This window comes from Drosophila grimshawi, unplaced genomic scaffold (assembly GCF_018153295.1).
Source record: "Drosophila grimshawi isolate 15287-2541.00 unplaced genomic scaffold, ASM1815329v1 contig_59, whole genome shotgun sequence".
NCBI classification, from domain to species: domain Eukaryota; kingdom Metazoa; phylum Arthropoda; class Insecta; order Diptera; family Drosophilidae; genus Drosophila; species Drosophila grimshawi.
Genome location: NW_025063406.1, coordinates 669,352 through 935,378, shown reverse-complemented (window position 1 = coordinate 935,378; position 266,027 = coordinate 669,352). Strand labels below are relative to the sequence as shown.

The following is a 266,027-nucleotide window of genomic DNA, read 5'->3' as shown; positions in this document are numbered from 1 at the left end:
ATACATGTTTTATATCGATACTTACAGATGATTACCGGTAGTACACCTTCCAATATTGTAGGAGATATGTAGCTTTATACATATTCAATTATCGATTTGATCAATTTCCAAGTGTCCTAGTGATCGGAGTACCCCAGTATTGAAACTTTGATGCGGGAACAGACTAGAATATGTTCCAAGATTCAAGATTCTAGCCTCAAGTAATACCTGATTAATCATTAAAATTTAATTGGTTGCCTAAAAATTATTCACAAATTCAACTGGCCATCCCAAACTAAAAATAGAAGTCTCTATGTTCATCTATTTTCTTGTGTATAATACTTTGAGATAGGTTTGTTGTAATAGTATTTTGATAATTTGCCGGTTTAGCTGTAAAAGACAAAAGAATGCTAAATTTGGCATTTTCTATATTCCGTATACTTTAAAACTAGATGTGTTCCATATGTCGTTGAAAATATACTTTTAAAAGCCATTAGGCTTAACTTTTTTCTGAAGTAGTCAGTTAAAAAGTTGCATGTAAAATAAATTTATTTAATTGCAGTATTTGTCATTTTACAAAAAATGGTTTTCGGCCCACAGATCGATTTTTATTTCATTTTCTTTTTTATTCTCTGAAACTCTGGGTCGACGAGCATATTGGTTTGAGCAATGTCTGTCATTCTATCTATCCGGCAACGGTGAAGGCAATTTTTTTCGACATCCTTTCAACTAGAAACTTCAAAATCGAATATTTTTAATATAATTTTTTTTTTGATTCACATTAGTTAGCAAAATTATATATATACATATATATATATATAAATTTAGGTAAAATTATCATTGATCCAGTTAGATACTATAATCATAGAGAAAAACTCAGATGTATACTCAACATTTATTGAAGATTGTCCGATTGTTTTTAAATGGCATGTCAGAGATAAAAATATTAATTATTAATATTCAACATATTTTTCTGAAACCGTCGACTTTTGCTTGAAAAGTTATATATCAAAGCAAAACAAGAAAAGAACATCCATTTGAAATTAACAATAAAGTTATCTAATTGGTAAAAAAAATTATCAAAATTTCTGGGATTTATATATATATATATAAATGTATATATGTATATATTATATATGTTGGCAGCAGCAGCAAATACATTTATTTGATTATGAGTTGTTAACATGTTTGAATTTGGATCCCTGCGTGTCTTAGTATAAATTGCTTATTTTTAGTCTTAATTACAAATCCATATTATGTAAGTGCAGTTTGAGCTGCAGCAGCCGTCGTCAGCAACGCTCTCTTTGTGCAGCGCTATCTCTCTCTCTCTCTCTCTCTCTCTCTCTCTCTATCAAGTGCGTTCGCTGATCGACCGGCTGCTGCAGCTAATTAGTTGTTTCGCATAAATCTAGCTTATCGACCGATGGTGGCTTCAAACCTTCATTTTCGGTATTCGATCGTGAGTTACTATTCTTGTGAAAAGGTTTAGCAAGTGGCTTCAAATCTTTAATAAGCAAAGATTTGATAGAAGGTTTAGCAAGTGGCTTCAAACCTTTAATAAACGAACTATTGTTTAAGAAAAGACTAAGCATTTGGCTTCTAGTCTAAATACATTCAATAAAGTTTATAACGTGGAAATAACTTCGTGTTATTAATTGGAAAATAAAGCTAGCAAAAAGCTGATAACGCCAGCAATATATATACTCACTTTTTTTATATTTGACTGCAAAATATATTTTTTCAATATTTTCATTTTTATAATATGTGATATTTACAATTTGAATTAAAAAGTGTTTTTTTTTCGCAAATACAAAGTAAAAGTGTAGTTAAATTATGAAAATAAGTACACTGCCCGATTTTCAGTAAAACATATAGAAATCCAAAATTGTCTAATATCCTCTACATGAGTAGAGTAACAGTCAAGCGACGAATACCTTTTCAAGCCCCAAAATTTCTTTTAACATATTTTGTGACAAAAAATATTATACAAATTTTTTTTTATATGAAATTACTTTTAAATTGTACATAACAAAATTGTATTTTTGGGCACAAAAAACCAAAAGATTATATTATGACAGTTTACATCTGTCGATATTATGTGTTCTGATCGATTTTTGATGAGCCACTAACGTCTAAGTATGTGTTGAGATACAAGTGATGTAGAATTCAGCTGAAATGGTCTGAGGCTGCATAGACTTTGATTTTTTCAGTATCGATTGGAAAATGGATGAGTTGTCTATAAGAAATGATTTGTGCTGGTTGTGGAAAGTCGTCTCAATACCTATCGCACCACAGGTACTCACCGGATTATTCCAAATGTATATTTCTAAAAATCAGTATTTTTTTGTCTTATTTCGGGGTACATTTGTCTAAAATCAAAATAAAAAAAAATTGGTCTAATTTCCACATGTGTACATGCAAAATAAAACAAAACAACTCTATCCTTATGTTTTTTGTTGCCTTACTATTAATAAACATTACTACTTTAAGATTTTACAAATACAAACATTTCAGATAGTTTTATAAGTTCAGGTAATTTTATTTGGAAAAACCTACGATCTTACAGCGGTATGAACTGCGACCCCAGATCCGTGCGTTGAGTGACTTCCCACTTAGCCTTAAGGGCCGACAGAAGCTAAACTCTAATAAAAAAAAACTTTCTAATTCGAGAAAAATTGTTTTCTTATATTTAGAAATTATTTCTAATTACAGTACAAAATTTGTAGTTTTCAGAGCGATTTTCTAAAATTCTGGGCAATTTTTCCCAGAGTGTATTGTCACAGTTCTCTTGGATGTAAAAAATTTGTCGAAATCAGACTACTATTTCAAGTAGCTCTCATTGAGAAAATCCGTTGTGACTGGCGTCTGCAAGAGTACTACGTAATATGATAACGAATCTTCCCTTCGATTGATAAAAAAAAACGTTGACTCTTTGTATGTTTTTCAAACTGTTGGTAATACATATTATGCTAAGGCCAAAGATATACATATATACAATTGTCACCTTCCGGTCACTGACACTTGTCGGGCTAATTATGTGTCGAATATAAGAAGTGAGTGCCTTAAGTTATATTTACGAGAATTATTTAAACAGCTTTGACATTGACCTTTATTGTGATAGGAGGCATGAAATCAAACACCGCATAAGTGTTACTCAGGCCGTCAGAGTGTCACACGTACTTATGTGTCCATAAGTACATGTGCCACTTATTTATGCATCCTATTTATGCATATACTCAATAAAGTAAACAACTCCAGACCCACATATAAGCCGATGCACATATGTACGTCTAAACAGCCATACATGTGTGTGTAAGTAGCCAAATGTGCCCTTTGACTAGACATTATAATGTGTATTATTTCATTATAATAATAATTATGTCTGTACATAGCACTTACACTCATATGTATTACTAAATGTGTGTGTGTATGTGTGTATTGGTTGGCTTGTCTGGCTTATAAGTACACTCAGTCAAACACTCATACATGCGCATTTCACAAATTAGGGCAACATCAACCTATTACCTATTTAATTATAATGAGCTGCGTCCGATTGCGGCTGCAGCTCTGCATGTGCATATGTATGTACGTATTTATGCATGCATGTATGTATGTGGGTATGGTATGTACATAGCATATAAGCAAGTTAGCGCCTATGTATTGAGGATTAAGATTGGGAATGACAATAAGCACCCATTTGAATACACAAATTAGTGTACTTGAATGTCATTGTGAGATGTATATATGTGAAAGTATATACACAATTGCAGCCTTGAACTTGAACAGATATATGATTATTTGTGTACATATTTACTCCTCTACTTAGGCGACTATGTATATATATATATGTGTATCAAGATGTAGTGCATTGTACTTATATGTATATGTATTCCGTTGTTTCCAGCAACGATTATTGAACTCAAAATTGTGTGAACAATGTAGCCACAACTGCCTGTCTGTACATACACTAAAAGATAAAAAAAAAGAAGGAAAATATGCATTTTTTAGCGAAAATCATTTTTATAATGCTTAAAGTATTTTCAACTCCACAAGGTATATGTATTTATTCTTGATCAGGATCAACAGAAGAGTCGATAATAAATATATGCGCTGCTTTAATTTTTTTTTTTAATCTCCCGTAAGTGTCTGCAACACTTTTAAAGGCAAAGTTTGCCAATAAAATTAGAATATATTTAGCTCACGTGACTTTTATTATTTTTTTTTTATACCTATACCAAAAATGTATAGATTTTTATACACTTGTCGCACAACTGCAGGAAAAACTAAACAAAAAGACAAATACATATATGAAAGTGATGTTGTTTTTGTCATGCAATAAATTTGCATTGTTTTAATTATTCTGTGTCAAAAATATAATGACATTTCCAAATTTATAGATTTTTGTGCTGTCATTTATTGGGAACCAAGCCACATAAATCTCAACATTCGGCAATATAACAATGGAGTATTTAATAGCTGTGTTCAGGATATAGCGTAGTTGAGCTCACTTGATTACAGCATTATTATTGATTTTGTTATAATTTAAACAGATATTTAAAATATTTTAAAATTACAATTACAAATGAGTCGAGTGCAGCATTCTCACTTGTTTAAATTAGTGTCACCAAAATAATGTAAGCAAAGTCAAATATATATTGTTTCTCACAAATATATATTTCTCTCACAACTGAAATCATCGACATCGAAGGAAATTAAAAAATGTCCGATTGCGTAAAATTATTATGAATTATTATTACATAAGAATATTATTGAAGCATCTAAATTTGTTAAGGGACATAAGGCCATGGAATATGCGAATTGTGGATCTTTGGATAAGTACATGCATGGTGAGGAGTACTGAGTGTACATAGTGATGGATGCCCCTTAACTGAATGAATAGGCTGCGCAGGTGCATATTCCTTATTACACTCAAAAAAAAATCATCAATTTTGCAAATACAAATATTTTTGACGCCAATGGCTGCTCTCTCTCTATTTGTTAAAATAATATACAGCTTGGGAATAAATATATACCTCAAATTAGAGAGTAAATTTGATAGTTTCCTTATGAGTTATAGATATTATTTTTTTTCTAAGACTAGGATTTGTATTTTTACTTTTTAGAAATGTATTACCTAATGATGCGAAACATATCTAAATCACAGTATTAAATATATTTTTAAAAACAAGTAACCGACTGCAAAATACTCCAATACCGATCTTTGAAAGAGATTCCTAGTAATCAACCTTCCGAGCTTTGATTTAAAACTACTCTAGATATTATATGCTTTCTGTGCAATATTTGGAAGGAGCTCCCAAGTTTTGTAGCCTTAGCTTCTTAATTGCAATGGTTAAAAGCTTTTTGGAAATATGGGGGCGGGAGTGGGCGAAAAAATCTTGGAGGATGTTCTTAATAATCTATCTTCCTTTGATAACTGTAGCTCCTAAATTGCGGGACATGTTGGCTTTTGGTGACTCTACCTTTCAAATTGTGTGAAATATATTTTTCAATCGATTTACACTATCATTTGTGCCGATTTTGGGAGGCGGAGAGGCCATAAACATAGAATTTTACTATCGATCTTTCGAGGGTAACATACTTTCAAAATTGTATGACTCTAGCTCACAAATTGTGAGCCGAACTTCCTGAGTGTGGGCGTGGTTCGAAAATGTATATGCCCATCTTTGAAAGAGGTTACCAAGTTAGGTGACTCTATTCTAATGCGGTTTAATCATATCACACGAAATATCGGCTTTGGAGATTATGGGCGCAAGTGTGGGCGTGGCCACAATATTGTTTTATCTATCAAAATTGACGGCTCTAATTCGAAAATACAGATACAGCTATTTAAATTATTTAGTGGCGGTCGGCCTGTGGGTGGCAAAGGCGTGCGTGGCATATGCCGATCTTCGAAGAACAATTATTATTATACCTTGATTCTTGATTGAACATTATTGGTATTCTGATCCATTTAAAAGAATGCCTGTGCTTGAAGTGGCCATTGTAGTTACTGAGTAAGTTAAGACTAATCAATTAAAGTTATATTTATTATTACGCGTCAAAAATTTACAACAACTGAGAACGTTGCAATTATCAGTAAAATCTAATAAATGTTTTGGATTTTAGAAATAATTTCGAAATATTCGAAAAAATTACTTAAAACTAGAAAGGCTTCTTTTAGACATGATAATATATTCCAAAAATTTGAAAATAATTAATAAAAAAAAAGCTGGTGTATGAATTCTCGATTTCCCGAAAATTAGACATCATTTTTGAATATTAGAAAATTTTTTTCTAGAATTGAGAAGGGAAAACTTTTGTTTTAATAAAGACAACTTTTTATAAATACACTTTATAATTAATTAAGTGAGCTAATTTTAAAATTTCAGCCGAATTTTTAAATTTCAACGCGATTTTATTTTTTGAATAAATAGACGGACAGAAATAGTGACGTACATTGCACAAGACGAATATACTCGACGAATAATATCTTCAGTTATAGAGTAAGCAAATTATTTGATTATAGACTTTGAAAACATAGATACACGAGGTATGCTTTATAATCAAGAAAATGCAATGTTATAAATTTATATATACATATATGTGTGTATATATAATTATAATATATATTGATTTAACCATTGAAAACAAAGGATGAATAAATTTTATAATTTGGAAAATTTTGTTTGATTAACTAAATTATTATTTGTCACAACTTTGCTTTCATCAGATGATTGTTATCTCATGTAAGTCCAAAGAGCTTGTTATTAGATTCTTTTATATCACACAATAAAATAAGCGTAATGGTTTTATTTGTAGTAAAAAAAATATAGTTTTTATTAGAACAATCAGTATTACATAAGTCTGCTTAAATATTCTATACAAAAGATACTCACCTTCCACCGATAGTTTCGCTCTGAGCTGTATGATATATTAGTGTCATGTTTAATGTATGATGGGTAATGCCTTTGATTCCCAATCATTTTATTTTAAGTATATATTTATAGAAGCATCAAGAAGTAAGAATAATCTAGTCGAGAGAGCTCGAAATCAATCCAACTTCTTTCCTATCATAAGTCTTACACGTCTTAGATATATAAAATAGAACGCTAAATAAGAATGCCCTAGTCAAGAAAGCTAGAATAATATATATTCCCTTTAAAAAATATAAGCAGGTATGCAAGTGTTTTTTTTTTTTTTGTTAGAACCGTCATAGACACTGAAGAGTAAAGAAATACAAGGCGCATCTTTTTATTGACGTTTATATAAGTATACACGTACTTAGAATAAATACTCATTTAAATACCCCCAGAAATCTTATAAATATTTCTGATTTATTAAATTTAAATATGAAATTTTATCATTCATTTAATTTAGTTTCTTTTGTACTTTTTTATTTTTCTGTGTCGACTGATATAAGTCGACAATAAATAAATAAATAAATACACATACATACATACATTCACATGTTTGTACATATTTACGCTGGCTTAGATTATCATGCTGTCCCCTTCTCGCACGTGCACGCATTAATAGGGATATGTTTGGTTAATAAACTGGCTGTTTCCTACTCGATTATAATGAAATTTGAACAGTTGGTCAAAAATTCATCAAGGTGTCTTATTTTATTAAGAAGGCCATACCTTTAAGATTTTGGCTTTATTACTATCGGAAATCGATATAAATCGATTGATTTCATTGATTGGCGTATAAACACACAAATTTGATGGCCAGATTTGTTGAAATATGCATTTTCCAAAATTGTGAGGTTTAAAAAATAAAAATTATGATTTTAATATAGCTAATGGGTGATTCAGCGCTTTAAAAATGTATTTTAAGGACACGTTAGATGCATTTTTAGGACACGTTAGATGCATTGATGTAATGAATATGCTTATTCTGACTTTGGCATTAGATAACTTATGTTTCAAATATAGATGCTCTAGGTCTTATAGTTTTGAGATTGTCTATGTGGGTTATTTTACTTCTTCGAATAAAGTTACAAATTGATAAATAAAAGTCAAAAATTTAAAAAATATATAAATATATTCCTAAATATTAAAAATATTAGCTTCTGTTGAATCCATTTGGGTACCTAGCCAATGAGAAATACATTACTAGCCTTGTAAGAAGTTTTAGTACATAAAAATATAGCAAAATTTTGCATTAACATTGACTTGATTGACTTTCGTTTACACATAAAAACCCAACAGTAGAATTTGCCTATTTACCAAATTTAAAACTCGATACATACATACTGAAAAGAAGAAGATGAAGAAGTACGTACGTACAGTATGTATAAGCGTATGTATACACAGATTCGGATTCTACACACACACACACACATGTCTATGGTCTATCCATCTGTATATTGGGCTCTATACATATATGCACATATTAATACATGTATGTGTGTGTGTGTGTGTGAAATCAGTAGATGGCAAGGCATGTGTGCGTGTGCATATACATATATATATATATATATTTATATATATATATATAGATGTATGTAAGTATGTGTGTGTGTGTGTGTGTGATGTGTTTGTTTTCGAGAAAGCGTCTAATTCTCTAAAATGTGAAATTTTACAATCGCCTAGCGCACATCTTTACCTCCATCTGCCAGGCGCTCCCACGACGCCGTATCAACTCGAGAGATGTTGCCATAGCCCGGACAAAGCCACCCACCCACTCTCACCTCATCCCCCCAAAAAAGCGTAGCCATCAAGTCGTCTGTCCGTCTCAGTCCCGGGCAACGTTGCGCGTTGCTTGACCAGAGCCCACATCCACATCCACACACACACACACACACACATTCACACCCACACTCATACCACTTCAATCCGTGGCAACTACCCACAGCGAGTCCGGCGGTCCCCAATCGCGCCGAACTCCCACTCACGTACTATTTGCGGCATCGTCCGCTATGTGGCACACACACACCGAGGCACATTTGCACACACACACACACACACACACACGCACACACAAACACACACACACACACTCGCACCGTTCACACGTTTACACACTAACTCACTCTTATCCTTTTCACATGTCGCAAGTAGTATGCAAACAACATTTTGCAGAAACACAGCTTCGTTCCTTGGTCTTCGTTTTATCTTCATGGCAGACCCTTACTTATTGTGGGGACTGACCAGTCAGTCCACTGTTGTTGCCATCGCCATCACACCCAATGCCGTTATATGGGATGTGCAAGTAGATGTAGTTGTGGATGTGGATGTGGATGCTACTGCTTTCGAAGCATGATTCAGCTTTAGCCTCAGCATCAGCATCAGCTTCAGCTTCAGTTTCAGCTATGGCAACGGCAACGGCTTCGTGTGTGTCGCCGGTGCTTCTAAGAGTAAATGCTTAGTATGTTCTATGTGTGTGTGTGTGTCTGTGTGTGTGTGTGGGTCTCTATATGTGTATGTGTGTGTGAGTGTGTGTGTTAGTTGTTGGTAGGGTGATTCCGTACATTTGCTTGTGTGTTTGTAGATGTCCGCTTCAAAATTCGCATACACAGCAGTGGTCAAGCTATGGAAATTATCGATCGACTTGCCTCCAGCGCCAGGTGGTTGGGTGCCATGATGGAAACGTGGTGGTGGCGACAACGACGACGATGGCAGAAGCAATCTGCGCTGGGCCGCAAGTTGCTGCTTCTGCTGCTGCTGCTGCTGCTGCTGCTATGCCTGTGCCATGTGTGTGGATCCATCGTCGTCGCCGTCGTCGTCCAAGGCGAGCGAGGCAAAGGGATTCGTTCGTTTTCAAGCTAAATGGCAAGAACGTTGACGGCAGCGGCAGCAGCAGCATCGCCAGCTAAGAGATGCCCAAAAAGAAATTACGGACATTTACATTATGTGTCCATATGTGACTACCTAGTACGGGCCGGGCTAGCAACTACTACGGCTACGGGGCCAAGTGTGCATATGTGTGTGCTTCCATGTACACCAGCATACAGTCAAATATACGTGAGACCGACGTCTGCTGCCGATGTGTTGTACTCTTGTTCTCTTGTCCAGGCGTCAAGGCGTCCTCGCGTCCAGCTGTCCAGTTGTCCGGTTGTCCAAACGTCGCATGTTCGCCCGTTTTGAACGGTCTAGGCACTGAACTCTGAACGGAGGTCTCCACATCTACAACTACAACTACAACTACATCTACATCAAAGTAAAAAGACCAACGGGAACGGGAGCTCTTTCGTAGATGGAACGCTGGGAGCCATAACAACAAGGCAGACGAAAGAAACGAATGACTAACGAAGGAAATTGCTGATATTGTATGGAGCAAAAGTTGGGCATGTCTGTCCCTGGCAAGGGCGCGCTTTAGTTTTGACAGCACCTAGAATATCTCACAACCACACCACACCACACACACACACATACATATATGCGCCTGTGTGTGTGTGTGTGTTTGTAAATATCTGGAATACATAGCGAGCAAGCAGAATTCAAACTCACATTTAAATTGGCGCGGATATTGCAAAGCCATCGTTTTTGAGCTGTGTCCGGCAACTTAGTTCCTTGCTACGATTGTCCTTTTCTGCAGAAACCACCTATTCAAGTCTTCTTCCACATCGATGCGCAAGCAATTATGAATCTATAATGAATCATATGCAAAACACCGTTTAATGTTTAGTCCAAGCAAACAGATTCACTTGCCATATGAAGTACAGGTGTATACAAATATATTAAAGCACTATTTGACTACTTCAAAATGCCCCCCTTTGGATGTTTAGAGTGGGATTCAACGTATAATGACACCAAATTATCTTATCTTTATTTGATTGTTACTGATAATATTCTCCAAAGATAGAGCTAATTAAAGTTTATTTGGAGAGTTATTGCTAATTATATCTATAGCTCTCTCCCGATTAAAACATTGTTATTTGTTTTAAGTTTGGTCTACTAAAATTAATACTTTTATCCAAATGGTGAAACATGTACCGGAATGCGATATTAAAGTAGCAATGAAAGTAAAACAAAAGTGTACCGTGAATCGGTGTCACTTTTATTTTCTGATATGCTGTCTGCATAAGCGAAACTTTTTTCAACACCATTAAGCTAGAGCCTTGAATCTAAAAATATTTGTTCGCGTATCTATGCATCAGACAAAGTGACTTTAAATATCAATAATACAATCTTAAATGCTACATCCACTCACGCCACCAAAATTTACGGTTTACCTAAGAAACAAAATCAATAAAATCTTTATATTTCTGGTCACAGAGAGGGTAGTCAATGTCTTGGACACGGCACTCCTTTAATATTTAAAAAAAAAAATCATATAAAGTAGCAAACGTTTTGGGCTTCACCCACACGCCCTCAAAAATCGTCCCCAATTTTAGAGCTAGAGTTATCAGACTTGAAAATTAGATTACTGAAAAGATTGGTTAGATTTCTTGGTCAAGATCAAAAATTCCAAATGTCAAAAACCTATATCTTATATAAATCTTATCAAACTTGGATAGTTTCTTGGATTTCTTGTCCATGCTCATCGCACCACAAAGCAATCGGGAAAGCCTAAATATCCCGTAATATTAAATTCAAAAGACACATTAATGATTATTCAATGGTCATGACACACATACACTGACAGCCATCGGAGCGACCCTTAACATTACAAATCGCATACAAAGCAGCGAAATCTACATTAAATTAACTCATATTTTATTCATATGTAAACGGAATTTTTGATTTTTGTTGATTGTTGGTCTCAAATAATAATAATATTTCCCGTCTTCTTTCTGAAAGACATTATTTAAAAAGCAACATATTCTTGAACCTTTAAAGTAAATATGAATCAAAACGTTCAAGCAATAAATGATTTATTTTCTTTTTTGTAAAAGTTTGTCACAAAACATAAAAGTTTATATATGTATTTGTGTTTTATGTATTGCATGCATGTACAAAGTTGCGCGGTATTTTCAGCAGACAATCTTAATATAATATAACAAAGTTATTTTTGAGATGAGTTTGATTTATAAAACAATCGTTAATTATTCTTTCGAAGAAGAAACAAGAGTATCGCAAAGAAGTACCTTTAGAAAAATACTATAAACACTGCAAGCTGTTACTAGCTCGTAAGGAAGCTCAATATTAAGATTGGGGCCGCTCTAAGTTAAAAAAAGAACATAGGGCACAAATATGAACACAATAAATCAATTAAAATCACGCAGTCTGCAAGCTGTGTATTTTAATCAATCTTTGTGCTTCTTTTCTCCACAATGTGTGGAACGTATATTGTCTATAAAATATAAAATATAAAACATACAATTGCATTGTGATACCTAGAACAATGGGTCAACCATTTATCTTGGCAAGCCAGAGAAATTATTAAAAAGGACAAACTTCATATGCGGTTTCCAAGAATTTGTATACCAAATTTTAAGTGCATTAATACAGATAGATGGGCAGACAGACAGACTGACGGACGGACTTTGCTGAATCGACTTGGCAATTGAAACCGATCAAGTTTACTCTCAGAGAAAAATCGCTCTGAATTTTATAAACTCGCCATGGGTTTCTTAGATTATTATTTAGAAAATACATTTCTACAATGAAGGTTTTCCCTTTCTAAAAACCAATGTTAACATTTCTTAATTTCAGGATGAATTTTTCGAAAAATTAGGAAAACTATTTCTAATTTCCAGGAGTTTTAATTTTAAATGTATATACAAATAATTGTCACATATTAGGTTTTTTCTTATATTTATTATTAAATATTAGTATAATTTAAGATTTCACAAATACACACAATTTACATAGTTTACAAATTCATATAACCTAATCTAAAACAACGCACGAGCTACACAGATGCTAAGCTAGATAGAGCTAATTTCATTACCCTTTTTTTAAGCTTAAAAATGATTTTCTTTAAGAATCAGGAGTTGAATATCTACTTTTCAGAAATGCATTTCTTCAAATTAGAAAATATTCGTAAAAAATAGAAAAACATCATATTTTTTGGGATTGTTAATATATGTCGAGCATTTCTAATTTTAAGAACAATATTTTCTTAGAATTATAAATTATATCTAAGAACGGAAAAAACTTTCCAATTTTTAGGGCGATTTTAACTTAACTTTCCGGCGATTTGTTTTTCTGAGTGTACTTAATGCAGTCAGAGAAGAAAAGGTAAAAACCATAGTAACACGCATAATTATTGTGTTTGGTCCGGGTATGTTGGTAAACAAACAATTGTTTCATACATATGTATATGCTGGAAACTGGCTAGTTGATCACTCCTAACCATAACCAACCATAACCTTTAGTTTTATAAATTATATATGGTTTCGCTGACCTGTTCAGCGTCATTGGCTGGAAGTTGGTCCGATCTGGTTTCACTTACACTGCGGATGACAGATGTTGAATTGCCAACATTTTTTTATGCAGCACTCGTTTGCATTGTCGTTGCCAAAGGTGTTGCACTTAAATCGCAGCCGCAGAAAAAATTCACTTTTCAAGAGTTTGCACAGAAACAAGAGTGACCAAAAAAAGGAAAAAAAAAACCAAAAATATCAAGAAAGGATAGGTGGCCGTGAGTAACGGCATTTTTGAGTAAGCACGCATCAAAATTGCACCATATGGAAATTTAGCTGGCAACTGCCGTGATATTGTTGACGCCAATGAAGGAAAAAACTGCAACCGTATGCGAAGGTCAATCAAGTGACTCTTTTTTACTGCCTTTCGCCAATGCGCCGAAATTGCGGTAAAGCAAAAACTGCGCTCGTCACACAGCTCACAGCTCACAGCTCACTAAGCGCTTGGAGCCACGGCCACGAAAAAAATCGCCGGACGTCGCCTCGTTCGGGCCGCGATATTTAAGGGGATTAGGCAGTCAGTTGGAAACCGCTTGTTTGCCAGTGGCATGCAGCTTGATGCAGTTGCCCGTTTTTTCTGTTGCCGCAACATCATACTGTCTGCCACTGACTCGGTGCCTCAATACACTCAGAAAAAATCGACCAACTTTGAAATAATTTCTATATATAAGAAAACACTTTACTTAAAATTTGAAATATCTTAAAAGGACAAATGCAAGAGCTGATTCTGATCAAAAAATCATGAGTGAAATGCGGAAAGTTGTAAGAAATGGATTTTAGAAATTTACGTTTTGTACAATAAGGTAAGAAACTCTTAGCGCCAAAAGAATGTCGAATTTCAAGAATGTAGGACAATTTTTTTGTGAGTGTACTGTCTGCCACTGCCTCAGTGCCTCAATAGTTCTTCGCGTGCAATGCGAGGAGCCAAGTGGCACCGCATTGTGTATGTGAATGTGGATGTGGCCTTTCGACCGTCATGTGATACTGTCGCCGATTAGGCTTGTATGGACGTGCAAAGTGCTTGTGATGGGTGTTTCAAATGTTTGTTGGTTTTTGACGCGGCCCAGCCGCAAAAACGGCATTTTTTGTGCACTGAATATTTAAATGCAGTGCTTCGCCCATCCTTGCCTAGCTCTGGACATGTTTCTATTTCCCACAGCCCAACAGTTTAGCGGGACAACATTGTTTCATAAGAGCCTGGCTCGGCAACAAGTGCACAACAAGTTTGCGCAAACCAAAAATTACACTTTACAACCACAAAACTTTGCAGTTAAGTGTAATAATTATACTACACAGCAGAAGTTTTTGTGCAAGCTAAAAAGTCTAATTTTCTGGTGCTACCGAAAATTAATATAAACACGAAAGAATTAAATTGTACTATGTGCAAATTTTAGCTGCTTATCTTTCAGATCAGCCGGCAATTGTTTTTTTACCAGAAGATCTTAATCAAGAGTTGTGCTTATAATATTTTGGAGAAGCATTTTCTTCATCAAACTAATAATCGGTTTACAATTGAGTTCGTCTGAGCAATGTATAATATAATAAATAAATCTAACTTATTTGCTTAAATTAATAATACTAACATCATTTCAAATGAACAAGAAGTCAGATTTGTACTTAATTATTTAATTTAGATGTGAGCAGGCTGTGACAAACAAAGAAGTCTGCTGAACTCATTTTTGAAACAAGAAAATTAATTTATATAAATTATAAATTAATAAAGATTCAAACACAGCTGACTAAACTGGCGCTGTGAAATCTCCCAGATGATGAATCCGGCCGGATTAAAAAATATTGGAGTATTGATATGGAGCTAGCAAATAATAAATTTAAATAATAAAAAGAGTTCACCAAATAATAATCAATATGAAAAATTATCAAAATACTTTGATTTTCGATTCGAAGAAACGTTATCATATTTAATAATTTTTTTGTATCTCAATAAAATGCTTCTAAGCAGCAAATATTATTTCCTTATTTCACGGCAATTCAAATGATCTGGGATTTGCTTAGTTTCTGAGCGCAGACAATGCTGCTTTTTACTGTTTCAGCCTGGCTAGTTGAATGTTTTAAACTCAAGCTCAAAAGGTACAATTCCATCAAGTGATATGAGAAAGTTAGGATCAGCCACGATTATCGTTTATTGTTTGGAATGACAGCATTGTTATTTTACATTAATTCGTACATGATTGCAATTATAGCGGCGCCAGCTTCCTTCTACCTAATAATTAAGTTATTATTATAAAGGTCTATTGTACTTGCATGATTGCAGTAAACATGAAATATCTAGCCAAACACGATTTATCACAAATGTGTGTTTTATTATTACAAAAGTCTTTAATTTTAATTATTTTAATTAATTACAAAAATGTGCCACAATTTTTATTTGATTTGTAATTTTTTAATCAAATACGTTAAAGAATATTTTTTTAATATATATTTGAAAACATGAAACATGTTGGGAAACATAAAAGGACATGGCTTATACACACACGATGTCCTTAATAATTTATCTTGTTCTATATGATATTCTCAAATGTTTTATGAAAAATGTTAAATTTTAAATATATCGATTATAAATTGTGATAAACCATATTTAACATTTTATGAAGACTATTGAAAAGTCTTACATATTAACGATATTTGATATTTAATATTTGCCATTTTTTATTTGTTAATTTTATTTAATGATTAAGATTGTTGGTTGAAGATTCGAAGAATACTTATCACCCAATGATAGGCTTGATCGGAAATTTTCGAAAATGATGCAATAGTGGTATGTATTAAGAAGAAAAAGATAGTTCCACAGAAATCATATTGAAAAAGACCTTATACAAAACGTAGTCAGTTGTAAATAAAGGAAAAAGGAATGTGACAAAGTTTATTGTCAGTCTAAAAAAGTTACAGTTGCTGGCAAACTGGAAGCGGAACTGAAAAGCGCACATTTGTTTCACTTTAGTTTCATAAATAATCTTGCCAAAATTTCGATCGCATATGATGGAAAAATATTAGCGAGAAACATGTATTTTAAAATATGATACCTTAGGAGAGGCAAAGAAATTTAATTTAGAAATAGAAACGCTAGTATTGTTTGAACCATTTGATTTTTGTTGACTTCATCAGAAAATGGGGTCTGTGAAGTTTTGCGTTTGCTACGAGAATCGAAATATGTTCAATGGTTGGGGTATAGAAACCTCCACTCGAGGTTTGAGTTGAGTAACGTTTAAACAAAAGAAGGCATTCAAATTTATTAGATAATTTACTGTACACGTTTACAAATTGAGGCTCCAATTGCAAAAAAAGACGATTTTCAAAAATAAATAGTGATTTATTTAAAAGAAAATGTATTGAAAATGTTGATCTGATTATAATCGCAAAAGGTTTAGTTTTAGGATTAGTGTATTTATTGCAAGAAAGTGCAAATACGAACATATCACTTTTGTGCTAGTAGAAATGTGTAGAAATGTATGATGGACGATTTCTAACAGTTTTCTCGAAATCTACAAATTTTAAGGTGTGCCCCTCTAGTGAGTATAATGTTTTAGTATATTATAACAGTGGTATAGTAACTTTAAAACTAAGAATCTACTGAGCACAAAAACAGAGTGACGTACACGTCTGTTTGAACTTGTCTGATCAAGAATATAAGTATATTTTATGCTGTCCGAAAAGTTACCTTCTGCCTATAACATATTTTGCACAACTTTATAAGCAATTTTTTAATCTATTATGCCACTCAATAGTATTTTTCACGTTTTCACTACCTAGTGTAATATGGTCAGTTCATGTGAAACTTATAGGAGTGGGCAATTCTGAGCCAATAAAATATAATCTACAGCTTAGTCGATATTGGCATGTTTGTCTAATTGTCTGTTTCCTTGCAAACTTGGCTGTAGGTAAGATAAGGTATATAGTTGCCATTGGAACAATCCATTTTGTTGTTCCTTTTCAAATTCAATTAATAGAATTTTTTTTAAACTTTTAAACATTTTTGAGTCTATGGTATCACAAGTAAAACAATATTGCAGATCTGAAAAAAAAAAATAATATTTTAAATCGAAGAAAAACATATCCCAGTAAGAGATTCACTGTATCCAGCCCGAACATATTTAGCCCCTCTTATTTATTTTTGTTTATTCTTTTTAATCTTGTAGGAATTTTTGCTGCTTGCTCTAAATTTGAATGTGCAGCATCTGTATGAGTACATAAAATTTTATATTTGTGTATATAATGTAGTGTTATGTTCGGTAGTTAGTTATTTTATTAAAAATGCAAAGTTTAAATTTTGTTGTTTTTCCTTTTATTTTAAGTGATAAATATCTTTACATTTTATTGTGTTCTGTGTCAAAAAAGCTGTGAGCGGCTGTATGAATCCATACACAAAATCAGTGAAACAATCCAAGTATCTAAAAATAATATTCTAATATTCTATATATATATATATATAATTCGATTAAGGGCACTCATGCTTATGGAGCTGCAAACTGTAACTGAAACGCGACCTTGTTTACACATTACACACTACGCCATCGGAAAAGGATCTGCAATCTTACGAGCTGGGCTGTATAAAAATGCTCCGGCATCTAAAATTCTATTTTTGATTTAAGGTTACAATTATCGAAACATCGTGTTATACATACTTCGGAAGAAAATGTGATCACAGTCAGTTTTAACGATCAGAGCCAGTTTTAACATAGCAAAATTAAATGTGGCAAAAACAAATGTTCTGATAAAAAAAAAATGCAATATCGATGGTCCAAACGGTTTAAATGATTACTGACACGATTTAAAGAAACCTGAGAGATTTTTCGCTTCTCGAATCTGTGCGGTGCTTCACTCATGATCTGTGCTGCATTCAGTCATCACAACAGAACGCTGATTTGTAAAATTTCATACCGTATGATGTCGGAGGGTTATATAAATCTGTTGGACACAGTTTTGGTGAACTTTATGGAGCATCAACCAGACCCAAATGCCGTATTCCAGCAGGTTAATGCTCGAATACATGTGTCGCAGGTCCAAAATCCCATCATCTGAGTTCTAACAAGTAAGAGTACTATAGTCGAGTGAGCTCGACTACGATTTACCCTGAATCCGAGTTGTTAAATATATACATACTTATATTCGATCTTGATGAAATTTGGGCAGTTGATCAATAATGCAATAATGCAAATGCATATTAGAAGATTCTGCCTTTAAAATTGTAGCATATATTGATATCGGAAATTTTAATGTATGTAAAAGTTGTTGAATCGATGTCAAAACGAATTTTTTAGTTACAACTACATCTAGGCTGGATAGATTATTAATTTGTTATTTTCATGTAGCTTTTACATATTATATTAATTTTATTAGCTGCCTTTAATCGAATCTCGCACCTTAACCTGACTTTAAAAAAAAAAATAACAAAACATTTTATGTTAATTTTACAAATTTAATTCCATTTTAATTTGACGTATATTTAAAACAGCTAACTTTTGTGGAACAAAAAAAAATTTAATAACAATTTTAATAATTAAGTGCCTTTAATTTCGCGGAGTGTATATGTATATATACAAATATTTTTAAAAATCCAAATCAAACTCTTATATTCTTCAAGATATAATTTAATAAAAATACTTGTCTTGTATAAGATACGTATTTTAATATAAATTAAATTTGTATGTCTGTACCTAGTAAAATCTTAAATATCGGTGTGTTTATTCAGACTGACAGGACATGCCTATTTCGACTCGACTTTTGGTTCTTGTAAGTAATACTTAAATACACAAAATATTCTATAACAAGTTAGAACACTGCAGTCGGACGTAACCGTTTGCGGAATATTCTGATATCAGTGTCATACCATCTAACAGCAGATAACACCTAGAAGGTTCTTTACTTTCTTGCCGGAGTAAAAAAAATAATTGGGTTACTACTGCTCAAAGATTACGAGAGATGTGGACTTGGGCGAATTGTTGGCCGATAACTTTTGAATACCAATCGGAAATTATTATTGTGGCAGATTACGATTTTTGGGAATGGACTGACCGAAAGCAGCTCTCAGAAAGTCTCCTTATTCCTATTAAAAATATGTACACAATTTTATGATACTCTTGTTCTGAAAATATATTTTGTTTTTGTGAAAGGTTCGTTCTGGTGCCTATGGGTATGTTCCGTATGAGAGTAACTTTCAGACATGTAACTTGTAATATATATATTTGTGTGCCCGCGTCAAAATATTTGTTAAAATTAGAGTGATACTTCAACAAGAAGGCTAGGAAACTCGATAATTGCACAACGATAAGACCACTCCCATAATTTGAAGACAAAATTCAAACTAAGGTAGATTGCTGTTAACGTCCTTCAAAGATCGACATATAAAATTGTCGACATCACCTGTAGGCACTCCGAGTCAAGTTTACCTTGTGTGTAATTTCTCAAAATGAAGCCCACCTAAGGATTGTTTGTTTGTTGCTGAAGTGGTAAAAATACATGTTTTCAAAATTAGCTTCGCCTGATTCCTCGCAATTTAAAAATATTATATGTACCTACATTAGATGCTGATGTCCTGTGTGTGTGCTGAGGACAGGACTGACTTGTATAATTACCGGACCGAATCCACGCCAGTTACCTGTTGTCCAGCGGGATTAGCTTCGGCATCAATCGCTGCCACGTGTGAGCTGTAAAATTTATGTCAAATTTTACTACTACACTGTGGCATTTTGATTACACTACTAACCCTATTTCAGAAAAGTTAAATTTAACTAAACATAATATTGTAGCAAGGGTAAAAGTGGACTCACAGCTCTTTGTGCACAGCATCCTCCTTTCAGGACATTCGTGGGCTTAACGAACCATTGCCAATCTGTTGACCACTACCACAGTTACAGTTTTATGTGCTGACCAAATTTGTACATACACACACACACACACACGCACACTCATACCTGCATAAATACTTAGCTATACATGTACCTATATATGTACATATATGTACATAGTTACATATTTTATTTTATACATTTATACAAAATAACAATACTCACACACACATACATACATGCTGTTTACATACATGTATGCCATAACACATACATACATACACACATACATACATACACACATACATACATACATACTCATACATAGGTATATTTAATGAAAATTCGGGTAGTGTTCGCTCGTATGTGTGTCACAGTGTGTTTGACCATATACCTAAATGTTTGTATATGTATGCGCATAATATATTTGTAATAACATTTTCCAAACCCAGTCGTAAGCATTTTTCAGACATTTCATCCCTTTTCTGTATACTTTCACCTCTCGCGTTTTCGTCCATCCTCCAAAAACCGCATCTATCACAAATTGTAGATGTTGGCAAATGGTGTAGTCCGTTTTGAGCCGGTCCACTCCTGTCCCCGTCCTGTCCCGTCCCGTCCTGTCCGGTACAGTCCGGTCCGGTCCGGGCCGGTCCGGTTAAGTTCGGTCCCGGTGCCGGTCCCGGTCCGGTTTTGGGTCGGCCTGACAGGCCTAACGACACGGTTGATGGTCCAGCGACACAGTAACGCGCATACACAAATCGCACCGCCTCTAAGCAATTATTAAACGAGTCGGTGGCACGTTAAATTCTGTCCACTTTGGAGTTGGAGGGGGAGTTGGCCGAGAACCATCTGTGCACTAGTGCTGAAATAGACATCGCAAGTTTGTATAACAACAACAAGTAAAAGGGTTTGTTTTTAATGCCACCTCCGCACACGAACCGCAATGTGGGACCGTTTCGGACATACTTATGCCTATGTCTATATATATACATATATACATATACATATATATATATATATATATTATATTATATATATATTTATATGCGAATGTATTTGTATTTGTGTATATAAGTGCTGTCCATATATGTATGTAACTATTATAAATGACGGCAAATCATAAATTCCAACACAGGCCGTAAAACGGATTTTAGAATGTAGAAACTCTTATACTCATAGTAGGTTTTATTTTTCCACTCATAGCACCAGTTAAAATTGTAAATAAACATTACAACGCTGACGCGCTTGTCAAAATATATACATTTATATATAATTCTGGAAGGAACCACATGCTTTGCTGAGAGTAAAGTGTCATGCCCAGTGTGAGTCTGGCATATCGAGGCTACAACGATATACATCGAAAAATCGATTAAAAATAATCCTTGCAAGTATCTATTTAAATATGTGCATATTTAAATATATATACCGTATTAACACATATTAAACGCATATGGAGTTCGTATTGAGATTTCAACCTGAATTCATTTAAATCAAATTTTCCGATAACAAATATTTTATATCCCACAACATTTATCTTGAGTCATGTCCTCCCTAAAAACAATTATGCAATTCTCTCCCACAAATTTCTCGGACCAAAAGTGAAAGATCTGTAGATTACCGGTAACCTTCTCAAAGCAACATTTTCCGGTTGTGAAAAGTTATATTTCTGATCATTTTAGGGATATTACAAATAAACTATAATTACTCCCATAGTTGCAGAGCTAATATCGTTATACTTGAATAGTAATTTTTTTTTCTTCCACATATTAAAATTGTTGGGTTTATCGAGTCTACTCGAATTTGGTTATGGTATTCTAAAAAAAAAAAACATAAAATTAATGCATAACCGGTATTTAGCAGTAATTTATCTTGCAGTTTGCAACCACTGAAAAAGCACACGGATTATAAGATAATAAGCCCTTTTCTCATGGAACATTTATTACGAGTGAGACACGGCCCGTAACGGAATCGCTGTCCAACTACAAAGAATTCATTGACGCCATGCCGAACGTTGATGAAATCAGCTGCAGTGGTCACCACTCGTATATATATATAAGAATGACCTCTGCTCTTTCTTTTGTTGACTATCCCAAGGTAGTCCTATATTCTATTGTAAAAGGTAGAATTTACCCCAAGAATAAGGGTTACTGTCACATCACAACAACAACGTCAATGTGACGCGCGCGACAGCACAAGAATGTGTGTTTTTATTTTATATCTGAACATTGTCATTTGTTTGACCAAACAAAACTTCACACACCACCAAAAAAAAAAAAAAAAGAATACAAATTTTAAATGTTGACATTAAATTGATGTGACAATTGTGTAACTCAAATGTTAATTTATTCAATAGTTTATGAATTTTAATTTTATGTAGAGGGATTCTCTCCTTCCATTGATGTTCTTGTAAATAATTGGGTATCCAATTATATTTTTTAATACCTCTGCTAGTTGATGGGCAACGATTAACCCAATTTTGCGACACTATCTTAGATTTCACACATCTGTAATAATATCCTTGAAATGCAAGAGTTATTAAAAAATCTAAAATTCCATAAAAAATCAAAGCTTGGCTTAAAATATATTATACACTTGGAGAGGGTATTAAAATTATGTCCTTAACGCATTAGAGGCGACATCTCCTATCCCATAAGGAATAAATTCTTTTTCAGAATATCACTAGTCGAGTCGATATAGCTATGCCCGTCTATCTGTATGTTTCTATACGAGCTAGTCCCTCAATTTTAAAGCTCTCTTGATGGAACTTAGAATATATGCGATTTATGGCTGCTGGCTATACTTATGTTGCATACAATCAGTCAAAAAATTAGTTCTTGTATGAAAAACTTAATTGTTGACATATAGATGTATGTGTATGGTGAATATTTTTAGCAATTTATCAAAAATAATGTATTTCGCTCGATATGAATATTGCAATAGTAAATTCACACAAATTTAGTATGTATACCCTTTTTACGGATTATGGTCTATGGTGTAAAAATGCCATAATGAAAAAGGTCCACAAAAAGCCTTTGATGTTGGCAAATACAAAGAAGTTGCAGTGCAATGCACAGTATTACTATAAAAAGAAATACAAAAACAAAACCACAATTTCGCCGAAAGACAAAAAAGTGATTTTTTTCACAAGATGCTTGTTTCCATTTCCATGTCGATAGATGAGATAGAATGTGTGTTTGTGTGCATGTTTGTAAAACTTTTGTGTGCAAACATAGGGCTAAAAAGTCTTTGTCTATTCTTAAATTGTGAAAATTTGAGCTGCAACCAGAGGATATTAGACTAGCCTACATTTTAATAAGTGTATATGTATTTACAAATACAATCATACAAACAGATGTACATTAGGGTAGAAGAGCTAAATATATATTTCTTTTTTCAGTTGCATTCCTCTGAATAATTAATCGATGTACATTAGGGTGAAGTGAAAAATGTTTTTTTTTATTTGCTTTTTTTGTGCTATTATCGATGCCTTAGAAGTATTACTACAGTTCAATTTTAAGTAAAAAATACTTCAGTACAGAGCCACAATAAAAGTTTATTTTAAATTATATATATATATCTATACGAATATATGTATATTATTAGTTATATGTATATGTAAAAATAAAAAATGCTAACTTTTTATAAATTAACGCAAATCTAAGTTAATTTATATATAATTGGTATCTTCAAAATCTGACTTTTGTTGATAAAACGGAGATATATTCGTCAAAAGTGGTATTTTCTGTCTTGCTTTTCTTTAAATTTGTTTTTTTTTAATGCACCTTCTTTCCAAACTTTTAAAACAATCAAAATAATCTTTCCTTCTATAGTTGTAATTTTTTCATCTCAATAAAATTACTTTTGGTTATTAAAAAGGAACGTTCATCAACAACAACAGCAAAACTGAGATAAAGTAATAGATTTGATTTTTTTCACAAAAAAAAAATACTCTGCATGGGGAATACTCTGTAAATAAGTTTAAAGATCTTAATTTTCTAAAGCTGAAGTTTGTAGCTTTAAAAAAACCGTTATATGTATTTCTGTATGATTTTTATATATATTATTTTTATTAATTACTTACTAATTGACTGTTTTATTTTGATCTGCTATTAAGAGCTATTAAACAAATATATTTTACGATTCAACTTAAAAAAAAAACATTTTAGATACCTTATGAAGTCAAATATAAAATCATTTAAAAAAAGAAAATTTACGATGATTTGAATTTGGAAAGAGGCAAACTCAAAAACTGCAGTTAAGTGAGCGAACTTCATTACCTTTTTAAAAAAATATTTCTTAAAAATAGAAAACATTTGTCCACCATATTTTGTGCTTTACAATCGTAATTTGTGCTTTATAAGTCGACAATGAAGCTTATTGATCATATACATAAAAGCAATTATCGGTCGATATTTGAATTCATGAATGAAAACCATTTTTGCAGATTAAGAAACCATGCCATGTCAAGTTTTTGCACTTTTAAAAAATCGGACTGAAGTATCTCATAATTAGTATTATTTTTTTTTTTCCCACAATTTATTTACTAAAGAAAGGGAATGTAATCTAAGACATTTTTTATTGCCTTACATATCTACGGTAATCATTTGAATGTATTTCAGCTCTGCACACAGGATATCTTCTAAATGACGTGATCTCTTTTGCTTAACACAACTGAATGACTCTCTTTTCCGTCGTTCGAACTGACGTCACAAGTAGTCACAAGTATTAATTGTGCATGCGTGTCATTGCCATGAGCTATGAGGCTACTCATCACAGCTGTGCACAAGCATGAAAACATTACCTTTGTGGTGTGGAAATACATACATATGTACATTTGAGAATCGTTTCTCCTCGCGGATGCTCAACATAATTATTCCCATCAACAATGGGTAGGAAGGGTATGATGTAGTTGTGCCACAGCGTGTAACAGGTAGATGGAAGTATCTCCGACACCTTTAACCTAATTCCTGATCAGCATCAAAAGCCGAGTCTGACGAGTATTAAATTCAAGCGCAGCTAAAATTTGTTTTACTTTAACGAAATAGAAAAATAGATTAACGATATAACGTTCAAATTTCTGCAATATCATTTAGGCTTATGAGTAAGTGAAAACTTGGGTTCAGCATATATCTTAGTTGAACTCTCTTGAGCAGAGTATTCCTAATTTTTTTCCTTTTTATTTTAGCGAAGAGTCATTGCAAATACAGTAGGTCAAGTTTGTTCGTATTCAGTCATGAAATATGTTTGTACGTATAATACAAGGGCGTACTCGGGGGAGACAAAGAAGCATACTACTAATAGACTACTAAAGAAAGAAAATTGGAAATATAAAACTCGATTTGAGATGCGTTTACAATAAATTTAGAGAACCATTAATTATTTGTTTATAAAAAATCAAAGAAATAAAATTCAGCACCCCATCCTCTTTAAGCTGAGCACGCCCTTGGCATATATACATACATACATGCATACATACATATAATTTTAAGGCCAATTTATTCTCGATTGCATCTCGATCGCGTTTCAATAATTGGCTACAAGGATACGTATTCCAGTTTGAGCAAAGCTCTTCTCCTTTTTCTTTTTCGTTTTGAGTGGTTTTTGTTTTCTAGCATGCAGCAATTACAATCAGATTAGTTGCATGTGTCCTGGGCTACTTCGACGCCAACATAAAATCGCAATAAAACTGCGTCTTTGCGTTTAATCGCTCATTAGCCTTTCATAAAAATAAATATTTTATTAACATTTCAATCACATTTTTTTTATTATATGTAATTCTTTATATTCTTGATTAAATTTCTGATTCAGAAAATAAAACTCAATAAGCCATGTGCTTCAATTCAATGCTTACTTGAAACTAGGTTTTCGATCCGCTTCTCTATTCATTTCATATGATAAATCAAACACAACAAATATCCAAAATAATTTCTTACAAATACAATATATTGTTAATTTGGCACTCAAGAAATATGGATGTCAACAAAAAGTATAACCAAAACGTGCTGAAAGCGATTGCCAATCTGCAGGAACGACAATCCCTCCTCATTCCTGTGCAGACTATCATTCAGCAGGTCATTTTTCAGATGCGCCGTAAAATAATGCTAGAGCCAGTCATAAGCAAAATTTTAAAGTCGTTGAAAAGTTTGACTGAAATCGGCATCTTGACACGCAGTCGCAGCTCTGAGTACGGGTTCCACAAGTTTCCCATTGCGAGCACGATTAATAAGAGTACTGTAAGTTTTACCTAGAAGCCCTGCATCTTTTAAAACTGAATAATTCTCCTGTTATACAGAAACGTAGGCTCACCAACCATTTGGCAAAAAGAAAACAACCCATTTCATCGTGCAGCTCATTTGGATCTAAACGTTCCCAATATGATGATATTCTCCCGGTCATTCCGACATTTTTCGCAACCTTCTCGGATCAGGTTTCGGAACAATCCCCCGAGCTGACTTTTGAGGATTCTGCAGGAGCTGTTGAACTAAATACTACTCTGATGAATAGTGTGGAGGTGGAACCGAAGAATAATCCTATTTTGGATGAATAACTGATGGATGATGAACCGCTCGCCTTAGAGGACTATGATTTTCATGGTCCCATTCCTCTAATTGGCCGCTAATTGCCACACAAGTTTGGAAAACTGCAATTTGATTAAAAAGTTTTAGCATTAATTTAATTCCAATTTAATTTACAATTCGCTACTTCAAGAAAAATTTAAAAATATATTATAAATAAATATCTTAAGCAATATAGCTTATAGCTTTTTAAACTTAATCCATACAATAAAATAACGCAACTCTAGATCTCAAAGTGAAAAGAAATATTGGTCAATCATATTATCATCACTGTCTCAGAATTGTTGACGTTCCGAGGAATGATCGCTGTACACTTAATTTTGTATCGTTATTGTTTTCTGCTCTATTTTCAAAACTATGCGACTGCCATTCAATGATACAGTAACATTACTTTTTATAAGGCGCGTTTTTTTGGTTTTGTTTTTAACTTTGCTTTTACTATAAAGCTTCAAACATTTTAAATGCGCCAATTTGTAGATCTGTGTATTATTCATGTTTTTTTTTTGCAATCTCATCCTCAATTTTTACTCTATTTATCCTCTGCTTCCACTAGTTGTTTTGTTATTAAAAATCCAAGAGTTAGTATTCCACAACTTGAATCTTTCTTCGTTGTAGCGCACAACAAATTCAAAGAAATGTCATACATACCATTATATTAAAATAGACAGTTCGACAAGAAAGCAAAGAAATCAAAATAAAGTGAAAAAGTACGATAACATATTTCAATATTTCTGAACATTAATGCTAATATATTAATTGTCTTTGACAGCTCACAGCTGATCAGATAAATATTGGTAAGCTTATAGAAAAGCCCTTAAAATTTTTGACAAACAAAACAGTTGCATGCAAGTGTACAGAATTTGCCAAATCTCCGTTTGAGAAACCACTTAAACTATTAATAATAATACCAATAATAATTAAAATGGTAAGGCGAATCCTTCTGGACAAAAAATGAGATCTTCTTCTATAAAGTTAAATCAGCATCAGTTTCCAATATGTTTAGCAGTCAGACTAAACTTTTTTGGCAATATATCTAGAGCAATTGCCAGACTTCTCTCATTTTGCCAAAAAAATCATCATCATCAGATGAAAGGAACAATCGACTGAAGATTGAGAGTCAGTATAAGAGTAGTGCCACCAAAATATCCATAGATATAACTAAATTCTCTAACTTCAGACCAGAATTTAGGTTAGACTGAACCCACTCGACAAGGGTATGTAATATTCGGTATGCCTAAATTAGCAGTTCTTTCTTGTTATAAATTATAATTTAAAAAATGCTGCTACTGTGAAATATGTAATTCTTTTTTAATCAGCCCAAATTTAATAAAGCCAACAATTGCGAAACAATGACAAATTTAATCATTTATTTGCAATCTCAAATGGGAAAAAAGTTAAATAATAAATTTATTTTAATTAGTTGAATGTTTATTTATTAGCAGACGGGTTTTTATTTACTTTCTTCAGAATTAATTGCGGATTTTATTTTTAATTACAAATAAATTTCTATGTCATTACTAAACATGCATTAGCTTACCTAAGGGTGAGACCTTGATTAATAACAATACAATTTGTTATTTATTTTTATTTTTTCATTTGGTATAAAAATAATAAGAAAAATACTTTGATACCATAAGTTTTTCCAGCAGATAACAAGTAGAAAAGAACAGGATGGGTGTAGCCAAGAAGTACTGTCCAAGTTTGCCTTTCAAATTGCATAGTAACGTTCCGTGAACGAAGTTGGTTAATGGGACTTTGATGGCAGGCGGCCAATAAAAATTTTGAAGTACGATCTTAGCAATCTATCTTCCAAGTTTGGTAACTGTAGCTCTTAAATTGTGGGAGATATAGGCTTTTATAGATTTTGTGGGGTGATGTGGTCCAAAACTTGTTTCCGAGTTGTTGTGGCTATACCAGTAACATACTTTTAAAATTTAGTGACTCTAGCTTACAAATTGTGGAGGATATGCGCATTTTAGATTTCTAGGGCCGAAGTTTCTGGAGGCGGCTGGTATGGGCGTGGTCTGAAAATTTATATTCCGATCCTTGAAGGAGGTTACCAGCAAGTTACCTTCCAAGTTTGTTTACTCTATCTTAAAAATTGTGGGAGATATGCGGGCTTATCGATTAACACTTTCCGAAATATCGGCATTGGCGATTATGGGCGCAGGTGTAGGCGTTACCATAAAAATTTGTTATGGGTTCTTAAAGGATCTAACTCAAAAACTGCAGAAGATATAGCCATTTAAAATTTTTAGAGGCGAAGTGCGTGGGGGAGGCGGATGTGGACAAGGCCGATCTTTGAATGACATCGCAAACAACCTACCCACCAAATGTTATGACTGTAGCCATAAAATTGTGGGAGATATGTGACTTTATCGATTTGCGAATGTCGATGTTATCGATTGGTGGATGTAGCAATCCATTTTTAACACTTTATCTGACGCGGGCACAGACCAGTATATGTTCCAAGTTTCAAGTCTCTATCTCAAGGATGTCGAAAAAACTTGCGTTCAAATAGACAAACAGACAGCATGATGGACACTGCACAAAACTAATATACTAAGAGATACCTTGGGTATTATATTACATTATGCCTTGATAACTGACCACAGAACTGTTAGCACTTTCTTCTCACCCTCCACAACTTTTATTTAGTTAATAGCGTATAACAATTGTTGGTCTGAATAGGATTTTTGTGTAATACCCATACATTTTTTATATTCTATGACTTTATTTATTTAATTTTAAATTATCATTTATTTATTCATTTGTAATTCTATTTAATTTAATTTGCAACTGTAAATTTTATATTTCACTGTCAATTTTCATTTTTTTTTGTCGATTTTTTTTTTTCTCAAAGAAAATAAAACGAAAAATAAAATATATTGTCCAAATTAGGATCCTTTAGCAATTGACGTATATTTCTGACTTCAAAAATAAAAGTTAAAATGTAATATCGAAAGCAAACATTTGTCTCGATTCCGTGATTGAAACTAAACCAAAAAGCTGATATAACAAATTTAGTTAATATATTCTCGAAACCAATCTTGAATAATGCATCAAAATTCTTATCAAAATACTTTCAAATAATAGGAAGTATTCTTATCACAAACAATTTTAATTAGGTAACAGCTGCAAAAGCTGTTTTAATTGTTGTCAACAAATTTTGCAATAAAAATAGAAACAATAATTTTTTCATGCATATTTTAATAGTTTCTTTTAATTTTTTGGTCACATAAATTTTGGCCCTTGTAATTATAATTACTGACTAAACATGCATATGTAAATAGACTCAGATTTCAATGTAAAAGATATATACATTATATATAAGAGTATATACATATATTATACATTTGGCGATCCGTTACGATCATGCGGGTTACGAGGCGTCAATATTGACAGCGGCGGTATGCCAATACTGTGGATATGCCCAGGGGTTTGCTTTTAAGTAATTTTATCCTCACCCAGAATGCCACGAAGATGTCCACGAGCAAAACGAGGCACACATGCAATGCGGACGGGACGCATGCATAGAAAGCTCGGTTGGAAGGCCGGATGGACGACATGAATGCATGGAAGCATTGTCAGTCGCGCAATCATCGTAATAATTCGCCTCAACTTCAACATCAACTTCAACTGGAGCCGAGAAGCCAAGCGGAAATTACCAACACGCGATATTTAATTTTAACAAAAGGTGAACCAATCATTCGTCTGCTGCGGCTGCTGTTGCGATTGGACATTGGACATCGGACTTTGGACATTGGACGTTGGACGTTGGACGTGGCTCAATGCATTCAATTCTTCAGTGGAAGCTTCTGGGCACATTTTGCAGTGCGAACCCTTGTAGACCCGCTCACATCTGAATTTAAATATTTACAAAAACCAGTAAGAGATGCTATCGTAGGCAAGCCGAACAATACATACCCTTGTCGACCGGACTTAATCTGCTGTCATATAATTCTTCCTCCGGAGTTTGAAATATTATTATATTTCTGAACATTCTGAACCAAATTCACTTATAGGCTTCCAGTTTCAGGTCTTGCTGCGAACTCAATATTCACAATTAGAAACAAAAATGCTTAATTTTACACAAATATTAAAAAATCAAATTTAATTTGACTCAAACAATTATATCTTGATCGCATATTCATATCACAAATTGTGACATAACAAAAAAGGTTCTTGTTCTCAGATTAATTTCGGTCTTCTAAAATAACTGAACTTGCTGATGGAGGTGGGCGTAGACATACAGTAACACTTCTATTTCATTGTTAGACCGATTGATTCCAATGGCGGATATATGATATGGTGGTCCAATCCGGTCACCTCGGGCTTATGTACAGCAAAATAAGGATACTTACCAGGTTTCAAAGTTTCATTAAGTTATAAATTTTACGATAGGCAGAATTGGCCACGTCGAGTCGGCTTTATTTATATATATATATATATATAAATATCAACCAACCCAAACGGATTGTAATCTGAAGTAATGTAAACTTTTTTTTTTACTTGAAATATATACATTAGATATATAATTGAAGTCGGTGATATGAAAAAGTGATAATTCACTTTACATTTTAACAATGAATCAATAAATATCTGATCTAAACCGTTTATCTGCCAGCGGCATCTTGTTAACAAAAACGCTTCCTTAACTCCAACTTCTCTGCAGCCGAAGTAATGAGAAAGCAAACTGAGCCTATTTGCTTAAGGACTAGTCCAAAAATTTAAAAATATTAATAATAATTGTAAATTAAATTTAAAATTAAAATCAAAGTTACCAATAAATCGATTTCAATTTAATAGTCAATTATGTTATGTTAAATCTGTGGGTATGTAAATATAAAATGGTGCAACATTTATTTATTATTTTTGGAGAAAAACTGTATATGTAAAAGATCAGCAATTGATTGGTTGAATTATTTTTTTCAAGGCCAACACCAACGAACTGCTGACTCACTTTTTCACCACGGATCACATTGCTATATACGTGGCACCCAAGACACACATATCTGTCCGAGCTAACCAATTGAACCTAAACTGAGATGTGAGCCCATTTTCTTAAATAAGAGGAGCCCCAGAGCAATATTGAATCTCCGAGATATTCCTGGAAAAGCTAAACAAAAAACTGTGTGAAATTTAACACCAACCGCGAACCTGATGTCCAAATAAACAGACAGCACATGCAGAATGATGCTTTAGAAATAAATAATAATGTATAAAATATATTACTTGAATTTCCTGAAGAAACTAGCACGACAAGTTGGAAATATTATTTACCAGGAGAACAACCAGAGGATGAGCAAACAATGCAAAAAAAGTGTCTCACTTTGCCCTTTGTCTGTATGTAAAACGAGCAATTTGAAAATACATTTTATCATTTTTGTCAGGACAGAACTTGAAAACGATAAGAAATACAGCTAAACGCAAATTTTCAAAATATAAGGATTATGTCAATTGTCATGTGGATGACAACATGGATTACTGAAAAAAATTTTTGTTAAAATAACAAAATATTGAATTTAATATCCAAATATTCAGTCGGCCTAGATTTAATAAACAATAAATAATAATGAAAGGGAGCTCATAGTATAATGTTTTAAATTTGTTACGGAATTTTGCCTTATCATTTGTAGAATTGTCAAAATAAGGCTCAGCTTCTCAGACAGGATAGCGGCTTACAGTGACACTTTCGACTATTAAAATTTAATAATAAATAATCAATTGGCCATTAAAATTATTTACAAAAATAAATAAATAAATTCCTTTGTATTACAAAGGAAGTGGTTGATTATATTGAGCGAGCCCTATCTTTGATCCATTGTGAGGACTTTGAGCTCAAACAGTTGATAACTTTTCAAGTGTTTAGAAGACTCATTAAGCGAAAAATACATTTATATTAATATGAATATATTATTAGTTTTAGAATTAGTTTCAATCTATTATTAATTTCAGAGAGATACAAATATGACACAGTTAAACTGAGTAAGGGTAAAATAATTGTAGGTGGCCATATCCACTTGTTTAAACAAACATATGAGAACTTGGAAGATGTTTAGGTGTTCGTATTTGGAATCACTGTAAGGTGTTGATGTATTTAAAAAGGATGTGCATAGCAGGCAGCTGGCGAACGATAGCAGGGATCAGTTAGAGTTGCCAGAATATGCAGAAGAATAATTCTGTATTCGGGAAGTACGAACGATTTTTTCAGCAGAAGCGTTTGTGAAGCAGCATAACATTTAGCCGTAAGTAAATAAAGTAATTTTAATACTGTTAAACAAAAATATAATAAAATAAAAAAACACATACACAATTAAAGTGTCGTATCAATCAGTCTCTACGTTCGCAGATCCGACCTAATCATACTTCACGACGCATAAATACGAATCAACAGCGTCGACTTTGGATAAGGTATTTTAGTTTTGAGTCGACTATTGATAATGATCAAAAAAGTACAAATTAAAATACCCTCTCAAGTATTCAAAAAAAATATATAAAAATAAATATGCAATGCCAAATATATATTTGTATATTGATTAGATCGCATAATGTAAAATACACTCGATTCTCAATAGTAGTTAGTTATTTATTTGTATATTAATTACAAACACATATGCTTTTTCTTTTTTACAACAAAAATAAAACAAATGTATAAAATTAGTTTACAATTATTCCAAAGAATTTTGACTATTCAATACCAACTAGATGCTAGAACATTTGACTTAAAAAGATTTATTGCATTTGGTTTTTTTTACACAATCAACGTTGCTTGTTTAATGACATTAATAGTAATTAGAAGTAGAAATTTGTTTCATAATAATTATTGCTTAGATACAATTTGAAAACTAGAAATTGTTGCAACTGTTATCGTTTATTAAAAACTACGTTAGTAGGAAGTCGGTCTAATAAATTAAATATATGTAAAATTGTCATCATTATTATTATCTACACCAATTAATTTGACTATTGCTCGGCATCGCTGGGAATTGATGTGCTCGATGATGTGCTGTTCTTGTCGGGACTCTGGGATCTGCTGTTCGCCGGACTGGAGACCTTGGAGGTACACCATCGCACGGACAAATCCTCCGGTTCGCTGTCGTCGAAGCTCTCCTTCGAGGACTCGCTGTGCACCGATGCATGACTGAAGGACCTCTTCAAGTCATGCGTCCCCTCGTTGAGTGTACGCTGGGGCACCAGCAGCTCCGCTGTGGGATGCATCGAAGCAGCCGCCGCAGCAAACGCAAAGAAATTCAGGCTGGCACTGAACATCTTGCACCAATCGAGGAGTGCGCCTCCCTGGCCGTCGAGATCGGTCGCTGGTGCAGTTGCAAATGTCGCTTGTTGCAACATGCCAGCCGCGTTATCTTCAGTCAGCTGCAAGGATTGACCCGTGACATCTGGAGTGGGCGTGGCCGTGGGCGTGAGTGTAATAGGGCAATCATTATTGTTGCTATCGTTAACATATTGGGTTTGAGTTGAGTTTGCTGGAATTTGTTGTTGTTTGGCTGGATCCCTGGCCCAGTTTTTCACACTTAGCAACGGACAATTGAATTGCTTGGATTCCTCGAATGCGGCTGGTTGTGTTTGCGTCTCACTGTATTTGGGACGATTATGTATGCCCGGAGACAACTTCGAGTTGAAGAGGGCTAGCAGATTGAGTTGCTGCACCATGTTGTTTGTGGAGTAGCAGCCCATCACGGGTGAAACGGCATCGGTGTCGTCTCCAGTGCCCGTGGCGGTGCCAGTGACAACCTCTGACGGATGCAGGCCATTATTAATATGCTTGATCTTATTGAACTCTACCAAAGCCAACTTCTCCAGAAGGGCCTCATTGTGGGAGGCATAGAACTGTGAGCTGCCAAAGGCGGCCAATTCCTCATAATTGCCAATGGGCATTGTGGCAAATTTCGGTGGCAGCAACTGCAATTCGAATTTGGCGCGCTTCTCGGGCGGACTGGCCAGGCCGGGCATGCTGTCGGTGCCCAGCTGCCGGCACATGAAACGCAATTTTTGCTCATTTTTACACCAACCGCGAAGCGTCGATTCCGGCACTCCAATGTCGCGGGAGACACTGGCCTTGGTTTCGCCATTGTGGATGCGTTGAATGGCCCGCACTTTGTCATTGGGCGTTAGATTTCGCAGTGGTCGCTTGCCACGCGTACTCATCCGAATATTCATGTGCTGATACGCTGAGATATCCATTTCAACGTTCAAATTCAAATTGTCAACGATCAGCGAGAGTTAAAGGCGCGTCTGTCGATTTTTCACGAATTAACCGAGTACTGCGGCAACTGTGTTGTTCACTCCTCGGATTAACAGAAGGATGTGATTCGAATTTGGCAAACGATGTCCTATGGCGGCAGCAAATGCCTGTTCCAAAGCGAGTTCAAGGCAACTGCGGCGAAGAGCGAGACATGAACATAGGCGGCAAATAACTTGCTCTCACAACTCAACTCTTCTCTCTCTTTCTCTGTCTCTCTCTCTCTCTGTCTCTCTCTCTCTCTCTCTCTCTCTCTCTCTTTCTCTGTCTCTCTGAGACGTGCTCTCTGAGAGGGTATAAGAAAAATAAGAACAATTCAAGAGCAGTCAGTTCACCACCACAACAACTTGTTACTCTTGTCAACTTGAATTCGCTTCGCGCAAACTCTGTGTTGAATTGAAGTTAATGGGAACAGAATTGACAGGCACACATCTTAAGCAATGAGACTCTTGATTTGTGTACGGTTTCCTATACAGCTCTCTCTCTCTCAGCATATATTTTCTTAAGAGCCAAGCTTCTGTAGTCCATTTGGTTTCATATTCCTTTATCTCCACTCTCCTTCCACCTCGCCTTTCGCACTTCAAAAATATGCACATACATATTTGCATACCTTATGTATATGTGCTTACATATGTTTGGCTGAATGTGCATATATACAAATATATTTACAGTATTTGGCACTATGTTTCGATTTAATATTCTTTAACTTATTATAAATAGTCATATTTATAGGTATGCAACCTACAAGATATCAAAACTATGAAATTATTTCTGTTAAGCCGCAGATAATTTTGTGTATTTGATTAAAATGTATATAAAAAAAAATTCTCAGTTTATCAATATGAGTATATAAAGTTACTACGAAAGTATACAATGGGTAGGGGCAGAATATCTCCTGGCAGCCCAATCCCGACTAGAGCAATTTTAAAATTAATTTTCCAGTTATTTATTCATATTTTCGCGGCTTTTGGCGGCTGTTCTGAGCCAGCTGCAATGTTATCGATTGTCAATAACAGTGCTGTAAAGGAACAGCATAGTGAAGGTCCATAAAACAGCTGAGAAAAGCCGCGCAGTTTAAGAACTAGAAAATTCTTTTGGCCCGTATGACAAAAATGATTTAAATCAAATTTCGCATATAAAGGGTATATTCATTTTGTTATTCGTAAAATTTTTAGCGCTCAAAAGGGGACTTCTTTGAGTACATAAGTTAAGTTATGAAACACAAAACATATAAGCAAATTTTGTTTAAAAATTTACCTAGACATAATGATATTTCGAACTCCGGCTTGAAATTTGTACCTACAAGTTTTTCTATAATACTTGACTTGACACGCGAATGAAATGGTTGTTAACTGTTCGAGCGGAATCCAAGATTCAACATTTTCAGCGGCTCCTGCGCTGCATTTTTTGGTTTATTGAAAGTCCGTTCCAAATAATTTTATTTGTTATTTATTATTTTTATTTTCATCTATTGGTTTGTGGGCTGCCAATTCTTTAGACTGTGACTAAACTGACCAGCGTTTGTCCAATTAACTTTAATTAAGCATATTTTGTCTTAGCACTTGTATGTTCAACAAGTGTGAGCATTCAAAATATTCTTCTATTGCATACTTTTTCTTAGATGGGGTATGTTCAACAAGTGTGGGTATTAACAATTTTTATTGCATAATTCAAGGCGGCTTCAAAATAACCAGCGGCGAACACAATCAAAAAAGCGTAAAGGATGCAAAGTAAATTTTTCAAAAGTGCGATGTTAATAATGCAGACAAATTATAAAAATAGTTCTATAGTGTTAAATTAAATTTAAGCTTCGTTCAATATTATGATTTTCTTTTTTTTCCAGAAATAAATTCTCAATTAAATGTTTTAAACATTGATGGGAATAATAAAGATGAAAACTTAGGAGATAATAATGTTCGTCTAATTAAATTACCAGCTTTATTTTCAACTGAGAACTTATGAAATATTATTAGATCTCGCAATTTAAGGCAAAAGATATATATCTTATTCATTTGGTGCAATTTCTGCCACCATCATGAATAAGATTTATATCTTCTGCCTTAAATTCAGAGATCTAATAATATTTCCCAAGCTCTCAGTTGAAATTACGGCAGCCATCATCTGTAATTGATCGTTGGATCTTTGAATCCAACTCAAATGATCCATACGGTGCAATTTTTACTTCAAAATTGTGGTAACTTTTCAAATATTTTTAGCTCACAGAAATTATGCGACAGCGGGATTATTTACTTCTAAATTAAATTTCATTTCGACTGATCAATTTTTTATACCACTTATGATTTTATTAAAGCTAATCATTTAAATGCAGTGAATAGGAGAATATTAATAGCCGTTCGTAGCTATTTCGATCATTCGCATCTCTTCTGTAAAAAACATCATCCGAATATATGATCGCGGTCATGTAGATAATGGGGATGTATTAGTTAATAGGACTTTATGCATACTAATGCAAATAGATTTCAATGCATGCAACACTACAAACACTTTGCTCGCTCATTATGTACAATTTAATGCTTTGCTTTTTAAGACGTTATTTACTTAAGATTACTTTGAATGAACCGAACACAAAATGAGTTTTCAATGCTTTATTACTCGAAGGACATCTCGCCTCTTCGCTGTTATGATTAGAATTAACTGTTAAAATGAATATCAAGAGCTTCTTAACCTTGGAGGGCCGGTCCAATGTCGCGGTTGATCCCGATAAGTGCAGCATAAGAACTTCCGGCAGGCGCTCAAATTGCTAAGTGGATATTGAGCAACAAAGCGGAAGCGGGTAGTTCATGGTTAACTTACACATTTCTTAAGAAGTAATGAGCATCTGGATCACTGGTGTTCGAGTTGTTTGTGGAAATATAACTATAATATATTTGGCATCTGGGTTCAGGGAAGTCGAGCTCGCTTAAGATGCGAGATCCAACTAATTCAATTCATCCATTCTCTTGCGTAACTCCCAAACTGATTGAAATCTAGATCGCTCAATACTGTATAAGCATTGGTAAAAAATGTTGTCACATGACTTATTTTGGTGGACTATCAATAATATGATAGTCCATAAATTATTATTTGGATATGCATCTAAACTGTGTTTATTAATATAAAAATATATATATGTGAATTTATACTTGATAAATATATAAGTTTAAGTATGTGTTTACCAATACGCTATTAAATACGTCAGCGAAGTTATGCGAAAAACAAAAGAAAAAATGACTAAGAACAAGTAAGAATGCTGTAGTCACGAGTCAGGTCGACCAGCTGCTAAATATATATATTAAATTAAATTATTATTCTTGAAATTGCTTGTCCAGTAGCAGCGCAAGTTTCTTGGGGCTAATACTGGATATTGGAAACTAGACTGGAACCTTAACACCCAAGAACTGGCAAAAGGCAACAGTTGCTTTCTACATTTGTAGGAAAGCCATTGGACTCAAGTAGGGCATGTCCCCCAATATAGGCCAATTAGTGGAAATATGTATATATATATATGTATGTAGGAATGGGAATAGACACAGAGAGACGAGAACATAAAGAAACGCGATGTGATCACCGTTATTGAACGACGAGTAGACACTAAGAGCGCAAATAGAGAAGGTTGGTGAGTTCCGCGATTTAAGAAACCCGAAAATATTATTAATAAACAATTATAATAATAAACGTCGGCTCTGATTTATTTACTGCTAGTGAATACCAGTGATCCACATGTATGTCAAAGCAAGCAAACAAATCAAAATCAGCTTAACAATAAAAATCAACACTCACAGGCATAAGACTGAAAAAACCCATAGGTTGGATTACTCAGAATAAAGATCACTCATCCATTCTAGCAGGGGGCAAAAAAGTCACGCCACAAGCAAACTTATGTGTGCCTGACTTACATTCCCCCAAAGGGGGAATAGCACACCGTGGATCACCGATAGTCTTGACTTTCTCAAAGCTAAACAACCTTTTTGAAGAGTTATTTAGATTTAATGAATCCTTAATATGAATTATGGTGAATTGAAAATAGTATAGCAAATTAAAGTTAGTATAATTGTATTGTAATTATAATTGTAATTGTATACTTAATCTCTATGTATATATATTATGTATACCTAAGCAATATTTGTTCGTATTATAAATTACTTTATAAGTACACCCATAAGAACAAGTAAGACTGCTGTAGTTCATAGACAGACGGGCGGACTGGCTATATCGACTCGGCTGTTAACCCTGATCAAGAATACATATACTTTATGGGTTCGGAGATGCTTCCTTCTGTCTGTTACTCGGAAAGAGTGTGCCCATTTTCAAATTGCTTGCAAGAAAATGTTAAACGCTGATTATCTGGAGGAAATCCTTCCCTTTCCTCGATCTTGACTTTGAAATTTTCGACGGTATCCGAAGGTTCGACCTCAAGAACGAAGACTTGCACAGACAACGAAGACTTGCATCTTATCCCGCTTTCTTCGCAAAAGTCAAGAAAAAAGTGAAAATATGATAATGATACGGATAACAAAACGAATTATTAAGCAAAGTGCACTTATAAGAACGCTATTAGCCCGCCCAATACCCCGAAAACTTTCAACAACGTTGACCACAACATAAAATGTTTTCGGACAACAGCTCGTATGTATCGATGTCTTCCTAGGGATGTTTCTCATTAATGATAATGCATTTGATTTCCGATCAATACAGTGTGCCAATTAACAATCCACCTTCAATATTGGCTCGGCCGACACACACTTTTTCTTCTTCCCCAGGTCTTGTTTCCACAGAGACGGAATTGGTTCCAATAAATCCATCAAAGCTGCGCACCCAGTGATAATTGCTGTTAGGATCAACAGCACCTCGAAGTCGGTTGCTGAAAAAGCGGCTTCTTTAGTGTAATAAATAGTATAGCCAAATACAACCAGCAAATATTATAACTCGCGGATCGAAATATAATTTGAAAGTTCAGTAAGCTTTTAAAAACTGTGGACGAATATGTTTATAAAATTGATTAAATGAAAACTGTTTTATTTTATTTCACATTAGTTTATTATTCGTTATAATTTTTAACATTGACAGAAAACTTTTTTTTTAGGATAGGTTAAAGCACAGTTTACAGATCCACGAAAAATTTCTAGAGCGAAATTTCAATATATTTCGCTTGTGGGATCTAAAAACTAAACGGTATGCTGAGGAGGAAGAATGTAATGCATTAATTTTCTCGCCGTTTTTGAGTACACTTTTATCATGAAGATTAAAAAAGATTAAATTTCATTCATAATATACTATTTACATTTCGATGCACTTACCGATTCTATTGTGGTTTGCCGATAACCGCCGTCAAAATATATCTACGTTCATTATTTTGAAACAATCGAACAGAATCCACACAGGTAACAGTAATTTAACATTGTGGATTTTAGTTTACCGGTATCTAAGCTGGCGATAAGCAATGCATTATCTTTTAGTAACTCAATCTCAACAAAAGAGAATGTTGCAGTCAGGCGTAACCGACTGTGCAATGCTTTTGTACCAATACATAATAAAATCGAGTAACAGATGGCGAAGAACAGGGTGGGTGTTGCCAAGAAATACCAATCTTTCGAGGTTCATTCTCAAACAAAAATGGAGAAGTAATTTACATTCCTACCTTTGGTAACTTTAACTTTCAAATTCCGAAGATATTCAGGCTTTTGGGAAAATTGGGAAAACGTTCTCATATTACGTGAGATATATGGATTTATCAATTTATACATCGCCAACAACCTACCAACTAAATTTTGATAACTGTAGTCTTCAAATTGTGGGAGATATGTCGCTTTATTAATGTGTGATCATGAAATTACACACCTCCGGGAGAACGTAGCATTTTAAATAATATGCCCCCAAGTTTAGAAGGCTCTAGCTTTAATGATATCTGTATACTTATGTTACATTTGCTGCCCATCAAGTGTGAAGTAACAATTCTCTTAGTTTTTCGAATTTATACCACAAAAATGTCGATCTGGCCTACTGAACAATGGCCAGATGCTGCTAAAGTAGATGTTCGGCAATCGTTATTTCCTCTTCCTCCTCGGTATTCTGATTTCCAGCTGGGCCAAATCTTTATATCTAGATTTCAGTTTAAGGTGAATCGTCAAAAGCGAAAATTAGTTAGTGGCATTTCTCGAGACTGACTAGTTAGCTTGCTATTGGGAAAAAATGTAAATAACACAAGCCTATGTATTTTGGAGTCGTTTGTTTATTAATTATTGAATAAGCTTTACAAATAATGGCGCTTATCATAAATACATTAGCCTTTCGTCATTTAGTGACTTTTTTCTTTGGAGTCGAAATTAAGTTGTAACAAACTATATATAATTTTGGAAATATGGATTTAGGTGTATATATTTATATATATATATATATATATATATATATATATATATATATATATATATATATATATATATATATGGTCATCAAAAAAATCAAATTCAATTCAATTCAATTCAATTCAAAATTGTGCAAGCTTGATAATTTATTTCATAAAAATTCTCAATGAATAATTGATATTATGGAAGTCGCCTAGTTGTTCATCAGCTGCTTTTCTTCTCTTTCCTGTATTTTTCAATCTACTAACGCCCTTTTCTAGACATACTATGACTGCTCCCGGATGATTCATTATCCTTCCTTTTTTCGTTTATCTAGTTCGCTTTGAACTATCGCAGGGAAATCCATCTTTGCGACATTCTTGTGCCCATAATATAACAGAAACGCACTATTCATGTAACTATGGACTTAATCTCACTGTCATAGATACAGTGCAAAATAATGAGACAGAGATGTATCACCAATGTCAAACACTGCACCATAGTGAAAGGGAAGTTGTGAGAGATTTTTTTAATATGCCAAGTTATAGATCATTATATTGGGAGAACTAATTGGTGGGAAATGTAATGAAGTAGTCCAAACCAATAAGGGGAAATTATATCATAATTATCTTCTGGGAATTAAAGTAGAGATTGAACTAAGAACATCAATTGTAAAGTTAACTACAACTTCATCAGGAGAATGGGAGTTCGACACCCCTGGAACCATTCCCAATGAAATGCCGAATCACTGTAGATATAATCATTATCTTTGTATGGACCCGGAAAAACAAATGGTTTATCACTAGAAAAAGGTCTTATGACTCTTGGCTATTGTCCTCGGATCATAAGTTCTATTTTTAGTATTGCCACGGGAGGAGAATTTTCTCTGAGACAAGGGAGGGATTTGAAAAATTGCTACAGGGATATATATTATCCCCAAGCAGTTACTAATCCCACATATGATATTGCTCAACCTCTTACTAATATAACTGAACCGGCTTATTTATTTCCCTTATTCCAGGGCATAGGTATTCTTGTCAGACCTATTCCTGAATTATGTAGTGGTCCTCAAGAATATATCCCCTGGAACCTTCAACTATCATTAACTAGACATAGTAACCAAAGGTCTTCTAGACAGTCTCAATTTCCATGTATTCTTAATGTATAAGCTCATCTTTTTTCTGCACCAGTATATGGCAGAACTCTTTTAATAAAAAAAATATATATATATAGATATACTCTTAGTAAAGCAGAGCAAAAAACGATCATTCTCTCCATACTCTTTAACTCATGCTTGAACTATGCTTACTCTGGTTATGAATTAGCTTATTCTAAAACTTCTTAACTCAGCTTATTGCTAATCAGTTTTTTTAAAGTTAATTGTTGCCATAAGCAGCCTGTCAGAAGAGGCCTTTGAACGACCAATAGCATAAGATTTCCGAATTAATGTCGAGACATTTATGTTATCGAGGAATTGGAGTACAATTTTACAGCTCCACGCTCTAGCATGCAACTAAATATTCTATACGCCCTCAGAAGCATTTATAATCATACCGCCATCTTTCAACGAGACACACTTTGGTGACCAAAACATTGGGACACTCAATGTAAATATTTATACAGCTGCCGTCTTTTGTCGACGGGCATTTTACTGATCTTGCAATTTGACACTCTTCAAGTGGTCAAATCATAACACGCCTAATTTAACCATTAAGTGACTTGGACATGCTAGGCTTCCCTCGTCTTATATAAGTTAACATCCATCATTACAAATAACTAAAGCCAACGCATTCAAATAAATAAGCCAACACTACGAATAAAAGTCAATGCACTTGAACAAATTCCATGAAACACGCGCGCCCCGTCAGCATATTTTCAGCAACGCGGGACTCAGACTGAAATATGATGAGCCCACGATCACAGCTACGGCGCATGGACAAGCGGGAAGACCATCGTGGGACAACGTTCGAGGTTAAGTTATGATAAGTTACAGTTTATAAATGCAGTCTTAATAAGACATTCAATCGGAACAAACAGGTTTTTTTTATTAAAAACCTCGAGGACTCGATTAATTGGCGCCCGAGCAGGGACAGGTACGGAAGTAAAAGTTATCGTGAGTTAGTGAAAGAGATTTAACCACTGCGCAAATACGAACACAACTCGGCGAAACAGGACAGTGTCGAAAAGTGCAAGTTCTATCAAAAGCGCCTCAAGTGGTCGCAGATACGAACAAAAAATGTGCAAGTTCTATCAAAAGCAACTCAAGTAGCCGCAGGTACGAACAAGACAGGTTGATCAAAAGCGCCTCAAGCAGCCGCAGATCTAAGCCAAAAAAAGTTTCAAAGTACTGGTGCCACAATAATACCGCCGACAACCCTGTAGTGTCCGTCCGCAGGGTACCGTGAGTGAAGTATCCAGAGGAACCCAAGTCACCCATCTCGACTTGAAATCGTCGTGGGACAAAAAGGAGCAATTCTAAAGGATCATCGCGGGAGATTCGCCGGAATGCTGATCATCTTGTAAGCATAGTGATTAAGAAAAATGTTAAGAATTAAGAGAAAAAATAAAAATTTATACGAGAAATTAAGCCCTGAAAAATAATAACTAAGAAAAAAAATGAGAAAATTTAAAAATTAGATAAGAAACTAAGATTCGAAAATAAAAAACTAATAATAATAAAAATAACAAAATAATAATAATAATAATAATTAAATAAAATTAAATAAATAAAAAAATAAAAATAAAATAAAATATAATAAATGAATAAATAAATAAAAATAAAAAATAAAATAAATAAATAATAATAATTTTTAAATTAAGATTAAAAAATAATAATAATAATTATAGAAATAATAATTACTAAGAAAACCAAGAAAGAATAACGACATACAAACTAAGATTCAAAAAGGAAAAAAACATAAATTAAGAAAGCAAAAGAAATTTTTAAACAAAGAATATTAATAATTTTTGCGAATCAAAGCAACTATAGATTAAGTAACAAGTTTTCGAAAAATCATTCACAACTAAATAACTTCCCAAAAATATTACCAATATAAGAATCCAAAACAATTCTTAAAAGTGGTCCGAATATAAATTCACCGTAATTCGTTAAAGACAACATCACAAGATGCAGTCAAACGAATTGTCCGAATCCCTAGCCAATTTGAAGCTGGGCCAGTACCAACTCCCAGAGAAATACCCAATCAGGCAACACAGCCTATACAAGCCAAAGCCTGAAAGATACTATCGTATCCCTGATAAAAGAAACTCTCCAGGGTGGTGATATAATAAGGCAAGCAATCAATACCGAAGGTAACGATTGTCTTAACGATATCCCATTTACCAGTCCGAGATTAGGGGAAGAGCAGGAAAAGGTGCCCGAAATAACGCGGTTGATTAGAGATTTTTCCGGAGACCGAACCACATTCGGTTCTTGGAAAAAAAAACGTAGAAAGAATAATGACCATTTATAATGGTCAAGAAGAAACCTACAAATACTACTTAATAACTCTGTCAATCCGAAATAAATAGGAGAAGCCGACGCTGTGCTCGTATAACACTCCTATGAATTGGAAAGCAATTTCCAAGTGCCTTACAGAACATTACGCTGATAAAAGAGACTTAACAACTCTCGAATACCAAATGTTCTACTTAACTCAGGGACGTCTGTCTGTTCAAGAATTCTACCAGATGGTATACCACCAATTATCCCTCATCCTTAACCACATAAGCGTACAAGAAGATGCACCAGATGTAATTAGAGCTCTGACGAATAATTATTGAGGTAAAGCCTTAGATACGTTTGTGAGAGGCCTAAATAGAGATCTTCCTAGACTCTTAGCAATCAAAGAGCCAAGGGACCTGAGCCATGCCTTGCATCTGTGTAACTTGGTGGAGAATCAAGAACATAGAAATGCCTTCTTACCCAAACCAAGACAACAAATACCACCTCTACCGCCCAGAAATCATATTCCGCTACATAAATTGCCCCAAAACAATAACTCCGAACAATGGAGGAATTTCAACCCAAACCTATATCACACCCCTAAACCGAATATGAATCACTAAATGGTCCAACAACATAAACAATACCCTCAACCATTCCGTGGTCAATATACATTGCCGCCACAATCTTTCAACCCTAGACAGGGATACCAAGCGCCCCCGCGCCCTTTTTCCAAAAACCAGAGCCAAAACCTGTGCCAATGGAGATAGATAACTCCATTAGAACCAGAAACGTTAATTATATGAACAAGCCAAGGACCAATGATTTCGTTGGCAAACACTCCAGCAACGCACCCAGCGGTCAACCTCCCAAAATTCAACGACAGTTCTGTATCTCAACCGGACAATCAGAAGGAGGAGATGAACAACCAAACCCTAACGATATGAAGGACGAGGAACAAATTTATCTCGAAGATGCCGAACCGGAAGGAGCCTACGCCCTACCTGATGAGGAAGGAAATGGATACAGATAATAGATACAGGCTCAAACCAAAGTCTAGTTCCAAGTCCGAGACCGAACCAAAATGAATTTAATGCAATGTCCGTTGGTGGACAAACAAAAATATCCCACCACACTTTCCTTACTTTATTTGGTCAAAGAAATAGACCAATTCAATTTTTCTTATTACCGACATTAAAAACCTTCCATGGTATCCTAGGTAACGATACCTTGAAACTGCTGAACACTGTCATTGACGTCAAGAACGAAACATTAACTATTGACGGAAACTATAGGATTCAAATAAGACAACTAGAAACACAGGCAGTGAATAACATAAAAGTACGGACAGAGGACATGACGAACAAACAAAAACATTTCATAGATCACGTCACTAAGACCCGATCAACACTGTTTGCAGAACCAGACGAGAAACTGACCTACACAACCAGAGTGTTAGGCGAAATAAGAATCACATCAGATTCTCCAGTATATAGCAAGCACTACCAATACCCTACTTCGTTAAGAGGAGAGGTCGAAAAACAGATAGACCAGTTGCTGCGAGACGGCATAATAAGACCTTCACGGTCACCGTACAACGCCCCCGTGTGGGTAGTTCCAAAAAAGAGCGACGCTTCAGGCGAAAAAAAGTTTCGAATAGTCATCGACTATAGGAAACTTAACTCTGTAACAATTTCAGATCGATACCCGATCCCTGAGATTGGAGAAATCATCGCACAATTGGGCGAGAATAAGTATTTTTCCGTACTAGATTTGAAGAGTGGATTTCACCAAATCCCTCTCATGGCAAGGGACATAGAAAAAACTGCATTCGCAGTTAATAGCGGAAAATATGAATTCACCAGACTTCCGTTTGGACTAAAAAATTCGCCATCAATATTTCAACGAGCATTAGACGATATCCTAAGGGATCACGTCGGAAAAATTTGCTACGTTTACATCGACGATATTATTGTCTTTAGCAAGACGGAAGACGAACATATCGATCATCTAAATACGGTCTTCACGACCTTAGATAATGCAAACATGAAAATTCAAATCGACAAATGCGAGTTTTTCAAGACCGAAGTCGATTTCCTAGGTTTCACTATTTCTGCAAATGGAATTAAAACCAATTGCGAAAACGTAAGAGCTATCAAAAATTTTCCAATACCCAAAAGCCTCAAAGACTTATGTTCTTTCTTGGGTTTATCAAGCTATTACAGAAGATTCATTCGGGATTACGCCAAATTGGCAAAACCCCTCACAACCCTCCTAAGAGGAGAAAACGGTAGACTTTCAAAGAATCTCTCCCATAAAGCGGAAGTAACACTTGACAAAAATGCAATTAAGGCATTTGACAAGATTAAGAACACGCTCAGCTCAAACGACGTGGTACTAGCGTACCCCAATTTTCACAAAGAATTCCACTAGACCACCGATGCATCAAATTTCGCCATCGGAGCAGTCCTAGGGCAAGAAGGTAGACCCATTACCTACATATCGCGCACACTCTCGAAAACAGAAGAAAACTACGCAACTAACGAAAAGGAAATGTTAGCTATCGTGTGGGCACTTCAGAATCTGCGCATGTACCTCTACGGTACATCAAGGGTAATAATCTTTACAGACCATCAACCTCCAACCTTCGCACTGAGTAGCAAAAATCATAACGGAAAACTAAGAAGATGGAAAAGTTACATAGAAGAGTACAACCACGAACTAAGATATAAGCCAGGAACTTCTAACGTTGTTGCAGACGCTCTATCCAGAAATCCCCCAAAGCCAGAAATTAACAACACAACAACATCAACTATACAAAGTGATGACAGTTCATCACACAACCTTATTCCAGTAATGGAAGTCCCAATTAACGTTTTTAAAAATCAACTTTTCTTACTAGCATCAGAAACAGAATTATACAAATTCCAACTACCTTTTCCCACATACCACAGACACATCGCTGAAAAACCAGACTACTCAGAAGACGACTTAATAGACATCTTGAAAAAACGACTCGACCCAAAAATTGTCAATGGATTGTTCACGACGGAAAATATCATGGCAAAAATCCAGAATATATACCCCTACCATTTTGGTATTTACAAAGTTAGGTACACCCAGAAACAAGTTCAGGATGTCACATGCGAAAGCGAACAATTAGAAATCATAGCAAAAGAACACACTAGAGCTCACAGAAATGCAATAGAGAATAAAAGCCAAATACTTAATAATTTCTTCTTTCCTAACCTAAAGAAAAAAATTGAAAAGATAACAAAGGCATGCGAAACTTGCAAAGAAAGCAAATACGACAGGCATCCTCAAAAAGGTGAATTGCAACCAACTCCTATTCCGACTTATCCCGGTCAAATTATCCATATTGACCTATATACGACAGAGAGAACTATCGTTCTCACCGCCGTAGACAAATACTCAAAGTATGCACAGATTAAAATTCAAAATTCAAAAGCAGCCGAAGATATAAAACACCCACTACGTGAGGTTATGATAGCTTTCGGTATGCCCAAACTAGTTGTTATGGACAACGAAAGAGGTCTAAATTCCGCCTCTATTAAATTCCTAATTGAAAACCAATTAAAATCAAAAATCTACACGATACCACCATTCAACTCAACAAGCAACGGTCAAGTTGAAAGATTTCATTCAACACTTACCGAAATAATGAGATGCGTTAAAAAGGATGACGGAATATCGAATTTCGAAGATTTAATATTTAAGTCCACTCAGTTATACAACGAATCCATACACTCCACCGTGAACGCAAGACCGATAGATATATTTTTCGGAACACGAGTCACCAGCGACCCCCAAGAGTTAGAGAAAAATAGAAGCAAAGTCACAGATAAATTAAAAAACAAACAAGTCAATGATCTAGAATACCATAATAACAAGAAAAAAGCTATAAAACAATACAAAAAATGTGACATAGTTTACTGCAAAATAGACAAAAGATTAGGTTCCAAACTGACCCCAAAATATAAAAAAGAAATAGTCGAAGAAAACCGAAACACCACCATTAAAAACATAATATTTTACAGATTCTGCCTACCAACATGCCTCGCTCTAGCGAGCATATTGGACTACTCCCATTCACAAATTATACCCATAAAAACAGGAGTCGCTGCGGCAGAAAACGGCACCTACAGAATAATTCATGTATTCAATATTAAAGAATACGAAATGGCGTTCGGTAACTTATCGAACAAACTAAAAGATATAAATAAAACACATCCACTCTTTCCCTTACTCGCATTTGAATTCGCAAAAGTAGAATCAGATTTAAAAACATTAAAACCAACACAAAGAAAAGTCAGAGCAGTCAATGCATTAGGCACAGCTTGGAAATGGTTGGCCGGCACGCCGGACCACTACGATTATGAAATCTTAGTTTCAAAAACAGACGAGCAAGTAGAAAATAACAACAAACAACTAATAATAAATAAAATCCTTAGCAAAAGAATGAATGAATTAACCGAAAACATAAATAAAATTGTAAAAGAAACCATAGACAATAAGAATTTTCCAAGTGAAATAGCTACATTACTGAAATACAAAATACAAATTTTTAAAAGAATTAAATAATTTAATATACGCCATTCATTGGGCAAAAACTAACACAATAAACTCAATAATTCTGTCAAAAATTGAAACCGAAAAAATTGCAAATTTACTAGAAAATGTACTTTTTTTTATTAATCCAGAAGAATTGTTAGAATTTGCTAAAATTAAAATAGCCACAAATGGAAAAAAAATATTGTATATCATTAATATTCCAATTTTATCAAATGAAATTTGTACAACCTTATTACAAGTACCAATAAAGAAACACAACAAAATCAATAAGCTAAAATTTATTAACATAATTAATTGTAATCAAAAAATATTTGGAATTAAGGAAAATTGTGAAAACCATAATGATAAAAGCATTTGTAAAAAAACTAAGCTAGTAGACCTAAGTAACGACACTTGTGTAACACGAATTCTAAAAAACAAAAAGCCGATTGTAAATTTATATATAAACAACATGTACCCGACCACGAAGAATTGTTCACTGGAACAATACTGCTCAACGATTTCAAAGGAGAAATAAAAATCGACGAGGAAACAACGGAACTACGAAGAACATTCCTCATCCAATTCGAAAATTCCACAGTCAGGATTGGAGAAGACCTTTACTTATCGAAGGTAATGACGTCCGTAGAAGCAACACCACCATTGCTGCAAATAATAGACGGGAAATCAGAAGCCGAGGAAGTACTCTCATTACAAATGTTAAAGGAAATTAATATTAACAACACAAAAGAACTAAAAACATTCCGAAACAGTAGCACAACCACAACAATAGTCAATTTTGGACTCTCAACCACGCTGTTCATCATACTAACAATAATAGTCACCTGTTGGATAAAGCAAAGATCCGGCACAAGAGAAATTAATAGACAGGAAGACAATCCCCCGGAGCAGAGTCAAACCATCGAAACAAGATTCTACATCGCGTCCGAGGACGTCCGCATTTAAAGGGGGAGGAGTTAACATCCATCATCACAAATAACTAAAACCAACGCATTCAAATAAATAAGCCAACACTACGAATAACCAAAGTCAATGCATTCGAACAAATTCCATAAAACACGCGCGCCCCGTCAGCATATTTTCAGCAACGCAGGACTCAGGCAGAAATATGATGAGCCCACGATCACAGCTACGGCGCATGGACAAGCGCCCCGTCAGCAGATCCCACGGGAAGACCAGCGTGGGACCCACAACGGATAACTGACACCATCAGCGACAAAGTTGCAGCAATCAAAGCGTCAGCGACAAAGCCGCAACGATCAGCAGAAGCAGCAGTCTGAGGTTAAGTTATGATAAGTTACAGTTTATAAATTCAGTCTTAATAAAACATTCAAACGGAACAAACTGGTTTTATTTTTAAAAACCTCGAGGACTCGATTAATTTATATAAATCCATAACATTCAACCAACACAGTAGTTGAAAACTAGAACACAACCAAAAATATTAAGTTGTGTTATTTCATGGCGATTCTGCTAGGAGCAGAAGACAATAAAATACAAAATATTAATTGTGCTACTAATGTAATAGTTTCATAAGTATTTTTTTGTTCGCTTATTTTACTAATGAAAATTAAAGCCAAAAAAGCAAGTGTCAATATTAATGAAGTAATTGAAACTTCCAATACAACGAATGTGGCCAGTAATAGTGTCCTAATAATAATTACTGTTGGCGTATTAATTAATTTTATACTGTTTTAGATGTACAATAAAAATCTTAAAAATTACTACAAGGAAATTAGGATATTAGATTTAATAAACAGATTAAAAACTTGTAAGCAACATTTTGACAAGTCAGACAAATCATTAATTAACAGAACTCCGTTATCAGTAACGTTTAATAAACAAACAAATATTCTAATAAAATAATATGATAAGCATTACGCTTGGATAGGAATGACATATATAAGCACGAACGTGACATTTTATAGAAAGCCATTAGTAATTATAGAATCAAAATAAAATATATTAAAAACAAATATAACCTAAAAATAACGATGCCAAATGAAATAGAAAAAGACGAGTATTCACTGGATACCCACAGTGAACATAATTTTCAAACACCAAATTGTTCAATTGTAAAGTTAAAGTTAAAGTTAGCCACTTCGATTTTAATCGAATCCGACGGGCAATATTAAAATCTACAAGTTTTTATAGATTCATTGACTCTTGTTGAATCTATAGCAGAAAACCATATAAGCATTGCCATATAATTAATGAAAACTGAACTGAAAGACAGAGCTAGAAACTAAATAGGAAACAAAAATAAATAAATTACTATTTACATTCAATCTCAATTTTAATAGCATTATTTCAACTGAAACTACATTAAACAATACTATATCAACATTTTTAATTGATACAGGAGCAGGCATATCGGCTTTTAAAGAAAAATAGATTTAAAATAATGTTTAAGAATAACATTCAAATACTTTCTTAAGCAAACAATTGAAATAATAAAAAAAGCATGTAAAACTTGCAAAGAAATCTAGTACGATTGACACCCACAAAAAGGAGAATTACAACCATCCATCTTGTCCCGGTCAAATTATTCATATCTACTTATATACTACAGAGAGAAATATTGTGCTCGCTGCCGTAGATAAATTATCCAAGTACGCACAGATAAAACTTATAAGTTCAAAAGCAACTGAAGATATAACACACCATTACGGAATGCCAAAAATAGTTATAGACAACGAAATAGCTCTAAGTCCGCATCCATCAAATTTCTATTGGAAAACCAATTAAAAGCAGCAGTTCCCACGACTCCACCATACCACTCAACCAGCAACAGACGAGTTCAAAGATTTCATTCAAAATAAACCGAAACAAACTAACCAAAATTAACCGAAGGATGAAGGAATATCGAATTTTGAAGACTCAATATTTAAATCCATTCAATTATACAACCAATCTTTACATTCCACAGTAAGTGCAAAACCAATAGACATATTTTTCGACCACCAAAAATTGAACGAAAAAGAATCAGAGTCAGAGATAAATTAAAAGATAAACATGTTAATGACTTAGAATACCATAACAACCACAAAGAATCAATAAAACAATATGAAAAATCCAACACTGTTTAATGCAAAATAAACAGAAGATTATGTTCAAAATTTACCCAAAATAAAGGAACGAAATAGTATAAGAAAATATAAATATCATCACTAAAACAAAAAAGGGGCCGGACAATCCACAAAAATAATTGAAAAAGATAATACTTTACAGATTCTTCTTACCAACATGCCTTGGTCTAGCTATGGTCGCTATGGGGACTACTCCCATTCGCAAATAACACCTATAAAAACAGGAGTTGCAGCCATAGAAAACGGGACTTATTTAAAAACTTATTTGAAAAGTTATTTCGACTCGCAAAATAATTCAAGTGGTCAACATTGAAGAAATCCAAATGGCGTTCGGTAACTTATCGAACAAATTTATAGAAATAGATTTAAGAAGGTTGAAAACGATACAAACAAAAGCAAGAGCAGTAGATCATTGTACAGTCTTGAAATAGTAGGCTAGCACGCCGGGTCACAATGATTACGATATTCTAGTTTAGAAAATGGATGATGAAGTGGAAAATAATAATAAACAATTGATAATAAACAGAGTTTTAAGGAAAAGAAGGAATGCATTAACTGAAAGAACTAATGAAATAATAAAAGAAACCATAGATAATAAGAATTGTCAAAATGAAATAGCCACAATATTAAAATATGAAATACAAATACAAAAGAAGACCTAAACAATCTAATATACGCTATTCAGAAATACAATTAATAGAATAATTTTGTCAGAAATAAAAAAAATTACAAATCTGAAAGAACAAATACACTTTTTATAAATTCTGAAGAATTGCTAAAATGTCCAAAAATTAGAATTGCCACAAATGGCAATTCTATATTATTAATATTCCATTAATATCAAATGAAATTTGTACAACGTTATTACTAAAACCAAGAATAAGAGACAACAAAATAAATTAAGTTAAAATTCAAAAACATAATTAAAAGCAATCAACAAATTTTTGGAATTAAAGAAAATTGTGAAACCCATAATGATAAATGTATATGTAGCGGAACTAAGCGTATAGTTCTAAAAAGCAAAATAGCTGACTGCCAACTCAAACATAGTCAACACTTACCCGACCATGAAGAAATGTTCACTGGAACCATCCTGCTTCGAAGGCACAATGAAAATCGACGAAGAATCAATGAACCTAAGCGGAACATTCCTTATGCAGTTCGAATACTCTACAGTAAGGGTAGGATAAGATCTATACGTGTCAAAGGTGATGACATTTGCGGAAGCAGCACAGAAGTCGAAGAAGTACTGTCACTACATATGCTAAAAGAAATAAACATCAATAATACAAGAGATCTAAAAACACTTATGTGGTAGCAGCACAACCACGACATCTGTAAATTTTGCATTCTCACCCACACTCGTCATTTTAATAACTGCCAAGGTCACCTGTTGGATCAGACAAAAGACTATCCCACAACAGATCACCCGAGAAGCTAACAAACAGGAAGACAATCGCGCGGAGCAAAATCAAACAATCCAAAAACATTTGCATCGGTGCGAGGACGTCCGCGCTTCAAGGGTGAGAAATTAAGAACTATTGCTACAAAGAACTAATGCTAAACTATATCAAATGTCATATGAAACTTTGCCTCGCCGGTATACTTCACCAATGCTGCACTTAGTCGCAATTACCCAGAACCAACTATCGCCTTACCAGCAAATTTCACCAACGCTGGATGCAGCCAAAAATATCTAAGACGACTCGCGCACCTTGTCAACACATTCCACTAGAGTTCCACGGTGGGACCCAGACGACACCCGACACATAAAGATTCAACAGCAAGACCGACAACGGAGCGGTTACCCAACTTAATTTTATTCATTTTTGTAAATCAGTTCTATTCTTACCAGCGAAGAGGCGAGATGCTCTTCGGTTAGATAAACTCATTTTGCGTTCTATTTTATTATATGAAACAAACTTAAAACAAATAAGTTCTACATTGCAAGGCAATAGCTCGCGTTCGATACAATTCGAAGCAACCCTGAAGAAATCACAATAAAGTTAATCTCTACCATGACCAATTCATCACTGATTAAGGAATTCATTTATGCACACAAATATATTTACAGATCGAAGACAAATTTCGAGAGCGAAATTGCAATATATTTTGCTTGTGGGACTTAAAAACTAAAATGTCTGCTGAGTGGCAGAAATGTAATGAATTAATTTTCTCGCCTTTACGGCGGTAATGAGTAAACTTTCTTCTTGAAGATTCAAAAAGATTAAAATTCATTGATAGTATACGATTTCCATTTCGATGCAATTACCGTTTCTATGGTGGTTTGCCGATAACTGCCGTCAAAATATATCTACGCTCATTATTTTGAAACAACCGAAAATAATCTACACAGGTAACTGCGATTTATTTAATATTGTGAATTTTAGTTTAGCGGTTTCTAAACCGGACGTGAAAATTCCACAGCGAAAAATTACACAGCACCAGGACTAATAATATAGTCTATCGCAGTTAGAAATATTGTTTTAACTATTCAATAAGTTATGAATGACTGTAGATTATTTCTTTGCAATGTTGATCTTAACTTATCAATAGTGAAGTTAAGATAACCAAGGCAAAGAATCGTGCGCGTTTGTCAGTGTCATTATAAGGGTAACGAAATAATATTAATATAATGCGCCAAAATATGAAGTCAATACTCCAGTGTAACACGATCAGGAAAACCAATGCCGACATTAGTTTTATCAGAACCAACTATAGTTCCAAATAATATAAAAAGTATAATAAACTTTTGTTATTATACTTCGACGATTCAAATTGCAACGCGTTGCAAAAGTCTAAGAACGCGTGTCGTGTACAAAACTGGCACAGCCGATAGGACCAAAGGTCTTCTCCTCAAACGAAGTGACCAATCAACCGTTGTAAGTGCAGCTAGCAAAAAAGGATTTAAGAAATCCTGAAAGATACGCACCCTCACCTTTGATCCGAGGCGCTCAGCCTAACTAAAAGAAATATAAATAAATCCCCAAAAGTACTTCGAAAGAATATAAACTCTTGACAGAAGGGAGTAGGTTCTAAGTCAAATGCAAACTACTAGAATTCAGTAGTTTTCGATCAGCTGCACAGATTTACGAAGACCTATGAGCAAACTCAACTCAAGGGATGTATTTCTACAATTACATACAAGCATGCTAAATAGAAAATGTATTAATGAGGGAAAACTGGAAATTCCAAAAAATATTGAACGAATACAAATTTTTAAAGAAAAATTACCAATAACAATTGCTCTACATAAACTAAAATTAGCAGGATATACGGAAACTCAGCACGCAAATAAATAATCGATCCCATCACCGAACACCATTTGTGGATAGATTCGATTTTGTAGCTCACCTGATTTTCAGAACTATATAATTCCGTGTGTGTGTACTAAATTTCGATACGTCTTTACATATCCTAGACATTTAAAATAACATTAAACACAAATTAATAAATAAATAAAATTTCAATCACAAACATTTTCCTTTCTTCCTGGTTCTTCCCGCTTTTATTTAGAACCTCGTTTGGCATTTACAATTGAAGAATGCCGTAAATATTTAAGTTTAAACCAAGATGTAATCCCAATAAAAAAAAAAGTGGAAAGTCAGTTAATCCGAGATGGGAAAACTTAAAAAAAATCCCATAATCGAACTAACCTCATCCTTTTCACAATTAACACTAACAGTGAATACTGACAAAATCAATCAAAAACCTAATAGTCATTAAATGTCATCAATAAAGGATCAAAGACCACAACGAACATTTGAATCACAACATTTGAGTACTTGTACTTATTTTGGTTATATGCAAATTTATAACTTAAAATATATGCTTCACAATCAAGAAAGCAAATATATAAGTCGCTCAGAAATATTTATATATCACTACATAATTTCCATCTTATAGATAAAATCATAGAATACTACAAATGTGTTATAATAAACTTAGGGTTACCTCGGGAAAGGTCTGATATAACCAAAGAAAAAAAGTGAACATCTTTACAACAAACTGCAGTTCTGCAAGATTAAAATCCAAATCTCGAAGGCTCTCTCAATTAAAATTCATAACTTCTCTTTGGCTTATAAACTTTGGCATCGAAACATAAGAATATCATATTGTATTTTAATTCAAACCTTACGTAAACTCTAACTGCAGAATAAAAAACAATTGTTTTAATAGTAACTAACCACGGCTTGTTAATTTGAACACAATGAAATCACAGAGTCCAAACTTCAGACATATTACAACGTCTGACGTACAATTGGGGTATTTTAATAGATAAACACAATTTACAGCATTTCAATAATAAATACACCATGAGCCGATTCTTCAATTACAACTTATGGAGGACGATACAACTATTAATTCACGGAGGAAATTACACTTACAAAGACTGACAGATAATGGGACCATTACTTTAAGAAGGAAAATAAGAAACTACAATCCGAGAATGCTGTTTGTTGATGTGGTAAATTTTACCTTGTCAAAATGTTCCTAAAATGACCCAGTATTAATAACTACAGTGGTAACAATCATTGAAGCTATCATGCTAAAAAAAAAAACAGATACACGAACAGAATTACGAATAACTCAAGGGAATCCAGAAAACCAATCCGGTCGTTAAGCACAACAAATTTTTATAAATACCAAAGAGGAATGTATAACGGCTACTAAAAAGATTATTTTATAAATCTATAAAATAAAATGTATATATATATATAATAATAAAATTTACGAAAAATAATTCAAAAAATGTAATGTGAAAACATAATCTTTCAAATCGAAGTGCAAAGCTCGATCGAAGTCCTAAGATCGTCAAGCGTTTTCCCTCCAATTTTTCTTCTTTTTTTAAGGATGACATATTTACTATCTGTCATTTGTAGTGTAAACCTAAATCGACTTTGATATTAAAAAATCAGCTGCTTCTGTTAAGAGAAAACGGACATGCGCAATGTATAATCTTGATTATTTGAAATACGGGTTAGAATTACTGTAATACTTCTGTTACTCTACTTCTGGCAAAATGTTAAAAAAAAAAACTAAAAATAAAAAACATTTGGTCACACTATTGTAAACAAAAGAAATTTCTGACAATTTTATATTGTACGCAAAATTGATTCGGCTTTCAACAATTAATTAATTTTTATAAGTTAAAATCAGGTTTGCATTGCAACCATATTTATGAAAAGTTATATTATGCTGATGCACGGCACTGTTGGTGTAATTGTTAATTTGGACATATCCTACTCGCTCCTCGTAAGGAAAAGGCAAACTGTGGGAATAATATATTTTCTTGGTGTCTGTAAGGGCAATCATATTTCCCTTTACTAACCGGTTAATTATCTATGTTCGCTAGCATCGTTAAATCCGATGTGGAATTTGAGATGAAATATCTATGAGTAATGCTTTGGTAAACAAAATGTTTACCAAGTATTGGACCTTTCCTCAATACAAAAGTTATCTTATTGTACACATGTGTTTGGAATTTATATTAATAAGTCAAGTTTTTTTGTTGAACTTTATTTATACGTCCAGCCTGAATGCAAGTAATTTGGAAATCGAAAAAGATTTTAATAAAGAGATTGTAGTAAAAATATTTTATGTAGCTAAATTGTAAAAAATTTTCCTAATTATTTAGAACCTCTTGTGCTCCTTGACCTTAATGAAATATCTTGAACATTTTCATAATTCTTATCGCAGTTCTTAAAATATCCATCATATTTGCTAACATCTCTTACAACTCCAGAAGTTGACACCATCGCTGGTAAAGCTCTTAAAAAACCATGTAACCCGGACGGAATAGGAGGCGTTGGTGGCACTGAAAATCCAATTCGATTATACAAAAATGGCATTATTCCGGTAATATTTGTGTGGTGAGTTAGCACTGCCTCCAAATCAGACTCTTGAGCGTGCATTAAAAATAAACTATAGGCACTGGTTGGAATCATTCCAAAATGGTCAAACGAATCTACATACGACTCTGTATCTCTTTTGTAAATTTCCAGAAAATCTCCCAACAATTTAGCCACCATTGCCGAACGAGCTTTGCTTACGTTTTGCGTGTTGCGAAACAATATTGGGGGTTTTACCCCCCCACCATACTTATTTAAAAACTTGAGTATAATCTTTTCGTGACTGTCTTTGGGTTCTTGGGTCAATCGTCGTAGAACTGACTCTAAATATAAACAAAATGTCTGCCGTGCTTGAAAGTGAGTTAATGTCGAACCACTTCCAATTTTCTTTAGCATCTGCTTGCGAAGCCTTCGTCCTTCTTCTTCGCACTTCTCAACAATTTGCTTCTTTAGAAATGGAATCTCCGAGTCCGTTTCCAAGGCTCGCTCGTACTGTCTTATACGACTTTCTTGACAATTATCGTCTTTAATGCATCGCGAGCCAGGGCAGTATAAATTTGAATGCAACATTTGGTTGTAATTGTGTTGCGTGACTAACGTTTGGAATGTTTGACCTTGGACAGTTGGTGTTGATATTGGGATTCCATTTGCTGAGTCTAAAAAGTGTCCGTATCGCTGCATTGAATCGTCCGTGGGAAAGACGCGAACAAAACCTCCACGCCTGGTGTATTGCAATCGAGCACTACGCAATATGCGTTGATCTTCTTGTGTCAATGGAGCTAAACCCAAACTCTTCTTTTTTATTTTTGTCGATCGATGTGTAGATGTGTTCGATTCTGTTGTATCTGTTTGTCTTTGGCAGCTAGAGCTACGAAGTCGTGTGGTTTTACTATCGTAATGAGATCTCATTTCCGGACTTAGAGCGGGGATACCAACACAGGTAAGCAAATCTGTGACAAGACATGCCTTTACTTTAGTGTCCAGTGGACTGTCTACACCCATTGAAGGCGACAGGTTAACTTCGAGTAACCATGGCTTAAGCGTATTATCAATTAGTATATCGAAACCATAAAGCTCAAAGCAGTTGTTAACGTTAGGTACGAACATTCTGCACGCGGAAATAATTGTTTGCGCACATGCAAGGACAGCCTTAATTATAACATCTTCGATGTTTAGCATTAGTAAATGAGTGTCGCATCCCTGAAGTTTCAGATGTCTTAAGAGAGCTGACAGCGTCCATTTATGACCTACATCCTCATCGTGGGCATCCGATGATCTTATATAATCAGAATGATATTTGTTGATGCTATAGTTACAAAGGTGCATACAAGGATTCCATAAATTATCGGCGTTTCTGTCGTACCTAACAGTTGCCAGTCTGACGATACCCTCCTCGTACAGATAAATGATAAGTGGATCAAAAGATGTGACCAATACATACACTCTCAAATCGCACTTATGACCATCAATACAAAGTGGGTCAACGATATATTTGGATACTAAAACTTGCTCATCCTGTGGTATCTGGTCTGGCTGCAAACAAAGTTGTTTTTATTAAATTACAAAATTTATTTAAACAAATCAAAATCAATTTTACCGAATTCACAATAAAAATACCACGTCCTCTGCTAGATGCTGCCGGTTTAACAATCCAAGGTCCACGATGTTTATTATGGGCAAATATTAAGTCTCGCGATTCTAGTGGAAGAATAAAAGACTGTGGCACAATGTCAAAATGTTTCATTCCGCGCAGATGTTGCATTCGTTCAATATTCTTGTAAAGTCGATCCTTTCGTGTCAGTTCATAAGACCTAAACAACAAAAAAACATTGAATTGTATTGTTTATTTGAATTATAAGCTACTCATAGAATTAACCATTCAACGGGTTGGAGTACTAGCCTTATAGATAAACATAAATTCAATTATTATGGAGATTACACTACACCCAAACTAAGGAACTAACTATATATACATACATTCACTATAATCCATAAAATAATAATTTACTTGACATCTGCAAGAACATCGAAAGCAAAAGTATATATATATATATATTTATCCATATTATATATTTATCCATATATACAGTGTCTCACACCTTATTTCGACCAGTGTCTTAGGTTATAAGCCAATGAAAGCTTGTGCTTTAATTTTCACTTTAAAATGTCGAGAAAATGTCTAATTGCCCATTAAAAGCTATGATGAGATTTATGCATTAATTGTTTTTATTTACTTACCGCGGAAAATGGTTAACTCGTTGATACAGCGATAAGTTCCGTAATGTATCAAGTTTCATATGAACACCAGTCCATAGCAAGTTAAAGTTTGATTCACCCTGAACTTCAGTTAATCCGTGAACATTAAAAATTTTCCTTAACAATTTGGTTTCAGTTTGGATAAATTTATATGTTATTTGCAACTGATGTGCCGGCATATTTATTCCGCATTCGTTGTCTTCCTCGCTGGACGCCTCCTCTTGATCTTCTTCACTAGTATTTATTCCTAAATTTGACTGAGACGCAGTAATGGAATCATGTCCACTTTCCTTTGCTAAATTATCTTCAATTTCTGCCATGAAGAGATTATTATTCTTATGATGCTTTGCTCTTGACTTTGATTCATTATATTGCGTTTCATCGCCATCACTTGATACTTCTTCACATGAAGAAAATGAATCATGCGATTTCGTTGCAAAATTATCAACATTATTGAACTTTGTCAGCTTGTTAACAGACACGTATAGTTTCCCATGAGTTGGATTATTTTGTGGTGTTTTGCCAATTGTTGGGGATAGATCTCCTTTAGGACCCATCTCGTTCGGAGTGGAGCATGCTTGACCATCCCCCTTTTTTCGATCCACTTGTACGTGCGTTGTTTCTAATAGCATTTTTCTAGTCTTTGGATTAAGTATGTTAGTGCGGAAAACTAATACTGCTTCACGAGAACCAAGTTTTCCACTTGTAACCCAGTCATCCAGATTTAAGGACTTGTCGCTATAATTAAATGTTAAATAATAGTGTTAACTAAAAGTTTATGGCCAAATTTAAATGTGTATCCAAAATGTAATATTTGTATTTATGAAGGGGTGTGTTGTATATCACTTATGGTAGTTTATTCTGCATTAGCATCAGCAGAAGGGCCGACTTCCTTTCAAGACTAAAACTCTTCATGAGACTTATTATTATTTAACAAAGAATATTTCCTGACTTCTCCAATGCATTTAACAATATATCCTACACAACAAAGGAGCTCATGGAAATGAACTTATGAAATTAAATGGGACTAGCGATCATCTCAAATAAAGACAAGCTGGTAATAAGTAAAATTATCGGTCAAATTTGTATAATTAAATTTTTAAATCCAATTTAATAGCCCCAGTTTTAATATATCCTTTATTTGTTATTAAATTATTGTTTCTCATTTTAAATTTTAATTTCATTATTCAGATTTAATTTTACATTATTTAAATTGTATTTTTATTCTTTCTGTTTTTAATCCACATTAAATTATATATACCCCTTAATTTCGGTGACTAGCTGTTTTTAATTTGGCATATGGACAGCTTGACGGACTGTGAACAAACCCAATTTACTTTTCAACCTTCTGTAACAGTTGTAAAACCATCCCGAGTGTTTGTAAATTGATGAAATAAAGAATTGAATAAAAATCTTAACTGACAAGACATAGTCTACAAATTTATTTTTAGCTTTAATTTTTGCAGTCTAATTTATGAGTATTTGAAATAAGAAATGCAAGTAAATTATAAAGCATGAAAACCTAGTTTTGCAAAAGTGCACTTAACAAAATCAGAAATGCCTTCTACACCTTTCCTATATTTGCAGAGCCTTTCCTATCTTCCATATTAATTTCTAAGGACTGCATGGAAATAAACAAGTATGGAAAAAAGTAAAGCAAAAAAGAACAACATTAACTTACGATGAATTTATGTGTGCATCACACAATGAAGAAGCAGGCATGGCAATTTCTGGAATATTGAAAAATAAAATAATTTATTTGTAGATTTAAACACTTCTTATTGAAGACTTTTAGACTTTGTTCTGCATTGCTGTGAAATAAAATATAAAGTATTTATACAAGTAGAACTAACTTAAAACTGGGAAACTACGAACTAAATTTGGTTATACTGGGCATAGTGGGGAGCACTTCACTCTAGTGACGATTCTGCTATATCTGATAGCCCAATCTTATCAAGCTAGTTACCGATATAAAAGTATTGTTTTATGTAGAAAAGGTGCATGCTTGTACTTTTTTAAACAGCTCGAAATTCAGCTAGTTCATGGGATATAAGTGAGCTAATTGGAGCCGAAGGGACAGTTCAGGTCTTTTTGTGCTTATGTTTAAATGAATAATTAGTGTCTCAAATATGCGTCGAATGTTACCTCAATCACTATAATCCGTGACGCGTTCAAAAGATATAAATGAGATATTTGTACAATTTGTATCGCCATTCAGTTCAAATTGTTGTCAGTAGTTGAGATATCTTTCTGAAATGTTATAAGCCAAAAAAATATTTGTTATATCATATTTTTGTGAAAACCGCTCGTTATAGATTCGGCATAACCCATCGTATACGGGTTACAACAGCATTGTTTTTCTAAACCAACTTATGTGAATAATTACAGACGAAATAAATTGTTTGATACTCCAATTCAATTACAGTCGACCTACATACCTTTAATATTTTAGGAAGGTAAAGGAATCATGGGCTTATTTTTCAAAATGTTCAGAGTGGCGAAAGAAATTTACATTAAATTGGATTGCAATATATGAATAATATAGCATGGATCAGATTTTATCTATCTGTTTTCTTTCTTTCTATACCCTATACCCATTAAATGGGCTATAATCAACTTACACAAGAGTATAGAACGGGCAGAAGGACACATCTCCGACCCCATAAAATATATATATTCGCTATGATAGATATCCGTACCCGTCTGTCTCCTTTATGAACTGGCTGAACTCAAGTTTATTGTTATTTCATCGATTACTTCCTCCGTTCTTGTAAAATCGATTCATCTACTGGTATCAACAAAGGTCACAATTTTAGAGTTATAGCTTTCTATCTTAATTAGGAAAATACTTTGATCGAATTAAAAATTACAAAAATTTACAAACCGATGCGCTCAATTCGATATATGTACATAGAAATGGGGATATGGCTATATCCATTCAGCTCGTCGTAATTTTGAAAATTTGAATTTAGATTTTATAATTGAAAATTCATTCGTTTACTAAACAACACTATAAAAACATTTGATCATAAAGCAGAGATGCGATTTAAAAAACAGAATTCGGGCATAAGTAATTCTAAACATGTACTTCATAAGTATTAGATTCATCAAAAGCTGTATTAATTCTATTACGGACAAGATTTTTGAGCAAAAAAATAAAAATAATAAATAAATAATTATGGTTGACTTTTATTGTTTCACTCAGAATATATTCACACTAAATCATTCATTTTTATATTAATCAAAAGCTCTAATTTAACAAATAATATTTTATGGCATAACTTTTAACAATAACAGTGCCTCGAACGAAATCTTCGCTCTGTCTTGAGGCGATGATGTTCCGATTTGGGTCCTATATGTCGTTCTTTGAAGGATGTCACCAGCAATATGCGTTCCAAGATTATAGAGTTTTTGCGGTTTGCGTTTTCAGGTATATCGATTTGGAGGCGGGAATGCAGTCGACCTTAAACTATTTTTTACATTAATGTAATTTATCTTCTAAATTGGAATATATGTTCCAAGATTCAAGACTCTATATCTAAGTTCTACAGGTACTTCAATTGTATTGAAATTGTAATTGTAATTGTTGTATATTTTAATATTTATTTATTTAATCAATAATTTTTGTATACATTATATTATTATTTGTCTAAGACAGTGATTCCTTCATCATTCGATTAGATGAAATCAGTAATAATAAGTTATAGTGGATCTACCCGTTAGAACGTCTGAACTTCACAATTGATTATAATTTAAATTAAATTTTTCAATTAAACAGGTGTCTCTTGGGTCCAGAAAGAAACATTATTTTACTGCATCTAACATCTTGGAGATAGGTGTGACCTTCAGTTGCGACGTCTTGTTGTGAAACAAATAATCAACAACAGTTGCGCGATAATCTTTCGTATGATGGGCTAGAAAACAAAAATTCCTCCGTGCTTTATCTTTGGGTGGTTGGGGTAGGGATTCATTCGCATTTTCTTATAATATTTTACTCACACAACAGCAGCGTCCAGCAGCAAAGTTCCATCATCCTTAAGAACATACACAATATGCGGAAGTTTCTTTTAAGGTCGCAACGAATATTTCCATAAATCCCATCCAAATTTCGTTAGATCCACATCCGCGAGAAGTTTTATATTGTTAGCTTAAGTTTAACTTAAAATATCCATTTCATAATTTATAAATTAAGGACAGATAGTGATTATACATAGTAAAAGGACAATTTGACAGCCATTTAATAGTAACGTTTTTCCCCATTGTTATTTAGTAGTGCCAGCGTCGAGTCAATGGATTTTTATTGTGTATCGGCACTATTCTATTTATATTGCGATTTAGTTCATTCAATAACAGCTAGAAAAACCATATTAAGCCAGCTGAACATTTTTAACGCGAACACAATCTAAAAAAACAAAACTATGCCCTTAATCAGTCCAACATTCTGTCCTTGTAATAATTAATTTATGAAAGTTAGTTCGACTTAAAACTAAAATTAGCCTAAAGATACTTATTATATATATTAAGAAAATGTATGTCAAGGCGGTATCTGTATTCATATACCCTTGCAAAGCGCATCTTAATTTTGTCATGAAAGTAGTTGTTGGTTGAATCTCAATGAAACTGTCTTTTTCATACAGGAGAGGGCAGCTAGGCGAAGATGACTAGATCTTGTATTAACTTAATTTTTAACGCCGATCAGGAATATATACATTTTACTTCAGTGTTAACAATTGGAGTACATATATATTCGATATGGGGTCGGACAAGTTTCACGACAAAATTAGAATACTCTTAGGGTACAATTTGCGAAATGAAATCATCGATAAAATCTGAACTTAGCTTTAGGAGCATAAAGGCTGAGTTGGTCAGCCAAGACCGTTAATTTTATATATATACCATAACTTATAACAGTTGCTTTTTAGTCGATAAGCAATTAGTCAAAGTGTAATCTATTTTTAAAATCTAAATAAAGAATGGTATCTTTAAGGAAAAACCTAACAAAAGCTCAAATATATTCAATTACATAGTAGAAAAATAGATTCAAGTTCATTTTGTATTGGGAGTTATAGATTAGACGAGGGATATAAAATACATGGCTGCTGTTATGAAAATTAAACTGAAGTGGCTAATATAATCATTTCAGATAATGTATTTATAAATATTTCAATGAATAATAGTATTTATAACTGTATGTACATTAGAGAAGAGATACATCTTTTTATACATTTTACAATTAATACAAGTTTGATTTCATATCATAAGAAGCTTAAAAAATAATTATTTCTAAGCCCCAGTTTGGTTCCGTGGACACAGTTTTTCTTTGTCCTCCAGTACTAGTATCAGTTGGACCAAAATAATAATTTCTCTCCATGATGACACTAAAAGTTCTTGTCGTTGCGAAACACATCGTAATTCTGCTGTCCAGTTGATTCTCCACTGTCAAAATGTTCGTAGTCATATTGATTGTACTGCTGTGAGTTCTGCTGCTGTCTATTGCGGAAGTATTCCATATGATTGATGTGAATGCTACCTCCGTTATTGCGGCGTACCATATTTGCAGTGAAGTAATTAGTATTAGTTTCATTGTTATGCGTACCACTTAATAAATTAGAGTTTGGAAATTCGTTGTAGTTTGTGGCAAAAGCAGCAAGATTATTATTATAATTAAAGTTCTGCGATTGCCGACATGGCTGCTCAAACATCGTTGTGCGTGAATCAAAATGATTATTGCTGATATTTCCTTGGGAAGGCGTCTCATTTGGTGAATCAATTCTATTTTTATTCGTTGTTGTTGTTGTCACATCCTGGAGTTTCTGTTGCTCAAGATGCGAATAGACTTGAACTATTTGCTGGAGCTGTGCTTGGTTAATTTTAGTTTTTCCCTGTGAGATCAGCGAGGAAGCTAGCTTAGCAGCAAGTTCAGTTTTATCGAGCAGATCTGCGTTTTTGAACGAGAATTTTGTATTTAGTCTATTGTTCGAAGATTTGTGCTGGGACTCATCAAAATTATTATTGAGCTCTGATATGTTGCTGACTTTTGCTTGTTCTGCTTGTATTATAGTCGCATATTTAAGTAATTGTTCTGTGTCGTTAATTGCCATTTTCAAAGCACGTTCTTGAGAAGGCTCTAAGATTTTCGAAATTACTAGACCTGTAAACTTTTCTTTTGCTGTTTCCAAGATAGCGCAATTCTCATTTGTGAGCAGTAAAATGTTTGCCCTATTCGGATGCAACTTAAACGTTTGCAGTGCCTTAGCCAATAGTTCCGTGATACTCGGCCCCAAACTTCCCAAATGATCCTCCAATGCAGTTAAAAGGCGAAGTACATGGATTACATTTACGTCTTCTGTGGTTTCTTTGGGTTTAGGTTTAGCAATATTCTCGCAGTCATTTTCATTTGTCTCATTCGGACTAACGTGGTCCGATGGATTATCAGAAATGTGAACATGATATTTTGGGTTTGATAATTCAGAGTTGGTCATTGGCAAACATAACCTTTCGCGGCACTTCATTTTGATGTTCTCAACATCTTGATTGTAGAGTTCCTCTAAGCGAGCATTGAAAAACAAAATCCATTCATTTTGAAAATTGTAAGTTCGATGATTTATGCCTGCAGCAATGAGCTCATCCCTGCGCCTCTTCCAAAATTTTTGCCACTCCTCATTATAGAGAGGATGTGTTTCGGGATCGGATTTATATAAATCAAATGATGCATTTAATTCCCGCACACTATGATCGACCATATGTCGATAGGCCTGCCAAATATCACCATCTTTTAATGGGGACAACGATCTACGCTTCATGTCCCATTGGGATATGCTTAATTGGTTCGTCGATCGGCTTCGCTTTCTCTCAGAAGAGTTCGATCTTGATCGACTACGTTTCAAATTTCTCGACGCTTGACGATGTCGATGCATGGGTTGAGTAGTCTGCCGCGTGTCCCTTAAGAACATATCAACCATTCGCTTATGCGTCTCATCATCAACGGTATCAGCGACGACTCTTGGCTGGTGATTGGAATTGGGATAATACACTTTGGGATTTTGATTCGCAATTAAATTAATATGGCTGTTAAATGTAATTACATTTGTCGTTTTGTCGTTTGTCGTGTTAGCGTTGCTCTTGCTAGCATTTGCAATCAAGATATCCACATCCTTTGAATCGACAACATGGGTAAATGAGGGACCAACCACCTCGGATGCGTGTCTGCGATGAAAAACTGTTGAAACAATGCTTTGTCGATTTTTACTAAAAGAGTTTTCATAGCAAAGGTAGGACTTTTCTCGGCCGTGGTGTTTTTCAATTGCCATCGCCAGCTTTTCTAATATTGGCGATAACACTTTGAAGACCATATCCTCCGGAATATGTGCAATATATTGTTTATTCTGGCGCATAGCGGTTGGGAAATGTTTTTCGCAATACTTTAGGCGGTGATTGTAGCCAATCAGATGGTTTTGCATTGAGATCTCATCGGTAGTAATGTCACATAAGCTGCACTGAAATCTTGGTGCTTTATCTTTCATAAATTTGACAATTTTGATAACGTACTCAACTCCCAAAAGTCCCAGGATTTCGCTAACATTTGATGGCGACTCAAATGTGGAACCCTGAGCTACGGCTGCGGACAATGTTGGAAGATAGTTGGAACGATTTCTGTTATCCTTCTTCTCCGTTTCAGAGCTGCTGCTCGGTGCAATTGTGTCATTTTTATGAAGTTTGTATTCTTTTTGGCTGCAAATGTCGACTTTTTTGAAAGGCTCTGAGGCAGCTACTAACACGACATCAGTATCAATATCATCGTTTTTGTGTTCATCATTGCTCTCACTTACTTTCTCCGGATATTTCACAGTTATCAATTTCGATAGTGGAACACAAGTAATTTTTGTTGGCTTTGGCTTTACCAAGGCGAGTGGATTTACTACCACATTTATTTGAGCTGAAGATTTCAAAGCTGGTTTTTTTACAGGGTCTTCGGACATTTCTTCTTCGACGATACCAACATCACTCTGATCCGAAATTTTATCTAAATCAATTGATTCGAAAATCTCGCTTTGCTCCAATTCATTTTCGCATTCTTTGGTTGGCTTTGATTTATTGCGAGCAGATTGAAGTAAACTATCTTTAGATTTCTGCAATATATTTTTCGTAGTCTGAACTAATTCAATATCTGGTTTTTCCTTATCGTTATCGCATTTAGCTAACGGTGTTTTTTGATCAATAGGCAATTTTGATTTTGTCATCGCAACCAGTTCCTTAGAAGAAATATTATTGGTAGCGACGGTGTTCTCATTAGAATCTGTTTTGGCCACATTAAGGACAGTGGATTTAGCAGCAGCTACTTTTTTAGATACTGGTTTTGTTAATGTTAATGGCTTGGTAGGTGCTGCTTTAGTTTGAGTCTTATTTGGCTGAATAGTAGGCAATGTTTTTTTCTTTAAATCACCGACGATTTCTGTTGGTTTTTCTCTGTCTTTTGTATCCACACTTGGAGTATTTGTTTGTTTTTTCAAAGGTTTGCTAATTTTTGTTGCAATTTTATTGCCAGTTTCCTTTGGCAAATAAATTTGCGTCACCGATTCCATCATACAAAAATGTTTCTTTCCAGAAAGATGCTGAATCAGATTTTTATCGCCATATTGAAACACCTCGCAAACTTTACATAAATACTTTTTTTTAATTTGGTCTTCAGAAATAGCCATCGCTTCCCATTTGCTTGTGATGTCAACTCTAAATTTCAGTTTCATGACCTCTTTTAATGACAATGTTGGTAGTAATGCTGAAAATTCAGTTCTATCAAACATTTCTTTATTTTTTTTATTTTTTGTGGCCATTTTCAACATTAAGCGGTACATAGCATAAAATAAACTATTCTTACTTCTTCATATGGTCGGCTGATATATTATATATATATATAATAATATATATCAATTACATTTGTTCACATAAATTGATTTTTATTGTGGCTTTTGTATTGCTATAAAATTGAAGGAAAAAATACTTTTATAAAACAAATAAAGCAATTAATAAAGAAAGCACACACAACTTCTCTGTCTCGAAATGCCACAAGCAAATTAAATGGACTTATTAAATTCGAGTTAGAGAAAAATTTAAGCAAAGGCGACCATATACATATTATTATCATAAAACCACTGTTACTAGAGATTCTACATCATATCCGACCCTATAAGGTATAAATTCTTGATCACCAAAGAGACTCACGCCGATATGTATATGTGCCTCCAATTTCGGTGGATCGAGGGTAGGCAAGGTGAAATATATTTGAACATTATCAAATTTTTGTCTTAGATATGAGCTAAATTGATTGTAGATTATCACGGGAATCCTTAAAATGATTCAATATATTTTATATGCTTATGATGTAAGATAAGTTATATTTTAAATTTGTTTTTCTAGCTCTTACAGACGGACAGAACCGGCTGTTTATGATGATCAAAAATTATAATTATACAGCTGGGAAAAAATAACAGGACCACCCTCACAAGAAATTTTTACAAATGTGTATTTATTACATTCGCAAGCTTAATGAACTCATGAATACGATTTTAAAAGTGGAAGACTCTTAAAAAAAAGACAGAAGAAAAATAATATTCACAGTTTTCAACCTGTATAAGAAAAAATTTATGAAAAATGAACGAAAAATAAAAATAGCACCACTTTTAAAATGTGCTCTAACAATTGTGAAAATGAGAAATAAATAACAACTTATTTACTTACAGCTAACATTTATATTTAGATTTTTATTTGCGTGCCTTAGATTGGCATTGAGTTAAACAAGACCTGACATATCTATAGAGGAATTTCGTTCTAAAATTTCCTAATGACACTCTAAAGTTATGCGTTGTTGGTTGGCTGAGAAGTAGAAAATGCACCTTTCACCTCAGACCACAGATTTTCAATTTAATTGAGCTTAGGTGTCTGTGCAGGCATATATGTTTTGCGCTTAGGAATGGAACATTTCTTGGGCTGCACGCTTTTAAATGAAGTTCTCTGAGGTATAAGCGAACTATTTGCGCTGTCGCATTTATAATGAAGTAATTTTTTAGCTTAGTTATAGTATATAAGATTCATTTTACTCTTTTCGACATAAAACTGGTCCTGGGATCGTTTTCGGTTATTTTATTCCGCTTTTTCTTTAAATATCAACCAACTTATATATGGAATTTTTCAACGAATAATTTTGGAGTGGTGTTATTATTTTTTTCGCTTCATTTTACTGCTTTTCCCTTCAAATTAAAATATGTCAATATAGAAATATATATATATATATATTTGTATATATATATGTATATGAAAAGAATTCAAGGAGCAGTTCAACTTTTAATGTATATTGGGAACACTAAACAATATTAAAAAAAAATAATTATTTGAAAAAATTGTAAAATGTTTTGTTTTTTTATCAGCAATAAAATATGTCATTGTGGTGCTATTTTTTCGCAGCTTTATATAGAAGCACCTCCGACACCAGAAAGTACACATATGTATATCTGCATAAGCATAACAACTACTTTTTATTTTTATTTTTAATTTATTTAATGTCGACCAAAATCAGTGGACACAGAAAAGAACACAAATATAAAAATAAATTACATTAATTTCAATGTATTATTAAAATAAAAATAAAAAAAATGATCTACAATTTCTGAAAAATTTCAAGTTGAGGTAAACAATAAAAAATTAACTTGATTGGGAATAAAAATGGGCGTGGCAAACATTGAACTGCTGTAAAGCGAGACACCGCTTTAAATTGCCTCAATCTGGAGGAAAATCATATTATTTTTTAATTTTTATTTAATTATTTACTTTACATTTTATTTCAGTTATATTAATTTTAATTTTAAATTTAATTTGAAAATTTATATTTTTACCAATTTTTTTGTTGAATTTGTGAACAGTTTTTAGTCCACATTAAGTAAATAAATAAAATGAAGTTGGTTTCTTAACGAAAATTATTCGAAATGAAATATTCGTGCCTTATCAGAAAAAATAAAAATATCGATCGTTTTATTTTGTCATTTAGAAAAATGCAAGATGCAATCTAGTCTGGAATGCAACTGTTTGAAATGTTGGTGGAATTGTGGTATTGAGATTTGAAACGAATGTCAGGCATTCTAAAAACAATCAGCCAGTAGGCAGAGGTCCAATATAAAAAAGGACACATCGTAAGAGAATAAAAAACATGCTGCGAAAAGCCTAAATTAAGCCTGCACCTAAATAAACGTCATTTGCCATCATCATCATATTCTCTTATGATACAATAACATTAAAACTAATGATACCATATCTAGTTTCGAAACATTCAGCTCCAGAAAGAAAGCTGAGAAAACTTCACTACTATTAATTTGACCGGCCCAATTTGTATACATTTTAAAACTCAATTTATTTGTTATATAAATATTTAAAAATTATGAACATTTTATCTCAAAATAAGCATTTTATATATTTACAAACAATCAAAGCTGTAAATACTCACTAAATGATGATCGTCTTAATATCATTTCAGTTGGTTGGCAAAAGGCTATTCTATGTTTTACCAATTATTCGATGTTATCGAAAGTATCGATCGAAAACCCATTCGAAGGTAGCCCTACTGAAAGGTTTCCAGCACAGAACTGATGGAAATCCTGGACTGACATTTTCACCAAAGATAGATGTTGATGCAAATATGTGGCAGATATATATATATATATGTCGAAGATGCTTTATGCCGGTTTAGCACTTGCATAGAAATGTATTTCATACACACACCTTTCTCAAAATACATTCGTTATAGGAAATTGCATAGTTACAAAAAAAAAACAAATGTATGTTGAATATTAATTGCGATAAACTATTTAACAATGTTGCTATGCACCAAAAAAAAAAAACAAAAAAAATTTTGAAGCGCCGGTTCAGAACGCACTTAGCATGATGTCATACAAAACGCATTGATTTTTCCTGTTTACACGTACGCTGACATATATGTGATGTGTGTAAATGGGGTACATATAAGTAAAAGTGCACATGTTAGAGTTGAAACAGTTATGTTTTCAATTCGATTAACGGCGATTGCAATAGGAATTTTGTGGCAACTTACCAATGTTTTTGTTGTAATATATGTTAACTTTCTGCTACTAGCAGACTCCAACCACTGTACACGGTCCAATAAGGCAGTTAATGTTCCTAAGGTGAAGTTCCCAACAATGAATATTGCATATATACATTCAATATACATTCGTATATATATATATCCATATATATATGCCTGTTTACACATGTGTGCATTAGAAACATACCTTACATATATTAAGTACGTAGAAAATTGTTTTCTCTCTATTTGCGTTGTAACTGTTAAAAATGTATGCAAAACAGTTCAGCTTAGAATTCAATTTCCAAAGAAATTTGCAATAACTTAAATTTGCTATGTGCACTAGGACGAAGACAGACTGAAAATTTCGATGACAACGACAGAATAGAGCTGGGCTGTTAGCAGCAACACAAACAATAGTTTCAATAGTTTTTCGCCATTCATTCATTATCGATGTTTTCCTTAAATTTATCGATAAGTTTTTGCTCTGAAATGCGTAATCACCAAGCGGAATGCATGAGATTTTTTCAACGATGTGAAACGCTGATAAAAAAAATGGATTTTTAAGTGTAATTAAATGTTAATAAGTGAAAGCGATATGCTGAGTAAGTGCGCAACTATTGCACAAGGTAAAAACAATTCTTACTATTCTTTGAGCTGCTTTTTAATATAAACAGATGACAGTTGATATTAGAAGCGGCATTGTTTTTTTCTTTTTTTTTAACAATTTTTCATTAAATTCATGTTTTGAATGTAACTATATATTCTGATTTTATTGACGCATTATCTCTGAATTAAATTATTGAAGTTGAACAAAATATTTGATATTAAAAATAAGTTAATACATTGTTTAATATTTAATATTATAGATATTAATATATTAATAATACAATTCTAAACTTATTTAATTAAAAATATATTTTATGCATTCAAATTCTATACTCAATTTCTAGACTATAATTCAATGATGCTAGCTTGTCGTGCTTTTGAAATGAACGAAAACCAGGGACGCATAGGTTGCAGCCGGTCTGGTTGAAGATAAGTTCAAACGAACTTCGTTTAGCGATCCGGATCACTACGGCGCATCATAAAAAATGAGCGTAGAACGAAAATCGTTGTTTGTCAATATTAACATATTATTTTTTGCAAAAAGTCGCGAGCTAGCAAAAACTTCACGCGCCGAATTTGCCGTTGAAGGTGTCGTTAAAGCAAGAAATTTACTAAATCAATTGATAGATAAATTCAACTTGAGTTCAATAAGTCAAAACTTGATTCTAGCTCACAACGAAACCTACATTGAAGATCTAAACGCTGAGATTATATTACAACAAGGAGACGAGATTGCCGTAATTCCACCAATAAGTGGCGGATAACCACCAAAAATGGATCACATTCAATTAGTTAACAGCCAAATTGACATCAATCACATTCATAACCTGTTGATCGATGAGAGTTGCGGCGCTTCTTCGGTTTTTGTGGGAACAACACGTGACAACTTCGATGGGAAAAAAGTAAGATTATTATTTTTGATTACGTTTATTTGTGAAATTGATTTATGCTTATAAATTGTAAATGTAAACATTACTATATAAACATTTATGAACATATTAATTTCAGTTTTTCGAGTTATTATTTGTGAAATTGGTTTATACTTCCAAATTGTAAACATAAACATATTTATGTATTTCAATAGGTTATATCCTTGGAATACGAATCGTATGAGAAAATGGCCCTCAAGGAGATGAGTAAAATCTGCTCTCAGCTGCGAGCCCGTTGGCCCGATCTTAAACATATTGCTATATACCATCGTCTCGGAACAGTTCCTGTCAAGGAAGCGAGCGTTGTTATTGCCACATCTGCGCCACATCGCGCAGCCGCCTTGGAATCCGTTACTTTTGCCGTAGAGCAACTGAAATCACGCGTCCCCATCTGGAAAAAGGAGATATATGAAAACGACACAATTGGAGAGTGGAAGGAAAATATGGAGTGCCCCTGGCCGCGTAAGAACTTATAAAATTCTACCATGTACACAAATAGTGAAATAATTACAACAACAACAAAAAGTGGATTGCGTTTTAACTTTTTTCTTTCAATTATACAGCAGAATATTCTAAAGCATCTTTGAGGACATTCGATTTTTCCTCTTGCAAAATTAAACAGACAATAGAAAATATTCCAGATAAATTAGTACAAATCCGCGTCAATGACAGCGATTTGAATAAGCGTGTCAAATGTTTCTTGAAACGGAAACGAGATGAAATAAATCTGCACAATATAAATGATTTCAAGCAGCAGTCAAGCCAAATCCCTTGCGAAGAAACCACAACGTTTTCATGTGCCCGTACTCAAAGTTTTCTTGTAAAACAACAGCAATCAAGTGGACACCTAAAAGGTAAATCTGTAAAATAATAAATAATAATGCTAATAAATAATAAACGTGTCTAATTCTATACTTAATAGTACGACGCGCGAATAACTGCTGTGGGCCACAAGTGCGGCCGAACTATTCACTCCAATTAAATAAGCTAATGACACCGCAATCCGATTGTGACGATTTAATTGAATACAAACTGGGAAATTCACGTCTTCGAAATATAGAAGCTTACATGTGCGTTAGCCCCGATGATGACAATATTTTAAATCGCATTAAGAACATAGAAGATAGAATTTTATTAATAGAATCCACATCTCCAGAATATAAACATTTTGTGAGTACTACTAATGTTTTTAAATTATAATTATTTCTAATAAGTTGTTGAATTTATTTTATAGGTACAATTTGGCACGGATTCGGAGAAAACTTGTCTTAAAAAGCCAAAAAAAGAAGTTTACTTGACGGATAGGATAAATGAGTTTTTAACTAAGATTAAAAGGGAAATTGAACAATAAATCACATTAATTTACAAAAGTTAATTAGTTTTACAAAAATTATAAAATTATAATTATTATTTGAATTGAAAATGCACTCTGATTTAGAATTTGATTATTTTGTTAATGTGGATTAAAAACAATCCGTAGTTTATGTAAAAAAAATTAATAAATACAAATTTAAATTGAAACATAAAATAAAGGAAAAAAGAACTAAGATATGGAAATAATAAATACATTTTTAAGTATTCAGTTGTAAAATGGTGCAATGTTTCTTGCAAGAATTGGGGGAAACCCAGAAGCAGCCCACTCGCACAAAACTGAGAAGTGTTGACAGATGATTAAGAAGAAGCCGGCTGGAGCACGATATCCAATGGATTGGATAGACTAAGCAGACGGAGTATTTTTACTGGTCAGCTGAAAACACCATTGACGTCATTCATATTTTTCCATTGAGATTGCCAATCGTATAAGTGGATATATGGGGTCTGTTGCAACAACATGCATAAACATCAATTATGAACAGTTAAGATACTCATCTTGGAGATGAGTAAGATGATCGGTGTACTAGAGGATAAGTATCACATCATCAGTGTATGTGAATATGATAGGATTGACGGGATGTCAAAAAAAAGGGTTAAAAAATAAGGGCCAACGTGACCACCTTGAGGTACCCGAAGTAACGGGAACCCTTTTCGAGGTAGTCTACTGAAGTGACACTCTTGGAATAAGTCGATATCCAGGGCACAAAATATGTGTGTAATCCTAAACAAGCTTGTAAAGCAGAAAGTCAAGGTTGAGGGAATCGAATGCTTTACTGAAGTCTGTGTAAATGACATCAGTTTGCATCATTCAAACAATTTGGAAGGGATATATCGTTTCTTAATGAACTCATATTGGGTTGTTGGTTAAAACTTGCCAAACTTCCCACAATTTTGTGAAAAGAAATAATAAATAATTCCTTCCAAACAGATTAAGACTGCAGAGGAATAGATTGAAAAGCTTCAGCAATGGATGAGGTACAAAGTACACCGTGTTGTGAAGCCCAGGAGAAAAGAGAGAACGCAGAAGGCAAACTTGTCGATTTGCGTTTTGAATTGAATGAATTATAGAAATGCGTAAGATCCCGAGTAAACTTTCGCTCACAAAGAGCATTAACAATTTTGAAGAAAAGTTTGACTTCGCTGTAGACAAAGCAATACAACCATTTAGGAATGCAAATCTCATAAAAGATGTTAGGAGCAATATTTATGTCAAGCACGTTATTTAGAAAAGACTAGTGAATTGCATAAGCTCTAATAATAAAATGTACTTCTATCTCCGAAAATAACTTTGAGGTTTATTAAGGTGTTGCAAGGGTCTTCAGAGTCTAATCTATCTACCTAGTAATTTTTGTGAAATATCAGCTTCGGCGATTATGGGCATGGCCATACAATTTTTATATCCATTCTTAAAGGCGGCAACCAATAATATACTTACCAAATTTGATGGCTCTAACTCAAAAACTGTGGAAGATATAGCCACTTCAAATTTTCAGGGGCGGGAGACTCGGGGGCCGCGGAGGTGGGCGTGGTATATGACAATTTTTGAAGGACATCGCCAACAACCTACCAACCAAATTTGGTGACTGAAGCGTTAAAATTGTGGGAGATATGTGGTCTTATCTATTTGCGATTGTCGACCTTATCGATTTTCTAGTCCCCTGGCGGACTTAGCACTCCAATTTAAACATTTTGTTATATATAGACATATATATGTTTACACTACGTATAGTATTTGGTTGAACAAACCTCATTAGAAATAAATAAAATATAAGTCATGTTCCTTCATTTCTTCAATAGTCAATTTACATGTTCTTTTTTAGTCAGAAAGCTTTTTGCAGTTTTTTTTTTGTTTTGCTCGTATGGGGTATATCGTATATTTTGACTAATTTGACGGGGTTCAAAGGAATCGAAGCTATTATGAAAGGAACTATGACTATGATAATCGACACGGCTAGTGACACTGGTCAAGAATATATATATATATATAGTGTATATGTCTTATGGGGTCGTCGGGTAGGAAATTTTGTAGACTGTCCGTTAGAGTTGAGACAATATGTTATAGTGTTTGCAGATAGGGAGAAGAGAATAGATTTCAGTATTTAAATATAGTATATTTATTTCAACATTTTATACTATTTTCAATTGCGTATTTAAATGCGTAAATTCAGTACAAAATTCAAAAGTCATCCATATAATCCTAAGGACTTTGGTTGGCTAAGCACAACATGTTACATATATAAATGCCAAGCAGCGTGATTAACCCTCCTTAACATGAATTTCTTAAGATTATATGTTAAAATATTTAGGTGAAAATATCTGATCTGGCTGTAAAAGTGCCTTAGGCCAAAGTGGGAAATTGAATTTCATCATCGACTTTGAGTGTTTTCAATCCCGAACGATGTTTCTCTCCGAATTTATTATAGGAAGTCATCTTTTCAAATCCATTGTTGTTGTTGGGCGCCGTTTCCTGGCGATGATAGTGGTCACCGCGAGCCGGAGGACCACGCATCCCTTTGCGGAATCCCGATTTGCGACCATCATTGAAATTGAATTGGATATCGACAATGCGCTGCAGACGACCAACACGCTGCGGATACATTGAGGCGTCGAACTCGAGTTCTTCGTCATCATCTTCAGTGCCAATGCCCTTCTTTTTGCTCAATACGATCATCTTTTTCCATTCGGAGTTGTCTACACCTTCGCCGGCTTTTCGCAGATTGTAATTGGGCTTGGCGCGCTGATCCTTAAGAGCCTTCCATTCATCCAGAGTCATTTGCTTTGCCTCCTCATCTTCCACCAAATTATTTGTAGCTTCACCAGATTGCTCATTATTCGCAGACTCTTCTTTGTCTGTTCCAGGAACGGTGGCGCCCTCAGCCTTATGGTCCTCGATGTCCTGCTTGGCAGAGCCCCAGTTGTGTGCGCCAGCGCCATCACGTTTATCGATTGGTTTAATTCCTGCAAAAGCAAAAAAGAAAAAAGTTTATCAATGAGTCAATTCTAACCAAAACCATGTTTTAAATGCTCAACACATAAATTAAAATGCGTTTCCCCCATCAATGCAGCAAATGTTTCAAGATTCTGCATTTAAATACCCCATTATTTTTAATTTAATTTAATCTTTTTTTTTACATTTTGTATTTGTTTGTGTCGACTGTCATTAGTCGACATTAAATAAATAATAATAATAAAAAAAAAAACAATTTTACATATTAGCGTCGAACTCGAGATGGATTTTCGATATTTTTTCTGCAACTTTTGTCATGAATCAAGATCAATTCCGACTCTCATACATACTCTAAATAATAACGTTCACATTTCCCGAAAATCAAGCAACATTATTATTCAATTACAGGAGAGCGGAGTGAAGTTGGTACTTTTTTTTTTCGATTTTTGCATTCGAAGACCCTAAAAGGTATTTATACGAAATTAGTTCTAATTAAAAAATTAATAAAAATAAAATATTCAGATTTCCTTTCAATTTTGCATTCCAAAACCTATTTTCAGACCAAATAATGAATAATGCAATTCAGTCATCGAAAATAAAAACCTCCATTAAAAAAAAAAACAGAAATATTTCGCAGCGGAATCTGTAAACTTGGCTTAAATCAATAAATTCAAATGTAAATTTTGTATTACAATTCTCTTGTGCACAATCTAATCCCGCCAACTATTTTTTTTTTGTCAGCAAATAAAAGCCAGCCAAATAATTTGTAAACAAAGCACAAGTGTTTTCCTAATTTAAAAATACGACCTTTTGGTATTTTTTAGATAATTCTTTGGCTCTCAAGTGCGACGGTCATCATGCAAAATGGTTCCCTTTTCGAGTATTATTCGTGCTTGAACGTTCTCATAATCAGCCGAAGATGTGCACAAAAAAAGGGTACGAAAACGTGTTTCTCTCATAAGAAACAAAGCCTATGCCGAGTGAACAGCCTAAGTGCTTTTACAACACTTTCCTAAGTATCGAAATCGATGCATAAAATCAAAATTCTTCTTTGTGTAATATATAAGAAAAAAATAACATTTAAGATACTATTAAAATAAACCTTTTGCAACAACTTCAAATATCTTAGAAAACTGGAATCTTTCAATAATGTACTAAATATAAAATATATATACTAAATATTTATTTATTTACCTGTTTTATCAGAGCCAGATTGCCGGTCAAATTCCCGTTTTCCGAATTTTTCGTTGGCCCGAAAACGTGCTGGGAACTTGTTGTCGCGATCTTTGTATTGGCGTTGTGGAAGTTCAGTGTTGTATTCGGGTGCAAAGGAAGAATTATTCTGTGTCACATTAACGCGATTATTTCGTGGGCGCATTTCTTTGATGGTATTCGAAGCGCCATTTCGTTTATGGGCGGAATTCGCATTTGCTGTTTTGGTCTGAGCATTGTTCTTATTCTTATTATTGCTAACTGGGTTCGACTTGTTTTCCTTTTCGCTCTTTTTTACGCTCTGATCCGTTTTCTTTTTGTCGGGAAGAATTGGGGCACCACCACCTGCGTCATCGTCCATAAATAATAGTTCATAGCGATTATTGGCCGAACTCTCCATTTTGTCAAATAAATAAAATGAGAAACGTTGCCTTGAAGATGACAATCTTACAGAAAGATTAAATTTTCCTATCACACTTCACTTGAATCTGCCCAGCAACCAGTTCTCGAACTGGGTTTATTGAGCGGACTTCAGCAACAAGCATGTGCGTCAAGTTATCATCGGATTTTTCTTATCGACAAATATCGGAGCCAAGTTTCGTCGACGATTATTAATCGAAGTCGACTAACTGTTGCTTATATTCCAACAAATGTGCTATGTTAGTAAATTCTAATTGCAATGAATTGAATAGATGAAAAATTAAATACAATTTGGTCTCCACCAACTATTAATAATTTATTTATTTATGACGCAAATTTACGTTACATATTTTGAAATCACATTGAATTTTCTACAACAGTTTATTTTAAATGAAGTGCTATATTAAAATTGTGTCTGGATTTACACAAAAACTTTCGAAGCATATCCAGGAGATATTCCCATTTGATTTCATTGCATTTAGTATTTTTGTCATGTATTCAACAGATTAAGAACATCGACAATAAAGTCCATTTATCACTTATTATTTTGCGCAATAATTTTAACAGCTGTGATAAATGTTGCCGGTGCTTCAGATCGTTGGAAAAATCCCATACGTTCCATGTATGAAATGCCCATTACGGTTACTAGCTATTTCCACGTTCCAAAAATGAAACTCAATGTGGTGAGCTCGTCAGTGTTTCTCCGACGACAATTTCTAAAACAGTCCATTGTGTAATTATAAAAGGTGAGTCCAAAGTTCAAAATGGGCAAGGTAACCAATGGGCCAGCATTAGCGAATTCTTTGTTACCAAAACTTATCCGTAATATATAAGAGGCTAACTCAAGGATTTGCATAGGTTGAGATGGGATTGAAACTCCCCACTAGGGTATTATTGCTGCAAATTACACAAAGTCATGATCAGTAATTGAAAAAAAAATTGCCATGGTATACCAGCTGGTTGTCTTAAAAGCTGGTATACCATGGCTCAAATTAAGTCTTAAGGCCCATGAGTTCAAACTAAGAAAATAATGTTCATATTCATTAACCATTTGATACAGTTACAATTAAGATTCATATTCAGGAACCAAGGGAACTTCCTTGGGGTACCTGGAAAGTGACTTGAACAGTCTTAGAGGCTATTATAACTTGGGGTTTATATTTATTCAGAGTTTTGTATGTAATACAGAATATATGTCCGCTTCTTGCGACTTATACTACGCGATTCAAGCAACCAAATGCGACTGACTCTTACTTCATGTAAGTCGCTTAAACATACCATCGAAGAAGGTCTTGATCATAAGGAACTGACAATTACCGTTGCTCACCGGCAACAACAGATTAAGACTACAAGACGGGAATGCAAGACAAGCTGCGGTGTACACAGGCAAATACAGTTATTTTCAAAACTCCTTCAACGCAGTTTGTCTACTTCTTCTCAATGTAGTACTTATGACCCACAGTAACGCTGCCTGTTTCACCTTCACGATCAATTTCCATACCTAGGAAATGCTTCAATTGCCCGCCATCGACTACGCCGAACTCCTGTGATATGCGTTCCTTCAATTCAGATCTTCTTTGCTTGTGCTGGCCACAGAAAGATCGTCGACATATACGACTATCACATTCAGTTTGCTGGCTTCACGACGTATGTACAAACATGGCTCGCTGGGGCAGAGAGTGCAACCAATTCTAATTAGCACGGTGTTTCGTTTCTCCTTCCACTCACGGCCGCTCTGCTTAAAGCCGTACAGGGACTTCTTGAGTTTTAGAACTCGGTTAGGGAAATCTTGGTTAGCAAATCCCTCTGGTTGTCGCATATAAACCACATCTCGCAGCTCACTGCTGAGATAAGCAGAAGGCACGTCAATCTGATGCATATTCATACCATTTTCTACCGCTAGAGCAATAAGTAATCTGATTGTTGAATATCTGGCCACAGGGAGAACGTCTCATTGTAATTTACGCCATATTGTTGGGCGCATCCTTTTGCCACTAGTCGAGACTTCAAGCGTACTACTTTGCCATGTTCGTTACGCTTCACTGCAAATACCCATTTACAGCCAATTGCCTTCTCTCCCTTCGGTAGATCAATCAACTCCCAAGTTTTGTTTTCGTGTAGACTGTCCATCTCCTTCTGCATCGATGCCCTCCATTCACTGGCATGATCAGAACTCAAGGCTGCATTGACGCTAGCAGGTGCAGCTACGTCATCCGTTGTCATAACATTCAAAATGTTGCAGTGCTTTCGAGGGCGTCCTGACTGCCCGGTGCGTACTTTCTTTGGCCTTCCAGGACCTCTTTTGCCCGGTGCCTCGCTTGACTCGATTTCCTCGTCGTCACCAATGTCTCCATCTGTAGATATGGATATGGCACCTCGTCATCTCGTTCGGAATTTTCGCGATCCTCAATTTGATCATCAGTATGAAGACTTACAGGCTCATCTTCGGCATTCATCATGATCAGTGTAACATCATTATTACACAACGAGATTCTGTCCTTTACGCTGTCATCTGTCATTTCACATTCAAGAAATATCACATCTCTTGCTTCGATTACTTTTCGTGAATCGGGATTATACTTTCGGTATGCCTTAGCTGTTGCAGAGTAACCAACTAGTACTCTCATCTCACCTTTTGGTAGGAATTTCGTATTGTATTTTTTGTTAAGTACGATAGCCTTTGTACCGAAAGCTTTTAGGTGACGGTTTTTTTGCCTGACCATGACTCATATGGTGTCATATCCTCCAGCGTAGATGTCTCCGAGCGATTTCGCAGATAAGCCGCCGTATTTATAGCTTCTGCCCAGAAATCCTCCTTGAGACCAGCATGCAAAATCATACTTCGTGCCATTTCTACCAGCGTTCGATTCGATTTTCTCTTTGTGCTCTCTTAATTATATCTACGCCGTTCACTCTCTTCGAGTAACTTCATTTTTATCACACTTAGCGACGGCAACGTGTCACGAGTATCCATCCGACAAACTCGACAACAACAATATAGACTAACACTCTTCGTCCATTATAAAGCCGATCTCGCTTAGTCTTTCCACTAAGTCTGCAAACTTATGTATGTGCTCTGCCATACTACCCAACTCTACCAATCTTAGCTGTAACAACTGCTTTACCAAAGTTATTTCTTTCAGGGTGTTCCAGGAACTTGCTGATATTTGGCAATTCTTCACATTATTTATTTGGGATGCCTTTATGCAAAGCATTATGCTTGCCAGAGCCTTTTCGTCTCTTGCATCAAATATTGCCTTTTGCTCAGCACTGTCATTTTCGTTTTTCACGACACGACCGCACATAGCTCTGAACGACCCAGGCACTATAATTCTGGTCGTCCAACTTCTCGATCGAACTCATTGAGATATTCATTTTCTTTAACCACACAGTTATTACACTTGTCCAAAAAAGTCCAGAATGCTCTCATTCACCGTCTACAAGAAATCCTCAGAACAATTCATTGTATTTTCTACGAGCTGAATTGTCCGTGTTATAACTTGGGGTTTATATTTATTGAGAGTTTTGTATTTAATACAGAATATATGTCCGCTTCATGCGACTTATACTACGCGATACAAGCGACCAAAAGCGACTGACTCTTACTTCATGTAAGTCGCTTAAACATACCATCGAAGAAGGTCTTGATCATAAGGAACTGACAATTACCGTTGCTCGCCGGCAACAACAGATTAAGACTACAATACGGGAATGCAAGACAAGCTGCGATGTACATAGGCAAATACAGTTATTTCCAACAGAGGCAAATCCCTTAAAGTAAACTTTCTGTATTCTAAGAGTTAAGTGGATTAAGATTCAAAGGATTAAGTTATTTCGAAAACCAAAAAATTAATATTGTTAATTAAAACATTCGATTGAATCTTTGTGTGTCGATACATAAGCAGCTGTGTTTTGGCCATAAATAGAAGCCGTTCTTTCTCCATACATTTGCTATTTCGTTTACTTTGTGCATTTAGCAGCAATTTTGTGCGAGCGTTAAGTCTGAGCAGGACCACAACCACAGTCGCTTCCGATGATAGTGTGCATCAGCCTTAGATTCGGTTCGATCGTTACAAATCATCATACATCGCTAGACATCCTAAGCAAACGTTTTAAGAACAAGCGTTTTGTGTATCAATCGCATATCAAGGAAATTATTTCGAGAATTTTCGGGTACGGTCAACTTGCATATGCGTTCACTGGAATCATTGGGAAACTCGCAGGAAATTGTTGGAAATTGTTGGACGTGCTGCTATAAACGCTGGATATTTGGACTCAAGCATGATGGACGAAATATCCTCAGCTCCTATAAAAAAAACTAAACAGTCAAAACTCAAACACCAGTAAAATAGCCATTGTAGCCTTCCAAACTAATAATTCACCTTCATTTTGCAATTGTGCGGGTCACGCACGTTTGTAAATTTGTATCCCTATTTGCGACATAAGGAGGTTAAGATGGCTCTTTGCGCCAGCCTGCCAAGACATCGGCTAACTCGGCCCTCGTAGAGCGTCACATCTAGCATAGTTTTAGTGACTGGTTTTTGGGGCACTAGTATTCGCACTGAAGGTGGAAAAGGTGGACATTTTGCCTTTGGCCACATCTACTATTATGAATAGTCAGCCCGCCTTTGCTTTTTGCTGTGTGTTGGGCAGATCAGGCTCGTACTGGACTGCCGCTGTTGCGAGAGAATTGCCATAACTGGGTAGTCACAGGTGGTGGTTAATGTCTGCGACAAAATTCGTTGTTGACACCTGGAGTTTTTGACGAGGCACCCACACCCGCCCCAGAGCCTACCGATGAGGAGTTAGCTGATGGCAAAGCTGCGAAGAAATCCGACGATTCAAATGCATCAAATCCTAAAGAAGCGCTTTTGAACAATTCCGAGCACTTTACTGTCCAAATGCGGCGAGTAATAATTCTCGGCCGTTAGTTTCAATTTCAGAAAATCCTAGTGATCTAAATGTTGGCGACTCTCCAGCAGAAGCAGACCTAGCAAGGCTGAACTACAACCGTTTCGTAATGCGGACTAGCAAGAAGCCGTCAACAGATGTGCCTGCTGCCTGTTAAGGATTCTGTTGAAATAGTCTTCTATCGAGCCGAGTATGCTGGTATGCTTTCGCGCCCTGCGGGATAATATGAATAGCTTATTGTCAGTTGCAATTATATATGCACACTCTGTTAAGTCAAGTTTGACTTACCATTGTACAGCGCTGTTTCTCTCTCTCGATAAAGGGCGTTTGTTTAGCGGTGATTTTAAAACTTCTTATGAACAAAACCAAGTGTTGTGAATAAAAGGCAAACCGTTGCCCTCAATATATAATACTATTAAACATTACAATGTTCCTGAATTACCTTTAATTCAAAATAAAGCTATCAATAAGCGTCAACACTGTTAAATACTTTAACTCTCAACTTTGCATTCTATAGACACATCAATAATTTCATATTTACTTATCTTATTTACACAAAATCATATGTAAATCATATGGGAACTTAGGCTTTTAATTCCTATTTATTTATGCTTTATAATAATATCAAAGTTTCAAAAACATTTAACATGATTAACTTAGGATTCATTTTCGTGCGTGTCTTTTTTTATGTGGTTGGCGATGTTGAAATAGCTTCCGTATTTTCAACATCAATTCTTGCAATAACTAGTTTTTCAATAGAGCTTTCTCCGTAATGGGTACCATGATGATCAACAATATGCTTTGCCACGTTTGCTGAATTCAGTTGTACAAAATTGCATAAGGTGCATCGAAAAATATGAATAATCCCTTGATTCGAGCTGTATGAATAGATTGTTAAAGCACCTGTATCACAGCATTTTTTTGACCGCATTTGGTGAGCCATTATATCCTGGCAATACGGTCTTTTCAGTTTGCAATATTTACAGCAAAAAGCGTATTCACCCGTATGGGACGAAAAGTGGTTGTAGAAATTCGTAAAAACATCCGTTACACGAGTGTCGCAAAACGGACAAATTACCGTAAATTTGACAGCCTCAAAACTATCAATATCTCCACCATTTACCTCGTCAAGAGGTATATATGAGATGGTATTACGCAGACGTGTTAGAGTTTCTTCGCTCAAGCGAGAAACATAGGATTCCGTCCTATGCATATGTATAAAATGCCTTGTGATATTCAGCGGCTTAGAATTGCATATAATACAAATCTTTGTGTTTCGTTCCATCATTTTTGAGTCGGTGTTGCACACCCAGACAGTATCAATTTTGTTTCTTTTAGGTGGTGGTCGATAATTCACACTCTCAGGCGCATACTGATTATTTGATTTTACTAAAACGACATCTAGGAGTTCAGCACTATTTCCTTGAAGTCCCTCGGAATTATTTGTTATTTGCTCCACATTCGACGGCGTCAGTTTTTTTAATAACACAACTGGGCTCATATCTAGTTGATGTCCCAGACTTATATTTGGTAATTCTTTATCAATCGTCAAAATATCCCTTTTTGGATGGGATATTTCTGTTGTGCTTTCCATATTACAAGCAACGTCATCATCCTCATTTTCCGAACTGAGCAAATCTATTTGAATAACTTGATCGTTGAAGAGCTCATGAAGCCATCCTGGCAAAGGCTGTAAAAAGAGAGACATATTTATGAATTGTAGTCGAAATTAATATTTTTATACGCACCTTATTTTTCCGCAGCAGTTTTTTATATTGCATTATGAGGATTCTGTCAATTTGCTCAGCCATTTTTCTTTTTAACCTAAAAACAAAAATAAAATATTTCTAAGAATTTTATAAAAAGGATACAATATGAGCTTTTAGATTCTTTTAATTAACCTCGTATTTACTTTATTTTCCGATTTGTTTTTAATATAAGAAATCACAAAAAAACAGTGCTTACGCGGGCAGGTAGATTAAAGATATTAAACGAGCCAGATTGCGTTAGTCGAGAGTGCTCGACTAATCACATGTAGTGTTCCTAATGATATGTACTGTTCCAAATTAACATATTAGTTCTGCGCACGAAATTAGGGACATCAGCATCATAGTCTCAAGGAATGCACAGTATAAGTCATCTGAGCCGTTTTTATGTCTCTCTGCTCGGCTTGAGAAACAGATGAATGCTTCTTGAGCATCATCCCTATCCCTACATTTTACCCGATCTTACTACTAACAAAATCAAGGCTGCTTGTTTTATGCCACGATAGTACATACTTTGCACCCAGCACGTTACGCCTAATATACCTTCTTGTCGTACTACAATCTCGCTAGAGCGGAATATAAATATTCTTATTGTATCCTTTAATTACGGAATTTTTTAACTTTTTAATCAAATTGGAGAGGCAACATTTCCTGCCCAGTGCTTAATGAAACCCATGAGAGCTAAGGGTCCATTTCCAGCAAAAGAAATATGCTTGTAAAATTTAAGCTTGGACTCTAAGAGAAATGAGTACCTGTTCTCACCCATACGCGCAGGCTTATAAAAGGTTGGGATTTTCATTTACCCGCGATGTTGTCGCAGGAAAGTCAAGTGAAATAATGACCTGTGTTCGCTGCTGGACACGCCCGCAAAATTTTTGACTCAGTCTCAGAGACTCAGAAAAAAACCTGAATCACTTTTTTGACGATTTTCCGCCTCTATTGTATTGTCTGCTTAGTGATTATATGTAGTTATTTAAATGTAAAAATACCTTGCGTTTGATTCAATCCATTTAATAATTTGTTTTAATTTAATGTTTTTCTCTCCATTTTCTATTATATATTCAATAAATAAAATATATTTACTGAGATATGTAAGTTTGACCATTTCGTCATTATCCATATTGCCTATAAAATAAAGTAATAAGGAAATTAGAACAATTTATCTATAGTTAATTAATTACTTGTACATTTATTAAAACTACTATATGCTCATATATTATTATTATTATTTTTGAACAAGCCGAGCTAAATTATAGCTCTTCAATTACACTATACGAGGAATGTTGACAAGATTAGAATTCTTAAAAAATTCTAAGCTTCCGTTTTCGTTTCTTTCAACAATTTTTTAATGGTTGTGCTAAAGAAAAGCTTCTAAGACCGGAGATAGTGATTTATGTAAATAAACATCGATGTATCGAAATTAGAACTTAATGACGCATTAATATCCCTTGATTTGGTCAGCTCAATTCATCGGTGTTTTCCAAACAAAATACTATCAATTTTGAAAATTAAATAGGAATACCCGCGAAAACTTCGAAGAGACTTATCCACAATATTCGATATTTTTTTATTATATTTTTTATAATAATTAATACTTAAGTACAAAATTCACCATCATAACACCTTTTGAACCGTTGTTCGCGAATTGTGAGAGGACAAAATTAAAAACAACGATTATGTTTTGCGATTTGACATTGAGTTCTTGTTTGTGAACCGTTTTGCCATTTAGAATGTAGTTTGCTTAAAAATAATTGAGTCTTTATATTTACTTGCCCAAGTGAAAACAGAAGTAAAATGAAAATAAATTAATTCAGCCTCAATTTTCAATTTTAGAAATTGATTCGTTTGTTGGCACAACAAATTCAATCAGCATTAATAACTAGCAAAGTAGCTAAGATTGAATAAAAAAAAATTTTACCGATTTCACACGCGGCAAAAAATTCGCGCAAAGGATTTTTCACTTTGATCTCTTTAGGCACTGGAACTAGTTTTAACGAGCAGAGCAACGAGTATGATTCGCGTTTTATGTTTCTCATTCGAAATCTTTAAATATTAAAGACTATAATATACATATGTTAGAAGCGTTAGCTTTCCAATTATTGTTAAAAACAAAATTAAAAATAAATTCTAAGTAGCTTGAAATATCGCACAATAATATTCGATGCGATGTTAAAACATAGCTGTCACGCAAACTAATTTCATTTGACTATATATCGATATATATGTACATATATCGTTATTAATTTCGCAGCCCTGCCGGAATGTGCATAGAACATTTCTAATCGAAATAACAATAGTCGTGGAAGCACTATATAGTAAGTAGAGCATGTATTTATACACACACGTTTATTTTTTAGTGAGCAGTTAACAGATAAGTCAATTTCACCATGCTGTGTACATATGCATATACATATATGTGTGTGTGTCGGAGAACTGCAGGAGAAAAAAGTAAAAGCTTAGCCACCAAAACACTCAATTGTTGCCTTTATATTTCCACTGCACATTTGGTTGAAATGCAGTTCGAAAGTAATATTTTTGTTAGCCTGTTTCTTCCGAGCAAATCAAATGTTTTCTTAGTGTTGACCGAAGTGTCCATGTTATGACAAAACAAGAAGAATGAGTGCTAATTTTATGACTTCTTTTTTTTCTTCGTATTCATCAATTTAGCGTTCTTAAGACAACGTTCAGCGATTTCAACCAAAACGAAAACCAAAAGTTTTGACAATTTAAGCTGTTAAGCACGTGTTTTGACAACTACTGCAAATGGTTTGTTAAATATTTTTTTAGCAGATCCCGTTAAAATTGATCGTTTACGTTTTTTACAGCTGTTCGTCAATAGCCTTGACACATTGCAGGGTTGCTCGCAAGATTTCGCTGCTCTCGGTAATCAAGCCCTTTTTTCAGATTCAAGTGCACTTTTTTCTTGGCGATTATAATTATTTTTCTCCCATAATTTACTTTTTCCATTTCGATGCTCTTCCCTCTTTCATTTTGACTTATGGTGGTTTCTCGATAGCCGCCGGCGAAACAACACATGTATGAAGGCCATTCATAGTCTAGCGGCAGACCTGATACATTATACTAAAGTAAGGCTTAAAAAACTATCCATTTTGAATTTTGATACACAAATCGAGCAATTGCAATATGCATACTTCTTGATATTTACAAATTCGGAAGAGACATTCGACAGAAAAGAGGAATACTCAATTCTCCAATGGCAATATATCAAATTTGAAATACAATCAGCAATAACTATATGCATAAGGCTAATATGATAAGGATTTATCTTTTATATATATATGGGAAAGTATTGGACACTACCTCAGAGCCCTGACATAAATCCAATACCTGCATCTTCTAAAGAAAAAAGTTGCAAAAGGTAGTCCGAAATTCTCAATAAAGTAATGGAGAGATGGAGATTCAAGGGTCAAATATGCTCCTTACCTTTGCAATTTAATTTCATTCCCCCTGATGGGTTATTTCCTCTTTTTATCCGCTATTTCCTGCTGAAAAACTAAATTACGGACACTGTGCCATCTCGGGAATTGTAAAAACTTTGCAGTGGTCTTGAATGTATATCGGAGAGCTTAGATAAGTGCGAGAAGAAAGGAGATCCTAGAAATTTGTATTCTCCTGCTTAGAGTCGGACTGTGACATAGCGAGTGATGAACCGATTGCTCTCCTTCCTCTTGTTGAATGAATACCTATCAGCCAGTGTGCAGTGGTATTGGTAAAAAAAGTGTTTCTCCAAGACCTGCCGTGACACAATACTGTCTTGACTTCTGTTTTGGAGCACGTGGTCTAAAAATGTATATGCCGATCTCTGAATGAGATTACCAGCAAGTTACAAATTTGGTGACTATCTTTAGTTAAAGAGTATAAAAAGATTTTATTTGTATACAAAAAACGAAAAGTATTATTTAAAATGTACGTAAAAAAAGACCACTAAACGTATATATAACACATTACAAACGCTACTACAGTCCTTATTTTTTGCAAACCTTAGGTTAGGTTTGGCGGTGGTCGAATGGCCGAAACGTGTGATCATGAGTCAGGAGGTAAACATGCCATTTGCATTTATTCTCTAAGTGTGTTAGATTTGATAAGAAGTGACTTTGTAGGACGGTGCATCTTTTCCTCGGAAGTGCAAGAAACAGCGAAAATGTTCCGGAGATTCTTTTCGTCTCTACAGCTTCTATAGAAATCATTGAAAAGTGTTCGAAGCCTATTTGCATGAATATCCACTAACCAGTTTACTATTTAAATTGGACCAGGTTTGGCGTGCTATTCGAAAATAGTTGTCATTTAGGCATTTGTCATTTGACTTGAATCTATTCTTTTCTGTGATTTTAAGCTTGCAGGTAGTCAGAGGTATACATATAGCTTCCTGATCCGCGAGGAGGATAATAGAGTGCCTTTACTGGGTAGCTCATCAGCTTTGCAGCTGCCGTGTATATTCTGGTGCCCAGGCACCCACATTAGGCTAATAAAATTTTTGATTTGCTGATTTGCCATCTCGTGTAGAGATTTGCGACATCTTGTTGGGGATAACGAGTTCGAGGACATGGCGCTAAGAGATCGCCGCTTGGCTATATAATAATATAATATAATATAATATAATATAATATAATATAATATAATATAATATAATATATATATATATATATATATATATATATATATATATATATATATATATATATATATATATATATATATATATATATATATATATATATATATATATATATATAATATATTATATGATATTTACTTTACATGAACTAATTTCGGACATCTTTAGGCAATTAAGTGCTTCTTTGCAAGTATTACGGCATTAAAAAAAATAATATTTTATTTGCAAAAGAATGGAAAAATTTGTTTTTTTTTTCAATTTCAAGTTTGTAATTTGTGTGATCTATAAGGACGACATAATCTCACTCACTTGCCTCGTGCAAAATGCATAGAAATATAAAATTTTTATATTGTTATTTTTCTGTTATCTTTTTATACGCAGATACTGCAGATATAAGAAATATTATATTATTGTTTATTGTTATTATTATTTGAAGAAAATTTAATCTTTATTTTAGGTAAAAGAGACGACTGTGTAAATCAATCAACAATAAACCATGAAAACACGGTTTAATTCTTACGATATTATATGTGGTGTTGCCGAGCTTCAAAGGTACGTTAAATAGGTTGATTTAACTTGATTTTACAACATAAATTACAGTCTGTGCATTAAATTAGGCAGACAACTTTTCGTTGAAAGTTTTTGATAAAGTTGCAAAAAACAATCAGCTGAACCGACAATTACTTTGCAAAAATGTATATTTTTTGGTATTTCGCTATAAGTTAAAGATTTCCTTGCGGAGAATATATTTTTCAACAGATCTGTCAGTCCATCCGTCTGTAATAGCATAAATACTTGATATTTTGATTTTAAGTCATACGCAGATCAACCTTCTTTCGACTGATTGAAACATCTTCGATTTCTGATAATAAATATCACATTTTGAAAGATATAGCCTTCTAATATAACTAGTAATCAATTATCAAATATCAACAATTCGAAATTGCAATAAGATCGAGTAATAAACAGCTGTATACCTACAAACCACCTGAAATGGAGTGATAAAACAAATGTTTTTTTTTTTTCGCAATTTCTAACAAACTAGAGAGAAAGTTGCAGTTGGGCGCAATCGACTGAGAAATACTCTGATACCAATAAGTCATACCATCTGGTAACAGGTGCCTCAGAAGGCGGTTGGTGCAGTCAAGAAATTCCGGTCTTTGCAAGAGGTTCCTAGTAATTTATCCTCTAAATTTGCCTTTAAAATTGTGGTAGATATAGATTTTTGTGAATTTTGGCGGCGCGAGTGGAAGAGGCCGAAGAAAATATTAGAGGAGTCTCTTAGTAATCTTTCTTCCAATTTTGATAACTAAGCGCTAAGGGAGGGATTTGTGAAGGGTGTTACTTTTCATGGTGTTTCACTGGAAATTAGAGTACAACGAAGTTCGACTGTAAAGTTTTAATTTCTTAACAAGAGTTAATTTATTCAAATGAAATTAATGCATAACTAATTCTTTATAACTTTAATTATAGGCTTGTCGGCTTACGCGTAAATCAAATATATGACATTGACAACAAGACGTATCTATTCCGACTTCATGGAAGTGGAGCATCGGAGAAGGCGACATTGTTACTTGAGTCTGGCACTCGATTTCACACAACTGCCTTTGAGTGGCCCAAAAATGTAGCGCCGTCGGGCTTCAGCATGAAGCTAAGAAAACATTTGAAAAATAAGCGACTTCAGCATGTACGTCAACTGGGTGCGGACAGAATTGTTGATTTTCAGTTTGGCACTGGGGAAGCTGCTTATCATGTTCTGTTGGAGCTGTATGACCGTGGAAACGTCATTTTAACTGATTATGAGCAAACCATACTTTACATCCTGCGACCGCACACTGAAGGAGAAAGTGTTCGCTTTGCCATGCGTGAAAAATATCCAATTGACCGGGCAAAAGAGGGAAACTGTGAAACCATGTCTGAAGACGCAATGCGTCAAAGAATAGAGAATTCGAAAGGTGGTGAAAGTTTGAGGAGTATTTTAATGCCAATCTTAGACTGTGGCCCAGCTGTAATTGAACACGTCCTTGTCGAACACGGAATAGAAAATTGCATTGTGAATTCTGCTCCTGATGCTGACGAACCAGCGAAAGAAGAAATGACGAAGACACAAAATCCGAAAAAAAATAAGCGTAATCAAAAAACTTGTAAGACTAAGTTATTTGACTTGGTGACCGATCTGCAAAAACTAATGATGGCAATAAAGGTTTGTATTAATTAAATTTTAGTTATAGCATCATAATCGATCCACAAATTCTTAAAATTGGAAGGGTATATTACCGGTATCACTGCGCGAATGGCGAAAGATTCGCTAAATCATATATCATCCGCCAATCTTGGAGCTAAAGTTACCAAATATTAAAGGTAGATTATAAGGAACCTGCTCCGAAGACTGGTGAGGCTATTTTTGATCATACATTAATAGTTGTACTCTAATACCGAAGGAATTTAGGATATATTGGTTTTGTGCAGTGTCCGTTATTATGTCTGTCCGTCCGTCCGTCTGTATGAACGCAATAACACCCTTGGCGATGTTCTTCAAAAATCTGCATCCGCCGCCAGACCTCGCACTTTTGATATGGATATTACTGGTAGTTGCCTTTGAGAATCGATAAATGTTGTATAGCCACGCCCACACCTTCGACCATAATCGACAGTCGGTTTTTTTGATTTTCTACAAAACCGCATATCTCCCACAATTTTGAAGATAGATTCACCCCACGTAGAAGGTGACACTGGTAACCTCATTCAATGATCGGCATACACATTTTCAGACCACACCCACACCAGTCGCCCCCAGGAACATCGACCTGCAAATCTTAAATGCGCATATTTTCCACAATTTGTAGGCTAAAGTCGCCGAATTTTGAAAGTAGGTTGCCGGTAACGGCCCTAAGAGATCGATTAAAACACTTGATGGCCACGCTCACTCCGCCGAATGTAACTGAGAAACTATTCCAACATTTTTTTGGGCCACTCCCACTCCCGCAAAATTCACAAAAGTCTATATCTACCTGAATTTTAAAGGCAAACTTTGACGGTAGATCGCTAAAAATCTCCTTCCTCGGTATTTCTTGACAACACTCACATTTTTGTACTGTTTTTCTTACCTGATATCAGCTGGTAGTGCTTATGGTATAAAAGTATTTCGCAGCAACGTTCTCTCTTGTTTTTTAATGGTTGAGTGAATTAAATTTTATTATTCATGCGCCTATGTGGAATCTGAACACATTCAATTTCTGAACTTTTCTTTTGCAGAATGGTAAACTCAAAACATACTCCAGTATTCAATACTCTTATTAGTGGCAGATGCTGGGTTTCTTGTAATTATGTTATATTTTCAATCGGTATGAAACCATTTTTGTTTTTTACCCAATTGACCTCCAAGTTATCTTCAAAAACATTTGTAAACAGTTTTTAGAAACATTTCACTTATTGGTTAACTTTTACATTTAATGTTCACATATTATATACATTTTATATCCTTTGCGGATATCCGAATACCTTAAACTGAGTTTCCCAATCACATTTCATACTCATATATCCAAGAAGATAAACGGCAGAAGGCATTAACATTACATACAATATAATAAAATATTGCTAATTAATTAAGTATTATCATGTAAAAATCTAAATCTGAAATCTCCACCCATATATAACTTGCCGATAATAATTTCCGTCATATCATCTTGCAGTGTAGATAGTGCGGGACCAATACTAATACAGATTTTTATTTGCAGGACGCGCGTGATATAATAGAAATTGGACAAAGTGGTAACTCTAATGGCTATATAATTCAAGTTAAAGAAGAAAAACCATTGGATACTGAAAATACTGAACATTTTTATCGAAATGTTGAGTTCCATCCATACTTGTTTGTCCAGAATAAAGATCAGCCATTCAAAAAATATGAAACCTTTATGGAAGCAGTCGATGAATTTTTTTCAACACAAGAATCGCAAAAAATCGATATTAAAACGTTGCAGCAAGAGAGAGAAGCTCTCAAGAAGCTTTCTAATGTCAAAAATGATCACACAAAGCGATTGGACGAACTAAATAAATTACAAGATATTGATAAAAGGAAAGCCGAATTAATAACGTCTAATCAAAGTTTGGTGGATAAGGCCATTTTGGCAATTCAGTCAGCCATCGCCAGTCAATTGTCGTGGCCAGACATACAAGAGCTGGTAAAAGAGGCTCAAACAAATGGCGATGTTGTTGCCAGCTCAATAAAGCAATTAAAGTTAGAAATAAATCACATATCGTTACTCCTTACGGATCCATACGAGTGTAATGACGATGATTCGATTATAGTTGATGTCGATTTGGCATTATCCGCTTGGGCTAATGCTCGCCGATATTATGACCAAAAGCGTTCAGCGGCTCTAAAGGAAAAGAAAACCATCGACGCATCGCAGAAAGCACTGAAATCAGCTGAACGTAAAACACAACAAACTCTTAAAGAAGTGCGCACTATATCAAATATAGCCAAGGCACGCAAAGTCTTTTGGTTTGAAAAGTTTTATTGGTTTGTTAGTTCAGAGAACTATCTTGTCATTGGAGGGCGGGATGCGCAGCAGAATGAACTTATTGTTAAAAGGTAAATCCATTTTTTCCGTATATTTTCATTCCAATTTTTAATTTGTATTCCAAAACAGGTACATGCGGCCAAAAGATATATATGTTCATGCCGATATTCAAGGCGCATCAAGTGTTATAATTCGCAATGCAACGGGGGGGGATATTCCACCCAAAACATTGTTAGAAGCTGGCACAATGGCGATTTCATACAGCGTGGCATGGGACGCAAAAGTCGTCACAAATTCCTATTGGGTCTATAGTAACCAAGTTAGCAAAACGGCCCCGAGTGGAGAATATTTGGGTACGGGCAGTTTTATGATTCGTGGAAAGAAAAATTTTCTTCCATCGTGTCATCTGATAATGGGCCTTAGTTTGCTTTTCAAACTTGAAGAAGGCTTCGTCCAACGCCATGCAGGAGAACGGAAAATTAGAAATACAGACGATGTGGCTGATGAAGATGATAAAGCTCAGCAAGCAGAAATTACATATACGGAACTCGATGAAATAAGCGAATCTAACGAGGCAGATAATGTTTGTGCGAATGCAAATGCCTTTCCAGACACCGAAGTTAAGGTTGAACATGATACCGGCCGAATTACTGTCAAAACAGAGTTATTGCGTGAGGATTCAAAACCTAAAACTGTTGAAATTTCACAAGAAAATAATATAATAAACGAAGAGGAAACAGTCATAATAGAAGCAGGACCATCCCGCAAGAAGACTCAAACGACAAACAAAAAACGTAGAGAAGCTAAAGTACGTTCGGATAAAGCAGATATTGAGAGATCCCAAGCTAGCGTGACTGAAATGCTGGAGCCTATAAATGCTTCCAAAGTAAAACGAGGCCAGAAGGCAAAATTGAAGAAGATGAAATCAAAATACAGGGATCAAGACGAAGAGGAACGCAAAATGCGAATGCTGATTCTAAATTCTTCAGGAAAAGATAAAGTGATCACCAGTAATGACAACGAAGATGAGAAACCCAATACTCTAAAAGTAAATCCGGTCGAAACTTTGGACGCACCCATTGCCAAAAATCAAATTGAAATAGATGAAAACGACGATGCGCCCGTTATCGTTGACGCCGATTTGCTGGATACCCTCACTGGAGTGCCCCTTGATGATGATGAACTGTTATTTGCTATTCCAGTTGTTGCTCCTTATCAATCATTGCAGCAGTATAAGTAAGTATTAAATCAAGTCAAAACAAGTAAAAATCTATATAAACTACATGAGGTTATTTAGCGGAAATTCCAAATCAAGCCTATCAGAAAGTTGTCGAGCTGTTAAGTTGTTAAAAATTGAGGATTTCTGCAATGATTATGTTGGCGTATGTGGCAATCATCGGCTTTATTTGTATATTTTTGTTACTTTAATAAACTAGGAAAGATCAATAGTGTATTTATATATTGAGGACCAGGTTATGTCAGTATTCCGAGAAATAACGTTTTTGGCGATCTAGCCAGGAGAGGAGACAAGTTCACTTTTCTGGACTCGGGCCATGCGACGATTTATACAGAATCCAGTAAGAAACATAAAAAGGGAGTGAGAAACACTAACAAAGAAAATATTTACGATGTGATTTATTTATGAAGGGGGAAGGGAGAGGGTGTAAATTGTGGTAAACTCTTGTACATATGTAACTCTCATATAATGAACTTCAAACTTATTTTGAAATATCTATACTAGAAGGTTTTTCCCAAAATAATTGGGTTATTAATTACTGAAACACTGTCGATTATATTTTTTAATAGTTTTACTTAATTTTGTAACCTCAAATATTTTCAGGTTTAAGGTGAAGCTGACTCCCGGAACAGGAAAACGAGGAAAAGCTGCTAAACTGGCACTAAGTATTTTTTCAAAGGACAAAGCCTGTAATAATCGCGAAAAGGATTTACTTAAAAGCATAAAAGAAGAAGCTCTTGCAAGAAACATCCCTGGAAAAGTTAAAGTTTCGGCACCTCAATTACAGAAATTAAGAAAGTGAAAATAACTAGACCATAGTTCTTACATCTCAATTCAAAATTATATAAAACTTGTATATAACAGTTTATAGAAACAATTAAAACAATAAAATACGCCTTACTGTTGACACTTGAAGATTTTGAATGAAATTAATTGTGCTTACAAGGAAATAATCCAACTATCACTCTCTAGTGTCCAAGATCGTCTTTACCGGCCTAGGTTTATATGGCGCACCTGTTCGTTTTATTGAACCCCAAATATTTGTTTTACGGCGTTTCCGTTAGCTGTCAACCACATGTAAAACTCAAAATTAGGTAAAAATAAATATTTGGTAATATGCATCAATATGTAAACATAAAAATTGGAAATGACGTAGTCGTGTTGCTGGTAACTTCTAAAACCTAAAAAAACATTTGGATTTTTAATCTTTTTGTAGTTCCAACCAGATTAAGTGGAGCCCTGTAAAATTGAGAACCAGAAAATTATCGGGTTATTATTCTTTACTATTATTTTTGTGCCACTTCTGAGCCTATAGCTGTTTTATCAACCCTAATGCTTGCACGAATACAAGAATGTCCTACAAACTTATTAAATCTTTCAATAAATTTGACATACATATTTTTCTGTCTAAAGCCAGACTATATCTTCAGATGGGTGACTTTTTAGACCGCAATGTTGGGTAAGTATTCTTAAGTACATTCTTCCCCATGGATATGGCTTGCCTAAAACGTTTTTAATTGTAGCTGCCTAAAAGTCATTTTGCTTACACCTAACGTGTTTGTGTATATTCAACACCATAATATGGATATTATCTTCTTAGGGGTTTCTGTGTCCCTTTACTTGCTTGTCCGCCACTTTAGTCTCTGATCTGTTGTGATTCGAGTTGATGTAGATTGATACTTTTATCGATTAGTTTAGCGTTTAGTGCTGGCTAATATCATGAAATTAGAAAAATTAAAACGTGAAATATTTCTTGTGACGTCAACGCCACAACAGCGATTAAAATATATACTGATTTTCTACATTTCATTACTTTGCGATGAAGACGGATTAAATTTAGACATTTATATACTAAACTATAGCCTCAGCGCTGACAGAGGTGCCAGACTACTTTCATTACTTAGAAGGCCATGAATTTTATAAGCCGATCCTTCAAGAATACCTTCAGCATCGGAGTAAAAAGATGTTTTATGAATATCACAGTATCACATAGACAGGAACGTTCATCAGCATTCGCGAACACACTCAAATGTTGTGGGATTATAGCTTAGGCTCGGGCGATTTAGTGTTGAATACGGATTTAATGAATTAATATTTAAAGGTTCTTAACAAGTACAAACCTTTGCAAAGGGGAACCAAACCTGGGGGACTATCTCCCTAATGTGTTGAATTTGAAACTAGGCGGGCTTTTAAATCTCGTTAACGCCAAGATTTCATAATTTTGGTTTTATTTTCATTAATTCTATTATTATTGGAAATTTTTAATACATCATATCCAAGTCTATGAGTTAGCTACATTATTTATAAAAATTTGATTACTGTATTGAATTGTATTCATAAAGTACAGTATTATTAGTCATTGTTTTGCCTTTTGAAATAAATTCTGTTATCTGCAGACAGCATTTTACAAAGAATCAAGGCTGATCATATCTAAGGCTGAAGCTGCAAATTCAAACATTAAGTTAATTTTTTAAAATAATGCTGTTAAGTGTAAAAATCTATGCACTAATATAATTTCTTACTTATTATAGCTTTTACTTAAGCAAGAAAATCCTCTTCAGGGACCATAATGCGTACACTATTGATAGAGTAACTTCCCATATCAGAATTTAATAACCCTTTATAATAGTCCGATCTATAATAAGCTATATCCACTTAGGTGTATATTTCAATTTATAATTTTTAAAGCATGTCCTGTGTGGACTGATATTTCTCGTTGTCACGCTAATAAACTTCTGTACTTGAAATGGAATACTGACTGACTGATTTTAAATAGTCCTTGGAAATATTGTACCATTGATCTGCATAGAAGAACAAATATTGAAATGATATGGGACATGGTGGAAAACTTAGGCCAGAAGTTTTATATATTATATATATATTTGTTCCACTAATGATGTGATTATGATATATAATATAAACCTATATTAAGAATTAATGTTAAAAGAATTCCGAGTTTAAATTCTTTACTAACTAATAAGCTCAATGTTTACTGCAGGCGGACTTACTTTCATTTTTGCCATGGTGTAAAATGAATTTACTCCATTTGAACTGCTCTATGGGTAGGGTCATGTCATTTTATCGTAGCTCTCCTCAGTTTGTTAGTTACACGCTCGATGGGATGCCACTTGATAGACTGATTGAAATACATGATTTGGGTTTACTTCTTAAGCATAAGTTAAAATTCCAAAGTCATATTAAATTGACTGTCAACAAAGCCTTTAAAGTTCACGGTTTAATTAGTTTTGGTCGTCCCTTATACGACCAAGATACTTTTCACTTCTTTTGTACGTCCACTTCTGGAATATGAATCTTGTGTGTGGTTTCCGCAATATCATATTTATCAAAGTAGATTGGAATCTGTGCTCTTCGTTGCTATGACTAGGGTGTGCTCCCTCCATACACGGATATACTGCTCCATATTAATCTTCCCTCCTTAACTAATCGTCGAGTTATGTTTGTAGTTAAATTACTAAACGGTGAAATCTATTTCCGTTGCGTTTATGAGCCAAATTAGTTTTTCTGTTCCCTTTAGACCGTCTCGTTAGATCTTCCCACCCTCTCTTAACGAACCGTTTCGAGTACTGTGCAATGATTATAATAGTGTCTATCATCTAATCAATTTAGAGTCTTCCATTTCTATTATTAAGAACTCAATTTAAAATTTTGTCACTAACTAACTAATTCATACTAATTCGGTTTTGGTCCGTTTGGGTTTTTTCTGGGTTTTCCCCAATTCATGCAACAAATGTTGGACAATTTTGTATTTCATTGCCCCAGAAATATTATAACTATTTATTATTTTTTAATTATAAATTTTATTTTAATTATTTTATTTTAATTTAATTCAATTTATTAATTTTTGTATTTTTTTTTTTTTTTTGTGTCGACAGGCTTTAATTGACATTAAGAAAATAAGTAAATAAATAATAATATACGCATAAGAAATACCCATTTACACGCAACACAAATTAAACTTTTTATATTAATATTATATTAACGAATTAAATGAATATGTCTCAGATACTGTATATAGTCTATTATATTCTAAATCAGAGAAAAGAGTCTGTCTGTCTGTTTCTATGCAAGCTGGTCTATTATTTTGGCTATCGATAGTTGGCAACACTGACGAGAGCAAAGATACGTGCATTAAGTTCTGCGCAGGCGCTATGTGGAGCATGTGGAACCCGAGTATGCATGTATTTGTTTACTGGAGTTCTAGTATACGAAATGTGTTATATTTATGTATGTTTTGGTGCTAAGATTCCTGTTTTGAAATTTGTGTATTTTTAACAAACACTCGGTTATCACAAATCAAATTGTTCGAAAGAAATCGCGTAAATAAGTTAAAACATACAAAGTAAATTGTATTTAAAAACGCAATTGTTTTGGATGTACAATAATACCAGACATATGAACAACGATTTTTTTTTTTCATATATTTTCATTATATTTGTGGAACATGTGTTAAGAAAGGTGGCCTAAACGAAAAAAAGGGTTTTGTGTAAATTGTTTCTGGCAACGTCCTTCAAGCCACACTTACGGATTACTTTTTGCCACAAGATGAAGTGTTCTCATGCACATACACATTTATGTACATGCAAATACATACATATGTATACTTGAAAGTCCTTCAGCATGTGTATATGATTTTGCAATAGCTGCGAGCTGTGAGCTGCGATGAGGGTATCGATTCAATCCAGGAATTGTGTGTACATTCGAATGAAATCATTTATGGATTAATATTAATACATTTTCATGTTTTCGCACAAACCCAAATACTTCATAATGCACACAAATGGAAATCGGGCACTCAATGACGACATGCGTTTTGGTCATGGACTTTAATGACAACCTCAGTGTCTCGCCTAATGATATGCTCGGAACATTGTCGGCAGTATCGTGAATCAAAATAAAAAAAAACGTTTCACCACAAGTCTTCAAGAATTAATTAAGTAAACATTAAGCTTAGAAATAAATCAGATCAGTGGAAAACCACCCGCCTAAACTAAAGTTCTAAAGCTCAATTCCACCTGATTACAGGCAGGTAAGTCAGTTGGAGCATAATGAGACTTAATATCCTGTACACAACCAGTATAATAAGGAGATATATCCGGCCCGAATTAATATAATTTGATACTCTTGTAGAATTTATCATAATTTTGCAACGCTTTGAAGAAGATCGAATGAAATTCAGGATCGGAATTTTGACTTCAATTTAAAATTAATATTTATATAATATTAATTAATATTATTATTGCTAATAATATTTGTCCCGAAAAGAACGTTTCAGAACATCAGAAAGGTGGATCCCATTAATTTATGTTACAAATATGTTAATGTATCTGTTTTCGAGGTGGTACACGGGAGCTTATATATCCTATAGCTTTCATAGTCTAGTGATCATACAGACGGAGAGACAGAATAGACTAAGAAGTCACCTAACTAAACTAGGTATATATAGTAGCGATCTGTGCAGGTTTTGTGAGAGAGAGAAGGAATCATCGATGCACATCCTAGCAGAATGTGTCGACTTCACTAGAAGAAGACGCAGCACCCTAGGGGTGCATGCCTTGAACTTTAGAGACATAGAAGACCTCAACCCAACAAAGATTTTTACATTCTGCTGGAAGAGCTATAGGCTCAGAAGGGGGCACAATAGATCAAATAGGGCATGGTGCAATTCCCCCCAATAATAATAATCATTTTTTCAAAGGAATATGGTTAATTTTATTTATTTACGCTTAACTTAAATAAACCATATGAAAATTTCTTTGTAGTTGTAGTTGTAGGTTAATTCACACAGGACTCTTGCGGGAATTGAAAACATACATATACAAATACAAATTTTACTTTATTTACATCGATGTTTTTTACACAGCAGAAAATGAAATATAATTGTAATTTTAAATATCTAATTTTCAGAACGCACAAATATACGCCGGTCAATCATGTGAAGTCATTTTCTAACAATAGAGTACAGGTAAGATGCGTATCTTTCGATATTAAATTTAACACATTTGTAAAATTCTATAGAGCAGGCAAAATGCTAAGACTCTCTCGATATGATATATGATAGCACTTATCAGCGCGCTTGGCTGAGATTCAATAGATTATCATTTCTAGTCGATTCGGTCAAGGATTTCGGCAAGGCTTAGATCGCTTCAATTGTATTCAATTCTGGTTTGAATTGGTATGATCGGGTTTTTTTTCTGGGTTTCCCGAAGACTTTCACATATTTTTTAAAATTTACGATTACTCCACATTAATTAAAATAGTATAACTAATAATAAATTCAAAATTCACCAAGTCTGGAATTCTTCCAGAATGCGTTCAGGAGTCTTACAGCTGACTTATTAGGGAGAGGCATAATATACCCAAGTGGTCGCAAATAATAAAATAATAATACTAACCGTATTATCATAATGCACCTTAAATTTCAGTCGATTTCACAATAGCCGATGACAATATGGAGGCAAACCAATATTATTGCCGAAATGAAATGCAGCAGAATTCGTCTCCATCAATTTCTCAGCCGCCGCTAAGCAAAATGAATTATGTAAACAATGGTGGTCAGGAATATGTGGCATGTAGCTCAAATCATTCAGAATCGGGCTACAACTCGAGCGATATGCCTCCTCGAAATGGGAATAATAAAGCTGTTATTGGAAATCGGAGCATGGGAAACCCTTACGCATTTCCCAGTTGCAATAACAGCAGTCACTGCACAAATAACACAAATAATACCGGCAATTACATTAATATAATGTCAGTTCCATTGAGCACGCTACAATATAATCGCAAGAAGTCAACATCGCAGGACTACCAGTAAGTAGAGTCATCCTTAATCGCTTTGTTCTCTTCAAAAACTTGAAAAATTAAAGACAAGTCTTTCCATGGACAGATCACGTTTATATTACAATACCACGGATGTGAAGTGTCGCGACGATTACTATTTAGGAAACAATGTTAAGCGCAGCAACGAAACTACTGCACAAATACAGCATCATCAAATACAACAACATCAAACATCACAAAATCACCACCACGTGCAACACCAACTGCAACACATTAATCAAAATGCTCACAGCCAACGGATGCAAAATCAAAATCAACAAAAGACCGCATGCAGCCCCAACTCGGCCTTGGATACCATTGATGTTGACTGCACAATGTATTCAAATGCTGCAAATGCTGGAAGTGGTGGACGCGTTGGGGCCGCAACTCAAACGCATTTAAGCAATGCCAATGTGGCATCATGTGACCAATTGGGGTCACACCAAACACCAGTCTCTCTGGTGCCAGTCAATGTGCCTGTTCCCCCTGTGATGTATACAGTGCATCGTGTAGTGACCACAGCTCAGATCCAGACAGCTGTCGGAAGCACATTTGCATCGTCAGCGAGCGTTTCGAGCGTTGTTAGTGCCGGTCGCAATGAGAACGATTGCATATCGTCGGCCCAGGTGACTTCAGCGATGTCCATTTCAGCCAAGGATCCTTGTCTTCATCTGTCTGAGCTCAGCGGCAATATCATTAATACCGGCAACTCACTTGGCCCTCTCACTGGAGTTCGAAGTGCATCTGGTAAGAATGGCTTTAGAGTCGCGTATACTGTACATTTTAGTTAGTAGCATTTTAATCTTACTGCATATTCAGGTATTCTTCAAAATTTGTTACCAGTTCAACAAAAATGCAACAGCAGCAGTGAGGCTCAACAGAATCCAGTGGTAACAAAACGAATTGTTGCAGGCAACTCCTCTTCCACTTACACAAGCGCCGGAAAACCCAATTCGATTGTAACCCGTACTCTACAAAATGTAAGCTCCATACATTCAAAAAAAAAACGCCCTCAGTTTTAGAAAATAACCCTTAAATATTAGAAATTTCTATATCTTTAGAAAGCTTGCCCTACATCAACAATCTTAAAAATATGGTATTTATTTTTTATTATTTAGAATTATTATGTGTTATTAAGAAACATATTTCCAAAAAGAATAAATGTAAAATCCTCATTTTTAGAAGAAAACCTTTCTAAAATGCAGTAAAAAGTAATGCAATTCATTGGCTCGGCTTTTGTATTAGAGTTTAGGGTCACGTCTTCAAATCGAATTTTTGAACTATCTAAAATGTTTGTACGAGTATATGCGAAATCTTAAAAAACAATTTTTTATTAACAATTTAAGGAACAAGAAATAATAAGGTGAGTTATCTTTGGCGCAAAAGTGTGGCGATTTTCTAGAACTCAGGGCAATTTTTTTTCTGAGCAGATAAGCTTAAAGTTAAATATATAATTCTTGTACATTTCGTATAGGTCATACCAACTTGTGTGTACTTAATGTCAAGAGTTGCCGTGCACATGGAGATCGAGGGCACAGTTCAGTGTCCTTCCCAAGTGATGCTTGCAGCTGCACTGGGATGCGAAGAATTGGGAATTTCTAACAAATTGCTGGCGCAAAGCATTTTTGGATTATGGATGACCAGCAGTTTGCTAGAAATGCAGCTGAAAGCTCACCATTGTCCATACATTGTCAGAGTAGCCTGGCCGAATCTGCTTGAAAAGTTTAGCAGCGGAACGCCAATTGAAAGAAAATATGATGAGCCCATGATTGTCCTCAAGCGAAATGTTTTCTTTTCCAAGCGCGATGAAGAAAAAATCAAGTAAGTTGTACTCATCGATCAACACTTCACTTACGTTAATCGTGGCACATTTTAGGGACCATCGAATTGTGGAGCTACTGTATGAGGAGGCAAAGCATTACGTATTAACAGGAAGATATATTATGGAGCCGGTTCATTCGCTCATGCTTGGTGGTATTCAAGCTAGAATTGAACTGGGTCCGTACAATTCTCACACGCACACAGTCGGATTTTTCAGGTGATTATCAGAATATAATAATTTAGGAGTTTACTAAACAATTCTTTTTTTAATAGGGAAAACCAGTCAAGATTCTTACCGAAACATGTTGCCAAGAGTTCAAATTGGTTGTGGTTGCCAATTAGTAAAAAGAACTCTGCAGAAATAAAACTATTAGAACAATTCAAGCGAGTGCCGCAAACAGCCACAACTCGGAAATTAATGCGCAAATATTTGGAGTTTTGCTGGGCACTACCATTTTATGGGTAAGTTTGTATATCATTGTATTTTTTCCTTTTTATTATTCCTTCTGTTTCTCTTTGATAAAATCTTTGATAATATTGAACGAAAGTATTGTTCCAATTATATATTTTACATATATATAAATAAAATTATATATAAATCTTCATTGCTTCGGCTAGTTGGTTGATAAATCGAATATCTCGTATATAATATCTGATCGTCTGAAAGGAAGACAAAGTTTTATTAATTAGCATGCGACTTCTCGTCCAAGAATGTTGACATCCATAGTGAGTTGATAAGGTGCGTTAAGGGTATAATAACAGATATAATAATCGACAGGTATAATAATTTGGATTTGCTTTGGTATTGTGGTAAAAAAAGAAATCACGATTCCTTGCTTTGAATTGTATTGCATTTCGAGTCTGGGCTTTAAAGCTAAATAGAGCTGATTTTTACCTTCAAATTAAAAAAAAATGTACATGCGGTAACGAGAGTAACGAAAGCAAATTCTAACCCCAAAAATGTTGGGAAGTGTTGAGTGGACTACCGTCCATGGAGACTAGTATCGTAGTTAAAGGTGGCTTGTTATAAAATGAGAATATCGCTCTTGCATTAATTACACCGAATCGGAGCAGTAACTTTTAAGCGTAATCTTGCTCTTTGAACTTTATTTGAATTAATATTTATATATAATTTACAAAATGTAGCGCTGCATTTTTTCACGGACAAATGGAGCAACCCGTCAGAGGCATTATGTCTTTAGTCAACCATAAGGATATGGAAGTCTTACTTGCTGTAAACGAGAGAGGAATTTTTATAATAGACTGCGTGGAAAACGTAAGTATTATATATGCTTTGGATATACTATGGCGCAGTTTCCAAAGTACTATCTGAAAAGTATAGATTATAAAATAAAAAAGGTTCCATCGCTAAGAGTACAATACCGAATGGCGTAATGGTCCTAAATTGGGATTTAGCAGATTCTTTTAATTCTCTTAAAATGTAATAAAAAGCTAATTTTTTTAAACAAAATAGCGAAATTTATTTTTAAATTATATTATTTTATTTTAATTTCCCAATAATATATTTAAGTTAATTATTTTGTTAAAAAATTAAAAAAAAGAAGTTTATTTTTAATGAATATAAACAGAATTTAGTCGAAATGATCTTTGTTTTGTTGTTATATTTTCCGCCTTGCTACTGTAAGTCCTTATTTAAAAGATGAAATTTTCATTTTTTGTTTATTTAATATCTGCTTAAAAATGTACTACCACTAATATTAAATTGTATTTGATTAATTATGTATTAACGATTTAATTTGTATTAAATACGAAGACTCTATTATTGGGGCTCCGATATGAAGATATGTCATGGGACTATGCTAAGCCAAGTGATAGTGAGGATTCAGAATGTCTTACATGCATATTCCTGCAGGTTAGTATTTAAAAAACAATCGAAAATATATTCGAAATAAGCACAATAATTTTTAAATATATATTTGTGTATATTTCTAGTTTGATGCTGTAGAAAATGGAATACAAATATCGAAACTAGTACAAGTGTTTTCTAAGCAAGCTGCAATGATTGATGCACTCATTTCGCACTTTACAGAGCAAATGAGAAAAAAGAGACAAGAGGGAAACTCTGCCGAACAATTTCACGATGGTAAGTTTGTTGAATTATAAAAAAAGTTATACTAACAAAATGCATCTCGATAAGGACATTATTTTAGTCTTAAAATATATTTTATTCTTAATAATTGTTAATTTTAAATTGTATTTACAGAGCCGAATCCGATTCAAAATAATGGGAACGGAATATTGTGTAATAAGCTGTCTCGATTGACTTTAGCCAGCTTCGATGAAGAAGGCCGCTGTATCGGACAAATGGGATCATTATCTATAAGCTATTAACATTTGTTGATATACATATAAATTAATTTGTTACAATTAAGCAGAGTAAAAGGTCTACATACATATGAATGTATAACATTTGAAATATTAACGGCGATCCGGTCACATGATTAACTAAGTTTTTGGATGAAAATTCACAAAATATTAGTCAACTAAAATGTGTTCGGGTCTAATTTTTATTGCTGTAAATACTTTAAAATTCATTCGGAAAGTTACGCCAATTTACTGAATTGAAAACTTTCCGATCATTCTTAGCCATAAACCATGATTATGCAAACAAAAAATTAGTCTTCTATGAATTTTCACAGAGATGTGGGAAAATGATTTAATAGATTAACGGATAAAATATTAAATTTTTTCATACAATGGTTCTTTTTTCATTTCGAGGTTAAAAAAGTTGTTGCTTATTAAAAGGAAACTAGTATGCTATTCTTATCATCAACTTATCACTAGACAAGTCAAGCTCTTTTATATATCGGTTAATCTCTATCACTGACAGTCTCTTTCCAATGGAATGGAAACCAATTTGAACTTGGTCTGTAGAATTTTTTTAAAATTATTTAATTAATTCCGTGACACAGAAGTGTAGATTTAAGAAGGTAGGGGTGATATGTTGACAACGACTTGCGTTGCTATCGACATTGAATTAAGTAACGTTTGGATCTTTGGAATTGGTAAACATAAAGCACCATGGGCTTTCTGTGAAATTGGAAAGAGACCGAGAGTTAAGTACAGCTAAAATCACAGACATGAGTACGAAGTTCTTCGAAAAAGTCAATATAAAAAACGTAAACCAATATATATTACATTAAAAAGTTTGCATGTAATTGCAAATTTTTTTTCATCGTTTTTTTTTTTTTTGAGATGCTAGCAACCTCTCTTAAAACACGTTTAAGAAAATTCCTGGCCAAGAAATGTTGTAGTTAGATTACAGATCACTGTTAATAAAAAGAAACAACTTCGTTAAAAAAATCACGTACTCAGAAAACGGAACTGAATTGGACTAACAGTGAAACTCTATAAAGATTTTTAAGCTTGTTGCCAGCTCATAAATCAGAGTTACCTCAATATTTTATAAGGATGATTGTTTAGACATCAATCAAAGTAGCTCTGATGATTTGCAAGGACCCTTGCGACAGAATCTAAAATGAGGAATTTAAATTGTGAACTCCTTTTTCAAATGTTAATAAACTAGGTTTTGATAATCTAATTTGAGAATGACAATTTCTTAATTGTTTATAGCTCTATGCGATTGGTAAGTTAGATAAAACATTGAATAAAAACGGATCTGAAGTTTTCGGTACACAAAAATGCATAACTTCTGAAATAATAATTATTAAATAATTGAAATGTCTATGGTTTTGAAATATATGTAAGATTGTATTTCTATGGGGAAGTTAAATATTAGAACATTAATTTAAAACAATTGTATTATCGAAAATGTGCTAATATAAATTTTAATGCAAATGTTGGTCGGTGTATCGTATACTTAATATATGTACATAACATAAGTGAGCGCAAGTTGTATTAAAATATTTGTAGCGTTAGGCTAGCCAAAATAAAACAAGTGAGTTAAAATTCAGGTATTTATCTTAAGGTCGACTGAATTAGAACTTTCTGACTTAACAGAACCAGTAACTGTCGATGTTATGGCGACAAGGAAACCGGTTTCGATTAAAGATAGCAAATAATATGAAAATCGTTAACGGAGCTTAAAAATGGGCGTCAAATGAATCGTTGGACGTCAGTGGAAAAAAAACCATATCGATTTTGCCCAAAATGAATAGCCATAAGGGAATCTGATCCATATTCTACGAGAGAACTTATTGCAGCGAAGACAAATCAAATAATGACCTGCGTTCGCTGTTCGTTGCGTTGTGTTCCGGTCCTCAATTTCAGCACAGCTGAGCCCCAGCTGAGAGTGATTTCTGATGCAATCAGTTCTTAGTCGATTTGACGCCTTTATGTATGGAATATTGAAAAAATAAATTTCCCGACCATTAGGACAAAAACTTGTGATTCAAATTATTAAAGATCCTAGATCTTAACAAGGTACTTCAGTAGAGTACGGTTTATTTTGCATTTAATACACAAATCGCATTTAAAGAACATTGCAGGTTTTTTGAATATTAATCATAGATCCCGATGGACATTTGAAAACCTCAGTCGCGCTACCGCCTTGGGCAATGAGCCAACCTAATCTGAAATTAAAAATAAATCATTTAGTTAGTAAAGGCAGACACTGAGTTTATTATACTTATTCAATAATAATATTTTTTATATATTAAATATTTGGTAAATCGCGATTCCTATACAGATTTAGAGCTATCGTCACCAAAACTTGAATATAATTAAACGGTAACAAGCATTAGAGATCGTCAATAATTTTTCCGATGAAGAACAGCTTCACTAAAATCCGCACCAATCCACAGTTATCGATCAAAACTTGTCTGATCGTTATTATTTGCTTGGTCTACTTACATGTTGTCAAACTCTGAAGCGCTTGTGTCGATTCCCAAGTAGTTGGATTCAGAACAAAGTTCTTGAGCAGAAACTAGAAAAAATATTTGTGTTGGTGTCAAATTCAATCCTGGAAGTCGAGCCATTCCCTTGATAGGGCCAGTCAGCGAAAGCATTGAATGATATGAAATCTGCATTCCTCCAGAATGAATTAAGATGTCCATGCGGCTAAAGTTTGAAAATATATTAACAGAATGGGGGACACAACGCATTGCCTTATCATCAAAGTTTTTCGTTATCGATCGTAAAATCTCCTTGGCAATGGAAACGCCAATTGAAGCGTAATGCAAATAGGGTGGTAGACTTGCATTGAAATATGGTATTAATATGACCGACAGGGGAACAACTGCGAATTATAAAGACAAATAATTTATTTCTATCATACCTGGAGTAACAGTGAAAATACCCACCTATTGAATGGCTTAATGTATCATAAAATATGGTCGAAACAATTGGATACGCCCATCTGAAATAATATATGGATATAAGTTTTTTGTATATTTTTTAATCGTTAATAAAACTTACGCGTCATGGGAGCTTCCATCCATATTAATTGAATTGGGTACTAGTTTGTTCCGCTTATATATTTGTAAAATATTTTCCAGCCAACTATCTGGGCTGATATGAAGAGGTTCCATTGCATTAGTTATTTGTGTCACGTTCGAAAAACCTTCCCAAGTCTGAGACTGTATTTTTAAAGCTGAAAGTTTTACAAGTGCGGCGCCCTTCAAGGATGGAGCTCGTTTCAAGTGAGCTTTTAATGATTTGAAAATGATATCCGCCTGAAAATATGAATATATGATGAAATTATTGTTCATTTTTTTTTTGTTGATAACTTGCTTTACCCGCTTTATTATGTCCTTTGAATCTACTGAAGAGTACTGAGAAATATATAATGCTGACGCTAATTCCGGTAAGGCCCACATTGTAGAGCGTGTGCAAACCTCCGCATTGGGATAATCTTTTGGTAATAGTTCAAGTGCGCTTAGCAATATCATTGAGTTATGTGCAATTCGAGACGGATACTTTGTGAGAAAGGCTTGTAGCGCTCTGAGATAATCAGCATTCCTTACAACTATAGGCCCACTCCAGTCCTTTGGAATTAGAAGAGTCCAATTTAGCTGAAACCACACATGAAAATATATTTATTTATGGATATGAAATCAGCTTTTATCAGCTGAATGACTTCATTTGCAGAAGTACGAAGATATCTGTGGTAGCAAAAACTACACTCAGAAAAAATTGTCCTGATATTTAGAAAAATATCATACTCTTAGCGCCATTAAATTATTACGAAGTTATCGATGACTTTCTTTTCTTAGTTCAATAAATATAAATAAAATAAAAATAATTTTGTAAATTCCAAGATATAAAAGTACACAGAATTCTTACATTAGCTTTGTAGTTATTTATATTGTAGTATTTACAGTAGTATTTTCAGATCCTACATATACAAACATTTGTTGGAAGCCGTGTGACTTTTCACGGAACACTTGCTCGAAATGTTTTTTTTTTATTATAGAACACCTTTCTAAGAACAAAGTCTGTTAATATTCTGAAATTCTTTTTTTACATTCGTAAATTACTTTTAGGAACAAGAAAAATGTTAACAGCAATTTGTAGGCAATAATTGGGGATTCTTGCTTTTCAATTCTGAGAAAAATATTTAAAATGTTGTGTTTTGGATACTTTTAGCATTTATCAATTTTTAATTACCTCAGTACGCAAAGTACAAATATTGTAATACTTTAGCGTAAGATAAATGTACAAGCTTCGTAGGACATTAATTGCTATAATTCAAATATTACATTAAAATTGTTGCCTACTTTTTGGGAAGTTGGTGAAACTTGCGGTCGGCAGGCAAATAGATAATTTGTATAACTACTCAAATGATATAAATACAATTATATATCGTGCAAATCTATATCTATATCTATATTCATATCATCTAGTTGCAGATCAGGATTCAACTAAATGACTTCACAATTCTAATGTCTCTAGCCAATTTTAAGTTTTTTGGACGCGTTCATAACTATGGCAATGCTGTTAACAATGTATTCGCAGTTACTTTTAGTTGTTACCATTATTTTATATGTATGTATCCATATTATAAATCAGGAAATATTAACAATATTGAAATAGTAACTTACAATTGGATACATAGCCTGCAAACTCGATATATTATACAAGACAGAGCTATCCCAAAAGCCTCGGCGTGATTGTTCAACTTGAAGCTAAAATAAATATTAAAAATTATATGTATTATATTTATATTCTACAAATTAGCAATATTGTCGCGAATAGTCCAAAAATTACCAATTCATCAGAAGAAGTAAGAATGCTCTAGTGAAAGTGCCCGACTTGGACATACCCTCTTTCTAGCCGTTATGTGCATTACCTCGATTAAAAGTAAGGCAACTTTTATCTTAAAATGATTTTTACATTCAATTAAAAGCCATTAGTTTTTATACCTATTGGAAATGCAAAAAAAAGTTATAATAAAGTTGTTTAAGGTACGTAGCAGTTAGAGAAATCGTCTTCGAACGTATAATTTATATATATTCTTGATTCTCATTGAAAGCCGAGATATCTGAGACTACACAAACTAGACAGGAGCGCAGATCAAGTCTATATAATTTCATCGATAACTTTTCCACAATATCGATATTAGTCGATTACCACAATAGCTCTTAAATTCAAAAATAATATTATTAATAGACTCTAATAATAATATTGATTGACTCTAACAATTCTAGCAAAATAGGTTAAGAAACTCCGAAGAAAATCGTAATTAAATATGTATTAAAGACTTGGGTTCAAGATATCTCCTAGTGGAGTTATCTCGACTAAAGCATTCGTACTTAATCTGCATTCACTTACGTCGAAAAATACACATGAAATTTTTTGACACTTCACGCTTTTTTAGTAATTTTGCATCAGAGCAGAGAATTATCTTGATTGCAAGACATATTTCACATATCCTTTTGGATTGAATTTAATTAAAGTCATGTAAAATAATTCTTTGCAAGTTCTGTAACACATTTTACTTTCACGGAACTATTGCATCGTCTGAAAACCGCTTCATAAATCTTAAAATCCTTACCTTATTGAGATCCTTTACAAATTCTAGGATGGTATCTTTTTCAGATACTCGTTGTGCAAAGGATAAGAAGCTTGGTAGAAAATTGTCAATCAAATCGGGTAAAAGCTTTGGTACTCCTTGCTTTAATCGATTTGGAGGGGCTTTTGGGCTCATCCAACGAACTTTATTCTGAAAATAAAAATAACGTAATAAAATAATAAAATAACATAATACAATAAATAGCACATATAAGTGAAATATTTAATGATAAAATTAATGAGATTGCAACCAGATGCTTTGATGATATATTTTTTGGTAAAATTCTTTTTTCGTTTCTTGTAATAAATGAAAATGGTTAAAAAATGTGCTATGCAAAGGAAGCATCTCCGTTTGAGTTAGAGACATTAAAATTGGAATATAGGTTACCATAAGCCTCAGACAGTTCAAGTTAATTACTTTTATTTATCGACAGGTCTCTATGTTTTATTACAAACAATAGATCAACATCTGCTTTTGCGCATTAAAATTATCCTTTTTGTAAACCTCCCGCAATCTCCGAAAATTGAAATACACAACATTTTATAGATATGACCTGTGCCCACGTGGAGGATATATTTCACAAATTTTTCAAAACAGTTGCTTTTTAAGTTTGTGGATCTAATTTTTAAAAATTCCGTCGTTGTGAATACTTTCATTTTTAAAGCGAATTAATGTGAACATTCTTAAAATTACAGTTACAAATTAAATGATTAAATGGATAATTAAATTATAATTAAAAAGTAAAATAACTAAAGGATACAATATACCTAAGAGTATTAAAATGTAAATGGTGTATCATTTTTATGCAGAGAAAACCAAATCACATTGAAAAGCAGAGAAAAAAAATGTCTGTTCATATTTTTCCAATTTGTATACAAAAATGGTATTATTTCTTTCTTGTGCCAAAATAAATTTACAATTGCAATGTACATACCTCCAAAATAATCGATGATGTACTTGGTCCACTTATGATGAGAAGCACATGCGGTCTTCTACCATAACTAAGATCATAATATATATCAACAAGTGGGCTTGGCCCAAGCTCATATATTTTAGCTACAAGAGATGCTATGGACGAAGGACCGATGACGCCAACTGTTAAGTACCCTCCTAAAGTATCAAATACACGGTGTAAAGCACTTGAATTTGTTTTGAGTTTTAAACAGCTCTCAAATAAACTCTGGAGTATCTTAAAATTTCCATTTATACTAGAATTCTGCAAGAGTACTAAAAAAATATATGACGAATTATTATTAAATCATTTTAGAGAATGGATGTACAACTCACACTGCATTTGAGTATCAACCGATTTTTGTGAATTGCCCATTTCGATCAGATTCGTTATATTTTTATTAAAATTACTGCGCCAACAACTGAACTTTTTAAATTCCGAGCAAGGATCTTTATTCCAATTGAGTCTTGCTTGAATGTTGGCAGCCACTGTTTCACAAATTGCTTCCGTACATTCCGATGGAGATGACATTGTTGGCGAGCACCCATCGCCTTCCATATAGCAATCCCTGGGAAGCGGCGAAGGTGCTGTACTAATTAAAAATAGTATTGGTGAAGCGACCAGTAATGTTGTCACCAATAATGTTGCGGACGTTATTGCCACCTTGTGAACAGCAGCTGAGGTGCGCAGCCATATGCAAGGAGCACAGCATATCCAGCCAATAATATTGTTCTGAAAATTGAAGTGGTTGGTATTCTTGGAACATACGAGTACTATGCGAGAGCTGGAGTATGACGATATGTACCTTGTTATATCGGCCAGCCAAATTATCTATGTTTGAGTTGTCGATAATTTCTACTTCATCAATTTTGCCAAACTGATTAGAACAAATGGGGGTTTTGAATGACAGCTGCTTTTGGAGTAGAGATGCGCTGCTTCCACCGCATGGATTTGCAGAAGTAATAATACTGCGGGTATTGCTGCCGAGTCCAGTTTTCCGAAAAGTGTTACGCGAGCTAAACTCAGCTGTCATCTTTGTATTTCGATTGTACACGTTTAAGACACCAGTGTGCAAAAATTATAGCTTTAATGTTTTTGGAATTATTCTAGCATTTACAACGCATGTGTCAATCATTTAAAAATGTATTTAATCAATATTTTGCTTTACAAAACAAAAGCGGAATATATTCCCTAATGCACATGTTTATGTACGAAGATGTACTCATACTATTTACATGCTATAAAGTACTTAAAATCAATTAATAGAATACTGCCGAATTTAATTATAATATTTTCATTTATTTTCACATGCCTACTTAACTTTCACAATATTTGACAAAAGCTCTAAGAGCTTGCCCTCAAAGCTTTCCAAAGTAAGAGCTTTTTCTTACTTTCGGCAATTCGCACGAAAGGCACTTCAGGTATATATGTATGTCCATTTTATCGAAGTCGAACGCACTGTTAACCAATCTAAAGTAAATTAAATGACCTTAAGCGTTTCTGTTAGATATAAACAAATGCAATACTCTGATCCAAGAAAACAAAAAAATCAGCTAAAATCAGGTTGGAAAGGACCTTCACCCGGGATGTGACCAGCGTGACTGGAATGCTTTTAGCTGAAACTTTGGAAAAGGTAATCAGTAATCTTTTCGAGTATTACGAAGTTAGGTAACCTTTTTCTAAAAATGTAATCTTAAGGCCAATAAATATCCTGACTGGAAAATCTTTAACGAAATTTTACTGCTAACACCCTTTAAAAAACCTTTTCTGAAAGCGAAATACACGTTCTGAAAGGCATTAAAGTTATACACCCAGTTTTGCACCATACATGGAAGAGAAACAATAATCCTTTCCAAGCGATCTTCAATCCAACTAAAAATTTTTTGTAGTAAAAATAATTATTTAAATTTATTACTCATTTCCTTAATTGACTGCATACTTTTCTTTCCATTTAACTAAAATTATAATATTGAACTTTACTAATAAATGATTCCGTTCATCTCTATTGATTTCATTTGCTCTTTTGGTGTACAAACAAATCCAGCTGTTCTATGCAAAATCAAAACAAAGTGTCAGAGTGACCCTCAATGAAAAGTTATCGACAAATCCTGGGCACACAATAAACAAAATGAAATCAGCTTTTGATTTCAAAAAATTGTAGTAGGACATAATTAATGTTGAAGTATTATTTAAATATCGAGTTTCACTGAATATAGACAAACTGGATATTTATTTATTAAACAGAGACTAAATACAGTTCACAAAATTTTAACTTTTATTTTTTAAATTCATTTTATGAATACTTTTAAATAATTGATATTAAATTGTAAATGAATTTATTAGATTTCATTAGATTAAAGACGAAAAGTCAAATTAAAATATAAAGTATACAAAATGATATTGTGTTTTGTATATATTAATTCCATTATTCCTTTATTTAATATATTTATTTATATTTATTTATTATATCTAAAGTGAAACGTATTAAAGGGATTGGGGAACTGTAGGGAGCAGAAAAGTTAAGACTACCTACTACAGTAAAGAAATCTATGTATCCATTGATTAAAATATTTAGGGGATAGAAATGTTCAACGGTTAATCAACTACGAAAGATTAATAGGTAGAATCCCACTGAAGTGCGAGGATTGGATCCCAGTTAAAGCTACGTATAACAAAGAAAATAAATCTGAACAAACACCATCTATCTTGATAGTTCTTACACTAAGTCCAGATATATGAATACCATACAAGAACAGAAGATTGATGATCTTGAAGTACACCAGAAGTAACGGGATTATATTTAAAAAGCAGGCCTGCCAATATATATCTTGTACAGAGACTCATATTTACTCACACATACAGTAAATGGATCGACCACTGTTCTGATATCGCGTTTGGCAGTTGGCTCTTATGAAATATAAATGTTCCGGTTTTGATTTTTTTTTTTTTTTTGGTTAACGATTCCGGTACTTGTTTGACAACCTGTAAGAATCTTAAAAGTATCAGTATCATTGTCAAACCGCAAAAAAGATTATAAAACTTGGCGACAAACTACTTTGAATAAAATAATACAATAAATATTTGTCATGCATCTGATAGAAAAGAATGGTTAACTGGATTTAGAGGTACACGGGTTCGTTTTACTATTGCCAATGATACAAACTTTTACAGAGATATATCAGAAAACTGAAATTAATGCGGCTTCACTCTGATCTGCTCTGTCATCTGTGAGAGCAATAGCAGTATCAGAAAGAACAGCAGCTTGTGCTACTGTTATAGTAATATCATATATGTTTTGCTCCGTGTTACCTGTTACGTGGCTGCTACCAAAGTTCATTGCAGAGTTGCTACCTAAGCTGATATTACTATTCGCTTAGGTAATTTTGTATTACAATTTTTTCAATATAAATAAGCAATGAGCTTGAATTTTTTCTGTTTTGTTTGTGTCCCAAAAGTTCGTTCATGATAGATCAATATCATATTAATATATATATTAATTGAAACCGTGTTTCAGGATTTTCAGGGTTACCTGTAATAATTTAAAAAAGAATTGCACATGCACATAATCGATCAAATCAATCTACACGTTAATATTTATTTTATTTATTACCAATTTGATGTCGGAGCTTTAGCAACAGAGCTGCATTGAAAGAAAAAAGCCGATAGACAGCAAAGGACTGTAGTGTTGCCTTGGTGCTTTTTTTTACCGCTGTATCATATTGCTCGTGCGTACTGAGAGAACTTTGTTTCCATCTCTGGCGTTAGCAGTTGGCACAGGACACAACACAAGAATGATTTTATACACGGCTGGTTGTTGCTGCAAACCCGAGGAGTGACACCAGTAGATATATACTTATTTGTGACAGGAAAAATTTATTTTTCGCACATTTGCCTGTTAAAATACGATAGATTGAGCGGTCATATTTACTCTTTTTATATTAATAATAAAATAGTAAATCACTAAATATGCATAGAAAAGGGGAAAACATGATTGATCAAAATAATTACTATCCTTAAATTTTGGTAGATTATTCACAATACTTTTATGTGTAATGTGTGCTGAAAAATGCTCTGATCTCCACAAGCAAAAATTCAGCTACTTCAAGATGGCTGATTTTTTATTTGAATAGCTGTTGTGCAAATTTCGAGCATGGCTGAAATTAAATCGACAATAGAGAATCGTAGTAGCCAGCAAGTTATTGCATTTATTTGGACAACAAACTTAGTTTAATTCAATATCCATATGAATAAAATTATTCCTCGAAGGTCGGAGCTGCACTCTTTGTTTTAGAATAATCCCTAATAGGGGAATAAAACTGAAAATAAACAAGTAAATGAATAATTATTATATAATTTCTTAAGGAAACGTGGTATATCTATAAATCTACAACAACGTTACGCTTTATAAATTTAAATATACATATATATTAATGTGCATATAGTAGTATGAGTGTACACACCTTGTATTGTTTCTCCTTATACTCTTGCCATGGTTCTGGGTTATTTGAACGATTCCAAGAGACGTCCGGATTTCTGGTAGCCAGACGACCCATATAGTAAACTGCGCCAATTGCTCCGGCCGCAACGCAAACGTACAGCGGAATCAACTACAAGAGCCAGGCGTACGGAATTAAAAACATATGACTTTAATATGAATGCTCACATCACTTGGGTTACGTAACCGAAAAAAATCAATTACTTACCGCAGGATTCTTTTTTAAACTTTGTAATCCGAGCCCCTGCATCCTGAAATGATTAGATTGTTAAGAAATATGCCGTATAATGAATACCCTATTAATAATGCACCTTTATTCTGAATGTTTTGCCGTAAGATAACAAAAGTTGCAATTAACTAGTGGAATTATTTTCGGAACTACCTCTTTTGAACTGGTTCTGTTATTTGTGTGTAAGCATAGCGGCGAATGTTCATGTCAGTGTTAAACTGTAAGGCGCATCTACAGTGTCAGATTTATGACAACGACTCATTCATTTGTGAATTGTATTGGTTCTTCTGCATTGGAAAGTTATTAGAAGTGAATTTCCATGTATTTATATCATTTTGAATATTAGCTTACAGATGATCTATGCCAGAATGTTAAAACAATTATAGTATTATAGCCAACTTTGATACCGATTTTAATATTTTTAGTAGATTTAATGAAACATCTGAAATTTTTCGAAGATGTCAAAAAAAAGATATTTTTCGAACGGGTATCTATAATTTGCAACGCGGTTTCACACACATTTTTAAAATGCTTGCCCCCAAAATAATAAACTAATTATAACATTTTATGGACTTTTATTCACAATAAAACATTCATTTTAAATGCGCACTCGATAAAGAAAAATCTGTAATGCAGTTAACGTTAGCGAAATTTTGCTCTAGGTGGAAAAAGTCCGAAAATTCTTTTTAAATATTTTGTTGTTTGCATGCGATGAAATATCTTTACACATATCGATATTTATTTTGTTGTCATGCAAAAATATTTCATAGAAGTATTTATTCTTAAATGACAATATATATCGATGAATGAATATATTTTCAACAACTCTACCTTCGAATAATAATAAAAGAAAAATATCCAGAAATGGAAGACAATATTGCATTATCCTCCATCGGCGATTTAGAAAAAAAACTTAACTCTGCTAGACGGTCATTAATCTCATTAAATGACAATATACGTCGATTTGTCGGTCGAGGACTTAAGGAACCCAGGTTTTTATTTTACAACACTCAGACGACGTATGTATTAGTACGTATTCTTTTTTTTTTTTAGGATTGAGAAGTACAATCCCGATGCCGGATGTAAGAAAAATGAGCAAAACCAGGACAAAAACATCCAACGCCATGAGATTTTGAAACAAAAGCGGCGTATTTACGATCCAAAAATGGTATTTAATCGGCTTTCAGACAAGGACGAATTGTGGCTGCCAACACCTCGACTTAATTCTCGGGTAATTCGAGAATTGCCCTCGAGAGAGGAAATTGTCGAAGCTCAGGGAGTCGATTCCGAATCAAGGGCTCGGAATCGTCGCATGTTCGGTTCCCTTCTGGGCACTTTGCAGAAATTCTGCCAGGAAGAGTCTAGATTGAGAAAAAATGAAGATAAGAAAGCTCAAATAGAAAAGAAATTGGAAAAGCAAGAGCTGCAAGAAAAAGCATTGGTTCAAAAGGAACGCGACTCATTATTTTTAGACAGAAAGCGTAAGCAGCTTGAAATTAGATGCCTCGAGAAGAAAATGGCTCGTCTAAAAGATTTCAAAACATGGGAATCCTCAGTGATTTGCCAACAAAACCAGATTCGAACAAAAACCAAACCCTATTTATTTTACCAACCACGCGTCCACACGACCCAGACGGAAAAACTCTTAATGAAAACTAAATGCGATCTGGAGTGTCTCATCGAAAGACGCCGCGAGGATCTACAAGCTGAGCTCGGAGAAATCGAGTGCACCAATAACACGGATGATGACTTCGTACTCGACGATAGCAGCGTCTATGATAATAAAACAGATAACAAATTACATGTGGAGAGCAGCATTCCTGGAATATGTAAGTCGATACGTACTTTCTAACTAATAAATGCAATTTGTAGACAATTATTGTGTTAATTCGGACACCCGCTTTTCATAGAAATTCTAAATTTCGGACACTTAAATGTCATTAGATCCCCTACCAGAGAGCTGCAACGATGGCTCCCGAACTGCTCTCATGATTTTGCTCATAGGCTCAAAAGGATCATATATGTTGTTCATACTTGTGATCGCGTGCTTTGTTTGATTAACACCAGACAAACATAACTTTTTAATTGAATTTATTCTGCGCTAAAATTCTTACTCAAATGCAACAACTCAACAAAACAAGCGTTGAATAAGCTCAGTTTTGCCAATACCCAGAACTTTTCGTCGGACGGAATTGGGACCAATCGAAGCAGAAGGAAATTAATATCTAGCTTGGCTTAACATGTAATTATCGAAAGTTTATTCAGGACTATGTCAGAGTTACAAAGCAAACGACAAATTTGGCTTTAATGACAGATTATAGGGAATCCTTTGAGCAACTTAAAAACATGCTAATGAGTAGTTTAAGAGTACAACACCCCGATTTTACAAAACCATTTACATTGTCTGGCGAATAAACTTACAGCGTCAACAACAAGCAATAGTTTTCATTTATTGAAACAACAGTTCATGTGATCATGTCAATTTCATCGTTTGAGCGCGAAGACTAGTTAATTCGAGTGTTGCTAATGTATCAACGCTCTTGCAAACACCCGAGACCCTTTTCTGATTAACACACTGCAGCGATCGTTAGCACACTCGACGCATGTCTACTATAGAGTCAAGAGTAAAGAGTAAAGAGAAAAAACTTGGAGACATTTGCTTTGAATACGAAATTGCAAAATATTTCGTTTGTGGAAGCTAAAATCAAAAAGGCCTGCTAAGAGCAATTATAAAACTAATTGATTTTTCTTGACGATTAAAATAAATAAATTTCTTTTTCTATCATAACTTAATTTGGAACAGGAGGATGGCTAATAACCATGGTCAGAATAGATTTCAGTTTTACTGTCTCAAAACCAAAAAAAAACAAAAGAGAAAGTTACAATCGTGGTTAACCGACTTTAACTACCAATAAATAATACCATTTGATAACAGGGTCAAGGTGGGTGTAGCCATGAATTACCAATCATTGATGGAAATTCCCAGTAATCTAAAAGTTTGTCTTTAAAATTTCGGGAGATATAGGTTCTTATTGTTTTTCGAATTTTTTAAGGGGGCAGATATAGGCTTTTCAGAATTTTGGGGCGGGAGTGGATTATAGAAAAGATTCCAAGTAATCTTTATTTCAAGTTACTAGCAAATTTGGTGATATATCTTTCAAATTGTGTGAGAATTATGGAATTGTAGATTGACACTAAGAGGTGTATCGGTTTGGGGACGCGGAGTGGGCATGACCATCCAATTTTTTATCGATCTCTTAGGTGAGTTACCAGAAATATACTTTTAAAATTTGCTGACTTCAGCCACCACGCAAACAATACATTGTATTGTCGAAAAAAATGTTCACATCAAATTTGCTGGTGAAAGATATTCTATTTGATATATGCAATATTCGAATTTTTTAGGTAAGTTCGGACTGACGTTCACTGTGCTGTTCATACTATGCTTTCTTACTAACGCAGCTTAAACTTGTGATAATCTAATTTCATTATTTTTATTTAACACTGTTTATCTAATTTGTTTTCCAGGTGACAATATTACACAAGAGGACTTTCGGAAGGTGCCAAACGAGGAGAGGCGGTTAATTAGTAGTAGTAATTTAGTTATTCAGGAAGCATGAAGTGGTTCATTTCAACATTTATAACATTAATATATATAAAGAAAACAAATTTAACAATAAAAGGCTATTTGAATATAAATAAATGTTCAACTATTTATTTATTGCTTAGTAAAGTGGTTAATGTTGCTGTCAACTCAACTCAACCCATTCAAAATCCAAGCCTATTACAATTTGTAGGTGTCACTAAAATTCCGTCTGATTTCAAACATATAATATTTGATTAGAGATTTCATTAAGTAGAGCTTCATCCTTCATTATTTGCCAAACTATTAAATAATGATTAATGTACCTTAATTTGGTGCCCCCAGCTCTAAGATATATCTTTGCCATCATAATTTGTTGACCAGCTTATAAATATTTGCACATAAATAGTTTTATAGATGTTAACGATTGCATAGCCCTCCTTTAGTGTACCTAACACCCCAATTTGTACACTTTGTCTAATATGCCGGCATCGGGCGAATATATATTCCAAGATTAAAACCTATAGCTTCAAAGGATTCAGAGTATAAAAAGAACTCTCCTAAACTTTACTTTTTTTATTGTCTGTTTGTTACGTATTTGACGTAGCCATTCCAGGCAGAGATTGCTTGGTCTACAGGTTTTTAATCTATTTTATGAAGAATCTTCTGTACTTCTGTAAATATATTTAGGAAAGTAAAGTGACTCGGAGACACATTCGACAAGAGATTAAACTTTGGCACTCACGAAACTTCAGCCTAATCGCGAGGTCATAGAGTACATCACCAAGGGTTATGAGATGACGAGCAATGTGTACTTGTCCGATAACGGTCATGGATATCCAAATGGAGCTCACGCCACTCGATTATACAATAAGCCATAATAGCAAGTCTGCTAAGTATACCGAGAAAAGGGACTTAAAGTAACTAGATTCTTAGCCATAGAGATACTACTTCATTTATTTATTATTGAGGTAACCACACATCATTAAATGGCACACCAATGCAATGGTAATCGCGCTGGCAAGAGTCACCGCTCTCAAACAAGCTAAATATCTTTTTGGCAGCTAAAATCAAAAACGATTCAAGCAAGCAATATTCATGGGGAAGAACAGACTTAGAATACTTACTGGCCTCTTAACAGAACAATGTGGATTAAAGAGTTATCTATCTAAGCTAGATATAGGCAGTAGTTCGATTTTGTTACAACGTGAAGGATTCCTCAGATCATATCAAAGCAGAATGTGTCGCCAGAAAAATATTGTATGGTAGGGAAGAAAGTTATAAGTTAAGAAGATATACAAACCCTCAATTCTTCAAAGGTTCTTGCATTCCTGCTATAGGCTCAGAAAAGGGGCACAACAGGTTGTAAAGATAGCAGTGCAATAATATTAACCATTTCAATTACACGCTGGACAGGATGCTACCTGAGGGATTCATTTAAATAAATGATGTAAATGCTGCGTCTGACAATTACTTTTAAGTACAAAAAGAAAATGTGCAATTCAAAATCTTTAGCTGCAATGACATATAAGTATTTTAGGATGTAAGGTGAAAAGGGCACGAACTTAATGTTTTTTATCCAATCGAGTATCAGAGATACATAAGCTTACCTTGGAAATATTTGGCATACTGTACACTGACAGATTTACAAGTTTCATGGAGCTTTCGAGCTAATTTGGTCTGCATTTATCGATCTTACAGCAGAAAGTGAACTACTGAATGAATTTAAAATTAATCCAAATATCTACTAAAGAAATCAGAATTACACTTGGAGGCATGTCATCTTATTGCCTAAGGATCATAGGGCGACTAATTTAATTGTCAGATTTTATTGTTGCAAAGTTCAGTATGATTGACTCGTTGCTACAAGGGCGAAATATGCCCAGAGGGACCCATCATATCCAATCAAGAAATTGTTCCTCGCTTGCATCATATGTATATCGTAGCTGTCTCAGTAATTATTTATTGGTACCCATGTCGAAGCCACGATCAAATTCATCGAGAATTGTTAAAGAACGCCAGCTAAATTGCAAATCTAGCTATGAAATTAATGAACTTTGTAGAAACTTGAGCAGAGCTGTATTTTTTGTTGCATATTATTTGTTTATTAACTTTGCTAAAGTCCATACATATTTTAAATATTCAGAGCTTTTAATTATTTGAGTATCCGGTTTTATTTAATGTTTCAGTTAAATAAACGGTCAACAAAAATGTTTTAAGCAATTGTAAAAATTTGGCATATTGTTTTCTGTTAAAACAGATAAGGAACGAAAATTTCGTATATTTGTAATTGATACGATTGCTTTCATTGCTTAAGAAAATACAAATAGAAAATTGTTAATACTCTCTTAGGGATATTTTGGCGGTTGAAATATTCTTAAAATTGTATTATAAAGTTTCTTGATATAAAATGTACGTATATTCCTATTAATGTATTATTTCTAATAAAATTACATAATTAGTTTTTAACATCACAGGACCGAATTGTAAGTCCCGTGGCAATTCTATAGTCATACGGAGCTATCGCGCTTTATCATTAAAGGAGTTTGGACGGTAGCCTCATCGTCTGATTGGGTTTGTTCAACAGAGCTGATCACGTTGCTGGCTGCTTCGACACATACCCGGCCAGATTGCACCTGGTTCATGTGGTGTAATGCTATAGTTCGACCGCGAGATTGAGCAAAGGTGTTGGGCGCTGAAACCATTGAACTATTCGATGCAGATGACGACGAGCTGGCATAGTCTTCCGTAGTGTCTCGAGTTAAATGTGAATCGCACTTTTCAGCTGGCGTTGATATTTGATGAAATGTCGAATTTAATCCGGCATGGCTTGCTTCGGGAACGTTGCTTGCGTATCGAGGCCACTCATTTTGGTACGACTGGCGTGGAAGAGTGCATTGGGCAATCGCATTTGAATAAACATGTGGAGTCACATTCTGAAAACAATGTTAAACATCAATAAATCAATCAACATCAATAACTTTTAGTGCTAGCATATTAAAACAATACACAACATTATTTAAGACTTAAGCAACTCATTACTTTTCGTCACAAATGGAAAACAAGTGATTATAAGTATAAATTTTAAGAAGTGTTCACGTTTTAAAATGGGGAAGCTCAACACGAAGTGAAAACCCTATTAAGCCGTAATTTTCCACAATTTTAAAGTTAGTGTCACCAAAATTGTGAAATAATAATAAAATAAAATACAATAAAACCATAATTAGAACGACACATAAGCTTCCGTCAAGAGTAACACCATTTTGAAAGTGGATTACTTTCGGTAATCTCTCAAATTCGTAACTCCCGTGATTTTAGAGCTTAAATTCCGAAAGTTTGAAAGGAAGCTAGAAATCTAATAATCTACTATGAATCTTACACAACAACAACCTTAACCGCCCCTATTCCCACCCACTCAAGAAGGTTCTCTCCTCCCGTTTTCAGCTGGTTTATTCTGGTATCAGAATATTCGGCTACTTTGGTTCTTACTTGATTTTTTTCAGTGTACTTACCATTGGCAGTGTTCCAATCGGTCTTTTGTTTTGGACCTGCCTTCCAAATCGCAAAGTGCAATAACCAATGCTATGAGCTGCACAGAACGCCCTATCTGCTGTGTCCAAGCTCTGTCCCAGAGGTGCATTAACCAAAATACTTCTTCGAGGGTTGCAGGTCGTAGTATCAATGGTCGATATATGCTGTGTTTTTCGGGCCGATTCTCTCTACAATTTGTATGAAATCATGTTAATTTATATTGATTGATATTGATCATTAAAATATTTCGGAATTAGTTTGCTATTTAACATTGCAATTCATGTCTTCAGCAAAATAAAGCAATATTGTTGCTTAAAGTTCAAAGTTTACTCTCAAGTCAAAGCTCCGACGATGTTCGAAACATTGAGAACACAAACAATTCCCAAGAGGAATGATCTCTAGACATACACTTCTGAAGGAAGCTCTAGTTATATTCTTATGAATTCTACAACACAAGAGCTCCATCAGTACTATCTCTGATATTCGCAAAGACTATTATATGCCTACCAATCACAAACTGCAAAATCACGCCTGCTCACAAGGATAACACTACCAATACCAGCTCGCAGGACCACTTGCTTATTTGGTTAATTTGCCAAATTAGTTGTAGACATTTAATAAATAACAGTTGGCCAATGCTATTTCTTTATTTTTACAATTTAAATCTATACTTATTGATCATTATTTTCAGAGAAAGATCATCAAAATAGCATTCTCTAGCACTTCTTCAGTTTTTATAATGTTCCAACACCAATTTGATGTACTACCTTATAAGTAGTAGATGATAAAATTATTGAAACAACTTATCTATGTTAACTTACTTGATCATCGAAATCAATAATTTCGGGGACCACATCCGGGTTTCTTTCGTCATTTTCGTCCACATCCTTACTAGCACTTTGATCGCTCGGACCAGGAGACACATCTCTCGAATCATTACCGTTAGTGACCACTTTTTGTCGCCTTTTTGAAGAAGCTGTGCAAGGAATTCGAAGAGCGAGTACTATGGCAAATGTTGCTATAATCATTGCCAAAGCTAATCCAATAGTTAAAGATACCATAGGTGAGAATAGTAGTTCTGCTCGCGGTTTATGGGCTAAAAAATAAGAAATATAATAAATGTTATAAATTACGACATAGTTAAGATGTTGACAGCGGAGAGTGTTGTAGTTTACGTCTTTGACTTTAAGCAAAATTAGGAGACAGTTTCACCGATGTCCACAGACGTAAGAGTAGACGGAGGTCTAACGTTTATAAAGGTATCTCGACTATTACTTCGCGAAGAAGCTTCGCTGTGACAAAAACCTTCTAGGATCCAGATATAACTTTCGACAAATAGTTTTTATGCTTGCTGCAAAAATAGACGCCAATGTTGACTCATATCTCTGATATAATATCTACATATGTGGTTTAAGATGCCTTAATAATTCGCCTATTTAGAGCTATCATATTTGAATATGCTTATACTTACTTTGTTCGAATGTTAGTTGCTTCTCAGGCATTCGCATCGTTGCGGCATTAACTATTGTGGGATCCGATCGACCTTTAGAATTGTATGCAAATATTGATAATATATACATGTTGCCGGGCACAAGCCCCGAAACTGTAAACCTCGGCACGGAGGATGTAATATTTGCTTTTATTTCCTATGTTTAGGAAAATGGGGAAAATTCAGTTAGTACTCAAAATATGAATATAATACTCATATTATATTATGCGTTTATATTCTGCACTTATGTGCACATTTTCTTTAGGTTTTAACTCTTTATAAAAACAATAAAGTTTTTAGCTTACAAATGTATAAAACTCTATTTGTTATCTTTGCATTGGATTACACCCACAACGCAAGTTTAAAGTACAAATTACTTTAGCCTTGTCTGTTTCAGAGTTCACACTGCTCTGTTAACAATCACTAAAAGTGGATGGAAACCAATGTAAAGTAGCAAATTTATAGAATTGGTTTTAAAAACCTTTTGTGCTATATTGAACAAAAAAAAAAACATTTTATTTAGATTTTAGCTTATAGTTAATATTACAAAATTTCTGTATCTCCCATATACTTACTTTGCTATTTGCTTCGTGAAGCTCCAGAATGAAGAGTTGTGGCAAACCACCGTTGAAAGCATCGCTACAAGTTGCCGTTAGGGATGTCATCGAAATATTTAGCAGTGTGCAATTGTGTACTTGATCTGGACGTCCTTTTCAAGTAATAAAAAAAAGTAAAGTAAAGTTAACTCATCTTTTGACAAAACATCCAATACAATATGGTATACATATATTAAAAGAGCAAAGGAATGCACCAATTTCTGCTCTTCTCTATTCTCGTATGCAAAGTAGTGTCTCAGTTTTAAAGTTATCGTGACAATACTTTGACAACACCCGATTTTTAGCTGTACGAAGTACATACTCACTACGAAGATGGACTCTTCTGTTACAAAACTTAAGTTTTCATTTTTAGTTTTATCAGGTAGTTGCGAAAACAAAAAACGTTATTACAAGACTTTTGCTTTTTTTTAAATTGTTAAAGAAATCAGGCATGAAATGTTTTTCTACATTTTCTATTTAGTCGATATATTTCGAATCGCAATAAAAATAATAATATTTTCGTTATATTGTTTGGCATAATAATCTATGCTATAGCGTAGTAATAAAAACCACGCAGCTACCAATCTCTTTTTAGAATTCCATTTATTGCTACAAAATATTTAGTAATTTAAAATTTTACCTGCTGCGATGATGTGAAATACGCATGGAGTTCGTTGTCTGCCAATCTTATTAGTTGCCACACACAGGAGCGTCCCATAGTCCAGTTCAGTGACTGGAGTATACGTTAACACAGATGTCGTTCCTATAAATATTTCAAATTGATATAAGGAAAAATATATACAAGCAAATTTGCAGCAATTACCCAAACGAGAAATGTGATTTGTTGCTACATCAATGCTTTCCGCGGAATTGTTAAAGGTCCAACTAAAGTCAACGTCAAAAGGATTTGCATCAACAATACACTTCACATGGGCATCTTCCTGTTTTGCAACACCATAAATTTTTGGCTGGTTCTGAGCACACGTGGGAGCATCTATTTAAAAAATGAGCACATTATTATTTTAAAATATATATAAATCCTAGCAATTAAATACAAAATAATACACTTTTTAGTGCCCAGACATATATGAATATTACAATCTTGATCTCAATACGTACAGCGAAATGTTACTCAAGTTTTAAATTCACTTTTTGATAAAATTGTTGTACAGCGAAATATTCTTAATATTTTATATTATAAGATGGGTGGGTGATTTCAGATTTGAGAGTGGGCTAGCTGGGGGTTTACCAGTAAAAAGACCGGGACAAAAATAAATTCTTATCAATTTGATGAAAACGGTAGAAGGAAAATATTTAATATTTATTGATTTATTCCGATTCCAATTAAAAGTTGACTAAAACGTTATTCCTTATTTATGTATTCAAATAGGTGTCTAGCATTTAGCTTCATGAGCATTCTCTACCTTTAGTATCAGAGTATAACAAGTGATTGGCTCTCAACATTAATAAGAAACTAATGTTTAGTAAGACACATTAGATAGCATATTTATTAGACATATGTATATGAATATGGGTAATTTTATATTTGTGTACATTTAAAAACTTACATAAGATATTCAAGTTGAATGGTTCACTGATACCTTCGCCTTCTGCATTAAAACCCACACATGTATAATTACCAGCGGTGACCTTTGTAACTCCTTGTAAAACCAAAGAATGGTTACTTATTATAACTCCTTGCGATATATTATGTAATAATGGTTGATCCTTCAAAAAAAGAAGAAAATTAATTATTAACAAAACCAATTATTGATAACTGAAAGGTATTTCTACTTCGCCACTCAATTAGTTATCAATAAATATTGATTTGAAGTGCGCTAAATGATAATATGATTAATAATATCGATTTTATTACTTTATCAAACTTTACAATTTTCCCAATTTTGTTAATTAAACTTATCGATGCCCTATATAAAAGGGACGAACACAGAAATAACTAAAATATTTAGCTTATTTTTTAAATATTGGAAGATCTCATATTAAAAGAGGCTTATGGAATAATAGTAATGGGATTTATTGTCCCCACAGCTTATAAACAGCATGTACCATAAACTGGCTCGACAAATGCGAATACGAAAAGATGAGTTCCTTGCAAGCTGAGTAGTTCCCTGACTATGTCAATACCAAATTCCAATCCATTGAGTATTGTCGCATTCGAGTGGTATGTTTCTTATAATACTTGACGAAAAGACGAAAAATACATACGTTGTGTCTCCATTCAATCCTAAACACCTGAGGGTGAGCAACAACAAAACAGTCAAAGTAGACATCAGTTCCTTCACGCAATGCATTGGCATTTAGAGATGTTCCTAAGCGAACGAATACTTCAGGGATATCTGCAATTAAGATTAATAATATAAAGTTGCATTGGAATTCTTACAAACAATTTAAATATTTGTATATATTGCGGGCTAGCAGGCTTCTAGTTAACTAATTTATTATTAGTAATTGGTATAGTATATGACTTATTAGTAATAAGTTATTATTTGGACTTAGTAATATGTAATATATTTGAGTCTATGTACTAACTAGATAGACTGATGAAAAAATGATTTATTTATACATTTTCTATAGACGCCCACTTCCGTCACCACTAATCTCCTAGAGTTTTAGAACTAGGTATTACGGACAACATTTCTATAATCTGATACCATAGGCGGAAAAAAATAATTTCAAGCCAGTATCAACAAATTGAAAACTACGTGGCTCTTAATATCTTCTGCTAGCAACTGAATTCTTATATGGAATGTGCTGAGCAAGTGGTTTGAAGCTTATCGAAGTGTTTGCTTAAGATTTAATTAACTATACAATTATGTTCCTCACTAATAGGAAACCTTCCCTACCCTAAATCCGATTTGGCATTAAGTTTTTGTTGAACTCTGCTAAAATGCGAGTATAGCATATGTGCCTGTGCTAGATTTATGTCACTTTGTAATGTTAAACTATATAGATTTTTCGTGAAAGATGAGTAGTGGATTTACAACGTAATATTCGACTCTATAAAGTAACGACTTATTTCCTCAAAGTACCGACAGCTTTCACGACTTCTTATTCACAATCTCAACTTAACGCTTCACGAACTCAACTATATCGTTCGGCTGTTGCTTTACGACTCTTCTTCTTCCATCAATGCTTATGCTGCTGTTAGATCTGTTAACCAGCGTTGCCACACAACAGCACTGTAATCTCACTGTAACTACTCGTTACCTGTTTATACTCACATTGAATATCCAATTTCCAGCCATCTTCAAGGGGATCAGACTGAATAGCATGATTATAAGCTTTGCATGATAAAAACTTTCCTGAATCGCTTTTGCTCAGATTTATTGAAAGTGTACTGGTTGTCTGATTTCCGTCACTCGAAGTCTGCAATATTAAAAAGATTTGCAAAGCATAATTTACTAGACGTAGATCTTTGAAATGTTTAAATGTATAATATGTTGTGAAAATGTGGTTTCGTATACACATTCCAAGTTTGTTAAACTAGTTTCAAAATAAAAAAAATATAAAATAATCTGGTAAATCTACATATTCATATTTATATATATATACCACAATTATTGAGATACCTTCGTAAGTTAGAGATATAGGTTTTGAAAACTTAAGGAAGAAAAAAATCGGTTAGACGAAAGTATCTATATCCACTCGGCTAGTGATGCTGATCAATAATGTATAAATACTTTTTGGGGTCGAGGATATCTCCTTTAATGCGTTACACATGTAGTGACAAAATCGTAATACCGACTACAAGGCTTACAAACCATCTTAATATTACGAATGAATCATTTAAGAAATCTACGCCCAGAATAACGAATTATTTTGCTTCGTAGCGAAGAGAGAATTGTGGATATGAAATGAGACCACATTAATAAGTATCGGAGTAATGAATCGGAGTAATATATATTTGCAGATTGACTTCAGCAGCAAAGCATCGAATGTTGTAAACGAACGAATTTTGAGCAGATTAAACTAACCAATTAAGCGCATTTTATAAATTGTAACTGTTTTAAGTTTTACATTGTTGTTGACTCTTAATGCGTTAGATATTTGGATTCAATTGCTTATGTAAATTATAAACATGAGTTGGCAACTTACAGTTTCGGTGGTCTTTTCCAGTCTAACGCCATTTTGCCACCAAGTGATTACAGCAGGCGGCCTGGATCCAGCACTTTGGCACAAGAGATCATATCTTCGTCCAGCTGATAAGGGCTGATAAGCTCCCAGCAGTCTTATATTCAAAGGTGCAACTTTAATTAAAGTAAATTAAGAACAATAAATTAATTTTTAAGTTTAATGGTAACTACTTAAATTTTAATAATTAAAGGTAATGAAAGGAATATATGGTAAGCTAAATGTTGATTTGTGTATATTTGAAGACCATGCATTCCCAACTAAGCTGGCTTAACCTACCATAAATTATACATGTCATAGATATTAAATCCTAAGATAAAACCCAAATAATATTATACCTGATCTGAAATGGCATATAAGACCTTACGAATATTTTAAATTAAAATACTCCAGATCTTATCGGATTATCGACTCTGCTGATGATGCTCAGAAATCGAGCCTCGTGTATTGAAATGGCGTTGTAATAGGAAATCCCCCATTAAAGCCAGACGTTCAATGATAGTTGGTTATTGGACGGATGATTGAGAATGCTGACGGAACTGAATAGTCTGACCCGCTTGAAAATTGTGGGCAAGCCATAATTATGTTGGCATGGTCAGAGGGGAGTGGCTTCCACTCTACCGTGTCTCACATTCAGTGAGAGTTGCAAACTGTTTTCCATTAGTTCACAGCTCAGCCATGCGATGTAAAGAATATCAGCTCCGTTTTTGCTGGGCTAAAACTGAGTCCAAATCTTCTGACATAGCTGGATAGAATCAATGTTGGTAATGCGAACACGGAGAGTCTGCGGAATTTTGTGGCCGAGAAGGCGATGGCAACATCGTCCGCATATGGAATAACGTGACAAACATCCCCGTCTAATTTTCCATAGGAGGGGTGAGAGCATTCGGCCTTGTGGCGTGCCTGTACGGACGAGCATGATAGCAATCATCGTAATCAGAATCGTCTTTGCAGACCTTTGTTGCAGTATCTGATCTACGATCCGTCTTGTTAAGGAGCTGGAAGTCAGGTGAGTGATGATCAACCATCAACCATAATACCATCGAGCACCTGAATCATTTGAATATTCATTGCCCTAAAGATTTCGACTACAATCTGCGGCGAGAACAAGGTATTCGCTTGTGGTATACAGACATCACCAGAGTAGGTGGCAAGGAATATTTTTTGCAACACAATCCCGATCAATCAGAACAGGTTTGGGCAATATTTTCATTTGTATTTAAATGAATGCTTCATTGCTTCATTATGATGATTTTTTAAATTATAATAAAATGATAAACAAACCAGAAGTTGTACTTTAAGAGTAACTAACAATCAAAGTATTTTATATACTTACAATTCATGTCGATTTGAACAACTGCCTCTACAACAGAAGCTCTGGGATGGTTTAAGGCTCTGCAAACAAGTCTGGAATTTAAGTCGCTTCTGCCAAGTGGACCGAGTAAAATTTCACTTTGCAGAACTTTTCCTTCCGACAAGTAGGTAGTGTCACTCGGAATTTCTGCTCCATCTCGATACCAAGTTATTGACGGTGTTGGGTAGCCTGGGCAAAATAGAGAATAAAGACGCTTGAATACAAATAATTTAAATTATTTATTTCTACTAATTTCAATTGAATTAATATTGTATTGTTTTTAATTTTAAGTACATTTGTTGATATATATATATATATCCTGGCATGGGAATGGAACAAATTGTCGCCTGTGCCGTTCTGAACGCCCACGACTGGATTACATTCTTTCGGTGGAAAGCTGGAAGAAAGCTCTGGATACTTGACAACTTTCATTTTTTTAAATGTCGCACATCGATAATTTTATTGCCTAAGTCTGCAAATTTAAACGGCAGAAAGTAGAAAAAGAATTACTCGAATGCCGCTGGTAGCGGCATATATACTCCACATGAGGCCGGTTGGAATAATTGGAAAAAAAAACCCAGCCAAACTCACAGGTTTCGTGGCTGGGGGTGTTTCGCCGCTAGAATGGGAACTGAGGATACCTGCGGTCCATCAGTCTTGACTAGGCTTTCCGTTATAATTAGGTTATGCGACGGGTGACATTCCCCTTCGTGCAAACCTATGGAATCCAGACCATGAACTCTAACACTAACAAACAAATAACAAGCTGGACCTGGATTCCCAAAAATCAGCCAACCGACCCCTGCTCGAAAGGGGAGAGCCTCAGCTACCATTTAATTGTCTCGCTACGTCCAAAGGCAGCTTTGCTCGAGCCGCTGACAAAATGCCAAAAAGAAAGTTATCTTTTCAAGGCAAATGTTGGCTGAACCAATGAAATTTCGCCAGAGCAAACAGAAATGAGATGCGTGGAGCATTTTGACCGACTGTTAGCCGTCAATGGTTGGAAAGATGAACGATCAAAGTGCGCTTGAGATAGATCTCATTGCTAAGTTGGAAGCTGTAAGCTGGGATCTCAAATAAACCAAGAACCAGAGCTTGCCTCTTTGAGAAGCCTGAGGACCTGGCGCTAATCCTGCGGATGGGCGAGGTCTGCAACCATTCGCATCCAACCGCAAAATGGAGACGGTTGACGCAATTAGAGTTATATGCCGATGTTGGATTTGAAGGCGCAAGATCTTTCCCACAGTGCTGCAAATCAACCTCCACCATAGTAACGCAGCATTCGGATTTCGCCCTCATTCAAAAACCTTGGATCTCCAGAAACAAGGTATCTTGGTTTAAAGCATCCTATTTTAGGCTATCCACTGCCAAAACTAATGATTATAAACGAGCTCACATTCTCGGACACTGATAAATCTTCTTCGGCTACCCAATTTCAACAATGAATCAAGTCTTAATGAACCTTGAATGTTTAAGCTTCCTTCTAAGGCTCAGCTCTCTTTCATAATGAACATACTTTTATTATTAAAACTCGCAAGTAGGTGTTAGATGTCATGCTTGCTTCGAAACATCTTAGAGAAACACCCATTCTCGCCTACCGCTATTTTCAAACTGTCAGATCTCTTTTAAAGAACTAACAGCAACTAACTCTGAAAAAAATGAGCATTCTTTATGAAAAATATCGAAATGATGAAATAAATAAAACTAATTGCGTTTCATACATGGTTTTAAGAATGCCAATAAAGAAGTAATAAAAAATTATCCAATAGTAAATACGTGGGAAACAAACCACTTAAGAATTAGGGAGATTAGGGAAAAGCTCTAGAATCTTAAAATATCATATGGAAAGCACATCAGCGGCATCTCGCGTAACAAAGTGCTTTCTAAGACAACCCCGACTCTACGAAGCTCCGATCACACATGGACAACGTCCAGTAAAGATTCTCACGACCTTAGCCTAAGTATATATTTTTTACACTGTCCTTCATAGAGATCAATCCAACACATACTTATTGACAATAATAAGCCACCAGGATTAGCCGGTATTATTTCCGCTCAACTTCTTCACTCAGGCAAACCAGAATAAACTATACGAATATTTTTGCACTTGGTTTCTTTCCCGCTAAAATTAAAGTAGTCTTCATTCCGAAGGCAGATTCCAGATCTACAAGTCTATCATCTTTCCTTATAAAAACTTTGGAGTTAGTCATAGGTTTTCGCTTTAAGATTATTCCGCATTCTTTTATTTTATGATCTAACTTTAAAAACTTTCTGCAAAAAAAAATCCTCCAAAAACATTCTTCAAGGCGCTGAAGAGTCTGGATGGCAACAATCATACAGTGAGCTTTATTAAACATAAACTACGTCGAAGGTCGGTCAAAGAGACACTGGAAGTTCCTCACTTTGTACCTTCCAAACTTTGCTGAGAACCACTAAAATGCGTTATCTTACATAGATAGCTTGACTGGAACCTATGCTCAATCTAGAGGTAGCACAGAGTCATTGTTGCACTTTACACCTGCAGAAAATACAGTTGACTAAAAACGGGGATACCTTCCGATAGTTATATAAGCCCATCATTCGACCGATCCTCTTTTCTGGAATATGAGTTTGGTGGCCGGCTCTTGAACAGAAATCTTAATGAATTACTCAAAACTTCCAACTGGAACTCACCATTATGAACTGCCCATAACTTTCCAATGGAACTGGCCACTCTTACACTATACTCAAAAACTCCCTTTCCTGGTTCCATTCTCTCAAGAAAAGAATGGCTAAATGGACCCCCGGACCCAATCAGATGTTTACACATATACATATACACGTGACAAATTTGAAGTGGAAGTCTACTCTGGACCTCTGGAGGAGGAGGCATTCTCTCTGTTACGTCCAATGGAAGTCAAGCTGTCATAAAATCGCTGATTCGATATCAAAGAAAATTAAAAAACTAAAAGAAACTGTCATTGATCGAGATGAAGACAGTTGGACATCGAACTCATTTTGGACTCCTGGTCACACGCCTTTTTCTTCTCGGACATAGCAGAGCTCTCTGATATTCAATCAAGATAACTAATATTCAAAACATAATAATAGTTGAATACACATAATATTGTTGAAATTTAGCAGGCATAACAATATTTTATGAGCAAAATACTTACCTCCAAGAACTTGGCATTTCAACGCTACAACGTCACCTTCGCTGTATGGACCAACCACTGTTGAACGCTCCACATTTGCACCATCTCGAATAACAACTTGCTTGGGAGGAGCTGAAATTAAAATATATGAGATATATTCAAACATTTAAATCTATCTAATGAGTGTGCTCAGCAGAAACTGAAAGGTAGCTTTAAAATTAAAATAACTAGAGTAAACTCTATGTCACTACTCCACTTTATTTTTAAGATTGAATATCACTATTGGTTTAGTTCAGGCTTTCACAATGCATATCGATGTGGGGCTGGGAATGTACACGGTACCAAAGGTAAAAGAGAATATTGGATTTTTTTCAACGTCAGCTGAGTAGTCCATCCGTTCGTAACTTCGCTAATTTTAAAGGTAGATTGCTAGAAACCTCCTTGAAAAATCGGAGGGAAAATTTCCTGACCACGCCCACAAAATTCGTGTAAGCTTAAATCTATCACAGTATTAAAACTAGAGCTACAAAAAACTTACAAGGTTATGGAGCTGAAATAAATTAAATTTAATGGCCACCTAGGTCCCGCCAGCTTTCTAAAATTCATTTACTTTTAAATTAAAAACCTTCTTTATTTAAACTTCTTCATCAATTGCCCGACTAGCCAATTTCTGACAGGTAACAAAAGATAACAGTTGGTAACAGGTATTTAATCTGTATTCTTCAAACATAAAAGTCAAACAATTAGTCCGTGTAAGAATTTAATTTTTTTTCGCTGTGAAAAAGAATTCATTATCTTAACCAATTCTTTTAATTACTTAAACTTACTAATGACATTTAGCATTATCCGGGTATTATATGTTTGCGCCTTTAAGAAATCCACGCGGCACCTGTACACTCCAGAGTCGTTTGCATGGACTTTCTCAATGGAGAGTTTTCCAGGCTCATTTTCAAAACCAAAAAAAGCTCTTTCTCCAAAGACAACGTCATCAGACCATCTTTTTGGAGCTTTTGATGTTCCAGCACGCATATCCACACTATATTAAAAAAAAAAACAGATAAAATTTTATATTTTATAAGTCAAATCAGACGAGAAATCTAGGCTAGGTTACACCATAGCCAGGACATATTTGTATTTAACATTCCTCGAGAAACGCATTTATGATAACCCTGTGGGTTATCGATAATAAAACGCCAACTGTGATAAAATCAGAAAAATAAGTTTGTAAGTCTCATATCCAACTACAATGATTAGGAACACCCTGAAGCAAATGTTGCTAAAGTATATTCAAAAGCGTAAACCATTTTCAGAATTAATTAATTAGTTAATCACACAAGTTTCAATTTCAAATTCAGGCCCTTGCTAAATAGTTGATCAAGAAAATAATTTAATAGCTAAAAGCCTTTAGTTGGACTTCCCATTTAACCCTCATTCAGTTTGGCTTTAGTCCGTTATACTATTTAACTTCATAGGCGTGGAGAAATGTCATGTTTGCTACCATCGAACTGCGGATTTGTCACAACACTGAAACCCAGTTATGGCATCAGAAATCACGCCAATATCGGCGTCGGTAAGGCGTCCGCATTCAGTGAAGAACTGCAGACACAGATTCGTTTTCCTGTATGTTCTCTGATAGATTGCCAACATTTCGAAGGAATCCTGTTTGTCCAATAGTATGGGATAATTGTGCACAATTAGGTTAGACCACTTCACAAAAAACTTTATATCAACTACGATTCATCGTTCTGCGAATCGGTGACAACCTGTCGGGTTTCTTGACAATCTCATTTCATCCTTTGATAATAATTGATGTCGTAATATGTATGTCTGCTTAGTGATATTATTCAACCAATCCACTCTTTCATCTTACGATCCACGCAAACATTAATCGGAGGCAACTTGCGTTTGTGATGAAAACACATTTCGCAAAGATAGTTGAGTGCTTCCACTATATTATTTTGAAATATACACAATAATATTATATATATTATATATATTATATTATTATATTATATACTATTATTCTTTACTGTAATAGGAACTGCGATATTAATATTTCATATTAATTCGGAGGTATATGAAATTGGTCTTTTTATTGCTATTGAAAATCGATTTGTGTCAACATTTGTAAAAAGGGGAGTTACGAAAACTTATTTTCCAAATTTTGTATCTCTAGCTCTTCAATAAGATCGACTGACACAACTATATCAACTTGTCTATTATTACTGATCAAGAATACATATTATTTTTGGTGCAGTTATTTTACTATGACAATTGTCGAATTTGGCCCAATATTTTACCATTTGTTCTGTTTATATGGCCATTTCATAAAACTTTGTTCCCCAAATTTAATAAATGATCAACACTTTACTTTTAGCCTGAGTAATGTTCAAGGACATTTTTATATATGACGATATAGTTTCACAAAGATGGAATTGGAGACAATTTCGTTAAGCCCAATTACCTCGAGATAGAGTATAGGAAAAATAATTGTTATAAACAGAAAAGAGAGCGCATAAGAGGTTGGAAATAATTTAGATGAAGGTTTCGGGAATGTTTAAATTTATATTTTGATTCACATTTACCTGTAAATTGGTGTTCCCTTATCATCACGGTACCACAAAATTAAGACTGCCTCATCTCCATCATTGGTTGTAACATTACATGGCAGGTAAACATTTTCGCCAATTAAAGAATCTACCGTATGAACGAAAGCTAAAAATATAGAAATTTTTCATTAATAATTGTATTTACATTTTAAGACATCGAAAGATTTAGATAAAGATTTAACAAAAATATATAAATATTAAAACTTAACAAAAAAAATCGCACACTAACTAAAGCGAATCAAAAATCTATTTTTATATTTGGAATACAGCAGGAAATCTCAAGACACCTTTGCAAAAGAGCGAAAGCTGAGGACACAGTGCTACAAGCCATGCAACCTCGTCCCAATTGTGGAAGTAACCCCTCACTGGGCTCATCGACAACGTCGACAAGAGCAAAAAAGAAAACCAGAACCCTCGAAGTAAATCGGTAGTAGAGTATAGGCAGTAGAATAGGAATAGGAATTGGTAGTAGAGAATAGACTGCAGGAAAGAATCGCCGCAGATGCGGAGCAGTATAGGCCCCCAAAGAAGCAGGTTGTCAACAGGGCAGCATTAGTCTAATCGCTTAGTCCACTAGTCACGCAGTGCCCAGCCAGGAATTTTAAGGAAGTAGAAAGGTTTCTAAACTGTAATTGAGCTTATTACAAATTTTGTTGTCACTCTTAGGACGCTCTTCCTAGTAATCTACTTTTCAAGATTGGTAACTTTAGCTTAAAAATTGCAGGAAATATTGGCTTTCTCGATATTTGCGACCAAGATGGTTGGGTGTTACAGTAAAATAAGTTTACAAATTTGTTGACTCTACATGTGAAGTATTCATTTATTGGTCTAATTGGGACTTTTCTGGTTTCGCCAATATTCGCATCAAATATTGAACCATTTTATATTTTAATTATCTCAGATTTATTATATCATTTATTTTATTATTTAATTTCATATTTTAATACTTCCAGACTTATTATGTCCATTATTTTAGTATATGTTTTTACTTAAGCTTAGTTATTTAGTTTTAATTATATATCGATTAATTTTTTACTTTAATTTTATTATAAAATTTAATTTAAGATTTTTTTTGTTTTAATTTTATTTCGTTAAATGTATAACTCTAATTTTAATTCAAAATTTAATTTAAGAGTTTTCTTTCATTAATTTTGTTTTTAAATTTTTTGACTTTTTTTAATCCACCTTAAATAAATAAATAATATAGATAGGTATTGGGTGGTGGAAGTGGGCGTGACTCTTTATAATTGTAACTATCCTTAAAAGTGGCTACCGGTAATGTACCTAAATTGGCGATTCAAACTCAAACGCTGTGGAAGATGGAGGCATTTCCAGCTTCAAGGAACGGCGACTGTCTGGGGACAAGGTGGTGGGCGTTTCCGGAAATGGCTGTCGATACAATCTGAACTCATGTTTGTCTTAATTGTGGAAATGTTTTACAAACCACAAGCACAACAACAATTAGTCCAATTCGCATAAAACATTGGGCATGCGATGGAGCCCAGAAACTAAAACGTCGCAAAATTAAATGGCCAATTTCAGCGATTTAAACTGATAGTTTACAAAACTTCTGGAATCATTCACCAATTCTATTAATATTTGGTTTGGCTATTCTTGTTTAATACACAATTAAAATTTTTTAAATTTAAATTTAATTGTTGCTTTTTATATTTTATTAATATTATTTTTCCTCTTTGTATTTTGCTGATATTTAAATAAAAAAAAATATATGATAATCAAGTTGATTTTCTCGTCGGGCTTATGTAGCTGTAAACTTTGTACCTATTAACTTGGCAACGTTTTCACTCTCAATCTTAAAGGACTGCTATAATGTCAATTGCATGATAGAATTAAGATGCAATATTTTTAATTTTACTGCCAACAAATTCTCATTGCAAGTTTTTGCAAATGTATCTCTTGAATATTTACTTGACCTGCATTTCTACAAATTGACATGCAAGAGTAAAAGCAAGTAAAGCTTAATTTAGTCCTTTTGTCATTTAAATGCCCAATGGGCAAGCGCCCGAGTTTTCCGTGATGTCTTCGCTTAGGTAATAAGAAAATAATATATTAGCTGTAATGCTGAGAGCCCAGTTGGGACTTTTGATAATGAAACAAAGAAAAAAGAAAACCCTCAGCAAGGATATATAAATTAAATATTAATTCTTTTTTTGCTTACCATCTTTCAATCCGGCAATTGCTCTGACGAAAATTACGAGTAATAAAAACCGGACTGAGACTGCCATTTTGTAGTTTTTGGTTGTATGTGTGTACTATTTTATTGTACATCCAGTAAACAGGATTGTTAGGTTGTTATCAATGCCCAAAATCTGGCAAAGTGTTTTTATGTTATCGAACAGATCTGGTCATTGGAGCTCACATGTGTATGTATAGCAGTATATGCGTATATACGTATGTTTGTATGTATATATATATGTATGTACATAGCAATTAATTTGTAACGTTTTGCTTCACAATAACACACTTAAAACATATTGATTTTATGATTTTAGTAGTATTATGCAAAGTGTATTAATTATCCGAATACATGCAAAAAATATTCTCTTCTTTAGTCATATATGTATGTATGTATGTATGTACATATAGTCTATATACATGTATTCTATGTAAGTAGACGAGTTGGAAGCTGGCGATGCTATGCGAAATTCATAACTGATTTATCATTGTAGTTGTAGTTGCGCAAAAGTTTAACTTTAAAGTTTATCAACACTGATTACACCGGTAAAATGCGCACACCTACATTTATGCAAGCATATACATATTTTTTCACACCACCTACGAAATATTCAAATTGCATAGATATAATAAATGAATATACATACAAGCATAGGTATGTATATAGACTGCACTTTCATTGTTTTTTTCCTTTATTTTAAGCGTGTGTATAACTATTTTTGGCACACATACATATATATTTTAATTGGGTTTTACTATGTCTGATGTTTTAGCTTATAATTGCAACACTTCACTTTAGCAACAATGCTAATTGCTTTCATAAAAGAACATTTATAAAATAATTTTTTTGGTTGTAGAGTCACAAAAGTGCAGTTTTAATTGCCAAAACGAGCTTTCAATATTAATTTTCTGCACTCCCGAAACCGAGCAAAAATTCCAGACAACTACACCTGTCAAATGGTCAAATGTTGCGAAAACGCTAACTGTTAACTGGCGCATGCGCCTCTGTCGAGATTTGATGTAAACAATGGGAATACATACATAAGAATGTTGTACGCATATCTACTGTAAGCAAGTAACCTCTATGTCTGCACCTACAGCTACTCCCTTACAAATTAACCAACTCTGTTAAGCATTTAAAATGTTGCTAAGGATAGCTAGAATGTTGCACATCGACTTTGTGTTAAATAATATATATATATGTCACATAATTTACGTGGAGGAAGTTCAGATAGATGGCGCTTTTGCTTTTAAGTTTACCCACACCACTAAATATCGAATACAATGTCATGCTTATGCAATTACAGCTCCGTTACAAAGCTTGAGTGTGGGCAGATACATATGTAGAATTCACTGACCTCTGTTAAGTAATATGTTGCTATACACAATGTTGCTAGCCGCAATGTTGCTCTTCGACTGAATAGATAAAATAATATAAGTTCCCGAACCCATTCATGTCGGATTTTCAGGTAGATGGTCCCTAGATCGCAAGTTTATCCTTGACTCGAAAGAAGTTATTATTACACGAGGATATGAACCCCCAACCCTTGGTTCGTTACGAGTTGAAAGAATTTCGACTAAGCTAAATATTTAAAAAAAAAATTAGAAATAGTCGTCGTATTGTGAATTTAGACCAAGCCTTTTAAAATTATAGAAATTTCTTCATATTATTTATTATTTCATTTTAGGACGATTTACTTAAATGCTAATTTGACTTTCTAGGCAACGAAAATCGGCGATCAATTCATATATTCCAGTTAGGATCGTTTAGGTCTTTCCCTTTTGTTCGATCATTTGCCTCGACACAAACACGAAGCGAATGAATAGCTGATCGCTGAATTTATTTTTAGAGATTTATATAATATAAATAAATTAAATTAAAAACTAAATTTAAACCAAAAAATAATAAAGATTTACAGCTCGACTAAAGTCAAGTCACGCTCATTTAAAATTAGCTTTAAAATAACAAACGATTTTATCACCGGGTAGCAACCATTAATAGTCCTCAAGCAAATTAAAATTAATATACGTATTGCATATAGTAGATGTAAGCGATGCCAGTCTTACAACTTGAAAGTGACTTTGAAAAGATACAGTCCCGCACACATTCACAGTCAATCGATAACCCTTTTGCAATAAATTCAATAATAATAGTCAAATTTAGATGAAGCCTAGAAAAAAATCATTACGATTTGGATAAGCTTTCCCAATATCTACCTAAATAGCACGTAACCCATACCTAAATTCATTATCTTACTGTGTTGATAAACTTAACTTAATTCGTTTTTCAATATTTTCACCACATGTCTTATTGCTTACAAATTAAAAAGTGACAATATTCTATTGATTCAGAGACAATCACGTTGTATAAATGATTTAAGTCGTGCTACAGATCTATTAACGTACTACATATCTAAAATCATACAAAGATACACAACGTGTCTGGACTTTTGTATTACCAATTTTGAAATGATGTTATTAGAGGAAATGAGTGATCATGAGACGAGAAAGTTAATCCGCAGGTTACCAGTAATTTAACTTCGACGATCCAGTCCCAATTATCCGATGGTCGAACACTGACTTCGGCAGTCGTTTATCACGAAGAAAACAAAGTTTGCAATGGTGATTAGCCTTTTGTTTTATATATGAATTTTCGGGGTCATTTAATAATTTCCTTCCACATCTCCCGAATCCATCTATGTATTGGATTCCACATCCACATCCGTGGCATTCAGCTTTTTAAATGATGGGGCTTCTGTAACAAAATTAAAGTTTTGAAGTATGCGTCTGATGGACACTCCAGTCTGGTGGCCTCTGAATGGAATATGTGTGTCATTTGAGCGCCTTAAGTTATAAATAAGTTATTATATAAACGTTACACTTTTTCGATGCATTAATATTATCAGTTGACTCCTTTATTATCCTCGTTTTATGGTATAAAATGTATACGTATGCAAGAACATATTCACGGGTAAATCTCGAAAAGCAGAGGTACAGAGTCTTAGCGCTCCTCGTACCAACCTCATTGAGATCCTGAGGGGTGACTCCATCTTACAAATTGTAGAGGATATGCGCATTTCAGATTTCTAGGGCCAAAATACCTTGGGCGATGTGGGTGTGCTCTGAAGGAGGTTACCAGCAAGTTACCATCCAAGTTTGGAGACTCTATATTTAAAATTGTGAGAGATATGCGGACTTATCGACTTACACTTTCCAAAAATTGGCTTTGGCGATTATGGACGAAGAAGTGGGCGATTCTTAAGGGCGGCTACCAAAAACTGCGGAAGATATAATCATTTAAATGTTTTAGGAACTAGTTGGGGGCTGCGGAGGTGTGCGGGGCATAAACCGATCCTTGAAGGATATCGCCAACAACCCAAAAACCAAATTTGATGTAGCCTTAACATATGTGGCTTTATCGATTCGCGATTATCGATTATTTCGATTTCCTAGCCTCCTAGTGGACGTAGCACTCTATTTTTTACACTTCGTCTGACGCGTTTCAAGTCTCTATCTCTAAGAGTGTCGAAAAAAGTCATACAGAAAGACGGACAGACAGACAGACAGCTTGACGGACATTGCAGAAAACCAATATATAGTATATATATATGTATATTTAACGTATAAATATGAAAAGAATAAAATAAAGTTGAGTTAAGCACGTCAAGAGAGTTCCCGTGAGTTAGTATTTGAATAAAAATTTAATAAAATGAATGCATTGCAAGATTTACAGATGTCACGAATAGGATTTTACAAACGTAATCAGTCATGCATGAAGGCAATGAAAAGTAGGTGTACTAGGAGCCGAGAAACTAAGGCTACATCATATTAAGGAGTATATTTCGTAATTTCTTAGCTCATGTTAGATAACCACACTGTGCCAAGCCTTAACCTGAGTCGAAGAAGTCAACTGGATTACGAAGGCCACGAAAGCCAGGCAAAGGAAAGGAGAAAGAATTGCTTCAGAACAAGCTCAATTTGATTTACACTGAGTCAGTATAAGAACAGTATTCAAGAATAGAACGGAGACATGGAGAAGGTTGGCGGTGAATGGATCATTAAATTATTTCGACCAACGCTGAATGAAGCCGAGTAAATCCTTGTCGTTTGTTAATTTGGTATTAGAAAGCAACAAAAATTATTACATTTCTGAAATCTGAAGGATGCAAAATTCGATTTTTTAATTAAACTTAGTTCTATCTACAGTCATTCTTTATTTTTACATCAAAGTCTAATGATGACCGATATTGAGCATGAATGACACAATCTATAATTATATTTGCGAGAGGAACACTTTTAGGATAACATACATTGCCTAATTTTACCTAAAAAAAACAGAATACATCGCAGATATTATTACGAGAGCCTGCATTTTGCATAAGGCCTTGAGTATTATTGTGAAAGAAATTTTATATCTTTAATTTAAACTGCAAAAGCTCGTACTCCATTTCGCTGTTCAATTTAATCCACAATAGAGTCTATCTTTAGTCATATCGGCGATATAAAGATATTTCTTGTGGCTCACCCACAGTGAAAAACCAAATCATTCTGTTCTGTATATTAGTTGAGTGTGATTCAGTTAATATAAGATTCCATTGATTTAAAATTTTAAGATTATTGAAATCCGAAAATATCCTTTTATTAAGTAGTCCTTTAGGTCCATATCTCCTCAAATTGCGATGGAGTGTCCGCAGTTATAGTTTCTTACTGTTGTAAGAAAGCCAAACAATTACCATATATTCGTTATACACAGGTTAATTATATTAACAGAGTACTGCAGCAATGCACTGAAAGGAAATAAAAATCACTGCAACAAAAATGATATGGCTTTGTTTTGACTTATAACATAAATCTTAATTACGCTTTGCTGTAATATATATTTTTATGTCAAAATACTTTCTTGACATACTGTATGTGCCACCTGTAGCAGAAAATTATGCTTGTTTTTATAAATAAAGACAAGAGGGCAACCGGCAAGAATTGACTGGGACTCAACTTTTGAGACATTTACATTTCGTATTCATTTCGTGACACAATTATAATAGGGTATAATTATATATATATATATATATTAATATTAAAAAGGGGTCTGTAAAAACAGGATATTATTGTTCATTAAAATACTAAACTTAATTTGCTGTTTCACACGCATCCACCCAATCGTTATATACATCAATTGGTTCTGACAAAAAGTTAATTCCCGTTTGGAAGTCCTCTAAGCAAACGCGACACGTTATTTTGGCTGTGTTTCTTCCTTTATCCCTGAAATGTGGTTATGAAGGGATAAAAAGTTGGAACAATAATGAAAACATACATACTAATTACATTTTTACTTCACAAGACTTTTCATGGTTACAAAATGGACAATTAAACTGCTGGTCCAAGGGTTCGATATTTTTCCTCTTAGGAGGTGGCTTTCTTTTTGACTTCCTTCTTCCCATATTAAATAAGCGTTCCTTTCACAAAAATATATCAATGCAATTTGCAATTTACAACTCCGCTTTTCGGTGTTTGAGTTAGGGATGGAAGATATGACCGATATATTCTTACTTATCGATATGTCAAGGTAACATCACATTTCCCCACGAACTGTGCTGAATTCTTAATAGCTGAAGATAAGCTAAATAAAAATGAATATATATTTATATTGTTTATCTGTATACTTTTATAATATTATATTTTGCTGCTGGGAAATATCATTTTCCTCGATAAATCTTTAATACAGTTGCATATATTTGTGAACTCAGACCCCAAAGGTAGCCGAGTATATCTTAAAGCTTGGTGACAACGGCAACTGAATAGCTAGCAAATCAATAAGCTATCGATATACCCCGATAAAATATATATATTTCCCATAATTTTAAAGCAGTCATCAAATTTGAATGGCAGTCCCAACATTAATCCCGCAATTTTGAATCTGGTAACCAAATTTTGAGGATTGACCCTTTGCTCAACCAATAATTATGCAGTTTGCTGGTAAGCCGTTTAAACAATTTTTCGAATTTGTAATTATTTTTGTTTTTGTTTCAGTAATGTGATTTTATTTTAAACTTGTTGTAAAATGTATTTGTTAATTATTTTCTTTTAATCATTTATTACAAATATAGAAATAGTTTTTATTCGGATGAATATCCAAGTCCAGAATATTTGTTGGAAGACTGAAAGACCTAAAAATAAATTTGTTAATATTTTTTTATTGAGTGTGTCAGGTAAATATTTTTACATGCAATTTTATGCTCTAAGTGTTTTTTAGTAACTAACAAGCAATTTGAAAACATTACAGTTTAATTTTTAATAAATTATGAAAATTGAATCACGAAGGGACTAAATATAACGGAAAAATACTGAATGCTGAAATGTTGAATAACCTATACACAAATAAATAAATACATTTAAAATGAATGTCTGAAAATAAGCATCAATATTCGGTAGCCCGAAAGAATGTTAGAAATGACATCCAGACATTATTTTCGCAAATTTTTGCAAAACAAAGCAATCATCTGTTTAATGATATGATAAACAACTGAAAACTTTGCTGTCAAGCATAGCCGACTGCTGAATACTAATGATACCTTGCTTTAATTAACTATGATACATTTTTAATTTGGTATCTCTAACACTAAAACTTCGGCAGACGAACACATGTTCCAAGTTTCAAGTCTCTAGCTTATACGAACGGACAAACAGCATTACACGTAAACAATATACTCCCCAACCCTCAGTAACAGAGTATGTAAATTGGGGTTACAATATGGTTACTAACGTGACTCTCTACAATGACGATAGTCAGGAAGGCCATTTGCTCCTGACTGACAAGGAACAAAAAGTCCTTTTTTATTTGAAAAATAATTATAAATAATTTTAAATTAATTTAAAAATAAATACAATTTAATTTAATATTATAAATTAAATAGTTACTTATTAATTGTACTTACAGGTTCATCCTGCTGGGCTGCATGCTTGGCCTGAAATTGTTCACTTCGAGGATCTCGTTTATTTTTATTTTCTTCCCTAGTTTTTGCTTCATGGTTCTGGTTATTTTTTGCTTTAGCATTCTCAGATCTACAAATAAATTGTTCAGAAAATTGTTTAATAATATTTTAATGTATTCAGCTATCGGCAGCTATCTTAGGCAAGCCGCGAATGAATACCCTGACAGTAAGGCCGTCGTTCACCGGCTTATATTATTAATATACTCAATTAAAACAGTCAAAGGTGACTGTTTAACACCCTAATAATAGGTAGGAAATGACCCTTTTGCTTGGTGTTCTCCAGATGAACCACTGTTCCTATATTTCCTTCGTTCGGAATCTGTACATTTTTAATCTGCCGACGATTATAATCTGCCCCCAACACCATCTCATCGACAACTAATTTTCAATAGCTTATAAGCTTGCGTCAATAGAATTTTCGAGTTCTTCAGATTTTTCATAAGCCAGTCTGAGACTAACCAAAAGGTAAAAAGAGCAGATAATTACAAATAAAGAATTTGAAGTTGACAAGAGCAAGGAAAGCGGATTACACCTTAACCCATTAAAAGTCAAGACTCGTAAAACAAATGAATCGCCCTATTAAGTTAATTTAAAAATATTAAGAAAAAAAATTAATAAAGATATCTCACCAATTGACATACAAAATCTCTTCAGAACATAAAATCACAGTCTCTTAGTTTGCAAATCAAGTGATCTTAATTTTTTCATTATTTATTATGCATGCTAAAACAAAAATATGGACAGAAGTGCTAAAACCAATTAAAATGTTGATAACCATTATTCGTTATCTCTACTTTTCGCACATGTCTCTATCAAGCGCGTTGTGAGTGACGAAACTGAGTAATAAAATGGTGAAAGCATTGTTTCTACCTAAAAATACAGCTATTTCAATAGGGTCAATTTTTTTGTACTCAAGAGTTTAAAAACTAATTGAGCATTCGCAAATGAAAATAAAGGCAACCAATGTACTACACAATGGTGGAGTTCCGTTAGCAAATTCCTTATGATTTCCACACTGTTTCATGTTTGCTAAGCGAGCGTGGCCTGAGTGTGAGAGAGAGGCGCAAAGTTGTTCTTGATGGAGGACAAAAAGAATTGCGAGAATCTGTGTAGTTTACAAAAGAGAGAGCGCGAGAGAGCGCTGCATACAAATTGCTGTGTCACTGCAATCAGAGATGTTCTCTTTAGCCGAAAAATAAAACTTTACCTGTCATTTCGGTCCCGCGGTTTATTAAATTTATTATTATGATCATGATCTTCGTTACGTCTTTCACCTGAAAATAATAAATGAATGTTAAATGATAACGAAAGATTAGATTAGATTAAATTCAATGAAATAATTATTTACCCTTCACTCCTGGACTAACTTTGGTATCATCACTGGTCGAGGGATCGTGGATGCGGCGCCAGCTGACTGTTGCCGCATTGGCATTTTCACTATCGTGTTGCTTGTCCAGTTGCACCTCAGACAGCTTCTCGTTGACAGCAGCCGCCTCGTCCTCATCGTAGCGCACCTTCTCCTGGCGACGTGCCTCCGCCAAGCGCTCCTCAATCTCAAGCTCTCTTGTGGCAGTATCTACGGGCTTCGCCGATCCAAAGACATTTACGGAACTCTGCTTAACATTGACCACTTTTGTGTCGCTGTCGTTGTCATGTTGTTGCTGTTGTTGTTCCATTTCGGGTTTATGCACCATCTCCGGCAAAGGTAACGTTCGAGGCTTCAGATTTAGCTTTGGCCTCTCCTCCGTCGAAGCAGATCCCGCCCCATCGTCTCGAACATTGGAATCCATGTTTCGTGACCGATATTTCTCCATGTCATTGCGATCCCCTCCCCTTCTCGGCGGAGAGAAATCCGACGATTGCTGACGGCTATTTGTACGCCATGAGCCCGGAGTATTATTTTCCTCTCGTTCTGCGATCGGTTTTCGTTCGCGATTGAAACCACGATCGAAATTCCCCGAATATCCGCCAAAGTTACTTCCATTATTTTGACTATCACGCCGCCAATTGCCGAAATCACGGTTCTCATTACTATTGCCGAATCCTTCGAAGCGACGATTGCCCTTCTGGCGATTCTGTTGATCGTTCTCATTGGAGAGTTCGATGCGAATGCGTCGCCCCTTTATCGAGGGATCTGGCAGACTAAGCACGTGAATCAGATCTTCCCGACTCTCCAGTTCAACATAGCCAAATCCACGGGAACGGCCCGTTTCACCATCTTCCCGTGGCAAGCGCAGGGAAGCTAAATTAATTGATCCAAAGAATTCGTATATATCATCCTCTCCGGCATCGAACGGTAAATTATTAATATAAGCTATGAAGGGCGGCCTGTGTGGAATCGAATCGTCGTCGAATATCCGATTCGCTCGCGGGGCGGTCGGTAATTGATAGACTAACGGTAACGAGTGGCTACCGTCATCACTATCGTCGCCATCTAGATTTCGTACCTTCTTGGAAACCTGTGTTGTTCCAGAAGGTGTATCGCCATTGGAAAGGAACGATTGCAGCGAAATTACGGTGCCTTTATTCTTTTTGCCTTTCTTGCCTGCTGATAAAATAATCGAAATAATAATCATCGGATGTATCTACATTTTTAATTAATTATTACAACAACTTTAGATATAATTATTAAAACAAAGAAGTCTTAAGTCGGGATATTAATAAAATGTATAAATGCATTCAATTAACACATATAAGCACATATATCGGTTAATGAATTTACATACATATTTTGGAATGCTGGTAACATATACATGTACACACACACACACACACACATACATGCATACATACATACAAACATATGCACATAGTGTACATTACGTGTCGAAAGCCAAAAGCCACGAGGAAAATTGAACGAGAAACATATTGGCATTTTAGCACACATATTAGGTGCTCAATGAGTTGAGTATTTTGGGTGGATGGATGATGTATGCATTATAAAAATAATTCTAAATCAAACCTGCAGAAGCCATCTTGACGAAAAATCCAAACAAATTTAAATTTTGAAGAGAAGTTATATGTGTAGCTATCTACTGACACACATAGGGATGATAGAAATACAATATATTCATTTCTCCTATCGATATTTAACTCGATATTTTGTGCGAAAACATCTCGTATTTTATACCATTATTGACGTTTGTCATTAAAAATTCAGCATCTCTACTTCTAGTTCATTAATTCACTTTGACGATTAGACATTTGAATATAAATGGTATATTAAATTTTATTACCTTATTATTTATATATAAACTTTTTCTTATATATTTGTATTTAATTTATTTCTAGTTTATATCGATGTTGTTTTCCCTACAAAAAACTCAATGTGGCTAGTAATCGATTTATTAATGTCTCAAATGCTTCGATCCAGTCACATCTACGAATGTACCTCAACATTCATAAAGACATCGATTTGCGATCTCCGTATATAATATTTTAGGCCTATTAAGTTTTTCTACTACATGCATTTGAAATTATTATGTTGTATACAATAATATAAAATTCAGTCACATTTAAATACTTTATAACAAAAAAAGTTATTGCTTAAAGATTTATTTATTATATATTTATACATACAAAATAAATGCATTCCATAGTGTTCCATATTTTCTTATCGTTCCTCGGTGTACCACGGAATCCATGGTTATCACACTGAACTAAAAGGATTAAGTTATTGTCCAGAACAATTTTAATCAAGTACCATTTGAGGTGTACTCAATGAATATTTAGTTAGAAATATAGATTGCGCTAATGAGTACAGGGAAATAATTCTAAAAATATACATTACATATGTAAAATAATTATAAATGCATATGCTTCAATTTCGTATGAAAATTATTCATTTATTTTCCGAAGCGGTTGCTATGCAGCGTGTGATTCTAAAAGTCATCATTCACTTGTTTTACGCATTGTAGAACACCAAGGAATCCGTTTTAAAAACGGAAAAATTTGATAATATCGAAAATTGTATGCCACTTTGAGATGAGCTCAACAAATGATTTTTATAAGTATAAATTTATGTTATTTTAAGGGTGTGATTTAAAATAATTCAAAAAGTGCTCAAAAAATTATAGGTTGTAGAGTATTTAGTTAGTTATTAATTGTTAACAGAAGAAAAATAACTCATAATGTCATAAAATATAAAAAGAAAAGAAAAATAAAATTAAAAATGCAAATCGCCCAACATTTTTTGCACGGATTGGGGATAGCACAGAAAATCCCAATCGGACCACAAAATTGTTAGTATGAATTAGTTAAAATGCATGCAAAAATGTTATTCTGTTTAAAATTGGGTTCTTAACGATAGAAATAGAAGACTCTGAATTGATTGAATAACAAACACAATGAATTCTATAGTAATCATGACATTTTTTTTAGTACCCGAAACGGTTCATCTAAGGAATGATCAGTAATACAAATTTAAGAGAAACTGGAAAAAAGTAATTGGGAAGGTCTAGAAAGAACAGCAAAATAGAGTTTGCTCAACAATGCAACGATGATTAGTTACCTTTCTAATGCTCCACTCACTAGAACTAAATTTGGGCAACATGTTCCATCCAGTACACTGGAGGAACATCGCCAGTTGCCTTGTCAAGATCCGATATGTCTGCGAAGGAAGATCCCAAATACTGTGGTCTTCTACCGAGATCTGAATTTAAGTCATTTCCACATCCTGCCTGCTTATTGCTCGAAACTTGATCTGGACACTTCCTCAATTTATTTCGCGTTATTCAAGGACAAACCATTCACTCCATTGCATTGGAAAATATTCTAAATATAACAACTCCATTCCGGCATAGAATTTTGTTTCAAATCTGCAAGGATAAATAATGAAATGAATAAAATTATAAAAGTAAACTTCTTCCTTGCTCCATATTGCTGGTTACTTCTGGTTCACCTTCACTATTTACTGAATGTTCATCAGTTATATATCATTATTTGTTGGAGTTTGGGTCCTACGACCACTTAAGTCAATTGTGTGTCTCTCGTAAAATTCGCATAATACTAATTAGTATGTCTAACTCCATTTTGCATAGAAATGCAATGATTTTCCGGTTTTAGAGTCATAATTTTTCTGGAGTTGAGGCTAGGACATTCCTGGCGAATAAGGCAGATTTTGAACATAGCATCCTCCACAATAGGTTGTGTGGATGCATGGGAATGATCGTAATTATCTACATGCGATATCCATATAGGCCGTCTAGGAGAGATGCCGCTGTTGACCTTTTATACGTACAACATTTTCGAAATTCGTGAAATTTTGGGGCCAAGGGTAACTCACCTTATTATTCACAAAGTAAATTCATAAAAACCAGTTTTGCTTTTCTAAATTTAAAGGTAAATATTTCTAAAAATGTATGAAAATTCTATCTAAGTTTTCATATTAATATAAAGCACTTTAATATAAAATAATATTTTAAGATTTCAATTTGGTTCGCGAGTTGAGTGACTCCTTAATGATATACTCGGCCTCTAAGGCAGATGAGAGCTAAACTCTAATACAAAAGACCAGCCAGTAAATTTCATTACTTGTTTCTGAATTTAGAGAAGTTTTTTTTTTCTAAAAATGAGATCTGTTCCAATTGAAAAAGTGGAATTGGAAATGATCAATATAAGAAACAAAATAATACAAAATCCATAAATGAAGACCACATAGATAATTTAACTCGCCACGATGATTATGGTTATAGAGGTTTGAAACTGGAAAGCAGCAAAAGGAATTTCTTTGATAAGACAGTTTGATTCTCCGACCTTTTTAAAAGTCTTCTCAGTAGGTGAGACTCGATTAAAACCGAGAGTAATGTTTTTTAATGAAAATCCATTTTTTGGCGTTGCCATTCCGTTGATAGTTTGTGTATCGTGTGAATGAGTGAGTTTGCAAATAAGCAAAAATAGTTAAAATTCTCACGAATTATGCTGTTCTTAAATACTGGAGGCCATTTTTAAAATAATATGATATAAAAAAATATAATAACCCTTGAAGTTTTTAATTAAAATTAATTTTATTAATATATGTCCAATATCAATTCAGCGTAAGGTGCAAAAGTTATTTATCAATTAGATGGAGCAGCCTACTTGGCTTATGCAAGTGCTGATGGACCTATCGAATGTGAAGCGAATTTGAGATATTTACCAACACTTATTGATACGTTGACAATTGTGATTGGTCCACATGTATCCAATCCAGTCGCTCCACCGATTTTACACAGCACACATACGCTCATCTCTCTCTGATATCGGCATTCATCTAGCAAGCCGGCATTTAGTTAGAAGCACACAAATTGCTGACTCCACAGTTCGTAGCTGAAGTTTGAAGAAGTAACACGGCCTCATCATGTATCTGAGAGCGATTCTTGCGCTATTTACAATAGGATTTGTAAACGCCGACGTTTTCTTTGAAGACAAATTCCAAAACGGTAAATTTTGCACTGAATACTTATATATATATATATATAAATGTATACTGAACTATATAAATATTTTTCTTTGCTGTAGATAATTGGCAGGATGAGTGGGTCTACAGCAAGCATCCTGGCAAGGAGCTGGGCAAATTTGTTCATTCAGCGGGCTCCTTTTTCAACGATGCCGAAGCCGACAAAGGTGCGTAATAAAACAAATATAAATACACACATACATACAAACAGTTACGTGAGTGAGCTAATGTTTATTTGCATGAAAACACTCACACAATCATACATATACATATATTTACATTTTCATTTCTAACCAATAAAAAAATTTCCCTTTAGGCATTCAAACTTCCCAAGATGCACGTTTCTATGCCATTTCAAGGAAATTCGATGGTTTTTCGAATGAGGGAAAACCGCTTGTTGTCCAATTTTCGGTGAAGCACGAGCAGAATATCGATTGTGGCGGCGGCTATGTGAAACTATTCGATTGTTCGCTGGATCAAACCGATATGCACGGAGACTCGCCGTATGAGATTATGTTTGGTCCCGATATTTGTGGTCCTGGCACCAAAAAGGTGCACGTGATTTTGAGCTACAAGGGCAAGAATCACTTAATTAATAAGGACATCAGGTGCAAGGACGATGTCTTCACACATTTCTACACACTCATCGTTAAGCCGGATAACACTTATGAGGTGTTAATCGATAACGAGAAGGTAGAATCGGGAAATCTCGAGGATGATTGGGACTTTTTGGCACCCAAGAAAATCAAGGATCCGCATGCGAAGAAGCCAGAGGATTGGGATGATAAGGTAACAATTTGTTTTTATTATTGTCATCATATTTTTACTAATACTATTTTTATTGTTGTTATTATTGTTTGGGCTGATAAGGTAAATTGTTTATATTATTATTATTGATGGGGATGATAGGGATGATAATGATTGTCGCTATTATCAAGTGAAATTATTTTTATTTTTGAATTTTTAATTTTTTTTATATATAGTTTTATATATTCTTTTATTATAACATATTAATTTTTTTGTATTATTTGTTCTACTTTATTCTCTTCAAACAACTTGCACAAGTACTTATCTATTTCCCGTGACTAATTATTATTACTCATTTTTTTAAGGCCACAATTCCGGATCCCGATGATAAGAAACCCGAGGATTGGGATAAGCCACAGCACATTCCAGACCCCGATGCGACCAAGCCCGAGGATTGGGACGATGAAATGGATGGGGAATGGGAACCCCCAATGGTCGATAATCCCGAATATAAGGGCGAGTGGCAACCCAAGCAATTGGACAACCCCAACTATAAGGGCACATGGGAGCATCCAGAAATCGATAATCCCGAGCACAGTCCCGATGACAAACTGTATCTGCGCAAGGAGATCTGCACTTTGGGCTTCGATTTGTGGCAAGTGAAATCGGGCACCATCTTCGACAATGTCCTCATCACCGATGACATCGAGCTGGCATCGAAGACGGCGGAGGGGGTAAAAGCCACACAGGCTGGCGAGAAGAAAATGAAGGAGTTGCAGGATGAGGTGCAGCGGAAAAAAGATGAGGAGGAATCCAAGCAGAACAAGGACAAGGATGACGAGGACGATGACGATGAGGACGAGGACAATATGGAATCAAAGAATGAATCCGAAGACAATGGCCACGATGAATTGTAATTAAGTATCTACAAATTGAATATACGAACAATTTTTGTTGTCCGTATTTAAGTTGTTTGATGATGGTGGAGACAAGCAAACTTAATAATAATATTTATGTAGAATTACAATTTGCAAGACTTATAATATAATTTATAAATAAAGGAATTGCCTATAAGTCTTCAACAAATAGATCGGAAACTTAACATTAACGCAACTCGGGCTTTCAATCTGCATTTGTTTCTTGTAGCTTGGCTGTGCGATAATTATTCAATTGTTGACACGATCCAGCGATAGTTATCGATATGTTACTTAAAAACAAAACTTGTTTTGAGAACAACCAATCACTTTTTGTATGAGCGAGACTTGCGTTTGCAATTATTCTTTTCTGTTGTGTATTGTTTTAAAGTTATTATGCCATAATCACTATTATAAACTAGCTTTTGATTATTTTTTAAACCAATAATTTTTAATCATAATTGTTTAAAATTTATTTGCACATCAATTTTTCTCCTTTTGGTTACTTCGATGTTATCGGGGCTATCTGAGATGATCGAAAAACAAGCATAAAACTTCTTTTGAATAATTGGTATTTTATAGTGTATGACAAAAATAGGCATTTTCAACAATTATAAACAACAAAATAAATAATATCAACGCTGCTTTCAAGAACTCAACATTTTTTTTTTTTTTAGCCTGTAAGCATGCATGCTGATTTGACTTTTCCTTGGGATACTACACCTTCTTTTTGCTAAAGCCCTGTTTTCAGATCAAACTCGATTTCCATCATGAAATTGCCAATTTATTTCGCTTGTGGAAATTATAAAGCAAATTGTTTGCTAACAGCTAAAAGATTAATTAATTAATTTTTAATCTGTTAGTTCTCTCATAACTAACTTTATGCATTTCGATTTGAAAAATGAGCATTGCTGATAATCAGTGTCAAAATATATTAACATTTGAATTTTGACACAGTCCAAAAAAAGCCTCACCGGTCTTAATTCTGAATCTCAAAATAAAAATAAAAATGAAAAGTTTCGCGAGCGGCGAGGGAGGGAGTTTTCTTTTTTGCTTAACTCTTATTAAATTTACAATTATTTTTTAAGGATTTCTAAATTTTCCGGGCTAATGAAATCTAAAATAACAGATCTGCCACATGAAACGCAAAAATGCCAACACTGCAGGGAACAAATTTATTGAATTCAATTTACAACTTCCGCTTAATGGCGATTTTAAGATATCTGCCTCAATCGTAATTCTGTAAATAAATAGATCATTTTGTTACCATACGATTTGCGTACAAGAATGTATTTAAATAATAGTTAATCGTTTAAGTCTGTATATTTGTAAACTTGGTATTTACATTTGTAGAGAAGGCACAACATGAACTTTATTTTGTACAAACTATTATTCGTAAAAGTGCTTCTCAACCCAACGGGGTAGGCTAAAAGCAGCGGAATGAACTTCACTGGAATAGTATTTTAAATTTAACGCATCTATTTCGGATTTTTCAAACTTTTTCACAGGCTCCTTCAGATCCCGGCTTGCATTGAGAGATGCGACAATAAATCCGATGTGACCGCATGGATAAGACGGCACTGAGGTAACGGCATATCCAACTTTTGGAAAATGAATTCCACATCCTTTCATTGTTTTCTTGGCGTGATCAAAGTCCAGCCAAAAACTGCCCGCCTGCGAGCAAATAATTCCGCCATCTTTCAGTGCATTCTTCAGCAGCTCAAAATAGCTTTCGAGGAACAAATTCACTGCCGGACCAACTGGATCCGAGCTATCCGTTATGATGACATCGAATTCGTTCTTGTGTTGTTTCATGTACTCAAATCCATCGCCAATTGTAAGCTTTACCTTTTCGCTGTCGAAGCCACACGCCATCGAAGGTAGATACTTTTTGGATAATTCCACAACTCTGTCATCGATTTCTACTTGGTGGACTTCTTTAACCAACGGATGCTTGACAACCTCCCGTGCCACACCCCCATCCCCGCCGCCCACAATTAAAACCTTTTGTGGATTTGGATGGCAACACAGTGGCAAGAAAGATATCATTTCCTGATAAGAGAACTCATCTCGGGAAGTACATTGAATGATTCCATCGAGAATGAGGCACCTTCCATAGGTTTCTCTGTAAAAATAAATTTAAATAGGAAAATGCTGGCAAAAATAAATGACTTTAATCTGGCTAAATACTAAAATTAAATTAATGCACATAATTATTATTAAATGTGTTAAATTCTTAAACTATCTCTGTCAAATTCTTGCAGAAAAAGCAATATTTTTAGATCAAATGCATATTTTATCAATATTTATATTACTAATTCAGTAATTTACCTTTTCATGAATGTAGGAAAGACTAGTCAAAAATGGAGTCCCAGGCCACAGCAGAGGCAAAAAATGATGAAAAGATTATCTGAAGAAGTGATTGCCAAAAACTTATGATAAAATGCTCCAAAATTCTTGTTTAAAATATTAATTAATAAGTTGCATAAGATTTGTGTTAGTTAAAATTTTAATTGTTTCAATTTTTGTATTTAAAAATTCTTAGCTTTAATGTAAGATAACAAAAAAAAAAAACAATTTTCTTGATCTCAATCGCAGGCCCACCTGTTGGATGCGCTTGAGATCCTATATTATCCAAGGGTACTTTCATATATAAATATGAAGGTAGATCAAGGACGTGCCCAACTTGTCTTACAACGATTTCGCTTTTATATAGGGTAAACAGTAACAAGATGAAACATTTTTTGTTCATTGAATGACGATTTAATGATCATGCATAGAGAAGTATTTTTTATAGGAATAATAATAATAATCTTTTTGTACACAAATGCATTTCGAATACAGCACACAAACACACAGATGCAGATGTACTTCTTAGAACAAGTAAATATTTATTCGTAGAACTGGTGGTACACACATGCTTATGAAAATGAATATAAGTAAATAATCATATATGATTGAATTTTTATTTGTATGTGTTTGCATAACTTACGTCTCAACTATTTGAATATCTTGGAATTGAGATTTTTCTGCATGAAGAACCTCTTTTACTTTCAAAGAAAAAGATTGTCCCGGCCATAAATCATCCTGGATTTCACTGAACCAGCCTTTCGAAATTCGATCCATTTAGTCAATATAGAAATGCAGTTGCGAAGGTGCAAATTGTACAAAATCGAGCACGTCTGCGTTTAATCTCGGATCAAAGGCGAATCAAGATAATAGCAAAACGTGGTTACGAAACAAAGTACCTATAAAATACCAACGAAAATACTGAACTAAAAATGTATATACTAAAAGAGTAGAACAAGTATCGCTTTTAAGATTCGCTCAAGCCTGATCAGATGCATCTGTTACTCCTTGCCTATCGGAAGCACCAATATATCGCCCGGCCGGCTAGCTATCGGCTAAGGTGGGGATCGACCGCAATATATTGGGCGGCAAATTAACAATAATTTGTATATTTTTGTACTCGCTACTGCGGATGTTATACAGCCTGCATTCTTATAAATTTCTCGAAATAATTTATTTGAGGCATTCTTCATATTTCTTATTCAATTTTCGCTCGGTTACAATACCCTCATCTCACCCGATTTATATATATTTATTTAATGCTAACTAAAGTCAATCGACACAAAAAATACAAAAAGTATAAAAAAATTTAAATTTAATTAAATGTAAGATTAAATTTAAAATGATGTACATAAATTAAAAATAAGAAATATTTAGTCAAATTAAGCCTTCATTACAAATTCAAAACTAATTTTAGCCAATTAATACATAACTTTTCATACTTATATTCTAATTTATTTTCTACTAATCATTCATTCTTTTAATTATTTAAAATTATTTAATTTATGTTCTTACTAAACCTATAATTTATTAACTCTTCATTTACGTTAGTGTACAGATACTGCTACTACTGGCGTACTGTCATACTTTTTGTTTAACACATTTAATGTATTATTTTTATTTCCATAAGGCTTTTAAAATCTGGTTGCTTCTTGTGCATTTTCATCAGTATAAATGTAATATGTTGCACATATTATTTAATAGTTACGAATATTATATTGTTTGTTGCATTGTATTTGCTTTTATTGCATTTATGATACTTGATATTTTTATTAGTTTTCCACAACTTTATATACAACTTTTTTTTATGCGTCGTTTAACTTGTATTTCTGCACAAATTTAACTATCCTCTTGCGGCGGTATTTAAATAAATTCTGCCCCACGCAAGCACTTTTCATTTTGTTTGCATCCAATTTGGACTCTTTCGCATTCAACTGGCCTCCAATTTGGACCTTTTTCTATATTTTCAAATGTTACCTATTTATTAAACAAATTCTCTCCCAGAGATCATTTGGGTCTTTTGAAGCAGATTGCCCCAACTTCTGCCGTGACTCAACTACCATAGTTTGACCGCTAGGTAGCGTTGAGTACTCCACTCTTCCCTCTGAAAGGTGGTGCTAACAAAACTTATCGATCTATTCGGCGACTATTACAAATCTTCGGTTTTAAATATTTAAAAAATGCTTGAATCATATTTTTGTAAATACCATTTTGGGATCAGATATAACATTTATTTTTATTTTATGAAAGAAGAAGAAAGAAAACATCTGTTTGCTTACTAATATAGAAACATTTTTGGATAGATGGCGTTTAATTTGATGGATCGCTTGATCGTGTTCATGGTATAATTATCCAGGATGCTCCAATTACGACAGTCGTAAAGTGAGCATTGTGGAAGTTGATGGACACATATAATTTTTCTTTGTTAGCCGTGCAATGAAATTTATAGAAACAAATTATTGCTTTTATGAATTTAGTATCAGCCAAGTACTGTCATCCCTTTTATTATTATTATTATTGGGGAAGCTGCACCGCGACCTATTTGATCTATTGTGCCCCCTTCTGAGCTCATAACTCTTCCATCAGCCCCAACTCCCGTACGAACGTGAGGATCTTTGTTGGGTTGAGGTCTTCTATGTCTTTGCAATTCAAGACATGCGCCTCTAGGATGCTGATTCTTCTTCTAGCTAAGGCGACACATTCTGCTAGGATGTGCATCGAGGATTCCTCCTCCCTTTCACAAAACCTGCAGAGATCGCTACTATATATACCCAATTTTGTCAGGTGACTCCTTAGTCTACAGTGTCCTGTCAATAGACCGATAAGTATCCTAAGGCTGTTCCCATGGTTATAATCTTTTTAAATCGAACAAGATTATAACCACCTAGGAGACATCTGGCTTGTCGGAGTCCTACTGCCTCCGACCAGCTCTGTTGCCGTCTCTGCCTCTCCTAGTTTCTAAGTTTCAGTCGTATAGTGTGCCTCCCTATGCCACAATACGGATCTGGTCCTGTTAGGGGCCTTCCTGCCCCATTCTTGCTTACTTGTCAGCCGCCTCGTTTCCCATCCCTTTTTACACCCAATAAATTATGCAAAGCAAAAAAAAACCCCTACTATCTCTTTCGCACAGCCGAACCAAAAGAGATCCACTATATATATATATATATATGGTATATTTATACGTAACTGTAACAATTTTCGTTCCGTTTATATTTTTTAATAGAATTATTGGAGAGAAAATTGAAGCTAACGCAAATAAGAGCGAGTTTGTTCGTTTTTTTGCAGTTGCTTACAATTTCGATTTATGAATAATCGGAAAGCCGAATACTTCAGATTGTGCCCAGTGAAAGAGAAAATGACAAAATAAGATGTTAAGGTGTATTATATATCATAAAGCAAGGATGCTGTTGAACAGGGCTTTTTATTGCTTTCCAAATCGATATATATATATATATATATATATATCGATATATGCAGCACGTGGGGAGTTACCGATTAATTTAATTGATTTGCGCGCGATATACGAGAATTTATATTAAAACAACTTACATTATGTAGCTTTTATATTAGTTTGCTAATACACACGAAAAGAAGGTTAGTATATTATATAAATATTTATATATTAAATGAGGTCTTTTACCTGTTACTTTGATTGGAATAGCTTCGCTGTTTAATTATTACACATTTTTAAAGGGTTCAGGATACAAAAATTCAAGGACCACAAAAAAAATTTGTTTGGTTTGCCGTCATCTGTCGGATTTCGTTTAATTTAATACAAAAAAATATAACGCTTTTGCTTTTGAAAGTTCCGCAAATATAGAACCAAATTTTCAAACCCACACGTGAATAAAATCCGAACGAGAAAATTATGATCATTGCAAAGTATCAATATCATGCCAAGTGAATAGGTAAATTAGTTTCTGTTATCTTTGCAATCGGAAATTGATGTTAGGGTATCGGAGAGTTATGGATAAAATAAATAAAAACGACTTATTTTCAAAATTCTCTTAAAGGTTCACACGGAGACAACTCAGCTGTAGATGTTTCAATCTGCATGCTACACATTTACACAATATGACTGAATAGCTATAGAATTTATAGGACAACACGGGAGTTAACAGCCTCATATCCCAACCATTGACCGAACGTTTCTTTAATAACATTAAATGTTCATCAATAAAAATTAATAAAATCATTGTGGACTACACAATTTATTTTAAACATCTTAACATTGAATAAGATATAGTCTCCAGCTTCAATATTGTCAGAAATTGCACAACGCAAATTCTGTGCTATTCCCAAAATATGAAATAAATATTAAAAATATCTAGCACATCTATAATTATTGCTTAGTTTAACGAAGCCTCTTCTTTTATCTTCGTTAATCTGACAAACTACAAATAAATCGTACACAATACAAATCACGTTTATACACAATTTGAAATATGTATTTAAAATGTTTTTTGTTTTTTTCAGAATGTTTTCACAGAAACATAATTGCAGCTTAGCGCTTCCTGTGCATATGTTCGCGATTCTTGCGTCTCCAGGCAGCACGCCTGGATCCGCCGATGGTCTGCGAATATCTGTAACCCTTGCCGAGACCACGGGAACTCTTTCCGGCCGAGGTCAGACCACGCAGCTCGCGGTGCTTGTGCACATGCTTGCAAATCCAGTTAACCTTGGGGTCACGGCAGATGGCATTGTGATGAATGTCCACCAGAATAACCTCAAAGTATTTGTAGGAGGCATCCTGGGCCACCCAGTAAGAGTTCATCACACGTAGACCACCAAGTCTGCGGCCAACACGCTCCTATAAAAATGTGGAGAAAATCTTTAATTACTATCCGGCGTATTATGAATATGAGAATATAGATTGAATTAGGTTCAGACATCTAAGGAAGTTAATGCCACATATATTTGTCTTCAGGAAGCACGTGTTTATCATCAGTTAAGAATAGAAAGGTATTTATTTTTCTTTTTTAGAACAATGCTTACCTCAGCAATGGATTGCAATCCACGGTACGGTTTCAGTTGGTTGACACCGTGACTCTTGGGTTTGCCGTAGGTGCAGCCCTTGGGCACGGGACGCTTGCGACCTCCGCGGCGAACACGGATTCTATAGATGACGTAGCCCTGCTTGGCGCGATAACCCAGACGACGAGCCTTATCCGGGCGAGTGGGTCTCGGCGAGCGATGCAATTTTGTCAATTGGCGATACTGCCAGACACGGATGCGGAGCAGATAGCGCATAACATCGCTCTGCTTCTTCCGATACAGTTCCTGCATATAGCGGTAGGCACCCATTTTCAACGGCTGATAGACCTAGCAACAAACGGAATTTGTTATTTTTATACATAACTTGTCACATCATTGGTCTATTTTTTGTCATTTTTTCTTTCTCATAATTATTAAAACCTAAAAATAGATTGAAAGTGTCATTTAAATACAATTTAAATCACTTTATTTACTCTAGATCGATCTCTACGGATTTTTCAGAATATCCATAATCTGCACGTTGCTTAAAAAGCATCAGAGTGGTGCATGGAAGTATCATCAGTATGTTTGGAATAGAAAAATACTCTTTGTAAGACCTGCAGTTGTAATTACCTGTCAGAATGAAATAAATTAAATTAAATTAATATATATTGATTACTGGGCAAACGAAAAAATTAATATCCACATAGAAATATTTTAGCACCCACCTTTGTGGCCGACCAAAATCCAAAAGACGGAAATATGCCAAGTTGTCAGTACAGGCTCTCGTTACAGTGAGAAGGAATTTGAAAATGAAACATGAAACATTTGTAAGCTTATCGACCACGTTGGAACATGGAATCGGACAATATTAACTTTGAATTCCTAAATATTTGTGCTCCTTAATTCGATACACAATTAATTAAAAAAATAAATCAGCGATAAAAAAATTAAATTAAACCAAATTTCGGGTCTATAAATTTACAATAATATGCAGTGGAAATGATTTTACGGGCTAAAAGCACATAACAACATTTTGCGGGCGCTTAACAGTTCACAGATTTTGCAAAGCCAATTGTGCTATTATTTATATATAGATATTTTTATATTCACATAATTGTACATTGCTTACTTTATATATATTATTATAAACTTTTCGTTAAGCTTTTATGTTATGCAACTCATCGCTTGTAGGTGACTCTTTTTAGTTTTATAATTAAATACCAGTTTCTCTGTGGACGCTGTCAGTAAAGATGCAAACGGATTTATTATACTTTATGCAAATCTGATGGCGGAGTCAATAACCAGCAGCACTAATATTCTTCCTGTAATTGATTTCCAATGAGTTTCGCAAGGTTTTATCGTTTTAAGTGTTTATTTCCATGGATCGTTAAGTTTATATCCCCTCATATGACACCAAGGAAAAAACAACAAAAAATAAATATTTAGTTATAGATATAAGTAACTTAATTTTATATATGTTGAATAAGATATGCTCTAAGTTAAATTCCATTACTTCAACGTTCTATAACGACGTTAAGATTTTGTAGCTAACTTGGCACATCGTTAGCTATCGATAAGGCCAAACTTGTCGATTCGACGATGATTTTGCAAATTTTGGTTGTGTATTTCCGTTGAATGAATCTACTTCCTTTTGTTTTGAGCCGTACGGTGAAAGGTACATAAATTGGGCATTACAAATATCTATAAACATCCGTTCGGATTTTAGCTTAAATTATTGGCAGCTTACATGGTCAAAGCGCAATAACTGCTACGTAATAAACAATAATTATATTTTTTACTTATTGTTTTGCTTTGTTCTCGATTTTGTTTCAGATTGAAGATGGGTCGCCGACCAGCTAGGTGGTAAGTATTTATGTTTATTTGATAAGCAATGAAAATGCTCAACTTAAATTTAATTTTCTTATTGCAAATTGAAGTTACCGTTATTGTAAGAACAAGCCGTACCCAAAGTCGCGTTTCTGTCGTGGTGTACCCGACCCAAAGATTCGCATCTTCGATTTGGGCAGAAAGAAGGCGACCGTTGAGGATTTCCCGCTATGCGTCCATTTGGTGTCCGATGAATACGAACAGTTGAGCAGCGAAGCCTTGGAAGCTGGACGCATTTGCTGCAACAAGTATCTGGTGAAGTTCTGTGGCAAGGATCAGTTCCACATCCGAATGCGTTTGCATCCATTCCACGTCATTCGCATCAACAAAATGTTGTCGTGCGCCGGAGCCGATAGGTATGCGTCTTGGAACTTCCAATTGCTGACTTCCCATACATTTATGTGTATATTTTAGGCTTCAGACTGGAATGAGAGGTGCTTTTGGAAAGCCGCAGGGAACCGTTGCTCGCGTTCGCATTGGACAGCCCATTATGTCTGTGCGTTCCAGTGACCGATACAAGGCTCAAGTCATCGAAGCCCTGCGTCGTGCCAAGTTCAAGTTCCCAGGTCGCCAGAAGGTAATGCGCAAATGTTTATTTATATCTCGAAATACTTATAATAAAATTTGTTGTCTTTCTTAGATCTACGTGTCGAAGAAGTGGGGTTTCACCAAGTACGAACGGGAGCGCTACGAGGAACTGCGCGATGACAATCGCCTCGAGCACGATGGATGCAATGTCAAATACCGACGAGAGCACGGACCAATGGCTGCCTGGGAGAAGGCTCAGCGTGACGTTCATGCATAAAAAGTAAACTTTGGGATTTGAATAAATAAATGCACTGGTTAATTTTCCAGACAGCATTAATTGTTTTGTAAAATGCATCATGATATAGATATCATTATTATATACAACACCCAATTTAACTATACGCGATCTTTGATTCTTGTCATGTTCCAGCTTCCCATCAGCCTCGATCTCTGTTTCCCCCTTAGAATTTTTAGAGAAAGCATACTCGACACGTTGAAATCAGATCTGGAGATGATATACGTCCCAAAGCGAATTTATTTCCCAATATCGGCATCGCCTATATCAGCTGGAAAGTCAAAGTCCTACAATTTATCTGAACTAGACACGAAATTAAATAGCTCGATTAGTAGTTACACCTAACTGAAGTCTTAATATAATTATAGGAATAACTTGGCAAATACAACTTGTGAAATGCTTTTAATTCTGAGTGACATTTATTGCTATTGGTATTCGATTTTCACCGATGATTGCACAGCGAAGGATGTCATCAATAAATTATTAAATCATATGAACAATTCAGTTGACGCTGCCTTATGGCTCGCCACGTCGCTTACCATAGTCTACTTTGCTGACCATCAGGGGAGCATTCCTCTGGCACTGAGAGGGCCGCCTTGGCAATATGTATTCCGAGACATGGGCGAGATGCGGATGCACCTTAATGGTGCGCGATGGTTTCTCATGGCGCAACGCCTGCAGATCGCGTTTGTTTTCCTCGAAAAAGCCCTTGAGCACCTCACAGTTGAGAATCTAGGTCTTGATTTCACATATCCGTGTATCATGCACAGCGATAGGGTTAGCGGCACGGCTGCAATCTTGAGCGCGACATCGAAACGCCTTCACCTTCTCCATTTTGAATTGGTAGACGACTTCCTTCTGCGGACGTTCCAGGCTGTTAAGCCGCTCAAGTGTTTTACTTTTGCCCGCCTTCTGGTTATCCTCTAAGCTGGACGACGACGGCAGCGTTATCCTTTTTGTGTATCGTGTTCCAGCCAAAGGTGCTTTGCCCGCTGGCTTCTCCACCATATGCTCATAGGTGGCAATTTTTAAGGGTGTCGCCACCACAATATCCGGTGTTGCCATATCGTTGGAGCTCCTTTGTGGGCACCAGCACCTGCTTGGAACTGCGCAATTGCCTTGAGTATGGGCATGTCCAGCTCCAGTTCGTGGAACTGCAACTTGTCCTGTGCCTGGCTCATCATGCACGTTTAGATGGAAAATAGGACAAAATCGAAAACCTTTGAGTGGGAGGGATTGGGAATGAATATCAAAATTGTGGGAGGAACCGGGAAACAAAATATTAACGATCAAATCCGAGAATCCCTAAAAATGCCAAGTGCTGATTATTTATTAATTTTTTTAAAGGAACTTTTTATGGATTAGTATCCCCAATAGAAGTTTATAAGGCATTTTAAGCATATTGAGCTGAAACTGACTTCTCATAGACGTAATTTGAACTTCGATAAAATTCCATATAAACAATGTCTGAAATTTTAATTGAAAGACGAAAAAACAAAGATTAGTTGACATTGATTACACATTTCTAAAAACTAAAATTTTTGAGATCATTTAAGGATTGCATATTGCACAACCAACAATTAATGAATGATGAAAGCTAAAATAAATATTTTCGAGTTCGTACAATAATGTTGATTATTACTCCGTCGCTATGTCAGCGGAATTATGCACCCTCCGAATTTTAGAGGACTATGCTAGGAAATAATTTTGGAAAAAAAGATCTTAAGTAAATTGAAATTGACATTAATTTTTGATTGGAAAATTGGAACAAAATCTGAAATATTCGGCATTTGCCGTGACGGGACAAAACATAAAATGTTGTGACTGAAGGCATCACATAATTAGTCCTGTGCACATCTCAAATGTGATGTAAATTAAGCATTTTGTTATTACTTTATTTATTTAATTATCGCCTTGATTGAATCGAACAGTTTTTGAGTTATCATGACTATATTATTCGAGGGGCATCTCGCATCTTCGTCAGTGTGATTAGAACTAAGCACAAAATGCATATCAGAAAACATCTTAACCTAGAGTAGCCGTTACGCTTTCGCTCTCGCGGCCATTCCCGGAAAGTGCAAAATAAGCTGGGTTCGTTGCTCATGGGAAATATCGTATCAGCGTATTTGGTACTCAGGGCGAAGGGCCGCTCAACGCTGAGTACGCTGCTCACGAGTGTGCATCAGCGAAATCCAACCAATGCGGAAGCGGGTAGTCTATGGTTAATTTTTATATCCTTTATGGGGCCGGAGATGTCTTAATGTTTTACATTAATTTGCACAACTCTACAATACACTTTACAGATTTCTAATGATGGTATGAAACTAAGGCAAAAATCTATACCCTTATAAAAGGTATTTCTAATTCTAAAGTGATCAATATGGATTATTATTTTTTATTTATTGAGAATTAAATTTAATTTTTAATCTGCTACAATAGAAGAGAGTGTATTTCGCAGCCGAAATATTTCGAATGCACTTTAAAGTCTGCCAAAAATAAAACCCCATTTGATCAATCACTCCATTGCGTGTGTCATTATTTATGAACAACTAAACTTGGACAATTGATTTTCAATTTAAAATATAATATCGCGATGCGCTAATCATTAGAAGGCTGATGTTTGTTTGCTTTATCCCATGAATCGCAACAGCAACATTTTGTATTCATAACATTGTATTAGTTCTGTTCAATTATAAATTACATTATGCATCATCACGAGGGATTCCCAGTTGGGCATTGCTCCACTTCAGCGGATCTGGGTAGTCGAACTCTCCCTGGGAATACAAAAATACCGGTTAATTTCGGTGAATACAAATATAAATACGGGGAAGTGCTGGTACTTACAGTTATGTGATCGGGTTCATGCCATAGGTGCCAGATTACCCACCACCACATCGCTGCTCCAACGGCAACGGCTCCAATTTTAGTTGCCTTTGAGTGAGGCGGTGGAGCATTTCGGTAAGAGACACTAAATAAAAACGTTATGTAATATAACAAAAGCAATATTCTATGTACGCCTGATGAATACGTCGTACTACTTACACATGACTTTGTCTGCTTATTAGATTTGTGTTGCCATTTAGAACTTGTATGGCTCTTTGTGTCACCAAAACCCTTCGAAGGGCTCTAATATTTCCAAACATCCTTACTTTCACCGATGTTGATCTAACACAATGTTGATAGATGGCAGAAATAGAGATGGAAAAACAAACCGATAGTTATGCATTTTTCGCATACCTAATTAGCTAGTTTTCCCTGCGAGTGATTCCAACGGGAAGAGTAGCTACCGATATTTTACGATATATGTAGAAGGTTATTAACACCAAGAATATGAAATTCCAGAATTAAACTGAATTAAAATAAGAACAGTAATACATATATATATGTAAATAAAATTAGGCAATGAATAATAAACACAATCAGCATGTTGAAAATAGAAGTGAGCGCTGAACAGAAGTCGAGTTCTACCGAAAAACCGTGGACGCGATGACCAATGAACTTAAAAAGACAGATACATCGATATATACGAATATGTCGATGATTTCTCACATCACTAGCTTACACCCACAAAAACAGTTTATTATTATATAGTATTGTACATATAAATCATCAGGATGAGTGTCTTGGAATGGAAAAAAGTCAAACTATTTGATTTAATCACTTTGCGCTCAATCAAAGCAGATAACACAATTACAGAAATATCGGCGCGCTGCTTTAGCATAGTCAAAGCATCCAATGGCACAACGAGCACTTCTCTCGTACTATGCGACAAAAATGGATTTGTGCATGTTTTCTTTGAGAATGATAAAATACCTCTACGATTTGATTGCCACGAAATCAAGCAGCCAATTAAACTGTGTGCACTAACCACGAACAATATGCTCACAATAGTGGCTCAAAATGACACAAATCGTTCGCTGGGCATATACATTTACGATCTCAACCAGTTCAAAAAGGAGGGATTTTCATGCCTCGCCACCGCAATTTTGCCCACAACGAGTCGGGTCACACTTATGCAGGTCGCCATTATTGGACCCGATAAGACGTATGCCTTAGGCATAGGGTTCGAGCGGGGTGACATCCTCCTCTATTTTGGTAAAATCAACCGAGATCTTTCGTCAAATATTTGTCAGCAGAGCATTGCAACAAGTGCCATAAATGGAATAGAATTTAATACTTGCTATCAGCAGTCGGAGACGCAAATTTGCAATGTGTTCGTCATGTCCCTCGATGGAGTCTATAGTCTTGTATTGAACGATAGATCTTCAATTATCGCCACGTACCCACTGGGCAGCGATAGGGATATGCATAACCAGTGTTGTACAATGTCCGAACCACTTGGGCCCAACTCGTTTTTCGTCGTTGGACGAGATGATGCCATTTACTGTTTTAGTCGGGATGGTCGCGGAGGCTGCTCCGTGATTGCTGGTCAAAAGGAGTTTCTGTCGTGGATTGGTCATCATCTGCTCGTCGTGGTTAAGGCTCAATTTGGCTCCAGACTCATCGTTGTGGACGTGCACAACAAATTGATTCTTTTCAACGAACGAATTTCGAATTTGCTTTGCATTCTCAATGCGACAAATGCTTATCATATTATCACTAAAGGCGAACACTCGCAATATATGTCTACGTACCATCAATACAAATTGCAACAGCACAATACTAATTATAAAGTTCGCCTCCTAATCGCTCAGTGTTTGCACGATAAAGCGCTGAGCATTTTGGAAAAAGAGGCAAGCGCCGCCGAAAGTGAAAATATTGCAAATGTTCGTTTGCAGCACGGCAATAATTTATTGCAAAGAGGCAGATTATCTGAGGCAGTCACCGAATATGCTCAGACTATTGGTGAAATAAAGCCATACAACATCATTTCGAAACTGTTAAGTCTCAGGCACAATGGTCACCTGATGCAATACATGAATGAATTGTTGAAAAATAAACACGCCAGCATTGAGCACAAGAAACTGCTTGAATGTTGCGTGGATCGGGAAAAGCTCAGCTCGAAAATTGATGAGTTTTGGATTACTCGAAACGATTCCGGTCACATTTGCGACTTTAGGAATATATCGCTTAGATCTCTTAATATCTCCAGCTTAAAAAGTGCCAGCGAATATTTGCAGACGACGGACTTTCAGCAAATGGACGAAGATGAAATTTATCAATTTTTCCAAGAATATGGTCGGGAACTTATATCGCTGGATTCCCAAAAGGTTTTCACAACGGCAGAATCACTGGTGAAAACACATAAAATAAAAAACGTATTGCGATTTTTAACTATCTTCTCCAATTACGAGGAGTTTTGTGCGAAGTTAATAGCTGATCTGATAGAAAGTTCTTCCAACTGTGATGAAAAGTTATCTTATTATTTGCTGACTCTTTACCTTGGTCTTTGGCGTGAGAATAAGATATCTTCGGAATATATTCGAGATTTTTTAAAGAAAACTTCGCTTAGTTCTCAGAAGATTGCAATAATATCCAAGGCTTATCAATTTACCCACGAAAATGGATATCCAGAAGCCGCTGGATATTCTGAAGTAATTACTGGCGATGAAACAAACTCAAAATGCATCGAGGAAACAATTAAAAAGAATCCAAGTCTTGCGCCTGTGTTGACAACTGATCAGCGATCATTGCTAAATATTTTGCAAAAAGTATGCAGTAACTCTGAGATCAAAATAATCGATATAAAACCATTTTTGATAGAAACGTTTACGAAAAATGCAAATGATGTCAAAGCAGAGCTGCAGTTGAACAATGATCTCAAAAATGAAATAGATGTCAATGATGCATTAGTATCGCAATTCAAGTCAAATCCAATGGAGTTCCGCAACAGGGGCTGCGATATTTGCCGCCAACCGTTGCACATGCCCTCAGTGTATTTTCTATGTCAGCATTCATTCCACAAAGATTGCCTCAGCTACGATTACAGCACTAACAAGGGCGATGATAATACGGATTGTGTTCTGTGTGCCAAAAATACTGAATACTTTCTTTCGAATTCGGAAAGTATGAACTTTAGTTCCAAGTCTGGCAACACAATTAAGACAATTTCAAATGATTTTGCTTCTGGGTTATTTAAGCTGAGAATTTCGGATAAATTTCGCATGGCCGAAGCATCCCATGGAACACGTGATTCAACGAATCCCTTTGATGATAACTATGATTCTAATTTCAACTGTTGTTAATTGTGTTTTGAATTATCAAATTGTGTATATTTGTATTTGTATTTAATTGTATATTTTGATATATCCATGTATGCAGAAATATAATATTGTTTTTTATAATTGTAAAATGATTTAAAAACGTTTTTACGATGGCTGATTTAATTAATTGGTTGAAAATGCCGCAAGAAACTTAATTCTTTATTAAATCATTTCAATAAGCGATAATACTTGGAGAGATGTAATAAGAAGACAAAATAATTTTTTAAGATTCATATTTTAGATTTCAGCGAAAGATTTCTTGCTTTAATTTAGGCATTACAGCTTTAAAATGTTGACTTAAACATTTGTTCAAGGAGCTTAGAAAACTTCCACAAACAATTTTTAAATATATCCAGAAAGTAATTTACATATTTATATATTAAATAAAATTGGTTGGAAATTATATAAAGGCTTTAATAATTTTGTAATTATTCGTTTACTCCTCTGTTAAAAATTAATAATTATTTTAAGGCACTTTTTTGTTCGTTTTTTTATTAGTAGCAGAAAGATTATTTACATTGCCAGATGATTTTTTTTAAACAATTTATTAAATTTTCATTGTGTTGTGTAATTTTTCATTAAGTTTAGTTTCGGCGTTTTTTTTTTCAAGCAAAATGTATTATTTTGAATCGTTTTGCACTCATTTCGGAATTGGTCACGAAGGGTTTTCAATTTATTTTTTTAAGTCTTCTGAAAATTATTTTTTAGCGGTGCATACAGTGATACGCATTTTCGGGTATTTGGCTCTTTTTCACTATTGGGCTATTCACATATTCACATGCATTCGCATTAGTTGTTTTATAATTACAAAAAGTTATTTTGCTATTTATGGTGCAAAATTGTAGTAGAAACATCTTTAGCAATAATTAAGAACTCGTGTAATACTTTTTACCTGTATCAAATATTAAATTGTCTTATACTTTTATTATCACTTTTGTGCTGTTTGAGTTGATCCTTCATGGCTGTTAGATAGGGAACGCCATGCTTACGGAAATTAGGAAATTTCTACCAGTAAGTAATTTTTCAGTCTAGGTGGGACTGGTTTATTTTGTGTACGTTTTACACTTTTCTATTGTGAATGCTGCTAGAAGACTTTTAACATTCTTAATCAAATTAAACTTGAACCTCTCCCTCATGGCGTGAAAATTTATGTGCAATTTTGGGTTTTTTCTCGTATGTAGGTTGATAGTGTCACATCTCCTCAGCTATTAATCGTAGCATGTTTTCAGAAGATACCATGGAATGGCAACTCAAGGTTTGCGTATTCGTTAACACTTTTGACTTTGAAAAGCGACGTCCAGTTTCAAGAAGTGGTCAAAACCTAAGACCTGAAATAAATAGTTGTGGGATCTCATACAAAATCGGAAGTGATAGTAGGAGAGGGTTCTATTCTACGAAGTCCGCTGAGTTTCTTACTGAGGAGGAGTCTTACCAGCACTTTGAAATGAATCAGATAAAAAGACAATGTTTATTTTAGTCGGATATTAAAAACTGGCTCCTAATAATAACAATGTCCAAGCTATCTAATTGGTATCATCTGTTGCACTAAATATGTTATACAGAATTTGAAATTTATTGTTACAAAAACCTAGAATCGTTGTCAAAATGTGATAAATAGGGTAGAGTTACGATCTAAATAGTTAAATCTAAATCTAGTTATATCTTGTTAAATCTTGTTATCTTAAATACATATCTAATATTATAATTATTATTATAAAATGTACTTATATTGTGGTTTTTAAGCTTAATAATTATAATTTAATTTAATCATACTTTAATGTTAATTTTATTAATCTTAAACGTATTTTAAAGTATAATTAATATTGCTAATAAGCTTAAAAAATATTAAGATAACTTAATTTAATCAAGAGTTTAAGAGTCAATATAAAAGCCCCATTAGTATTTGTTGTAAACCCTGCTCATTGGTTACCTAATACGAGCTTTGACTTCCCTGCTAATCGAAAGCTTTGAGAAGTGTCCCTTAAAATGCGCGCGCAAAAGCTTGTCATATTGCAGGGACAGAAATGAAACGGAACAGTCGCCAGATACCCTTTTCATCGTTTCTTAATAATTAATAATAATTTTATCTAATAATAACATCAATTATTATAGTATTTGATTATTATATTATATTTGCCACAGAAGTTCGTTTTTTCACGATTAAAATTACTAGTTTTATTTGTAAAATATATATGTGGACACGTGGCATATATACCTTATATGAGCGTGTCTGTTGGTTGTGATAGACTTTTACTTGCACTGTGATATCACAGGGTATAAAAACAATTTGAGTACAGAAGTGAAGCAAAACTAGGTGGTTTATTATCAGTGCGCGAGACAAAAAATTTAGAAAATTATTCGGTCAATATTACACTCTTGTTTAAGGAGAAACTAACGGATAAGTGAAAATTTTACTTAACTCTATTGTGAAAACAACAAAAACAGCAAGCCAAGTATGTATATTAAAATTATGTATTACTATTTGAATGCATTCCATTCGCTATATATGATGTGAAGTTAAATATATTTAAATATATAACAAAATGAATATTATCATATTCTGATACGTATGTAAAATTAACAACATTTTTACACAGATTACGGACATGAGCCTATTGATTTTACACAACTTACGTAGTTTAGCAGTGCGCAGAATCGGGATTTAGACCTGCCCCTACATTAATATTAAGAGTAACGTAAACATTAACATTAACTTTCGCCATAATGTTTATATAAATCTCCGTCACAAATGCGAATTAAAATTAGTTTATGTAGGTGTACAGTGTATTATTATTTGTATTTGTCTTTTGCTACATTATTTGTTCAATATCATAATTATTGCACATTTTGTCAACCCCTAAATTGGCATTTCAGGTTTTCTCATCTTTTAGTTTCCAAAATGTTTACCTATTAGCACAGAAGAATAGTTGTACAGATGCATAAATGCATGATGATATGTTATATATGACTTTTTTTTGGCTGTTATGTCCGTTATATGACATATCCGACTGCCCGTCCACTCGTCCATTTTATGGAGCTCGGAGACTATAGGAGACTTGAGGATTGCAATTTTATATACATATAGGCTCTTGTAATCTAGTCTTTTGAATTTTGAAACTATCTTGATGAAAATGCAAAAAAATCAAAAATGTCTAGAGAGGCGTGCTGCGAAAGCGCAAAATCTTTCCGTTCCATTTTTAAAGCGGACGTCTTGGGCTTCGATTTGTGAAATCGAGAACTTTTTAATGTTTGAAAACAGATGCCTTTGGGCTACTGCTTTCAAAAGTATTATTGTCCTGGAATTATTTTTCCATACTCATTTTAGCAATATGACTATACAGCTCATCGGAGACGGCTTCTTCAATGCCATGAACTACTCTAATACCAAGTTTCTCTTAACTTAAAAACTTTTGGAAGTGGCTCACAATTTAAAGTTAAAATCAAATTTTAAGGGAAATTCATAAAAAAAAATTAGAAAAATTAAATTAATCCAAACTAAATAAATTTGTATATTAACATGGACATTTTTGAATTATTATAATCGTCAATATTTAATACAAATATATTATTAATACTATCTGGTTAAACTGAATATTCATTAGTGGCAAATATATTAAATAATAAACATCAGCTTGTAGCACTGGCAAAGAAAAAAATCAATAAAAGTCAAAATGTGTGTAAAACTCGACGTCTTCACACACACACCTTTGATGGTCCTGGTTTCTTGTTCAGCAATTAGGAGTAGCGGACAGCCCAGTCTTCTTCAACCCACTTCTAATGATTTTTTGGAATCTCTTTTTAAGCACTGAGAGTTTATCGCTGCCTCTTTACTTGGCCGGTATAATGTTAAAGTCAACTATTAGTCTGACTTGACCTTATCTGCGAGCACCTTACTTGCATAGTCTGACGGGATATTTATAATTATCTCACTCTTCGAATTCCATTGATTTCATAGCATGCCCTTAATAGACTATGGGAGGTTTTTTATTTTCTGAGTGAGTTTCCAGTACACCTCACTTTGATAGGATTGGTCTTCTTGCCATATACAGTCGTCCCTAAAAACTTGCACAGTTTGTAAAAATGAGAAAGCATAGAATGTTGTAAGCATAGTCTGTAACTGAATTGATTAAATGTCGTGCGGGGAACACTCTAATCAGTTTAAGTGGGAATCTCTCAATTGGGTTTTTCAAGAGTAATAGTTATTCTTGAGCAAGAAAGTGAACTAAAATGATTTAGGCTTGCGTGGGGGTGGAGCGTAAAGCTCCATGCTATATAAAGCTATATGGACTTTTGATTTTTTTTTGTATCTAGGTCAATATACTGGACCTCCATTAAGTAGATTGGGTCGATGATGAAGAGAACCTGACGCTGATAGTCTCTTTGCAGTAACATTGTTTACTCTACCGAGATATATTTCAGTAATCTCATGCTTTCTGAATTTATAAGAAACAAATTTATATTCTTTTAAAGAGAAGATCAGAACAACACGAAGCATCTGTGAAAAAAGAGAAAATTCTTGTATGATCAATTAAACAATAATTGGTAGCAGTATGCAGTCTCCAATACATTTTCAATTAGACGTATAAAATTCCAAAAGCCTGTCTTAGTTTATCTTCTGAGGCCCCAAAATTTAGACTCCACGTAGTTCATCTATAATCCAGTCAGTCTGCACAAACTGTTTACTAATATAGATTTTAAATAGACTTTTGTGACTATTGTGAATTGAATAAATCAATAATAATAATGTGCAAATGTAGTGTGTAATTAAAGTTTTATTCAATTGCAGTTTTAGTATTTAAAGCTGATTAACTAGGGTATGTTTTTGTATTTAGTCCTTGCAGTTTTTATTCGCAAATGTTTATGCTTTTCTCTTTTTGATGGTTAGGTAATGATTTAGGTACTTTTAGATGTGATAAAGGATAATGAAAAACAATAACAATTTAATTGAACTATGAGTATAAGCAATTATTCAACAATTTAATATTTGTATATTTTAATAATTTCAGAATGCCAGAGGAACCTACTGAAGAAGCACCTGGTCCCCAGGTTCCGAAGACGGAACTGGAGGAGTTGCAGATAAAAGCACAGGGGACAGCAGATGAGGTAAATATTCTTGGACTATTGTTATCAACGTCTCTTTTCGGATTCCCATTTGATTCCTTGCGTGACGCATACAATTAATAAAAAGCAAATTGAATGCCCATTTTGACACTGACTTGAAGTAAAGATAGATTACACTAGGATGAAATATAATTACTTAAGACTTAGCACAGTTTAACTGGAGCTAACTTTTTGAGTGCGAAGTTAAAAAAGATTAGATTAATATTTTGCAATAAGATATGTGGAAGATCGTTAATATTTATTTATAATAAATTTATCTGACACGCCAGTCAGGTCTAGAAGGTAATGCGTTAAAAATTACTTTTTGACATCAAGCTTGAAAGTAAAACGGAAATCGAATATGGTGATCAAAGTACAGCGAATATCAGAATCAAATTATTTAGTAAAGTTTGAAAAATCACACAATATAAATAATTTATGCAAAGGCGTAGACACGGATCTAGCATATTAATTTAAATTTACTAACTGCAATTTATATCTTTAATTTCAGTCGTTGGAAAGCACTCGGCGCATGCTTGCTCTCTGTGAAGAGGTAAGATTGGATTTATTTAAAATAGTTTCAAAATATTTTACCTAGTATACTAAGATTTAAGTAAGTATTATCTTAATCCCAGATAAACACGTATTCACGTCCGATGGTTAAATTATGATATTCATTGCTGCATGCATTAAAAATTCGTAGATATAGTGTAATATTGATTTGCAAATGTCTGTACGTGAAGGAAGGACGTTTTAAACAATAATATTAATTATCGCACATGAACCTTGCAGTCGGACATAACCAACTGCGTAATACTCTGATACTAGGGTAATACAAACACCTACGAGATAAAAATACATTTTATTTGTGGAAATGTTGTTTGGGGAGAGGGTAGGGTTGCGGGCGTGGTTAGGCCATGGCTCTATCTTCGAAAGTTTTTTTTTTCTAATCTTGGAAATTGGTCCATGAGACTAGAGGTCTACGTTCCAAGTCACCACAGCTCTTAAATTGTAGAAGAAGAAGGTTTTCCCGCTTTTCGTGCTCGAGATCTCGATTATGGCAGAATAATCAGCCTGTAAGCTCCATTTAATATTTGGTGTTTCTAACTTCAAAATTTATACATTTAGAGGTATATCGATGTGTTTTTGATTTAATAGTCGTGCGGTATGTTATCGAATAAATTAAGTTAACTTGATCTGTAAATCTGTTTCGCTTATATTTTCTGAAATGCACGTGAACGGACGGACAAGCTTTATAACATTTAAGTTTTTTGCAACACCTAATCGGATCAAAGAAATATCAAAAGTTAGTAATTTATTTTGTTATTAACTGGAAGTAATAAAAGAAGAAAACAAAATAGAGAGAGAGAGAGAGAGAGAGAGAGAGAGGGTAGCGAATATAAGCGATTATACAATAAAAAATATAGCAGCAAAGAACGTTGAATCTTAGTGAATTGATTACATATTTAAATTTTGCGCTCTGCGACGCATAATATGAACAGCTTACCGTTAGTTGTTATTACATATGCACACTATATTAAGTGCAGTTTGAGCTGCAGCAGCCAGCGTTAGCAGCGCTCGTTTTGTACAGCGCTCTCTCTCTCTCTCCCGATTAGAGGTGCTCGCTGATCCGCCGACGGCTGCAGCTAATCAGTCGTTTTGCATAACTGTCGCTAATCGATCACCTTTATAATTTACTATTTTTGTGAGGTTTAGCAGTGGCTTCAAACCTTCGTATAAACGGATAGTGTAAATTTAAATCTTGTGAAAAGGGTTAGCGATGGTTTCAAACCTTCATATAAACAAAACAAAGTGCAGTAAAATATGCTTAGCGTTGGCTTCTAGCCTCAATATCTATTGTTATTAAGCTTATAGCGTTTCTGAAATAACTTTGTGTTTTTTAGTTTAAAAAAAGCTATGAAATAGCTGATAGCGCCAACAAATATATTCTTCATAGCTCTAAGATCTGTAAACAGTTTGACGTGAGTTGAGTCTGGGGATAAAGCCCAGTTTGCATATCTTTTGTGGAACCGAAAAACAAAAAGGTCTACTGAGAGGCAAAAATTTAATATAATTAATTAATTTTCTTGCCTTTACGCTGTTTATGAGTACACTTTTACTTAAAGATCCAAATCATTTTTCACTCACAATTTCTAATTTCCGTTTCGATGCACTTGCCGCTTTTATGTTGGTTTGCCGATAACCGCCGTCAAAATCACCTGTTTGACACCGTTTTATTTATGTACATGGAGTTTTTCATTACCTATATTTTTGTTTTTGATCAGTAAACTGTGCTTAAAATAAAAAGTGTAGACATAGCTCGCAATAAAATATTGCGTGAATAATTTGATTAAGTGAGGCAAATATCCAAATGTTTTATCTTATTTTGATTAATGAATAATAACTAAATTGATGTACAGAAGCAAAACGTAAAGCTTACAATCTAAAATACAATAAAAAAAATAAAATAATAAAAAAAATAGAATAATTGATAAATAGTTAGAAATGCAGCTGCAGCTAGAGGAAGGTCGAAGTGCATATCTTAAAATGTGGAGTAAAGAACAAGCAACAAGTTCAGAAAGAAATGGATCAGCTGGTTTAGGTGGGGTTACACACGCTGGCAACATTGGCGAATATTCGATATTTACCACTCTTCACATCTCTTGAGATTTCTTAAAAACTTTTTAACTGTGATAACGAAGGTAAAAGAGTATATAGGCTTTTTTTTGCAACTAGAATGTTGATAATACTATTAAGAAAATTCGACTCTATCTTTAAAATTATAGAAGATTTTTTTCTATTTTATTGAATTATTCGTCACGTAGTGGATATAGCAATTACTTTGTCTTTAATTTTTAGGCAAGAAGAAGCAAGTATGTTAAGTATTACATGATTTATGAAAAATTTGTTTTTAAGAAAAAAGGCGATATGATTAATTAGTCGGTATAGCCATGTCGGACTGTAATCTCAGAGACCATAAAAACTGAAGATTTAGAATTATTGACGGATCAAGTTTATTTTATTTGATCGATACCTACCTCCGTTTTAGATATATAGATGAAAAACGATTGACGATAACAAAACGCCAAAATACACTGTCATGACTTGATGAAATGTATTAATTCAAATACATCTTCAGAAACACAACTGGAAGTAGTATATTATTATTTATCAAATAATTCTGTATACATGTGCACACAAAAGCAGACACAGCTCTCGTAGTCGAACTCCCTCGACCAGTGCATTATTTCTTGTTTTTGCTCTACTCGTATATTAGACTAGGTTAAAAAAGTTCAAAATAATGTTTCGTTATTTTTTTTTTTTTTAACATTTTTGACGTGGTTCTATTTGCTTAAAGTGGGTTAAGTGGTTAAATTAATTTTTCAGTCCAAATTTCGAAAATTACTGTGGTAAAGTCGAGAAATCAGGGTCGCCCCAGATGAGATCGGGATAAAGTACAAACTTCAAAAAATAATCAAAACCCAAAAAAGTAGGTGTGTAATTATTTTATGAAGAAATATAATTAAATGAGGCATTGGATAACCAAATTTTCGAAAAGAAACTTGGAGTTATAGAGTATTTAAAGCTTCAGATTTTTTTTTACACTTTCCTTATATGCTAAAATAAATAAGTTCAAAACTTGAACACCAATATATTAATAGTTGGATAGTTAAAAAGAAATAAATATATATTTAAATTTAATTGATTAAAAGCAGGTATCCGTAAAACAGATATTTTCAGTCGCTGTGACTTCGATGGATTTGTAGATTTCCTTGAACTTTTCTTAAACTAACAAAATCATACATATATAAATCTTCGCCAACAAAAAATGATTACATACACATTTACACTTAAGACTTTCGCAAACAAAATTATAATACCCTCTCCAAGAGGAAACTAAAACAAATTGGCTGACCAGCATAAATATAATTTGTTTATTGGTTCTTGAAAAATTTCTATTCAAATATACATTTTGATGATTTAATTTACAATTATTTTTTATTTTTATCATACTTACTTAATTTCATATATGTAATTTATACTGAGATATATATATACTAATTCCAACATACAAATTATTAATTATATATATACTTTAACAATATTAACACTTATCTATACACTTTTACAAACTATTTACATTGCATACATTGCTGCACACCAGAGCAAGGAGGCAGGAATACGTACACTTGTAGCCCTTGATGATCAAGGAGGTGAGTCCACTACTAACACAACAATATATCACATATTTATAGGGTATATATTACATATAATAAAACTCATATTTTGCCAACATAATATGTATATCCAGATTTACAGCACTACATAATATAACGCACAACAATATTATAATACACATGCATATGTGAAATATGCATCAACATCAGTTTTTAAAAACCAATCGGACGATAATATCGAAATTGGATCCGTATTCGAGAGTTCTTAATGCTAAGGCTTGATTGCTCAATGTTCGGTTGGTCAAACCAAGTCCAACTTAATGATGGGAACAAAAAACCACAGAAGAGCAAGGAAAAAAGTCACCCGAAAAAAAATCAAAAAGTCAACCGAATCCGTTAACCTTTTTTACACCGATTTTTTTTTTTTTTTTTTTTGTTGGTACAGATGCAGGAGCTTATTAGCGTTCCAACAAATGAAAAACACTTTTCACATCACAAGTTGGAAAACATTCGCACGAATATTGACACTTCGCCCATAAAAACTTGATAACACATTTTCCATTTAGGAAGGGGTTGGATGCAAATAAAAAAGTATCTTATAACGGTTCTCACCATTTTTCGGCCTAGATATTTTTATATGTGTAGCTCGAATGGATTGTCAATCGCCAACCAATACTGCAAATTGTCTGTTTTGTTAAAGGTTAGACGGAATTACTTAATTTTCATTCAATTTAAAACAAAAAATCAACAAAAACTCGGGTTTCAAATTCATTTTCAAATTTTTACAGCCGAAGGCAGATTGACGATTATATTCTCTTGCAGACTTGAGCTCAATTTCTGTAATCTTTTCTGAGTATGGCTCACCTATGAATATTAGTCAAGCAATTTCCGGATTTGATTTTAAATATAATCTCTTTCGACAATTAAGAACTTTCTGTATAAAAGCAATCTATTGATTTTACAAGGAACACAGAACTGTGATCTGTCTGTTAGTTCAATAGCCAGTTGATCAGAGAAGACAACCTCCTATCAAGCTTAACCCTTACAACCATCGTCTAGCCTTGTCTAGCTTGGACACATCGATATAAGGACAATAGGACGCCGTGAGTAAATTAAGGTCTAGAGGAAAAATAATTGTGTCATTGAGTTTAGACGATGTTTGGTATATTTTTTAAAGAATATTGCAGTGAGGATCTATGATTTTTTTATTGCAATATAAGCAAATCATTTACAATGAAGGAATAAAGAAATTTAAAATTCTCTGAATTTTCGCTTCTTGGGCTCTCTCGCCCAATTTGCGCATTAACAATCATTGAGAGATCTTTGCCATCTACCAAAATTGCATTTACCCTGCAAGTACGATGTTTCAAAAAATTAATTTTGACCTAGAATTTTAGCAGTTTCCAAGGTATACTCACCGGAATTGGGCCTATAACTGTCTTTCCTACAGTTGAATTTAAAGTCACAACTAGACAATGAATCTCAACAGAATTACAAGCAGTTATTGACAGATCCATGTCTTGTGTAATAAATGAAGATGATGAAATTTACGATTCGTGCTGTGCCCCTCACCAGAATATGGTAAATTTAGGTACATTTAGATGTCTCAAATATTTATGACTAACAAAATTTTGTTTATCTTTAAAAGTTGGAGAAAAAGAGGTAAACAGAACCAAATCAAAAAAATGTACGTGCTTTTTGATAATACTATGAAAATAGCGATCGATCGCAGGAAGATCAGTACCTTTTTAGGAGGACAGTTCATCTTTTTTACAGACTGAAAAAGTTTAATCAGCCGTCAAAAACTATCTATACAGTTTGAACAATTTTATTTTATTAAAAAAAATATGACGAATAGAAAAGTGAAGACCATGATTGGTTATTTTGACCCTCTCCACGTAATATTGCTCGTCTTGCACAGCTCTCTGCTTTTTAACCCGATTTTGCCCGATTTGCACGATTTATAATGTGCCCCTTTTTTTCAAATGGAAAAAAAAATTCACTCACGGAATTGCAATACATTTCGATTGTGGAACATAACAACAAAAAGATCTCCTGAGATCCAAAAAACTATTTAAATAATTTTCTCTCCTCTAAGGTACTTTTGGGGTGGTTTGCCGATAACCGACGTTAAAAGATATAAATTTACGTCTTTTGACACTATCGAGGAGCTATTCACAATCCCCACAAGTTAATAGTGTGGATGTTAATTTTGCTGTCTCAAAATGAAAAAGAAACTGAAAAATGTTGCGACCTGCGAGAATATGAGATAGGAGCGGTCAATGAATGAAGCTCGTGCGTGCAAGTTAGCAAACTGCAGAAGGTTAGTGCGGTTGTCCGCAGAAAAGGGAGCAGATAATATGTTATTTTGTGCTTGGAATTTCCAAATGTTAAGAGCTTGCACGTAATCATTTCCACACGCTCTATCTTTATTCGAATGCATCACAGTTTCCAACAATGTCCTTGTGACCCAGTTGAGTTATATATCAACGGTTTCTGTCACCTCATCAAGAGATTTGCTGATTTTAAATAATAACATTACATTCTTGATTGCCCAGCTTAACGCTTGAAAAACACTGAAATTAACACCTAGCCAATGCTGTAATAATTCATAAATAAATGCTCAGAGTAGACTCCACCACTCTCTCTTCCACACTGGAGGGGATAGAAACATGCTAGAAAATTGCTAGATATTCTAAAGGAACTTGTGGTCGGTTCCCTTTGGAAGTTGGGGATATTCATTAAAGTGGCAATAGTTTTATGGCTTCTACGTTTCCGCGTCCCGCATTCACGTTGTTGAACGAGTTGCAGTATATTTTCCTATAAATTCAATAGAAAGGATGTGCTGGGTGGTGCCCAAGGCATCGCCTGGAGTTGTCACCGGACAGTAATACTTTACATAGAAGAATCGATGGAATGATAGCCGTATATATCCTTCGGGCTCAGTGTTTGATCCTAATCTCTTATTTTTCAATCTATGCTTTTGATCTAACTCGGATGCTCTAATATTACCCAATATCCGGTCGGAGAGTGTAATGAGTGGACTTGAAGAAGGTTATCAGTAATCTCTATACCCTTTAAACCAGATGACTATCTGTAATAGTGTAGTAGATTTGGGGATTTTATTGATCTTGGAAGGAATATACCAATAATCTATTTTAGCAAGTTTTTAAATCTAACTCCAAGACTGAGGTAGATATGGGGTTCCACATTTTTGTGACTGGAGTAGACGTGATTTGGACATTGTTTTACCGATCTTTTCAGAAGGAAATCTAACTTCCAAGTTTGGATATTGTAGCTCTCAAACCTTGCGAAACATAATGGGTCAATTGGCTTACGCTTCGAGGTACAATAGCGTCTCGAATAAAGTTACGGTTATACAAACATTGAACAACACCAATATACTTCTCTACTTCCGGTATCAGAGTATAACAATTTTAAATAGAACATTTACCCAAACTAAAATACGAACTAGAAATATGAACATTATTGAGAGATTCTCCCACTATGGTACTAATTTTTAAATAAACGTGTATTTCTATTTAGAGCGCGGAAGTTGGGATGCGAAGCATTGTTATGTTGGACGAGCAAGGAGGTAAGACATACATAGTAAAGGAAATAGAGAAGTGATTCAATGTAGATAATAATATATAAAACTTAAAGCAACAGTCCAAAAACAACCATGTTACTAGCTCTACTTTTTCCATTGACTTTATTTTACTTAACTTAAAGAACATCTCGATTGCCGGCAATTTTGCCTGACGAATGGCTTATTTGACTTATTTGCATCCAAGGGATCGGAAAGGAATTGCAATTCATGAGCGGATATAAGTTTACCACTTACATCAAGAACATTGATTGAGCGCGTTTTTATACTCTTTAGCACTTATTTGTACCTGTCACTTTCAATACATGTTTATGCTATGATACTGAAGGTATCATTGTACATTGGTTTTGTGCAAAATCCGTCATGCTGTCTGTCTGTCCGTCTGTATGAACGCAACTTATTTCGACACCCTTAGAGATAGAGACTTGAAACTTGGAACACATACTGGTCTGTGCCCGCGTCAGACAAAGTGTAAAATTGGAATGCTACGTCCACCAGGGGTTAGTAAATCGATAAAATCGATATTCGCAAATCGATAAAGCTACATATCTCCCACAATTTGAAGGCTACAGTTCCCAAATTTGGTTGGTAGGATGGCCATGTCCTTCAAAGATCGGTATATGCCGCGCTCACCTACGTCGCCCCTACGTCCCTTGCCCCTAAACATTGCAAATAGCTATATCTTCTCCAGTTTTTGTAGGTTTATTACTGGGCGCAGCCTTTAAAAACCGATAACAATTTTTTATGGCCATGCCCACACCTGCGCCCAAAATCGCCAAAGCCTAGGAGATCGATAGACAATTGGATGGCCACGCCCGCTCCCTAAACCGGAAAAAAAGTTGGACCACGCCCACCCCCGCCCACAAAAATGATAAAAGCTTAAATATCCCGCAATTTAGGAGCTACAGTACTAAACTTGCAAGGTAGATTACTAAGATCGTACTCCAAAATTTTTTTGGCCCCGTTCACTCCCGCCTCCAATACTCCCAGATGCCTATAAATACATCAATTTAATAGCTACAGTTACCAAACTTGGAAGGAATATTACTAGGAACCTTGTCTAATAATTTTTTCGGCCACGCCCACTCCAGTCTCCAAAATTTCCAAAATCCCATATCTCCGTAATTTAAGAGCTACAGTTACTAAACTTCGGAGGAACGTTACTAGCTTATATCTACAGCAATTTGAATGGCAAACTTGGACAGTACTTCTTAGCTACACCCACCCTGTTCTTTGTTACTTGTTTTCTGCTGGAACAACTTATGGAATCAAAGTATTTCGCAATCGGTTACACCCGACTGCAATGTTCTCTCTTGTTTCAATATGGTTCTAGATCGCATATTTTGGAAATTAATAAGAAATCAGTAACCATTGTAATGTCAAATAAATCGATCTGCCTGTTTAGTGTACCTCTTCCAACTACTGCCATATAAGTTTTTAAGACCCATGCATTAGACACTCAAAATATTGCTTGAAAATCAGCGCAAAAAAGAAGAAGACAGTGTCATCTAGCACAATCGAGGGACACAGACTCATATGATCCCAATGCGTTCTCTGCTTATGCACATGGGAAGGAGCATTCTGAATTCTTGAATGCATTTGAGTTTGTGTGTCGCCCTAATCATTCTAGCTGCTGGCGTTGGCTATGTGGCTACAGAAACATCAAAAGTGAGATCTTTTCTTATTCGTATTTATGCTTTGCAAAATAACGATCCATGAAGCCTTGGCTTCTCTTAGTTATAGGAAAAAATCTACTTAATAAATTTTTAAATATGTCTTGTTTGTAATATCCCCATGTCTCCTTCCCAAGTTAGCCTGCATGGCAAGCAGTTATGGCTGAGTCTGTGCGTTTATGATAGTTATTTCGAGGACTCCGGCTGTTTTTTTTTTTTTATCACAAAAATGGATTCTCAGCCCGCATTAAAGACTTTGAGTTCGTCGTCTAGCAGGTATTCACCCATACGGTTGGTATCGTTGTTATCTTCGCCTTTTGTGTTTTTACAGATCTGGCTTTCCTCTAAAATTGTTAACATGTTATCGGACAACTAATTGGAAGGCGTTACGCCATTTTCAGACTTATCCTGCTCTTCACCTGTGAGCGCTCCTTGATCCAGCTTATCTCAGCCACTGCAGGGTCTGTCGAGTGTTTGCCTGCCGTCGCTGCCGGTTTTCAACAGCGAGATCACTCTGCTGAAGAAAGTGCTTGATGACCTTGTTTTTCGTTGAATTTCAGTGCCGTTCACGTCTGCAGTCGGAGGTCCTTATTTTGCTCACTTATCGTCCTCTCCAGTCATACGTACGTCACAATCTTCGTCTCAGAGATCTCATCTCCCACAGGTTTTGAGATGCAGCCCTTCGACGGCAGACATTTTCACTCCTTGGATTGGCCTGCCATCAAATTGTTGCTTCTCTTAATCTCTATGAGAAAGGCGGTCTCCATATCGATGAGATCTAGTTCCTGAAAATTAATCCCATAACACAACTGAGCAATTAATTAGATTGCATTCATTCTGCTGCAAAGGGCACTCAACTCAGATATGCTGGTTACCAAGATGAGGAGCTCAAGGAACTTAGCATCCGTAAGTTGACCGTGAAAATCACACTTTGATCAATTATTTAGTAGTTAACCTAGACCCACTTCATTAAAACTAATGATCACAGGCCCCGTGAAGCTGTTGTTGCTTCTTTGATAAAGAATGGGGCTTTGGCTCAAGGACTATTATTAATCAGGCGTTTCAGCTCATACGACTTCTGCATGTGCTAGAAATACTCACAAGTACTCTGTGCACTTATCCCATCCCAGATTTCCTGTTGATTACAGGGACTTTGCTGCGGCGCTGAGAATGAAACTCAATTGGATGCTAACTTTATTAATAATGTTCTGGGCATGGACATTTTAAAACAATCTAATTTTTCTGCGGGGAATTTAAAAGCCTGTTCCGAGAGCGTGAATGCACATGCAACAGTATCATTCTATCTGACATTTTAAGCATTACGTTGTGCTGCAAAAATATCTTCAAGAGTGGCAATATAAATATTTTCAGAGAGTCATGTGGTCTGTGAAAGGGAAAGATCTTTTAGACGATGACTTTCCGTAAGGAAGCCGATTTGTGTCAGAATACTATGTTCCGTGGTATTCTTTTATTTATTTTATTATTATTTTGGTCTAGTTGATTCGTAGAGCGAACCTATAACCCTATTGGTTGCGCCCATTCTTTGTTCTTCCTTCCAACAATTTGAAAAGTCTTCTAGTGTCAGAAAGAAACTTAATTTTTCAATATATATATCCAACTTTAAGTATTCAACTCTCTCAACCGGGAAATGTACCAACTTGATTGAACTGTAATTGTCTGCCGAGAGGTAAGATAAATTTGTAACATAATGATATTTTATATTATTATAAATTTGGTTTGCCTTTTACGCAGTAAGGAGTTGTTAATTTAAAAGGAAATTTCACTTTTACAATGAATTTTAATTGGCTAAAGTCGAATTAAGTTCGCAGCACCAAATTGACGAATTGATACAATGAATAAAAGCTGAGAAGGTTGGCACAGAAATCTCTAAGACATTGTCTGTAAATTAAGACCATTCGAAAATATAAATTCATAATTTGGATTCAACTATTTGATAACCTGGAAGCCCAAATTTATGGAAAATGCACATCTTTGCCTCCGTAAACTATATGTATATATTATTGATTAGGACGAAGAGCTAAATCCTGTTCGACTGTCTGTTTATACAAAACGTATTTTGATAAGTTAAATTTTGTAACGCATTTTTAGATTTTAAATACACAAGTATTTTAATAGTAAGTTTTCTATAGTATTGTATTGTATTGTATAATATCACAACGGTGTCTGTATAAGCGCATCTTTCATCGAAACCGTTAAAGCTAGAACCTTAAAACTAAAAACTACGCTCACAGGGAGACTACGAATTCTATAACATCGATATTTTCAAATCGATAAGATCACATATCGATAAGATCAAAATATCAACAGACAATTCGATCTAAGCATGTCCATGTCTATCCGTCCGTCCGCCTGTATGAACTAGTCGATATCAAAGACTATAAGACCTACTATACTACTATACTTGAAATTCGGAATCGAAGTTCTTGCGTACCTCATGCAGATGAAGTGCATTTTATCGAGAACTCACTCCGTTTCTCTAAAATCGAAATAATTCATTTTTTGATTGCAATAAAAGCAATTTTAAAGATGTATATAATTGAATGTAAATATACATATATTTCTTGACATGATAGTGATTAACTGTACATTTTTATCAAGATCGGATAATCTTGACGCCAACATAAGCGAATATATACTCGTTATATTATATATCAAGATATAAAATTATATTCCTTGTATTTAAACTGTATAGACCTTTAAACTATATAAAATTGTTATTATATACATAGTTGCGCAATTGTAAAAAGGACACCTCCTACCACATACAGATTGACTATCTGTCTCCCGGGTTGATCTCAAATCATTTATCACAAATAAGGTAACGCCGGAAGATGTGAAACATATTTTTTGATAATTGTAAAATTCTTGAAAGGTAAACAATGTAAACATTGCCATCGTTATGATATATATATATATTTTTATATGACATAAATTGTAACATTAATGTTGTGTAATGTTACGATAATAGCATACATGTTGATGTCTCTGTTCGACAAACTGTTTCTGGTAAAGATAGCTGGTAGCCTCCTTCAAACAGAGACTAACATATTGTCAACTCCAAAAATGGTGAAATCCCATGTCTTCCACCCTGCAGAATGGCCTTTGTCACACGTTTTTAGCTGATAATTTATTATGCAACTGGGTCTTAACTGGTGTATTAATAAATAGACAACAAACAAGTTTAATGTTAACCATTTGATCAAGATATATAAATATTACATTTTAAATTTGTCATCTATGATTTTAGAGCAACTTGACCGAATTGAAGAAGGAATGGATCAAATTAACGCAGATATGAGAGAAGCTGAAAAAAACTTAAGTGGAATGGAAAAATGTTGCGGAATTTGTGTACTACCCTGCAATAAGTAAATATAAACAAATTACTTAGCTTAAAATGACACTAACAATTAAATAACCACAAATGATTTACTTTTTAAACACAGTATTAAGATAAAAATTGCGATGTAATAATATAAATTAGAATGATTTGCATGTTTTTGTGATACAGTTGGTGGTTGGTCAACTCAAGGGGTCGAGTTGAAATTCAATGAATTCAAATTCCGGAGGGAATAAAGTCACCAGTGCTTACCTCGCTAATGGGTACTTCTTTACCTAAGATCATTAACGATACTTAAGACCATCATCTGTTGACTAAATATAACTAACTCTGGGGAATTTGTGTACTAAAATGTCAAAGGCTACAACGCATAGACGCATCCATAGTTGGAACTGACCATAATAATTGGGTTCACTTTCCGAATCGGTTCGGCTCAAAACTACTTTACAGTCTAATAGTATGGTATGAAGAATTTTACCAATTATTAAAGTTTTATTTTTTTAACTCTATATTTTTATTATTTTTGAACTGTTTTCAAATTGAAGATGAATTACTATTTCGTTGCCACTTTAATTCGCCAATATGGTGCTTGTTAAATTTTGTTTTTATTATTTAATTTAGTCCTTCAAATGATTTACCGGTGAGCACCAAGTCTTAGAGGAGAAGGTATCCAGCAAAAAGAAAACATTTACGTCTTTTATGTACGCCTGGGTTGTTGGTAAAACAAAGAAAATAAAACCTACGTATTTCGAGTTTTGGATTAATAAACTATTTACTACATCAGTAAGTTCTTACAAGGAAATTATTCATTGACGAAACCAAGGAAATTGTGTATAGAACCTTTTAAACATATAAATTAACTTACTTAAAAAAAAAACATTTTAAGAAACCTTTGTATCTAACTTTTCAGGAGCCAATCATTTAAAGAGGACGATGGCACATGGAAAGGCAATGATGATGGGAAAGTTGTGAACAATCAACCACAAAGGGTTATGGATGATAGAAATGGAATGATGGCCCAAGCTGGATATATTGGCAGGTAATACTTTTGAATTCGTCTGCTTTATAGGTAAGAGGTTGAAGGCAGACTTTACAGAGAGAGTTGTATCAAATAGTTGCAATTTTCGGAAACATGCTATACATGCTCGTATGTTTTAAAATCCATATCAATTTGAATGTAAGATCTAATGAATGCCTTTATATCTACTTATTCAGATAAGCAGACAGACGAAAAAGAACATTATTAACTTAGACAGAGGGAAGGTGGCTTAGGATTATGTAAAAGCATAAAACATCATTAGCGAACTTTTACATTAAAATATTTCTAAGACTAAGTTATTTGGGATGAGCCGCTCACACCGCAAAAACTTAATCTTAGAAATCTTACCTGAAAGACCAGGTCCTTAAGGAAGCGATTTCACATTATAAATAGGACGCTGAAGAATCCCTGATAAGGATTTCAACAAGGGGACTAATTCAGAAATAGTCTATTTACTCGCTGCAGTAAGAAAAACGTTGTCTATCGGATGACAATCAAGTACCATTGGAGTTGTTAAGTCCTATGAGTCGCAAATAGTCTAGAATAAGTGTTATTAGGAAGAGAGACATGAACTCTGGACATTCAGGCTGTGATTTATTTTAGCGCTGTAGTAGACTTTTCAAGGCAATCACTCATTGCGATCGATCTCAGACAAATTTTTAAGATCAGTGTGAAATTTGATATAAAAAAAAACATTGCCTACGTGTATAAGTGTGATTTAATTAACTAACAGTTATACTACAAGTTTCTAAAAGTTATTAAAAATGTATTTTTAAACTATTCATCGTATTTCATTCTTTATTATATTGTACTATTTTCAGAATTACAAATGATGCAAGAGAGGATGAAATGGAAGAAAATATGGGTCAAGTTAATACCATGATAGGTAATCTTCGAAATATGGCATTGGATATGGGATCAGAGCTGGAAAATCAAAATCGTCAAATAGACCGAATTAATCGCAAGGTATTTACCCCTTTAAGGATATAATCATTCTTTACTTTTATAATATTAATATGATGCTTACACTTCTCTGTCGGGTATGGAGTAAAACTACTTTTCTAATAGCGCACATTAGATATCTCTCTCACTCTCTTTTGTTACCATAACTGCTGTCCCAGACAGAGTGATCAACAAGCCATTCCACATTAATTTATGGATTTGGCCACCGATTTTTTATGCTTCGAAGGCAGTCATCTAAACGGAGTCGCTTTAGTCCAGTTGCCGATGCGGTAACAGAGTGCCTGAATACATTTCACCCGAAAGAATAGAGATCGATTGAATTGTTAGATTTAGCCATTTCTTTCCGTTTGTCTGTTATCATAAAGTCTATGTAGAGATTTAATATATTCTTACATTTTAATGACATTTTGAAATCGTAAAATGTACGACACTATAAATAATCGGATAAGTTATTAAAATAAATTGTTCAAGGTGCGGAAGGAAAGAATAATTACAATAGCAGCGCTTGCATTTTTTTATGTTTCTTTCTCAAATTATATTATAATATCTTCAAATATCATATTCTTAATAAAATTGTGATTAATGTGAAATTTCTTTTAATTCTAGGGCGAGTCAAATGAAGCAAGAATAGCAGTAGCAAATCAAAGAGCCCACCAGCTTTTGAAATAAAGCGATCTAAAGACGATAACATGTACATACAAAAATTTGCAATTGAAGCGTATTTCGGGTTTTTCATAAATGTAATAGTTTCGTGTAATTGTTTAGTGCTCCAACAGTTGTAAATATGAACTATTTAATTATGTACATACATACATTTGTTTTTATAATACCGAGATCCTGCCGTGTTTGGCAAGCTTTAAGTATCATCAAGCATACGAATTGTATGTCTGAGTGTATGTACATTTGCCAACTCAAATGCTCACACTTTGATCATTCAACCACAAAATGTACATACATTCATACATACATGCACACACATAATCATAATGAACTTACATACACATGCACATACACATACACAACACACAAACAATTGTTTAGTCAGACAAAATCAAAATGAAGCAATCTGCTGTTCCCTCTCCAAAATTGAAAGTTTAACTTTAACCTGTCTGTTTGAGCAACGTAGCTAAATGCTGTATGTAAACTTTACATTGTAAAGTGTATAATTTTTCATTTATTTTCTTCCTCTTGCTTTAGAACAGTCCTGAGTACAATGTGAAGCATAAATCTTCATTGAACATTTTAACGATTACACAGCTCAGTATGTGTTACGAACAATATAAAAAAAAACCAAAGAGGCAGAGAATTCAACTTACACGCGAAAATGCCAAAGGATTCAGTTGAAATGCCTATATATTTGTGATAATAGCGCATCCATACCATACGAATATTAGCAACGTCGCATTTGTTAAGTAGTTTTTCGTTTATTACTGTCAAAATACTGAACTTGTCCATTACAACCGTTTCGAATGTTATTATCTCTGAACGCTAACGTTTATATCTCTTCGAATCTGCAAAGTTCTAAAAATTTTTGGGAGCTGTTACTGATCTCAAGCAGGCTAGAATTTCATATATATGTACATACATAGTACATGCACACATGCACATACATACATATATATGAAGTGCTCAAATCTAGAATATAGATTGAATATTAATATTTTAATAAATACAATAATCGTTTTTTTAGTCAAATTTATTAATATTGTGAGTAACAAATACAAAAAGTCAAGTTCGTACGTTAAACGAAAAAAAGCTAACATAGAAACTTACATACATATGTGGATGTGTTTAACTAACGATGCAAAAAGGCTGTAAGGGAATGAATGGAGGATTGTTAATTTCTGTAGTAAACATAATTCACATTTATCCTATTTAATATTTATGTAGCTTATTTTTTAATCAATTTAATGTATAAATCACGTCTTAATTTGTAATGCGTTCACGATGATATTTGTAACATTTTTTGCTCACTCAAAAGTGTTACTAAAATCATCAAACGTATTATTGGATCTGTATGTCTTCTATATAAATATATTTAATTAACTAAATTAAAATAAATTATCGTTCTATCAAAAATTGTGCTTTAATACTGGCGTTAAATTAACGTTACATTAGATGGGTAAAAGTACGATTGGATATATGAAATACTCGTACATATGGATTTATATAAATCAACTAACAATATAATCATAACTGAGCTTCAACTTGTCATTTACACATTCCGCACTAAAAAATATAATACCTATTGATGATCATTTACATCAAGAAAGCTAGTTAGTGACTTGAAAACAGATGCTGCAGAAAAAAGTGATTATAGCCAAGAAAGAGGGCCAAGAAAGAGGTTGAAGAGGGTTCCTAGTAAATTGCTCTCCAAGTTTAGCTTTAAACTTGCTGTAAATATGACCTTATATGAATATTGGGTCGGTCGAGTGCTCGTGGCCGCAAAAAAATTGGTAACTTTGGCTCTTAAATAATGGGAGATCCTTCTAGGATGTGATCAGCAAACTAACTTCTAATTTTGGTCACTCTATCTATCTCTATAGCCAATAACAAAATGCCAAGCAAATTTGGTGACTTTACCTGTAATAACATGACAGACATTGCACAAGATTAATAAACCAAATATGAATGATGAAAGAATGAATGAAAACGAAATGAATGAAGCAACTCTTAACGCGAATAAAAAGTAAGAAAGCTCTAATCGAGTCAACTCTACCAACACACAACTATATATTATGCAAGTGTGCTCGAAACTTCACGACATAATTTTAATACCCTCTCCAGCGGTATAAGAAGATTAAAAAATTATGACATATTTTCCAAGGCACTCTTTCTCTTAAAGGTATTAATGTATGATAAAATTTCCAGGAAAGGACGACCTAATTATCGTCGATTGTTCAACTAAAACAATATTAGAAAAACGATTTACTTCACTTTTTAGTGATAGTTATTTATTTTATGAGATACCCTTTACTTTACCATCCATAAATTATGCATAACATTGGTATTCAAACTTACACATTGAATCAAAAATATATGTATATACTTAATGGGATAAGGGTAAGCTAAAATTTCCTCAACTGAATCCTCCGCGGGGTGCCGACTGGTAATAGCATCACAGTGGTACGCAAGGTACTGATGCTAGCTAAGATCTGTTCCTTGAACTTCGGACATGGTCTCCATATAGACATGTTTTTGGTAAAGGGGCATATCATAAAGGGGCAAGTTTCTATGTTAGCGGACCACCACCAGCATGTAAAGATGTTGGCTGGCATCAGGGTAACACTAAGGTCATTGCCTGTGAAGACGTACGCTCTGTGGAGCTATGCAAGGCGGCCGTAGCTAACGTTGGAAAGGCCTCTCTGGGAGCTACGCTGGTTGCAGTTGACTGGAGCTATGTGCCCATTAGATGTCGGGCTCGCATCTGGATCCCAGCATCATTTAAAGAGTCAGACCACCACCGGACCAGGTGTTGAAAATGCTGCAGAGATGTAATACTTTCCTTCCCACCAAAGATTGGAGGGTGGTGAAGATTGAGGCCTCACAGGGCCCTTTGAATCAGGCGGTTGAGATCCTGAACAATCACTGAATCAGTGGCGCTTATCGAGGCCGAAAAAGATGAGCTGAACTTCGGCTTCTGCTCAGTCGAGCACGATCCTTCTCCGGAGATGGAAGCAACCGACGACGAGCTGGAGACGGATGCTATGTGTCGGGATATCGACGATGATGATTTCTTGCTGTCCGACGATGAGGGCAGCAACAAAACGGTGATGGGTTTGTTGTCTCCGAATGTCGCTACGACTTCTGCACATCAGCCTCCACTGTAAAGCAGCATCTGCTGCCCTCAGGCTCTGCTTGGCTAGAGGCGGAGTCGATATTGCACTAGTCCAAGAACCTTGGATAGTCGGAGGCAAGGCTTGCGGACTAGGCAGCAAGGATTATAAGCTCATAAGAGCTAAATCTGAAGGTAAAATAACAACCTGTTACCGACAAAAATCTTAGTATTTTTCTGCTCAATAATTTTAGCTACGGTGACATCAATACAGTAAACCTTGAGCAACAGCCAGCTTCAATAAGGCTACACTCGTTTTACATGGCCCATGACTTCCTTGGATTACCACCAGACGAGATCATAAAATCTCTCGTCGCGGAAGACGAAAATTGCAAAATCGTCCTTGTTGTAGGATGTGATGCTCACCACTCCCAGTGGAGCAGCACGGATACAAATCTGAGGGGTGAGTCACTCTTAGCATTCATCCTTAATACAAATCTTCTGATCTGTAACATGGGAAATGATCCCATTTTCATTACTAAAAATCGTAGAGAGGTCATAGACCTGACCCTTGTTTCAGATATCATCAGCGATCAGTTAAAAGGGTGGAGAGTCTCGGACAGGCACTCCTTCTCTGATCACAGGTATTGAATTTGAGCTTTCGCTAAGCCCATCAAAACCGGTCAACTTCTTAAATCGAAGGAAGGCGAACTGGGATACTAACACAAGATACTTCCAAGACTATATTAAATCCTGCCCGAACATCACCCCATAAGCACAGACTCTCAAAAACACCTGTGTGAACTCTGTCTCATAAGCAGACGCACGCCTACAATAAGCCTCCATGGTGGACACCACAACTTGTCGCTCTTCGCCAAAGTTGTATGTCTCTCTTCAACGCTGCGAAATCGCAGAATGATTACCTTCGGTGAATGAGACGTCTTGTCGGGCTAAGAGGAGGTCGTGGAGAGTCTTCTGGACGGAGATTTACCAATTAAGTCGCGAAGCTGAGGAAAATTCTGTCCAAAGCACCCCTACACTAGGTTATCTGAAAAAAGAAAACATTTGACTCCAGTGAAGACTCACTGGATATAGTCTTAAATACTCATTTCCCCGGATGCTCTAAGCTAAATACGACCCAAAATTATATGAGATCTGAAGAGATTACATCAATGAAACCTTTTCTATGCAAAGAAAATTTAAAATGGGTAATAAATAGCCGTTTAAGTCCCCAGGCCCAGACAACATAAGTTCAGCCCAACTACAATAAACGGGCGCAACAGCCATTATGTACAGTCAATTGGCAGTATAAAGTTTTTGAGAAAGTATTCAAGACTGGCTAAATTCAGCCCGCTTGGATTCAGACAAAAATTACCTTAATTCCCAAAGCTGGGAGGCCATCACATACCAGCGCAAAGGACTTTAGACCCACCAGCTTATCTAGAAAGAGTCGTAAGCCTACACCTAAATAGAACGATAGACCCCAACACTAGAGGTCCCAACATGTCCACACGAAGGCAGATCTACAGGTACTGCTCTTCATTAATATAATTGATGCATCTGTATACTCCAAGGAGTACACCTTAATAGCTTTCCTAGATATCGAACGTGCTTTTAACAATGTTATCGATAACGACCGACCATAATTCCAAAATTTATAAATTAAACTAATTAGATTACCCCTGATCTATACTCACATGAATACCATAGAAACGAAGTGAGATCCATAAGGTATCACAACTGTCCAATGTGTCGACCTTATGGTCGGCATCCGTCTAAACTAACCTAACTTAAACTCTATCTCTGGTTCTCTCTCTCTCTCTCTCACTCTCTCTGACTCTTTCCAAAACTCACTAGCAAATCTGAAAATCCATTCAGAAAGTCCTAAGGAAGGGACAAATTATCCCCATCTAATATCAGACCAATAGATTACGGACGTATTAGCCTGCACTTGAACGTCTTGTAAGCCTACAACTAAAAATCTCTTCAAACTCCAAACTTATCTTTGGTTAAAACGCACACCGTAAACACAGATCCACGGATAATGCCCTTCACTCGACAGTCACTGAGATAGAGAATTATCGAACTTCCAAGAACTATATATTTTAAAATGCGTGCTCTAGTTAATTGTTCCTTATCTGATCTCTCTTATCTGTCTATATACTTTTTTAGTACCCATCGACCTGTGAATTATAAAGCCCAGATTGGGTAGGCAAAGTCCACCACTGAACCCTCCACAAGGGTGCCAACTGGAAATAGCATTACAGTGCTCCGCTAGGTACTGATGCTCTCTTGAGGTCTCCGGTATAATGTAGTCTTACGTGTTTAACGCAAATCTTTATGCATTTGGACTCCCTTTCTCATCTCGTAGGATTCACTTAAATTTAAAAAAACGAACAATCATATCGAAGGAGACCGGTATTCGGTATTCGCCCAAAACCGGAAGGCAGCAATCCCGACAATACATCGGAGACAGTGGCTTCAAGGCGTGGTCAAAGCTCCACACCAGCAAGAAAGCGGTCAGCAAATCCGTTTGCCGAGCCAGCTGCGCTTGGGCACTTGGAAAGGACCCTATCACACCCATCTACTTAAGAGGGATGCCGAGCCATCGTGTACACGAGTGAGTGTGAAAAGTGATATGAAAACAACTAACGCCCAGGCCTGAAATTTTTGGTATCCTAAGAGGAGGAACGTAAACAACGTCGGCCACCGCCCAATAAGGACCAGCGGCCAAAAGGGCACAGTTCCAACCTGGGCAGTCTTTCGCCCAGATTACAAAAGAAAGCATTTTAATTGGGGTTCTTCACCAGGGCAATAAGGAGGGAAGGATCCCTATAAACTTGACGATAGCAATGGAATGACTAAGGAGCCTGGACCACATGTGAGGATTTTGGGTGGTACCCAGGCATTACAAAAGTCATCATGATGCTGTAAAGATGTAACTCATCTTTCTCAACCCATTGTTGGAGGGGGTGAAAATAAGGCACCCGATGAGCTGGAGACGCGACTCATGAAACACAAAATTCATCTTATCATAGGTTTCGATGCCAACTGGAAAACCTTTCGAAATAGATTCCAGAAGATCCAAACTCGATTGATCATCGCTGCCCTCATCTCTACCCCCATACCTGTGGGTCCAACCACTGTAAACTGGCTACATTCAATTTTTTTTTAAATCTTCTTATTTAATTTTTACGTTTACATTTATTTTATATAATGTCAAAAAACCATACACATTTGTTCCTTGATTACAAAAATTTAAAATATATATCAATGGTAACGTCAGTTGAGTATTCGTATGCAAAAGCATACATAGGCATGGATCACTAACTCGATCGATTTTAAATATAACAGCAAAAAGATATCACCGTTCTATCAAAAAATAAGTATAAGTAAAATATAATTCCATTCTCGACCGATTGTCCACATGAAAGACATTTTTTTTATATAGTCTTTCAACACGAGTAATTCCGAAACATAAATAATTTGAAACAAAAACAAGACATATTCCAAATTTTTTAAAGTTGACTTATAACGTATATTGTTGAAGATATCTTTTTAAATTTGTTAAAATATTCATTCATAAAATTTTGTGTTTCAAGCTTATGATCATCTTCTTAATTTAGTGGTACATCATATGCAGAATGTTTATTATTTGAAGTAGTTGAGGTGAATATTGAATAGTCTGAAGAGCTTTCTTTACTGTCGCTTGCGTTATTTGAAGCTTTAACGGTGTTCTGCTGCAGATCGTTAATCTCTCTTATCTTATGGTAATCTAATGATGTTATTTTTACACTTGTTTGATTATTAATCGTATCTGATGGGAGTTCTGGTATCGTTACCACAGAAATAGGATCAATTTTGCTTTCCAGGCGCACGTTCACAGTAAATTCATTACTTTCAGATAATTCTTCGTCTATTAATGGTGTTGTGCTGTGAGTTCCATTAATGATATGGGGTTTTGCATCAGAATTCAAATCATTGACTTTAGAAGATACGCTTACAATTTTAGGAGCCAATACGATTGGCCTAACTGTTGCAACTAAAGGTTGATAGTATGAGTTTTCTGGTACCTCAGACTCCGCTGGCTGCATGTATTGCGTTATTGAGGTTGGTTTTTTGTCTTTAAAAATTAAATGGTGGTGATGGTGATGAATATGCAAATTGTGTGCTATGGGAAAAGTTGATTCCGAATTCGCTACAAAATGAATCTTTTGGGCTGTAATTATGTTACCAAAAGTCGTTTGACTACTTTCAGTTGGATAATGATGCAGCATAGCGGTAGATGGTGATAGAACGGGTGAGTAAGTTGGTTTTGATTGATAATAAATGTCGGGTTCAGCTGATGAAATTGTCAGCATAGGGCCATAATGCGTATCTTCAAAGTTAACACCACCAATATCTTTGACCTCTACGGCTTGATGTAAGTTACTGAGTTCCTCCGGATTATGGTCTTCCGCACTGTTTCTGTGGTGAGGCTTGTGAACAATTCTAGCGATGGACTGCTCTTCAATAAGTGAAGCTATTTGCAGAGCTTCTGTGCAATTTATACCTTTGCATTTATTTGTTGGTGTTCCAGCAATAGCAGCAACGGACAATAGCACAATGAATAATAACGAAACAAACATTTTGAAATTAAAGTGTTTTATCCAGACATAAAGATTGACTGACATGTTAGGTTTGCTTACATACCTATGCCTATGTATATTTACGTATTTGTTTACTCTTACTTTAAATACAGAAAGAAAGTCGAGAAAGTCTGACTTCTGTGTATAAGCTATAAAATACTCTAGATTACAAAAATATGCACGGGTATAAGAGTAAAATTAAAGCTTATGCTTATGTATGCAAATCAAAAAACAGCGAGCAGTTGCGTAAATTATTTACAATTATTTTTTTTTAATATTGTAATGCAATTACTTCAATAAATAAAAAATATGGCAAGAGAAAATTTCTACCTTAATAAGTAAATATGTTTATTTTATTAATAGATAGTAAAGGGTATTAGTAGCAAAACATCAAACATTTTAAGTTTGTGGTAATGACGATTTAATACCCTTGCCATTATTTGATTATTAATATTATTTACTGTCAAAAATATTTAATAATGTACCTTACACAAAAAAAAATATTTATATATATATGTATGTATATTAATTTATGATGTATTCTATTTGTACAGAGTTTGTGCAAAAAACCTAATCGAGTGCAAACACAAATTGGTTCAGAAGAGAAATAGGGTATACAAAAAAAAAAAAAAAAGCAACTAGACGCCTTTTTTGGCGTACCGAAAATTACATACCCTTGTAGACCAGAGTTAATCTGCTAACATATAAAATGTAGTCCTAATTTCGATGTATTATTATGACTTTATACGTCGTAAAATAATTGTATTTATGTGTTTTATTATCGACTCGTTTGGTGCCATAATACTGATCCAGAACATATATATTTTACGGAGATCGGATAAATCTCCGTTAATGCGTTACAAACTTCACGACAAAATTACAATACGCTCTACAAAGGTACTATAATAATTGTAGTGAACCGGTTTTATTATTGTTAACAAACAATTTGCATGTTGTTATATGGGGGAGTTATATTTATTTTTGTGGGTTACTTTTCTCGTCGCTCTTTGTGAATTTTTGTATGTTTTATTAGTTGTGTGAGATATGTTATCCGTTGTGATTCATGCACCAATATAACCGTTTCAGTTTCGTCGAATAATGTTGCCTTCTGTAGTAAGCCTGGTTTACTTAATTCATTTTGGAAACACCACTGTATATATGGCTCGTCATATATATACGCCAGCTGAGCTCACTATTTTTACATCATTATAGTCTGATACTGAAGGTAGAATGGGCTTGTGCAATGTCTGTCAACCTACCAAGTTCCGTCCAAAAGATTGAGTAAGTCTATATCTGGCAGAATTTTAAGATTAACGTTACTAAACCTGGAAAATAGATTAAAGGTAACCTCCTTTCAACATTAGGAAGATAAAGATTGTAAGCGAAAACACATATATCTCCAGTTTTAGAACGGGAGACTCCAAAATTATAAGGTACTTTGTTGATAAATTCCTCTCAATATCGGATAAACATTATCCGACCACCCCCTAATGATCATTTCAACTAATATCAGCAAGTATTTGGAAATACATAAATTTGCATTACATTTAATTTTCCTACTAATACAACATGTCAAATATTTTTTTTTATCAATTCATAATAAAGTAAGATATTACAGCTGTTGAAATTTTATAGAACATCGAGCTACTTATCATAATAATCTTTCAATCTCTCGCCTTAGGTCAGTCTATCTGGGGAGCCACCCGTTCAGCGCTTTATCCAAAAGCCCCCCAAACAACGGAGACAGCATCAAAGAAATCATAGATTTTTCTGATATTTTTTCTTGCAACCAAAATTGCCAAACCAAAATATATAATTATTACAGGTAAACAGACATACAGAGCCACCGATTCGTATTGCTCTGTCGATTTGAACTATATACACTTTATCAAGGGCTTGGAAAGTGATCACGATACTAAATTTCCATGACTTGATCCTTGAGTGTGCGAAGAGTTTGTACGTCCTCACCTCCAATACAAGTCATCTAAGTCGAACTATGATTCGATGACTGTAGCACCGATTAGATAATCAGCTCGATCTACAGTCATCTACAAAATAATGCAGGCTGCGTTTGGCTAAATATGGTGCCGAGGCTGTTCCATATGTGACCGTATTGAGTTGATAAGTGCGAAGTGGTTCATCTGGAAGAGCTCGCCAAAGTATGTAGTGGTATTTGTAAGCATTTAAATCAATATTTACTTACCTATACATCTTGACAACATCCGCTGTTATGACATATCAGTGTAGTCTGAATCATCTTGGAGAGTCAGGAAGTTTGAGTGGATATATGACACGAGGCGTCGAAGACGACTCTAAGCTTCGTGGTTTCGCTGCTGGGCTTTAAAATGCAATGGTGGAGTATGTAGTAGTGACGTTCCGATAAGTTTGTTTTTTTTTTTACCAGCTACATGTGTTCCAAACGTTCATACTCCTTCATGAATTAACAATACTGTAAGCGAAGTTCTGAAGATTGTGTCAAACTGCGTTCCAAGCTGAGAAATCTGCGGCGTGCTATGTCAAACGAATGACCAAGTTGACTGGGATTGTTCACAATAGTCGTTTTTATGTAGTGTTTCCAACAAGTTCGATGTTCTGGTTTCAACAGCACACTTGATGTTTCAGTTGATTCAATTTCCCATAAGCGTTCAAGGTGATCATCAATTGAAGTGGCGCCAACCTTAAAGATGTCGATGTGTCGAGTCTGGTAGAATTTTTCATCTGCCAGAACAATATTTTCTGGCATTTTCCATTGATGACCGGCTGATAAGTTGTATAAAAAGTTCAATGGATGAGGAACGATATTTTATTGAAGTAATTGTAAGAGAGGTGATGTCTATCTCTGCGTGGCAAATACTGCTGATTTGCACATCGTGTGGCATTTTGCGACATCAAAACGTTGCAGCGCATCCAGTGCTTTAAATTGTTCGTAAGCCATAAATTTATAAGTTGAGCATGAGCACAACGCACAAGAAGCGGTAGCAAATGCGAAAGACGAGTTTTGTACTTTCCCAGGATTTCGAATCTGTTTTGAATATGTACCTAAACTATAAGGTCTCTGTAAAAATCAAGACTGGCTTGTCATATCGAGTCGTTAACTTTACTAAGGCCTTAGCGTAGTTTTCATTGGTGACTGCAAATGCCTTCACGCACTCCAGCGCAGCACCCTTTAAGCAGTTGATGATTTGATTAAACGAGCAAATGAAGTTTTTGTATTCCAAATGATTGCCATCGTGATGGTTTGAGGATGGTAAGCAACGTGTGATGTAGCGGCATCAATGACAGCACTATTTAAGTCTCCACCGAGCAATTTCTTAATTGCTAACTTGATTTGTACCAAGTTGTCTTCTAGTTCTGCGCGCGCGTTATCATTTGGATCGATTTCTATTTCCGAATGAATATCCAACAATTGCTTAAAGTACGATTCCAAAAATTCCTAAGCGACATTGAAGATCAGCTTGAGATTTTAGAAGGTTCTCCTGGTGGTCTATCGATCAAAGTTTTAATGCGCGAAATGTTCCTTTTGATATTTGCACGCTGGCATGGGTAGTTTTCCAAAAAATGTGACTTATTTAAAAATGTGTAACGAAATTGAATGAAGAGAAGTTGGCGGAAGCGAACGAAGAACGAATTTGAGACAAACTTTAAAGGTAGCGACTGAAGCGACGATTGCGAGCAGCGCACTTGCCGTTTTAGTAGTAGTGAAAAATGCGATAAGAACAGCAACGTTCTGAAAGAAGACGATCGAAAGATGAGTATATCGAAAACTAATGGCGAACGAAGCAGAACAGCGAAAACGGTGTTGAAGGTCGTCGAAACGAATATAGAGACAGCGCAAAATCCGTTACTTTAAGTTGTGTGCACGTGTGTGATTTCTGCTGGGACGAACTTTGTGATGGTTTTGGTTAACGATTTTTAAATTCTTTTGCAAGTTTGATGTTTTAATTGCTGCAACAAAGCATTGCAAATAATTGGAATCCAACCCTTAGTTTATTTACTTATACGTGTCTATATATACGCGCATGCCGAATTTGTAAACAGAACGAAATGCGAAATTCTGCAATTGTTTGTTAATCATTTGATTAAACACTGCCCTATGTTAGGCGCCAATATGTTCGATGCATAAAGCGTTTTCTATGTAAACATGAAACTTGAGATCTCGGTGATGTTTAAACTATTTAAAATGGGAACTTTATTTTTGACCGAAACAAAAGCGAGTTTGAATTTCTAACTCGGACTCGCCGATAGTGAAACTATCGATATTTACCAAAATTACAATGTTGTGTTTACATAAATGAGTAAGATTTTACAAAGTTATGTAAAGTAGCGATAAGTTGGCGAAATTAAAGCTGATTATTCAATATCAGTTGTATTCAAATTAGTTTGGCCAAACAGAGATATCCCAATTCCTTCCGTCAGATTGCACTCAGAAGGACGAAAATTGCGGCTAATCTACACCAAAATCGGTAACAACTGAGAAACGAAGAAAGACATCTCCGTTAATCGAGCTGGGCAGAGGTACCTAAGACAAGCCAATTGTCTTTTAGGTAGCTATAATCAGAAATGATTTAAGCAAGACTTAGAAAACTCACCGGTCTGTCGATAGGACACTATAGACTAAGAGGGCTTCGAGCTAAATTAGGTATAAACGATAGCTGTTTTTTGAAAATGTCTAGGCGGTTGTTAAATTCTTGTACCTGAATAAAATACCTTATGGGATCGGATTGTCTGTTACTACTATTGTCTACTTTACACACATTTGCACAACTACATAATACAATTTTTTCCATTTGCAATGGGTTCCCTAAACTCCTTCCTGTTCGTATAGACTAATAGACCTAATAGACTCTGCTCTGTTAATAACTGATTGATAATAGGTGGCAAAGAAGTTTCTTGGGGGCCTCAAACTCAAAAAGAGTGGTCGCTCATCAAGAAGGCTGAGCAGCAACATCAATATTATGCTGAAGAAAGCGACTGTTCCATCCCCAGAGTTGAGAACTGATAATGAAATCCCCCAATCAATTAAGGCCTTCTCCCACAGAAAACAAAAGAAGTCAGAATTTCTGGAATGACATCAACGAAGGATTTGAAAGTAGAGTCTCAATTATCTAGATAGCGCTGCAAAGGATTTAAAAATACTGCTGTACGGCCTTCTAAACAACTCTGAGCAGATTTCCTTAGGACAAAGTGGAAATTTCCAACTTTACAACCAAACGATGACCAAGCCATTTGGGCACATAGCTAAATATCAGGGAGAAATAAATACCAAGAAGAATGACTTGGCTTCTTAGACAGAAGACTTGAAACTTGGAAATCAAGTACTCTTGTACAAAACTATGCTGAAGGCAATTTAAATCCAGTTATAGGTTACCTCCCACAACTCTAATTTCGAGATCCTGCTTGTGTTTCTGAAGTGGAAGGTACTCCAGCGACTCAATCAAGAAGAGAATCCAATTTTTATTCACACGCTAAACAACAGCCTCAAACTTCGCCATCTGAGGCAGTACGATTGCATATACCGTTCAGAATACCTTAAGGGTAATCCTCAGGATCAAAGTTAATGTTTTTAAAAAAATATAAAGTTGTGAAACGAAACTGAGAAGGCTGATAACTTGAATGAAAGAAAGTGGCATACGAAAATCATATCTTCTCCCTTTTCATATTCAAAAAGTATCTACTCTTAATATATAATACCTACTTAGCTACCCTGTGGCTAACTCTCTCAGGTATTTGAACTCCGACATTTATTAATTATTCAATCATTATTCAATCATAACAAGTGCATCTGCAGAATACTCTGATACCATGTAAAATGTATGTAAAACCAGCTGATAAAACTAATATTAAGGCCGTCAATCTGCAGCTGATTTAAGGTCAACGAGAAAAATATTCCGTTATATCAGCCAAGGATGATTCATACACTCTTGTCCCCCATTTTGGATGATCTAAAAGAGGTGTGCCGAAAGAAGATGCATGTTTCTATAAGTCTTTGAGATGGTTTAATATATGATTCCATTTAAGTTGATTTTATCTGCCATATGTTTCACCCTACTTTAAATAGTACCACGCACCTTTCAACACCGATTATAAAATAATGCATCTAAAAATATCTGATGGCTTTACTGCACATGTGTCCTTGCATTGGATTTCTCTTGGAGCGGTATTTTCCTGCTTTAATTACCAGCGGACTAAAAATAATTCGCTTTAGATAAGAGATTGACTTTAAAGATACCTTTTTAATTATTTGGACACCTTAAGTCTAAAGTGAGCAAAATGAGATGGCTATGAGAAGTTTTCAGTATCCACCTGCCGGATCTGGTCGAAAAGCAATCCCAAGTATAATCTTAAGTTTATCAACCATAACATATACACACAACACACCATAGCCTTATCTGTTGATAATCACATATCTAACAAGAAAGAACAGTTATCTTGGGCACACCGATAATCGCAAACCCTTGTAGACCAGGCCAAATGTATTTTTTTTTTAAATATTTCTGTACGTTTTAGACAAATTTTAATTAAAGATTTCCCGACTTGCTGCGATTTCAATATTCTATGTTTTTGTTTGTAACAAAAATGTAAAAATAAGTTCCCTTTTCCACAAAAAAAAAAAAATATAATCAAAAAAAAATTTTAGTTTTTGATTCTAGTTTGACAAGTCACAAAAAGCGCCATAAAATTTAGATGCCTGAAGATTAACTTCAACCCACAAGATAAGATAACCGATTTTCTTGATCGAGATAGGCGTAGGCTTACATTTCGGCCGATTCCTATCGCAATTATATGATATAGTGGTCTGATACGACATATGTACTTCGCTTAGCCAAAAAACGGATAGAAAACAAGATTCCTCGTGATTGCTTCTTAACTAAGGTAGTTCAGCGCAAAACACTAAACAATTCGGACAGACGGACATGGCTATATTGACTCAGTATGGGATGTTCATCGAGAATAAATATAAATACAAATAAATGCGCCCGAGGACGTCTCCTCCGATGCATTACATATTTGAAAACATAATAAAGATAATCTCTATAAGGGTATATAATTATTTGTAATATACAATACTGTAATAATGTTAAAAAATATTTGTACTCTATGTTAATAAATTAAAATACATTTGAAATTACTATAGACTTATTATAAAGTTACTGAGAAAGAGTAACAGAATTGATATAAAATACTTATCGACGTGGTGCCAGCATATTTCTCAAGTAAAGTCAAATATTTAGTCAGGAATTTCTTTTATTCAAATACTATGTGTCTTATTATTCCATTGACAAAGTACAAATTACCGTTAAGAAATTAATATGCGTGAAATACTTTTTATAATTAATTTAAAAAGTTGATTGCTTGGCTGTCACCAGCTGTAGTCATTTTACACATATTTACATACAAAATCTTAATATTAATAAACATATATTGTTTTTAGTTGCGGCTTTAGTTCTGGAGGTATCACAGGTGCAGGTTCCAGTTTTCGGGCAACTAATCGCTTGAACCGCCCACTGAATTGTTTGCGAAATCCTTTAAAACTGTTTTTGTCATTAGCTATCAACATCTCCTGAAACAAGAAAAATCATTATTTGCATTATTATTATTGACTTTTAATTTTTGATATTTTATTTTTATTTTCCTTCTTGCTACAGCAAAAAGCTTAACTGGCATTTTTTCATTTTTTCAACAAGTTTGCCAGTTTGAAAATGAATTAACCGAGTACATTATAACGATAAAATATATTTCATTATAGTGAAAAGATTTATATGAAACTGAAAATGTTAATGGAAATATCAAACTGAACAAGAGTTTGTATTATCTAATTGATGTGTACGATGGGATGTTTTATATTATCTCATTTATTATATTATAATCATTTAATTATAAACCCGGAAATTCGCACAAAAAACCAAATAAATTTTTGTGAGATACAGTTTCATTAGAGACAAAGATGATGATAAAGTAATGTTCAAACTGGAGAGTAAGTATGCGTCATCTGTTGGGCAACTGGTTCGTATTTCTACCAAGGTCTTGTTGCAAGAAAAATTTGCAGAAACAAAGGCTTTGTCGAAATCTGAATGTTTGAGTTCTTCGAAATGGAAGTGTTATGGATTCACACGGAGCAATATCATATATTTTGATAATGCAGCGTAAGCGTTTGCCGTGCCTTTAATTTTATTTCATTCCTGCATCGCCAGATCAGTTGTGGAAATGCCATCGACCATTTGGATGTTTTTTCGATTAAAATAAGGAACAATTTATTAACAATCTTAAAATGTTCATGGGTTTTATTTAAGTTTTAATGACAGTTGCTTTTAAGTTAAAAAAGAAATTTGCACGGCATTGGCCTTTCGCGCGTTAGCTTAAGCAAACCTGCCTAAAACTCTTCTTGACTAGCTTTAATGCTACAAATTGTTTCGTTGGTGCACCTCCAAGAGCTCCTCCCATTTCGCTCCATTTTATGTTTACCCTATTTCAATGCCACAGCAACCGCCATCGAACCCTGTTTACATTTATGCAATGTATGTCAAATTGAAAATATCGTTAAATTACAGTGCTTCAAAATTATTTCGGATGCGGGAAGTATGCTGCATTTTTAGCACGGCAAGACCTTTCAGGCAATTTACACAGAACGATATCAAGCTAAATGTATACAATTTTTCAAAGATGTGAAACGCTTTTCAGATAGGTATCATCTTCCAGCGTTTTTCAAAAGACAATGAATGAAAAATTGCTATCATGTTCTGCAAGACCTGATTGTCGATTTGGACGATATATCAATAAAAGCATTGAATTCGAGTTTAGATTAAATATATCATCTACAATCTTTTTTTCACAGCTCAACTACTGAAGATTGTAGTTTAATAAAACTACTTTCCATTAAAATTGGAAAGGAAAACGATGTCAGTAGCTTCTACAAACGTTCATGCACATGGATAAAATCCCCTTGAAAAGGGTGTTATTTCACCTACCGGGTTAATATGATAGATATGTGGTGCAGGCGCTTTTGGAGGAAATGTCCACTCCGGAATATCAATCACATCTGGATGTCCACTTCGACCTTCGGCAGCGCCTCCGCCGCTCATTCGTACGAAAGATACGTGGTGGCTGCTACAGTTGTTCATAGTAGTATTCGTCTCCGTATCAGCATCAGCATCATCTCCATTGTCGTCTAGGTGCTCCTTATCTTCAGTAATAACATTGGATGACGCGTTCCGAGGCTCGTCGCGTTTGCGTAATTTACTTCGAACGAGACGCATTGTGAGTGTGCCAGTGTTATCTTTTACCATTGCAGAACCAACAAATTTAGTGTAATTCAAAGGTGGTCCACTGCTACGGCCGATTATATAATTGTAATGTTCAACAAATGTGTATTCACAATAAAGTGCACAGTGAACAATTCGCCCAAATGGTCAAAAGTTTACTGACATCACACAAATGCCATCGTTCAGTTCATAATTCGTTGTGACTAGTATATAAATATCGATTTTCTAAATGTGGGCTGCAATTTGTGGGTGGTTTATGTCCTGCTAGTATTGTCGTCGTCGTCGTTTTAGCTTGATATGCTATATGCTATATGAATGTGTATATGTATGTTGTATTTTGTAGTTTTGTATTTGTAAATTGGCGTCGTCAAAAATGTTTTTTACAGCCTTTCGGCTGTAATAATTGCTAGCTGTACGCCACAAGATAGTACATTTGGCTTAACAATAATATTCGGCCTATTTTATATGATTGTATTTTTTTTTTTCGTTAAATTCACTACAATATGCTTTTAACAGAACTTTCACAATCGTTGGTCAATTATTTTGTTGGTATAATAATTTGAGGCAAATGCTCAGGCTAGCATTTCCTCTAGCGATTTATATAGCTTGTGCTATGTACATGCAAATGTAATGTTAATTTATATAGACATATATATATGTATTTAATTGTTGCAATTAATTGTTGTACATCACGGCTGTTAGCACGAGGTGACTTCACTTTGGCTTACACAGAATATAACTGAACAAAAGCCAAATATTGATCGCCTCGCATACTAAAATCAAGCACAATTGCTATATTAAGAGGCGAATCTCTCGTTTCTTTTGACGTTCGCTTTTCGCTCTTACACCACTTCGGCTCTCGTAGCGAGAACACTAATACATATATATATTACTTTGTATATATACATGTGTGCATGTTTGAATGTTTGTGTATTCCCAGTAACATTAATGGCAACAATATTTGAGGGGCTGCCTAAAATTCCGTTGACCTTAGAAAATATTTTTTTGTCAGACAGATTGACGGTTTAAACACTTTTTGTGTACATTTTTTACTAATTAAAGCAATATCACACGAAACAGCTGTCCTGAACTCATCTGACATTTTCCACTCTTCACACAACAATTTCGCGTTAAAAAAATTTGTCGTCGTCACGCTTGTGTTGAAAAGATTTCAGTCCGTTTTCAATGCTAATATACATAAGATTTTTTGTAGACTAAGAGATCACAACAAAATTGATTTCTCATTAAGTATTTGTCTTAGGGTTGCAAACTCTACATATATAAACATTAATGTTGTCCAAGTCTTAGCGTAGGAGAGTCAAGAAAACAAAACAGTTCTTTCATCAATTATTATTCGTCACATATTATTTGATTTTTCCTATAGCTAAAATTAAATAATTTGAAAAACTACTTGTTAATTTTGATTTTAACGTTGATCGTTCTACGGTGTGTGGTATTTTGTGTGTCAAGTGAGCGGCGACTTTTACAAGTTTGCTCCGGAACCGGAACTTTTAGTGCCTTTTTGATACGATATGTTTCACATCAGTTTTGGTTGTGAGTAAATTTATATCATTAAATTATTTACCCATTTCATGGAAGGGAAATAAATAAAATATATGCGATGATATAATGAAGATAAGAATAAAAATACCAGCACGCTGCTATCGATAATTAAAAAATACTCAGTTTAGTTTTGCTTACGATGTTAATACCAGGAAATCCGTAAAATAAAAAATTAAATATGAAAATACGCAAGAAAAAAAATAATTCGTTATTACGTAATCATATAATGGAAGAATGATTCTTGGAATTAATGATTTTTTGTTCCATTTTTTTTTTATTTAAGCAGAAATATTTAACTCATAAATAAACTGAATTACTGCAATTACATTTTAGAGCGACATCTAGTAACACGTTTGATTATGGTCCATAAGGTTTTGCAATACTGCAAATTGCCCATCAATTTCGCATCACGAGGGGACGTTCCTATTTCATTTTGTTGCACTTCGTATTTTTACGATATTTCCAGTCCACCACTAAGCAAATTAAAATTGGCTGCAAAATTTGAACAGATCCAGATTTTCGGATGTTACAGGATTTGGTTTCAATAACATAATGGCCGTTTTTGTAGGTGCGACAATTTTAAGACTACAGCTAACAAGCTTGGAATGTAAAGACTCGGAACCTCCTCCTTGGTGGGTAGGTTGGGCGGCCCGCTGTATACTCGGATGCTATCTTTTCCCGACGGATCTCGAAATCAATGATCCGGGTCCAACCGGATGCGTTTTGAATTTAGCAATTCTCTAGGTCCTCATTTTTGCAAACTGGGATAGGCAAGTTAGAAGGGGTTTCCCAGGGTGCCTAGTCTTATTCTGGGCAGAAAATGAGGAAGTGTTCGGGAGATTCTTTTCCCTCCTCTTTTGTCATTTTCCATAAGTCTTCAAAGTGGTCTTGGAGGCTTTTGGAGCAGAGCATTTTGTACTAGAGCTTCCAACTTTTCGCATATTTTAAAAAATCATCAATTACAAATTCATTTGCAAAATGTTATAGCCAAAGGAGTCGACCTTATAAAATGCGTTTTTCCAATAAACCTTGAATCAATCATCAGTCATGCTGCAGAAGAACGGGAAGCCGCGTAATGCCCTTGAGAGTTTTCACCCAATATGTCTTCTGGTAATCCTGAGCCTGTATACCGGAAAAGCTGTGGGATTAGAATAATCCTAGCTTCTCCTGCATTAAATAGGGCAACGCCAAGGTTCCAGTTTGGTTTTGAGCTTCAAAACGGAACGCCCGAGCAGTTAACCGTGTGGTTAAGTCGTTGCGGCTTACTTGGATATCCGGCAGGCATTTCATCGTGTGGGGGATAATGGGCTTCTCTGCTAGAAATTAAAGCATGGTTAACCTTCAATTTTACCAGATTCTTAACCGACATGACCTTTCGACTAGCCTAAGACGGAATCACTCAGTTGAAGTGCATCCACACCAAAGTGCCCAAGGTTAGTGCTTTGGGTCCTTACTTATACTTGCACTTACACTTTTCAATAACGACTTGATCACAGTTAATGAAGTTCCTGTTAAAGACAAGGAGTGGTATTCACTAATGAGACTGCAGACACATTATAGTATCTTTATCGTTTTGGAAAATGGCCTTGTCAGTATATTTGCATCAACCTCAAAAAGTGTACAGCGGAAGACCCAAAGCCACAGAAAGTAGTCTTGTCCTTAGGCCTAGAGTCAGGGTGCTTTATTATGGTAATAAGATTTCCCTGCGCAACAAGACTCGTACAATTAATAACATTATTTCGCCGTCCAGATGTATTTATTTATTTTTAGTCCAAATTATGGGAGCAAAGAGCATTATTCCCTCAAACCACAACGATTGTGACCTTCACATCCCGCTGCTAGCAGACTTTCTCATAGAAATATATACTGGCCAGAATTCTACTGAGGAGCTGAAGAAGGAGAGGAGTCAAAGAAGACTTCTTTGGATATAATTTTTTAAATGTATTAATCCTTAATTTGTTTTAATTTTGTATTCTTCAAATTTATTATTTTAATTCGAATACATTTGTTTGCGCTATCAGCCTTTTGAAAGCTTTATTTTCCAATTAATAACAATGTTATTTCCACTATGACATATTGCTTATTTAAAAGTATATATGTATGTATGTACATGTATGTAGTTAGAGTAGAAGCTAAAGCTTAGTCTTTTTCAAAACACTTTGGTTTGTTTAATAAAGGCTTAAAGCCAATTGCTAAACCTTTTCACAACAAGAGTAACAAACGATCGATGAGTGAACGGAAGGTTTGAAGACCCCGCTAAACCTTCTAAAAACGAGAATAACTAAGCCGATTGACCAGCTAGAGTTATTCGAAACAACTGATTAGCTGCAGCAGTCGGCGGATCAGCGAACGCCCTTTATCGAGAGACAGAGGGAGAGACCGCTGCACAAAGAGAGCGCTGTACAATGAGAGGGCTGACTGCTGCCACTCAAACTGCACTTAATGTAGTTTGGATTTAATTACGACTAACAATAAGCTATTTATATTAAGCCATGCAGGGCTCCAAATTCAAGTATGTAAAGAATTCATTATCAATTAAAAGTTCTTTGCTGCTGCTGCAAACAACCTCTGTTAATCATGCGTTTACCATGTAATATTCTGAAATAGTTGTTACTTGCTTAATTTAGTTAATTAATTAATTATTAATAGGGGCTTGAGTAGAAATATCGAAATATTTATATTTTTATACTCTGATACGGAAGGTATCAAGTTTGGTTGGTAAGTTGTAGGCGATCTCTTTCAAAGATCGGCATATGCCAAGTCTATCTCCGCCGCATCCAGGCCCCCGCAGTTTTTGAGTTAGAGCAAATTTTGTATATACGTATGTATGTATGTTACGGATAGCCGCCCTTAAGAACCAATAACAACGTAACAACGTAACGTAGCGCCAATATCGTCCAAGCCGATATTTCTTAAAATCGATAATAGATAGATCGATAGAACCGCATATTTGCCACAATTTTGAAGATACAGTCACCAAACTTGGAAAGTGACTTGCTCGTAGCCTACCACCCGCACACCCGGCGCCACAGGAACTTCGGCTCTAGAAATCTTAAATGCGCATATCTTCCATCATCTAGAGTCACCAAATTTTAGAAAATATATTACTTCTAACTCCCCTCAGAGATCGATAAACCTGTTAGTGTAAATCGAAAAAAAAAAACAATAAACGCTAAAAGTCTATATCTATTGCAATTTAAGAGCTATAATTAGCAAACTTAGAAGGAACCTTCTCTATAATTTATTTCAGCCATGCCCATTTCCGCCCCAAAGTTTCCGAAAACTCATATCTCCCGTAATTTTAGAGCTACAGTTACCAAACTTGCAATTAAGGCTGCTAGGAGTCTCTTTCAACATTTTTTTTTTTTGGCTACGCCCACTCTCACCCCCAAAATTCGCAAAAGCCTACATGTACCGCATTTTTAAAAGCAAACTTGGACGGTAGATATCCAAAAATCTCCTTTAAAGATCAGTATTTCTTGGCTACATCCACACTGTTCTGTGTTGGTAAAAATACATTAGTGTATTAGAATAGATCCACAGACTTGATCAAAGAATCAATTCACCATCAACATCTAGATTATAATTTTATTGGAAATATTCAGAGATTTTATTTATTCTGAGATTTTATTTGTTATGAATTTAGCTCAAAAGACGCATCAGACGGTCTCTGAAACTGCGAGAAGATATCCTTGGAATATTTTCGACCAATATGGTCTGGGTACACTGCCTCCATCCGGTCCTAATGATGATTCAAATAAGCCAATCGTCGTCATAAACTCTTCAGTTGACACAAGGCTATGTTGAAGATGCGCTGACTATAATAACAGCGCTCTCTGTAACATCGTCAGTTCGTCCTGAAAACTGAGCGATTCCACAGATCCTTTACTATTTCTGCACATCTCTTGTCCTGGTCTCACAGTATTTGCGGGTCGCCTGGAAATTTAGTCAGTACCCATGGAAATCTGGGCTCTTCGGTAGTGCTCGCACCTTAGGTTCGTCCCCCGCTTTACTTATCGCAATCTTCCTCTCCATTTTGTATAGCCTGTTGAAACTCCAAGTTTCAGAAGTCTGAGGAAACTCTCTCCTTTTGGGTGATTGTAACCGATGCGATGACCGTTGCTAATAGGCGTAATTTGAATATATAATAGAATCAAATGCATTTGTTGATGCATATAACATTAGTTTGTAAGTTGGCTGTTCAAATATCTGGACGCTCAGTGTAAGTTTAGATTTCGCGAAGTGATCGTATAATGACCGTTTTTTGTCGATGTTTTGCTCGATGAAGATGAAGATTATTAGCCGATTGAAAAAATAATTAATTAATTATGGGACGTTTATTTTAAGCATATTTTATCTTAATCACAGCTACTTATGACATTATCATGACCTTCAAAATCATTTCTAATAGGTCAAGTTTTGAAATAATTTAGTTGTCATTAAGAGATATCAATTAATTTTTGTTATTGCTTTCGTGAATAAATTCTACCTAATTTCAAATGATGCCATTGAATTTGGGCAGAATACTTTCATATCTTGATACATATACAATTTTACTATTTACTATCTGATCTTAATTTCTATTTCAATGTCACATTTCGGTTTCGTTTTTTTTCACTCCCTTTGCGTTAACTAGCACTTCCTGTGCGTAGTGCAGTTGTCTATCTGCCAAACGCATTGCATCAAAGTCGATCACTAAAGATATCGTAAGATATAATACAATAAAAGTGTGAATGGGGTAGACGATCACTGCGGCAAATCGGTTGTATTTGGGTTCCACATTTTACAACAGTCGCAATAATTAATTGAAATTTTAAGCGGAAACATGAAACGCTTAGCCAAACGAACGAATTCGTTCCTATCTTTGCACAGTGTATATCAGCACTACAGCGTTTTTCGCTCTCGCTTCTCCGCTAATTCAGTCAGCTGGTCGTGCCTGTTCGTGCTGTTCGATAGTCGTGAGACTCCGGCGAGCCAAGCAAGGTTGACTCTGTATTATATACACAGAAAAATACGCCCGCAGGCAAGCAGCTGCACCTTCACATCTTTTTTTTTTAATTTTTGTTTTGTTTTAGCTGTGCCACTTGTTTAGTTAATTTTATTTTTTTCATTCAAAAAGTTGTGTTCATTGAAAAATCAATATTCGTTTTAAAATAAATTCTAAAATATTGTTTTTTTTTGGTGACTACCAATGAACCGCTTATTATTAGTTTATTGTTGTTTAAAACTTATGAATATCTTTAAATATTTTTTATATTCCTCTCCAATTCGTATACCTAGCATTGACCATATATAACAAACCGTTGAATGACAACGCGAACTATTAGCAACTTATTAGTTATATTTTACTATAGTTGGAGAAAGGATCGAAATCTATTAACCTTGAAAGTCAGTCATATAAGATTCATGGAAAAAAGTTGAAAATCAATTCTTATTCAATGTGAAAATCGATCTCAAAGAGTTTATGTTTTTCCGAAAAATTAAGATTTTTTTTTTTTTGATTGAAAAATGTGAAAATTATGCACCTGCAGCACTCAGCTAAAATTAAAACGATCTGTAAAATTTTTTAATCTATCACTTCACGTGACTTTTTGGTTTATTGTCTGAATATTACTTTTATGTTAAGTTTTTAGCTAACTTCTAAATCGGGTATTTTTATACCTAATTAATCAATGAGTATTAAAATTTTCTTTTGGGGAATATTCATTTTATTGACAACTTGTCTAACAATCTTACAATTTTATAAAAATTTGCAGAACATTTTCTGACATACTGGTATTTTTTCCGGTCAGTCTGGTTTTTACACATTCGTGATATATATTTGGTACATTTTAGTACATCTTTTAAGAGTCCAGACATAATATGAAATTTCTGGTTCCGTGCTTAAACTATTTACAACAAGAAATATTTTGGACTAAGACAATTTCAGACCCTACACATCAAGAAGCTCAATCCTTTTCTTATGTGTCGCTTAAGTTAAGCACTAGAATCTGTATTAAAGTATATTATAGTTCTAGTTAATTGTTTCGCAAGCAAATCGATTAATTTGGGATTTGACTTTCTCTTTTTTCCTCTCAAGCCTTTTTTTTATGGCTTTTCGTCGGTCGCCAAGTAGTTCATCAAATTGGTCGCATTGCCAAAAAAAAAGGATACATCCAGAGCAGACCAACCTGGCAGGCGTAAAGTCTGCAAAGCAGTTACTCCGACGGCATGTCGCTTAAGACGGTGCTAATAGCTACTTATTTTTGGGAAAAACTGAAAAAAATTATTAATACCAGCCAATGTTTATCATTAACGTTTTCCGCTGCTTATTCAAAAAGCAAAAAATAAGTTCACACTTTAGATTTTATTTTAGGGTAAACATATAAATAAGTCAATTAAATGCACTGCTTAATATTGTGAACAAATCATTTTGTGTTAGTTTTATTTAAGCATACGCATATTTGCTGTGATAATTACATAATATTTTTTAATATTTCCCCTTCTAGATGAATCTTAATTTTACTTAAGTTCCTTGTGACTATTGCAAAAATGTAGAAGTTTTTAACTTGTAGCGCTTGAATAAATAAATCCAGTCCCTTCGCCAACTCTGTCAGTGCCAAGGGCAATGGATGAATCAATTCTTAGATATATATAGTCAAGGAAGAGTTAAACTGAATTGTTAAACTTACTGAAATTACATTTATGTAATAAATGTTCAGCTACTGCAGCAAAATCTGCTCAGTTGCCATAGGATTTGTTCTCGGCACGTTTTCCAAATTACAGCTAATAGTTTTTCGGATAAAACACTTAATAATTCAATAAAAAAATATTCAGGTACCATAAGGACATCATTTCTTAAAGTTTTTGAATTTCTTAGTCTCAATTTTGCTTTATTTTAATTTTCACAAAATAACTCACTGATGATCGGTATCGGGTAAATAATCTAAAACCAAATTATTGCCTCCTCTCGCAAATCATTTTGAACATATTCTGTACATATGTTCTGCAACAAAAGTTTTTATTTAACTCAAAATCTTCTTTGCGGAAAAACTCAAACGGAAGCAATTTTTTTTTGTATATCGTTTAGCCAAGTGCAAAGTGCATAAGAAGACATCTGTGACGTAATTATTAGCACCTATCCAAATCCATGCCTTGACGATTTTACACATAACTTTTTTTTTATAATTAAGTTACGATTGTATACATATATCGCTGGTATGTATCCCATTGGAGGTGAAATACTTAAATCACGAAAGATGGATGCATCTGTTACTTACGAATTAGTGCAAATTTGTAGATAGGAGTAGCTTTTTGGTTGGTTGTGTTATTTTTTAAAATGAGAAAAACAGAAGTTACTTAAGAAAGTTCGATAATAGTGGCCTGGTAAAAAGAAGCACAGCCAGAAATAAATAGGTAAGCACGTCCAAGTGCATCGAGATTTTTGCTGGTTTTCGTTTGGCGCCGGTACTCAAGGTCAAGTGAAAAAGTAAAGGTATTTCCAAACCCATTGCTGAATTAATTTCAAAAATATCGGTGAGTGCAAAAAAAGAATACGTTTTCATAGGGTTCGGGACATGCAGATAATTATTGTGCTTGCTTCTATTTGGGTTGTTAGCAAATGTTAAATATTATGACAGTCGATGTTTTTTTTTTAACTGGAGAGATTATCGATCAAATGAAATAAACTTGAGATGTTTAGGGTATAGGAGCAGTGCTGCCAATGACAAAAAGGGGATACAAATATGTAAAGCTTAGGAAATAGGCTAAATTTTAAAATGAAGTTCTGGACGATTAGAATGACAATCATCTTAATTAATTGGTTACTTATTATTATCTGCGCCACTAAAGGCATATGATATTCATGTGCCTATGAGGGTTAAACAATTTACAGGTAGCAGCAGCAATTTACTGGATTTACCGTCGCCATAGTCAGCACTCAAGACTTCGTGCTCAACAATTTCATCAGTTGGCAATGCCTGGAGCGCAATCTTAGCGGTTTTTAACCTTACGAGACTAACGCAAAATTAAAGAGAATCAATGTGTCCCATAAAAGCCAAATATCAACACTGAGTAAGATAATTTATATTCCTAATATATGTACATTTATATTACAATTTGGTGTCTCCAGCTCATATATTCTCTGAAATACGTGCGTCCTTTTTAGAAGACGAAAATTAAGGTTTCTTACCTTAAGTAAGTTGGACAAAAAAAATAAAATATATTTTATTTTATTAAACCGATTTTACATCAGAGATAAAATTTAATGTTGCTTATGTATTTACTTTTTCATTGAGCTTTTGACAAAATGTGGATATTTTATTAAGTAATGAATTATCACAAAACAAGCTTAGTCAATATGCCTGATGTTTAAGAATATGTTTATCTAAATGTGTATAACTTTTATATGATATGATTTTCATTAAAATACGGATAACGGTCCATTTAATCGGAATGAGCTGTGACGATCATACAAGTGCTTATTCTGATACATATACATAGCATTTAAAGTTTGTTGCGGATTATATAACTGATACGCGATTGTGGGTAAATAAATATGCTGCTGTGTAATTAATTGATTAAAGTTCGACAGTAGAAACTGGTGCGCGCTTTGATTTGAATCAGAATTAACTTGTGGATATCGGCTGTTTGTTGCTCCATGCTTTCTGTGAACAGATTGACAAGATCTTTCATCGTTAGTGGCTTCTATGTCCGGAGCAATTAGACTCTCAATGGTAAATGCTCGCTTGGGACGTGTTGGCATACTTTCGACGAATTCACTTTCATTTCCTATAGGGTATTTGCATTGTTGATTTAGAGTATTTTGTGCTGCACTTTCAAGCATCCAGTTTTGATGGAAACTGCTACTAGTTGTTGTTGATTTTTGATGAACTTTACTTGGATCGTTGATGAATTTGATATATGCAGATGTTGTTGTCAGTTTCGAATTTAAGAAATCCTCATCAAGATGTTTGACTCGGAATCGCTTGCGTCGCCTCAACAAACTGCCGTTTTCAAACATATCGAATGCCTTTGGATGAAGGGTCCAGTAAGAACCTTTGCCGGCTTTGCTAATGTTACGAGGCACTTTTATGAAGCAGTCGTTGAAACTTAAATTATGTCGCAATGAGTTTTGCCATTTTTGCATGTTGTTACGATAATATGGAAATTGTTCCATAATAAAGCGATATATATCACTGAGCGATAACATTTTCTGCGGCGACTGCAGGATAGCCATTGCAGTCAGAGATATATATGAATACGGCGGTTTCTGATCACCATAAGTTGTTTTTAATGGACGTGGCATTGCGCCGCTCTTTTTTTTTATTTTTATTTGTTTGTTTTCACAATGTTTTCACTTTGGTGGTGGGTAAGCGGTGTTCTCTCGTTGGCATCAGCGTTGAAACTGGCAAGAAGGTCTTCCAAATACACGTTTTAATAAATGGTCACCACATATCCATTATTTTCTTTGCCAAGCGAGAAAGCAAGATGAGCCCCTGACGAACTATAGCTTGGCTCTTTTGTGAGCAGGTTTTCAAGTGCGACGACATGTTTGCCGTCTCGCTCTGCAGTTTGCACCAATAAGAAATTGGGGTGGGATTTGTTAAGTGGGTTGTATGAAAGAAAGGTCACCAATCCCAAATGAAATATATGAATATTATATTATACATATATGTTCAAGTCAAACAAATCAAAAATTAATTTTGTATAAGATGTGATTGTCAGTAATTTAGTAATTTAATTAAATTTGTAGATTTGTTATTAAACTACGACGATGGTAAATAAGTCGATGGTAATAAGTCACTTTAATACTAGTATACGTTTTTATGTTATATGTTAATGTTAATTTACTAGACATAGTTATATTGTAATGTTTAGAAATATAAGCAAGTTATGAGTTTGCCACAATTATCAATCATTTTGTTTTGCATACAAGACTTAGGCAAAATAGAAATGGATGTTGGAGACTTGAGATCTTTAATATGACACTGATATTATCTGTACAACATCATTTACCTCTTAACAACATCATGTAAGTACATAATTATGCTCATTTCATAAAAAATGCAAAAGTCATTATTAAGACATAAAGATTGTACTTTTTATTCTTGTGTAAATGTATTTTACTGACAGTAAAAATACCTTCGACCTCCAAGAGTAATTATATTCCTATAATAAATAACAACTTAATTCTGACTCCATGTAAATCTCTAGTAAGTTAATTATAATAACGTTAAGCAAAAAAGATACTGTTATTATTACAGTCACAGCAGAATTTTAATACCACCTGCGTGGGTTTATATATATATGTATATATTATTTAATTATAGAAAAGACATGAAAAACTTTTTGCTTACCAATAAATGCTGACCAACCTCACTACTTTGAACACTCAACATTTCGACACAGGTAATCGAAATCCGACAAAAACACTCTGAAACAAATTTTAGTAAAATTTTTAGCGCCAAGAGAAATTACCCTTATTATCATGAAAGTATATTTCTACAAACAAGGGTATTTATTTTCTTAATTCCAGAGTACATTTTTCTAAAATTGAATTATAATATGTCTAATTTCCAAGTCAATAGCTTTATATATTATATATTAGTACTTTAAGATTATACATATAGCAACAATTAAATAGTTTATTAGTTCGTTTAAGTAAATTTTGAAAACTATCAACCCTTCGTTCTCATTTTGACTGAGCATAACTCAGTCATTTAATTACTTCTTTCTGAATTTCAGAAAGAATATTTCTAAAAATAATGGTTAGCATTTCTACTTATTAGAAATATTTTCAATTATTAAACAATAAATTTCTGAAAAATAGAAATTATTGCTAAAAAGAAGAATTTTTAGTAGTTTTCAGGGCGATTTAATTTAGTTTTTTTTTTATCGTAGTGTATAGTACATAGATCTTGATAAGGAATCAGTAAACAGATGTTCAAGTTGTTCCTTACGAAAATATAAGTTTTCTATTTACGTGTGCATCTACACCTCCCCGTAACTTTGGCGAAAAAGGCAAAATATACTTGACGATTCATAATTGGCATAGACTATTCCCTATTCGACAAATCAACGGCGACACTTTCACTTTAATTTTACTGCGGATTTCTGTTATCTTCGAAAACTGCAAAATTTGTGCTGCCTCCTCTGATAAATTACCGATTGGTAACTGTTAAGTCTTCTATATTGTTTTATAATTAAATAAAAAACTAAATAATAATTTAATCGGACAAAACTTAAATATTATCGTATCGCTTAGTATTAATCTGATCTACTAGATATGGCAATTCCATAAGACTATCCGGCTCTTTGCGGACTATAAATAATTAACTTTAAGAGAAGTGAACACCTTGAATATTAGCAATAATAAAAAATACTATAATGAGTCTGTGTCAGGGAAGTATCTCCGAGGTCATAAAGTAATTATAATCGATATCAGCTGTGATAATTTACCCAGGTCCTTACGAAGTCGATAATGACGGATGTACCTGGATAAATCTTAGAAAGCTAGAGAAATTTGGAACAAAAATTCTTGTTTGGATCAAAAGCCATAAGCCATAAGAAAAAACGGGTTTCTTATTCAAAATAAGATTGGTAAGAATGTCGAAAGGATCTCGTATATATTATATGTTACTGACTTAGGATCAGGGCATCATGGAGCATTTTTGTTTGAATTTTCACTAGCTTATAAGACAATTTCATGTCAACCAAATTAGTTCATTAATTAATTGGTCTTAAAATCTTATCTTCTGCTTCTTCAGAACGGGTTTTTCTGACACGTTCACTGAGATAAATGTACACCCCGCCATTCAGCCATTAAAGCCTAGAACGAAACAACGTGAAATTTTTTAGCGAAAATATGAATATGTCTATAAAAAAACCAACAGCAATGAATACATCACTTAAAGTTTATATTATTGTATGTATTTTATTTTTTGTTGGTAAAATATAATTAACTAGCGCTTTCTCTGATCGGCCCCACTTTAGCCTATATCACTTAACTGACATGAATATATCTGCCTTTAGACAAGATACGAGTGTTAATATTAAAAGAACGTTTTATGGCAAAATTTCAGTTGTGTAAGAAGATTATTTATCATGACAGTTTATACGTTTAAAAGCACATCTTAAGGGAAATACAAAAATGATAAAAATAAGAAAATTACATTAAATCAAATATCAAATTTAAAATGTCTAATATTATTGAAATTAATCTTAAAATTTTAATCGTCTATATTTAGTGTCCATATATTAATAATATCATCAATTTAACATTTATAAAATTGATTATTTATTCGTTGCAAGTGCCTTAAATAATATGGTTGTGAAGTTGGGAAGGAAAATATCAATTACAATAAAAATAAATTAAAAGTACGCAAGTTTGTAGGCATAATAAGCTTGCGAGGTAGCAGCTGATAATCATAAGCTAAGATGAAGAATATCCTCTTTAGGTTTCCGAGCAAAGCCTTTGAAAGCGTGCAAAAAATGTTCATATGTAAAATCGAAAGCGATGAGTTATTACAGCTAGTTACTTGATATCATCATTACGCTTCCACGAACTACACTCAGAAAAAATAGAGATCATTCAAAACACCCATAGAAAGCAACATGCTGGAAATTAGACATATTTTTTTTTTACAAATTTTAGTAAAATTCACGTTGACATTAAAAAATCCTTAGGTTTTGGAAAGCCAAAACCTTAAATTTTAGAAATTTATTTTGTAAATAATAAGGTGAGGAACCCGTTTTTTTCTGAGTGTAGTCGCACTGTGCGAGTGGTCGAATTTGAGCCATTGAATGCGAGTAGTTATCCCCCTTCCAAAGGACGGTGACTCGGTACAGCTGGTCCATTTCAATAAAATGATTCTATAATTTCTTTGGCTGATCCTTATCTTGTTAACGTCGCTCTTGTAATTAGTTTTACCGACTCGGTTGATGACGGCAGCGACACTGCATCCGCAACGATGTTTTGCTTTCCTCCGAAGCAGATGACCTAGATGCAAGATCACTGTTAAGAATCAACGAGTTCTGTTGCTTCCACTGATTATTTTGTAAAGTCTGTTGAATACCACAAAGATTTTAGTGTATTGTTTCTTGACTAGTGCAATGACCCAAAAAAAGTTGGTTCTTTATTGATAGTCCTCCAAATATGTTCTAAAATACGGCCACTAGACATAGCCTCTCCGCCTCAATTTAGGCTTCTGCTTTATGTACCACCTGGTTATGTACTTCGACTTGGCACGACTGACAAGTTCAGGATACCATCAGTCTAAGCCAAGTCCTTCCGAACACATCAAGTCTGTCTCCATACGTGAGCAACCGGAAGCTGCACAAATGGCATCGCCCTTTCCCTCCATAACCACGTCATCTTGTTTTCCAACTCATTAGGATCTAACGGAGGAACCTCAAATCTGCGAGCACTTGGAATTCGCAGCTAATTTTGTTTATGTATATATGCGAAGCTTATAATTAAAGAAGACTAAGTTTTATATAAAAAAAAGTCAGAGCGCATGCCAGAGTGAGATTTTTCTTCACTATCCTTTACGATCCTTGTCGTATTTTAAGACTTAATTTCCTTTTTGAGTGATGCATTATGGGTAGAATTCTTGTGGCTCACAAATGTTGGCTGGTCTTAGCTCGGATGCTGCAGTTACCTTTTGCTAATCTTGTCTGATGCCTCACTACATAACTCAATGCGCAAGACACTTCAGTTCTTACTGACAGAGTCACACTTTTCAACATTGATCTTCAAGATAATCTTTCGTAATTCAATTATTTCAATTACAACGTCCAGATAGACTACGTTTGCCCTTGCCCTTTGTGATGCCACAAATAACACACAGCTTGCCGCCTTTTTCTTGACCACTTGTGCACAACGTGGATAAAACGTCTAACTACATGTTGAAATCTCGTCTCATCCTATGATTTTTCAGAATGTTTAGCTGCTGAAAAAGGGTAAAAAAGGTGCATTATGTGGCAAGCATGTGCATAGCCGTATTTATGAAACTAATAAGCCTTTTATCTTGCAAAACGATGAGCTTAAGATTTTTAAACACTCGCAGCTTTGCATGAAAATCTTTTGAGCTGTAACCTTATCTGGCTGATCTCCTCCGTAAAAAATTGGTATTATTCGAAAAGATGCGTTCAAAGACAGACAGCATTACAGTCAAAATACAAACAGGCATAAGTTGAGAAATCAATCTTCGATGAAGGAAAATAATATTAGCCGCAAATTAATAGGTATCTGTAGCTTATATTCAATTAGAGAACGAAATTTACCTGGTCAAATCTAAATATAAATATTTAAAACAAAACCGACTTATTTTTCCTAATACAGGTAATAATGGTCCGATCTGAGCTTTTCCGATTTGATTAATATAACTATAGTTAATTATATTTAATATTGGAATATGTATTATGGATTTCCAATTCGGGGTGTAATGAAGTGCCATCGAATTGCATTTTCCAAGAACAATGCTATTATGTCCACTGAAAACATAATTTGTTTCCGCATATCAAAGATTCAGTGAGATGTGTAAGGGCAAAATTAATCTTAAATTGAAATTAACATACATCTTAAGAAGCAAGAAAGACATATTCGGCAAGTCGATTTTTATATACCCTTGCATTACGAAGTCAACCTGGTCATATCTAAAATGAATTATTATTTAAAAAATAATAATTCAAAATAGTTAATGGAGACATATGAAAAAATAAGATGATGTGATTAATCGTCTGTAATAATTGTGGCTTGACCTTTGAGAAAAGGTTTCCAGTAATCAAGCTTTTAAATTTGGGGCCTAAAACTATTTATACTTTAACAAATTGTGGAGGTGGGAGTGGGCGTATCAGGGAAATTTTTTTAAAAACCTTAATAATAAGCTAACAGTATGCCAACTACCAAAGTGGGCGACTCTAACTCTGTACATGACCGAGAAATTTTCTCGAAATCTTGCAAGTTGGTTACTAATAATAAAGTTGACAAATTTGGTAACTCCAGCTCCAGGAATGTAGGACAAAAAGGTTCTCGCGATCTTGAACTGCTGGTGTGGGCGTGTCTGCGACAGTTTTGTTGCCATCTTTGAAATTTTCGGACTCTACCTTTAAAACTCAATAGCTATTTGAAAATGGTCGCTTGACAGAAAGGGAAGTGGCCAAGAAATTTGTTAGCTGATATTTGAATGAGGTTGACAATAATTTAAAAGTGTGGGAATCATAACCATTTGATGTATATATATATATATATCGATTTTGGTAATATCGTAATTTTGGGCAGCTGTTGGCGGCAATCTTTGCAGGAATTAAATAGATCATTTTGTCAATTTAGCTTTCAGATTTTGTTAAATACAAAGGTTTTATTGATATGCTCGGCACTCAAAGCTTTAAGGACATTGAGATGACATACAGCATGCCGGGCATTGCAGAAACCTAATAGACTCGTCTTCTATCGAATCAGAGAGTATTAAATTCCGAACAACTAACGATTACTGCGATGTATAAAAGTTATATAAGAGCGAATCGTTTTACTAATAGTTTCTATGGCAACTATATGATATACATCCTTCGAATTAATTATACGTTAGCAAGCTATACACGTTGAATAAGAAAATCACATTTTCATCATTAGCAGACAACTTTGTATGCCAATTTTTTTCCAAAGTCAAGTTAGAGGCACTGCGCTTAAGAGGAGCCAATTTTAAGAAAAGGCTCTTAAGCCTCCAGGTTAGTTTTTTACATGAGAAGCCATTCTCCAACTGCTAAAACTATTGACACCAGCCTAATCTTAACAAGAAATGTGCCCTACATTTTCTTTACTGGATTGAAGTCCGATGATCGAGCTGAGCACTCTGAGAATTGAAAATTCTTCTCCAGGGGCCATCCAAGACAGGCTTGTGAAAAATTGCACAAAAAAAAAAATAGTTTCATAACTTTGACCAATACTTAAAAACTCTATTTTCGATTTAATAACGTACGAAGCATGAACCTTTAATTGAATTCGCAGGGTGTACATAGAGTAGTAGCTTGCATAAAAAGAGCATCATTCGAAAAATAAATAGTTAAACCATGAAGAGGGTAAGAAATTATTCAAAACAATTTGTTTTCATGTTGTGTCAGTATTTGGCGATGAAAACAATGCATAAATTGCACACGAATAACCATTTGGCCCGGGCAAAGCCGGATAATACCCGCCAGTGCACACAGTGCACAGAGTACACATGTATGTTTGGTTGTGTTAACACACGTTGCGAGCCACAGCAATCGCCACACTGTCTCGCAAGTCAAAAGCGGTATTTCCAAATTGGTAGTCATTTCTCAGTTCGTAGAAAGAAGGTAAAGTCATTATGGCTTCCATCGAAGCGATTTTACTGTATGCTGTTTGTGCGTCGGCTGTTTGTTAGTCTGTGGCCCGAACACTCCTCTTATTATATATAAGTATATCCACTCATATAAAACACACACACATTTACGTATCATAAAAGACGGGATGCCGCAACTTGTGGATGTTCAAATCGCAAAATACACAATGTGTTCCGCCTTCGTCATATACAAAGATACACCACCAGCTTTAATTTGATTTCGATTCAATGTGAAGTGAAGCAAGAAAAAATCATATCCTTGGACTATCCGGATTTCAAATCATTTATTCGGCATTTATGCAGATACGTTAGTGAGTAAGCTAAGCTGTGTGGCAAGTCCTGGCCCGTTGTTAAAATATTCTTCCAAAAGATTTGTAAATGATGTTCGGTGCAGGGACGCGTTGACGGTGATCGTTCTCACCTCGTCGACACTATAACGATCAACATGGCTTGACGCAGTGGTTAAGGCAAAGGCCTACCCCAAAGGGATAGTAGGAAAAGCAAAGCTGGATTTTGTTCTTCTCTTCTTTTTATTTTGATAAAAGGAAATGTGCTTATAATTTATAATTTAGGAGTTTACTTGGCAAATAACTTTTATTATTGCAGTCTTTGGTAGACGGCTTGTCTAAGATACCCAGTCATTTAGGCAACTGAATCCGGGCTCGTGTCTCAAGCTAGGTATGGATAATTTAATGTCAATGTAATAAATCGTAGTAGCCAGTGATAATTAAATAATTTAATTTTGAAGAGTTTCAAAATCAAAATTGATCAACTTTATGCATAAGAATCAAATGGCAAGACAATACCTGACAAATATATATTTTTGATGTTAAACATTTATGGATAAATAAACATCAAATAAGCAGTATTTAAGCAGTAAAACCTATATGAGATAATAGTGAAATAATATTAAGGCCACAACATTTCGGATACCAATTTATGCGATGAAGGATATTCAATTTATCAAAATAAACTATACCAAATTATAAAATTATAATACAGTACGTGGTACAAATGTGTTTAAGGAAAGTTATCTTGACTTTGGAAAAAAACATCTATATAAAAGCTCACAAATTTCCATTTTACTTTATAATCAAAAAATTACCAAAAAATTGCAAAAAATATTACTCGGATACAGAAGATACCTTAAAAAATGTATCAAACATTTTATGGGTGGGTGTCATGCCCCCAAATTCATTCAAACCCGATATACCTAATAAAGTAAGTTGATAAGATCACAAAAATTTCGAAATCCGAGATCTCCCGCAGTTTAGGAGATAAAATTACCAAACTGGGAGATTAGTTAGAACATTTCTTGATCACGTCGACTCCGCACAAACATTTAACTCAAGTAAATATGGCTCAAAACTGCAGAGCTAGATTGACCACATTTAGAAGATTTTGTTATTTTTTTCTGATCTGAAGTTACAGAATTAAAATATAGAAGACATTTTGTACAATTTTAGTGAACGAATTCTGGTAACAGAAAGGAGCTTTATGTAAAACCCATATCGATTATAGTTGTACAGCTAGAATTATCGTTATCATTATTGGCTTTTGTATTTCTTTTTTTAAGCCAAGATTACTGATAATTCTTGTCATTTCGGTAAAGCTTGCTCTTTTGGTACACTCAGAAAAAAATAGCTTTTAGGGGTAACTCACCTTATTAATCAGAATGTATATTTGTACAGACGGGGTTATTGTGAGCATTTATACATTTCAGAAATGTATTTCTTATATTTCTAAAAAATAAAAATAAACACCATATTTTTGGGATTGCCGAATTTTAGAAATGTTGTGCCATATATTTAGAAATTATTTCTAAAAACAAGGGTTTAGTGCGATTTTCAGGTTAATTTTTTTTCTGAGTGTAAGTGTATTTGTTTGCTCATTTAATCAGTGCCCATAATTTATTCTCTCCGTTTTTGTATATTTTAGCAATAAACGGTGAACGCCGTTCGAATTTTCGTATTGGTTTTTCTATTGTATTTAATGTGTGATTTTTTATTATATAGTTTATTATAATAAATTATCACATGCATATGTTCTACAGAACATGATAACAGATGATTCGGAAGAAGCTTGCATATAGCAAAAAATTAGTGCTAAAGTTAAAGTATATTTCTAATTGAAACTAAATGAAGTATTAAATGCTTAGTGTAGTAATTTTCAGATTTTTTGAAATAGGTTTTGAGTAAGTATGCAATAAAATATTAAAGACTGCTACCCGGTTCGAAGGTAAACCACCGAACCTCTGAACTGCACCAGCTACGGAACCCTCTAAACTAAAAACCTTACGAACCTTAACCCGAAATAAACCACACCTCTTTAAAAATAAAATCGGGTAGGTTTTAAAAAAGAGTGCTAGTTTAATATTTTATTTTGAATTCAAAAGATACCTGTTTTGTATTTTGTTGGTTTCCCCAGTAGTAATTGTGAGTTGCGAAGATTTGATTTTCGCTGAATGAATTCTTCGCAAAAGATATACAAATCATGTACTTTGAAAAGCAAATTTTGCTAATGGTAGCTGTTGATTCAAAGACGAGACAAAGAAAAAATTAGTTGAATTAACTATTTAATTAGATGTTGGCATAAAACTATATTTATATTTTCACTTCTATTTGTGTCTTAACTATATTTATCTCCCTTGTGCCTATCATTTATCAGTTTTAAATTAGTAGAACTAAGATAAATACATAAATAAATAAATTTCGGTCGCTGTTTATTGGTAATTCAGTCCATCCAATTTGACCCGGTAACACATTTCGGCTGATATGGAACAGGAATAACACCACGGATTTTGGCTTCGCTGCTGACCAATCTTGTGCCGATACCATCTTGCATGGATGTCGACCCAAATCATGCCACAAAATACGTCAGGTTGTCTTGGCGAGAAACAGATACATTTCGGTTGGTTGGTTGGGCTCAACAGCTGCAATATTCTCATTAATGCGCGCAGTTCGTGCACGAGTTGCTGGCTTCTGGTTGTCGAGAGCAAATTAAAATTCCAACTTATCCACAAAACGGCGTACAGAACGCTCATTAGGCGTAAAATGACAACCGTGTTTGGCGCGAAAAGCTCTTTGAGTTTGGATAATCGAGCTCCGATCATTTTCAAGCACAATCGATAATTTCGAACATCCCTATTGGGTAGATCATGAATTAGAAGACATTTGCTCTGAAATGAAGAGTTCGTTGTTGTATTTGCATACTAGAATATAGCTGCTTCAAGAATGTATAATATTGTTTAATGTATAATATAAAATATAAATACAATGTTTAATGTTCTCCATTAGTTTCCCCCTAATTTCGTTATTTAACTCGTGGACCATATAATTTTAACCTTTTAACTTCATAAGAATCGAAATTTTCTCGAAATTTATAAAAATCAAATACTTTAAAGCTTTAAAGAGAGTCTCAATATAGATTGGATATAACTCGGACATCGGATCACATTTGACGAAGAATTTGAACTTTTAAATACGATATTTTTATGCTTTAATAATAAATATTCTTACTTATTTGCGCCAACGAAAAATACTTTACACAAAAGCCTCACTCTTGAAATTTAATAAAATGGAGTCGCCCATAGCAAAGAAAAAGGAAAAAAAAAACAAAGAAAAAACGAGAAAGAAGAAAACAAAGAAACAGCTGTGCGTTGCCGTCGTTTCTATGTTCTTCTCTCTGTTTGTTGCGTATTCAAATTTGTCGTGTTTGGCACTAATTTAGCCGAATTTCATGTCATGAATAAATCTTGAAATAGCAGCGAGGCTTCATGTCACACAGTGCTGCTTAGCCTTACAAAATATAAATAAACAGCATGTGACCACTTTTCCCAGCAGATAGATGCAATTATGTCATGTATAAAATATATTTACATGATATTTAAATACGTTTATGTATATAAATTATGATAAGTTAATTCGGCGAAGAGGAGAGGCCACCTTCTGCCTTCTGCCTTCTGCTTCTAATCTTGTTTTCGACGTGTTTCTTGTTTGTATGCACACATTTTGCTTTACTCTTACCAAGAATATTATTTTAGGGTAAACATTCATCTGATAATTACCACTTTACAACATATGTGCAAGTAATGCCTTAATAATCAACAACAATAAAGAGAACACGTGACACTTGCGGTTATGAATTATTCAACGGAATGCCTTAATAATGCCAACACCAATAACAAATTGGTTAGACCTATTGCGGCTCATTAACTCTTGATGGAAATTTGATGGCAAATAGAGAAGAATGTTTCCACACTGAAGTGTATCGCATTTGTAAAAGTGTGTTCTTATGCATAAATAACAATGGTAGACCTAGTGACTTGGACACTGCTCAGCATCCACCCCTATTGTATTTATATAGAGCAATCATTTCATTAATAACACACAAAAGCTACCCCGTCATAACGACCCTTTTAGAAGGCACAAATCGGAATGCTTGTTTTGATTTATTATACCATTACAATTTAGAAATTTGTTCGTCTTGCGTTTCATCTGATTTCATATTGTATAAAGAAATAAATGGCTGTTGATTCCTTGCTTGTTCTTCAAGAGAGCCGCATTTTTATTTGGGCAAATAAACGGCCAAATAAAATTCATTGATTGGTTGAAACAAGGAGCCGCTGTAGCCGACTGTCCGTTTGTCTGTCAATCTGACTTTTAGCTTTTGTCTCTTTCTTATTTTTTTCGAAATATCAAAATAAAAATAATTCATAATTATTATGTGACCAATCCGGACTGTGTAATAAATAACTCCACCTTGCGTTTTCGCAATCGATGATTAATTTATAGTTAAGATGCCCGAGAGAACTCCCTTGCACTTGTCTTGTGTTAAGACATTTTTTTATCTTTCAATATATCCCAATGAAATTAATCACTTACCTGAGCCCGTAACTTCTTAGCAAAGAAATTCATTCAGTTTCAGTAAATACAAGTTTTGTTTTTAAAAGTAAAGTAATTAACTCAATTAAAAAAAGAGTGGATAATTTTTCTGTAACGCTCTTTGAAAAATGTTAAGCTAAACGCTACAATCTTGTTGATGAATACGTATTTAAAATCATTTCTACAAATCGGAAAAATACAATTTTATAAAAAATTTAAGAAGCAGTACTTTCAGAAATGAAGTACATTGCGGATAAGCTTCTTTAGAAAATTTAATAACTTCCTCATCAGAGTGCTTGTAGTACTCAAGTAGTGAACTCTGGTTATCTAGTAATTGGGGTCAGATTACTACGTGCTCGCTTGTGTGTGTACATATTTGAATGGATACAGGAAGTATTCTATTCTACTCATAATAAAATTGGAAAGCAAACTCAGCAAGGAAAAAATTAATTGAAATCCAATTAAACAGTAGTGCTGCCGTTTTAGCGTTCTTCAGACAGCTTAACCATTTTTAATTAGCTTGTTGGATATGTTAGCAAATAGTCACTGCCCTTTTTGAATAAATTATGTGAATTTGATACTTTTTTATATTGCACGGCAACTTGCAGATAAACAGGATGCAAATAAATCAACGTTTTGTGAATAGTGGTGAAACAATTCCGATTTCAAAGGCTGGCTAAGCTGGGACAATAACGAAAGGAATATTCTTTTAATTTGTGGATATATTAAGTTAAACAATTTTTTTTAAATAGTTTTAGATAACGTCTTCATGGACATTGCTGCGATTCCTATAAGCTGTCTGAAAAATAATTAAACATGATAGAATCAAAAAACCTATGTGAATCCGAAGGTGATAAAATATGTTAATTTTATAGTTACTTTTTATTTATGCTTAAAATATTTATCCTTCCGATAAGAAATAAACTTAACACATAAATTTGGCCTGTTTTTTATTCTTTAAATATTATTTATCCGGTTTTGGAGTTTCGCAATTCAATCTGTGCTGTTTTGATAATCGATAGATGTCTGTACTATGTTAACAAATACACATAATGCTCTTTGTGAAACTTTTGCATTTAATGGAACATATTTTTTTCGAAGGCAGGTCATGTTTTTCTTTGAAAACACACGTAATATATACATATATATTTTATGCGGTTGAAGATCCATCCTTATTACAATTTCGTTTAAATATGTTTTGTGGGCGTGTGGTGTACAAGTTCCTATACCTGTAAGATTTTATGAGCAAACAAACAAATACATTCCCTTTCGAAACGACGGGGAATTATAAAGGTATGAGTTCCAGCAATTATAACAAACAAAAGAGAAACATCACTTCCATTCCTGACGGGGGGTAACTTAGCTGCTGCTCTCAAATCTTTCATCTTACCGCTAATATCCAACTGGTTATAATGGTTATGGATGAATTAATAGTGTGTATGCCAAAACAAATACAATTAAATAATGAAGCGTTAAAAACGGAATTAATTTGTGTGCGGCTTCTTTCATCATAATTTATCAAATTAGATTTGAACGCCGACAAAACGATTTAAACAGAATTTGGACATTCATTTATATGTATTTGTGTGAATAGTAAATACATGTATATATAAAATATAAACATGAGACCCCAAGTCACAAACCAAACTTAATACAAACAAAAGAGAATGTTTTGACCAACCAGTAAACCTACATGAAGAGAGCGAGTTTGTAACTGAGTATGCCCGTAAGCAACTTGTTTGATTCCAAATACATATATACATATATATATATATATAATTTTTTTTATTTTTTTTTGTCCAATGTGCCTTTACAATAATACTTAACCAGATATTAACTTTAATATTAAAAAAATCATATAACTTAACCCGTTTTCTATGGGTTTTTAAAAACGAACACCATTTTTGGTTATATATCGTTTTTTTTTAAGAGAGTAGCTCATAGTCTAAAACATATAATAGGATGGCTGCTTCGGCTTTCAGCTATGTACTTAAATACTTAAGCGCTTTTTTCAGTGAAAGTAGACCCTTTTTAGGGTGTCAATTGCTGAGCTGTTAATTAAGTTTATTATTTTGTATTGACTTTGGGTTGTTGTTAGAAATGGCATTGAGTTAAGATTTGTTCGATGTTTATTATGGAGAATTGAAAGATATTGTGTCTATTTGTGATCCTTGTGTGCTCTAGTCTCTTTTGTAGTTATTTCTGTTTGGTTTAATCTGGTCATTTCATCCTGTTTAAAAAGCTTATGAGGTTTGTGTTATTATGATTTATCTTTTTAAACCAGTTTGTGTAGCCGTACTGCATTATAAAAGCTTGCTGGTTTTTTTATGTTAGTTTTGTTTTGTGGTCGTAACAGGATAGTTGATTGCTGTTTTGGCATTTGTGTCGGCAAAGTCGTTTCCTTTTAAGTAGATATGGCTGGGCATATTATTTATCTGCTCATATATACTTTTATTGAAACGAATTGCTTTAGTCTACTTTGTATTGATACAACAATATTTTTATATCCAACTTAACACCTACGCTTTGAAGACATATTGTTGATTATATCCTTCAAGGATCGTGTTCGCAATATTCGTGTCACATCCACACCAACCTTTAGGATCCCAAGTGATATTTTACATTGAGTTTGAGTTTTGTTTAAAATAAAAACCTTTAGATACAAAGCAAATCAAACGTAGAAAAAAGAAACGCCGAAGATTAAATATCCTTGCATCTAACTCCCAATTTCACTATAAATAAAAAGACCAAGCAATCGATATGGTATAGTGATCCAATTGTTGATGAAACCTTAATCGATTTTCATCTATATATCGTAAACAGAGGATATTATGAATAAAACTAACCAAACTTGATTTTTGTATGGCATTCAATAACTTATATTCCGAAATTTGAGTCTCTAGCTTTCATTGTCTCTGATTGTAGTCGTTCATAATGATGAATCAAAATCAAAATCGGTTCTGTCTCTTAGGAGAACTGCAGTGACACAAGTACAGAAAAAAAATTATATATGTACATTATAAAGAAAACCCTATAATCAGCAAGCTTAATATACCAGGTTATGCTACTATCTAACATGAATCAGAGTATCGGATTATCTTTTCTTTTTTTTTTTGGCTTAAATTCAAACATTTGTACATAGATGTTTTTGTACTGTCAGAGATTATAATAGCCAGATTCGGATATCACATATAATTCAATTATAAGAAACATTTTCTTATATTTAAGGATAATCAGATGTCAAACATTGTTGGCAACATTTGTCAATTTCCTACAAGAACTTTATTTTTCATTGTTCCGTGAATAGAGAATAACCCATAAAATGACAAAGTTCATAAAAAAATACTGAGACATATTTATTTTAACACAAATATAGGCGCGAAATGTAGTACTCTAGTACTTATTATGATTTTATGCGAACAATCTCAACAGCTTTCATTGGGCTCAAAGCTTTATTGAAAATAAAAATTTTAGTTGTTTGTCAATTGAAATGTTTATGCCATACATTTATCTGAAATTTGGCTTATATCACATTGCCAGATGATTTTTTCATATATTTCAAATTATTTGATTAGAAATTAAAGGGGAATAATTAGATTAAAGCAACTCAATTGATTATATTAAAGCTTAAATATGTGCAACTTCAACAAATTAATATTTCATCACGAAACACGAAGCGAACCTCGCTTGAATGTCAACCAAACAGGAATTAAGAGTATTTGCGCTGGGAAACAGTTACCCAAATTACTTCAATGTACAATTAACTTTAATTATTTAAACAAACAATTTGTACATTCTAGTGTACTTGAATACCTAAAAACATACCGTCTCTACTGTGAACCACATATTTGAACACTGACCCAATACCCAATGAAAATGGGTAAAGTGGGTATAAATGGTTTTGTGCAAATATATTTAATAGGCAGAAGGAAGCATCTCCGACCACATAAATTATATATATGTATTCTTAATCAGGACGTCTTTGTGAACACGCTTATTATAGACACTATAAGAGCTAGAGAGTAAAATATATAGATCAAGTTTGCTTCATTTTATCGATAACTGCCTCCGTTTTTCGAATATCGACACTTTCGATTTCCGATAGCAATAAATGCTGTCAGTCTTAAAGGCAGAGTAAGCTGAAAATTTCAAGAAACACCCAATTTATAGTCGAAATCGTATTCTCATATTGACCTCATTGCTACCAGGCGCAATCATCGTATGTATGCATCAAAATGGGCGTAGGGAAATTTGGCAGTAAAACTAAGATATATTTAACAGTTAGGTGTAGGGTATATCATAGTCGAACTCACTCGATAACAGAATTCGTACATGCTTAAACTGCGATAATAGTCTTAACTTTGCATGTGTGTCTCATGCTGCTGGCAACTATCGATTGCTAACACAGGACAAATAGACCGGGGAAAAGGCCTAAAAAAGGACAACATAAATATACTTTTAACATGAAAACAGGCTATATTTTATAATTAAGTTTATTTGTGATTGGGATAGAAAATATTTGAAATATATTATTATTAATCTAACTATTTTATTACCCGCTTAGTCATTTTAGAATAAATATCTTTCAAGCAGCTTATAGAATTGGCAGCAGTATACATGGCGAGATTTCCAAATCTATTTGAAATGAAATTTAATTAATTAATAAATAAATGAAAAAATGCATATATTAAAATAATACTTACAGTGTGTCACTGTACACTGGATACTGTCCGGCTTAACCTGCCTGTGAAATTGGGGTTATTTTGGCTACGATTCACAAAACTTGTTTATAAACATGTTTTGGCATCTCGTTACTCTGTAGTTAACGCAAAATATGAAGCAAAGAGAAGTTATTTTTGATTTGCATCGATTACCAGTGAATTCCTTTGAAAAATAAGATAGATTTCCGAAAATATGTTGTTCGCTTATTTTCCCTGATTTAACTCATTTAACTCAAATTAAAAAGAGACAGATTTGTTGCTTAAACGGAATAATTTGACCTCAGTGGGATGTTTGCAACTTGCTTCTTAATTGTTCTGTTCTTCTTCGGAATGTGGTAACTAATTTATTTATACAAAAGAGTCAAGTCTGACAGGAAATTGGGCGTTGGTAATCAGCGAGCGCACCAAGTTAAAAAATTTAATTTAGTTTAGATTAAATTTTTGAAAATTCGACCCATAAAATCCGTTGACCATGTGTTTTCTGTATTTTCATTCAACTATATTTCGAAGATCTAATCATGACTGCATAATTCACGCATTTGGTGGCCTAGTTTTTATGAGTGAAATAGATTTAATTTTATCTAATTTTCAAAGTTCATTGAAATCTAATACCAAAGTCGCAAAATGAGGGAAAACTGTGAGAAATTGGTAAAAATTTACTTTTTGTGCAACCGACTTCAAGCTCATTTTCAAAGCTCCCTATAAAACAGAATTTATTATGTGAAATATTATAAAATTCGGAAATAGTAGGAGAAACAGTTTTTTTTTTTGTTGAATTTGACTAAAACTGTTATTATTGTTTAAAATCATAAATCACTCCATAAAAATTATATTCGTAATATTAAATTCGTCCTATTGGACTAACCTCTTTATTTTAAAAACTTTAAAAAAAGTATATATTACATCTTTATTCCGAAACTCGCCCCTAAGATTAATGGAAAAACCACTGCATTTAATTTTCTTTTATCAACTCAAAAAATCGTTTTAAATAATCAATAAATCTATAACATTTTGCAAAACTTCGACATGGACATCATATTCTAATGAGGTGTCAACTTTTTGAGCCGATTCGTCCGATTGGCTTCAAATTAATTTTCAACTCGGGTGTATACAATTATCTTGGGTGCTATAACTTTTAACGTCTTAAGGAGACATAGATTTTCTACATTTTGTGGTGCTAAAGAGGGCACAGACTGAAAGTTTTTCGACCAATGTTCGGTGAGATGTTATGAATATAAAATCTATCAATCTTCCAGTATGAGTAGCAGGATGCAGAGCTGCTCAAGAATATAAAATCCAAGTTTGAAGGTTTAAGCTTTAATTAATATTCTCTTTGTCCATTGGTTATCAGAGTATAAAAACTCAAAAGAAAATGGTAGTTTTCGGACATGCACAAAAATATATATTCCACATTTAGGAGCATCAAACCATTCCATACAGAATATAAACACTAAAAATAAGAGGGTCCTTGGATGGAAATATATTGGTAAGCAAAAAGCTTTCCGTACTAGAAAACATCGATCGATTTTTCCTATGGACTTAAATAATTGTATTTGTATAATAATTATATGTTTCCCAAAAATTGTACTGTAAAGCTCGGAACTAATATGTTTGACTTGAATATCCGGCTGATGTTGTGCTGACTAATATGATGAAAAATATAATTAAAGTTTCATGAAGTTAAGCCACGAAGTGACTAATTAGCATAGAACCAGACAGATGACATGACCTTATCGACACGACTATTGATGGTGATCTAGAATATGTAATACATGATTCGGTCGGAGAGGTCTCCTCTAAAGGACGTTGCGCTTTGCGACAAAATTAAATTACCCTATGCAGGGATAAAAACGAATTTAAAGTTTTAATACCAACTAAATAAACAACAAATATGTATTAGAATTCAATATCAGTAATTACTTATCCGAAGTTATTAATTTAGAAAGTGTAAGTTTATTTTGCAGATAGGAAAACGGTGGATTCACAATTACAGACTTAAATAAAAAATGGAATTCTCGAGCAAATTGCAATTAAGTCAGCAATCACTTGTACAAATTAAAACAGCTCGTTCTTTGTTTGCTTCCTCGCATAGATTGTCCGCTTACTTAAATACAAGACAAGTAAAAAAGCTCTATCAAGAAAGCTCAACTAAAAGATACCCTGAACCCAAGTCGTGACCTATCAAAAGATGTACACGTTTTCGATATGTAAAAAAAAAAACTAACTTGTTGAAAAATGTGCGTACTCACTGTAAGCACATACACTCTGCGAAATTAAATTAAAGGCACTGCATTCAAAAAGAACACATTTTAGAAAACCGGTTTGGAAATGCACTTAGTTGTTTTTTAAGACAACAGATTTGTTTTTACCCAAAAAAAAAAAAAAAAATTTGGCACCGAATCATCCATTTTTTTTGACTCAAGAAGGTAAGTTTTGGGACCATTCTCTTAGTATTTCCAGGCAGAGGCTTTTGCCACCAGCCTAATCTTAATGTTTGCTTTGGTAAATTTAAATGAATAAACACAGATAAAAATTAAGCCATATTCTTGGCATTTACCAATTGTTATCTACATATAAGAAACAATGGAATTTATCCAACAAAAGAAGAGCCTTGCTTATATAGACGAACGGGCGGCCTGTCAGACAAACGGACATGGCTAGGTCGACCTAACTTTTCATGCTGATTAAGAATATATACATTTTATAAGGTTGTAGATGCTTCCTTCTATCTTTTATATATGTTTATATATATAATACTCATAATACTCATTTAATTCAATTTTAGCTGGGTGCTGTGTATTAAAATATGCGTGTCAAGCAAAAGCAAATTGAATGTTGCAGTCGTGCGTAACTGACTGCTGAATACTCTAATTCCTGTATTATAGCAGCTGACAGCAAGTGGCAGAGATCCTACTTGTGGGAGTGGGGTGGGTAAGTTATTCAGAACATAAAAATATCCAACACTTAGAAGTTATGCTGTTATGTTAACTTAAAAAAAACTACAAATTACAAAAGCGCTAACCTACGCCATTATCCGTCGTAGCTGCACACGTATTTGTTTGACAAACTTAATTTTTCAATCTCGTCAAGCACAAAAACTTTGATACATACTTTGATAGCTATGTTGCTATGAAAAACATTATTTTTAGTGCGACTCATATCGAGTCAATGCTGCAAATTATTTTTGCAAAATTATATTTTAATAAACTTAATAAACTAAATCAAATTCAACTGCAACTAATTATAGATTGTTAGTATTACAAACACCACATCTAATTATTAAAAATCTTCTTTCGAATTAAAAGTTTATTATTCATATTAAACTAGTCTTAAGCAACATTGTGACTTATGTAATACATTATAAGTGTACACCTGTAGCGAAAAGGAAGAAAAAGTATAAAATAAGGAAGCATATTAATATTAGATTATGTATGTGTGAAACAATTTGGTCGCGAAAGATCATCTCTATCAGAAAATGTTCTCAAATTGACATATTAAGTTTTCAATAGAAGGCAACTCAAGCAATTGATATATTCTTTGTCTTACATATAAGTTCAAAATAATTCTAGTAAGTCAAGACTACAACAACAACTGACTGAGCTTAAAAAGTATCATTCGTATGCAGTAGCAAAGAATTATTTGATTGACAAATCGTTTAGATTATAAGCAAACTGGTTTTCTTATTCGAGCATAATATACTTATTCGGGCAGTTTGGATTGTCTGGTAGTAAACATCATATTTAATTTCAGAACTATAGCTTTCAAATTATTGAAAATATAAGGCACTTAACGAATTGTGTTTAGAGTTAGTTGTATTGACTTTTATTAAATATTTCGATTTGATCAGTCTTCGGTATCAGAAAGGAACAGAACTAGCTAATGAAAAATATTGCGGCCGACGGTACTTTTTATTTTTGTCATATTTTTAAATTTTGTTTTCATTTGAAAAAAAAGTAAGACGATTTTGTTTTTATACTCTTGTTAAAGATATTTTAATTGATTTTCTTTTAAAATTTGCAACGTATATATATTCTTGATCATCATCAGTGGCCAAGTTTATATACCCCCAGCAGTCTGTCCGAATTGTTTAATCTTACACTTGGTATATATCCATCTCTTTAACATATATATGCATTCGAGATAGGTGTAAAAATACATATAAACCTCTCTGAAATTATATATTTACACAAATATGGAATATTTAAAGCCCCAGTTAGAGGTCTGAATAAATTGAATTCAATAATTTAAACCAACAGAAATATATACTCTACTATCCGAAAGTAAACGAACTTTTTTAAAACGATCTTCACCGGATTTAATTTTTATATGATTTTTCCGATAAGTTTTATATTGATACGTAGCTTTCATATAAGTGCTGTAAAAATTAACGAATTATCAGCTGGATGTCAATAACCGTGCTGTAGAGGTGTAGTGCGCGTCAAAATTAAATTCAGCTTACAATTTTGTTTGTATATAATATAATATATAATATTATACAATATGTTTTAATTTATGGATTTGACTTAATTTGCTTAATATTTGCAATTTTCTCGAATTTCCTAATGCAAGGAATGAGTTGCAAAAAAAAAGGGGAAAAAAAACTTCTGCGCACCTGTTAAGTTTGCATCAATATAAAACATATAACGCAACAATAAGCAAAGCTCATTCATGCATTTTAATTTATATATATGATATTTACATAAACACTTAGAACGTTTCGTGATTGGTGGGCAAGATCCGCTTGGATTTATACAGCAAAGTGCAGCGGATACTTGGGCACTGGTAATTGAATGGACAAGTCATAACCCATCAGAAAGTGGACGATTGAGTCAATGGATTCATTCATCTACTCTAATTCTTGAATGCCGTCTTATTTAGGTCTTTCTTCTGTATGACTGCAAGTGCTTTGCTGGTCCATCTGTCCAAACCTTACCTTCTTGGTAGGCTTTCCATGAAACACGTTTTGGTTTTGGGGTCATCTATATCAAAATATGTTCAATTAATATCAATATAATATATGCAATATTAAAATTGTTATCCGGTTGCATTTTACATAACATCGTTAAAAAAAATATATTTTTTGTAATATAAGATAAGATTACCAAATTAATTCATTATCAACTACCATATTTTCGGAGCACTAAATGCCAGGATTTTCGGTTTGCAATCTTTTTACAAGATACAGGCGTGCAACTTGAAATATTTACTCGCTCACGCATTAAATCGATAAAGCGTCGATATTTTTTTAAGCTGCAAGTCGATAAGACCTCTTTATTTCGAACCGCCCCCAAATATCGAAAGCGCCATTTTAGCTAGATCCCGAAATTCGTTATACCTGACCGTAATAATCGATAAAATCTATTGTACTGGCTTCCAGCTAATTTGAGCAAACACATAATACATATATAAACAAATAGAACTATCAAGTTTTGAAGGTAGAGTGCAGCTTATGAATATGATATACTTTCATCCTTGAACCATGTTCATGTCCTTATCTGATTTTCGCACCTTTGCATAGACCCCAAAGCGATCGACTAAGCATTCGATATAGTCGATATGTCAGTCAATGCACTAAAAACAAATGTAAATTATATAGAAATATATGTTGATATTTTTGGATATGTTATCTATGTTATGTCAGAGGGGAATAAGGCTATTACATAATTGTTATTCATTCGTTGGTACTTAATAAAGTAAACTTTAATAGATATACATTTTTCTCATATGCAAATTAAATACTTACTTCATAGTGCTGGCATTAAAAATATCGCAATTACCAATTTTATTTTATATTTTGAATTATAAATATATTATATAGTCTTTTTCACGCATGTATAAAGACAGATTGTTATTATGGTTTTCTTTTTTTACCGATTGTTGTTACATTTATATTATGTATTTATATTTTATATTTAATATTTGCTTTAAAAAACAAACAAATTTTAATTTATCTTTAAGTTGCAACTCAATTTTTGTTGCAATATACTGTAGATATTGTTATCAATAAGTAATGTGTTACTGACCCATGATATATGGTAGCAACTGTCTTAACAATAAAATTGGTTGAATTTACTAATGTTATTTTTTCTGTGTGATATGTTGAACAAGTGAATTAAAATCAGTACCATTTAAATGGGTATTGCATTTTATCAAGATATTTTAAAAATAATTGATCCCTGGAGTCTGCCACCCAAACGGCAGCATAATTTACCTTGGCATTGATCAACAGTAGAGTTTTCATAACAATCGGAAAATAAACACAAAAATTAAAATAAAAAAAAAGTATATTCATAGTAAACTCATAGCAACATATTATTAAATGTAGTAGTGAATATCTATGAAGTTTAAGAAATGAAATAAAACGATAAAGATCAATTAGCTGATGGCTTATGATAATTAAAAGTTTAGCACAGAGTATCTCCCAGTCGAACTTTTTCGAGAAGAGCTCCCTTGTTTACTATTACAAGATATTGATTTAAAGAGCTTGAAAACCTGTATAATGCCGAATATTACTTGTATGATAGTTTGTTTATGGTATGGTTGGTTTTAAGCGTTAAGAATGTTCTTTGCGGTGTGTGTGATGCAGATGAACACATATAATTGGACCGAGGCAGTAATAACATATTTCGGCTGTTTTGAAGAAGAGGCAAAACAACGCTCATGCGAAGTCTGGCTTTTTTTTCCAACATCACCAAATTGGGAGGTGTTTAAGGAAAGCTGAAAACAAAGTAGAAGAGCGAAAGAAATAAAAAAAAAGCCTTTTTGTTGCACCAAAAGTCAAATACTCTTACTTTTCAGTGGATAAGTGTTAATATAAAGTTAAATAAATACTTACATCGATATACAATCGCTCTCACAAATCCATATACAAATTGATATATAATGAATCCGTTGACTGACCGATTAGCGAGTGCTTTCGGGCAACAACGGGCTTAAGCTTAGGAGATGAGAAATTGAAGCTTAGAAATATTGTTTAAAGATCTTATTGTGTATTTAGATAAAACTTTGAATAATTTGAGTCGTAAGAGTAGACAAACTCTTAGATGATGACTTTACATAAACATTTATTTATATTAGATATGCATAAATTATGGAATCAGCCCTACTCGATAACATCATTGCACCAACCGTAACAAGAAACCAAATCCGATTACGGCACTCCGAGAAGAGTATTTGTACGTATGTATGGATGTGTTCATATGAGATTAATATCGAAAGAGGCTCTGTGTATTTCTGCTGAGTGGCGACGGAAAGTCTTTCGGTTAAAGCAATTTGGTGAATAAGGCTGGTTATCGCTGACGGCTTCTTGAGTTTAACCTAACTTGCTCATTGTTTCGCTAAGGTGTTGGGTGCAGCTATAAAAGTCAATTATGGTGCAGATATTAAGCATGGAACGTTTACGTTTCCTCTACATACATACATAGATTACTTTTTATACTCTTGCAGACGGTATTATAGTTTTGTCACGACATCTGTAACGCTTTGAAGTAGACATATCCGAACCCATTGGGTATATACATATATTCTATATTTTTGACCACCATTAACAACATATTACTAATTTATCAAAAAGTTTCCGTATAATCAAGAGAATTCCACGGTCAAATTATCTAACGTGTTAAGAAGTTAGTTTAAATTTTAATAGAAATGCTCATCATATTATTTTTTATGGCATTTGAACTTGTAAGACATAATGTTTTAGACATTCCTTTACAAATGTGCGATTCTTATACCTTACATTTATTTAATGATAATGTTTTAATTTATTTATAATGCCTTACCCTTATAGAAGATATTATAATATTATGTTTTCAAGTTTACAATGCATTGAAGAAGACGTCTCTGATACAATTAAATATATTCTTGATCAACATCACCAGCGGAATCGATATAGCCATGTGGGTATGTCCGACTTTTGTAGCCTTTCATACGCAAAACTCCCTCACTTTCTAAGATATATATAATAGATATCATAAAAATAATTGGTAAATGTTTTTTTTTTATTTTATATAATTCTATTATTTTTATATTACCAAGATTTCTGAGCCTAACCCACAAAATATTCTTGTTATTAATTTCCAATTTATCCAGATAGAAATTTTATTGCCAACTATTTTTGAAATCTATTACTTTTTATTACATTTTTTTTTAGAGAATTTAAAAAGCTTTACAATTACATAGAGCTACCAAATAAGTAGTAAATACAAAATTTGTCTTTTGTATTAATCGAGAAAAAATACACACAGTTTAAAGTTGTATGGTTTGACGGTTTTAGCATCACATAAAATGATTAATGCCTTAAACGACAGATTTATAATATTTAGTGGGTCAACCTTTATTTCGAATTTTAGTACTGGAGGCGACTCATTTACTATTTTATTCACTTTCATTTTATTTAGCTTCTGTTCACTTTTAATGGTAACTCATAATTGAATATTCACGCGGAATCTAAATGCGTTACCAAGTCGAGACTAAAAGCCCGTAGTGGATTTTTCTGTTTAAGAAAGGAAATCCATAATTTTTTTTTAATTTTAAAAATTTGGTTACATTTGCGTCATGCAGTATGAAACATCTCGACGGAGACGACATCGTAAAGTATAAATAATATTGATCAGTATCAAAACGAGAGTCGATATAGCAGAGTCCTTCTGTCCGTCTGTCTACTTCTAAGCGCACTTTTTTTTCTCAGTTTTAAAGCTTTTTAAGGAACCTTGGAACATTTCCTTCAACAGGTCCTGACAACAGATCAAAAGATGAGTTCTTGCATGAAAAAGGCATTTGTTTACCCAGTTATAAGAGCAAAACTCATCAGTTAATTGAGGACAAAAATCATCAACATCGGACCATTATATCATACAGTTTTGTTAGAAATAATATGTTGGTTTTCAAAGGTTAGAATGAAATTTACCTAAGATGGACGTTCTTTGTATATTTTCAATTTATTTAAAAGTTTGTTTTCTTAAACAGAATACCTATTGTCTATTTGTCTTTTGCACCCGAATTAATAGATACTGTACTCGGAATATCAAATCTTAACTGGACTGAAAAAGTTGTCATACGACACATATCACTTTGATTGGTTTCAGTTGTCATTATATTGTTATAGATGATTCATTATAATGGTATAAAGGATCATACAATAAACAGGAAAGAAAAGTTTATTGTAGGCTATCCGAAGATTACATGTCTTGTTGTTGCTGAGAGTTTTAAATAATATTCTATTTTAGTACGTTTCCTGTTTGTAACAAAAATGTTCACAAGATATGTTAGTTAATCTTCGGCGTTCTTAAGATACCCTGAAATATTTATCTTGGAGTTTATTTCACTTAATTTAAATCAAAAACAAGTGTATTGATGAAATGGTAAGAAGCATTATCGAATGTTTATTCATTCAAAGTTTATTTTGCAGTTGTAACAAATATTTGCTAAGCATTATTGCTCAAAATATTGAGATTGTTTATACAATCCGGGGCTAAAATATTATTCAATTGATTTCTAGGAAAAAGGTAATAAGACTATAATTTGATGAACTATCGATGATGAACTCATTTTCGGTATTGATCTCATATTTAAATCAGTGATAAATAACACCTGTATTTCATTTCTAAACTTTCGCAATAAATTTAGATTGATACATTTGTACATTTAATACCAAAATTAAAAGAAAAAAATAAATAATTCAGCTTTTGTAATGCATCTGGTTTAACTGATAAGAGAACTACTTGTTGGTGTTAGTCGCAGAATCCCTGTTTTGGTGCAGACCATGCTTTACTAGAATTTAAATCGACAGCACGTCGATAAGCTTAGAAGGCCCAAGCGATAATATATTTTTATCATCTGGCACTTTAAATGAAAAATTGCTTTAAATCAACAAAACTTGCGTATATTATAACTGATTTTCAAAATTTACAGATAAATTGTTATAGTACTATAAATTAGTTCTGGACAAGTCTATCGTAAACTTTGGATTTATTTTCATAATTTGTTGGATTGAAGACCTACCGCAATAAATTCTACATTTTGAAAGTGTTTAAAGTTGCTATTTTTCTTGGATTTGTGTGGCTTACCATTGGTAAGAATGACAGAAGTCCCGTCGAATTATTTATCTCTTTTTCATATCGAAATGAAGACAAACCATAAATCTCTGGTTAAAAAAACCCAAGATTTGTTATTTATTCAATCTTAATTTACTTTACTCTGATTTTAAATGATTACTGTTATAGCTATTAAGAAATCATTAATAATACCATTTTAAAAAAATGTTTTCATAAATATTTCTAACAGTCTAATTATTTTCCCAAAATTCAAACTTTTTACGCCCACTGAAGAAAAATTTGTAAATATGAAATTTTTCACTAATACATAAAAATCCATGGATTATTAATTGATAATTCTTGAAAAATCAAATTTCAATCAAAACCTTTTCGCTTCTCACTAAAAGCTAAATTTACCAAAGCGAAATAATCGCAAAACATTAACTTTGAGGCAATTTTAACTTGAAATAAAAATTATTTTTAACTGAGATGGATCATGTTACTTTATTTTATCGGTCACATCCTCCTTTGGAATATAATTTGCCATAATCATAATTTCAATATCAGCATTACCAGGACTGCCGTTTCAGCCTCTTTTCAGCAATGGAAACAAGTCAAAGGTTTATTTCAAACAATTGATTATGTTATTATAGATTTGCTGTATATTCACCGAGGAATTACAGAGTAACAAGATGCCTTAATGAACCAAACCGATTTCAACGGCTGGTTAAGCCGGAAAGGAAGCGATAACTGAAAGGCATACTGCCAATATTAAAAAGCCCAAAAATACTTCAAAGTCCTTCTTGACGCTTAATGATATTTTGTCCACAATTTGTGTGTGTATTTAAAAAAAAATACAAAGTTTGATAATGTCATCATGGTTATTTCTGCAATTTCTATAAACCGATTAAAAATTATGTAAAAATGAACCACATAGAAGATAACAAAATACGTCAATTTGATAATTAAATTATTAATAAACGATTTAAAATAGTTGCCATCGCAATCACCAATAAACTTGATTATAATTTTAGCTTTTCTCCATTCTTTTAATTATATTTTTTGCCTTTTTAGTGTCTATTTGTCCTATTTTAGTAATCGATAGTTGATTGATTGATTTAATTTATGTATTTCTAATCGATTAAAAAAAGTATTGCATACACTGCTGCGATTCGTAATCGAATAAGAAAAAATATAAAACATTTTTAAATTTAGTTACTCCATCTCTGAAACTGTGTGAAATATATTGGAATGTGGTTTTTGCGTGGCCAAGAAATGTATTTATTTTTCTATATCAATTAACACTTCATTCTACACGAGATCGTGGCAGATCTGCAAGATCTTACATTCCAAGTTGTAAGAGTCCAGACAGATGGACATTATTAGAAATGACAATATAATCTACTACAAGTGTAGGGATGCTCGAAAAGAAAGACATCCGCCAACACACTTGTTGTCTATACTATACCGTACCAAATACAAAGGGTGTCAATAAGTGTGTCTTTTATAATTCGATCGAGAATCAACGTTGCTCTTGAGAGACACACTGTAATTTATTCTCACTCTTTGCATAAATCTAAATTCAGTGATTGAAGACAGTAATTAAAATATAATACACGTGTACACAGAAAAAGCTTGCTTGTTCCTGTTTGGGGCAGGTTAATTTACGATTTGTTTAACCACTTCAAGGTATATTCCAATTGTGGCTTTCATGAGTATAGGTAATCAATTTTAATCGATATTTAGGAAATTGAGGAAGCTATCGATGAAATACTGCCTCTGTCTCTTATTCAAACGAACTGGCAGATAGAGAGAGAGCGAGAGAGAGATAGAGAAAGACTGACGGAAAGACAGACAGGCGCACATGGCTAGATCAGCTCGTCTCTTGATGCTGTTCAAGAATGTATATACCGTAAGGGGTCGGAGGTAACTCCTAATGGCTGTTACAACTCCATGATACTATTTAACTCATTTTTAATGGGTTCATTTGGATGAAATATTTATCAATATAATTAAGCCTCCCTACATCCTGTGGACTTTACCTTGTAGAAATAAGTAATTCATTTAATTTGGAAATTTTAGTAAGTATACTTGTAAAAGCAATAATTTGCTTGTTTTTTATTAATACTTTTAGAGTTTTTTATTAATTGTTTTGTTTTTTCTAAATTATTCATTGCAAAGTTAACACAATCTATTTTACGTATATTCCTTTTAATACATAGAGTGCGAGTACTTTTGACATTGTAAAAAAAAGTATTTTCGCGCAATAATTCATCTACCTATATACATATATTTTTACAAATTAAATTAGGATTTTACTAGTATTGAAGATGTGGATAGAACGAAAATATCAAAAAATAACGAGTGGAAATTTAATTTATTTGAAATAAATATATACGCAGTAAAGATGTGATAATTCATTGAATTTGTATTTTAAATAAATATTTACGCGATATAGATTTGAAAATATATTTGAAATTTTCTCGTATTAGTTAGTTGAAGTTCACTTTGGCTAAATGTAAGTTTATGTGGGTCTATGAACATAGTCTATATATATATGCTAGCATTTACTGATCAAGCTTTAACTCTTATAAAGAAAGGAACTACGTTTATGTACATACACATCAACAGCATTGAATTCTCACATATACACACTGGAATAGCTTCGTCCAATAGAAGCATATGTTTATATCGTTCGCATACCAGAGCTTATTCTATTCTGAGTTTCGGGTCCTCGGTACGTTTGCGGCGGTGGTATTATCGAAAATGTGTTGCAATAGCTACTGTGTATATTCCCAATTGGTGCTGCCGACATCATCAGGAGCGGATGTGCCATCGCCAAGTCATATGTCATGGACGAAATGCCCGAGGACGCCTGAATATTTCCGGATACGTTGACCCCAGCCGCATAATGCAGGAACGGTAAATGCGCCGAAGCTGTTATCGTATGCAGTGGAGGTAGTGGGCGCTGTCGTTGATCCTCGGGATGTGCGGCGGGCAGCGGTATCGATGGACTCATCTCGGCGGATGATGTTCGCGGGTAATCGGATATATTCGTAAATATGTTGTTATTGCCACCGCCGCACTCCACCACATCGATGTCGGTGCGATCGTCGTCTTCCTCGTCCTCCTCGGAGACCTGGTCCGGCTGCCTGTCGGGCGTGATAAGACTTTCGATTGTAAACGATCGCTTTGGCCGATAACTATTTGTGCCGTGCTCCAGCTCGAGAGCTCCATTATTATTTGTGGACGAGCGCAGATTGAGCAATGTCATTTCGGTCAAATTGCTCTCCGCATTCTGCCTAGGCCTATGTGCCATATGTGGCAAGGGGCAATGTTGCACCATGGCGGCGGGCGAAACACGATTTGCAGCGTGGTGTGACAAAATTGCCGTAGACTCTACCACATTCATAGTGGCACTATTGACGTCCAAAGCCGGCATTGGCGTTATTGTGCTCCCCGAACGGGCCGTGAAGAAAAATCGATTGATGTTCGCCAAGGCGGTAAGCTCCTCATTGAGGAGGTTCTTATCATTTTTATGCAATTTGAAGCGTTTTCTTCGTCGCAACAAGCTCCCGTTCTCGAACATATCGAACGCCTGCGGGTGCAGTGCCCAATAGGCCCCCTTTCCGGGTCTGTCCGGTCGTCGGGGTACTTTGATGAAGCAATCGTTGAAACTGAGATTGTGTCTCAGTGAGTTTTGCCAGCGCTGTGTGTTTTTTCGATAGTATGGAAACCTGTCGGTTATAAATTTATATATATCGCTTAGAGGTAGCATTTTCTCCGGTGAACTCCAAATGGCCATTGCCGTCAGCGAAATGTATGAATAGGGAGGTTTTTGATCACCGTACGATTCACGTGAGGGCCTAGGCATTATTTTTGTATTGTGATGATTTTGATATCGGTGTGGTTGTATTGTATTATTAACTGTGTTCTCTATGTTAATATTATTATTATTATCGTTGTTATGATTATTATTATTATTATTGAATGTCTTGTGATGACAAACACCATTTTAGTAATCACAACTTTTTCTATTACTCAAGCTGGTAAACACAAAAAAAGACGAGTATAAAGTAGCGACATTATCTATTTTTTTCCTTTTGTTTGCTTGTTTGTTTGTTATTAATGTTATGTAAATAGTCGGTGATTTGACATTGCAAATGTGTCACTGGCGACGGTAAAAATAAGCGCGCGAGCTCACGTCAGTAATCGCCGCACAAATACTACGCTTCTGATAAGCTTAAGCAGAGCAGAGCAGAGCAGAGAAACAGAGAAACAACAGCGAGTGTGAATGTGAAAAGCGAAAAGCGCTCTCCAAGCGGGGTTTGACCGGTCTGGCGAATTACCATCAAAAAGCTGAATACGAATACGTGAGCAGTGCTGAGCAGCAGTGCTGAGCAGTGAGCAGCAGTGGCAACTGTGGCTGCAGCGAGGGTGAAGCGAAGATAACGACAGACCCGAAGCAAAACAAACGAAGGAAGAACCAGACTCACATAAAACAAAATCACTCTTGCACCGGGAGACTAACAGACGGCGTGTCTGTCGTTCGTTCGTTCGTTCGTTCATTTGTTCGCTAGCTCGTTCGTTCGTTCGTTCGTTCGGTCTGTCTGTCTCCCTGTCTGTCTGTCTGTCTGTCGTTGTGTCGCTCTGTCTGTCGGTTATTGTACTAAGTGAGCAATGCAGTACAACAAGCAACCAACCACAGTGAGCAATGCAATCAAAATATAATCACTCACATCATTGCCCCCGTGCTCTCTCCCAATCACCGCCATGCCAATGTATCATCCCTCTAAAACGGCAAAACTTCAAAGAGCGAGAGCCGAGAAAAAGAGTCAGAGATTTACTAAACGAGCCAAACCAGTTTGGCCAGACCATACCATACTATACCATACCAGACCATACCAAACCAAACCAAACTATACCATACCATACCATACCATATCATACGATACGATACCATAGCAGACCACACTCCACACACACTCACACACACACATACAACACACACACTTTGGCAAACAAGACGATAGTATAGTAGTTGGGAGTGTCTACAGACACATGGCTTAGCAGCAGCGACTACAATAAACGACTGACTGACTGACTGACTGACTGACGGACGGACTGAGTGGACTGACTGGACTGACTACACTCCGCAATCGACAAAAGAGCCAGCCGCCCGGCAGCTGACGACCCAATATGAACGCGAGGTGTTGAAAAAGAAAATTACATCCACTTTAGCGATTTACTGATTTTACGTTTTCATAATCTTGTTAGTTAATTTGGATGGCTGAGAGCAAACTTTAGCTGAGAGCTGAGCCGACCTGAGCTGAGCAGCTTACAAATACAGCCCAAAAGCAACTTCTCTTAGAATGCTTACGTATGTGCATATGTATGTATATTTATATGCATATGTATAGAATATGCATACATGCATGCCTTTTCTAATCTAGTGAGTCATTTACATTAATAATATTACTAATTGTGTACTAACAATTTAGCTTGTAATTAAAAATATATTCTCATAAATTATCCTCAATTTAATAGTTGCGATAAATATAATAATACAGAGTCAACATTTATATGTACAATTATGTGCATATGTACATTTCGGTTTTTGTCTCTTTTCCTTATTGTAAATACAAATAAATTCAATTGCTAAGTAATTCAAGTGTTCGTAGAGATAACAAGGTACTCATCATGCAAAAGTGAGCAAAAGCAATGCAGTATTCTATAGACCAAGAAAAGTACACAACGAATGTGGTGTTAATATGAGAGAGAGCCTCTCTCTCTCTCCCTCTCCCACTCTCACTCTCTGGGAATGCGCTCAGTGACTGCCAGACAGAGACAGAGAGTGTCAGAGAGGGAGAGAGAGAGAGAGAAAGCAACTGGGTGGAAAAGAGATACACAGAAGCAACTCGACGGCAGGACCAGCACTATGTACATACTGTAAAATTAAACAAGGACAGCAACATGCTGCTCGGCGCTGAAATATCAATCGAGCTTTGCTCGCCTCTCATTTGCCCAAAATAAATACTCGATTTGATTGGTCGTCGTATGGCGTGCACTCATTTATTTGTTGTTGGGCGGATCTTTGGCATTGTATTTTAACAATGAGAAAATGAATTTTAGTCAAGCACATTATCAAATTAATTACATATATATAAAATGACAATAATTGGGCAATAACAAGAACGATCAGATCTGTGCGGCACGTCGAACATTATATACCCTGCTCACATCTACATTTCATTTCTGAGCTTCAAATTTCTAATAAATTTCCATTATACCTCGAAAACATTACTATGTTTTGGCAAAGTTTGACAAATTTTTATTAGCAGTGATTAACGTAAGGGACTTGTTTATTTGCTTAAGATATGTATATGGAAAGCCGGAAAATTGACATACAATGCTTTTATTCTATTTATAAATTTAAATAAAACTATTTCTAAATTATATATCGCAGTCTGCATTCAGAATGATTTTGGTTAAAACCTTTCATATCAATTTCTATGCATTTATTATCTTCTTTTTTTTAAATAGAATTTTATAACTTAAAAATTCTGCTTCGCAAAAGCTATAAATTCCAAAAAGTTACAAATACGTTATCAAGTAAAACCTGATTTAATTAGCATTTTGTTGTTCCCAATGAAAGAATCTAGACATGAGATCAATTTTTAATTGATATACAAACGTATTAATGATATCTTGTGTGTGATATAATTGTACTTTTGGGCATTTGGGTCGGTCTAAAATACTCTGATACCATTGTAATAATATTTGAAAATGATTTTCGATTCTCCACCTTTAAAGTTGGCATCTGATATTGAGACGAATTTACAGGAATGGCCAGTGATTGTACAAAGCAATACTGAAAATTAAAATAAGTACAACAATAACGAATTTTAATGAGTAAATCTTTTCAACCAAAAGAAATATCATTTAAACTTCCACGACAACATTTTTGAGGTTTTTCTTTATTTATTGATTACTACATGAATAATCGCAGATATAAAAAAAAAATCCACCAAATTATCGTCACTGCTATTTGATTTAAAATATTCTAAGAATTAGTTGCGGCTCCCCTGCTGTTCTGTAAACCATTTTATCCCTTTACGAACCGATGACAACTTTTTTTAGGGTTCGCGGAGTGATTTTTCACAGCTCATTTTTGTTAAATATTTTTCGCATATTTCGCATATTGCCCACAAAATTCGCCATATTACCGATATCACTTGACAATGCTGCCATTTTTATCACATGGCGACAATATATTTGCACTAAGTCCGACATATGTTGGTAATTTATGCGAGATCCTTGGAACTTTGAAATAAAAATAAGAATATTTATGTAATTTTATTTTTACATTGTGGGTATCACTGATCATTTTCAGTTTCGAGAACAACTTTTAACATCAAACACTTTGAATGAGGAATCATGGAATAAAACTTTATTTAAACTTCTGTAGAGTGAGAAGAAACTGCATCTAACTTTTCCTTATAATTTCAAATTTTAGTCGGATATTGAAGATAATATTATTTTTATTATGTGATTTTTTAAATGAGTGAATTATTTGAAATTATATTCCATCAGGATACATAACAGTTATGTCTCCGCCTATCTCGTCCCACATCGTAGAACCCATCTTCAAGCCGATTGCTTCTAAAGCAGCAGACTCAAATTGCTCTGAAACGTATACAACAAAGATAAAATAAAGATACCTCCTATAATTAAAACTATAATTTGCCTGATTTTAAGACAGTTCGCTTAAATTAAAATAAAAAAAACTCCACACTTAATGTGCTTATTTATACAAAGCTTTGTAAGTATTCTTGTGATGACTTTTCACATCTCCTTATTAATAAACCAACAAGAGCCTTTAAATCTGTTTTCCTAATTTGGCCAGTTAACAGCATTCGACTTGTTGGTATTCCGGTTACTAAATTTAGTGGTAGCTACTTAGTTGGTTGCAGCTAACTGTTAACCGATACCCTTCAGCCGATAAGCCTGTCCGACTATCAAAATCAAAGTGCTGATGTCACGTGTCAAAACATGACCAATTGTAAGAAACGTATAATTACGATTTGATTGATTAGTCTTTTTTTAATCCACAAATCCTCCGACGCTGTTCACATCACCCCTCGCGATTTATTGATGTTTATAAAGAGCTTACCAAAATATCTGCTTACTTATTTACAAGATTGGTTTATTGTCAGATTATCGAGATGATAGACAAATTCACAGATGTTTTGTATACTTCATCGAACACTGACCAGAGGAAAATATTTAAGAACATAGTAAAAATAAAAACTCGTCTAGTCGTTATCCTTATATAATATAAATATTTTTAAACGATTTCATTAACAACTTTCGAGGCATGCCAAGTTTTTTATTTAACATGACAGCTATATCTTTTAAATAATGGGTTATTTTACTATCAGGATCCGATATTACCGAAGATAATCTGGAAACGGAGGAATTATTCTATAAATTGCAAAATAAATGTGGATTATACACGAGATACAAATGGTTTGAAACCAAGATTCGACTTTTTATAATTATATTTTGCTGATTTTTACTCTAGTCGCTTTTAACACATTTTTTGATGTCTTCGCAAGCAAACTTCTATATCTCATATCTCTAATCTAGGTTAGGTTAGGTTATATCGGCTGTCAGCCAGATGGGCTGACACACTTAGGCCATATTTGGCCCGTTGTGATACCGAATGGGATCCAGGAATTTTCTCCTGCAGTCGTGCCTCCAAAGTATTCTAACAAGTCAAACATTTGCCCAGCCAGATGCGTTTATGAATTTCGCTATCTTGGCCGGTCTCATATATCGGAGCTCCGATAAACCAGTTAGGGAGTAGTTTCCCAGGATTGCCAGCTTTTTCCTGCCAAGTGCTGGGCAGAGGCAGAAGAAGTGTCCCGGAGATTCCACCTCTTCCTCCTCTTTGCAGCTTCTGCAAAAGTCATTGTATGGCACCTGGAGTCTGTTGGCATGAATGCCGACCAGCAAGTGCCCAGTTAGAGCCCGGATCACTGCAGAACAGTTAGTCCGACTTAGACAGCACAGCTTTTTGCTGCGTTTGGAGTTGATGATTGGATCTATAATCTAAAGCAGAAGATTAGTGTTGATCAACAACACTAGCCGAGTCGGTATAGCAATAACCATTTATGCGGCTACCTTTTTAAATGCAACATTGAATCCCACTCTTAAAATTATATTGATGAATATTGGAAAGACGGATTGGACCACTATGTTATATAGTTGCCATATGAACTATCGGTCGAAAGTTGCACTCTTGTGTGAATCATTTTCTTTTCGAATATATATAATATATGTAATCTTGGACATAACTTTTGTTTGTTGAGTATAGTCTATAATATGAGAAACAAACATAAAATCTATGTAGATAAACTACCCAGCGGCATTTATTATTCAATCAAAAACACGAATGAACCTCACATACAATATTAATTTGACAAATTATAAATTGTTTAATTTCTGCAATATGCTGTTGTTTTCATTTTGTGTAGAGCGCCTTACAAATGCTTAACACGGAATTCCTTTTTGTGGGAAATGCATTTTGGTAAAATTGTTATTGCCAATGAGCTATGCTTCATTAATTGTATTATATCTTCTATGGCAACATAACGTAATCACAACCGCAATCACAACAAATTTCACGGTAAACAGTTTTAACACAACACAACACGAGAAATTTGTTCGCTCAGGGTTGAGCTAGCTGGAGTCATAAATCTCTTTCGTATTTACCGCCTTATTGTTACACTTACTGTACATACAGTGGCGACCCACCCAGTCGTTTTGACATTTGCTTGTAATAATCGGGATTTCCGATTCTGTGTGAACATACACAGACATGGAAATAAACGCTTTAATGCCATTCGGTGCGGTACACAGTTTACAGTTGTTACAATTATCCATTGTTTGCGCGAGTCAGTAGCGCAGCCCGAAGTAACCCCGTGCAAGTAAACACAACTTAAACCTCGATCGGAAGTAAAATACAAATACCGTTAAATTTTTAATTTAAAACTCATTTTCCATTACAACCGTATACATGTTTCTGCATAATACATAAATATATTTCATTCTGTCCGTCCGTCTCTGTTTAAGGCTTGATACAACTTTGATGGAATCCTTTTGTCCTCTTCTCTTTCAGCCTACAATTTATTTCAATTTTCATCTGACGTTTCCCTTATGCGCAATACATTTGTAATAATAAAATTATAATAATTAATAATGTCACAGTACTCTACTCAATCTAAATATATATTAAATTGTTTTTTGTTTGCTGAAAAGTTCAAAATTACAATGCTTGTTGTACAAAATATATATGTATATATATATATATATATACATATATATATATATGTATATTAATTATGTGTATTTCAAGCAAGTACTTATTCTCTTGTATTATTGACTTACATGGCTTGATTAAAGTCTAACACTATCATGCGTTAAATCGTTGGAAGCCCCCCGTTGGTGTGAAATTCTATAATCAGAAGAGACCTCGACATTCCAACGTGTAATGAGGTCGTTAATGGATTGACCTCCAAACAGTCATTGAAACTTTCCACTCACGTCAATCTATTTGCCAGACTCCTTAAGACCGAGCAGGCTAAAGCGCTTCTTTGATAACTGATAAAATCATGGAAGAGGAGAAAATCAAAGATTGTGGTGCTACGATTTGTAGGTGTAACAGTTTCTACATCATAATCCGCGTCATATCCGCTCCTCGGACTTGGACAGAGTGGTATTTAGTAATACACTCTACCATTGGCAACCTTTCTAGGAGTTCTTAGGATTCTTTAATACAAATCTTCTTCATCAGCAAGCTATTCACACCTTTTGATAATAACTTATGTTTTGTATATTTTTAAAACAATATTAATAATTCGGATCCTTAAGTAGATTAATGGTTTAATCATATTAGTGTTCATTAAGAATTGAATTTATACTATAATTGAAATTTATTGAATTGTTTTCCTTGTTATTTATTAAGTCGGAGTTACATATAATGTATTAACATAATTTATTATTGTATCCTGATTGGGATTTATATTTAGGGTAAAGACAATATTTTGGTTTTTTATGGTTATTGGGTAGAAAGAATCATTGGTTATTTTGTGACGGCATTTGAATTGTGGTTCGATTGAGCTGATGATTTGGCCAAAAGAAATACAAATAATTGGCAATTGGTAAATTCAGCCCCTTCGGCGACTAACTTGAATGCCTGCAACTGCAATTACTGTCACAATTTAAAATATCATCTACAGTTGCGGTCACCATAACAGAAGAGCAGACATATGTTTTGCGAAAATTAATTTAAAATTACTTAAATAAAATATAAAAATTATAAATAAAATTAACAGAAAAAATTAAACTCTCTAAATTTACAATAATAAAACTAAAACAGGATTTTCAACGTCGCACCGCAAGTTGTATATCGGATTGAGTCCGGAACACTGTTCTGACCTTTCCATCAACTTGTAATTTTGGATTCTTCCGACCACAATATATTTCTTGAATCGACAGACTTTAATCTTTTCGCAGCATGTTTTTTTTTTGTTACTATGGAAAGTCTTGTATAACATTGGAATGTGAAAATGGTTCAAAATAAGATCAGCAGATATTTTTGACAACATTATGGTCTACCATGATATTCATTTAGAATCATTTTCGGAGAGCAACCAAACATTCCTTATAAAGCAACAAAGTATTTCCAAGCTTTTTAATGAGAACTCGCTTTTCGGCAAATCTATGCTCGCCACGTCCCTCTATGATACCATAAATTTCTGAATTTGTATATGGAATGACTTAAGCATATAAGCTTACATTGTATCAATTTACTCAATGAACAGTAACTGAACTATTTCTAGTCTTTTCGCTAGCGCTAAAAATTATTTTAACCGCCTCGAAATAAGGGTATTTTACAGGTTAAAAAGTCCAAAATAAAAAATTTAAAAATATAAGGTACAAAATGGCATGAGTAGATACATATGTGAAGGAGTAAACTAAACCAAGATTTGGTCATTAAAAAATTTAGGAATTTAAATTATATAAGCGATATATTTCAATTCGAAACTACCTTCTGTTTACTACACCGTACTACAAGAATTTAAGCACTTGAATTAAGCTTCATTAGCTAAATGTTCTAGCATAAAATAAGTTATTAACGAACGTAAAAGAACCTTAAGCTGAAAGAAAAATAAAACATTTTCCAGACTACAAATACTTGCATCCATACCATAAAATAAATATAGTCAACACACGACAAACCTATAAATACAAATCAAACTATATTGAATACTAAAACTACATTAAAATAATTTTTACTTAAAATTATATCAATTTATTCTTAAACTATTAAATTAATTAAACAATTAAAGGCAAATACAATTACAATTTCAGGTGAAAAGTTAAATAGTATTGTAAAGTTTACACAATGAAAGTTAGGACAAGTAATCATAGCTCCTATTTTTTTGGAAATACATATTTTATTAAGCGTTAATATAAAATCTAAATATAAAAATTAAATTATTAAAATCAATCACATATTTTTACAGCTAATAAATTGCTGATTCCTTCATTCTTTACCCATTGTGTCTCCATTTTTGGCATTTGCGATTCTGCCAATCAAAACAAACTAATTTAAGCACTTAATCATATTAATAATAATATTAATATTAATCATTATCAGTCCTTATTGAGAATCAAATAAATATAAGCAGCCCCGTCCAGAAATCTGTCTTGTTGCCATTTATTTTTGTATACATGACTGGCAATAGAAACAAATGAAAGTTGCAATTCGTACAATCGATTATGTGAATTTTTCATTGTTGTATATTTAGCGGTAACTCACAAAACAACAAGATGCCAAATCACGTTAATAAACAAGTATTGTGAATCGCGGCTAAAAAGCCTCGTTTTCAAAGGCTGGTTAGGTCGGGACAGTAGCGATCAAAGAAAGGCAAAACTGCAAGTATTTTAAAAGCGATATCAATACAAAAATACCATACTGTACTATTGAACAATTGATTGAATAATTATGTATTGTTTTTTAACGCATTTCATGTTCATAATTCATATTCATACCATGTTTTGTTTGTTACGAGAACATTGAATTATATTTGTGAATATGCTGATGTGTTAATATATGTATATTTCAATAAAAATATTTTATATTTAGAATAACATTTTTTTAAGAATATATGTACATCGATTACGAAGAATATAGATCGATTACGTCGTCATGGACATTGCTGCCATTCTGACACAAACGCATCATATGACTTAAATGACAAGTATAAAAATAAATCGATTTTATAGATAAATTATTAAAACACAATTTAAAACAATTGCCATCAACCAGCAAAGTAAATTTAAAATTGAAAGCTCTTGTGTATGTGTAAGACGCCACAGAAGATTTAACACACGCGTGCGTATTTATATATAAATAAATATAAATGTTTATGTTGAATGAGTCAGGCAAAATAATTCAAAAACCATATGAGAAAGACTTAAAATAATTGCCTGTTTTTTTTTTTTCTTTTCATATGAAAATTGATATTTACTTGTACATGTTCAATATCATCTATGTCGGTTTTCTCAAATTGGAGCATCCACACGTCCATTTTGAAAATTAAAGCGAAAACGAGGAGCATCCCTGATAATTATTAATAAGCTCCTCGAAACTTAGTTGCACTTAGTTGCATCTATTAAATGCGCTCGGACATATTTACATACAAATATTTGCATGCTTTTGTTAGCAACGATGTAGCGCCCTTTATTTAAACGGCTGCATAAACAAATATTTATGTACAAATGAGAATTATAAAGTCTATATACTAGATGATTGCTTGCTGTTTCTTAAATTTTGTTTTAATGTATGTCTGTGGATAATGATAAATATCCGTACCAAAAGACATCACACCAGACAGTTTTGATTGGGAGCTTTTTCAAAATTTAGGTTCGCAAGCGCTTCCAAATATATTATATGCATTTAAATTCATTGGTAAATAAATCTTGCTACGAAAAATTTATGCAGTTCTCCAGCATAACAATTATTGTATTGGATAAAAAACAAAAAAAAGTAATTAATCAAAGACCCAATTTCTGATATTGTAAACGGAATTTACTAAATGAAAACATAAAGTTTCAAGTACTTATCTTTCAATTTGAAAGGTGAATTTGAAAAAAAAATGTATTAAGAGGTCTCCAGATATGGACAGTATTTAAACAATTTCATTAATAATTTTACTTGATCAAACGACGAGGATTGTGGATTCTCCTTAAATGTTGTGTGAAGTCAAACGTGACTTAATAAAGATGTTTATTTAATTTATTTAATGTCAACAAATTGTAGTTGATACAAAACAATTTAAAAACTAAAAAAAATTATAAAATTGAAAAAGAAGTATGAATATGAAAAAACTTAACATAGGGGTATATAATTGCAAAATTGGTACAAAATTTGTTGCATGGATTTTAGAAAACCCAGAAAGAAGTACAGCAGTTAAGAGAAAGTATTAAGAAATGACTGATAGATCAAAAGGGAACAGAAAAATTTAACTTATTTATAATACTTTACATAAAAGAAAAGAAGCAAGATTATATAATTATAAAATAATTTATTGAACTGTTATATTCAAATAAGTTTGATCAGACTGTCAGGTCAGAAGTACATTTAGATACACAGTGTGGAGCTCTGGAAAGAAGAACAACTCTAGCCCTAAAATTGTGGAAGATATTGGGTTTTCATTATTTTTGGGAGAAATACATCACTAATCTTGAGATATTCAACCTTATAAATTTGGAGGACACCAGCTCTAAAATTGTGGCATATTTAGTCTATTTTTTAAAAATGTTGACAGGAGAGTACCAATAAATTTGATGACTTCAGCTCAACAGCATATTGGATGAGGGTGACAGTTGGGCGTGGCAATAAATGGGCAGTTTCCCCCTGCCCATACCCATATATGTATGTCTGAATGCGTGTGAATATCTTTGGTATCAGAGTATGAAGAGTGAGAGACAAGTAAACATAGTTAATATCGAGCATGACTTTATTTCTCGGTGGTTGATGATGACAACAAAAATATACATATGTATATACTTTATGGGGTCGGAGAGGTTTCCATAGCAATAACGACTCACTTCGTCGCCGTGAACATAAATCCATTTACTATTTGGTGTCAGAAATATAAACTTTTGCTTGTTAGAATTTAGATGAACGCTTTGAAGCAGATACCCTGCACCTCCGAAGCTACTGAGTTGTAAAAATTTCTATTGTCGACAGGATTTCAGACAATAGCATTATGAAATTAATTCAGAAATTTGCAGAGCGATTTTAATTTACAGGAGTGATATTGCTGTAGTATCCTACTGTTGTCATGTCATTTATTTTTTAATCTGAAGAATTATAAAAGCAATACAACATTTCTTTTATCAAGGAGACATAAAAACGAAGTCAAGCTATCAAATTAAGTTCCTTAAATATGACGTGGGATTCTTCATTTCAATTGATTAAATCACTAATATCGACCAAAATTTGATTAACGACATCAATAAAAATCAACTTGGTATAATTGAGATAATCATTCATCAAGATTGAATAGGAAACACAGAAGTTATTCGCGCCGCGAAATGCTGATTCTTATGATTACAGTCCAGAAAACTAGAAACAATTTTTAAATAAACAAAAAAAAAAATGTGCTAAAATTAGAAAAACCTTTATTATATTCTACATGAAACTCGAATTAATTATTATTTTTTTGAAAAAGTCTCAACCTTCCGTTTAAAAAATACATTTGCTGAATAATGGTGTAGCGAATTTCTAAAACCAAAGGCATTTTTTTGTGTGTATGTTTTCACAGAACGCTCTAATTGAGTTCAGGATCTATGAATGCATACACACACACACAGGTAAGTATGGTTTACTTTGTTGTATTTGTGTTTGTCAGAGAAAACATTACACACAACGTGAACCTGTTAACATAGGCGCCAGTCATAAAACCTTTCATAACATTTGACGTGCATTTGCACTTGAATACCTGCTTATTTGTACGCAAAACATTAATCTACTTCTTAGTTGGCTTGAGCTGCATTGAATACTGCAAGTCATGTTGAGAACTTCATGCTCGGAGTATGCAATAAGCATACAATGGAAAATGAAACTGAAACTGAACCGTAATGCAACTGACTCGGAACGTGTCGTTTCAGTGACGCACAACAATGCACTGAATCAAAACTGCTTTCTTATTCGAATTTTCCAAAACTGATCCAATTCCTTATTTAATTCCTTAATTCGCTTAGATATCGCACCTCATTAAAATTAGTTGTTTCTAAATTTATTAAGCAAATTAATTACATTTCATCATTCGAAGATTTCTGAATTATTTGATTCTATTGAAAAATGTGTCAATTCTTATTTTTTTTTTAAATTATGTAATCAATAATTCGCTTGTGTGACGTATTCTTTGAAGGATGGGTGGAACTATGACTAACTGATTAGTTTTAAAATATGTAAATTGAAAATTGTACTCGTACTCTCTTGAATGTATTTGTGGTTGAGCATCTTAAAATTAATTTTAAGTATTTTTTTCTGATTAGGTTTTTTTTTCATTTCCCAGAAATACTATAAATATTTCTAATTTTGTAGACTTAAATTTAATTATTTAATTATATTTTTAATTGAATTTAATTTATTTTCTACTATTTGCATTATTCTGTGTCATCTGATGTTACTCGACATTAAATAAATATATAAATAGCAAGAACTTGTTCGTTGGTTCTTAAATTAAGTTTTTATGGTAGCTTGTGTTCTTTTTTATGGGAGTGGGGCAGTGAGTGATCGTCTAAGAGCAAGGCTGCGTGAAGGCAGTCTGGTCTGGGTGAAATCGCTTGTCTTCTTCAACAAGTGAGTTGGAATGATGATGCAGATAAACTTGTTTGCTTAAAATTGAATTAATTATGTCTATGAGAGATTTAATGTTCAGGTCTCTATGTATAATTGTGTATCTGACTAATGGACTTGGTTGCTACCATAGGTCTAATTATGGAATTGAGTTTTGCTGCACTGTGCAAATGTCTGGAGAGTCACGAATGCAAAAAGCAGGAGTTTGCTTAAGAGTATTAATATCTGTACTTGGTAAGCCACTGTAATTTTCCTTTTCTAATTGTGACTCGCATAAGAAGGCAATCTGTGCGTGTTCATAAACCACTCCATTGAGTGTAATTGCTGGGCTGGATTTATGTCTCTTTGTATAGTTAAGTTGTGTTAAGATAATGCAAAAATTACATTACATTTTATACAAAGCCTATTGTTTAGTTTAGTTTACTCTACACAAAGTATTCAGAAACATTTGTAAAAATTAGCTTGAGTTTCAGCACTATGCATACAATTATTAATAAA

The 266,027-nt window shown here is 34.2% G+C and overlaps 26 protein-coding genes, 1 long non-coding RNA gene and 1 other non-coding gene across 34 annotated transcripts; 10 read left to right on the top strand and 18 right to left on the bottom strand.

Annotated features, from left to right (window-relative positions):
• The first annotated feature begins 26,038 nt into the window (after window positions 1–26,038).
• Window positions 26,039–26,793, top strand: LOC6563360. The gene is made up of 2 exons (XM_001990781.3): window positions 26,039–26,330; window positions 26,390–26,793. The coding sequence occupies exons 1-2, from the start codon at window positions 26,067–26,069 to the stop codon at window positions 26,642–26,644; spliced, it is 519 nt and encodes a 172-aa protein (XP_001990817.1). The 5' UTR covers window positions 26,039–26,066; the 3' UTR covers window positions 26,645–26,793.
• A 6,742-nt stretch (window positions 26,794–33,535) lies between these two features.
• Window positions 33,536–34,923, bottom strand: LOC6563361 (protein distal antenna-related). The gene has a single exon (XM_001990782.3). It carries the CDS (start codon window positions 34,875–34,877, stop codon window positions 33,639–33,641), a length of 1,239 nt encoding a protein of 412 aa, XP_001990818.1. The 5' UTR covers window positions 34,878–34,923; the 3' UTR covers window positions 33,536–33,638.
• A 22,979-nt stretch (window positions 34,924–57,902) lies between these two features.
• On the bottom strand, window positions 57,903–72,977 carry LOC6563362. 2 transcript variants are annotated; one of them, XM_032736885.2, is made up of 7 exons: window positions 72,805–72,931; window positions 72,606–72,691; window positions 62,657–62,761; window positions 62,193–62,241; window positions 60,494–61,249; window positions 59,853–60,066; window positions 57,903–59,788 (listed from the first exon to the last, which is right to left on the bottom strand). In XM_032736885.2, the coding sequence occupies exons 4-7, from the start codon at window positions 62,231–62,233 to the stop codon at window positions 58,034–58,036; spliced, it is 2,766 nt and encodes a 921-aa protein (XP_032592776.1). In that variant the 5' UTR covers window positions 62,234–62,241; window positions 62,657–62,761; window positions 72,606–72,691; window positions 72,805–72,931; the 3' UTR covers window positions 57,903–58,033. The 2 variants fall into 2 exon arrangements, with proteins under 2 accessions (XP_032592776.1, XP_001990819.1); XM_001990783.2 differs by lacking the exon at window positions 62,657–62,761 and having other exon boundaries at window positions 72,805–72,977.
• Window positions 65,643–69,426, bottom strand: LOC6563363. Its single transcript, XM_032736884.2, has one exon. It carries the CDS (start codon window positions 69,340–69,342, stop codon window positions 65,890–65,892), a length of 3,453 nt encoding a protein of 1,150 aa, XP_032592775.2. The 5' UTR covers window positions 69,343–69,426; the 3' UTR covers window positions 65,643–65,889.
• Window positions 72,978–73,675: 698 nt separating the features above from the next.
• On the top strand, window positions 73,676–73,969 carry LOC122322702 (molybdopterin synthase sulfur carrier subunit). The gene has a single exon (XM_043215762.1). The coding sequence runs from the start codon at window positions 73,691–73,693 to the stop codon at window positions 73,967–73,969; it is 279 nt and encodes a 92-aa protein (XP_043071697.1). The 5' UTR covers window positions 73,676–73,690.
• Window positions 73,970–73,978: 9 nt separating this feature from the next.
• LOC6562970 (molybdopterin synthase catalytic subunit) lies at window positions 73,979–75,693 on the top strand. Its single transcript, XM_032737453.2, has 5 exons — window positions 73,979–74,107; window positions 74,290–74,596; window positions 74,698–74,988; window positions 75,057–75,304; window positions 75,369–75,693. The coding sequence occupies exons 1-5, from the start codon at window positions 73,979–73,981 to the stop codon at window positions 75,483–75,485; spliced, it is 1,092 nt and encodes a 363-aa protein (XP_032593344.1). The 3' UTR covers window positions 75,486–75,693.
• Window positions 75,694–77,598: 1,905 nt separating this feature from the next.
• On the bottom strand, window positions 77,599–80,205 carry LOC6562971 (plasminogen activator inhibitor 1 RNA-binding protein). Its single transcript, XM_001990786.2, has 2 exons — window positions 79,650–80,205; window positions 77,599–78,466 (listed from the first exon to the last, which is right to left on the bottom strand). The coding sequence occupies exons 1-2, from the start codon at window positions 80,065–80,067 to the stop codon at window positions 77,847–77,849; spliced, it is 1,038 nt and encodes a 345-aa protein (XP_001990822.1). The 5' UTR covers window positions 80,068–80,205; the 3' UTR covers window positions 77,599–77,846.
• A 581-nt stretch (window positions 80,206–80,786) lies between these two features.
• LOC6562972 (nuclear export mediator factor NEMF homolog) lies at window positions 80,787–98,078 on the top strand. Of its 3 annotated transcripts, none has more exons than XM_032736881.2 (6): window positions 80,787–80,833; window positions 91,858–91,952; window positions 92,874–93,603; window positions 95,138–95,997; window positions 96,056–97,162; window positions 97,767–98,078. In XM_032736881.2, the coding sequence occupies exons 2-6, from the start codon at window positions 91,897–91,899 to the stop codon at window positions 97,963–97,965; spliced, it is 2,952 nt and encodes a 983-aa protein (XP_032592772.1). In that variant the 5' UTR covers window positions 80,787–80,833; window positions 91,858–91,896; the 3' UTR covers window positions 97,966–98,078. The 3 variants fall into 3 exon arrangements, with proteins under 3 accessions (XP_032592772.1, XP_032592771.1, XP_001990823.1); XM_032736880.1 differs by lacking the exon at window positions 80,787–80,833 and adding an exon at window positions 89,037–89,079; XM_001990787.3 differs by lacking the exon at window positions 80,787–80,833 and adding an exon at window positions 89,437–89,530.
• Window positions 85,575–87,635, bottom strand: LOC116805391. Its single transcript, XM_043215763.1, has 3 exons — window positions 87,517–87,635; window positions 86,747–86,822; window positions 85,575–86,688 (listed from the first exon to the last, which is right to left on the bottom strand). The coding sequence occupies exons 1-3, from the start codon at window positions 87,561–87,563 to the stop codon at window positions 85,684–85,686; spliced, it is 1,128 nt and encodes a 375-aa protein (XP_043071698.1). The 5' UTR covers window positions 87,564–87,635; the 3' UTR covers window positions 85,575–85,683.
• Window positions 98,079–101,497: 3,419 nt separating the features above from the next.
• LOC6562973 (FERM domain-containing protein 8) lies at window positions 101,498–108,539 on the top strand. The gene is made up of 13 exons (XM_043215765.1): window positions 101,498–101,871; window positions 102,024–102,210; window positions 103,089–103,146; window positions 103,607–103,991; window positions 104,068–104,747; window positions 104,820–104,980; window positions 105,475–105,821; window positions 105,877–106,038; window positions 106,095–106,283; window positions 106,968–107,097; window positions 107,596–107,694; window positions 107,775–107,925; window positions 108,046–108,539. Exons 4-13 carry the CDS (start codon window positions 103,633–103,635, stop codon window positions 108,171–108,173), a joined length of 2,406 nt encoding a protein of 801 aa, XP_043071700.1. The 5' UTR covers window positions 101,498–101,871; window positions 102,024–102,210; window positions 103,089–103,146; window positions 103,607–103,632; the 3' UTR covers window positions 108,174–108,539.
• A 1,653-nt stretch (window positions 108,540–110,192) lies between these two features.
• On the bottom strand, window positions 110,193–116,027 carry LOC6562974 (endothelin-converting enzyme homolog). The gene is made up of 10 exons (XM_032737550.1): window positions 115,572–116,027; window positions 115,102–115,498; window positions 114,749–115,041; window positions 113,797–113,964; window positions 112,844–112,927; window positions 111,539–111,814; window positions 111,219–111,475; window positions 111,104–111,159; window positions 110,655–111,039; window positions 110,193–110,374 (listed from the first exon to the last, which is right to left on the bottom strand). The coding sequence occupies exons 1-10, from the start codon at window positions 115,797–115,799 to the stop codon at window positions 110,275–110,277; spliced, it is 2,244 nt and encodes a 747-aa protein (XP_032593441.1). The 5' UTR covers window positions 115,800–116,027; the 3' UTR covers window positions 110,193–110,274.
• A 2,918-nt stretch (window positions 116,028–118,945) lies between these two features.
• Window positions 118,946–119,650, bottom strand: LOC6562975 (cytochrome c oxidase subunit NDUFA4). Its single transcript, XM_001990790.2, has 4 exons — window positions 119,573–119,650; window positions 119,470–119,512; window positions 119,227–119,373; window positions 118,946–119,082 (listed from the first exon to the last, which is right to left on the bottom strand). The coding sequence occupies exons 2-4, from the start codon at window positions 119,509–119,511 to the stop codon at window positions 119,020–119,022; spliced, it is 252 nt and encodes an 83-aa protein (XP_001990826.1). The 5' UTR covers window position 119,512; window positions 119,573–119,650; the 3' UTR covers window positions 118,946–119,019.
• A 668-nt stretch (window positions 119,651–120,318) lies between these two features.
• On the top strand, window positions 120,319–123,169 carry LOC6563813 (pinin). 2 transcript variants are annotated; one of them, XM_001990791.2, is made up of 3 exons: window positions 120,319–120,482; window positions 120,544–121,319; window positions 123,019–123,169. In XM_001990791.2, the coding sequence occupies exons 1-3, from the start codon at window positions 120,355–120,357 to the stop codon at window positions 123,108–123,110; spliced, it is 996 nt and encodes a 331-aa protein (XP_001990827.1). In that variant the 5' UTR covers window positions 120,319–120,354; the 3' UTR covers window positions 123,111–123,169. The 2 variants fall into 2 exon arrangements, with proteins under 2 accessions (XP_001990827.1, XP_032592894.1); XM_032737003.1 differs by lacking the exon at window positions 123,019–123,169 and adding an exon at window positions 121,401–121,895.
• Window positions 123,170–125,245: 2,076 nt separating this feature from the next.
• LOC6563814 (hemicentin-2) lies at window positions 125,246–142,354 on the bottom strand. Its single transcript, XM_001990792.3, has 16 exons — window positions 142,118–142,354; window positions 139,915–140,044; window positions 138,157–138,365; window positions 137,351–137,461; window positions 134,178–134,384; window positions 132,806–132,957; window positions 131,932–132,076; window positions 130,916–131,046; window positions 130,258–130,417; window positions 129,513–129,683; window positions 129,330–129,452; window positions 128,669–128,802; window positions 128,076–128,250; window positions 127,426–127,700; window positions 126,586–126,792; window positions 125,246–126,009 (listed from the first exon to the last, which is right to left on the bottom strand). The coding sequence occupies exons 1-16, from the start codon at window positions 142,182–142,184 to the stop codon at window positions 125,584–125,586; spliced, it is 2,823 nt and encodes a 940-aa protein (XP_001990828.1). The 5' UTR covers window positions 142,185–142,354; the 3' UTR covers window positions 125,246–125,583.
• Window positions 142,355–147,109: 4,755 nt separating this feature from the next.
• On the bottom strand, window positions 147,110–147,626 carry LOC6563815 (transcription elongation factor 1 homolog). Its single transcript, XM_001990793.3, has 2 exons — window positions 147,460–147,626; window positions 147,110–147,396 (listed from the first exon to the last, which is right to left on the bottom strand). Exons 1-2 carry the CDS (start codon window positions 147,573–147,575, stop codon window positions 147,264–147,266), a joined length of 249 nt encoding a protein of 82 aa, XP_001990829.1. The 5' UTR covers window positions 147,576–147,626; the 3' UTR covers window positions 147,110–147,263.
• A 519-nt stretch (window positions 147,627–148,145) lies between these two features.
• On the bottom strand, window positions 148,146–152,183 carry LOC6563816 (eukaryotic translation initiation factor 4B). 2 transcript variants are annotated; one of them, XM_032737233.1, is made up of 5 exons: window positions 152,089–152,183; window positions 150,475–151,674; window positions 150,334–150,400; window positions 149,070–149,196; window positions 148,146–148,301 (listed from the first exon to the last, which is right to left on the bottom strand). In XM_032737233.1, exons 1-5 carry the CDS (start codon window positions 152,099–152,101, stop codon window positions 148,251–148,253), a joined length of 1,458 nt encoding a protein of 485 aa, XP_032593124.1. In that variant the 5' UTR covers window positions 152,102–152,183; the 3' UTR covers window positions 148,146–148,250. The 2 variants fall into 2 exon arrangements, with proteins under 2 accessions (XP_032593124.1, XP_001990830.2); XM_001990794.2 differs by having other exon boundaries at window positions 148,147–148,301; window positions 150,475–151,671; window positions 152,089–152,155.
• A 3,136-nt stretch (window positions 152,184–155,319) lies between these two features.
• On the top strand, window positions 155,320–157,417 carry LOC6563817 (calreticulin). Its single transcript, XM_001990795.3, has 4 exons — window positions 155,320–155,545; window positions 155,625–155,729; window positions 155,879–156,351; window positions 156,675–157,417. Exons 1-4 carry the CDS (start codon window positions 155,464–155,466, stop codon window positions 157,224–157,226), a joined length of 1,212 nt encoding a protein of 403 aa, XP_001990831.1. The 5' UTR covers window positions 155,320–155,463; the 3' UTR covers window positions 157,227–157,417.
• A 1,110-nt stretch (window positions 157,418–158,527) lies between these two features.
• LOC6563818 (spermidine synthase) lies at window positions 158,528–160,435 on the bottom strand. The gene is made up of 2 exons (XM_001990796.2): window positions 160,216–160,435; window positions 158,528–159,348 (listed from the first exon to the last, which is right to left on the bottom strand). The coding sequence occupies exons 1-2, from the start codon at window positions 160,347–160,349 to the stop codon at window positions 158,613–158,615; spliced, it is 870 nt and encodes a 289-aa protein (XP_001990832.1). The 5' UTR covers window positions 160,350–160,435; the 3' UTR covers window positions 158,528–158,612.
• A 3,558-nt stretch (window positions 160,436–163,993) lies between these two features.
• On the bottom strand, window positions 163,994–165,305 carry LOC6563087 (60S ribosomal protein L15). Its single transcript, XM_001990797.2, has 3 exons — window positions 165,275–165,305; window positions 164,568–164,894; window positions 163,994–164,382 (listed from the first exon to the last, which is right to left on the bottom strand). The coding sequence occupies exons 2-3, from the start codon at window positions 164,874–164,876 to the stop codon at window positions 164,077–164,079; spliced, it is 615 nt and encodes a 204-aa protein (XP_001990833.1). The 5' UTR covers window positions 164,877–164,894; window positions 165,275–165,305; the 3' UTR covers window positions 163,994–164,076.
• Window positions 165,060–165,142, bottom strand: LOC116805502. Its single transcript, XR_004365226.1, has one exon. It is a non-coding gene; the product is annotated as a small nucleolar RNA Me18S-Gm1358 (small nucleolar RNA).
• Window positions 165,306–166,153: 848 nt separating the features above from the next.
• LOC6563088 (60S ribosomal protein L10) lies at window positions 166,154–167,301 on the top strand. The gene is made up of 5 exons (XM_001990798.3): window positions 166,154–166,224; window positions 166,383–166,412; window positions 166,487–166,792; window positions 166,851–167,013; window positions 167,077–167,301. The coding sequence occupies exons 2-5, from the start codon at window positions 166,390–166,392 to the stop codon at window positions 167,239–167,241; spliced, it is 657 nt and encodes a 218-aa protein (XP_001990834.1). The 5' UTR covers window positions 166,154–166,224; window positions 166,383–166,389; the 3' UTR covers window positions 167,242–167,301.
• A 2,613-nt stretch (window positions 167,302–169,914) lies between these two features.
• On the bottom strand, window positions 169,915–170,454 carry LOC116805405 (NADH dehydrogenase [ubiquinone] 1 beta subcomplex subunit 2, mitochondrial-like). Its single transcript, XM_032737031.2, has 3 exons — window positions 170,302–170,454; window positions 170,104–170,227; window positions 169,915–170,033 (listed from the first exon to the last, which is right to left on the bottom strand). The coding sequence occupies exons 1-3, from the start codon at window positions 170,400–170,402 to the stop codon at window positions 169,962–169,964; spliced, it is 297 nt and encodes a 98-aa protein (XP_032592922.1). The 5' UTR covers window positions 170,403–170,454; the 3' UTR covers window positions 169,915–169,961.
• Window positions 170,455–170,812: 358 nt separating this feature from the next.
• LOC6563090 (vacuolar protein sorting-associated protein 11 homolog) lies at window positions 170,813–173,548 on the top strand. Its single transcript, XM_001990800.3, has one exon. It carries the CDS (start codon window positions 170,874–170,876, stop codon window positions 173,442–173,444), a length of 2,571 nt encoding a protein of 856 aa, XP_001990836.2. The 5' UTR covers window positions 170,813–170,873; the 3' UTR covers window positions 173,445–173,548.
• A 2,208-nt stretch (window positions 173,549–175,756) lies between these two features.
• LOC6563091 (synaptosomal-associated protein 25) lies at window positions 175,757–195,459 on the top strand. Of its 2 annotated transcripts, none has more exons than XM_001990801.2 (8): window positions 175,757–175,915; window positions 178,469–178,565; window positions 179,074–179,115; window positions 182,728–182,776; window positions 191,289–191,406; window positions 192,289–192,417; window positions 193,239–193,383; window positions 193,987–195,459. In XM_001990801.2, the coding sequence occupies exons 2-8, from the start codon at window positions 178,470–178,472 to the stop codon at window positions 194,047–194,049; spliced, it is 642 nt and encodes a 213-aa protein (XP_001990837.1). In that variant the 5' UTR covers window positions 175,757–175,915; window position 178,469; the 3' UTR covers window positions 194,050–195,459. The 2 variants fall into 2 exon arrangements, with proteins under 2 accessions (XP_001990837.1, XP_032593442.1); XM_032737551.2 differs by lacking the exon at window positions 182,728–182,776 and adding an exon at window positions 186,287–186,335 and having other exon boundaries at window positions 175,792–175,915; window positions 193,987–194,376.
• A 7,945-nt stretch (window positions 195,460–203,404) lies between these two features.
• On the bottom strand, window positions 203,405–204,610 carry LOC116805457. Its single transcript, XR_004365193.1, has 3 exons — window positions 204,185–204,610; window positions 203,987–204,121; window positions 203,405–203,924 (listed from the first exon to the last, which is right to left on the bottom strand). It is a non-coding gene; the product is annotated as an uncharacterized LOC116805457 (long non-coding RNA).
• Window positions 204,611–209,010: 4,400 nt separating this feature from the next.
• Window positions 209,011–212,507, bottom strand: LOC6563092. Its single transcript, XM_001990802.2, has 2 exons — window positions 210,750–212,507; window positions 209,011–209,344 (listed from the first exon to the last, which is right to left on the bottom strand). The coding sequence occupies exons 1-2, from the start codon at window positions 211,065–211,067 to the stop codon at window positions 209,192–209,194; spliced, it is 471 nt and encodes a 156-aa protein (XP_001990838.2). The 5' UTR covers window positions 211,068–212,507; the 3' UTR covers window positions 209,011–209,191.
• Window positions 212,508–220,865: 8,358 nt separating this feature from the next.
• On the bottom strand, window positions 220,866–221,939 carry LOC6563093 (fork head domain-containing protein FD5). Its single transcript, XM_001990803.2, has one exon. The coding sequence runs from the start codon at window positions 221,890–221,892 to the stop codon at window positions 221,008–221,010; it is 885 nt and encodes a 294-aa protein (XP_001990839.1). The 5' UTR covers window positions 221,893–221,939; the 3' UTR covers window positions 220,866–221,007.
• Window positions 221,940–251,213: 29,274 nt separating this feature from the next.
• On the bottom strand, window positions 251,214–252,494 carry LOC6563774 (fork head domain-containing protein FD4). The gene has a single exon (XM_001990804.2). The coding sequence runs from the start codon at window positions 252,459–252,461 to the stop codon at window positions 251,274–251,276; it is 1,188 nt and encodes a 395-aa protein (XP_001990840.1). The 5' UTR covers window positions 252,462–252,494; the 3' UTR covers window positions 251,214–251,273.
• Between the last annotated feature and the right edge of the window lie 13,533 nt (window positions 252,495–266,027).

Coding starts and splice junctions, on each gene's coding strand:
- LOC6563360 (XM_001990781.3), top strand. CDS start 26,067: ATGGATGTCAACAAAAAGTATAACCAAAACGTGCTGAAAGCGATTGCC. Junction 26,331..26,389: donor GCACGATTAATAAGAGTACT/GTAAGTTTTACC, acceptor CCTGTTATACAG/AAACGTAGGCTCACCAACCA.
- LOC6563361 (XM_001990782.3), bottom strand. CDS start 34,877: ATGGATATCTCAGCGTATCAGCACATGAATATTCGGATGAGTACGCGT.
- LOC6563362 (XM_001990783.2), bottom strand. CDS start 62,233: ATGCCTGCTTCTTCATTGTGTGATGCACACATAAATTCATC. Junction 60,067..60,493: donor CGAGTTAACCATTTTCCGCG/GTAAGTAAATAA, acceptor TTTGTTGTTTAG/GTCTTATGAACTGACACGAA. Junction 59,789..59,852: donor GTATTTTTATTGTGAATTCG/GTAAAATTGATT, acceptor CTTTGTTTGCAG/CCAGACCAGATACCACAGGA.
- LOC6563363 (XM_032736884.2), bottom strand. CDS start 69,342: ATGGCCACAAAAAATAAAAAAAATAAAGAAATGTTTGATAGAACTGAA.
- LOC122322702 (XM_043215762.1), top strand. CDS start 73,691: ATGAGCGTAGAACGAAAATCGTTGTTTGTCAATATTAACATATTATTT.
- LOC6562970 (XM_032737453.2), top strand. CDS start 73,979: ATGGATCACATTCAATTAGTTAACAGCCAAATTGACATCAATCACATT. Junction 74,108..74,289: donor ACAACTTCGATGGGAAAAAA/GTAAGATTATTA, acceptor GTATTTCAATAG/GTTATATCCTTGGAATACGA. Junction 75,305..75,368: donor CTCCAGAATATAAACATTTT/GTGAGTACTACT, acceptor TTTATTTTATAG/GTACAATTTGGCACGGATTC.
- LOC6562971 (XM_001990786.2), bottom strand. CDS start 80,067: ATGGAGAGTTCGGCCAATAATCGCTATGAACTATTATTTATGGACGAT. Junction 78,467..79,649: donor ATCTGGCTCTGATAAAACAG/GTAAATAAATAA, acceptor TTGCTTTTGCAG/GAATTAAACCAATCGATAAA.
- LOC116805391 (XM_043215763.1), bottom strand. CDS start 87,563: ATGAAAATCCCAACCTTTTATAAGCCTGCGCGTATGGGTGAGAACAG. Junction 86,823..87,516: donor GCGCGTATGGGTGAGAACAG/GTACTCATTTCT, acceptor TTTTGTTTTTAG/GTTAAAAAGAAAAATGGCTG. Junction 86,689..86,746: donor AACTGCTGCGGAAAAATAAG/GTGCGTATAAAA, acceptor CTCTTTTTACAG/CCTTTGCCAGGATGGCTTCA.
- LOC6562972 (XM_032736881.2), top strand. CDS start 91,897: ATGAAAACACGGTTTAATTCTTACGATATTATATGTGGTGTTGCCGAG. Junction 93,604..95,137: donor AACTAATGATGGCAATAAAG/GTTTGTATTAAT, acceptor TTTTATTTGCAG/GACGCGCGTGATATAATAGA. Junction 97,163..97,766: donor CAATCATTGCAGCAGTATAA/GTAAGTATTAAA, acceptor AAATATTTTCAG/GTTTAAGGTGAAGCTGACTC.
- LOC6562973 (XM_043215765.1), top strand. CDS start 103,633: ATGGAGGCAAACCAATATTATTGCCGAAATGAAATGCAGCAGAATTCG. Junction 104,748..104,819: donor TGGAGTTCGAAGTGCATCTG/GTAAGAATGGCT, acceptor CTGCATATTCAG/GTATTCTTCAAAATTTGTTA. Junction 106,039..106,094: donor CACACAGTCGGATTTTTCAG/GTGATTATCAGA, acceptor TTTTTTTAATAG/GGAAAACCAGTCAAGATTCT.
- LOC6562974 (XM_032737550.1), bottom strand. CDS start 115,799: ATGACAGCTGAGTTTAGCTCGCGTAACACTTTTCGGAAAACTGGACTC. Junction 111,160..111,218: donor GATGGAAGCTCCCATGACGC/GTAAGTTTTATT, acceptor ATATTATTTCAG/ATGGGCGTATCCAATTGTTT. Junction 111,040..111,103: donor TACATTAAGCCATTCAATAG/GTGGGTATTTTC, acceptor TATAATTCGCAG/TTGTTCCCCTGTCGGTCATA.
- LOC6562975 (XM_001990790.2), bottom strand. CDS start 119,511: ATGCAGGGGCTCGGATTACAAAGTTTAAAAAAGAATCCTGCG. Junction 119,374..119,469: donor GTTTAAAAAAGAATCCTGCG/GTAAGTAATTGA, acceptor TGGCTCTTGTAG/TTGATTCCGCTGTACGTTTG. Junction 119,083..119,226: donor ATAAGGAGAAACAATACAAG/GTGTGTACACTC, acceptor GTTTATTTTCAG/TTTTATTCCCCTATTAGGGA.
- LOC6563813 (XM_001990791.2), top strand. CDS start 120,355: ATGGAAGACAATATTGCATTATCCTCCATCGGCGATTTAGAAAAAAAA. Junction 120,483..120,543: donor CGAGGACTTAAGGAACCCAG/GTTTTTATTTTA, acceptor TTTTTTTTTTAG/GATTGAGAAGTACAATCCCG. Junction 121,320..123,018: donor GAGCAGCATTCCTGGAATAT/GTAAGTCGATAC, acceptor TTTGTTTTCCAG/GTGACAATATTACACAAGAG.
- LOC6563814 (XM_001990792.3), bottom strand. CDS start 142,184: ATGGCAGTCTCAGTCCGGTTTTTATTACTCGTAATTTTCGTCAGAGCA. Junction 129,684..130,257: donor ATTCAACTTGAATATCTTAT/GTAAGTTTTTAA, acceptor TTTTTTAAATAG/ATGCTCCCACGTGTGCTCAG. Junction 128,251..128,668: donor TTCACGAAGCAAATAGCAAA/GTAAGTATATGG, acceptor TCCTAAACATAG/GAAATAAAAGCAAATATTAC.
- LOC6563815 (XM_001990793.3), bottom strand. CDS start 147,575: ATGGGAAGAAGGAAGTCAAAAAGAAAGCCACCTCCTAAGAGGAAAAAT. Junction 147,397..147,459: donor AAGTCTTGTGAAGTAAAAAT/GTAATTAGTATG, acceptor ACCACATTTCAG/GGATAAAGGAAGAAACACAG.
- LOC6563816 (XM_032737233.1), bottom strand. Junction 150,401..150,474: donor AGTTAGTCCAGGAGTGAAGG/GTAAATAATTAT, acceptor TATTATTTTCAG/GTGAAAGACGTAACGAAGAT. Junction 149,197..150,333: donor CCGCGGGACCGAAATGACAG/GTAAAGTTTTAT, acceptor ATTTATTTGTAG/ATCTGAGAATGCTAAAGCAA.
- LOC6563817 (XM_001990795.3), top strand. CDS start 155,464: ATGTATCTGAGAGCGATTCTTGCGCTATTTACAATAGGATTTGTAAAC. Junction 155,546..155,624: donor TGAAGACAAATTCCAAAACG/GTAAATTTTGCA, acceptor TCTTTGCTGTAG/ATAATTGGCAGGATGAGTGG. Junction 156,352..156,674: donor CAGAGGATTGGGATGATAAG/GTAACAATTTGT, acceptor CATTTTTTTAAG/GCCACAATTCCGGATCCCGA.
- LOC6563818 (XM_001990796.2), bottom strand. CDS start 160,349: ATGGATCGAATTTCGAAAGGCTGGTTCAGTGAAATCCAGGATGATTTA. Junction 159,349..160,215: donor GATATTCAAATAGTTGAGAC/GTAAGTTATGCA, acceptor TTATTTTTACAG/AGAAACCTATGGAAGGTGCC.
- LOC6563087 (XM_001990797.2), bottom strand. CDS start 164,876: ATGGGTGCCTACCGCTATATGCAGGAACTGTATCGGAAGAAGCAGAGC. Junction 164,383..164,567: donor GATTGCAATCCATTGCTGAG/GTAAGCATTGTT, acceptor ACATTTTTATAG/GAGCGTGTTGGCCGCAGACT.
- LOC6563088 (XM_001990798.3), top strand. CDS start 166,390: ATGGGTCGCCGACCAGCTAGGTG. Junction 166,413..166,486: donor GGTCGCCGACCAGCTAGGTG/GTAAGTATTTAT, acceptor TGCAAATTGAAG/TTACCGTTATTGTAAGAACA. Junction 167,014..167,076: donor AGTTCCCAGGTCGCCAGAAG/GTAATGCGCAAA, acceptor TGTCTTTCTTAG/ATCTACGTGTCGAAGAAGTG.
- LOC116805405 (XM_032737031.2), bottom strand. CDS start 170,402: ATGTTTGGAAATATTAGAGCCCTTCGAAGGGTTTTGGTGACACAAAGA. Junction 170,228..170,301: donor ATAAGCAGACAAAGTCATGT/GTAAGTAGTACG, acceptor GTTTTTATTTAG/TGTCTCTTACCGAAATGCTC. Junction 170,034..170,103: donor ATGAACCCGATCACATAACT/GTAAGTACCAGC, acceptor TTGTATTCCCAG/GGAGAGTTCGACTACCCAGA.
- LOC6563090 (XM_001990800.3), top strand. CDS start 170,874: ATGAGTGTCTTGGAATGGAAAAAAGTCAAACTATTTGATTTAATCACT.
- LOC6563091 (XM_001990801.2), top strand. CDS start 178,470: ATGCCAGAGGAACCTACTGAAGAAGCACCTGGTCCCCAGGTTCCGAAG. Junction 179,116..182,727: donor TGCTTGCTCTCTGTGAAGAG/GTAAGATTGGAT, acceptor GCTGCACACCAG/AGCAAGGAGGCAGGAATACG. Junction 182,777..191,288: donor AGCCCTTGATGATCAAGGAG/GTGAGTCCACTA, acceptor CTATGATTTTAG/AGCAACTTGACCGAATTGAA.
- LOC6563092 (XM_001990802.2), bottom strand. CDS start 211,067: ATGGTAAAAGATAACACTGGCACACTCACAATGCGTCTCGTTCGAAGT. Junction 209,345..210,749: donor ATATCTATCATATTAACCCG/GTAGGTGAAATA, acceptor TTCTTGTTTCAG/GAGATGTTGATAGCTAATGA.
- LOC6563093 (XM_001990803.2), bottom strand. CDS start 221,892: ATGCCACGTCCATTAAAAACAACTTATGGTGATCAGAAACCGCCGTAT.
- LOC6563774 (XM_001990804.2), bottom strand. CDS start 252,461: ATGCCTAGGCCCTCACGTGAATCGTACGGTGATCAAAAACCTCCCTAT.